The sequence below is a fragment of the Ranitomeya variabilis genome, chromosome 1 (assembly GCF_051348905.1).
Source record: "Ranitomeya variabilis isolate aRanVar5 chromosome 1, aRanVar5.hap1, whole genome shotgun sequence".
In the NCBI taxonomy this organism is placed as follows: Eukaryota; Metazoa; Chordata; class Amphibia; order Anura; family Dendrobatidae; genus Ranitomeya; species Ranitomeya variabilis.
In genome coordinates, this window is record NC_135232.1 from 101150414 (window position 1) to 101438771 (window position 288358).

Below are 288358 nucleotides of genomic sequence, written 5' to 3' on the forward strand. Positions count from 1 at the left end.
TTCTCCCATGATTCTTCCTCGGCGTCTGACATCTCAGAAAAATGGGCGCAAGGATATCACTACACTGTGCCCGCTTTGCTGAGATTCAGATCGCTCACTGCAGAGACTGGAGCAGTGGAGGAACGAGGAGGAGAGGTGCTATATGGACTATTGGCTGCCTTATGCTGTAGAGACTATGGGGTGCATTATACTATACAAACAACTATGGGTGCATTATACTTTATGGGCTATGGGGAGTGCAATATTCTGTATGGACTATGGGGTGCATTATGCTACACAGGGGACTATGGGGTGCATTATACTGTATGGACTATGGGGTGCATTATGCTGCATAGACTATGGGGTGCATTTTATAATACAGAGGACAATTGGGTGCATTATACTATACAAAGGACTATGGGGATTGCATTATACTGTATGGACTATGGGGTGAATTATACTTTATGGAGGATTAGTGAATACTGCATTGAGCAGGAGGTTGGACACGATGATCCCTGAGGTCCCTTTCAACTGTCACATTCTGTGCTTCTATGATTCTATGACTATGGGGTGCATTATACTGTATGCAAGCAATTATACACTGTGAAGGTTTGTGTGGGGTCCATTATTCTGTGTGGAGGGCTGTATGAGGGCTATTATATAGTGTGGAGAGATGTGGGGCCAATATACTGTATGTAGGACCATAATACTGCATGGAGGGCTGTGTGGGGGTCACAGTTGAGGGATCAAACTGTGTTTGGGTCAACATGCTTTTCCAGGGTAGTTTAGGGGTGGGGTACTGTAGGTTCATTGTACTGTGCATGTGGAGGGTACTCTGGAGGAATTCACTGTGGAGGTGTCAGGACTCTGAACATTTTTACCTTTTGTGCATTACTGCCCTTTTCCAAGATGGCGTCCTTGGTCTCATGTGCACTGTGTCTTCCTGCTATAAAACTCCACCCCAGCCTTCAGTCTGTGCTAGAGTATTCTGCCTTGCATCCAGCTCCTGACCTCTGATTACTCCCTGGCTATACACCTGCTCCTGTGAACCTGTGTGGTGATCCTGCTACTCTGCTCTGAGTTCCTGCTGCATACACAAGTTTCCAGTAATCCTCCTTCATCTGCTGCTCGTGTTTACTTCCACCTGCATTTGCTGGACATGTAAGCTGCTGCTGCTTTGCATTAACCTGAGACTATTAACCAGGCCTCCCTGGTTGAGCTAAGATATGATTTGAACTGCCTATAAGCATATCTATCGGTGTCTGGACTAAGACAAGGATTTATTCGGGTCAAGTATCCTCAAGAATATCTGTGCTTCACAGACTTTCTGCTTGATTGCATTTTGCTCTGAAGTTTCCTATAGACTTCTAAGCTACATTTATTATTTGCACCAAGTGTTGTGGACTTGTTTCTCTCTGCACCTGTTTGAATCACCGTGTGATAATATAGACTTTACCACTTATAAAACTGTGTCCTGTAGTTGTCTTGTTCCATGCAAAGAGTCTCCTGAGTTATCCCCTATAATTATTACAGGAGGTACCTTACAGTGTTTGTGGGCACTTTTGAAGACATCATACTTTATGAGTGCAATGAAAGGGGGATCCAGGGCTCCAGTAGGAGGAAAATTAGATGACACACAGTACCTCACAGTAGGTGCAATAATAGGGACACATATGGCAGCAGCGGCTCAGTATTGGGGTATCAGTAGGATACGGATTTTGTTCATGTTGTGGATCGATGGGGATGGTGTCTGAAATGTGAGAAGTCATATGTGTCTTTGTTGTAATACAGTGGGGAAAAAGTGTTTAGTCAGCCACCAATTGGGCAAGATCTCCCACTTAAAAAGATGAGAGAGGCCTGTAATTGACAACATACATAGACTTCAACTAAGAGTCAAAGTGAGAAAACAATTCCAGAAAATCACCTTGTCTGAATTGGCAAGATTTATTTTGAAAATTATGGTGGAAAATAAGTATTTGGTCATTAACAAAAGTTCATCTCAATATTTTGTTGTATATCATTTGTTGGCAATGACAGAGGTCAAACGTTTTCTGTAAAATAAATAAGGCAGCACACTGTAGCGCCAAAACCTGCAAACATGAAACATGAAAATTGAATTGCATTACTGCACTAGAAATATGAAAAAATGAGAAAGTTTAGCGCATAAATTGGCCAATTTATATGTACCTTGTAGCCACGTTAAGGCATTTCTCGTATGCAAGGTCCTAGCAATGCCTTTCCTCTCTGAGAATAAAGTCTTCATCTTAATGGGAACCTAAAGGCAGTCCTCTCTTTGACTCAAAATCTCTCTCTCTATGGAGGAGTAGTGGAACTACTGTGATTAAAAACACCTGTGACTAAAATGAGGAGTGCTCATTCAGAAGGCTAATGAATAGACTTTATTCTCAGAGAGGAAAGGCATTGCTAGGACCTTGTATACGAGAAATGCCTTAACGTGGCTACAAGGTACACATAAATTGGCCAATTTATGCGCTAAACTTTCTCATTTTTTCATATTTCTATTGCAGTAATGCAATTAAATTTTCATGCTTGCAGGTTTCGACGCAACAGTGTGCTGCCTTATTTATTTGACTGTATACAAGTTGGTGACACTAGGTTCAGCACCTGTTCACACTTAGTCTGTGTTTGGATGTGACGGTCAGTTTTTTCAAGTTTGTATTCATTAGCTTTCTGACTGAGCACTCCTCCATTTAGCCAGAGGTGTTTTTAATCACAGTAGGTCCACTACCCCTCCATAGAGAGAGAGATTTTGAGTCAAAGAGAGGACTGCCTTTAGGTTCCCATTCAGATGAAGACTTTATTCTCAGAGAGGAAAGGCATTGCTAGGACCTTGTATCAAAATCTCTCTCTCTATGGAGGGGTAGTGGACCTACTGTGATTAAAAACACCTGTGACTAAAATGAGGAGTGCTCATTCAGAAGGCTAATGAATAGACTTTATTCTCAGAGAGGAAAGGCATTGCTAGGACCTTGTATACGAGAAATGCCTTAACGTGGCTACAAGGTACATATAAATTGTCCAATTTATGCGCTAAACTTTCTCATTTTTTCATATTTATAGTGCAGTAATGCAATTCAATTTTCATGTTTCATGTTTGCAGGTTTTGGCGCTACAGTGTGCTGCCTTATTTATTTGACTGTATACGAGTTGGTGACTCTAGGTTCAGCACCTGTTCACACTTAGTCTATGTTTGGATGTGACGGTCAGTTTTTTTAAACGTTTTCTGTAAGTCTTCACAGGGTTGGCACACACTGTTGGTGGTATGTTGGCCTATTCCTCCATGCAGATCTCCTGTAGAGCAGTGATGTTTTGGGCCTGTCGTTGGGCAAGACGGACTTTCAACTCCCTCCAAAGTTTTTCTATGGTATTGAGATCTTGAGACTGGCTACACCACTCCAGGACCTTCATATTCTTCTTAAGAAGCCACTCCTTCGTTGCCCTGGCGGTGTGCTTGGGATCATAATCATGCTGAAAGACCTATCCATGTTTCACCTTCAATGCCCTTGCTGATGGAAGAAGGTTTGCACTCAAAATCTCACGATACGTGGCTCCATTCATTCTTTCATGTACACGGATCAGTCGCCCAGGTCCCTTTGCAGAGAAACAGCCCCAGAGCATGATGTTGCCACCCCCATGCTTCACAGTAGGTATGGTGTTCTTTGGATGCAACTCAGCATTCTGTCTCCTCCAAACATGACGAGTTTTGTTTCTACCAAACAGTTCTACTTTGGTTCCATCAGACCATATGACATTCTCCCAATACTCTTCTGGATAATCCAAATGCTCTCTAGCAAACTTCAGATGGGCCTGGACATGTACTGGCTTAAGCAGGGGGACACATCTGGCACTGCAGGATCTGAGTCCCTGGCAGCGTAGTGTGTTACTGATGATAGCCTTTGTTACGGTGGCCCCAGCTCTATGCAGGTCATTCACTAGGTCCCCCAGTGTGGTTCTGGGCTTATTGCTCACTGTTCTTGTGATCATTTTGACCCCACGGGGTGAGATCTTGAGTGGAGCCCCAGAATGAAGGATATTTTCATGGTCTTGTATGTCTTCCATTTTCTTATTATTGCTCCCACAGTTGATTTCATCACACCAAGCTGCTTGCCTATTGCAGATTCAGTCTTCCCAGCCTGGTGCAGGGCTACAGTTTTTTTTCTGTTGCCCTTCGACAGCTCTTTGATCTTCACCATAGTGGAGTTTGAAGTGTGACTGTGTAAGAGGGTGGTGCTGTTATGGACAGTAACACGCGGCCACTTTAAGAGGCAGCACCCCCTTGTTTGGTGTGATGGAATGTTCTGCTCCCCCCCCCGCTATAGACTGTGAAGATGAACTGCCGTAGAATAAGGGGAGGAGTTGAGCCTGAACTGTGTGTGTGAGCTGAAGCTGTGACAGAGAGAACTGTGTGCTGTTTGCTACAAGAAAGGTCCCACAGCCTGGGACGCAGTGTACTTGTGAAATTTGCAAGACTTTTCCGGGTACAGCAAAGGTGGCTGTTCTCTGCTAGTTTGTGAAGCCGCAAAGTTACTGAGAAAGGGACTTACAGTTTCCAGGAGCATCCCTAGGACCCAGAAGCAAGGAGAAGACCACGTTTCACAGAGCTGACAGAAAGTCGTGCGCACCGCCATATTAGGCCATGTTCACACTTTGCGGTTTTTACAGCGGATCCGCGGCGATTTTGATGCTGCGGGTCCGCAGCAGTTTCCATTGCGTTTACATTAACATGTAAACCCTATGGAAACCGCAAACCGCTGTGCACATGCTGCGGGAAAAACAGCGCAGAAACGCAGCGGTTTACAACCCGCAGCATGTCACTTCTTTGTGCAGAATCGCAGCGATTCTGAACCCATAGAAATGCATTGATCCGCTTACTTCCCGCATGGGGCTGTGCCCACGATGCGGGAAGTAAGCGAATAATGTGCGGTTGCTACCCGGGGTGGAGGAGAGGAGACTCTCCTCCAGGCCCTGGGAAGCATAAATAGTGTAAAAAAAACCAATTAAAATAAAAAATGATGCTATACTCACCTCTCAGCGCTGCACGCGGCCGTCCGGTCTCAGTTGCTGTGCGAGCAGGACCTGAGATGACGTCACGAAGGTCCTTCTCGGCACAGCATCTTTGGAACCGGAACGCCGCGTGCAGCGCCGAGGAGATCGGGACGTCAGAGGGTGAGTATTTAACCAATTTTTATTATTTTTAACATTACTATTGATGCTGCATATTCAGCATCAATAGTATCAGAGTAAACCCGCAGCGGAAATCGCAAAACAAACCGCGATAAATCTGCAGGGATAACCGCAGCGGTTTTGCCCTGCAAATTTATCAATTCCGCTGCGGGAGAACTCGCAGAGCACACCGCAAAGTGTGCACACCGCCTTAGACTGTTGGGGGCCCCCCTGGGACTGGACCTGAGTCCCCAACATCACCGTGAGTCTGTTCCTGTTTGGTGCACCTGTTAGGGCCTAGTGCAGGCTTCAGTAGTCAGTTCACGGCAGCCATGTGGCCTGCTTAGTAAAGGCCAGGGAGGTTATATGTAGAGTAGCATCGTTATTTGTTTATTGATTAAATTTGCTCGTGAGACATATTTTGAGGCTGTAATAGTTGTAGCACCGTGCTATTTTACGGACAAGATAAAGTTCATAACTCTTGTAAAGTGTCTCTTGCCATTGCATACCCCTGTTTGCATCTTCCTCACCCACTTCATTCCTTGCCTCCCAATAAATCTACCCTTTGTTGTTTGCACATCATCTTGTGTACAGTAGTCTTCCTGCACCGTGGTGGTTTCCCGGCCATCGCTTCAACTGTTTGAGATTGTGGACAGGTGTCTTTTATACTGAGAACAAGTTCAAACAGGTGCCATTACTGCAGGTAATGAGTGGAGGACAGAGGAGCCTCTTAAAGGGACTCTGTCACCTGAATTTGGAGAGAACAATTTTCAGCCATAGGGGCGGGGTTTTCGGGTGTTTGATTCACCCTTTCCTTACCCGCTGGCTGCAATATTGGATTGAAGTTCATTCTCTGTCCTCCATAGTACACGCCTGCGTAAGGCAAGATTGCTTTGTGCAGGCATGTACTACGGAGGACAGAGAATGAACTTCAATCCAATATTGCAGCCAGCATGCAGCCAGCGGGTAAGGAAAGGGTGAATCAAACACCTGAAAACCCCGCCCCTATGGCTGAAAATTGTTCCCTCCAAATTCAGGTGACAGAGTCCCTTTAAAGAATAAGTTACAGATCTGTGAGAGCCAGAAATCTTGCATGTTTTTAGGTGACCAAATACTTATTTTCCACCATAATTTGCAAAATAAATCTTGCCAAATCAGACAAGGTGATTTTCTGGATTTATTTCCTCATTTTGACTCTCATAGTTGTGGTCTACCTATGATGTCAATTACAGGCCTCTCTCATCTTTTTAAGTGGGAGAACTTTTTTCCCTGCTGTATCTGCAGCTGAGTCCTGGCTGGAGAAGTTGTTATGTTGGTCTGGGCCAGATGGAAAAGACTGGAAAAGTGAATGACTCCACCAGAAAGAACATGAGCTGTTAGTCACTATCAATAACTGTACTGTAATCTCTTATAAATCAGTCCTGCAGAAAATATATCACTATATATCACTATATGGTCCCCATATGGCAGTAATATCAGTGTTGGTCTTTGTGTAGAGTTTTTTTTAGTAACTACGCGGTCACCTGCTGAGGTTCTCTTACATACACTATTAGGGTACGCCACCATATTTGTAATAAGTGTTACATGGTTAGGGGTCCACTCAGAAGTCTCCCCCTCCTGAACCAAACCCCTTGCTACGCCTCTGGTCACATGTTTTGCAAAAAATTGCTAAGGTTGTTAAATAAACTGGTGTACATGGAGTCAGTCCAGGGGGAATGGTATACACTTGTGCCCAATTTGGTGACTTTTGGAAAAGTCACAAACAATGAATCAGGCGAAGAGATCTGGAAACCCTAAACCACGCCCACTGTACCGAACTTAAAAAACAAACACAGAAACACATATACATTAAAAAGGCACAAATGGAAAGGAGAATTTTTGGAACCAATAAAAGAGTTTAAAACAACTAAAACTTGACAAAAAATAGGCACAAATACAATAATGAATCGGGACCAAATATCTCAATTGAACCAAATTCTTGTGGTTTTTGCTACAGATTACTCAACAGCAAAATCAGTAAGGGCAGATAAAAAACACTGCTTTACAGGCAGCTCAAAAATAAAAGTCACTATACTGATCTCCTCCTTTACTGACTTGACAATGCTTCTCCTGTACCCTTGGTGTTTGAAAACCGGCCTCCAAAAATCATGTTATCACAGGTGACTGTTGTAGCCAATCATATGGTGCAGTGGTCACTTGTCATGTCATCTCTGGAGGCCAGTGATCGACTGTGCAACAGCTGCAGACTTATGCTGTTGGACCATTTTGACCAGGCGGCAGATATTGATGAGTTCATTGCTAGAGCTGGTTAATACTGTACTGTGACCTCTGCTTTATCTGTTCAAGCTCTTTCTTGTAATTCGTGTTGTGGTGATGAATTTCCCAAGTATAACAATTATCCCACAATGCCTGAGTGCTAAATAAATCTTCTGAAAATTTATACCTGCCACAGCCAGTTGTATATAAAAGGGCAAAGGACGTGAGAAATGCAGTCATGAAGGCATCCCCCTCTCCCCCCCTCTGATGGGTCAAATAGCAAGCTCTGATGACCACTACCATTAGAATTGTTACCTGTTTCCCTCAAAAATACCAGCAAAATTAAAAAAAAAAAATGGTCAGGCTCAACAAGGAGAGTGTTTTGATAGTTAGATATGGGAACATTCATTGCTTGCAGACCATTTACACGATAACAGGGAAAAATAGCAATACTCATCCCTGGCATCCTTTATTTTTAAATGTCAAACCCAAGGACAGTTGTTGAGGAGAGCCATAAGATCAAATACTTAATTAACCTCAACACATAAGGTAATTGAGAGAAGTAACCCATAACATGTATTGTTTAACCTTACATAAGTTTTCCTCAGACAAAGTAAGACACTTAAGATGGCTGCCATCTCCTGTACCAGAGCCATGTGCTCTGGTATCCAAGAAGAACAATGAAGACACTGAAGATGGCCGCCATTTCCTGTTTTAGCATGCCGCATGGTCTGGTATCCAAGATGACGCCCATCCTGATGACCTCATGGATCCACCCACAGCGACGCCCATCCTGATGACCTCACGGACCAACCCACCTTGATGACCTCATGGATCCGCCCATGGACTTGCTCATGCCCAACCCACTAACCAATGGAATACATCCGATCACTCCCATTTTAGAGCTAACCGAGCCCCCTTACAGGAGATATATAACATTGTGTTTGACTAATAAATCCCTTCTTGGAGCTGAGCCACACATTGATCAAGGAGAGTTACAGCTGACTGTCTGGTGTATTTCTTTAGTGCACATGATCAATATCCATTAGGCCAGGAGTAGGCAACTAGAGAATTGAACATTTATATTAATTGTTCAACCCTAATATTTGGCCGCCCAACCTGGGGCCAGCAGAGGAGAGCCCTGAACCCTGTAAAACCGGCGGGTGGAACGGCTGGATGCACTGAGTACCCCGAATCTGGAGACTGATCACCTCTTTAACAGAACACGGTAAGTCTGCTGATTTTTTATAATCTGTAGTCTTTACCTGTGTCTTTCGGGGTATCCTGTGCAGATTGCCTGACCGTGTCCGGTTTTCTTGGTATCTGTAAGACGGCAGAAAGGGTATCTCCGCTGCTGGTCATTTAATTGCAAGAACCGTCACATATTTTAGTTGCCTACTGCCTGTTACATGTTGTGAAGAGGGGAGATGACTACAAGTTAAAGAGAAGTATTGTGTAAGGACAGACAAAGGGGTTTCTAAGAAAAAAAAAAAAAAAAAAAAAAAAAAACAAGTGTTTACAGAGGGCTAGAGGCAAGTGAAACAGGAAAAACAGGTTTGTTTTTAGTTAAAGAGAAGCATTGTGTTTGGAACAGGACGGGTTTCTAGGAAAGCAAGCAAGTGTAGAAAAAATAAAATAATTTTTGTCTGTGGTATACGGTTGTCGCCTGTGATAAGATTTTCAGTTCTGTACAAGAGAGACTAGGACCTGGAGTGAATTGACTCGGCCTAGGAAGGCCCGGTAAAGCTTGGAGCGAATTGGCTCAGTTCGGGCATAATAAATTGTGTAGCGGCTCATTGAAACTTGGAGCGAGTTGGCTCAGTTTGGGCCAATTAAATTTATAGTTTTTCTTTTTTTGCCCCGTGACATCGAGTGAGTTGACTCTGCACAGGGACCGGTAAGTTAGGGAGCAATTTGACAAAGTAGGGAATAATTGGTTTGTAAAGTACGGAGCACGGAAGTCAGACAGGGACCACGTGACAAGAAGCAATAGGAACTGGGTACTGCAGACTCAGTTCCCTTTAGAATCTCAGGTTTGAGTCATCTCCCCCGTCTTATTGTTTGTTTGGTGTTTGTTATCTTGATAGATAGATATATATACTGTATATCTATAGAAAGATGGAGAAATTAATGCAGTTCTGCCGTATAGGCACTAAGACAAATTCAGATGGCAAGTTAGACTCATGCACATTAGTAGCGACTCGTGAAGGGAAGAGTCATATTAAGCAATGTAAAAAGCTTATGAAGTTGTGTGGAATGCCAGAAGGGGGAAGGTTGCAGCCCCTGGACTGGAAGCTTGTCTTGAAAGAAAGAAAAGGTATCCTAGAAGACAATGGATTGTTGTCTACTGCTAGGGCATGGGAAAGAGTCTCTGAAAGTCTGTATAGAGAAAATTGGATAGAGGAGGAAAGGAAAAAAAGAGGTAGAGTTTTGACCTATGTGTATTACAAAAATATATCCTGTGAGCGGCCACCACCGTATAATGGTGGCTCAGAGCCATGTGGTAAATGTAATGGTGGCCATTTTGTTAATGGCGAATGTGTTAAATGTGATAGCAGCCAAAATGGTGGCCCAGAGCCAGGTGCTAAATATAATTCTGACGGCGGCCATCTTGGTGGTGGTAAATATAATTCTGATGGCGGCCATCTTGGTGGTGGTAAATATAATTCTGACGGCGGCCATCTTGGTGGTGGTAAATATAATTCTGACGGCGGCCATCTTGGTGGTGGTAAATATAATTCTGATGGCGGCCATCTTGGTGGTGGTAAATATAATTCTGATGGCGGCCATCTTGGTGGTGGTAAATATAATTCTGACGGCGGCCATCTTGGTGGTGGTAAATATAATTCTGACGGCGGCCATCTTGGTGGTGGTAAATATAATTCTGACGGCGGCCATCTTGTGGATGGAAAAGGTGTTAATGCTGACAGCAGCCATTTCGTGGATGGCAAATGTAATTCTGAAGGCAGCCATGTTGTGGATGGCGAATGTGCTGCTCCTGGTGGTGAACACCTCAGATTAAGGCTACACGCCACATCACCAAATCCTTGTTACCCAGTAATGACCACTAACGGCCAATACTATATTCCTTCGGGAAGTGAACAGGCTTTACCCATGTTTCCTATCTCTGTTGTTTCCAATGGGGCACCAACCCTTTCCTCTATCACTCCTGTTGTGAATCCAGCAGTCCTCCCACCTGGATCGTCCCCAGCACCTACCCTTTCTACTGTCACTTCCACTGCCAATTTAGCCGCACACCCACATGAGATGCTCCAAACAGCGGCCTCTCCTCCCAATGCTTCCACGACAACACTCTCACGCAGCCTACATAACCCTATGCCCAGTACCTCACAGGCTGTCTCGCAGCCAAGCGCACACCTGTATGGGACGGTGGCGACTGTATCAAGGGGGGGCTCAATGTGGGAGGGGGATACCAATAGCACAGGAAGCACAAAGGGGAGGGAATGTTGGCAACCTATTTTTGAAAAAGAACTTCCTGAGGGACCCTTGTTAGTGGTGGGAAAGGGTGACATAACAACAATGGAGACAGACGCTATTGTTAATGCTGCCAATTCTCGGTTAGAGCACAATGGAGGTGTAGCTAGAGCTATAGTGGAAGCAGGAGGGGCGACTATTCAAGCTGACAGTCATATCATTGTTGAGTCACGTGGTCAGATAGCTGTTGGGGACATAGCGGTGACTAAAGCTGGCAATCTTCCATGTAGAATGATCATACATGCTGTGACCCCTACTTATGACCCTATTCATCCAGACGTTAGTGCTCAACAACTTCGTGCAGCAATAACTCGCATTTTAGAGTATGCAAATATTAGTGAGCACATTGAGACCTTGACAATTCCCGCCATTGGTGTTGGCATTTTCGGTTTCCCTGTTCATGCATGTACAAGGGAAATTGTTGAAATTATAATAAACAAGTGTAGCCCCCCAAGCATTTGCTGCCTTTCTGAAATCAGGTTAATTAGTAATGAGGACAGGACTGTTAAAGCTTTTAAGACTGCCTGCATCACCTGGACCCCACACCATGATACTGGAGCTGCCCAAATAGAGCCCCTCATTCCAGGACTGTTACCTCCTCCTGCTCCTCATAAACAAGGGATTACATCTGTACTCGCGGTGCCATCTCTACTCCCGCCTCAGGTGCCGCCACCAACAGTGCCGATGCTCATGTCTGAAGAGCCCACCCTCTATGTCAAGTTTACACCCCAGCAAGCTGCTACTCTGTTGAACCAGCTTCCAGATCCAGAAAAACAGCCGATGCCTTTCTACAGGAGCATGCTTCAAATACAAAGGAATTACTCAGCCACGTGGCAAGATCTCATTTCCCTGGCAAATCTTAAAGCGGGCGATGCATATTGGCCTGTTATGGAGGCCGCATTCAATGATGCCTCACTTGCCAGTGACACCACATGGGACTCTGGTATTTTGTTTTGCCAACAACTTAAGACATGGGCCTCGGATAAGTTGGCGGATCAGTCAACATCTTTCAAGGATGTCACGCAGGAACCAGGGGAATCAGTGGAGAGATATCATGCTCGTTTAGCCCAAATGTTTAATGACCTTGGCTTCAGTAACCAAATAAAAGTTCAACGGACACTGCTCGTCTCCTCTTTTGTTGAAGGTCTACGAGAAGCCCTGAGGAAGCAATTTCAAGCAATCAGACCTGAATATGCTACATTGGATCCTAAGGATGTTTTAACAATAGCTAAAGGATTCGAAAAAACACTCCCTGAGAAATTGATACCCTCAAACAAAAAGACCCATATTCTATGGACTGATGTACAATATCAAAACCAGCAACTTCTATCACCTCGTAGCAAAGACGTCTGCTTCAATTGTGGCAACCCAGGTCACCGAAAACGAGATTGTAGGGTCCCTTTCCCAAGACGCAGATTCAGGAATCACAACGATGATAATCGCAGATTCAACTATCCTCGTTACAATGACCAATACTACGAACGACCACTACAAGCTCAGATGCATCCCGATGTCAATCACACCGCAGCTCTGATGGATCTAAGTACCCGATAGGACAAGGGCAAGCCCGTGTCCACTACTTTGGCTTCCATGTCTGGTCCTATAGCCAAAGTAACTATCAACGTTCAAGGCAAACCCTTACAGTTTCTTGTGGATACAGGTGCAGCCAGAAGTGTTATCAGATTACAGGACCTGCCTTTTCCCGATCTGATATCCTCTGAAGCCGTGACATGCGTGGGAGTGGATGGCAAGCCTACTTCTAACAAGCTCACCCGTAAGATACAGGTTGGACCATACGAAGATATGTTTATGCGTCTAGTAGTGTCCCCCACTTGTCCTACCAACCTTCTGGGAGCAGACCTTCTCCAAAAGCTGAGAGCAACTATAGCTTATTCATCAGATGGTCTCACCATCACCATCACTGACCCGCTCGATCCGAGCGAAGAGTGTCAACTTCAAGCTGCACCTCTGCTGATGATGATGGATGAAGCTGCTAAAACAGTCTCGAGTGTTCCGCCAGAAGTGATGTCACAAGTTCCATCTACTCTATGGTCTACTGGCCCTGAAGATATTGGACGTCTTGCTGTGCCCCCGGTGCGGGTCATTCTTAAACCTGGAGCTCAGCTTCCAAGGGTGCCCCAATATCCACTCAAATCTGTCCAAGAAGAGTCTTTGGCCACTCAAATCAAGACTCTCTTGGAGAACGGGGCACTAGTAAAATGTAACTCTCCCTGTAACACACCTTTGTTTCCAGTAAAGAAGAGGACATTAAAAGGAGAAGCTCCAAAGTATCGTATGGTTCAAGATCTCCGGGCTGTTAACGCAGCAACTGTACTAGAAAGTCCAATTGTGCCCAATCCACATACATTGCTGTCGGAAATACCATCAGATGCAGAACGTTTCACTGTCATAGACCTGGCCAATGCTTTCTTCAGCATACCACTGCATTCAGAAGATTGGTACCTGTTTGCTTTCACTTACAGAGGATCACAATATACCTGGACGGTCTTACCACAAGGAGCACAGAACTCACCAAGTCATTTCTCTCAGGCCCTTGCCACTTGTCTACAGCCATGGAGAGAGATTAACCATCAAGTTGTCCTCCTTCAATATGTGGATGATCTCCTACTATGCTGTCCTAATCAGGCGACCGCTGAAGAGTCAAGTCTCAGTCTTCTTCTTCATCTTGCACAACAAAACTGTAAGGTGTCCCTCAACAAAGTCCAGTGGTGTCAGCCTAAAGGTTGTGTTTTTAGGTCACTGTCTCTCTCCGAAATTGAAACACCTAACGGATGAAAGGAAGCTTGCTATTAAGACCGTTCCTCTACCAAAAGGACCTAAGCAGTTACAAGCTTTTTTGGGACTTATCACATATTGTCGCCAATGGATTCCAGACGCCTCCAAGCTGATGCAACCGTTGTACGATGACCTTAAGACGTCAGCATTTCCACTATGTCCCAAATCTGTTGAAGCCTTCTATGCTCTTAAACAGGCCATACAGTCTGCACCAGCTCTTGGAATCCCAAATTATCAACTACCTTTTTACTTGTTTGTCAGTGAAGTAGCAGGACATGCTTCCGGAGTCCTAGCACAAAAACATGGGGGAAGAACAAGACCAATCGGCTACTACTCTGCCCGCCTGGACTCTGTGTCTCAAGCTTCCCCGACTTGCCTCAGAGCTGTTCATGCTGCACATATGCTTCTGGACAAAACTTCTGATATCATCTTAGGACATCCGGTTCTCTTAATGGCTCCACACGACATAAAAGCTATTCTAGGCCAGACTCAACCTAAACACCTGTCGCTACAGCGTCATATGAGACTCCAATGTTCCCTCTTGATTCCGGATAATGTCACTCTTGTCCGCTGCACCATCCTCAACCCGTCCACGCTGCTTCCTCTTTCCAGGGGGGATGTGGATGATGATGTGGATGATGATACTGATGCTCTCGGAGAAGACGCCTCTACACACTCAGAGGATCATGACTGTCTCGAACAAATGCAGGAAGAAGCAGCCTCCAAGAAAAACGTGTCTGAAGACCCACTCCCACATGCTGACCTGACGTTCTTCACTGATGGTTCCAGATTTGCAGATGAAACTGGAAGATTCCATACGGGGTATGCCGTGGTTACACATGACCAGGTCATCTCAGCTGGATCGCTACCACCGCACATGTCTGCACAAGAAGCGGAACTTAAAGCTTTGACGTTGGCTTGTCAGGAAGCGACGGAGAAGGTGGTCAACATCTATACGGATTCAAGATACGCTTTTGGAGTGGCTCATGACTTCGGCAGTATCTGGGCAGCCAGAGGATACCTAACGTCCAGTGGAACTCCTCTAAAACATGCTGCTACCATGCAAGAACTTGTGGTCACTCTGGATCTACCTTCAAAGGTTGCAGTGATCAAGATCAAAGCTCACGGGAGACTGGATTCTCCAGAAGCAAGGGGGAACTTCTTTGCTGACAAAACAGCAAAAACCTATGCTGTGGATCCATTTGGGAAAGAAAAAGCAGCGGTGTACGTGTCACAAGACACTGAAGAAGGGACTAAAGGCTCTCTTATGAGGATCATCCATCTACATCAAGACAAGACCTCAGATGATGAAAAGAAGTCATGGCAAGAAGGAGGAACTAAAAAAGGATGAAGATGGAGTCTGGAGGGTGAACACAAAGGTCTACCCCGTAATATGTACCCCTCAGTGACAGAATGGGCACACGGTATCACCCACAGAGGCAAGAATCGGATGAATGACCTGATTTGGAAGACCTACATGGCACCTGGGATTTCTACTGTCACCCAAAAATTATTTCAAGTCCTGCCTTGTGTGTGCAACATGCAATCCAGCACCACCTCAGAAAGTTACTCAGAAACATTTGGCTAAACCACTTTATCCCTTTCAGAAAATTCAGATTGACCACATTCAAATGCCAAAAGTAGGGAAGTACGAGTATGTACTGGAAGTGACTGACATGTTCTCAGGATGGCCCGAAGCCTATCCAGTAACCAACATGACTGTTAAGAGACTGATGACTGAAGTAGTCTGCAGATATGGGGTCCCAGAGGTAATTGAGAGTGACCAAGTACCCGCATTCATTGCAGCACTGTCTAAGGAACTATGAACATTGGTTATTTGGGTTTACATACTCCATATCACCCACAGAGCAGTGGGAAAGTAGAAACACTGAATGGCACCTTCAAAAATAAAATACTGAAAGCCAGTTAGGAGGTCAGACTTGGACAGACATTTTGCCCGTTGCCTTATACTCAGTCAGAAACACTCCAAGGGGTTCTACTAAACTCACACTATTCGAGATTCTTTTTGGGGGGCCTCCAAGATTGGGTCAATACTTTCCACAACAGCTAGCCTTAGGAAGTGATACTCTTGTAAATTCTGTAATTGTTGTTAATTGTTGTTACTAAAGAACTGTCAGTAACACATGTACGAGTTTTATCATCCATTCCAGGTCCAGATTCCAGTGACGGTACCCATGCTTTCTAACCTGGTGACTACATGCTGGTAAAGACGTTCATCAGAAAGATATTCCTGGAGTCGAGACTTGAGGGTCCCTACCAAGTGCTCCTGACTACTCCTACTTCAGTCAGGATTGCTGAGCGCCTCCTGGATCCATCTCTCACATTATAAACTTGTTAGACAGTTAGGGACAGAGTAGGATCTGACCTGCTTGTCAAAGTCCAGCTACAAAGGGAGGTTTTCCACAAGGGAAAACTTGTCTCAAACTGGTGAAAACTCCAATTTCCCCTCCCGGGCAAGACGGTCAGATCTAGGATGTGTACAACAGGGTTAGTCGCATGTGTATTTTACTCTAAGTAACCATGGAGATGGGAGATTGGAGAGTAATAGATCCAGCAGGTTGGGAAGTCCCGAGGACACTGGTAACACGCTCCGATATACCTCCGCAGTATACCCATAATTGGTCACACATTTTCTGGTGTCTATAGCATCCATATTGTCATGAAGCTTCTGATGTCATAATAACACTTAACATCGGTGGGTTAGGGAACCACGGTGGGATCAAGATAAAAGAAAAGGTTAATAAAGTATTTAGGGGGGACTGTTGAGGAGAGCCATAAGATCAAATACTTAATTAACCTCAACACATAAGGTAATTGAGAGAAGTAACCCATAACATGTATTGTTTAACCTTACATAAGTTTTCCTCAGACAAAGTAAGACACTTAAGATGGCTGCCATCTCCTGTACCAGAGCCATGTGCTCTGGTATCCAAGAAGAACAATGAAGACACTGAAGATGGCCGCCATTTCCTGTTTTAGCATGCCGCATGGTCTGGTATCCAAGATGACGCCCATCCTGATGACCTCATGGATCCACCCACAGCGAAGCCCATCCTGATGACCTCACGGACCAACCCACCTTGATGACCTCATGGATCCGCCCATGGACTTGCTCATGCCCAACCCACTAACCAATGGAATACATCCGATCACTCCCATTTTAGAGCTAACCGAGCCCCCTTACAGGAGATATATAACATTGTGTTTGACTAATAAATCCCTTCTTGGAGCTGAGCCACACATTGATCAAGGAGAGTTACAGCTGACTGTCTGGTGTATTTCTTTAGTGCACATGATCAATATCCATTAGGCCAGGAGTAGGCAACTAGAGAATTGAACATTTATATTAATTGTTCAACCCTAATACAGTCATGGAAGCTAATATTACTTAACTATAATGGGGGCCGTTTGGTCTCAATTAAGGTGTGCAGCATTTGGTGGATACCCCAATGGACGCTAAACAGACCCCATTACAAAGGGATATGTATGATAGCTTTTATATATACATCATGCAACAAATACAGTTTACAACAAAACTGTGTGTCCCGCACAGCCCCTATACAGTATGGTCACCACAGCCCCTCCAAAAATCCCCCAAAACATCCAATACAGTATGGTCACCGTCTTGTTATGTCCCCACAGCCCCTTTTGTAATATCCCCACAGCCAGCCCCTCTTGTAATGTCACCATAGCCAGCCCCTTATATCCCCATAGCCAGCCCCTCTCATGATGTCCCCATAGCTAGCTCCTTATATTCACATATCTAGACCACTGTTGCAATGTCCCCATAGTCAGTCCCTTATGTCCCCATGCCAGCCCCTTTTGTCAACAGAGCCAGCCCCTTATATCCCCATAGCCAGCTCCATTTATAATGTCCCCATAGCCATTCCCATGTCCCCATAGCCAGCCCCTCTCGTAATGTCCCCATAGCTAGCTACTTATGTCCCCATAGCCAGCCTCTCTTGTAATGTCCCCATAGCCATTTCCATGTCCCCATAGCCAGCCCCTCTTGTAATGTCCCCATAGCCATTCCCATGTCCCCATAGCCATCCTCTCTCGTAATGTCCCCATAGCTAGCTCCTTATGTCCACATAGTCAGACCCTCTTGTAATGTCCCCATAGTCAGTTTCTTATGTCCCCATAGCTAGCCCCTTATATCTGCATAGCCAGCCCCGCTTGTAATGTCCCTATTGCCAGCTAGGTATAATAGCCTCCATTCTATTAAATTAAAAATAATGGAGTAAAAATAAAAAAAAGCTTATACTCACCTAACACAGGTTCCCTGCCCAGCACAGCCCCGTCTCCTCTTCTATCTGGTGCAGCACTGCGCACAATAATGTCCCTACATCACATCGTCCGACGTCCTCTGGGTGCGCAAGAGTTCCTCTGCTCCTGTCCTTGGTGCCGACGACATCAATTGTATTTGCGTCTTACATCTTACGATACAAATAAAATTTAGTGCAGAGAAGGAGCAACGGCTGGGTGCAGGCAGAGAGAGGGGTGACAGACACTGCTCCCCTGTGTGCCTACGCCAGCACTGTGCCGAATTCCTGAGGCTGGTGTGGCACCCCAGGAGTTCGTGGAGCGCCGCCAGACGCAGGGCCGCGGGGTACTCGGTACCGGGCCTCTCTGTCTCGGTCCTGGGGTTCTCATGGTGGCTAGACCCAGTCTGTGACCCTGCTAAGGGGCGTCCAATTAAAGGTGGTGGTGCGTGGTGCAAGGCGCGATGAATAACGAGGACACAGGGTTGCAGTCTCTTTTACCTTTCTTTACTGAAGGCTTCAGGATCCGCAATCCAGAGCACTGCTAACAGGGCTGGCTGAGACCGGCCTGTCCGAAGGCACATCCAGAGTTCCCTTTGCAGGTGGAAATCAGTGCCTACCTACTAGCGCCTGTGTGTTGTAGTACTTCCCTGCTGAGCACCATGGGATAGTCCTCACAACTGTCATGTCTGTTTCTGATGTTCTTTCTCTCTCCGTCCCCCAGATGATATGGATAGGATGCACCCGTATGACGGGGTAGGCCTGGAGTTATTTTATAGGGACCCTAGAGACGCCCCTCTCCCACAATTGCCTCCTTTGTCTTCGTTAGGTGTAAAAGGTGAGACAGCCAACCTAAAGTTAACTGTCCTGCCGTAGTTCAAAGTAATGCGTAGAGTCTGTTACTTCCTCGGTGCTCTGGCCACCGGCTACGCACCTCAGAAGGATGTTGCCACGATCTTAGGGGCACGACTCCTTCTGGTTCTATCTCCCCTGTGCCGTGATCTCGCTTCTCACTTCTCCACAATACACTTCGCTTCGTGTCCTTTCTAAGGAGCCTGCCGCTATATCCTACAGGCACAGCTCCGTAACGATCTGTCCTTTTTGCTAGGACGCTGTCAGGATCCCACCCCTGACAGGTCCTCTCCCGAACTCTCCCGTGCTGCTTTCTTCCTAACTTCCTGTCCAACCCCCAGTTTTACCAGAGCGTGAGGAGTGGCCTAATAGATAGAACCACTCCCCCTGGTGGCCGGAGTGTGAAATGTAGTGTGTGTGTGTGATACCTGGTCAGGTGAACTCCTTTAGTGCAATCAGACATAACATCACTCCCCTTAGTGGCAGAGCGACATTACTGCAACGACCAGGACTCTGGGGCGCTGCATTCGGGTACCACAGTAGTGCTGCCTTCCTCTCAGGGAGGGTAGTGCTTTGCCTGGAAACAAGAGGGATCTGTTTGGCAGGTAAATCACACACACAACACCTTCTAAATCCAGGCCAGGAGGGGGAGCTCAAAACCCTGTTTTAGGGGAACTTCCCTGAATAAAGATCCTGGTCTGGAGGAGGAGCCAGATCAGTTGAGAGTGAAGAGAGACAGGAAAGGAGCAGAGGAGAGATTGAGGGCTCAGGGAGGCTGCGAGTGGGCCTCCAAGGAGCCAGAGCGCAGAGACCGGGAACCGGCAGTCCGAGGCTGTGGGGAGCTGCAAGCCCCATAGCAGAACCGGAGGGCACAGAACTACACGTATATTACCCAAATTAAGCCTGTGGTACAGCAGCATTCTGGAGCCTGGAGCCACCGTGCAGAGACCCCAGAAGGAATGGCTCAAGCTGCCTACCATACAGGTACCTGTCGGAGGACAGGGGAAAGAATCAGGACCTTGTTAGGACATTTCAGGCAGCAAGGGACTTATAGCGAGCGCAAGGTGGAAGGCTCCCAACATGACTTGCCAAGGGGATTTCACGGGCTGCCTGGACTCCTTATGTACCTGTTGCCAGTACCCTGGACTGAGGCCTTTGGCAACTTCAGCAAAACAGGTAAAGACAGAAAAGCTGTGCCCTTTACTCATTCATCGGCATACACCATCATCGCTATACACCTTAGGAGCCTGTGGGAAGCGTTACCATCATTGTTGCAATAACATCCCCCAAGAGGACCCCTTTAAAGCAGTGTCGGTCCCCCTATTGACCTAACACCACAGGTGGCGTCACAACAGACTTTATCGCAATTCCCTTTAACGACCGTTTCCCTTTTACAGTGAGTCCCAGGGCCACGGACCGGGTCGCAGCCACCATGACATTCCCTTTAATAGCGACCGGACCAGGTGCAGAGTACCCCGCTGCCCTGGTGGGCAACTCACTAGAGGAAGGTGATGGGCGGCCACATTTATTCAGCTATGTCAGGGCTATGTTAGTGCCCTAGGCAGGTGCCTACTCTGTCTATCCCTCATCCAAGCCCTGCATGGAAGTGTAATAGGACGTGATTCCCATGATTTAGTGCAGATTTGCAGGTGCGCATGTCCCTGAGCCATTCTCCATATCTTGAAGCAGCAATTGTGTCCATGCAGACAGTAATCTGGCATCAATTGCAAATATTTACATTACCAAATTGGCAAAAATATATCCTGTTAGATGAGGGAAAACATATCAATTTTTCCAGTGAAATCAGAAATGTTTAATAAATCTGTAGATATTGATGTTACATTATTGTTATGGTGCCCACTAGTGATTTTTTAAAAACATTTCTAAAAGAATACCCACCTTTATACATGCAATGAGAAGAGGACATGTCCTAGTGCACCAATTCTTAATAGCTGGCCTGTAATAGCTGCACTAACTCCACCCAAGCACAAATTCATATGGCAGGGCTGAGCTACTGAGCATGTGGGATCTGTGGAGCTACTGAGCATGTGGGATCTGTGGAGCTACTGAGCATGTGTGATCTGTGGAGCTACTGAGCATGTGTGATCTGTGGAGCTACTGAGCATGTGGGATCTGTGGAGCTACTGAGTATGTGTGATCTGTGGAGCTACTGAGTATGTGTGATCTGTGGAGCTACTGAGCATGTGTGATCTGTGGAGCTACTGAGCATGTGTGATCTGTGGAGCTACTGAGCATGTGGGATCTGTGGAGCTACTGAGTATGTGGGATCTGTGGAGCTACTGAGCATGTGTGATCTGTGGGACAGATTACCAGTATACAATGCTACAGAAAGAGGTTGCGCTTTGTCCTGGGTAACTGCATCCCAGTAGCGACTGGTCATTAATGCTATTATTTATTCCTCTATCTCTTATATTAGCTTATTTATATCCTGTAAATGAATGGTCACTGACACCTGTGTAAAAGCATGCATTGTATTTACTGATGGGCCAGCGTGCTTGGCACCACTTGGGGCTTGATCAAGCATCCTGGTGCTCGAGATGTTTGGCACTTGATTAAGTATCCGGGTACTCGAGCACCATGCTCAATTCCAGACCTCAAATATTTGGCACCTGATTTTCAGCCACGAAACATGTGGGGATTGCCTGCCAATCACAATAATGCTGTAGCCATTTTGGCCTGCCCACAAAGTGTCATTGGGTCTATAGGAGTCCCACTGACGTCATTTTGGGCTCACTGTACCCGGAAATACTGTAGAGAGAGTCTCTGCTGCAGAAGAGACAGGGTGTTATACAGTATATGGTTCCAGTACCTGCACTAAACCAACAGCCCTTTTTAGGGCTAATTCAAATTGATTCTATTCTATAATACCGCTCTTAGCTGCAATTAGGGTAGGGGTAGCTGCTGGGGTAGGAATAGTGTATTAGAGGCACTTAGGGCAGGGTTGATTGCATTGCAGTCTTGTGAATAACCGTGTTTGTTGTGCTCCCGCCTGCAAATTGTATGGTGTTATTTCTGAAAATAAAATATGTAACCCTGAAAATGAATTTAGCGTGAGGACCTTCTGATGACCCTCCAAAATGTATGAGTGAGGGCCGCCTGATGGTCCTCCAAAAATTTGGATCGAGGGCCGTATGATAACCCTACTGATATGGTATAGGAGGAGGGGGAGGACATAAAAAAAATAAATTATGAACCATATACCCCTTTTTAGGGTGGGAAGGGGTGCATGGGAATGAATACACCAGAAAAAAAACTGAATTGCCTTAACCCATTCCCGCCGCGGCCCTTTTTCGTTTTTGTGGTTTCGTTTTTCGCTCCCCTCCTTCCCAGAGCCATAACTTTTTTATTTTTCAGTCAATATGGCCATGTGAGGGCTTATTTTTTGCGGGATGAGTTATACTTTTGAACACCATTGATTTTACCATGTCTTGTACTAGAAAACGGGAAAAAATTCCAAGTGCGGTGAAATTGCAAAAAAAGTGCAATCCCACACTTGTTTTTTGATTGGCTTTTTTGCTAGCTTCACTAAATGCTAAAACTGACCTGCCATTATGATTCTCCAGGTCATTGCAAGTTCATAGACACCAAACATGTCTAGGTTATTTTTTATTTTTAAAGGGAACCTGTCACCCCGTTTTTTCGGTATGAGATAAAAATACTGTTAAATAGGGCCTGAGCTGAGCATTACAATAGTGTAGTTTGTGGACCCCGATTCCCCACCTATGCTGCCGAAATACGTTACCAAAGTAGTCGTTTTCGCCTGTCAATCAGGCTGGTCTGGTCAAAAGGGCGTGTTGTCTTCCCCCAGATTTTGCGTAGTTTTCCGTTGGTGGCGTAGTGGTATGCGCATGCCCAAGGTCCAGAATCCTCTGCCAGGGGATTTAAAAGAGCGCGCTGTTCGTTATTTCATTGGTGATCGGTGGGCGCAGCCATCTTCCTTTGGCCGCGCGTGCGCAGAAGCGGCGCTCTGCTGGCCGCGACGCTCTGCTGGCCGCGGCTTCAGGAAAATGGCCGCGGGATGCCGCGCGTGCGCAGATGGATATCGCGGCGGCCATTTTCCTGAAGCCGCGGCCAGCAGAGCGCCGCTTCTGCGCACGCGCGGCCAAAGGAAGATGGCCGCGCCCACCGATCACCAATGAAATAACGAACAGCGCGCTCTTTTAAATCCCCTGGCAGAGGATTCTGGACCTTGGGCATGCGCACACCACTACGCCACCAACGGAAAACTACGCAAAATCTGGGGGAAGACAACACGCCCTTTTGACCAGACCAGCCTGATTGACAGGCGAAAACGACTACTTTGGTAACGTATTTCGGCAGCATAGGTGGGGAATCGGGGTCCACAAACTACACTATTGTAATGCTCAGCTCAGGCCCTATTTAACAGTATTTTTATCTCATACCGAAAAAACGGGGTGACAGGTTCGCTTTAAGTGGTGAAAAAAAATTCAAAACTTTGCTAAAAAAAAAAAAAAAAAAATCCCCATTTTCCGATACCCGTAGCGTCTCCATTTTTCGTGATCTGGGGTCAGGTGGGGCTTATTTTTTGTGTGCCGAGCTGATGTTTTTAATGATACCACATTTGTGCAGAAACGTTCTTTTGATCGCCCGTTATTGCATTTTAATGCAATGTCGCGGCGACCAAAAAAAGGTAATTCTGGCGTTTCAAATTTTTTTCTCGCTACACCGTTTAGCGATCAGGTTAATGCTTTTTTTTTATTGATAGATTGGGCGATTCTGAACGCGGCGATACCAAATATGTGTACGTTTGATTTTTTTAATTATTTTATTTTGGATGGGGCGAAAGGGGGGTGATTTAAACTTTTATATATTTTTTATTTTTTTCATATTTTTTAAAACATTTTTTTTTTACTTTTGCCATACTTCAGAAGCTGGCATAACCTGATCGGCTCTGCTACATAGCAGCGATCATCTGATCGCTGCTATGTACCTGAAATGCAGGCTTGCTATGAGCGCCGACCACAGGGGGGCACTCACAGCAGGCCGGCATTAGTAACCATAGAGGTCTCAAGGACCTCTATGGTTACCATCCTGTTGCATCGCCGACCCCCGATCATGTGACGGGGGTCGGCGATGCGCTCATTTCCAGCCGCGCGGCCGGAAGCGCCGGTTAAATGCCGCTGTCAGCGTTTTACAACAGCATTTAACAGGTTAATAGCGGTGGGTGAATCGCGATTTCACCCGCCACTATTGCGCGCACATGTCAGCTGTACAAAACTGCAGACATGTCGCGACTTTGATGTGGGCTCACCGCCGGAGCCCACATCAAAGCAGGGGACCCGACATGCGCCATACTAGTACGGGGCATGTCGGGAAGGGGTTAATGTTCCACTGCTGTCATCTGATGGGGTTGAGAAATGTTTGCCAATCCAGGCCTTGTTTATTTAGAGAAGAGTCATCATGTCAGCATTTTCAGTTGACAGTTATAATGCCCCCAGCGACACTAAAAACCCATGAAATCAACTTAAGAAGTGAGGAAGCAGTGACTGCGGCTTGTAAGCCTCAGATTTGCCTCAACTCTGTGTTAAATAAAAATAAAGATAATAATTTTATTTATATAGCGCCAACATATTCCGCAGCGCTTTACAAATTAGAGAGGGGACTTGTACAGACAATAGACATTACAGCATAACAATAATCACAGTTCAAAACAGATACCAAGAGGAATGAGGGCCCTGCTCGCAAGCTTACAAACTATGAGGAAAAGGGGAGACACGAGAGGTGGATGGTAACAATTGCTTTCGTTGTTCGGACCAGCCATAGTGTAAGAATCGGGTGTTCATGTAAAGCTGCATGAACCAGTTAACAGCCTAAGTATGTAGCAGTACAGACACAGAGGCTATTGACTGCATAAAGTGTATGAGAACATGATGCGAGGAACCTGATTATGGTTTAAGTTTTTTTTCTTGTGAATGGGCCACACAGGGATAGTTAGTTTAATGCGTTGAGGCGTTAGGCCAGTCTGAATAAATGTGTTTTTAGGGCACACTTAAAACTGTGGGGATTAATCGTATTACCCTGGGTAGTGCATTCCAAAGAATCGGCGCAGCACGTGAAAAGTCTTGGAGACGGGAATGGGAGATTCTGATTATTGAGCATGTTAACCTCAGATCATTAGCAGAATGGAGGGCATGGGCAGGATGGTAGGCTGAGACCAGGGAGGAGATGTAGGGTGGTGATGAGCCATGGAGTGCTTTGTGGATGAGGGTAATAAGTTTGTATTGGATTCTGGAGTGGATGGGTAACCAGTGTAATGACTGGCACAAGGTAGAGGCATCGATATAACGATTGGTGAGGAATATGATCCTGGCTCCAGCATTCAGGGTAGATTGGAGAGGGGAGAGTTTGGTAAGAGGGAGGCCGATTAGTATAGAGTAGTGATTATTATTATTATTATTCTTTTTTATAGCGCCATTTATTCCATGGCGCTTTGCATGTGAAATACAGGGCAAATATAGACAAATACATTAAACATGAGCAAAAACAAGGCACACGGGTACATAAGGAGGGAGGACCCTGCCCTGATGAGTGATGAGTGAATATACTCGTTGCTCGGGTTTTCCCGAGCACGCTCGGGTGATCTCCGAGTATTTATGACTGCGTGGAGATTTAGTTTTCTTTGCCTCAGCTGGATGATTTACGGCTGTTAGCCAGCCTGAGTACATGTGGGGGTTGCCTGGTTGCTAGGGAATCCCCACATGTAATCAAGCTGTCTCGTAGCAGCAAATCATTCATCTGTGGCAAGGAAAACTAAATCTCCGAGCAGTCATAAATACTCGAAGACCACCCGAGCGTGCTCTGGAAAACCCGAGCAACGAGTATTCTCGTTGTATTATCACTAGTAGAGAGTTACAATAGACGAGACGAGAATGAATAAGAGAAACAGTAAGAGTTTTTGCAGAGACGAAAGTAAGAAATGGTCGAATTCTAGAAATGTTTTTGAGGTGCAGATAAGAAGAGCGAGCCAGTGATTGGCTGTGGGGGGTGAATGAAAGTGGAGCGCCCCCAGATGCAGGGCCGCGGGGTACTCGGTACCGGGCCTCTCTGTCTCAGTTCTGGAGTCGTCACGGTGGCTAGACCCGGTCCGTGACCCTGCTAAGGGGCGTCCAATGAAAGATGAGATACTGGTGCGTGGTGTAGGTCGCGGTGAATAACGAGGACACAGGGTTGCAGTCTCTTTACCTCTTTACTGAAGGCTTCAGGATCCTCAATCCAGAGTACTGTTAACAGGGCTGGTTGAGACCGGCCGGTCCGAAGTCACTTCCAGAGTTCCCTTTGCAGGTGGAAATCTGTGCCTACCTTCTAGCGCCTGTGTGTTGTAGTACTTCCCTGCTGAGCACCACGGGATAGTCCTCACAACTGTTGTGTCTGTTTCTGATGTTCTTTCTCACAACTTATATCTGTTCTGATGTTCTTCTCCGTCCCCCAGATGATATGGCTAGGACGCACCCGTATGACGGGTAGGCCTGGAGTTCTTCCGGGACCCTAGTGTCGCCCCTCTCCCACAGTTGCCCCCTATGTCTGCTTAGGTGATTTAGGTGAGACAGCCAACCTATAATTAACTGTCCTGCCGTTGGTTTGAAGTAATGCTTGGAGCCCAATACTTCCTCGGCGTTCCGGCCACCGGCTACGCGCCTCAGTAGGATGTTGCCTCGATCTTACGGCACGACTCCTACTGGTGTTATCTCCTTGTTGCTGTGATCTCGTTTCTCACTCTCCACAATAAACCTCGCTTCTTGTCCTTTCTTGAGATACCGCCGCAATGTAGTGCAGGTGCGGTTCCTTAACGCTCTGTCTTGTTCGCTAGGCCTCTGTCAGGATCCCACCCCTGACAGGGACCCCCCTGAATCTTTCCCCTGCAACACCCCCTGCCACAGGATGTTGCCTGGTTCCAACCCAGTCATCTTCTAACTAACTTCCTATCCAACCCCCAGTTTTACCAGATTGTGAGGAGTGGCCTAATACATAGTACCCTTTGCTCCCCCTGGAGGCCAGACTGTGAAGTGTATTGGTGTCTGTGATACCTGGTCAGGTGAACTCCTTAAGTGCCATCAGACGTACCTTCACTCCCCTTAGCGGCAGAGCGACAGTACTGCAACGACCAGGACTCTGTGGTGCTGCACTCCCCCCCAGTTAAATCCAGTAATCCAGTACTCCCGGACTGGGAAGAAAACAACAATACATGTCAGCAAAAGACATACAAATTTTGAAATGCAATAAACAAGTAACAAGTAATAATAACAGTGCTTCCCTTTATGGGAGGTGAGGACTCTTGAACGTTACAAACAAAACATGGTTAAATATTTTAAGTAACATACTATAAATAACTTCTATTACCCAGCCGGGTATTCTACTAAGTGCAAATTCTGAACAATAATTTAACTTTGCCTTTAAGGACGTATAAGCTGGATCCACTAAAGGCTTATTATAAAACTCTAAAATATAAATTAACTTTTTCTTTATTTTTCTCTTCTAAGTGCAACATCTTTTTCACTCTCTGATTTTTCATATGCAGGACCGCCTGTATATCTGCCCAGGCCTACTGCCTCTTCTCTTAGTACAGGATCACTGAGCCATCTCTCTATGGCTCCTAGGAGGACTCACCCACTAACCCCTACGGGTTTACTTCCTGTCCTCAATCTTTAACAACATTATCCAACATTTTCTATAACTGTCTAGCTAACTACATAATACTCCTATGTAAAACATTATTACTATTCACTTTCTTTTAAGGCAACATTATAGATTAAGTGCAACTGGTGAACCTTCCCTTTAAGAGGGAACCAAGTCTCTTTGAGGTAGCGCAACTTCTCAAGTCGCAAGTCCGTGTACGGCAGGAACTCCTGTACTGTTTCCAGGAACAGTTTCTTCGAAAAGAGTCCCTTTTTCTTGTAAAACCAGTAGGGGGCACCCTTAATAAGGTGCAAACTATTTACAATGCAGTTTGTGAACCATTCACCGTCCATGATTCGGTAGTCTTTGCAACATGGGTGAACAAAAAGCAAACAGGAAAACAAAAGCAAAAATAAAAACAATAGGGATCCCAGGTAAACTAAGGGATCCCTTTAAGAACAACCCTGGTCGGGTAGTAGCAGCAGAAGACACAGAAGACGAACAGTTAACGAACTATATACAATCCCAGCAGCTCAGGCTTATGAATCAGGAGGTGGTTTCCACCAGGGCTTTACCTCACAGGTAGCCCTCTGGGGCCTAGGGAGGCTTGGCCCCACATCCACCCCCCTCAGCCGAGGACGGGTGGAACTCACGGTCACACGTTGGGTTGAGACCGCCGGATGATCCATGGTGCAGGCGGTAATCGACCCCTCAACAAGGGGTCCTGTCTCCTGGGCCTCAGGGGTGGCCGGAAGAGTTGCGCACCGCTGGACATCATGAGCCCTCCAACCAGCCCCTCGCTGCCACCGGGTATAGACCACAGCATCTCCAGGCTGTAGGTTGCAGTCCGCATCTTCGCCCCGGGCGACATGTACCTTTAGTGGCTCCCCAATCTCCTGAATAACTCCTCACCCTTCCTGGGAGTTGAAGGTAATCACTACGCCCCACTTCGGCGGAGGATCCTGCACGTCGGCTCGCAAGTCGATCACGGCCACAGGTTGGGCTTCCCTCTCCTTCCTCTCCCGCCACGCGGCCATCAGGCGCCGCTGGTGCTCTATCCATGGCATCAACTTCAGGTCCCGCTCCTGCGGTTCACGGCCCGGTGACGGGGTCCGTGAGTCCTCCGCGGTCGGGTCGGGCGAAGAAGGGAACGCAGGGGACAGGCGAATCTCCGCAGAGTGGACCAGCCGGGAACTCACCCGGGCGTGGGCTTCTCGGCACCACTCCTCCTGCTGGGCCTCAGCCGCAGCCACCCATTCATCCGGCAAGCGGCTGCTGGGTCCTCCTCTCGCGAGCAGTTCTACAGCGGTCAGCACTCGCTGTAACGGTGGGTCCTGGCTTGCTCCCACCGATGCGGGCTGGCGCCGAGTCGGGTCGTCCCCACATGGCTGCTTGGAGGCCGCCATGTCTGTCCCTTCTTTCAGATCGTCTTCCCGCGTTCTCTTTCGTGGGCGGCCCCGTCTCCATGGTCTCCACCCTCCAAAGAGGATAAGAAGGCGGACCTCAGCTGCTGACGGACACGTCCTCAGGATACAGCAATACTTAGACTGGGCAGCCATTGTCTTTCGCGCTCTTCAGCCTGCGTACGCCCACTTCCACGCCCTTCTTCTTCTCCTGCGCTCCCCTTGGCGCTATAATGGCGGCGGTTTTGGCGGGAACTTCTGGTGGTAATAGCAATGCACAGTCTTTGCAATAAATCACAGTTCAAGCACAATTCAGACACAGTTCCAAGGCACACATGACCTGATTCTTCAGGCTTAAGTGGATCCTGTTCGTGACGCCAAGTTTGGAGCGCCCCCAGACGCAGGGCCGTGGGGTACTCGGTACCGGGCCTCTCTGTCTCAGTTCTGGGGTCGTCACGGTGGCTAGACCCGGTCCGTGACCCTGCTAAGGGGCGTCCAATGAAAGATAAGATACCGGTGCGTGGTGTAGGTCGCGGTGAATAACGAGGACACAGGGTTGCAGTCTCTTTACCTCTTTACTGAAGGCTTCAGGATCCTCAATCCAGAGTACTGTTAACAGGGCTGGTTGAAACCGGCCAGTCCGAAGGCACCTCCAGAGTTCCCTTTGCAGGTGGAAATCTGTGCCTACCTTCTAGCGCCTGTGTGTTGTAGTACTTCCCTGCTGAGCACCACGGAATAGTCCTCACAACTGTTGTGTCTGTTTCTGATGTTCTTTCTCACAACTTATATCTGTTCTGATGTTCTTCTCCGTCCCCCAGATGATATGGCTAGGACGCACCCGTATGACGGGTAGGCCTGGAGTTCTTCTGGGACCCTAGTGTCGCCCCTCTCCCACAGTTGCCCCCTATGTCTGCTTAGGTGATTTAGGTGAGACAGCCAACCTTTAATTAACTGTCCTGCCGTTGGTTTGAAGTAATGCTTGGAGCCCAATACTTCCTCGGCGTTCCGGCCACCGGCTACGCGCCTCAGTAGGATGTTGCCTCGATCTTACGGCACGACTCCTACTGGCTTTATCTCCATGTTGCTGTGATCTCGTTTCTCACTCTCCACAATAAACCTCGCTTCTTGTCCTTTCTTGAGATACCGCCGCAATGTAGTGCAGGCGCGGTTCCTTAACGCTCTGTCTTGTTCGTTAGGCCTCTGTCAGGATCCCACCCCTGACAGGGACCCCCCTGAATCTTTCCCCTGCAACACCCCCTGCCACAGGATGTTGCCTGGTTCCAACCCAGTCATCTTCTAACTAACTTCCTATCCAACCCCCAGTTTTACCAGATTGTGAGGAGTGGCCTAAAACATAGTACCCTTTGCTCCCCCTGGAGGCCAGACTGTGAAGTGTATTGGTGTCTGTGATACCTGGTCAAGTGAACTCCTTAAGTGTCATCAGATGTACCATCACTCCCCTTAGCGGCGGAGCGACAGTACTGCAACGACCAGGACTCTGGGGCGCTGCAAAAGCTCGGAATCAAGTATGACCCCAAGGCAGCGGGCATGTTGCTTGGGAGTACTGGTGGAACCACACATGGAGATGGCAATGTCAGGCATTTGTACATTAGTAGAGGGAGGAAACACAAAGAGTTCAGTTTTTGACAGGCTCAGTTTCAGATAGAGGGAGGACATGATGTTAGAGACAGCGGTAAGACACTTGCTGGTGTTTTCTTAAAAGGCAGGCGTGATATCAGGAAAAGAAGTGTATAATTGGGTTTCATCAGCATAGAGATGGTACTGGAACCCAAATCTACTCATTGTCCAATAGGGGCAGTATACAAAGAGAAGAGGAGGGGGGCCTAGGACTGATCCTTGAGGAACCCCAACAGTAAGGGGAAGATGAGCGGAGGAGGAGCCAGCAAAAGATACAGTGATAGAGCGGTCAGAGAGATAGGAGGAGAACCAGGAGAGAACGGTGTCCTTGAGGCCGATGGAGTGTAGCATAGTGAGGAAGAGCTGATGATCCACAGTATCAATGGCCAATGGTTGACTGCTGCTGTGCCATTTGCAAATTTCTACTGTGTGTCAATTGATGTTACTTTTCGGCTGGAGTCACACATGGCGTAAGACAATACGCCACGTATTATACGTCCGTACTACGGCCGTAATACGGAGAAATGTTCCCAAAATATTGATCCGTAGTCAGGGTGTGTCAGCGTATTTTGCGGGGCCCATAGGAGGAATTGATTCTAGGGTTCCACTCTACAGCTATATGCAAATACCTGTTAGCCTATATCTCCGTTATAGTGGAGCGTCCACTGGAAAACACAGGATGCTCCTGAACATCTACTGTGCACATACTATAACTGGGATGTACAATCAGGGCCACCATCAGGGCATTACTGCCCTGACTGGCGTATGGGGCCCGATGACCAGAGGGGTCCCACACCGGGCCACCTCTCTTCCGATCATCGGGCCCCAGCGGCAGGGCCGTGACGCTTCAGTAACTGAACCTGCGCCGAGACGCAGGTTCAGTTAAACTCTATAGACGCCCAGGCCCGCATGGCAATAGTTAAAAGCTGCCAGCCAATCGGAGGCTGGCAGCTAACCTCAGCGCGCACGTCGCCGGCGTATGATGTCATTGTCATTCGCTGGCGAGTGCACGCTGGAGCTGCGAGGACGGAGCTTCGCCGCAGGAGCACGGCAAGGTAAGGAGAAAGATTTTTTTTTTTTATTGAAAGCGGTACGGGGGGCAGGGTGGGAGACACAGGGAGAAGAATGAAGACGGGGAAGAACAGAAACACAGGGGGCAAGAATGGAGACACGGGTGAAGAATGGAGACACAGGGGGCAAGAATGGAGACACAGGACGTAAGAATGGAGACACAGGGGCAAGAATGGAGACACAGGGGCAAGAATGGAGACACAGGGGCAAGAATGGAGACAGGGGCAAGAATGGAGTCACAAGCAAGAATGGAGACACAGAAGGCAAGAATGGAGACACGGGGCAAGAATGGAGACACAGGGGGCAAGAATGGAGACAGGGGCAAGAATGGAGACATAGGGGGCAAGAATGGAGATACAGGTGCAAGAATGGAGACACAGGGGGAAAGAATGGAGACACAGGGGCAAGAATGGAGACACAAGCAAGAATTGAAACATGGGCAAGAATGGAGACACAGGGGATAAAAATGGAGACACAGAGGCAAGAATGGAGACACAGGGGGCAAGAATGGAGACACAGGGGGCAAGAATGGAGACACAGGGGGCAAGAATAGAGACATAGGGGGCAAGAATGGATAAAGGGGGAAAGAATGGAGACATAGGGGAAAGAATGGAGATACAGAGGGCAAGAACGGAGACAAAGGGGGCAAGAATGGAGACACGGGCAAGAATGGAGACAGATGGGGCAGGATGGAGACAGATGGGGCAGGATCATGGGGAAGGATGGAGACACATGGTGCAGGATCATGGGGCAGGATGGAGACAGATGGTACAGAATCAAGGGACAGGATGGATACGATGGGGCAGATGGGGCAGGATCATGGGTATTTGATCCTTGTATGTGATTATTATTAATCGTATGAACATATATTTAAACATCATATAAGAATACATAAATGATAAACAGTGATTGAAAAGAACAAAGGAGCAGAAATCAGAGTCGGATATTGAGATTTTCTATGTATGCAATAACATTGTCATTTCCAGTATAGAAATCATTCTTGTCACCAGTATAAGATCTGAGGGGACATTCCTCGACAATGTGCTGAATTGTTTGATGGTCAGCTCCACAGTCACAGGCAGGAGAGTCAGATTTTCCCCACTTATGCATAAGATCTGCACAGACACCAAAGTTGTATGTGATATTATTCGGTCACTGTGGTAGTAATATGTGATCTGGACATGGTGTGGCGGTATTTGTTCCTTGTTTGTGGTATTATAGGTCACTATGTGGTGGCAATATGGCGTCTGGTCATGGTGCGGTGGTATTTGTCCCTTGTATGTGATATTATTGGTCATTTTAAAAATTGAAAAATAAATATACCAAAATTGTATTGGATATTATAACAAATGATTAATAGGTTAGAGTAGAGCTGGGCCAAAAGAGTCTACCTTGTCGTGGTGGAGGCTTAAAAAATCTTCTGACCAAAACAAAAGCTGCTGGCTGTATGTGTGTGATCTGGTGATGGGAACTGTTAGGCTGGGGTCACACTTGCGAATTCAATGCGAGAAACTCGCATCAAGTCCCGGCACTGCCACCAGCTCTCTGGACCGGAGTTTGTGGCTGCATGTATTTCTATGCAGCCACACGCTCCAGTCTGGAGAGCCGGTGGCAGTGCCAGGACTTGATGCGCGAGACTCACGCAAGTTTCCTGCATTGATCTCGCAAGTGTGACTCCGTCCTTATTGTGTGATTGGTGAGAAGTGGAGTTTTTCCAAGAGAGAGCGGTGGGGCTGTGGACAGTTCGAGGGGTGGAGCCTGGGCAGAGTCTCAAGGGGGCCCAAAAAAATTTTTTGCCACTATGGGGCCCCAAAATTCCTAGTGGCAGCCTTGTGCTCAATTTCAATAGTTTACATTAAAGGTGTTCTTTGGTGAAAGCAAGTTATTACCGATTCACAGGTTAGGTGGGTGATAACTTATTGATCGTGGAATCCAACCATTGGAAACTGCACCGATCAGAAGAACTGTGAACTTGTATACTTGACAGGGCACTTTTATCACCATTTTGAAATGCAACAGAAGGTCAGATGTCTGACCGCAGCTCAATTCATCCTCTTTGGGGTGTCTAGAAAAAGCCAAGCCCGGCATGTGCAGCCACTGAGGGAATGAATGGATCAGTGGTCGAGTCATACATACCGCTTCATTCTAATAGCGATGAAAGTTCCACATTCTGCTGATCGGCCAGGACCCAGCAGTCGGACCCACACTAATGAATAACTTATCACTTAATCTTAGGACATGTTCCCATGAACAGTATTTTGCATAACTTATTTGTAAGCCAAAATCAGAAATAGAACAATCAGAGGAAAAGTATAATAAAAACACGTACATCACTTCTGCGTTTTTCACCCACTCCTGGTTTTGCTTACAAATACTTATGGTATGTAAAATACTGGGATAAGTGCTTACTTGTTTTCACAGGATAACCTCTGTAAGTTCATATTTGCTACTGTTTAAGGACAGTTTCACAAGTCCTGATATTTCTGCTACCGGCAAAACCAGTACTGGAGATATCAGTGTCCATGTGTGTAATACTTGCGGCACACATATGGCAACAGTGGTACAGTTAGCGCTGTTCCCCGGCGCTGGGTGCTGAAGATCACGCTCATCATTCTCCCCTGCTCGTGCTGCAAACAGCACGAGCAGGGGAGAATGTTGAGCGTTATATTCAACTGATAACAGCGAGAGCAGGTGGCGGTGGCTAATGGGACCACTACTCCCATCAGTCTACACCTGCTGCTGCTAATAACAGTAAGAGCAGGCGGCTTCTGATGGGAGGTATTCATCAGCCGCAACCTGCACTATAAATAAGTACATTTAAAAAATAATGTGGGTTCCCCCCGTATCTATAATATAACGCTGGGAGCGTCACTCTGTCCGAAGCCTCTATAGACTGCGCAAGCGCAAGCGCCGGCGCAGTCTGGACCGCACAGAGCGACGCTCCCAGGAGATCGCGGTATGCGTAAGCGCTGAACGCACACCGCGATCTCCACCGGACAAGCAGGGACGAGCCAGGAGGCGGAGGGTGAGTATACTTACCTGACCCGTTCCACCAACGTGCTTCCGGGCCGTGACTGTCCCCCTGCTCCCGGAATCGGCGCCTGCGCAGTCCGCGCTTTCCGGCGCCATTTTCTTGAAGACACATTGCAGTGTCTTCAAGAAAATGGCGCCGGAAAGCGCGGACTGCGCAGGCGCCGACTCCGGGAGCAGGACCAAGAAAATGGCCGCACCCAGCACAGCCGCCGCGCCCAGCACAGCCACGCACAGCCGCCCACAGCAACGCACAGCCGCCGCACCCAGCACAGCCGACCATAGCCGCCCACAGCCACGCACAGGCGCCCACAGCCACGCACAGCCGCCGCACCCAGCACAGCTGCCCACAGCCACGCACAGCCACCCATAGCCACGCACAGCCGCCGCACCCAGCACAGCCGACCACAGCCACGCACAGCCGCCGCACCCAGCACAGCCGCCCACAGCCACGCACAGCCGCCGCACCCAGCACAGCCGACCACAGCCGCCGCCCACAGCCACGCACAGCCGCCCACAGCCACGCACAGCCGCCCACAGCCACGCACAGCCGCACCCAGCACAGCCGACCACAGCCACGCACAGCCGCCGCACCCAGCACACCCGCCCACAGCCACGTACAGCCACCCATAGCCACGCACAGCCGCCGTACCCAGCACAGCCGACCACAGCCGCCGCACCCAGCACAGCCGCCCACAGCCACGCACAGCCCACAGCCACGCACAGCCGCCGCACCCAGCACAGCCACCCACAGCCGCCGCACCCAGCACATCCGCCGCACCCAGCACAGCCATGCACAGTCGCCACAGCCACGCACAGCCGCCTACAGCCACGCACAGCCTCCCACAGCCACGCACAGCCGCCCACAGCCACGGACAGCCGCCGCACCCAGCACAGCCGCCGCACCCAGCACAGCCGCCGCACCCAGCACAGCCGCCCACAGCCACGCACAGCCGCCCACAGCCACGCACAGCCGCCCACAGCCACGCACAGCCATGCACAGCCGCCCACAGCCGCCGCACCCAGCACAGCCGCCCACAGCCACGCACAACCGCTGCACCCAGCACAGCCACCCACAGCCGCCGCACCCAGCACAGCCGCCGCACCCAGCACATCCGCCGCACCCAGCACAGCCGCCGCACCCAGCACAGCCACGCACAGCCGCCACAGCCATGCACAGCCTCCGCACCCAGCACAGCCACGCACAGCCGCCTACAGCCACGGACAGCCGCCGCACCCAGCACAGCCACCGCACCCAGCACAGCCGCCGCACCCAGCACAGCCGCCCACAGCCACGCACAGCCGCCGCACCCAGTACAGCCTCCCACAGCCACCTACAGCCACGCACAGCCGCTGCACCCAGCACAGCCGCTGCACCCAGCACAGCCACCGCACCCAGCACAGCCGTTCACAGCTGCCGCACCCAGCACAGCCGCCCGCACCCAGCACAGCCACGTCACATACAGCCGCCCGCACTCAGCACAGCCACATACAGCCGCCCGCACTCAGCACAGCCGCCCGCACTCAGCACAGCCGCCCGCACTGATGGGGGCGCAGGATGGAGCAGCACGTGATAGGATGGGGGCGCAGGATGGGAGCACATGACAGGATGGGGATGAGGATGGAGCAGCACATGACACGGTGGAGCAGCACATGACAGGATGGGGGCGCAGGATGGAGCAGCACATGACACGGTGGAGCAGCACATGACAGGATGGGGATGCAGGATGGAGCAGCACATGACACGGTGGAGCAGCACATGACAGGATGGGGGCGCAGGATGGAGCAGCACATGACACGGTGGAGCAGCACATGACAGGATGGGGGCGCAGGATGGAGCAGCACATGACACGGTGGAGCAGCACATGACAGGATGGGGATGCAGGATGGAGCAGCACATGACACGGTGGAGCAGCACATGACAGGATGGGGGCGCAGGATGGAGCAGCACATGACACGGTGGAGCAGCACATGACAGGATGGGGGCGCAGGATGGAGCAGCATATGACAGGATAGGAGCAGCACATACCAGGATGGAGACCATATTCCAATATAAATGCTCGCCACCCGGGCGTAGAACGGGTTCAATAGCTAGTTTTTTATAACCAGCCAGGCAAAACTCATAGCTGCGGGCTGCAACCCCCAGCTGTCAGCTGCAGCAAGGCTCGTTATCAAGAACAGAGGGGTCCCCACGCTATTTTTTTCAATGATTTAAATAAATATTTTTTTTAAAATGGTGTGAGGTCCCCCCATTTTTGACAACCAGCCTTGCTAAAGCAGACAGCTGGGGGCTGGTATTCTAAGGCTGGTAAGGGGCCATGGATATTGACCCCCAACCTAAAAAATAGCAGCCGCCCAGAAAAGGCACATCTATTAGATGCGCCAATTCTGGTGCTTTGCCCGGCTCTTCCCACTTGCTCTGTAGCGGTGGCAAGTGGGCTAATGGGGTTGATGTCATCTTTGTATTGTCTAATAGATGTGCCATTTCTGGGCAGCTTCGGACTGCTACTTATGGGGTGGGAAGGTTAATATCCATGGCCCCTTACCAGCATGAGATTACCAGCCCCCAGATGTCTGCTTTAGCAAGGCTGGTTGCCAAAAATGGGGGAGACCCTATACCCTCACATTATTTAAGTAATTAAAAAAACAGCTTGGGGACCCCTCTATTCTTGATAACTAGCCTTGCTGAAGCTGACGGCTGAGGGTTGCAGCCCGCAGCTGTCAGTTTTGCCTAGCTAGTTATAAAAAATACAGGGAAACCCATGCCGTTTTTTTTAATTAATTTATTTATAGCATCTGCTCTTACTGTTGTTAGCGGCAGCAGGTGTAGGCTGATGGGAGTAATAGTCCCATCAGTCGCCACCTGCTCTCGCTGTTATCAGTTGAATATAACTCAACATTCTCCCTTGCTCTCGCTGATCACCAGCAGAGCAGAGGAGAATGATGAGAGCGGTCTTCAGCACTCGGCGCTGGGAAACAGTGCTAGCTGTGCCTCTTTTTCCCAGGCGCCGCTACTTGGCACACTGATGACACACGGATGTCATCCATGTGTATGTGTACGGGACATTTTGCGGCCTGTGCTGCTGTTAAAAAACTGACATGTCTGAGTATTTTGCCTGTAAACACTTTGTCCATGGCAACACACTGATGTGCACCGACCCATTCACTTGAATGGGTCTACATGTATAAGTGTGTACATGTGAAAGAGGCCTAATAGATACAGAACAGAGAGGAGTTAAACATCTAAGTAATTACCATATTTTTTGGACTATAAGACGCACTCTTCCCTCTCCAAATTCGGGGGGTAAATGGGGGTGTGTCTTATAGTCAGAATATACTTACCAATATTGTGGTGGCAGCAGTAGTCGGGCGATTCTGTAGTGGTCCGACACTGCAGGGCGATGATCTCACTTCCATCCCAGGCTGGTGCGGCAGTATTCAGTGAGGCTTGGTGGTGCATGGGGCTCCGCCAACATTTTGTGAAAGTACGGATCCCCGCACTTCCATTGCTGCGATGCTGTGACCTCTGGGAAATTCCATCCCAGGCTGTTCATTTTCATAGATTTTTTATTTATTATTATTTTTTATTATTATTTCTGTGACCATTGCGGGTTTTTCTGTCATTAAACGAGGGGTACCAACAATTTTGACCATGTGTGTATTCAGGAACGGACTGCAAAGCCCTAATCCCTGCCTAGAGACTGTATTCAGTCACTCTCCCTGCTCCTGAAGCTCTCTCTCCCTCCCTAGGTTAAATGCAGAATGTATCTGATAAAAACAGCAAAGCACAAAATTAGCCTTTACAAGGGCTCTTAGTACCATGTTTCAGCTTCAGCACCAGTATCAACACTAGAGAACTCTGATTTGTTAAACTGTGCACACAGGCCTATACAAGCACTCTCTCCCTCCAATAAGATCTGTCACTGAGCTGTGCAATGGTGTTAGTGTGCTGAGTATTGCGGCGCCTATCCTTTCATAACCCCCGATTATGACATAGGGCCAGCCAATCACAGTAATGCCACTACCAAGATGGCTATGGCATTACAGTGACTCGCAGGCAATCCCCACATGCTTATTGGTTGAGTAACAGGCGCCAAACGTGGGCTGAGGACTTCAGTTTGCAATAGATCACCAGCTAATGCTCGCCGAGTGCCCAGATACTCCAGTGATATCCTTGTATCACTGAGCACATTCATTCATCCATACTCTCTATATCATTAGTGGACATTGCACTTTGATAAAATTAAAAAATAACATTTGGAATATAAAAAGTGATACCAGGTGCTTTAACACAGTTACAATGCATAGCTTCTGCACTGCACGGTAACATATGGAGTGCACATATGCCAATGCAATCCCGTTAAGATCAGATTTGCTGTTTGGAATGTGGACTGTAAAATACAACCCTTCTGTAAACTTGCAAATCATTGAAATTTAACATTTTGGGATTTGCTGTTCTATCTTCAAAGGCAAAAAGTCTGTCAGCTGCGGTGATCAAATAACAGGGAAAACAGGAAATTAAAAAAGATTTTGAATTAACCAAAAGAGGACATTTAGAAATTATTTAGAATATTGAAATATTAAATATTTATGCTATCTTTATTCATACATTTAATAGAAAACAAATCATGCCACTAATTAATTACATTCTCTAATTAAAGGGAATCTGTCATAAGGTTTTTGCCACCTAATCTGAGAGCAGCATAATGTAAAGACAAAGGCATTGATTCCAGCAATGTGTCACTTATTGAGATCCTTAGTTTTGTTTTGATAAAAATCACTATTTTATTTTAGCAGGATATTATCACTAGAGGACTAGTAAACCTGCTGCCATGTAGTCCTCCATATTCAGGAATTCAGGAGCTCTGTATAACCCTGCCCCGATCAATGATTGGCTACTTTCTGTGTACACTGTGCATAGGCATAAACCTGACAATCAGTGTTGTGGGCAGGGTTATACAGAGTTCAGTATTCAGATAACTGCTGATGGGGTAGCAAAAACCTGGTGACAGATAGAGATGAGCCACCTCCCCAATGTTCGGGTTCGGTTCGTCGAACCCCATTGAAACCAAAGGCAGGCAAACACAAACACATACAAACACATGGAAAACACATAGAAAACACCTTAAAAGGTGTCCAAAAGCTGACAAACTGCTCAGAAGACACAACAAACACATGGAAAAGTCACAGCTACATATAGTCATGCGAAAAGAAAAGAGGTGGAGGAGTAAAAGGAGGAGGAGACACAGATATAGGCATGTCATGCCCTTCTAAAATCAAGAAAGGCTGGAGTAAAAATCTAAACTCACTCTACCAACACCCAGACGTCTTGACAAAAAAAATAAAAAAATAAATATCTTTAGGTAGAATGGCGGCGGGTCCATTCAGAACACTTTCCTTAGAAGACGTAGTGGTACCCCTGTTGGGAGTTGTGCCAAAAAATGAACCCAATACATTCAGACTAATCCACCATTTGTCATATCCAAGGGGCAGGTCAGTAAATGACAACATCGACGCGGAACCAAGTACAGTACTATGTACTGTACCTCCTTTGACGAGGCAATCAGGCAGGTCAAGAAGTTGGTAAGAGGCACCCTAATGGCCAAAACAGACATTGAGGGGGCGTTTCGGTTACTACCTGTGCCTCCGAATAGTGTCCTCCCATTGGGCTGCTTCTGTGAAGGAGCATACTACATAGATCGCTGTTTGCCCATGGGGTGCTCCATATCCTGCTCACTATTTGAGGCGTTTAGTTGCTTCCTCGAATGTGTCGTCATGGACGTTTGTAAGGCGGCACATATTATCCATAACCTCGATGACTTCTTATGCCTGGGCCCAAAAGATTCACCACAGTGTGAAAACACGCAGTAGTCCACCTGTGAGAGGGAGAGAGCTGGATGGAGAGTGGACACCCCAGAGCCGAGGGGTTAGATTGAGAAAGAAAGAAGGCGGTGTAGCTTGCTTCATGGGTGGGGTACTCTGCTGAGTAGCAGAAATTTCTAGTAGGCCCAAAAGGATTTCCTGGGCCAGATGCAGTTAAAAATAGTACTTAGGTAAACAGGCGGTGTAGCTTGCTTCATGGGTGGGGTACGCTGCTGAGTAGCACTAAATTCTACTAGGCCCAAAAGGAATTCCTGGGCTAGATGCCATTACAAAATAGTACTTAGGTAAACAGGCGGTGTAGCTTGCTTCATGGGTGAAGTACGCTGCTGAGTAGCACTAAATTCTACTAGGCCCAAAAGGATTTCCCAGGCTAGATGCCATTACAAAATAGTACTTAGGTAAACAGGCGGTGTAGCTTGCTTCATGGGTGGGGTACGCTGCTGAGTAGCACTAAATTCTACTAGGCCCAAAAGGATTTCCCAGGCTAGATGCCGTTACAAAATAGTACTTCGGTAAACAGGCGGAGTAGCTTGCTTCATGGGTGGGGTACGCTGCTGAGTAGCACTAAATTCTACTAGGCCCAAAAGGATTTCCCAGGCTAGATGCCATTACAAAATAATACTTAGGTAAACAGGCGGTGTAGCTTGCTTCATGGGCGAAGTACGCTGCTGAGTAGCACTAAATTCTACTAGGCCCAAAAGGATTTCCCAGGCTAGATGCCATTACAAAATAGTACTTAGGTAAACAGGCGGTGTAGCTTGCTTCATGGGTGGGGTACGCTGCTGAGTAGCACTAAATTCTACTAGGCCCAAAAGGATTTCCCAGGCTAGATGCCATTACAAAATAGTACTTAGGTAAACAGGCGGTGTAGCTTGCTTCATGGGTGGGGTACGCTGCTGAGTAGCACTAAATTCTACTAGGCCCAAAAGGATTTCCCAGGCTAGATGCCATTACAAAATAGTACTTAGGTAAACAGGCGGTGTAGCTTGCTTCATGGGTGAAGTACGCTGCTGAGTAGCTCCAAATTCTACTAGGCCCAAAAGGATTTCCTTGGCTAAATGCCATTACAAAATAGTACTTAGGTAAACAGGTGGTGTAGCTTGCTGCATGGGTGGGGTACACTGCTGAGTAGCACCAAATTCTACTAGGCCCAAAAGGATTTCCTGGGCCAGATGCCATTAAAAAAAGTAGTTAGGTAAACAGGCGGTGTAGCTTGCTTCATGGGTGGGGTATGCTGCTGAGTAGCACCAAATTTTACTAGGCCCAAAAGGATTTCCAGGGCTAGATGCCGTTACAAAATAGTAGTTAGGTAAACAGGCGGTGTAGCTTGCTTCATGGGTGGGGTACGCTGCTGAGTAGCACTAAATTCTACTAGGCCCAAATGGATTTCCCAGGCCAGATGCCGTTAAAAATAGTACTTAGGTAAACAGGCGGTGGGTGGCTGGGCTACTCTGCTGACTAACAGACACTGAAGCTTTGGAGCAGACCTCTGAATCCCAGGCCATAGTATGAGTAAACAACTCTGCAGACGACCCCACCCACCTGGAATTGACGATGGCAACCTCATGTAAAACTCAGCAAGGGGACTAAATAAAAGAGTCACCATTTTTATCAAAAAATTCAGCCACAGACACCACTTAAGTGGCATCAATTTCGCCAGAGTTTTTTAAAACGGTTGGTGAGGTGATTTTCAAAAATCATCAAGCTTTTAGTCTCCCCAAGATGACACAGGGGTTGAAAAGTCCTTGCGGATCCAGGATTTGTTCATCTTGATGAACGTTAGTCTGTCTACATTGTCACTGGACAGCCGCATGCGCTTATTTGTCAGCACACCACCAGCAGCGCTGAACACACGTTCAGAGAGAACGCTGGCTGCGGGGCACGACAAGATCTCCAAGGCGTGAGTGGCGAGCTCAGGCCAATTTTCAAGATTGGAAGCCCAAAATGAGCAAGGGTCCAGTTCCACAGTCATGGCATCGATGTTAACTCTGAGATACTCTTGTACCATCCTCTCTAGGCGTTGGCTGTGCGTCAGACTTCTTGTCTCCTGTGGCCTTGCAAAGGATGGTCTAAAAAAATCTTGAAACTAATGGAAAAAATTGCTGTTACCACCAGATACGATGTTACTGTTGCGGTTAGAGTGATGACTCGATAGTCCCACGGTTGGCAAGTTAGAACTCAGAGATTGACTATGTGCACCACTGGTGTTTTGTGGAAAAGCAGATGTTAGATTCTGTAACAGTCTCTGCTGATACTCGTGCATGCGTGAATCCCTTTCTATGGCAGGAATTATTTCGCCAAATTTGCTTTTGTACCGGGGATCTAAGAGTGTGGCAACCCAGCAGTCGGCATTACTTCGGATTCTGACAATCCAAGGGTCATGTTGCAGGTAGTGCAGCAAGAAGGCACTCATGTGTCTTGCGCATCCAGGAGGACCAAGTCCTTGCTGTCTTGGTGGTGGCAAGGTGAGAAACATGCTTCCTTCGTCTGCCCTCTCCCCCCAACCTCGCACAACAGAAATTTGATCAAGGTCTCCCTCATCTGATGAGTCTTCCATGCCCAGCGCCAGTTCGTCCTCCACTTCTTCCTCGCCTCCTGCACCTTCCTCAACAGTTTGGCTGTCACCATGCGCCCTCGGTAACCCCTCTCCCCCAGCCTCCAATGCCAGCCGCCTTGGTGCTGCCAACCTTCTTGACCTTGGAGATATGATCCCTTCCGCATACGACTCCTCCTGTTCCTCCTCCTCCTCTTGTTCCACCACCTGACTCCGAACACTGTGTAAGGTGTGCTCCAGCATGTAAATCACTGGAATGGTCATGCTGATAATGGCATCGTCAGCACTAAACATCTTCGTTGCTATTTCAAAACTGTGCAGAAGGGTGCATAGGTCCCTGATCTGAGATCACTCCTGCAGCGTGATTTGCCCCACCTCTTGAGCTCGTTGGCCCAGGCTATACGTCATAACGTATTGCGCCAGGGCTCATCAGACAGTGCAGACACTGCTTCTAGGCCCAAAACTATTAACTGCATTAGATGCAGTAAAAATTGAGATACACAGGCGGTATAGTTTGTTTCACGGGCGGGCTACTCTGCTGACGTGCAGACACTGCTCCTAGGCCCTAAACTATTAACTGGATTAGATGCAGTGAAAATAGAGATACACAGGCGGTATAGTTAGTTTCACAGGCGGGCTACTCTGCTGACATGCAGACACTGCTACTAAGCTCAAAACCCCAAAACGATTTACTGGGTTAGATGCAGTAAAAATTGAGATACACAGGCAGTGTAGCTAGCTTCACAGGCGGGCTACTCAGATGACTATCAGACAATGCTACTAGCCCAAAAGGATTGGCTGAGCTAGATTACACCAAATGCTGTGACTAACACTTGCACAGCACTGGCTTAGACCTGTATGGCAAACAGAGCTATGAACTGCTGTAACCTGCCCTGAAAAGGGCTGATATTACAACTAGTCCCGACTCCCTAAACCTATCTCTCTGACAATTCGCTCCAAAAAAACACTCAGTCTGTATAGCGCCCACAGCCGTCTAACACTAAGCTGCAGCAGTGATGAAATGGTGGCGATGGGGCAAATGGCTGGTTCTTATAGGGCAAGGATATGTGACATATACAGCCAATGACACATGCCTTTGCTTGTGTGCATCACATGCACATTGCTGTGTGTGTGCGCACTGCTGATAGGCTGAGAGACTGCACCGCCCCTCTGTAAATGCGGGAAAGAAAAAAAAGAAGGAGATCGGCGTTATTTCAGCACAGATCTATCCGCCGCCGTGCAAATCAAGCTAGGCTTTTGGTGAACGAACAGTTATCGAACAGAAACTTGAACAGCCGAATTTTAAGCAAATTGTTCGGGTTCGTCGAACGACTCGAACACCGCCCAAAACAGCTTGAATTTGAAATTGGCGAACAGTTCGACTCGAACACCGCTCATCTCTAGTGACAGATTCCTTATTAAAACATCTACTTCGCATTCTATTATATTAAAGCATAATTACAATGTATGCAAAATGACAATGCTTTACCATTCTCTATACCCGTTTTGCACTCTGAGATGGAAATGAATGGAAACCTAGAATAAAAAAACAAAAAACTTCCTGCAGGGGCAGCGGAAGTATAACTCAAGTCTAAATTCTAACCCAGATATATAGACTGGTTTACCAAGCATCTCAGAGTATGATAAAATCGGTAATGTATCAGTCAGCCTAGGTTCAAACTAATACAGTGCTCTCCGCTGATCACTTCGTTTCTGTCCAGGGGAACAAAGCCAGACAGCGTCTACATTGACCCATTCAGCTTCGGTGAAGGGAATGGCTCTAGAAGGGCTGTGTCAGGGTTCTTGTCATAGTCCTTATTTTAGGGGATTCCGACAGAAACCCTTATAATGTGCTCAGTGTAGAGCAGTATACTAGTGTGAATCCAGCATAAAATTGACAGGTCTACGTGCTGCTGTATACTGGTGAATCCGTGACCAAGTTCTGTGTAATCCTACATGTTGGAACATTTGCTGGATGTGCTACAAAAATATTTTTATGGTCATTACTGGTTAGACTATAAAGGTATCAAGAAAGAACACTGACACTGCTACTGCTGCACCCCAGAGTCCTGGTCGTTGCAGTAACGTCGCTCTGCAGCTAAGGGGGGCGATGTTGCGTCTGATTGCACTAAAGGAGTTCACCTGACCAGGTAACACTCACACTACACTTCACACTCCGGCCACCAGGGGGAGTGGTTCTATCTAGTAGGCCACTCCTCACACTCTGGTAAAACTGGGGGTTGGACAGGAAGACAGTGAGAAGTAACTAGGAAGAGCTAGAGAGAGGACCTGTCAGGGATGGGATCCTGACAGATTCCTAAGAAAAGACAAAAAGAGAGAGAAAAACGGGAATACAGCAAAGAGGCGATAGGACCAGAAGGAGTCGTGCTGTAAGATCGAGGCAACATCCTTCTGAGGCGCAAACAGTCGGTGGCCGGAACGCCGAGAAAGTAAGAGACTTTAAGCATTACTTCAAACCACGGCCGGACAGTCAATTATAGGTTGGCTGTCTCACTAAAACACCTAAGCAGACAACGGAGGCAGCTGTGGGAGAGGGGCGACTCTAGAGTCCCGGAAGAACTCCAGGCCTACCCCGTCATACGGGTGCGTCCTAACCATATCATCTGGGGGACAGAGAGAACGAACATCAGAGACAGACAGAATCAGTTGTGAGGACTATCCTGGGGAGCTCAGCAAGGAAGGACTACAACACACAGGCGCTAAAAGGTAGACACTGATTCCCACCTGCAAAGGGAACTCCGGATGTGCCGTCGGACCAGCAGGTCTCAGCCAGCCCTGTTAACAGTGCTCTGGATTGGGTACCTCCAAACCTTCAGTAAAAAAGTAAAGAGACTGCAACCTGGTGTCCTTGTTATTTACTGCGGCCAGCACCACACCACAACACCATACCCTCCACCTTCATTGTACGCCCCTCAGCAGGGTCACGGACCGGGTCTAGCCACTGTGACAACCCCAGAGCAGAGACTCAGAGGCCCGGTACCGGATACCCCTTGGCCCTGCGGCAGTGGGGGCGCTACAACTTGGCGTCACGAACAGGATCTACTTAAGCCTGAAGAATCAGGTCATGTGTGCCTTGGAACTGTGATTTATTGTGCTTGGACTGTGACTTATTGCAAAGACTGTGCATTGTTATTGCCGCCAAGAGTTCCCGCCACAATTCGCCATCGCTGCGCACGGAGGGAGGAGCCTTAGCTTCGTGGGCGGAACCGGTTAAAAAGAAGCGCGGAACGAGAAAGCGCGGTAAGGTGCTAACCCCGGAAGAGGAACCTCCAGCAGGTTAGTGGGAGGAAGGGACAGCTATGTCTGAGTCAGGGGAAGCGGAGGCGGCGGTCGCAGCCGTGAACGCAGAGGCAGCTCCGGTCCCCGTAGCGGACGTAGCCGCGGCCCTAATACCACCACTGGTGGCCACGGAGCCCGCTGCCCCCATCAGCCAGTCGGACACTGCCGCTACCACAAAGGCCATAATGCCCTTCTCTATGCCGTACCTGCCCGGAGCGGCCTGGCTCCCACGATACTCCGGGGAGTCGCACACATTAAATGATTTTAAAGAGGGAATCTGCAGCCTGCTCGAGTTCTATCCCCTGACGGAGCCTGAGAAGGTTCATATGATAATCGGCCAACTCTTCGGGGCGGCTCTGAGAGAAGTGAAGTCCTGGCCCGCTGCAGATAAAGGAACTGCACAGCAGGTTTTTGCAAAGCTTAAAGCCACCTTCGATACCCGCACTGCTACAGAAATTAAACTGACTTTCTATGGATGCAAACAAAGACCGCAGGATAGCTTACGGGACTATGCCCTTAATCTCCAGGAGGCGCTGCGGGCTATTAAGCAGAGTGACCCCGGCAGCATGCAAGATGAGGATAAACTCCTGAAAGAGCGGTTCATTGAGGGGCTCCTGTGCAGTCACCAAAGGGGCCAATTACACTTCCTGGCCATGCAGAATCCAGACTTGACTTTTGCGCAATTCAAGGATAAAGCTATCCAGGTGCTGCAGGAGCGACAACCCAGCCGCACAATACCACCCAGGCGTCCCGCTCTCACATACCACCAGGAGGTGGCGTCGGATGCCCCAGTTGCCGCCGAGGCCGACGCCCAGAGCCTAGAGGATGACTCCCCTGCAGGACTCCGCCTCCAGATGCAGGAGCTGACCAAGAGCGTTGCTGCCCTGGCCCGGGCGGTGCAGTCCCTACAGGAGGCCCCCAAGGAGAAGATACAGCTGGCCTCCAGACCAGAAGACGTCCCCTGGATGCGACAGAGGAGGACTCCGCCGACCAGAGGCCGGGACAGCGATCGCTTCCATCCGGACGGACGACCCATCTGCCGCCGCTGTCACCAGGTGGGCCACCTTGCAAGGTACTGTCCTTTAAACGAGCAACCCCTGGGGCAAAGGGCCAACCCCCAGGAGTAGGACGATCAGGCCCGCAGCATTGGAGAGCCAAATACGTTGGAGGGCGACCAGTTCTTCCTGTTGTGGTCGACGGTATCCCCATGAACGCTCTGCTGGACACCGGTTCTCAGGTGACGACTATGCCTTATGTTCTTTATAAACGGTATTGGGAGGACACCGATATTGCTCGTGGCCCCGATGACGATTTCACCATCATAGCCAGTAATGGTCAGCCGTTGCCACAAGTGGGATATAAAGAGGTCACCATCAAGGTGGGGCGGGTGGAACTGAAGGCCCAAGGGATTGTAATTGTTGATATTGACCGCCGTGAATGTAATCCCATGATGACCATCGGTACTAATGTTATAGAAAATTGTCTTGCAGAAGTTATTGTTTTGTTGCAACAGGTAGCAGAAACCGCTGGCCATAGTGAACAACGCGCCCTGCAAAAAGAAATCAGAGCTCTGATGCAGAGACAGCAGGTAGAGCTGACTGGTGGTGAGATTGGTCGTGTCACTGTGAGTGATTCAAACCCCATTGCGATACCCCCCAGGAGTGAGATGTTAATATGGTGTCGGGCAGCCATAGGCCTCAGGGGTAAGGACTACCAGGCCTTGGTAGAACCCGTATACTCAGACAATAGGCCTACTATCCTGACAGCCCGGGGGGTGGTCGACGTCCGCCAAGGGAGGGTGCCCGTACGCGTCCTCAATTGTGGGGAGGAAGAGGTTCACCTCACCAAGTATGCCACGCTCGCCAAACTGTTCGTTGTCAATAATAGTGTGATACAGACACCTGAACCCTTGGTCCCGTCAAACGTGGCGGAGGACAACGGTTCTGCAGGGCACTCGAAAGATTGGTGTCAGGAATTGCATGTGGGCACTGACTCTACCCCAACCCATCAGAAACAGGGGGCCTGCAGGGTGGTTCACGAGTACGAGCAGGTATTCAGCAAACACCCCTTAGATTTTGGACAGGTGAAAGGGATCCAACATCACATCCCCACGGGAGATCACCGACTCATAAAAGAGAGATACCGCCCTGTACCCCCAGCTCATTACCAGTGTGCCAAGGACATGTTGCGAGAAATGAAGGAGGCTGGGGTGGTGAGAGACAGTTGTAGCCCCTGGGCAGCTCCATTAGTCCTTGTTAAAAAGAAGGATGGTACAATGAGGATGTGTGTTGATTACAGGCAGTTGAATCGCATTACACATAAGGACGCATAGCCACTGCCCAGGATAGAGGAGTCTCTGGCTGCCTTAAAATCTGCTAACTACTTCTCTACCTTAGATCTCACCAGTGGGTACTGGCAGGTTCCCGTGGCGGAGGCGGACAAAGAGAAGACGGCCTTCACGACACCGATGGGTCTCTGCGAATTCAACTACATGCCCTTCGGATTGTGCAATGCCCCGGGGACGTTCCAGAGGATGATGGAGTGCTGCCTGGGGCACAAGAACTTTGGAACCGTACTGCTGTATTTGGATGATGTCATTGTCTTCTCTAAGACCTACGAAGACCATCTGAAACACCTGGCTGAGGTGTTTGAAGCCCTGTCCAACTTTGACTTAAAGGTGAAACCGTCCAAATGTCATCTGCTGAAACCCAAGGTGCAGTACCTGGGCCATGTGGTGAGCGCTGAAGGAGTGGCCCCAGACCCCGACAAGGTCACGGTGATCCAAGACTGGCCGAAGCCCAGCAACCTCCACGAAGTCCGGCAGTTCCTCGGGCTGGTAGGCTATTACCGGAGGTTCATTAAGGACTTCACCAAGAAGGCCGCGCCCTTGCAAGACCTGTTGGTGGGCCAATCAAAGAAGCCCAAGGGGAAAAACACCCCATTTGATTGGAACGAGGGGCTGGAAGGATCCTTCACTTGCTTGAAGTCGGCACTGACGGGAGAAGAGGTATTGGCCTACCCTGAGTACGACCAACCGTTTGTGCTGTATACGGATGCCAGCAATGTAGGATTGGGGGCCGTGCTGTCCCAGGTCCAGAAAGGCCAGGAGAGGGTAATCGCTTACGCCAGCAGGAAGCTTCGTCCCACGGAAAGGAACCCTGACAACTACAGTTCCTTTAAGCTGGAATTCCTTGCCATCGTCTGGGCAGTGACAGAGAGGTTCAAACACTACCTGGCCTCAGCGAAATTCACCGTCTTCACGGATAACAATCCGCTAATGCATCTGGATACCGCCAAACTCGGGGCCTTGGAACAGACGTGGATGGCCCGGCTGTCCAACTACGACTTCACCATCAAGTACCGGGCAGGACGCAAGAATGCAAATGCCGATGCCCTGTCCCGAATGCCCAATTTGCCAGAAACGGGAGAAGACCCGGAGGCACTTGAAGAGGTGGAGCTGCCTGCATTCCATCGCCCCAAAGCCACTCAGAACTCCCATCATGTGAAGAACAGGCACAAGAACCAACCGGATGCCATGCCGAATCCCCTGCCCCACCACGGATGGGCGGAGACCCAGGATGGTGACCCCGCGGTCCGTCGGGTGAAAGAGCTCTTGACGCAGGCAGGGTTGCATCCCGGCCCAGATGATCCACAGGAGACCCAGCAGCTGTGGAAGGGGAGAAGCAAACTATTTATCCATGATGGCAAGCTGTGCCGGAGAAGCATCGACCCACGTACTCACAAATTGGTATGGCAGATAGTAGTGCCAAAGCGAGATGCGCCCATGGTTCTGGGAGCCTACCACGATGGAGCCAGACACTTCGGATGGAAGAAGCTGGAGAGGCTACTCCGAGGGAGGTTCTATTGGATTGGCATGAAGAGAACCATTGAGAAGTGGTGTCGGGAGTGTGGTCCATGTAGCCTACGCAGGAGGGACCGTGGCAGCCAACGGGCTCCCTTGCAGCCTATCATCACCAAGCGGCCGCTCGAACTGGTCGCGCTGGATCATGTGAAGCTGACACCTAGCCGGTCAGGCTATGTCTACGCTCTTACCATCGTGGATCACTACTCCAGATTTTTGGTGGTTGTGCCTGTCAAGGATCTAACGGCCAGGACGGCCGCCAAGGCTTTCCAGCAGTACTTTTGTAGGCCCCATGGCTACCCGGAGAAGGTACTGACTGATCAGGGACCAGCATTCGAAGCGGAAGTGTTCCAAGAGTTCTGCCAATTGTACAGGTGTAAGAAGATCAGAACCACACCGTACCATCCCCAAACCAATAGGATGTGCGAAAAGATGAACCAGGTGGTGATCGACTTACTAAAGACCTTGCCCGTAGAGGAACGGAGCCTGTGGCCAACGAAGTTGCCTGACTTGGTGGATATATATAATCACATCCCAGTAAATTCCACCAACTGCACTCCAGCGTACCTGATGCGAGGAAGGTCTAGCAAGTTGCCTGTTGATCTGGATATGGGGGTCCTAACCCCAGAAGATACCTCGCCGGATGCCGATTGGGATACCGAGAGGCGGCAAAGGTACCGCAAGGTACAGGAGTGCGTGGAAAGAAGCCTTGCTCAGACCAGGCAAAAAACAGGAAAGGGACTACAATCAGCATGCCCCTACAATTCCCTTGCCACCTGGTGAGCACGTACTCAAACGAAAGAGGAGGCTACACAAACTCGACGACCAATGGGAAGCGGAACCGTATACTGTCCTGCCATCCGATTTCGACAACACGAAGGTTTGCCTCATCAGCAAGGATGGAGGGGAGACCTCGACGGTGATATCCAGGGACCACCTTAAAGCCTGCCCTGAGAAACTGAGAGCAAGGGAAATGGATCCAGGAACCTCCCCACCTGTAGAAAAGGAGAAGATGATCCACACTGTCCTTGGTGACTTTCCCCAGTCCTGGACTCAGATAAATCAGGCCATCGTGGTACCTGTTCTAACGTTCCAACAGCCGAACCCACCGGAACCAATGGTGGTACCAGATCATCCGGTCCCGCAACCTCAACAAGCCCTACCTGAAGATGCCGTGCCGACCGTTGAACTGGCAAACCCTCCCTCTGCTATCGGCGAGCCTGCCGTACCCACTGTTGCTAGCAGCAGCCCTGAGAGCCCCAGCCTGCCAGTGCTACCCAGACTCACTAGAAGTGTAGCTAGAAGGCAGTGCACTACACCAGCAGTAGCAAGCATAGTGGGCCCTGTTAGGCCAGTAGCAACCCCTGCGCTGCGAAGGTCTACGCGCAGCACTCAGAATCAAACTCCCCTCCGCTACAAAACTTGGAGGTATTAGTGAGGGCTGCTATTTAGTCAACAATTGTTTGTGTGCATATCTTTTGTTACAGGTTTTAAAATGGACAACGGAGTAATGGACAGTGAATTACTCCCAAAAACTTCTAAAAGGGGACCCCTTTGTTTACCCGGGGTCCCCGCTGTTACAACCACTGAACTGAGAGTCAAACTGTGCATGACCTAACTTTCGCAACGTTCAAGAGTCCTCACCTCCCATAAAGGGAAGCACTGTTATGTTTAATTGTTTATGGTATTTCAAAATTTTGTGTGTTTTCTGTTAACATGTATTGTTGTTCTTCTTTTCCCAGTCCGGGAGTACTGGATTTAACCGGGCGGGAGTGCAGCGCCCCAGAGTCCTGGTCGTTGCAGTAACGTCGCTCTGCCGCTAAGGGGGGCGATGTTGCGTCTGATTGCACTAAAGGAGTTCACCTGACCAGGTAACACTCACACTACACTTCACACTCCGGCCACCAGGGGGAGTGGTTCTATCTAGTAGGCCACTCCTCACACTCTGGTAAAACTGGGGGTTGGACAGGAAGACAGTGAGAAGTAACTAGGAAGAGCTAGAGAGAGGACCTGTCAGGGATGGGATCCTGACAGATTCCTAAGAAAGGACAAAAAGAGAGAGAAAAACGGGAATACAGCAAAGAGGCGATAGGACCAGAAGGAGTCGTGCTGTAAGATCGAGGCAACATCCTTCTGAGGCGCAAACAGTCGGTGGCCGGAACGCCGAGAAAGTAAGAGACTTTAAGCATTACTTCAAACCACGGCCGGACAGTCAATTATAGGTTGGCTGTCTCACTAAAACACCTAAGCAGACAACGGAGGCAGCTGTGGGAGAGGGGCGACTCTAGAGTCCCGGAAGAACTCCAGGCCTACCCCGTCATACGGGTGCGTCCTAACCATATCATCTGGGGGACGGAGAGAACGAACATCAGAGACAGACAGAATCAGTTGTGAGGACTATCCTGGGGAGCTCAGCAAGGAAGGACTACAACACACAGGCGCTAAAAGGTAGACACTGATTCCCACCTGCAAAGGGAACTCCGGATGTGCCGTCAGACCGGCCGGTCTCAGCCAGCCCTGTTAACAGTGCTCTGGATTGGGTACCTCCAAACCTTCAGTAAAAAGGTAAAGAGACTGCAACCTGGTGTCCTTATTATTTACTGCGGCCAGCACCACACCACAACACCATACCCTCCACCTTCATTGTACGCCCCACAGCAGGGTCACGGACCGGGTCTAGCCACCGTGACAACCCCAGAGCAGAGACTCAGAGGCCCGGTACCGGGTACCCCTCGGCCCTGCGGCAGTGGGGGCGCTACACTACCACACCCAGATTAAAGAAGTTGTCCATTACTTAGACAATCCCTTCTCATATTCCATGCTTGGTCCAATCAAATAAAAAAGCTTATACTCACCTCCCGCGTCGGTGCAGTTACAGGTGGTGTTAGCGTGGTCACGAGGCTCTCATGTGGTTGTTATGACATGCGAGCCCAGCGCTCAATCAGCACTGGTGTCATTTCATTTGCCTCACCTTCTTGCAAATCGAACGTCAAGAGGAAGTCAGGGCTACAGCTGCTCTCTCACTTTCTCTTGCTGTTCAATTCATATGAATTATGTAACACATGTTGGCTGGGGACACTTTAGAACAGTACGCACTGTTTCTTTAAGAGCAGTGCCTGGGGATCTGCCAGGAGCAGGAGGAAGCATGGGCCAATGGATGGGCAGTGAGTTGCATCCCCGTCGAGGGGTATGGAAATCACGCAGTACATATTATATAGTACTGTGTACTTACCATTGCTCATTTTTTCAGAGAGAAGAATTAGCTGGGTAGAAAGGCAAAATGAGCAATTGTAAGTACACAGTGCTATATAATATGGCGATTGCGATATATTAAGAGAATAAAAACTTTGATGGGAGGAGAAGTGCTTCTTTAATTCATAACCAACAAACTGTAGAAGACAAGGAAAGCTGCACTAACCACTGCTGTGGCAGTAAAAGGCAATTTTATTCAATGATAGGATGGTAAACAGAAACATCAATAGAATGATTTGCGTGAGTACATGCTTCTCCAAGATGCAAAATTTGGATCTGGGCCCGAACCAGCATGTTGGTCAGGTGTATGGGTTCCTGTACGAAAATGCAAAGCTGCACTCTGGATTGTTTAGAACGGTAAATCTAGAAAACTGGAACTGCATTACTGCCATAGAATGTAGGTTAAGTGCTATATTATGTACATATGGAATTTGGGAAAATTGAAAATGCAATATTGCTATAGGAAAATTTACAGTAAAAAGAAGGTACTTAGTACATAAATGGGCCAATGTATGTGAGCCCAACTGCAACATCAATACGTATGGGTTCCTGTAGATCCTTTAAAGACATATGTGTTTGCTCCCCTACCCATACATAAAAAAGACTACAGATAAAACACTGACCGTCTCAGGCCGGTGCTGTTCCAGCAGTGTCAGCACTCAAGGTCCCAGGGCTCTCTTGCGGTGGAATGACACATGGTGCCCGACACGCACTCAGCATTAACGTCACTGTCCTCGCTTTCATACCAAATTGAACATGAAGAGGAAGACAGCGATCAGTTGCAGTTCGGACTTCCTTTTCATGTTCAAAACGTTCAAAAGCGGTGACAGTAACGGCAACACTGATTGGACACCGGAGTCACTTGTCATTCCACCACACCAGAGCCCCGGGTGTTGTGAATTGAACTTTTTGGCTCCCTCTTGTGGTCACTAGCGACATGACACTTTGATTTTCTTTCCTCTGCTTGGTACCCACCTGGTTCGTTAGTCCAGGGGTGTTGCTATTTAAACTCCCTGGATTCTCAGTCTGGTGCCTGGCATCGTTGTAATCAGTTCCTTTCTGTTTGCTCCTGTCTGCTGGTCCTGGTTCTTTGCAAAATAAGCTAAGTCCTGCTTCCTTATTTTTTGGTTATTTGCATTGCTCTTATTTTTGTCCAGCTTGTACTAAATGTGATTCCTGATATTGCTGGAAGCTCTAGGGGGCTGATATTCTCCCCCCGTGCCGTTAGACGGTTCGGGGGTTCTTGAATATTCAGCGTGGAAATTTTGATAGGGTTTTTGCTGACCGTATAAGTCATCTTCCTATATTCTGCTATTAGTCAGTGGGCCTCTCTTTGCTAAAACCTAGTTCATTCTTGCGTTTGTCTTTTCTTCTTACCTCACCGTTATTATTTGTTGGGGGCTTGTATCCAACTTTTGGGGTCTTTTCTCTGGAGGCAAGAAAGGTCTATTGTTTCCCTTCTAGGGTTAGTTAGTTCTCCGGCTGGCGCGAGACGTCTAGAACCAACGTAGGTACGTTCCCCGGCTACTGCTATTTGTTGTGCTAGGATCAGTTATACGCTCAGCCTAGTTACCACTGCCCTATGAGCTGGTTTTTTGTGTGTGCAGACTTGGTAATAACCTCTGAGACCCTCTGCCATTGGGGTCATAACAGTATGCCAGGCCAAAAGTAATACTTAATGCATTGCAGAAGTGGGATTATAAGAAAGGAAATTCTGAGTTTTTTTTTTTTTTTTTTCCTTTCTTCCTCCCCTTTATCTGAGTGGCTTGAGCTTGCTGCAGACATGAATGTCCAGACTTTGATTACTAGTGTGGATCAGCTTGCTGCTCGTGTGCAGGGCATTCAAGATTTTGTTACTTGTAGTTCTATGTCAGAACCTAAAATACCTATTCCTGAACTGTTCTCTGGAGACCGATTTAAGTTTAGGAATTTCAGGAATAATTGTAAATTGTTTCTATCTCTGAGACCTCGTTCGTCTGGAGACTCAGCTCAGCAAGTAAAAATTGTTATCTCTTTCTTGCGGGGCGACCCTCAGGATTGGGCCTTCTCGTTAGCGCCAGGAGATCCGGCATTGGCAAATATTGATGCGTTTTTTCTGGCGCTCGGGTTGCTTTACGAGGAGCCCAATCTTGAAATTCAGGCAGAAAAAGCTTTGCTGGCTATCTCTCAGGGCCAGGATGAAGCTGAAGTGTATTGCCAAAAATTTCGGAAATGGTCCGTGCTTACTCAGTGGAATGAGTGTGCTCTGGCCGCAAATTTCAGAAATGGCCTTTCTGAAGCCATTAAGAATGTGATGGTGGGTTTCTCCATTCCTACAAGTCTGAATGATTCCATGGCGCTGGCTATTCAAATTGACCGGCGTTTGCGGGAGCGCAAAGCCGCTAATCCTCTGGTGGTGTTGTCTGAACAAACACCTGATTTAATGCAATGTGGTAGAATTCAGACTAGAAATGAACGGAAAAATCATAGACGTCAGAATGGGTTGTGTTTTTACTGTGGTGATCCTACACATGTTATATCAGCATGCTCTAAACGCTTAACAAAGGTGGTTAGTCCTGTCGCCATTGGTAATTTGCAACCTAAATTTATTTTGTCTGTGACCTTAATTTGCTCATTGTCTTCCTACCCTGTTATGGCGTTTGTGGATTCAGGTGCTGCCCTGAGTCTTATGGATTTTTCATTAGCCAAACGCTGTGGTTTTGTTCTTGAGCCGTTGGTAAATCCTATCCCTATTAGAGGTATTGATGCTACGCCATTGGCGGAAAATAAGCCGCAGTTTTGGACACAGGTAACCATGTGCATGACTCCTGAACATCGGGAGGTGATTCGTTTTCTGGTTCTGCATAAGATGCATGATTTGGTCGTTTTGGGTCTACCATGGTTACAGACCCATAATCCAGTTTTGGATTGGAAGGCAATGTCTGTGTCAAGTTGGGGCTGTCAGGGAATTCATGGCGATTCCCCGCCGGTGTCTATTGCTTCCTCTACTCCTTCGGAAGTTCCTGAGTATTTGTCTGATTATCAGGATGTATTCAGCGAGTCCAGGTCCAGTGCTCTTCCTCCTCATAGGGACTGTGACTGCGCTATAGATTTGATTCCGGGTAGTAAATTTCCTAAGGGAAGATTATTTAATCTGTCTGTACCTGAGCATACCGCAATGCGTTCGTATATCAAGGAGTCTCTGGAGAAGGGGCATATTCGTCCATCCTCTTCCCCTCTTGGTGCGGGATTGTTTTTTGTGGCCAAGAAGGACGGATCTTTGAGACCTTGTATAGACTATTGGCTTCTGAATAAAATCACTGTTAAATTTCAGTATCCTTTGCCTCTGTTGTCGGACTTGTTTGCCCGGATTAAGGGTGCCAAGTGGTTCACCAAGATAGATCTTCGTGGTGCGTACAACCTTGTGCGCATTAAGCAGGGAGATGAATGGAAAACTGCATTTAATACGCCCGAAGGTCATTTTGAGTACTTGGTGATGCCTTTTGGGCTCTCTAATGCCCCTTCAGTGTTTCAGTCCTTTATGCATGATATTTTCCGGAAGTACCTGGATAAATTTATGATCGTTTATCTGGATGATATTCTGGTTTTTTCTGATGATTGGGACTCCCATGTAAAGCAGGTCAGGATGGTGTTTCAGGTTTTGCGTGAGAATGCTTTGTTTGTCAAGGGCTCAAAGTGTCTCTTTGGAGTGCAGAAGGTTCCCTTTTTGGGTTTTATTTTCTCCCCTTCTGCGGTGGAGATGGACCCAGTCAAGGTCCGAGCTATTCATGATTGGACTCAACCCACGTCAGTTAAGAGTCTTCAGAAGTTCTTGGGTTTTGCTAACTTCTACCGTCGTTTTATCGCTAACTTTTCTAGCGTTGTTAAACCTTTGACGGATATGACCAAGAAAGGTTCTGATGTTGCTAACTGGGCTCCTGCAGCCGTGGAAGCTTTCCAAGAGCTGAAGCGCCGGTTTACTTCGGCGCCTGTTTTGTGTCAGCCTGATGTCTCACTTCCCTTTCAGGTTGAAGTGGATGCTTCTGAGATCGGTGCAGGGGCCGTTTTGTTGCAGAGAGACCCTGGTTGCTCTATAATGAGACCATGTGCTTTTTTTTCTAGGAAGTTTTCGCCTGCTGAGCGGAACTATGATGTTGGCAATCGGGAGTTGTTGGCCATGAAGTGGGCATTTGAGGAGTGGCGTCATTGGCTCGAGGGTGCTAAGCATTGTGTGGTGGTCTTGACTGATCACAAAAATCTGATGTATCTCGAGTCTGCTAAACGCCTGAATCCTAGACAGGCCCGTTGGTCATTGTTTTTCTCCCGTTTTGACTTTGTGGTCTCGTACCTACCGGGTTCAAAGAATGTGAAGGCTGATGCTCTTTCTAGGAGCTTTGTGCCTGACTCTCCTGGAGTCTCAGAGCCAGCTGGTATTCTTAAAGAGGGAGTTATCTTGTCGGCCATTTCTCCGGATTTGCGACGTGTGTTGCAGAGATTTCAGGCTGGTAGACCTGACTCTTGTCCACCTGACAGACTGTTTGTTCCTGATAAATGGACCAGCAGAGTAATTTCCGAGGTTCATTCCTCGGTGTTGGCAGGGCATCCAGGGATTTTTGGCACCAGAGATTTGGTGGCTAGGTCCTTTTGGTGGCCTTCCTTGTCACGGGATGTGCGGTCGTTTGTGCAGTCCTGTGGGACTTGTGCTCGAGCTAAGCCTTGCTGTTCTCGTGCCAGCGGGTTGCTCTTGCCCTTGCCTGTCCCGAAGAGGCCTTGGACACACATTTCCATGGATTTCATTTCAGATCTTCCGGTGTCTCAGGGCATGTCTGTCATCTGGGTGGTATGTGATCGTTTTTCCAAGATGGTCCATTTGGTGTCCTTGCCTAAGCTGCCTTCCTCTTCCGATCTGGTTCCTTTATTCTTTCAGAATGTGGTTCGTTTGCACGGCATTCCTGAGAATATTGTGTCTGACAGAGGATCCCAGTTTGTTTCCAGGTTCTGGCGATCCTTTTGTGCTAAGATGGGCATTGATTTGTCGTTTTCATCTGCCTTTCATCCTCAGACTAATGGCCAAACTGAGCGAACAAATCAGACTCTAGAGGCTTATTTGAGGTGTTTTGTTTCTGCAGATCAGGATGATTGGGTGACCTTCTTGCCATTGGCTGAGTTTGCCCTTAATAATCGGGCTAGTTCCGCTACTTTGGTTTTGCCATTTTTCTGCAACTCTGGTTTTCATCCTCGTTTTTCCTCGGGACATGTTGAGCCCTCTGACTGTCCTGGGGTAGATTCTGTGGTGGATAGGTTGCAGCGGATTTGGAATCATGTGGTGGACAACTTAAAGTTGTCACAGGAGAAGGCTCAGCGTTTTGCCAACCGCCGCCGCGGTGTGGGTCCCTGACTTCGCGTTGGGGATTTGGTGTGGCTGTCTTCTCGGTTTGTTCCTATGAAGGTCTCCTCTCCTAAATTGAAGCCTCGCTTCATCGGTCCTTATAAGATTTTGGAAATCCTTAATCCAGTGTCCTTTCGCTTGGATCTTCCGGTGTCGTTTGCCATTCACAACGTGTTCCATAGGTCTTTGTTGCGGCGGTACGTTGTGCCGGTGGTTCCTTCTGTTGAGCCTCCTGCTCCGGTGTTGGTTGAGGGCGAGTTGGAGTACGTGGTGGAGAAGATCTTGGATTCTCGTCTCTCCAGACGGAGGCTTCAGTATCTGGTCAAGTGGAAGGGCTATGGTCAGGAGGATAATTCCTGGGTGGTCGCCTCTGATGTTCATGCGGCCGATTTGGTTCGTGCCTTTCACGCTGCTCATCCTGATCACCCTGGTGGTCTTGGTGAGGGTTCGGTGACCCCTCCTTAAGGGGGGGTACTGTTGTGAATTGAACTTTTTGGCTCCCTCTTGTGGTCACTAGCGACATGACACTTTGATTTTCTTTCCTCTGCTTGGTACCCACCTGGTTCGTTAGTCCAGGGGTGTTGCTATTTAAACTCCCTGGATTCTCAGTCTGGTGCCTGGCATCGTTGTAATCAGTTCCTTTCTGTTTGCTCCTGTCTGCTGGTCCTGGTTCTTTGCAAAATAAGCTAAGTCCTGCTTCCTTATTTTTTGGTTATTTGCATTGCTCTTATTTTTGTCCAGCTTGTACTAAATGTGATTCCTGATACTGCTGGAAGCTCTAGGGGGCTGATATTCTCCCCCCGTGCCGTTAGACGGTTCGGGGGTTCTTGAATATTCAGCGTGGAAATTTTGATAGGGTTTTTGCTGACCGTATAAGTCATCTTCCTATATTCTGCTATTAGTCAGTGGGCCTCTCTTTGCTAAAACCTAGTTCATTCTTGCGTTTGTCTTTTCTTCTTACCTCACCGTTATTATTTGTTGGGGGCTTGTATCCAACTTTTGGGGTCTTTTCTCTGGAGGCAAGAAAGGTCTATTGTTTCCCTTCTAGGGTTAGTTAGTTCTCCGGCTGGCGCGAGACGTCTAGAACCAACGTAGGTACGTTCCCCGGCTACTGCTATTTGTTGTGCTAGGATCAGTTATACGCTCAGCCTAGTTACCACTGCCCTATGAGCTGGTTTTTTGTGTGTGCAGACTTGGTAATAACCTCTGAGACCCTCTGCCATTGGGGTCATAACACCCGGGACCGTGAGTGCCAATACTTCTGGAAAAGCACCAGCACGGGAGGTGAGTATATACTTTATTTTATCCCGATCAAACCTTTAGTTTAAGTAGGGATTGTCCTAGTAGTGGACAATCTCTTTAAAAAAAGGAAGGGGGCAGCAATGCACAACTTCATTGTTTCTTTATTGTTTGGCACTTTGTGATTTTTGAAAGGTTGCTTGAAGCTAGGGAAATATTGAAAATGTGCGTCAGAATAGCAAAAGATGTGAAGGTGAGGCTTAACCTTACATTTTAAATCAGGATAGCTACAGCACAAAATCATCAGAGATGAATGTCAAACCCTTGATATCTGGGAAGGTCACCAAGGCCTGTGCATTGCACTTTGGGGTCAGTAGCTCTAGATTCTGGCTCTTGAATTACGTCAGCTCGTGCACCATTTTCAGTTTTACAGGATTTCTTTTTAGATAGAAAACAACTGTTTTTAATAGAATAATTGTATTCTGCCTCATGGCGAGTCTGAGCTGCGAACCCTTTACTGTTTTCCATTGACACTGATTGGAGCGGAAGCTCTGCACACATCTGGGGAGCACATCCATCTGGATATAGAAGTATTGTAAATGACTGACATTGCCTCTCTCTGGGACCATGACCATTGTTGAAACCAGAATAGCTTGTAGATAAGTCTCAGCTAATGTGTCTACAAGTCAGAGAACCATTTTATACTATGATGGTAATGTTTAGCGGTGGAATCGGTGGATTGTATTTCTCATACAGATGCTGCGGTGTATCTGTGGAATACTCCATGGTTATTTCACATCAATTGCTCACATAAAATGCTGTAAAACAGTCTGAACACTGCTTAGAAGGTCAGTCTCTTCTTTCATTGCCAGCTTAGAAGTGTTATGGTGCGAAGGTCCCATAAACATTTGGTTGTCTTTCATCTGAATGCCAATGCATGTCATTCAATAGGGGCAAGACATAAACAGCTGATGAAAGAAGGAGCAGACTGGCACCAAGATTTACAGATGTTTTCATGATGAGTAACAGAACTTTTACAAAATTTTAACATGTCTAAGAAGTTTTGATCGGTGGAGCTCCAGGTGCTGACGCAACCACTGACTGCTAAAATGAAGGAGCAAAAGTTCTCAGCCAAGCGCCATTCTTCTAGGCATACTGAAGAGAGACTCATAAACCTTCTATTGAGCCTATCTGCAGTGTCGGAGGGAAAGCAATGCTTGGCTGAGCACTTTTGCTCCTTTGTTTTAGCAATCAATGGGGTCTCAGCACCTTTACTCCATGGATCAAAACTTCAGTCTGCGTGACATGTCAAAAGTTTGGTAAAAATGCAGTGAACCCTTAAACAAGAAATAATGTCTATAATATATGGTATGTTTAGAGTAAAAAGGACCTGTCACCAGGTCAAAAGTGACCGGTTTTGCTTTTATTTTTATCTTGATATTCCCCTAGGTATTCTCCTTTTATTTTATTTTTTTAATTGCTTTATGGTTACAGAAATATAGGTCTTTTTATTTAGCGTTCATTTTTTTTTCTAAAGGGGCGGTTGTTCACAGAATTCCTCTGGGGTGTGTCTGAATGCGGCTCCTCATTATTACCCTGTAAGTTACACCCCTTGGTAATGACCATATAAATGATCACACAATAAAAAGGCCCATAACTCTGGAGTATGTGGCAGATTTAAAAAAATAAATTAATAAAAATGAAATTCTCAAGGGAATAAAATAAGAGCAAAAACTGGCGACTTTCAGGCTATGTGCACATGTTGCGGATTCGCAGCAGTTTTCCATCAGGTTTACAGTACCATGTAAACCTATGGAAAACAAAATCCGCAGTGCACATGGTGAGGAAAACACAGCGCAGAAATGCTGCGTTGTTTATTCTGCAGCATGTCAATTCTTTGTGCGGATTCTGCAGCGTTTTACACCTGCCCCATAATAGGAATCCGCAGGTGTAAAACCGCAGGTGAAATCCGCACAAAAACCGCAGGAAATCCGCAGGAAATTTTGCTTGCTACCTTGATGTTCAGCCTCTTCCAGCAACATCCAATTTTCATTTTTGCACTTTTGTTTTTGCCAACTGCTTACTTTCCCTCAACCCCCCTCCTAACCCTGTGTAAGGCAATCATTGTGGTCTTTAGCAGACCCCCAGCTGGCAGAAACCGATCGATGACCCACGATCATGTCATGGAGCACTTAGAATGATGCTCCCCCCCACTACTGGACCTTTGTTAACAAATTGACAATGGTAGGTAGCTCTCCTCCCCACCGGCGATTGTTAGTCAGGTCCTGGCTGTAACACACAGCCTTTACCTGCCGAGTATGTGGCGAGCTCACCCGCTTACGACTTGCGCCGTACATGTACGACGCATCTAGTGAATGGGTTCAACTATCTGCTACTAACTAATGACGCCTGTCATAGGACACCTTCAGAGGTCCTGTGGAGTACAAATGTAGATGGATGAGAACAGTGTAGTCAGCACAAGGAAGATTTACACAATATTAGCCACATTATACACTGATATGCAATGACATCACAATAATTAGAGATACTAGAGATACTCTACAGGACTGATGGGGCAAATTATTTGAGGTTAGATTAAAGCAGGACAGTCCAATATTAAATTGTATTTTTATAAATTCAGCAAAAATTGCAATAATTTCTGCACAAATACTGCTGTACATTAAAAAGTATTTCCCATATGCAAAATCCCCATTTCTTTTCCATGGAGTTTTTGAAGCAGTTTGACTGTGTTTTATACTAATACTTCTTACTTATATTCCTTAATTAGTCCTCTCTCACTTAGATAATATTCACACTTTCATTAAGGGTACGTGTCCACGATCAGGATGGCCGGCGGTTTCGTCGCAGCGGCAAACCCGCTCGGCGCTAAGCCCCGCCCCCTTCTGGGACGCGATGATGCCGGATGTGTTCATTGCACACATCTGGGATCATCGCACCCCACGCATAGGGCCCTGTGTTATTCCTTGCGGCGGCGCAGCGGCGCCGCAAGGAACACGGACATGCTGCGATCTTAAAAGGCGGGCAGCATGTCCGGAGTCACAGGGCCGACGGATGCGGACACGGGATTTCCTAAAATCCCCTCCACTATGCTGGGACATCTGGACGCTGCGGGTTTGACGCTGCGGCCCCACGCAGTGTCTCCTGAACGTGGACACGTACCCTTAGACTCTCCATTTGTCTGTTACGTTATTAGGAAGAAACAGAATTAATGTGCAGAACCGATCTGTTCCATAACTGACAAAGAGGGACTCCATTTTGAGTTCTTAGAATGGACGTTTGCATCACTTATGTAATAGATCTGGCTTTGGACATTAGTTTTGTTCCTAAAAAAGAAATGTCAAAACGGGAATGTCAAAGGTGTGAAACTTGCCTAAATCAATGTTGGCTCTGTGTGTCAGGTTCCTTTAGATTTAAAAAGACGCTTTTAAATAATACACTCCGGCTATTTTACCTTTTCTTTAAGTGCAAAACGACATGATTTTTGGAGAAAGTTTCCAAAAATGCCAAGAGGTGGGTTGACTGAAATCTTCTCAACAAGAATCCTGTTAAGCGATGCCCCAGACTAGTTTGGTATCTGCTCATCACTAATGCCTGTTCCACAATAACACTTGTCCATGTGATCTCTATTACATATGGCTGGGTGCTCTGGAGTTCAACATATTTTGTTACAAGCAATATAAGTCGATTTCTAGATATAAATAAATGATGTCAAAGTAGTAGAAAATAGTAAAAATAAAAATTAACCTGTTTCGAGGTATTGGGTCATGGGCTATAGAACTGTATAGCAGACTCCTTTATAGCATGGCTGTTTTGTATATGATGGCTGGTAAGGTAAGTCAGGGATTTTCAAAGGGGTTAGGGGGTCCTCCCAAGTTTCTTGTGACCACAGTGATCTGCCTTCACAGGAACATGGAGTTAAATGCTAAAATTTTGTTTTCCTGCAGTTACCAATAAAGAAACGCACTGCATAGCGTACATTTTTACCCAGCCCCCAATAAACCTAATGACCATTCCTTGCAGGGGCAGACATATTATTAGTGCAACCTGTGCAGCCATGCATGGACCACAGAGGTACGAGGTCCACTACCACCTCTAAAGAAGGTTTAATTGGACTGAAATAATGTTCTTGCACAGGGGCCCCCTTCTGTCTGTGTCCGCTATTCATGTTAAAAGGAAAGAATATTAACATTTAGGCTCCATTCACATTAACATTCATGGTTTATAAGACAGTCTGTCACAAGTTTGAACCCCTGGCCTGAAAGATGAGCTGAGTATTCATAGAGTTTAATAATGTTATACTGACATCTAGTGGTAAAAGTAGAAAACATGCAGAAATCTAATGCAGAATTACCGGAGACGGGGCACATTAATCAGCAGTGTTACAGGGTTTAGTTTTTAGGCTGTTAGTTTTTAAGGTCTCCACCTAAATAGCTTTTTTACTAAACAAAAATAGCAATGGTATGGAACAAAAAATAGCCAAGCTGTAGAGATGAGCACATCACTTCAAAGCAAGTCAAATTCACCAAGAAAATTCAGATTTCCTGGAATTTCAATTTTTTACTTTTTGATTCATACAAATCCAGCAAAATGGCAGCTAATCCCTTGTAATTTTACTGGATTCAAAAGGGCCAGGAAGGGGTAGAGGCGTAGTTAGGGTTTTGGTTCGGGGGCAAAGCTTCTGAGTGGGCCCCTAACTCCCCATAGGCCTGTATAGTATAATGCACTCCCCATAGGCCTGTATAGTATAATACATTCCCCATAGGCCTGTATAGTACAATGAACTCCCTATAGGCCTATATAGTATAATGCACTCTCCCTGGGCCTGTATAGTGCAATGAACTCCCCATAGGCCTGTATAGTATAATGCACTCCCCATAGGCCTGTATAGTATAATGCACTCCCATAGGCCTGTATGGTATCATGCACCCATAGGCCTTTATAGTATAATGCACTCCCCATAGGCCTGTATTAGTATAATGCACTCCCCATAGGCCTGTATGGTATCATGCACCCATAGGCCTGTATAGTATAATGCACTCCCCATAGGCCTGTATAGTATGAAACCACTGGAAGGGAAGTATCAGACAGGGGGCAGGGGACTAACATTTAAATCACCACTCCAGCAGTGAAATAACAAAAAAATTTTGGTGTGGTGTTTTAAAGTTGCAGAAGGCCTTGAGAGCTGAATAGAACTAGTTTGAAGTGATTTAGCAGAATTCAGTAGAATCCATGTTTTATGGTCTTTTTGTCTCCAAGTTTACATATACAGTTGAAACTAGAAGTGCACGTACACTATATAAAAAGACACATATGTATGTTTTTCTCAATATCTGACATGAAATCAGAATAAACCTTTCCCGTTTTAGGTCAGTTAGGATAACCACTAGAGATGAGCGAATATTTCAATGTTCGTTTCAGATTACTATCGCCGAATTTGCAATATTCACCGAACCACATTATAGTCAATGGGAGGCAAAAACAAATGCATGCACAACACCTTATAACGGCCCCAAATGCTGCCAAAACACATCAAATGAGGGACAGACAACAGGAAAGTGGCCTCAGTTCACCCACAGTACAAATTATAGCATCGCACTGCAGCAGTCAGCCAGGCATGAGGTATCGGGGTCTGGGACAGCCTTTACAGCTTTCAATTGAACGTCACAGTAAGACGAGGTGGGTGAGGGATCGGTGTAGGCCTCCTTTGTTGAGAGCCCTGATATCACATGCAACACCTCTACCTGCTTTCATGTTGAGCCACACTCAGGTGGCACAAATATCAATTTTGTAGACTACCATTGTCAGAAAAATTTAAGTATAGTAACACAGGTAGTGCGGTGCCCCAGGGTCCTGGTCGTCGCAGTGGTATTGCTTTCCTCTTGTGGAGAGTGATGCTACATTCAGAGGCAAGGAAGGATAACTGCATCCAGGTATCACAAACATGCAACACATTTCACACTCCAGGCCACCAGGGGGAGCTCTTGCTCCTATTTATTAGGTCACTCCCCACATAGGTAAAACTGGTCGCCTGTTGGGAAAGTTAGGCAGTTTCTGGCTGAGCTCAGTTAGTTGGTCCCTGACAGGGGTGGGATCCTGTCAGTGAACAAAGGAGAAAGGACATGGAGCTGTGCATGCCCTCAGAGCTGCAGCTCCCAGAAAGAGACATCGAAGGCAGAACCGTATTGCAGTGAGCATGCAAGGAAGTCGTAGAAAATGAGAGGATACCAGGATGGGACCAGCCCTACACAGGCTGCCTTCTTCTGAGGTGCAGAAGCCTGGTAGCCGGAACACCGAGGGAGTAAGGGCCTTTATGCTTTGCTCCAGAGACCGGCAGGACAGCTAATTGCAAGTTACCTGTCCGCCCTACACCCAGGAGGCACGGTGGCACCTCTCAGAGGCTGGGGCGTGCTAGAGTCCCTATAAACAGCCTCAAGCCACCAGTCATACGGGGTTTGTCCTATCCTATATGGGGGACAGAGAGAAAGACATTACATCTGTGAGGACCTTATGTGAAGCCTTAAGCAATAAGGAACAACAATACAGCAGCGCAAGGGAAGGCTACTGATTTTCACCTGGACAAGGGGACTCTGGACTTGCCTCCAAACCGGCCTGACTCTGCCTGCCCTATGATCTGGTGCCCTGGACTGTGGATGCTGAAGTCTTCAGTAAAGATAAGGAGACTGAAACCTTGTGTCCTCGTTCTTCTTTGCGCCTCTCACCATCCACCATCTACACACCGGGAAGCCCTGGGGATACACTTCACCTGTGGGAAGGTATACCATCTAGCTGCCATAACATCTCCCCAGCGGACCCCTTAAAGCAGCGTCGGTCACCCTGACCGAATACCACAGGTGGCGTCACGAATACAATCTATCCCTTTAAAGACCTTTCCCTTTTACACGGACGTCCCAGGGCCACAGACCGGGTCAGCCACCATGACATCCCCCTGTGAACCGAAGGACCCGGTACCGAGTACCCCACGGCACCATGGGGGCGATCCAAGTAGTTGAGTCCAAGGAAGTGGAGGCCTGACGGTCTCGGAGTCCTACTGCTACAAGCAACACGCATGAAGGAGACCCAACCAGGAGTGTTCACATTTCCAAAAATTATTGGCAGACACCACCAAAGTGGCATCAATTTCACCACAGTATAGATAGTATAAAAGGGACTGACAGGTCTTCTACTTCGCCCCAATCCAGCAGATGCACACCCAACCTAGAGTTTTCACATTTTAAAAAATGAGGGCTTGACGCTACCGAAGTGGAATAACTGTCAGAAGAATAGAAATAGTATAATTGGGACCGACACGTCTTCCACTACAGCTAACCCAGCAGATGTAGACCAACCATGACTGTTCACATTTTCACAAATATGTGTTAACATCAGCAGCAGCCACAGCAGGCACAGAAGCCACACAAAAGATATCACAGAGTGCAATTACGTGACATTAATGCATCACACTAAAAAATGCATTATCACCTAGTCTGTACAGTCAGTGAATGGGGTACAAAAGTCCTTGGAGATACATGACTTGTTCAACTTGGTGAAAGTTAGGCGGTCTACACTCTCAGGAGACAGCTGGCTTATCCGTAAGGACACCAGCTGACATGTTATGAGAGAATGCTGGCTGCTGGGCATGATAAAACCTCCAAGGCGTGTGAGGCGAGCTCAGGCCACTCATCTATTTTAGAAGATCAAAATGTGAGAGGGTCCAAACCCTCCCTGATGGTATTGATATTCAGTTCTAGACACTCCTGCACCATCCTCTCCATTCATTCACCACGTGAAAGACTTGGACTCTGTTGTGCTGGTGCACAAACTGGTCTAAAAAAAAGTGTCAAAGGACTCACAGAAATTGCTTCTTCCACTTACACCACTGCTGCTGCTGCTAATGCCTTGGCGTTGTCGAATTAACGTGGAAGTCTACAGCTGTGATGCGAACTGTGTGCTTCACTGCTGTCTTGGGGAAAAGCACTCTTAAGATTGTGTTTCGATACTCCAGCATTCGTGGGTCCCTTTCCAGAGCGGAAAATATCTGGCAAAATTTGGTTTTGTAACGTGGATCAAACAGAGTGACAACCCACTAGTCAGCAGTATTCCTAATCATAACTATACAAGGATCATGTTGCAGATAGTGCAGCAAGAAGGCACTCATATGTCGGGCTCTACCATGAAGTCCAAGCCCCTGCTGTGTTGGTGGCTGGGTAACAATGAGGCTCGTTTCCTCAGTCCCCTCCCACCTACCATGAACAGAGAGGGGAGGATTATCTTCTTGACCTGACAGTTGCTCGCCCATCATCTCCTCCATTTGTTCCTTGGATCTTGCACCTTCGATAAAGGTCCCGTCTCACATAGCGAGATCGCTAGCGAGATCGCTGCTGAGTCACAAGTTTTGTGACGCAACAGCGACCTCCATAGCGATCTCGCTATGTGTGACACGTACCAGCGATCAGGCCCCTGCTGTGAGATCGCTGGTCGTGTCGGAATGGCCTGGACCTTTTTTTGGTCGTTGAGGCCCCGCTGACATCGCTGAATCGGTGTCTGTGACACCGATCCAGCGATGTCTTCACTGGTAACCAGGGTAAACATCGGGTTACTAAGCGCAGGGCCGCGCTTAGTAACCCGATGTTTACCCTGGTTACCAGCGTAAATGTAAAAAAAAAAAAACAGTACATACTCGCCTTCTGATGTCTGTCACGTCCCTTGCCGTCTGCTTCCTGCTCTCACTGACTGCCGGCCGGAAAGTGAGAAGTGAGAGCACAGCAGTGACGTCACCGCTGCGCTCTGCTCTCACTGTACGGCCGGATCTCAGTCAGAGCAGGAAGCAGACGGCAAGGGACCTGGACACCGAAAGGCGAGTATGTACTGTTTGTTTTTTTTGGTAACCAGGGTAAACATCGGGTTACTAAGCGCGGCCCTGCGCTTAGTAACCCGATGTTTACCCTGGTTACCCGGGTGCTGCAGGGGGACTTCGGCATCGTTGAAGACAGTTTCAACGATGCCGAAGTCGTTCCCCTGATCGTTGGTCGCTGGAGAGAGCTGTCTGTGTGACAGCTCCCCAGCGACCACACAGCGACTTACCAACGATCACGGCCAGGTCGTATCGCTGGTCGTGATCGTTGGTAAATCGCTTAGTGAGACGGGGCCTTAATAGTTTGTCTGTTATCACCAGTACCCCTAGATCGCAGTAATCTATCCTGCCTTGGCACCCACCAGTGTGACAACAGTTTGGAACTTAGAGAACAAAAGGGTAGGGAGCACCACTAAAGGGCATATCTAAATAGAAACAAATATAAACGGGGCTGCTGCCCAATGCACGGAAGAGCTATATATGTGACAAAAAGAAGAAAAAGATCCGTGCATATAAGGCGGACACCCAAAATAATAGAAAGATTCTATGTAAATATATGAATCCATGTGCAAAATTTATTGATAGACAAAAAACCCACAGTAAAAACATTTAAAAGACAAGGCACATCACTCAAAGTCCCATTTAACTATAATGTATAATAGTACAATACCATAATAAAACACAGCATATATATGTACATACAGTACAGAACAGCATGGCTACCACAGCATCTTGCAGCGGCATGCTATTCCATCCGGTTTGCGTTTAGTTGGACCATCATTTATTTTTCAACAGGACAATGACCCCAAACACACCTTCAGGCTGTGTAAGCGCCATTTGACCAAGAAGGAGAGTGATGGGGTGCTACGCCAGATGACCTGGCCTCCACAGTCACCAGACCTGAACCCAATCGAGATGGTTTGGGGTGAGCTGGACCGCAGAGTGAAGGCAAAAGGGCCAACAAGTGCTAAGCATCTCTGGGAACCAGATTGTTGGAAGAACATTCCCGGTGACTACCTCTTGAAGCTCATCAAGAGAATTCCAAGAGTGTGTAAAGCAGTCATCAAAGCAAAAGGTGGCTACTTTGAAGAACCTAGAATATGAGACATAATTTCAGTTGTTTCACACTTTTTTTGTTAAGTATATAATTCAACATTTGTTAATTCATAGTTTTGATGCCTTCAGTGTGAATGTACAATTTTCATAGTCATGAAAATACAGAAAAATCTTTAAATGAGAAGGTGTGTCCAAACTTTTGGTCTGTACTGTACATCTAGAAAATTGACCCTAAAAAAGTTATAAATACCAATTGCAGAAAATAACTGAATATTAAATCAAATGAAACCTCACACTGGGAGTCCCCAGGGAGATGAGTGAAGAAGGACCTTAAATACGACCACAATAGACCCTGATGTAAGCATATAACCCCTCTTAGCAAATGAACAGCGCTGGCTGATGTGTAGCGCCCCACTGCCGCAGGGCCGAGGGGTACCCGGTACCGGGCCTCTGAGTCTCTGCTCTGGGATTGTCACGGTGGCTAGGCCCGGTCCGTGACCCTGCTGAGGGGCGTACAATAAAGGTGGAGGTATGATGACGATGTTATGGTGCGGTGAAGTGCCGGTCGCAGTAAATAACGAGGACACCAGGTTGCAGTCTCTTTACCTCTTTACTGAAGGCTTCTGGATCCTCAGTCCGGAATACGGTTAACCGGGCTGCGCAAGTCCGGACGGTCCGATGGCACCTCCAGAGTTCCCTTTGCAGGTGGAAATCTGTGCCTACCTTCTAGCCTACCCTGCTGCGCTTACGGGATAGTCCCCACAACTGTTGTGTCTGTTTCTCGTGTTCCCTCACAACTCGATTCTGATGTTCTTCTTCTTCCTCGTCCCCCAGATGATATGGTTAGGACGCACCCGTATGACGGGTAGGCTCGGAGCTCTTCCGGAACCCTAGAGTCGCCCCTCTCCAAATGTTGCCCCCTATGTCTTCGTAGGTGATTTGGGTGAGACAGCAGCCTATAACTCACTGCCCTGCCGTAGGTTTGAAGTAATGCCTAGAGCTCTATACTTCCTCGGCGTTCCGGCCACCGGTTATTTGCGCCTCAATAGGATGTTGCCTCAGTCTTACAGCACGACTCCTGGTATTTCTCCTTGTTGCGTTGATCTCGTTTCTCACTCAGCACAATAAACCTCGCTTCTTGTCCTTTCTTGGGGTACCGCCGCTATATCGTGCAGGCGCGGTCCCGTAACGTTCTCTCTGTTTGCTAGGCCTCTGTCAGGATCCCACCCCTGACAGGGACCCTTCTGAATCTTCCCCCACAACACCCTCTGCCACAAGGTGCTGCCTGGTTCCAACCCAGTCAGCTTTCTCATCTAACTTCCTGCCTAACCCCCAGTTTTACCAGACTGTGAGGAGTGGCCTAATGTATAGTGCCCTTAGCTCCCCCTGGAGGCCAGACTGTGAAATGTATTGGTGTATGTGATACCTGGTCAGATGAACTCCTTCAGTGCCATCAGACGTACCATAGCCCCCCTTAGTGGCGGAGCAACAGTACTGCAACGACCAGGACTCTGGGGCGCTGCACTCCCCCCCGGTTAAATCCAGTACTCCTGGACTGGGAAGAAAACAACAATACATGTCAGCAAAAAGACATACAATTTTGAAAATGCAAGTACAAGTCAACTTTTTAACAGAGCTTCCCTTTATGGGAGGTGAGGACACTTGAACGTTACAAACATGGTTAAATACTTTTAAATAACTTACTATGAATAACTTTTTCTTACCCAACCGGGTATTCTACTAGTGCAACATTTTTGAACAATAATTTAACTTTGCCTTTAAGGACGTACTTGCTGAATCCACTAAAGACCTTCTTATAAAACATTATAAGGCTACTCAACGTTTTTGCATTCTCCTTCTTTACGTCTGCAGGACCGCCTGTCCTAACTGCTCCAGGCCTGCTACCTCTCCTTTCTGTTACAGGACCGCCCCTTTCCGCCCGGGCCTACTGCCTTTCTGCTACTATACATAGTATAGAACATATCATCCATCTTTCAGTTCAAGATTATTGAGCCATCTCTGTATGGCTCCTAGGAGGACTCACTGACTAACCCCGTACGGGTTCACTTTCTGTCCTCATTCTTCTATCAACATCATTAAACATTTCTTACAATTAACTAGTTAGTTACATTTAACTTCTTCTTTCAAGACATTATTGCCATTCTACCATCTTAAGGCAACACTGTTCATAAGTGCAATATGTGAACATTCCCTTTAAGAGGGGACCAAGTCTCTATGAGGTAGTGCAACTTCTCAAGCTGCAAGTCTGTTCGCAGTAAGGACTCCGCTGCTGTTTCTAGGAACAGTTTCTTCGCAAAGAGTCCTTTCTTTATGTAAAACCAGTAGAGAGCACCTTTAAGAAGGTGCAAACTATTTACAATATCAGTTTGTGAATCATTCACCGTCCATGATTCAGCAGTCTCTTGATAACTGGGGCAAAAGTAGAAAACAAACAAAAAGCAATAGGGACCCCGGGTCAACAAAGGGATCCCTTTAAGAATAACCCTAGACGTGTTTTAGCAGCAAAACAGCAGAAACAGTTAACTATTTACAATCGATAAAGCATTCTTGCTTACTCATTTTCTGGTAGCTTTGGTCCTGGATCCCCGGCTGATGCAATGTCAGTACCGGTGGTTGGTCTCTCAGGTGCAGTCAGATCACTCGGTGTCTGGATTTGAAGGCTAACCCTGCTTGCAAGTTCGGTAGCTGCTACGAGGCATACGGTGGTGATAGTAACAAGATCTGTCAAGTCCGGATCAATCATAGTCGGGGCAACAGGTGACGCTCCCTCAGGCTTACATCATTGGACGTTCCGAGCGCACCATCCTTGTGCACTCCGATGGCGGGTGTAGGTCACCTAATCCCCCCTTTGCAATGGGTCACCATATTGGTTGCAGCAGGGAGTTTTCACGTTGTAACTAGTAACAAAGACGTCAGTCGGTAGCCCCGGTTCCTGTATGGAGCCCCAACCCCTCTTCGGGTGGAAGGCCAGCACAGTTCCCCGCTTTACCACGTCTTTCCTGCCGGGCGCAGACTTTCTGCTTTGCATTTTTGGCGTATCAGGCTGTTCTGTCTCGTTTCGGTTTTTCCAATGTAGAATCAGACATTGTTTATACTGTTCCCAAGTGAGCACAGCAAGGGTGAGGCCGTCCCCCTGAGCTCCATCCGGCTCGATCCAGGGGGTGTCCCACCGGAGGATCACCCCGTCTGGGCCCATGTCTATGGGTTCTCCCATCTTGGTCGATAGTGGAGGTACCAGCTTCCCCATCGCGTCAGGGGTGAGGATCACCCGCTCCACCGAGAAGAAACGGTTATTGCTGGGGTGAGGATCGATCGCGGGAGCGGGATCGGTCGGGGGAGCAGGATCGGTCAGGGGAGCAGGGGCGTCTTCCATACCTGTGCCTGATGTGATTCCACCGATGTCGATCCGTTCCGTTGACGAGGACGCTGGAATCGGCTGCAGCCCGGACCGTGACTCCTCCGAGGCGGCCTCCCAATGTGGCTCCGCCCTCCATGGCTCCGTGGTCGGGATAGGTAGGCTCGGCTCCTCCGCCGGCGGCTCCAAGGAGTTCAGATCCTTCCGCTGCGGTGGCCGCGGGTCCGCCTCTGGTGAGTGAGGGCAAGCCGGGATCTCTTCGTCGTCGCTCGGGTACTTGCTGATCATCATCGCTGTCCGGCGTTCGACGGCAACGCATGCACCTAGCTCCGCCATTTCTCCGAGGTCGAGCTCTCTCTTCACTTCGTTCCCGCTGTTGCCTATCAGGGGGCGGTTCTCCTCCACTGCTGGGCAGGTCATCATCTCGCAGCAGGAGTCGGAGGGGGCGGTCGCTACTTTTGGCACCGCTTTGGTAGTCTCCTCCCATGGCACGCCCTTCTTCTTCCCCTGCGCTCCCTGTGGCGTTGCAATGGCGGCGTTTTTTGGCGGAAACCTTTGGCGGCAAGTGGCAATACACAGTCTTTGCAATAAGTCACAGTCCAAGCACAGTAAATCACAGTTCCAAGGCACACATGACCTGATTCTTCAGGCTTAAGTAGATCCTGTTCGTGACGCCAAGTTTGTAGCGCCCCACTGCCGCAGGGCCGAGGGGTACCCGGTACCGGGCCTCTGAGTCTCTGCTCTGGGATTGTCACGGTGGCTAGGCCCGGTCCGTGACCCTGCTGAGGGGCGTACAATAAAGGTGGAGGTATGATGACGATGTTATGGTGCGGTGAAGTGCCGGTCGCAGTAAATAACGAGGACACCAGGTTGCAGTCTCTTTACCTCTTTACTGAAGGCTTCTGGATCCTCAGTCCGGAATACGGTTAATCGGGCTGCGCAAGTCCGGCCGGTCCGATGGCACCTCCAGAGTTCCCTTTGCAGGTGGAAATCTGTGCCTACCTTCTAGCGCTGTGTGTTGTGGTCCTCCCCTGCTGCGCTTACGGGATAGTCCCCACAACTGTTGTGTCTGTTTCTCGTGTTCCCTCACAACTCGATTCTGATGTTCTTCTTCCTCGTCCCTCAGATGATATGGTTAGGACGCACCCGTATGACGGGTAGGCTCGGAGCTCTTCCGGGACCCTAGAGTCGCCCCTCTCCAAATGTTGCCCCCTATGTCTTCGTAGGTGATTTGGGTGAGACAGCCAGGCTATAACTCACTGCCCTGCCGTAGGTTTGAAGTAATGCCTAGAGCTCTATACTTCCTCGGCGTTCCGGCCACCGGTTATTTGCGCCTCAATAGGATGTTGCCTCGGTCTTACAGCACGACTCCTACTGGTATTTCTCCTTGTTGCGTTGATCTCGTTTCTCACTCAGCACAATAAACCTCGCTTCTTGTCCTTTCTTGGGGTACCGCCGCTATATCGTGCAGGCGCGGTCCTGTAACGTTCTCTCTGTTTGCTAGGCCTCTGTCAGGATCCCACCCCTGACAGGGACCCTTCTGAATCTTCCCCCACAACACCCTCTGCCACAAGGTGCTGCCTGGTTCCAACCCAGTCAGCTTTCTCATCTAACTTCCTGCCTAACCCCCAGTTTTACCAGACTGTGAGGAGTGGCCTAATGTATAGTGCCCTTAGCTCCCCCTGGAGGCCAGACTGTGAAATGTATTGGTGTATGTGATACCTGGTCAGATGAACTCCTTCAGTGCCATCAGACGTACCATAGCCCCCCTTAGTGGCGGAGCAACAGTACTGCAACGACCAGGACTCTGGGGCGCTGCAGATGGGTCTGTGGAAATCTCCGGGGAGACAGCCTACGTAGCTGCTGTTACCCACAGTCAGAGTGCCAGGAACGCAGATAATGTTCTGCCTTCTGGACCCTCCGCAGTCACAGGCGTGACTGAACCAGAGATGGACCCAGTGCAGGTCCCAGTGGGGAAGGGACCTTGACGTCGCTTCTGGCTGCCCCTAGCCAGGAGTTCGAGGCCGCTCTGCACTCAGACGTGAGCCTGGAGAATTTGAGACACCTCGCCGAGATGCTCACCTCCGTGACGGATAAGGAGAGGGTGTTCTGGGAACGAGGGAGGTTGTACCGGGAGACAGTACCCGGAAAATCGCAAAAGGAGTGGTTGAGGGAAAGACAGCTGGTCGTCCCGCACTTATTCAGGGGTGAGTTGTTGTGGATTGCCCATGAGATCCCGCTCACTGGACACTTGGGGATCAGCAAAACTAAGGCCTGGCTGTCTCAACACTACTATTGGCCCAAGATGGGGACAGATGTGACAAACTACTATCGCTGCTGTATCACCTGTCAAAGAGTGGGGAAGGTGGGGCCTGCTCTTAAGGCTCCCCTGATCCCTTTGCCAGTGATAGAGGAGCCTTTCCAGAGGATCGCGGTAGATATTGTGTGCCCGCTGGCCATCCCTAGCATCTCTGGAAAGCAATATGTCCTCACTGTGGTAGACTATGCTACCCGGTACACAGAGGCAGTGGCTCTGTCTTCAACTAGGACAGATAAGGTGGCGGATGCACTGTTCAATCAATTGATCAAGGGACCCAATTCATTTCTCGCCTAATGGAGGCTCTCTGAAAGAAAATGCAGGCGAAGCGTCTGGTATCGAGTGAATATCACCCACAGACCAATGGCTTGGGTGAGTGCTTCAATGGTACCCTCAAACAGATGATACGCATGCTGGTTGAGACCCAAGGACGCGATTGGGAGCGGTACCTCCCACATCTGCTATTTGCTTACCAAGAGGTTCCACAGGCCTCAACAGGGTTCTCCCCCTTCGAGCTCCTGTACGGCAGGCAAGTCCGGGGACCCCTTGGGTTGGTAAGGGAATCCTGGGAAGAGGAGCTGAACCCTTCTGAAGTCTTTATAGTGGAGTATGTCATGCGCTTCCGTGACAAAATGCAGACCTTGACGCAGTTGGTGTATGATATGACGCAGACTCAGGCTGATCAAAAGCACTGGTATGACCAAAACGCCTGGGAGCGGACCTACCAGGTGGGTCAAAAGGTGTGGGTGCTGGTCCCCATACCAATGGATAAGCTTCAGGCAGCCTAGGAAGACCCGTACGTCGTGCACCAACAGCTCAACCCAGTCACCTACATGGTCACGCTTGACCACGCTCGGGGTAGGCAAAAGGCCTTTCACGTCAACATGATGAAGGCTCATCACGAATGTGATGCTTACGTCCTACCAGTCTGCAGCCTGCCACAAGATGGGGAGAAAGACCCCCTCCTGGACATGCTGGCCCAAGCCAAGGACGGTGGGTCCAATGAGGGCATGGAGGTAAGCGCCTTGTTAACCGAACCCCAGCGGTCGCAGTTGCGGACCACGCTGGAACCGTTCCGGGTTGTGTTCTCCAACCAACTTGGAAGGACTGGGTTAGCGGTCCACAAGGTGGACACTAGGAATCATGCCCCACTACAGCGAACACCCTATCGGATCTCCAACGAGGTGCAGCAGGTTATGCGCCAGGAGATCGATGAGATGTTACAGCTGGGGGTGATTCAAAGGTCAAAGAGCGCATGGGCCTCACCTGTAGTTCTTGTGCCAAAGAAGGATCGGACACCCCGATTCTGCGTGGACTACAGGGGGCTCAACGCCATCACAGCCTCTGACGTGCCCCAATGCCGCGCATCGAGGAGTTGCTGACCATAATGGATCTGAGTTGAGGATACTGGCAGATTCCCCTGAGCTCCGAGGCGCAGGAGAAGTCCACCTTTATCATACCCTTTGGACTGTACGAGTCCACGGTCATGCCCTTCGGCATGAAGAATGCCCCTGCCACTTTCCAGCAGATGGTCAACCACCTGCTTCAGGGACAGGAGAAGTACACGGTGGCGTACTTGGAAGACATTGCCACCTTCAGTTCCTCTTGGGACAAACACCTGCAGCATCTTGAGGAGGTGCTCAGGTGAATTCGTCGAGCCAGTTTCAACGTCAAGCTGGGAAAGTGCCAGATGGGCATGAGTGTGGTCCACTACCTGGGGCACGGGGGTAGGCGGGGGCTCCATAAAACCAGAGCCTGGGAATGTGGACGCGATCGCGTCCTGGCCCACCCCCAAGACCAAGAAACAGGTGATGTCCTTCCTGGGCACTGCAGGGTACTATAGGTGCTTCGTACAGCACTATAGTAGCCTAGCCTTGCAAAACCCTTGACGGACCTCACCAGGAAGAAGTTACCCCAAATAGTCGACAGGACCAATGGCTGTGAGGGGGCCTTCTAGGCATTGAAAACAGCCCTGTGCAATGCTGCTGTGTTTACAATAGTCGACCGTTCTGGGTGCAGACCAACGCCAGCAAGTTTGGCCTCGGTGCTGTGCTCAGCCAGGTCGACTCGGGAAACCACAAGCACCCCGTGTTGTACCTGAGCTGGAAGCTTCTGCCAAGGGAAGTGGCCTATTCCACCATCGAGAAGGAGTGCCTCGCCATAGTCTGGGCCCTGCAACGCTTGCAGCCCTACCTGTACGGTCGCCCCTTCACTGTGGCGACTTCCACAACCCTCTGCACTGGCTACAAGCCATGTGTGGAACCAATAGAAGGTTGCTACGCTGGAGCCTTGCCCTTTACTTTACAATCAAACACAAAACGGGCAGGGATCACGGCAATGCAGATGGGTTGTCCCGCTGGGGCGAACCTGCTGAGGGGAGCATGGAGGAGTACCACGAGGTCCTGTCTCCGTAGCGCAGTCCAAAAGGGAGAGGTGTCACAATAATGTGAATATGTCATGTTTCAGTATCTACCTAACTTTACAAGACACATACTGCGAGCTATTCCGACCCCCCCTCTTATCACTCTGCCTGCTTGTATATGTGTAATTCAATCCCTCACTAGAATCACTGGAGTTTTATGGCTTAGCTGCAAACTACTCATTCTCTACTCCCATCTAATACCAGCCAAAACTGGTGTGGAAGCCCTGAGTTTCTTTGTTCTATGAAAGTTATATATAGCGGCACCGATTTGGGCTAGAGAGATAAGAATTATATATTCTGGATGTCCATCGGTAGATCTATCACCCACTGAAAGCACTAGCAGCTAAACATAACGAGTGCAAAGTGCAGATTTCTCAGTAAGCGGTTCAGGCAATTACTTTGGGTTTACATTTAAAAGAATCCTCATGATGTGGGGCACATTCTGCTCATTGTGTATTTCGTATATGAGATTCCTACTGCGAGCTAGGCATAAAAAATAGTTTTCATATTGTAAGTAAAGGGGAGGTGTCAGCCTCTAAGTGATGTCACCACAGGGGGAGTGCCTGGGTTTTGGGCTAGAATAACTTAGTGAGATCAGCATTCTGGGAGTGTCTGTGTCCAGGGTCCTGCTGCTGATATAGATGTGTTTATCCTCCTAAGCCTACGGCCAGCCATGATGATATGAAATTCTCTTAACGCTATGTAAGTGTTTTTTCAATTTTAATCCTTCTTTTATTTGTAATTGTATTGTACACATATATTTGTCTTCTTTATAATATCTTTTTATACCTTGTAAACACTGCCTACCTTTTTTTGGAGTAAAATATATAATTTACTAGCTTGTCTCTCCCTGCTCCATAAACGAACTGTCGCTTCCTCTGAAGTGAATTACGCTGCTGATTTGGGTTGGCTGCAGACCCGTTGATCCTTAGAAAATCGGAGCTGGTGGCAGCATACTCTGTTTTGTGCGTTTGGGAGGCTTTGTAGTGATGGCGGCAATGATAATTATTGTTTCTGCCTGAGTGGGAGTAGTTATATCACCCTCGCTGCAGCGTGCCCAATAGCCAGTACGTAGCAGGCAGCCTTTCTGGCAACTAATTAACCTAGGTGCAGTACCTAGTCTGACCTGAGGGTAAGGGGGGCGCAAGAGAGCTGCAAGTTCCAAACCGGAAATTGGAAGTGGAATATAGATAAATCCCCTTCAGAAGGAACCAGGGGCAACCAAACAACCCCGGTTCGTGACAAATTGGTGTGAGTGTTGGGGATGATAAAGGTTTCTTCCCCGTGAACTGTAAACCTATGGTTGGGATTCATAACATATTATTGGCAGCACGGTGTGAACCGTGACATATTGGTGGCAGCACATGGGATCCGTCACAGGAGCCAACCCAAACCAGTAGTGTAATTCACTTCAGAGGACGCGACAGTTCATTTAGAGCATGGAGAGACAGGCTAGTAAACTTTTATATTTTACTCCAATAAAAGGTAGGCAGTGTTTACAAAGTATAAAAAGATATTATAAAGAAGACAAATCATGTGTATATTACAATTACAAATAAAAGAAGGATTAAGATTGAAGAAACACTTACACAGCGTTCAGATCATTTCATATCATCATGGCTGGCCTGTAGGCTTGGTAGGATGCACACATCTAGATGCATGTCACATCTATAGAGCAGCTGGACCCCAGACACAAAGACACTCCAAGAATCCTGCTTTACACAGATATTTCCTAGCCTCAAGCGAAGGGACTCCCCCTGCTGCAGCCCCCTGTGGTGACATCACTTAGGGGCTGAAACCTCCCCTTTACTTAGACTTTACATTTTTGGCTTCACCAAACAAAGACATTCCTTGAGAAAGGGAGGGGGGAACAAGTGGCTTTAATTCCACTGGGCTGCAGCAGAGAAAAAAAAGAGGGGTCGAATCTGCAGCGTGTGTCTGTGCCATGTTACCTTTCCAGAACTAATCTCATATTATGACATTTTTACATTATAGTGACATATATCATGTTCAATCCCCACCTATCAAGCACAGGGAATATAATATACACCTGTTTATATGAGATATGTGCTCATTCTCCTATGATCTACATATATTTCATGTTCATTCCCCACCTATAAAGCTCAGGGAATATAATATACACCTGTTTATATGGGATATGTGTTCATTCTCCTATTATCTACATATATTTCATGTTCATTCCCCACCTATAAAGGTCAGGGAATAGAATACACCTGTTTATATCGAATATGTGTTCATTCCTCTGTTATCAACATATATTTCATGTTCATTCCCCAACTATAAAGCTCGCTCAGGGAACATAATATACACCTGCTTATAAGGGTTATGTGTTCATTCTCCTATTATCTACATATATGTTCATTCCCCACCTATAAAGCTCAGGGAATATAATATATACATATTTATATCGAATGTGTGTTCATTCCTCTGTTATCTACATATATTTCATGTTCATTCCCCACCTATAAAGCTCAGGGAATATAATATTCACCAGTTTATATGGGATATGTGTTCATTCTCCTATTATCTACATATATTTCATGTTCATTCCCCGCCTATAAAGCTCAGGGAATATAATACACCTGTTTATATAGAATATGTGTTCATTCCTATGTTATCAACATATATTTCATGTTCATTCCCCAACTATAAAGCTCAGGGAATATAATATACACCGTTTATATGGGATATGTTTTCATTCCTCTATTGTCAACATATATTTCATGTTCATTCCCCACCTATCAAGCTCAGGTAATATAGTATGCACATGTGAATATGGGAAATGTGTTCATTCTCCTATTCTCTGCATATATTTAATGTTCATTCCCCAACTATAAAGCTCAGGGAATATAATATACACCATTTATATGGGATATGTGTTCCCTCCTCTATTGTCTACATATATTTAATGTTCATTCCCCACCTATCAGGCACAGGAAATATAATATACACCTGTTTAGATGGGATATGTGTTCATTTCTCTATTATCTACATGTATTTCATGTTCATTCCCCACCTATCAAGCTCAGGTAATATAGTATGCACCTGTGAATATGGGATATGTGTTCATTCTCCTATACTCTGCATATATTTCATGTTCATTCCCCATCTATCAGGCACAGGGAATATAATATATATCTGTTTATATTGGATGTGTGTTCATTCCCCTATTATCTACTATATTTCATGTTCATTCCCCACCTATCAGGCACAGGGAATATAATATACACCTGTTTATATGGGATATGTGTTCATTTCTCTATTATCTACATGTATTTCATGTTCATTCCCCACCTATCAAGCTCAGGGAATATAATATACACCTGTTTATATGGGATATGTGTTCATTCTCCTATTCTCTGCATATATTTCATGTTCATTCCCCATCTATAAGGCACAGGGAATATAATATATATCTGTTTATATGGGATATGTGTTCATTTCTCTATTATCTACATGTATTTCATGTTCATTCCCCACCTATTACGCTCTGGTAATATGGTATACACCTGTTTATATGGGATGTGTGTTCATTCTCATATTCTCTACATATATTTCATGTTCATTCCCCACCTATCAGGCACAAGGAATATAATATACACCTGTTTATATGGGAAATGTGTTCATTCCCCTATTATCTACATATATTTCATGTTCATTCCCCACGTATTACGCTCAGGTTATATAGTATACACCTGTTTATATGGGATATCTGTTCATTCGTTTATTATCTACATATATTTCATGTTCATTCCCCACTTATCATGCTCAGATAATATAGTATACACCTGTTTTTATGGGACATGTGTTCAATCTCCTATTCCCTACATATATTTCTTGTTCATTTCCCACCTATCAGGCTCAGGGAATATAATATACACCTTATATGGTATATATGTTCATTCCTCTATCTATGTATATATATAAGAGGCATCGTGATTACTCGCTAATCCCGCCCCCTGCACAGTAGCTCCACCCCACACACATCACCACACACAATCCTGCCCCCCTGTTGTGAAATTGGATTCTGGGCTCCCCCGGTGGCCACTGGTGGAATTGAACTTGTGTGCATCATCCTCTCTGTTCACCTGTTCCCATCAGGATGTGGGAGTCTCTATATAACCTTGCTCCTCTGTCAGTTTCATGCCGGTCAACAATGTAATCAGAAGCCTTTCTTTGCATGTTCCTGCTACTAGACAACTCCCAGCTAAGTTGGACCTTCGTCCTAGTTTGTTTTTGCATTTTGTTCCAGTTCACAGCTGCTGTTTCGTTACTGTGTCTGGAAAGCTCTTGTGATCTGAAATTGCCACTCTGGTGTTATGAGTTAATACTAGAGTCTTAAAGTAATTTCTGGATGGTGTTTTGATAGGGTTTTCAGCTGACCATGAAAGTGCCCTTTCTGTCTTCCTGCTATCTAGTAAGCGGACCTCGATTTTGCTAAACCTATTTTCATACTACGTTTGTCATTTCATCTAAAATCACCGCCAATATATGTGGTGTCATGATCTCCATGGCCAGAGAACTAGCATAAGCCTCTATAGGAACAAGCTCTTGGAAGATGTAACTGTACTGACCATGAACTAAACCTACCGCATCATCTAGAAGTAGCCAGGTAGCATGTCCTACTTTTTATCCCTATATGCCCAGCGCCGGCCGGAGAACTAAATAATGCTAGCAGAGGGAAATATAAGACCTGACTCACCTCTAGAGAAATGCCCAAAAGGAGACAGAAGCCCCCCACATATATTGGCGGTGATATGAGATGAAACAACAAACGCAGCAGGAAAATAGTTTTAGCAAATTTGAGGTCCGCTTTCTAGATAGCAGAAGACAGAAAGCATACTTTCATGGTCAGTAGAAAACCCTAACAAAACACATCCAGAAATTACTTTAGGACTCTGGCATTAACTCATAATACCAGAGTGGCAATTCCTGATCAACAAGAGCTTTCCAGACACAGTAACGAAACTGCAGCTGTGAACTGGAACCAAAATACAAAAACAAAACATGGACGAATGTCCAACTTATCTAGTAGATGTCTGGGAGCAGGAACAAGCACAGAGAGGCTTCTGATAACATTGTTGACCGGCAAGCATCTAACAGAGAAGCCAGGTTATATAGCGACACCCAGATCTAATCAGAACAGGTGAACAGGGAAGATGATGTCACAAGTTCAATTCCACCAGTAGCCACCGGGGGAGCCCAGAATCCAAATTCACAACAGTACCCCCCCCCTCAAGGAGGGGGCACCGAACCCTCACCAGAACCACCAGGGCGATCAGGATGGGCCCTATGAAAGGCACGAACCAGATCAGAGGCATGAACATCAGATGCATTCACCCAAGAATTATCCTCCTGGCCATATCCCTTCCACTTGACCAGATACTGGAGTCTCCGTCTGGAAACACGGGAGTCTAGGATTTTTTCCACAACGTACTCCAACTCACCCTCAACCAACACCGGAGCAGGAGGCTCAACGGAAGGCACAACCGGTGCCTCATACCTGCGCAATAACGACCGATGAAAAACGTTATGAATAGAAAAGGATGCAGGGAGGTCCAAACGGAAGGAAACAGGGTTAAGAATCTCCAATATTTTATACGGACCGATGAACCGAGGCTTAAACTTAGGAGATGAGACCCTCATAGGGACAAAACGAGAAGACAACCACACCAAATCTCCAACACAAAGCCGAGGACCAACACGACGGTGACGGTTGGCAAAAAGCTGAGTCTTCTCCTGGGACAACTTTAAATTGTCCATCACCTGCCCCCAGATATGATGCAATCTCTCCACCACCGCATCCACTCCAGGACAATCCGAGGATTCCATCTGACCGGAGGAAAATCGAGGATGGAACCCCGAATTACAGAAAAACGGGGAAACCAAGGTGGCAGAGCTGGCCCGATTATTGAGGGCGAACTCCGCCAATGGCAAAAAAGCAACCCAATCATCCTGGTCAGCAGACACAAAACACCTCAGATATGTCTCCAGGGTCTGATTAGTCCGCTCGGTCTGGCCATTAGTCTGAGGGTGAAAAGCAGACGAAAAAGACAAATCTATGCCCATCCTAGCACAAAATGCCCGCCAAAATCTAGACACAAATTGGGTTCCTCTGTCAGAAACGATATTCTCAGGAATACCATGCAAACGAACAACATTTTGAAAAAACAGGGGCACCAACTCGGAAGAAGAAGGCAATTTGGGCAGGGGAACCAAATGAACCATCTTAGAAAAACGGTCACACACCACCCAGATGACAGACATCTTCTGAGAAACAGGCAGATCTGAAATAAAATCCATCGAGATGTGTGTCCAAGGCCTCTTAGGAATAGGCAAGGGCAACAATAATCCACTAGCCCGAGAACAACAAGGCTTGGCCCGAGCACAAACGTCACAAGACTGCACAAAGCCTCGCACATCTCGTGACAGGGAAGGCCACCAGAAGGATCTTGCCACCAAATCCCTGGTACCAAAAATTCCAGGATGACCTGCCAACGCAGAAGAATGCACCTCAGAGATGACTTTACTGGTCCAATCATCAGGAACAAACAGCCTATCAGGCGGACAACGATCCGGTCTATCCGCCTGAAACTCCTGCAAGGCCCGCCGCAGGTCTGGAGAAACAGCTGACAAGATAACTCCCTCCTTAAGAATACCTGTGGGGTCAGAGTTGCCAGGTGAATCAGGCTCAAAACTCCTAGAAAGGGCATCCGCCTTAACATTCTTAGAACCTGGTAGGTACGATACCACAAAATTAAACCGAGAAAAAAATAATGACCAGCGCGCCTGTCTAGGATTCAGGCGCCTGGCGGTCTCAAGATAAATCAAATTTTTGTGGTCAGTCAATACCACCACCTGATGTCTGGCCCCCTCGAGCCAATGGCGCCACTCCTCAAACGCCCACTTCATGGCCAAAAGCTCCCGATTCCCAACATCATAATTCCGCTCAGCGGGCGAAAATTTACGGGAAAAGAAGGCACAAGGCCTCATCACGGCGCAGTCAGAACTTTTCTGCGACAACACTGCCCCAGCTCCGATCTCAGAAGCGTCGACCTCAACCTGAAAAGGAAGAGTCACATCAGGCTGACGCAACACAGGGGCAGAAGAAAAACGGCGCTTAAGCTCCTGAAAGGCCTCCACAGCATCAGGGGACCAATTAGCAACATCAGCACCCTGTCTAGTCAAATCGGTCAATGGCTTAACGACATCCGAAAAACCAGAAATAAATCGACGATAAAAGTTGGCAAAGCCCAAAAATTTCTGAAGACTTTTAAGAGAAGAGGGCTGCGTCCAATCACAAATAGCTTGAACCTTGACAGGATCCATCTCAATGGAAGAGGGAGAAAAAATATATCCCAAAAAGGAAATTCTCTGAACCCCAAAAACGCACTTAGAACCCTTGACACACAGAGAATTAGACCGCAAAACCTGAAAAACCCTCTTAACTTGCCGGACATGAGAGTCCCAGTCATCCGAAAAAATCAGAATATCATCCAGATACACTATCATAAATTTATCCAAAAAATCGCGGAAAATATCATGCATAAAGGACTGGAAGACTGAAGGGGCATTAGAAAGACCAAAAGGCATCACCAAATACTCAAAGTGGCCCTCGGGCGTATTAAATGCGGTTTTCCACTCATCCCCCTGCCTGATCCGCACCAAATTATACGCCCCACGGAGATCAATCTTAGAGAACCACTTGGCCCCCTTTATGCGAGCAAACAAATCAGTCAGCAACGGCAATGGGTATTGATATTTAACCGTGATTTTATTCAAAAGCCGATAATCAATACATGGTCTCAAAGAGCCGTCTTTTTTTGACACAAAGAAAAAACCGGCTCCTAAGGGAGATGACGATGGACGAATATGTCCCTTTTCCAAGGACTCCTTTATATATTCTCGCATAGCAGTATGTTCAGGCACAGACAGATTAAATAAACGACCCTTTGGGTATTTACTACCCGGAATTAAATCTATAGCACAATCGCACTCACGGTGCGGAGGTAGTGAACCCAGCTTGGGTTCTTCAAAGACGTCACGATAATCAGACAGGAACTCAGGGATTTCAGAGGGAATAGATGATGAAATGGACACCAAAGGTACGTCCCCATGAGTCCCCTTACATCCCCAGCTCAACACAGACATAGCTCTCCAGTCAAGGACTGGGTTGTGAGACTGCAGCCATGGCAATCCCAGCACCAAATCCTCATGTAGATTATACAGCACTAGAAAACGAATAGTCTCCTGGTGATCCGGATTAATACACATAGTCACTTGTGTCCAGTATTGTGGTTTATTATTAGCCAATGGGGTGGAGTCAATCCCCTTCAGAGGAATAAGAGTTTCCAAAGGCTCTAAATCATACCCACAACGATTGGCAAAGGACCAATCCATAAGACTCAAAGCGGCGCCAGAGTCGATATAGGCGTCAGTAGTAATAGATGACAAAGAGCAAATCAGGGTCACAGACAAAATAAATTTAGACTGTAAAGTGCCAATGGAAACGAATTTATCAAGCTTTTTAGTACGCTTAGAGCACGCTGATATAACATGAGTAGAATCCCCACAATAGAAACACAACCCATTTTTCCGTCTAAAATTCTGCCGCTCGCTTCTGGACAGAATTCTATCACACTGCATGCTTTCTGGCGTCTTCTCAGTGGACACCGCCAGATGGTGCACAGGTTTGCGCTCCCGCAGACGCCTATCGATCTGAATGGCCATTGTCATGGACTCATTCAGACCCGCAGGCACAGGGAACCCCACCATAACATCCTTAATGGCATCAGAGAGACCCTCTCTGAAAGTAGCCGCCAAGGCACACTCATTCCACTGAGTAAGCACAGACCATTTACGGAATCTTTGGCAGTAAATTTCAGCTTCATCTTGCCCCTGCGATAGGGACATCAAAGTTTTTTCTGCCTGAAGTTCCAAATGAGGTTCCTCATACAGCAAGCCCAAGGCCAAAAAAAACGCATCCACATTGCGCAACGCAGGATCCCCTGGTGCCAATGCAAAAGCCCAGTCTTGAGGGTCGCCGCGGAGCAAGGAAATCACAATCCCAACCTGCTGTGCAGAGTCTCCAGCAGAACGAGATTTCAGGGACAAAAATAGCTTACAATTATTTCTAAAATTCTGAAAGCTAGATCTATTCCCTGAGAAGAATTCCGGCAAAGGAATTCTCGGCTCAGATACCGGAGCATGAATAATAAAATCTTGCAAATTTTGTACTTTCGTGGTGAGATTATTCAAACCTGCAGTTACACTCTGAAGATCCATTATTAACAGGTGAACACAAAGCCATTCAAAGATTATAAGGAGAGAGAAAAAAAAAAAAAGACTGCAGCATAGACAGACTGGCAAGTGATCCAATTAAGAGCACAGAGGAAAAAAAAAAAAAAAAAAAAAAAACTCTCAGCAGACTTCTTATTTCTCTCCTTTCTCAGCCAAGGATTTTAACCCTTTAGTGGGCCGGTCAAACTGTCATGATCTCCATGGCCAGAGAACTAGCATAAGCCTCTATAGGAACAAGCTCTTGGAAGATGTAACTGTACTGACCATGAACTAAACCTACCGCATCATCTAGAAGTAGCCAGGTAGCATGTCCTACTTTTTATCCCTATATGCCCAGCGCCGGCCGGAGAACTAAATAATGCTAGCAGAGGGAAATATAAGACCTGACTCACCTCTAGAGAAATGCCCAAAAGGAGACAGAAGCCCCCCACATATATTGGCGGTGATATGAGATGAAACAACAAACGCAGCAGGAAAATAGTTTTAGCAAATTTGAGGTCCGCTTTCTAGATAGCAGAAGACAGAAAGCATACTTTCATGGTCAGTAGAAAACCCTAACAAAACACATCCAGAAATTACTTTAGGACTCTGGCATTAACTCATAATACCAGAGTGGCAATTCCTGATCAACAAGAGCTTTCCAGACACAGTAACGAAACTGCAGCTGTGAACTGGAACCAAAATACAAAAACAAAACATGGACGAATGTCCAACTTATCTAGTAGATGTCTGGGAGCAGGAACAAGCACAGAGAGGCTTCTGATAACATTGTTGACCGGCAAGCATCTAACAGAGAAGCCAGGTTATATAGCGACACCCAGATCTAATCAGAACAGGTGAACAGGGAAGATGATGTCACAAGTTCAATTCCACCAGTAGCCACCGGGGGAGCCCAGAATCCAAATTCACAACAATGTGGGGGCCTCTGTCTGCCTTTTGGGGAAATTTCTCTAGAGGTGAGCCAGGACTGTATTTTCCTCTGCTAGGATTAGTTAGTCCTCCGGCTGGCGCTGGGCGTCTAGGGATAAAACGTAGGCACGCTACCCGGCCACTGTTAATTGTGCGGCAGGTTTAGTTCATGGTCAGTTTAGATTCCATCTTCCAAGAGCTAGTTCTTATATATGCTGGGCTATGTTCTCTCGCCATTGAGAATCATGACAGTTTGACCGGCCAAAAAGGGTTAAATTATTGGCTGAGAAAGGAGAGAAAAAAGAAGTCTGCTGAAAAATTTTTTTTTTTTTTTTCTCTAGTTCTGAGTGTGCTCATAATTGAATCACTTGCTAGTCTGCCTATACTGCAGCCTTCCTCTCTTTCTCTCCTTCTAATCCTTGAATGGCTCTGTGTTCACCTGTTTGAAATGGATCTTCAGAGTGTAGCTACAGGTTTGAATAATCTCGCCACGAAGGTACAAAATTTGCAAGATTTTGTTGTTCATGCACCTATGTCTGAACCTAGAATTCCTTTGCCTGAATTTTTTTCAGGGAATAGATCTTGCTTTCAAAATTTTAAAAATAATTGCAAATTGTTTTTGTCCCTGAAGTCTCGCTCTGCCGGAGATCCTGCACAGCAGGTCAGGATTGTAATTTCCTTGCTCCGGGGCGACCCTCAAGATTGGGCTTTTGCATTGACACCAGGGGATCCTGCGTTGCTCAATGTGGATGCGTTTTTTCTGGCCTTGGGGTTGCTTTATGAGGAACCTCATTTAGAGCTTCAGGCGGAAAAAGCTTTGATGTCCCTATCTCAGGGGCAAGATGAAGCTGAAATATACTGCCAAAAATTCCGTAAATGGTCTGTGCTTACTCAGTGGAATGAGTGCGCCCTGGCGGCGATTTTCAGAGAAGGTCTCTCTGATGCCATTAAGGATGTTATGGTGGGGTTCCCTGTGCCTGCGGGTCTGAATGAGTCCATGACAATGGCTATTCAGATCGATAGGCGTCTGCGGGAGCGCAAACCTGTGCACCATTTGGCGGTGTCTACTGAGAAGACGCCAGAAAATATGCAATGTGATAGAATTCTGTCCAGAAGCGAGCGGCAGAATTTTAGACGAAAAAATGGGTTGTGCTTCTATTGTGGTGATTCAACTCATGTTATATCAGCATGCTCTAAGCGTACTAAGAAGCTTGACAAGTCTGTTTCAATTAGCACTTTACAGTCTAAGTTTATTCTATCTGTGACCCTGATTTGTTCTTTATCATCTATTACCGCGGACGCCTATGTCGACTCTGGCGCCGCTTTGAGTCTTATGGATTGGTCCTTTGCCAAACGCTGTGGGTATGATTTGGAGCCTTTGGAAGCTCCTATACCTCTGAAGGGGATTGACTCCACCCCATTGGCTAGTAATAAACCACAATACTGGACACAAGTAACTATGCGTATTAATCCGGATCACCAGGAGATTATTCGCTTTCTGGTGCTGTATAATCTACATGATGTTTTGGTGCTAGGATTGCCATGGCTGCAATCTCATAACCCAGTCCTCGACTGGAAAGCTATGTCTGTGTTAAGCTGGGGATGTAAAGGGACTCATGGGGACGTACCTTTGGTTTCCATTTCATCATCTATTCCCTCTGAGATTCCTGAATTCTTGTCTGACTATCGTGACGTTTTTGAAGAACCCAAGCTTGGTTCACTACCTCCGCACCGGGAGTGCGATTGTGCCATAGATTTGATCCCGGGTAGTAAATACCCTAAGGGTCGTTTATTTAATCTGTCTGTGCCTGAACACGCTGCTATGCGAGAATATATAAAGGAGTCCTTGGAAAAGGGACATATTCGTCCTTCGTCATCTCCCTTAGGAGCCGGTTTTTTCTTTGTGTCTAAGAAAGATGGCTCTTTGAGGCCGTGCATTGATTATCGGCTTTTGAATAAAATCACGGTTAAATATCAATATCCGTTACCACTGCTGACTGATTTGTTTGCTCGTATAAAGGGGGCCAAGTGGTTCTCTAAGATTGATCTCCGTGGGGCGTATAATTTGGTGCGAATCAAGCAGGGGGATGAGTGGAAAACCGCATTTAATACGCCCGAGGGCCACTTTGAGTATTTGGTGATGCCTTTTGGTCTTTCAAATGCCCCTTCAGTCTTCCAGTCCTTTATGCATGACATTTTCCGCGATTATTTGGATAAATTTATGATTGTGTATCTGGATGATATTCTGATTTTTTCGGATGACTGGGACTCTCATGTCCAGCAGGTCAGGAGGGTTTTTCAGGTTTTGCGGTCTAATTCCTTGTGTGTGAAGGGTTCTAAGTGCGTTTTTGGGGTTCAAAAGATTTCCTTCTTGGGATACATTTTTTCCCCCTCTTCCATCGAGATGGATCCTGTCAAGGTTCAGGCTATTTGTGATTGGACGCAACCCTCTTCTCTTAAGAGTCTTCAGAAATTTTTGGGCTTTGCTAACTTTTATCGTCGATTTATTGCTGGTTTTTCTGATGTTGTTAAACCATTGAGTGATTTGACTAAGAAGGGTGCTGATGTTGCTGATTGGTCCCCTGATGCTGTGGAGGCCTTTCGGGAGCTTAAGCGCCGCTTTTCTTCCGCCCCTGTGTTGCGTCAGCCTGATGTTGCTCTTCCTTTTCAGGTTGAGGTCGACGCTTCTGAAATCGGAGCTGGGGCGGTGTTGTCGCAGAGAAGTTCCGACTGCCCCGTGATGAGACCTTGTGCTTTTTTTTCCCGTAAATTTTCGCCCGCCGAGCGGAATTATGATATTGGGAATCGGGAGCTTTTGGCCATGAAGTGGGCTTTTGAGGAGTGGCGTCACTGGCTTGAGGGGGCCAGACATCAGGTGGTGGTATTGACTGACCACAAAAATTTAATTTACCTTGAGTCTGCCAGGCGCCTGAATCCTAGACAGGCGCACTGGTCGTTGTTTTTCTCTCGGTTTAATTTTGTGGTGTCATACCTACCGGGTTCTAAGAATGTTAAGGCGGATGCCCTTTCTAGGAGTTTTGAGCCTGACTCCCCTGGTAATTCTGAGCCCACAGGTATCCTTAAGGATGGAGTGATATTGTCTGCCGTTTCTCCAGACCTGCGGCGGGCCTTGCAGGAGTTTCAGGCGGATAGACCGGATCGTTGCCCACCTGGTAGACTGTGTTCCTGATGATTGGACCAGTAGAGTCATCTCTGAGGTTCATTCTTCTGCGTTGGCAGGTCATCCTGGAATCTTTGGTACCAGGGATTTGGTGGCAAGGTCCTTCTGGTGGCCTTCCCTGTCACGAGATGTGCGAGGCTTTGTGCAGTCTTGTGACGTTTGTGCTCGGGCCAAGCCTTGTTGTTCTCGGGCTAGTGGATTGTTGTTGCCCTTGCCTATTCCGAAGAGGCCTTGGACGCACATCTCGATGGATTTTATTTCGGATCTGCCTGTTTCTCAGAAGATGTCTGTCATCTGGGTGGTGTGTGACCGTTTCTCTAAGATGGTCCATTTGGTTCCCTTGCCTAAGTTGCCTTCTTCTTCCGAGTTGGTTCCTCTGTTTTTTCAAAATGTTGTTCGTTTGCATGGTATTCCGGAGAATATCGTTTCTGACAGAGGGACCCAATTCGTGTCTAGATTTTGGCGGGCATTCTGTGCTAGGATGGGCATAGATTTGTCTTTTTCGTCTGCTTTCCATCCTCAGACTAATGGCCAGACCGAGCGGACTAATCAGACCTTGGAGACATATTTGAGGTGTTTTGTGTCTGCGGATCAGGATGATTGGGTTGCTTTTTTGCCATTGGCGGAGTTCGCCCTCAATAATCGGGCCAGCTCTGCCACCTTGGTGTCCCCGTTTTTCTGTAATTCGGGGTTTCATCCTCGATTTTCCTCCGGTCAGGTGGAATCTTCGGATTGTCCTGGAGTGGATGCTGTGGTGGAGAGGTTGCATCAGATTTGGGGGCAGGTAGTGGACAATTTGAAGTTGTCCCAGGAGAAGACTCAGCTTTTTGCCAACCGCCGTCGTCGTGTTGGTCCTCGGCTTTGTGTTGGGGACTTGGTGTGGTTGTCTTCTCGTTTTGTCCCTATGAGGGTTTCTTCTCCTAAGTTTAAGCCTCGGTTCATCGGCCCGTACAAGATATTGGAGATTCTTAACCCTGTGTCCTTCCGTTTGGACCTCCCTGCATCTTTTTCTATTCATAATGTTTTTCATCGGTCATTATTGCGCAGGTATGAGGTACCGGTTGTGCCTTCCGTTGAGCCTCCTGCTCCGGTGTTGGTTGAGGGTGAGTTGGAGTACGTTGTGGAAAAGATCTTAGACTCCCGTGTTTCCAGACGGAAACTCCAGTATCTGGTCAAATGGAAGGGATACGGTCAGGAGGATAATTCTTGGGTGACTGCCTCTGATGTTCATGCCTCCGATCTTGTCCGTGCCTTTCATAGGGCTCATCCTGATCGCCCTGGTGGTTCTGGTGAGGGTTCGGTGCCCCCTCCTTGAGGGGGGGGTACTGTTGTGAAATTGGATTCTGGGCTCCCCCGGTGGCCACTGGTGGAATTGAACTTGTGTGCATCATCCTCTCTGTTCACCTGTTCCCATCAGGATGTGGGAGTCTCTATATAACCTTGCTCCTCTGTCAGTTTCATGCCGGTCAACAATGTAATCAGAAGCCTTTCTTTGCATGTTCCTGCTACTAGACAACTCCCAGCTAAGTTGGACCTTCGTCCTAGTTTGTTTTTGCATTTTGTTCCAGTTCACAGCTGCTGTTTCGTTACTGTGTCTGGAAAGCTCTTGTGATCTGAAATTGTCACTCTGGTGTTATGAGTTAATACTAGAGTCTTAAAGTAATTTCTGGATGGTGTTTTGATAGGGTTTTCAGCTGACCATGAAAGTGCCCTTTCTGTCTTCCTGCTATCTAGTAAGCGGACCTCGATTTTGCTAAACCTATTTTCATACTACGTTTGTCATTTCATCTAAAATCACCGCCAATATATGTGGGGGCCTCTGTCTGCCTTTTGGGGAAATTTCTCTAGAGGTGAGCCAGGACTGTATTTTCCTCTGCTAGGATTAGTTAGTCCTCCGGCTGGCGCTGGGCGTCTAGGGATAAAACGTAGGCACGCTACCCGGCCACTGTTAATTGTGCGGCAGGTTTAGTTCATGGTCAGTTTAGATTCCATCTTCCAAGAGCTAGTTCTTATATATGCTGGGCTATGTTCTCTCGCCATTGAGAATCATGACACCCCCCCCACCACATCACCACACATAATCCCGCCCCCCACCACATTACCACACACAATCCCGCCCCCCCACCACATTACCATGCATAATCCCGCCCCCCACCACATTATCACGCACAATCCCGCCCCCACCACATTACCACGCAATCCCGCACCCCCACCACATTACCACACACAATCCTGCCCCCCCACCACATTATCACACATAATCCTGCCCCCACCACATTACCACACACAATCCTGCCCCCCCACCACATTATCACACATAATCCTGCCCCCCACCACATTACCACACATAATCCCGCCCCACACCACATTACCACACATAAACCCGCCCCCCACCACATTTCCACACACAATCCCGCCCCCCACCACATTACCACACATAATCCCGCCCCACCAATTACCACACATAATCCCGCCCCCTGCCACATTACCACACATAATCCCGCCCCCCACGTTACCACACGAGGCTTCGTCCCCACACATTACCACACAAGGCTCCGTCCCCACACATTACCACACGAGGCTCCGTCCCCCCACATTACCACATGAGGCTCCGTCCTCACATATTACCACATGAGGCTCTGTCCCCACACATTACCATACGAGGCTCCGTCCCTCCACATTACCATACGAGGCTCCGTCCCCCACATTACCATACGAGGCTCTGTCCCCACATATTACCATGTGAGGCTCCGTCCTCACACATTACCACACGAGGCTCCATCCCCACACATTACCACACGAGGCTCTGTCCCCACACATTACCATAAAAGGGCTCCGTCCTCACACATTACCACACGAGGCTCCGTCCTCACACATTACCACACGAGGCTCCTTCCTCACATATTACCATACGAGGCTCCGTCCCTCCACATTACCACATGAGGCTCTGCCCTCACACATTACCACATGAGGCTCCGTCCTCACATATTACCATACGAGGCTCCGTCCCTCCACATTACCACATGAGGCTCCGTCCTCACACATTACCACACGAGGCTCTGTCCTCACATATTACCACACGAGGCTCTGTCCCCACACATAACCATACGAGGCTCTGTCCCCACACATTACCACACGAGGCTCCGTCCCCACGCATTACCACACGAGGCTCCGTCCCCGCACATTACCACATGAGGCTCCGTCCCCACACATTACCACACGAGGCTCCGTCCCCACACATTACCACACGAGGCTCCGTCCTCACACATTACCACATGAGGCTGCGTCCCCACACATTACCACACGAGGCTCTGTCCCCACACATTACCACATAAATCCAGTTTGCTTTTGATTTTACACTGTGAATAAAATGTATTAGTATTATTCTGACTTTTAATTATTATTATTGCTATTAACTTCATTTTAAGTTAATTTACCACCTGCGTAAGCGTTACTGAATGTTGTAATTATTTACTTTAGTTTAATCACTAGCAGCCTTAATTAGATAGCAATGAGCATGCTGAGCGTTAGCTGGCTGGAAACAGCTAGTTGTCTACATATATTTAATGTTCATTCCCTACCTATCAGGCACAGGGAATATAATATACACCTGTTTATATGGGATATGTGTTCATTCTTCTATTATCTCCACATATTTCATGCTCATTCCCCACCTATAAAGCTCAGGGAATAAAATATACACCTGTTTATATGGGATATGTGTTCATTCTCCTATCTCCATCTCTTTGGACCTATAAGTTATTATGTTCATTCTTTGTATTTACTTCTTTTTTTTCATTCTTTTTAGTACGTCCCGAAAAAACTGCATACATTGAATATGACAATTTGTTAATGGAAAACTTTTTAAAGTAAACATTAGAAAATATTAACGTAGAACATTTGTAAAAGTGCAAAATGGGTAGCATATAGCACAGCCACCTAGTATATAGCACAGCTACGTAGCATATGACACAGCCCACATAGTGTATAACACATCCACGTAGTATATAACACAGCCCACTTAGTGTATAGCACAGCCACGTAGCATATAGCACAGCCACATAGTATATAACACAGCCATATAGTATATAACACAGCCACATAGTATATAACACAGCCACATAGTATATAGCACAGGCACGTAGTATATAGCAGCCACGTAGCATATAGCACAGCCATGTAGCATATAACACAGCCCACGTAGTATATAACACAGCCACGTAGTATATAACACAGCCATGTAGTATATAACACAGACACGTAGTGTATAGCACAGCCATGTAGTATATAACACAGCCACGTAGTATATAACACAGCCCACATAGTATATAGCACAGCCATGTAGTATATAACACAGCCACGTAGTATATAACACAGCCCACATAGCATATAACACAGCCCATTTAGTATATAACACAGCCACGTAGCATATAGCACAGCCACGTAGCATATAGCACAGCCACATAGCATATAGCACAGCCACGTAGTATATAACACAGCCACATAGTATATAGCACAGCCAAGTAGTATATAGCACAGGCACGTAGTATATAGCAGCCACGTAGCATATAGCACAGCCATGTAGCATATAACACAGCCCACGTAGTATATAGCACAGCCACGTAGTATATAACATGTAGCATATAACATGTAGCATATAACACAGCCCATGTAGTATATAACACAGCCACATAGTATATAGCACAGCCACATAGCATATAGCACAGCCACATAGTATATAACACAGCCACATAGTGTATAGCACAGCCACGTAGTATATAACACAGCCCACGTAGCATATAACACAGCCCACGTAGTATATAACATAGCCACGTAGCATATAACCACAGCCCACGTAGTATATAGCACAGCCACATAGCATATAATACAGCCCATGTAGCATATAACAGCCCACGTAGCATATAACACAGCCCATGGAGCATATAGCACAGCCATGTATTATATAGCACAGTCCGCATCTCCCCCCCCCCCCCGAGAATGGCCCCACAATCCAGTACTCACTGTTATAGTAATAAAAAAACACACTCCTCACCTCTCCTCATGCCGCGCTGCTCCCTGCTCCTGTCTTAGCGGCTGCACTGCCTGGCACACAGCGAGTCCGTGATTTACATCATCGCACACCCGAGTGTCAGAGGCAGAGTGGGGAATGATGGGAGAGGGGGCGTCGGCTGACGTTCTCTCCTCCATCATTGCTTTGAACTGTACCGGCAGACACCGGTATAGTTCAATGCGGCAGCGGGGGAGTCGGCGCAGGCGGGCCCCCCTGCCTTTCAGGGGCCCCATAGCGGCTGCGTGATATGCCGCTAGCTGAGGGCCCCAGGGGGAGCAGGGACCCTAGGCAGCTGCCTACCCCTAACGCCGGCCCTGCCTGCAGGGGCTCCCCAGAGCCTCAGTGTACCGTACCGTGAATGGGCCCTCCGTCTCGCCAGGGCCCCAGCACTTGCCCGGGTGCTGACGCCGGCCCTGGGTTGAGGCCTCCTTACATAAAGAGGGAGAGTGCAGTCAGTTAACGTTGTTAACAGAATCGGTATTCTCAAGATACCCATACTATTAAGAGTTGTGATGGCGCACCAAATCGCTGACTCAGTGACTTACCCCAGCAGGCCATGGGTATCATTAGAAATATTGGTCTTGTACTAAATCTTCCTGTCCTCTTTCCAGGGTAATATTAGCAATATATCCCATCTGGTTCATGGGGACAACATGGGCCTGTGTGATTTCAAATGCCAGGGCTGAATTTCAGCCCCAGTCCGTACCTGGGTGCAGTCCTTTTTGAAACTTGGGAAAGATTCATCTCTTTGCATCCAGGATAACATTAAAACGTGTTTTCCACCAACAGTCTGGTATCAAGAGCAGCTACTGCTAGGAGAAACACCTACAGGCCGGAGTCACACTCGCTTAGCCAATGTTAATCTATGGGGCAGCTAATATCACCGTTATTTTTCTCGGCCGTATTATATGGTTCGAGTGAAATCGCAGCATGCTGCGATTTGCTGTGTATATCGGCTGAGACTCGCCAATGCAAGTCAATGGATGCAAGAAAAAAATCGCACAGTACTCGCACCATTCGAGTGCTCTCTGATTTTTATGCACCGGTGTCCTTTGAAAAGCCGGTAATAAATTTTTTTCCGTAAAATAATCTTTTATTAATTAAATACATGTTCAGTAATTTGCACACACACTGTACTATTGTATTTGTCACTGACATCTATATATATAACTATTCTATATGTATTTACTGTATGTAATCCACGTTTTTTATCCTGTCGGCTTCTGTAAAATCACTCCAGGACAGTGAATTACCGGCTAATCTTCTATCTATCACTCTATGAAATATAAAGACATATATGTGTCACTAACATGTGTGCATATACTATATATATATATATATATATATATATATATATATATATATATATATATATATATATATATATATATATATATATATTCCATGTGTATATGTCTAATCTATCTTTTCTATTAAAACCTATTCCATTCTATACTGTACGCGGCATATCATTTGCCGGCTTTTAATCTATAATATATATATATAGCAAATGTTTTGAAGAATATTTTGTTTTAAAACGATGTGTCAATGACAGAGAAGCGCTGTATGTAAAAGCTCATGTTAAAATCGCATTGCATACAGATTGAATACGGATGTCATATGGATACTAGGTGCGAGAAAATCGCATCATTGCATTGCAAACGGATTACACATGGATCACCATACGGAGAACATTGATGCGATTCTCGGTCGTCAAAATTGGACCGATTTTTTACACGTTGAGTGAGACTCCAGCTTTATATCTCTGGGAGAACCGCTACATAGAGACACTTCTGGGTGTTGGGGGTCTACTTCGGTGTTGTGGGGTCCTGAGTGTAAAGTCATGCACCCATGCTGGGTGTCCGGTTTATGTGAAAAATGTACCTGTTTCTGACATACTTTGTTCTCCCCTCCTTCCCACCCCTTTCCCAGCTTTTCTTTGTTTTTGGTTCACCCTCCTTTAAACCAATGCAATTTCTGGAATAGATGTTCTGACATATACACCTCAAGTAATGTTTGCATTGAAGTATATAAGGGAAAATTGTTCTATTCAATAAAAAGTTTTTTTTTTTTTTTTTTTAAATTGTGCCAACAGTTGTTGCCTTATCACCACGCTACTTGTCTATTGTTCTGTAGCCCATCCCAGGGTTGTGCAGGTCTACAATTTTGCCCCTGGTGTCCTTAGACACCTCTTTGGTCTTGGCCATGGTGGAAAGGTTGGAGTGTGATTGATTGTGTGGACAGTTGTCTTTTATTCAGGTAAAAAGTTCAGTCAGGTGCAATTAATGCAAGTAATGAGTGCAGAGTAGGAGGCTTCTTAAAGAAAAACTAACATGTCTGTGCGATCCAGAATTCTTGCTGTTTGTTAGGTGATCAAATAATTATTTCATGCAATAAAATGCAATTTAATTATTTAAAAATCATAAAATGTGATTTTCTGGTTTTTATTTTTAGGTTCTGTCTCTCACAGTTGAAGTGTATCTACAATAAATATTACAGACCTCTCCACTTTTTGAAGGTAAGAAAACTTACAAAATCGGCAATGTATTAAGTACTTATTTTCCCCACTGTAAAAATGTAAATGGCACAGATAAGCAGGATAGAAAATTTGGACATGAAATTCCACCTCACTGCATTCTTATGACTACTAAATAGGACAGTGCAAAAGTCAGGAATTCAGCTATGAGGCAATGTACAGTGACAGCTGAAATCACAGGACACAAATAGCATCCACAGATGTTTACACGGGAAGACGTGGCTGTAAGGCCCTAACACACGGCCAAGATATGTCATACTTATCGCACTCTACAGTATAGCTCCATAGCACTGCCAGGTTGGCTTTTTTATAACGTATCTTGTGGATTTACTGCCAGAACGAAGCATGTAGTAAATAGCGTTTTGAAATTCTCTGTATTTTTGTAGAAAAGAAAGAAGACTATCCTTTTATACTTATATATTGTGGCAGATACATCCAATTTGGAGATTCCAATTCCATGTCTAATATCAAAACAATTAACAACAGAACACGTCCCGTTCACTTAAAATGTCCTTTATTTATCCATACATTCAGATGCTACTCTGCTGTCATGACAGTGGATTCGTTACGCAGAGTTTTGCATTATGGACATGGTAATGCTGTGTTTTATCTGTAACACTGGCAACCAAAAGTTCTTGGGTAGAGGATATTGACTTAGTCTTCAGTTTCTCTCCAACTTTCTATAGTAAAAGTCAGAGGGAAATTAACGAAACATCATACAGGTGTGAACAAGCCCTAAGATGGAAGAATGTAGAACATCTAAAAGGGTCCTTATAATTTTAAGGTTACAATAGTCATAAAACTTTCCAATGTTTGTTGTAGGTGCCACATATTGTACATGACTATGGAATAGCTCCACTTTGGACAATTATGGGGGTATTTCTGTATTGAAATGCATCCATTTTTGTTCACATTTTTGAAATTGGGTTTATTGGTTTGTTTTCTACAGTCGCTATGAACCACAATACATAATGCTGTTCACTTGCCCAATTGTCAGACTAGTTGTCTGCTGACTCGGTCTCCAGCTCCTCTCTCTTCTACTGAATGTTCTTCTAACCTGATTTATGATCAAGTTGAACTTTTTTTTGAACTTTTTATGCAAGGCTGATTCTCCTTTATTTATTTAAAATAGCTAAAATTACCTTTAGTTTATATGATATACTTTACCCAATAAAGTTGTTTTCAAAGTATTTTAGAAATATATATTTCCTCTTTTATGTGATTTATCTGTTAAATTGTTTCTGTTCTCTGCAAAGAAATGTTGGTTTTCTAACGCAAAACATATAAGGTACCGTACATTAAATATTTTCATACCTTGTACTGAATGATTCCGATGGCTCATGTTCACAACCTCCCTGAACAAGATAGGATCCATTTATAAAATATATATTTATATGTCAACCTCAGCTAACAAATTTCCTTGCTTGAACGCCATTTTGTTCTTAATCTAAATACCGTAGTTCAAAAACTCTTCGCGGGTTAATTTCTTAATATTTCTTTATAGAGACTGGAGCTCTGTTTTGCTGATACACAGCTCCAAATCTTCTGCAAAGATGTGCAGAGAAATGCCGTCACCACTACTGCATAATGTTTATACATTAAAAACACTGAATGGTATAAAAGAATTAACAAAACATTAACTCAAAGGCCGAGCTGTGGACAGCCCAGTATAGAGAAGCTGAGCAGAGTGATACATAGGTTTGATATAAAAGATTCAGTATAACTTGTATTTTATTCATTGAAGACCCTGGTGTTTGAATTTATATGAGTCCTGTGGGTGGTCCTATTTAGTGACTAGACCGCCCACAGGACTCACGCATACAAATACCAAGGATTCTAATGAATAAACTGCATGTTTTACTGAAAATTTTCCCATAAAAATGTGCATCAATCTGATCAGCTCCTTCTGCTCTATAACATCCTGCCTGCAAATCACAAACCATTTTCAACATGACAGGTTCCCTTCAAGGGATCCACTTCAGCTCTATTTCTGACCTTTCCCCGGTCTCCTCTGTACTTCATGCTTCATTTGGATAGACATGTGACTGTAGCAGCCAATCACTGGCCATAGTATTGACCACTGCAGCCAATGATTGTCTGCATCCACTGACTGTCTGCTGGGGTCAAATTTCTTTTCATATGAAGCAGGAGCTAAGAGTACCTGGGAAGTGGTGGAAAGATAGTTGTGGGGGATTAGTAAAGTAAGTACTGCTTATTTTATTTTTTCAGACTACTGTATAATGAACATTTTTTAAGTGGCTTGATAACCCACCTTAAGGTATTCCCACCTTACACATTTATGCTATTTATTAATGGATATGCAATAAATGTCTGATAGATGCAGGTCCCTCTTGAAAGAAATTACGGAAGCATGAGCCACTGTTTTTATGACTCTTAACAAAGTTAATACAGAGAGCGGTGTGGCTATCGCTCCATTTATTTTTTACCTGGATATCTTGACAAATTTTCCAAACATGATATGTGCCATGGAGCATGTATTGTGGAGATAGATGTGGGTCCCAGAGGTGTCAAATCCTATGCGAATAACCCACAGCATATTTAAGGTGGGAATACCTATTTGAACCCAATAATTAATATGTATACAGTTTGCTTTGAAACTCATTGCAGGAATTTGGGAGTTCTTTATAGGAAAACAAAACTCAAGACCACATGGTTTATGAGCTGAATTTTTCCATTCAAATGGTGTTCCATCTAAAGCAAGTTATATCCTATCCACTGCCAAAATGTAGCACTTTTGTCCCGCATTTCTCCTCTGGTTGGAAGACTATGACCAGTAAAAGTGGAGTGGAGTGGCAGGTTGCACTTGTGTCTTGCTGGTTCATTCAGGTCTTCAACACTGAAAATATGAGAAGAAAGCTGAGCTGGGCTTAATAAAGGATGGTAGGGCCATTTCATTTCTCAGTCGTGATCTTGCAGCCAGGGGAGAACCGGGGACACAAGTCCCTTATTCTGGCGACTGATAGGGCTTTCAGCGATGGGACCCACAAGGATCTAACAATTGTCACCTCTTCACTGGATAGGTGAAGACGTAAGATAGGCTAAAATACGCCTAAAAAGCTTTCCCTATTAATTAGAAAGCACTATTTTCTTTTAGTCAAGTTTGTTTATAAATGTAAGCTTAATCAGATTTTTCGTTCAGTTTAACCTTGCAAAGCGTTAATGATCTTCTCCGTAGGATAACAGGAGATATTGACATTAAGACATCTAATTACATGAATATACTCTCTTCAAAGAGTTTTGCTAAGGCTTTATTGATCTGAACAGCTCACATTTCTCTAGACAGGGATGAAACATCCTACCCACTCTTACCGATCCTACCACCATTATTGATATTGTCCAGCTTGTCCTACATAAACATGGAGAAATAAAAACCGAGAAAACCAATCCAAAATAAAAACAACCCCCTTGAGAAACCATGTTTGCAGAAAAATTACGGTAGGTTTGTGCTATGTCTAATATTAACAGTATTTGTAATACTCCCCAAGATCCCCACACACAGTGAATCTGCTATTAAGCAGGGGCTAGTAAACACGACTTATGGCTTTTCAGCATTTGGGTCACCTTTGGGAATTGGGCGCTAGCTCTGTTTGGTAAAATGAGGCAGTTCAATTCCAGTATGAAGGTGAATCTCTCCAGGGGCTTCCAGGGCAAACGTTGGGTGAGCCGCCTCTGTGAATTTGTGTCTAAAGGTGAACAGCAACTGTCCCTTCTGGACATTGTAGAACGATAGTCTCCCCTTCCGGTAGTCTAGGAGAATCCCCACCCGGACTGGAGGCTCCGTTAAATGAACTTCACTCCATATTTCATTGTGGAGGAATCTATAAGAAAAGCTGAAAAAGGAAAAGTATGTACGGTTATAGAAAGCAGTGGATAATATTCAGAGTATGAGTATATCCTAACCAGGTGACGTCACAAAATAATCTTCTGAGAACATCCTTCATGGACTTTCCAGTGGTGTATTATCTGTATGTAGAGCACATGATCCACCATGATTGATGGGATCATATAAATACCGTATGTCACAAGACAAATATTACATGAATTCCTGGAAACCCTTATAAAATATGCAGCAAACAACTGAATTTGCCTGGAAAATTTTACAATAATAATCCATTGTGTGTACTGCAGATTTTCTAAAACTCTGTGTACGCTTCTTTTTCCTATAGATGATGTAGACTCTTGTCAACCTAGTCATCTCTGCTCCTCTCTGAAGCGGGTAGACATGGTGCTGCATCGCACACATATTCATTTTCTCTTCTTTTACTGTTTGCTAGACATATTTTTTACAAATTTAACAAAAGGATTTAAAATGGTTAAAAAGAAAATCGTCCCCAAACTCTGGAAAGTTTTACAACTTTTCCAGTATATAAAAAATAATAAAAATCATGACACCCAACCTGCAACTTTTGAAATAAGAGATGACTCCTATCACAATAGTTTAACCCCTTAAATGCCACAACAATAGTGACTGCAGCATCTAAACTATTGTACAGAATGGAAGGTCCTTAAACACTCCACTGCCCTCCTTCTAAGTGCCAGTACGTGGTGGAAATGTCTAAAAATGAGCTGCAATTGTTCCTTTTGGACATTGTAGAAATGAGTCTGTCGCCTATGAGAATTCCTACCAGCAGGGAAGACTCACTTAACTTCACTGTGCTAAATGACCTTCACGTCAGCTTGAGGGCTAATAACGTTCTCAATGTCTGCCATGTTGTATTCCCAAGTCATGGCCTAAGAGGAGAACAGTGACAATAGGAGACATAGGATACAGTTGGAAAATGCAGTCTATAGGGAACTGTTGTAGTGTCTTGTGCCAGGGGTCTGACGATCACAGGGTTAAAGCCTCTAGTGACACAAAATAAAAGTTAAAAACGAATAAAAAAATGTAAAACGTTTTTATGATGCTAATATTATGTTATTTATACTGCATGGTAACTACAGTAAAAAATAATAATAAATAAATGAAAAATTGCTGTTTTTTGGACACCTCACCTCCCCGGAATTATAGAGAAAACCATGATACAAAATAAGGATTCTAGCTAATACATGTCTCCACACCAGAATACATTTTGTAAACTTGTAAAATGACGATAATTACACTCACAATAACCTGAGCAAGATTTTCTTGCTTTATAAAAATAAATGAAAAAGTCATGTGCAATCTACAATATCTCCATATCTTGTGCCACGAAGCAGAAGATGATTACCTTGTGCTGGAACTGGAGCATTGCATACACCAGGATGTACTGTCCTCTGTTGTGGCAGGTTCTTCTGGAGAAGGATGAAATGTTGCCCCAACGCTATACGAGTTGCATTCTGTAACCATCATCTCCCAGTAATGCTGTCCTTTCGCCGGCAATAGCTCTCCCAGGACTAAAGGAATTCTACAGATATATAAAAGAACAAAAGAACAAAAACATAGCATTAGTTGTGGTAACCAGTCTAAATATTGGGTCACATCTAGCAGAGCCTGAAGTGATTTTAATATTTAAAGATCCCTCTTACACAGAAGATGGCACCAGTTACATCGCACATGGTGATTGGGGGGTCTCTGTTACAGATTTTTCTCTGGAATCCAGGAACTTCAAGTATTAATATTTATAATGGCTAATCACCATTTCATGATGAAGAATGTAGTGCTGCATAGTATTTAACAGGCTTACGTCCTTGGGGTAATGTTTCCCCTTGTGATGAGTGACATGCAAGTGTAAAGAGACATATAGGCCATGCTATGTTCCTCAGGGAGATTAATTATGCAAATTGCCTCTTCAGAGAAGAAGAGGACTTAAACTCGTGTGCAGCCTAATGGAAGTATTAATTCTAAAAGTCACTATTAACTCATTGACGAGCCTCGTCATATAATTTAGCATAAAAGACAAACCAGAATCTCAACTTGCAGACACGTGTTCAAGGATGTTGCCCTTCCTCAGTGAAAAGCATGAGATCTGATTTGGCTCTGTGAGAGTCCTCTGACTGTGATGTAAGGGATATTCTTTGTCCTTGTGGAGAGTGACATGCCTTATACGCAAGTGTAAGGAGACTTATAGGTTCGTCTGTAAAATTTCTAACAACATACCTAATATTCAAATTGTCAATGCAACTACTATGGTGCCTATATAATGGGGAAAGAATGGCTAATCGATATAGAATTTGGGGGAATGATGCCAGGTGCTGAGCACAACTTTCCAAAAACTGTGTTACATTACATACACATTAACTTTGGTTCTGTAAATAATTAAACATATTTGAATTAATAATAACTTTATGCCTTTAGCAATATAAAATGTGTCAGTGGATACACACCCCACAATCTCGCTCTGCTCAGCTATACTGATTACAGTCCCATCTGGGGACAGCTCCACGGCCGGGTGAGCTGTATCTCTTAGGAAGTGAAATCTGGTACCTGTAAAAATGAATGACACAAAAGGTTTATTCTTTTCTTTTTTTAAGCTGCTTTTAAATCAGAAAATAAGCTTATCTACTGAGGTCAGTGACATACTTCGTTCAATATTATATAACCAGATTTTGGAGGGCTATTTATGAAATAAAATACATAGTTTTTCAGAAAATGAGCCAATTTTCTTCATAGGCTGCTACTAGAATTGCAGCTCAACTCAACTCATCTGAGCTGCAAAGTCCAATGGAGAAGAGCGGCGCTGTTTTTTTTATAACAGAAAATAGATTTTTTTTGTCTAATCTAATATATTTCTTTTGACAAAAAAAAAAAAAAAAAATAGAAGACAGAACCAAGACTTGTGAGAAACAATAAAATATGTTGTGCTCTTAATAATTGGTCTGATTTTTCTTATAACCATCATTTAGTAATAGTCTATATTCCCACGATCAGCTTTTTGGTGAGTTTTTGATGTTGCAAATCTTATGCACATCATATGTAAATTAGGCTACTTGAGTTTTTTCTTCATGTTTTTGTGTGCATTTTTTACATGCATTATATCGCGTTTTTGATGCTGTGGTTTTTGTCTCTTGTTGGTAGGTCATTTTTTAAATAAAGCTGCTCCCTCGTATTTGTCTTTCACTAAAGTTTATTGAGCATATGCGTTTACAACCTGCAGATTTTCCACATCTAGAGGGGGCAGGATCTGAATGGAGTTAGGAGGAGGCCCCACATAACAGGGATTGGCTGGGAGGATTCAAATTTAAAGGATAACATGGTGATGATGGAGGGAATTCATTTATAGGCGGATAATGGGGTGAAGGATTAGGGGTATATAGCTAAAAGTGCGGGAAAGTGGCGATTTTGGGCTTACAATCCTATGGAAGAGTATCCCTCCCCTACACAAGCCAGTACCAGATGAGTGACATTGATTCCCTCCTGGGGCAGCGGCGAGATTAAGGGGCAAGGGTTGGCTGCAGGATCAGATGGCCCCCTTTCTAAGAAGGTTCACAAATAAGGTGAAGGCTGAGGTTATTTTTAAGAGGTTTTCTGAGGGTTTTCAGATTTTGTCTCCGAGTCATAAGATCCCATTTTCATTGAAGAATCTGTGGTGGGCTTTGGATTATCCCTTGGTGGTTATTGAGAAGCTAAGGAAGGAAGTGGAGTTGGAGCGCATAGCTGGCCCATTATGTTGTTTACCAGTTAATGATTTAATTGTTTCCTCATTGGATGTGGTGCCTAAAAAAGAACCAAAATAAGTTTAGGCTGATTCATCATCTGACTTACTCAAAGGGGCCATCCAATGGGTGCAGTGTTGTGGGCCAGGGTCTTTGTTAGCTATTGAGTCAGTGTTTAGGTTGGTTCCGGTGCACCCGGAGAGTAAACAGTTGTTAGGTTGCTATTGGGATGGGGAGTAATATTTGGAAAGATGCTTACCCATGGGTTGTGTGATTTCTTGTTCATTGTTTGAAATGTTTAGTACCTTTTTGGATTGGGGTGGTAAAAGATGTTTCCGCTTTACAGCCTGTCATTCACTCTGTCAGACTTTGAGCCGTGTCAGTGCAGCATAGGTGCGAAGGAGATGGAGAAAGTAATTTCTCCATCTCCTCCATTGCTGGTGTCTGCAGAAATCGGACTGCACTCAGATGACATGGTCTGTACACTGCAGCGTCAGGAGTCGCAATCCTGCAGGCTGCTATAGGCTCTCTCTCCCCCTAGGCACAAGCTTATTCTTGAAACAAAAAGAGGCGGATACACATTTGTTATATGTTTTGAATCTCTGTGAATCTATTGCAACCATTTAGTGTATAACTGATGAAGGTCTAAGGGCCGAAACATTTTTGTACACTTTCCTCATGTTGTAAATAAATTCAACCAATTGAGTGCTGGATTCTTGGACTTTCTGTCCCATAGTAGAACACTAAAGCCCCCGTCACACTAAGCGAGGTCGCTAGCGAGATCGCTGCTGAGTCACAAGTTTTGTGACGCAACAGCGACCTCAGTAGCGATCTCGCTATGTTTGACACGTAGCAGCGACCAGGCCCCTGCTGTGAGATCGCTGGTCGTGTCGGAATGGCCTGGACCTTTTTTTGATTGTTGAGGTCCCACTGGGTAGCACACATCGCTGTGTTTGACACCTTACCAACGACCTCGTTGACGACAACGTCTCACAGGACGTCCCTCATCGAGGTCTGAATCGTCATAATAGCTGCCATGTGACAGGGTCACAACGACCAACGACATCGTTGTACAGGTCGCTACAGGTCACCGCATCGCTGCTGCGTCGTTGGGAAGATCTCACTGTTTGACATCTCACCAGCGACCACATAGCGACGCAGCAACGATCCCTGACAGGTCGTATCGTTGTCGGGAACGCTTTAGCGTCGCTAAGTGTGACGGGGCCTTAAGCCGAGTGTTATCCAATAAAACATCATACATCGTGTGAGCGAGCCCTAAAAGGTAAACTCTGCAGCAAAACCGCAGCATTTCCTTTACTAAATTGCCAATAAATAATACATGATTTAGGGTCACTTTGAAAGGTTAACAGTGGATCAGTTTCTGTCTACTTAACAAAAGTTAACGCATTAGGTGCCAAATACTTTGCTAATATTTCCACAGCGCAGAGGCGAAATTAAAAACAAATAAAAACATTTTACTTTTACTCTGCAGCCACTATTACATCGTGTGTCCAGTTCAACATGAAAAATTTGGTGGAATGTCCTCTTTAAAGGGCTCAGAATTTCAATGTGTCTCCACTGACTAGTCCTAAAAGGTCCCCAGCTGGCCTCTCCATTATACTCCTAATTATTCTCAGTTACATATTCATGTTTTGAGCCTACATCTCTTTTTATGCCTGGTGTCAACCATAGCAATGACAATCAATCAGGTTTGCTTTAATTTTTCCAGATTCTGAAATATAATATACGGGGGTGAAATCTCACCAGAATTGCTCCACTTTAATTTTCCACCAGATATGATAAATCTCCGGTAATATTTTCACAGGTGCAAATCAGCTCAAAGGTTGAGATTGAGATTGCCCACAAAGATCTGCTGGCACATTACATTAGATTCTCCCCATTTACAGTCTGCCAGCGGCTCTTGAGGTCACCATATAGAAAGCATGATATAGCAAACTGCAACAATGTTTCAATGCATGCTGTATTATTGCCACCATATAGGGCGTGTGCCACCATACAGGGTGTGTGTTCCACCATACAGGATGTGTGTTCTACCATACAGGTGTGTGTTCCACCATAAAGAATGTGTGTGCCTCCATACAGGGTGTGTGTTCCACCATAAAGACTGTGTGCCACCATACAGGGTGTGTGTGTCATCCTACAGAGTGTGTGTGCCACCATATAGGGCGTGTGCCACCATACAGTGTGTGTTTTCCACCATACAGGGTGCGGTTTCCACCATAGCAGGTGTGTGTTCCACCATACAGGTTGTGTTTTCCACCATAAAGACTGTGTGTGCCATCATATAAGGTGTGTGTTCCACCATAAAGAATGTGTATGCCGCCATACAGTGTGTGTTTTCCACCATACAGGGTGTGTGTTCCACCATAAAGAATGTGTGTTCCACCATAATGGGAGTGTGCCACCATGCAGGGTGTGTGTTCTACCATACAGGGTGCGAGTTACACCATAAGAAATGTGTGGTCCACCATACAGGGTGCGGGTTCCACCATATAAGGTGTGTGTTTCACCATAGAGGGTGTGGCTTCCACCATACAGGGTGCAGGTTCCACCATACAAAGTGCGGGTTCCACCATACAGGGTGCGGGTTCCACCATATAAGGTGCGGGTTTCACCATACAGGATGCGGGTTCCACCATATAAGGTGCGGGTTTCACCATACAGGGTGCGGGTTCCACCATATAAGGTGCGGGTTTCACCATACAGGGTGCGGGTTCCACCATATAAGGTGTGTGTTTCACCATAGAGGGTGTGGCTTCCACCATACAGGGTGCAGGTTCCACCATACAAAGTGCGGGTTCCACCATACAGGGTGCGGGTTTCACCATACAGGATGCGGGTTCCACCATATAAGGTGCGGGTTTCACCATACAGGGTGCGGGTTCCACCATATAAGGTGTGTTTCACCATAGAGGGTGTGGCTTCCACCATACAGGGTGCAGGTTCCACCATACAAAGTGCGGGTTCCACCATACAGGGTGCGGGTTTCACCATACAGGATGCGGGTTCCACCATATAAGGTGCGGGTTTCACCATACAGGGTGCGGGTTCCACCATATAAGGTGTGTGTTTCACCATAGAGGGTGTGGCTTCCACCATACAGGGTGCAGGTTCCACCATACAAAGTGCGGGTTCCACCATATAAGGTGCGGGTTTCACCATACAGGATGCGGGTTCCACCATATAAGGTGCGGGTTCCACCATACAGGGTGCAAGTTCCACCACACAGGGTGTGTGTTGCACCATAGAGGGTGTGGCTTCCACCATACAGGGTGTGTGCTTTCTGGTTTGCCATAAGTATAGGAACTCTTGCAGTGTTGCCAGGGCTGTGTATGGCACCAGCAGATTTTTAGATGAGAGAAAGTTTTTTGCCTTAAACATCTACACAATGGTGGTTTTCAATCATGTGAGAATATAAAAAAAATTGTGCAAAACATTGTGATATCAAACTGCTTTACAAATTAGTAAAAGTCATTGAAATGACTCCCAGTGGAGGAGTTCTTACCTTTGGTAGATATGAGAGCAGCTTCACTTTGCTCACTTGACCCAAAGGTATTGGCGGCTTTTACATAGAAGAAATAGTTCTCTCCCGGTTGCAGTGAAACCCTCAGCTGCTGATCTTTGATTCCAGCAGCAGATCTGGGAGGGACGATATCATTAGTAGAACATATTCATGTGAGCTTATCAAATTTGCTGCAGAAATTTCTGTGACTGATACATTCTCATCTAAATTAACGCTTGCAGATATTCAGTCTAGACTGGGTTCTGCTACTCCCATGTATGAGATGAATCTTCAGTCACAAAAAAATTCCGCAATGTATAAAGGTACGTCCACATGGGACTGACGCTGTGAATTTGCATTTGGAAAACCGATTGCACTTTATAACACCAGCATAGTGGCTGAGATGGTAAGAAATTTGATCCACACGCTGCAGAATAAATCTGTTACAGAGATGGACCTGCTCTTCAGACAAAAAGCCCACAGTATGGGTAAGTGCACATGTTACGTATTTGCTGAAGATATTTCTGCAGGAAAAATGCTATATAAAGGCCGGGTCACACTTGCGAGTAACTCGAACGAGTCTCGCGTCTCAATATCCGGCACTGCCGCCAGCACTCAGACCGGAGCGTGCGACTCCAATGTCTATGCAGCCGCACGCTCCGGTCCGAGTGCCGGGTATTGAGATGCGAGACTCGTGCGAGTTTCTTGCAAGTATGACCCCGGCAAAAGAAAATGTGCGTTTTTTCTGTGTTTTTCCCAGTCATTATAGAATTGTTGAAAAATACTGCAAAACGCTGAAAGAATTGGCAAACTTCAGATATGAAACTGCTTCAAAACTGCAAATAAAAAATAAGCAACATGTGCATGAGATTTCACAAGTCTTTCATGGTACAGTAAAATGTTGCATTTTTCAAGGCACAATCGCAACGCAAAATTGCGGAAAAAAAGCAGCAAAAACACAGCATGTGAACATACCCTTAGGCTACGTTCCCATGACGAGTATTGGTGAGTTTTTTCTGATGCTAATTTTCTGCAGCATTTCTGCACCTATTAGGTAAATTAGGTTACTCTTGTTGTTTTTACATGTGTTTTAATCACATTTTTTATGCTCCTTTTTCTGTCTTTTGTTTGTGTCATGTTTTACATAAAGCAGCTTTGTGTTTGATTCTTCCTGGTATTTGGCATTGACAAAACTTTATTGATACAGTCATGTGTAGATTTCACGTGATTTTCATGCGTTTCCACCATGGAAATACAAAATGCAAATACGAATTTTAGTGTATCTGCAGATTTTCTGCATCTAATGCAAGTCTAAGGCCACGATCATATGTTAAAGGGAACCTGTCACCCCCAAAATCGAAGGTGAGCTAAGCCCACCAGCATCAGGGGCTTATCTACAACATTCTGGAATGCTGTAGATAAGCCCCTGATGTATCCTAAAAGATGAGAAAAAGAGGTTAGATTTTACTCACCCAGGGGCGGTCCCGGTCCGGTTCGATGGGCGTCGCGGTCCAGGTTCGGCAACTCCTATCTTCATCAGATGACGTCCTCTTCTTGTCTTCACGCTGCTGCTCCGGCGCAGGCGTACTTTGTTTGACCTGTTGAGGGCAGAACAAAGTACTGCAGTGCGCAGGCGCCGCAAAAGGTCAGAGAGGCCCAGCACCTGCGCACTGCAGTACTTTGCTCTGCCCTCAACAGGGCAAACAAAGTACGCCTGCACTGGCGCTGCAGCATGAAGACAAGAAGAGGACGCTATCTGATGAAGATAGGAGGCCCCAGACCGGACCGCAACGCTCAGGTGAGTATAATCTAACCTCTTTTTGTCATCTTTTAGGATACATCGGGGCATTCCAGAAAGCTGTAGATAAACCCCTGATGCCGGTGGGCTTAGCTCACCTTCGATTTTGGGGGTGACAGGTTCCCTTTAAGTATTTGGTGACTTATTTTTTACCTCAATGTTTGTAAGTTAAATCCAGAAGTGGGTAAAAATGTAGAAGTGATGAACGTATTTTTCTTAGGCTACATTCTCACGATGAGCTTTGGTTGAATATTTGATGTTGCACCATTTCGCATCTATTATTTAAATTAAATTTTTTAATTGCGTTTCTGTGTTTTTATTGCGTTTTCTGCGTACCCAATGTTAAAGATAGGTATGCAGAACGCATGCAGAAGTAGGCGGACCTAAACTGAAGAAGTGCGGAAGTAGGCGGAGCTTCAGGGAGTAAGTACGCAGCCGTCTGCAAAGCCCCGGTACGCAAGTGTGAACGTAGCCTAAAAAATACTGAACGTGTGAATGTGGCCTAAGGGAAAAATCTGCACATAATACTCAAAGCCCAGTGGGCATGTGACTTCTATACATCCCTTCCACTTTGTTGGAACTATAAGATGAGCGTCAAAAACTCAGCAAACACTCATCGTGGGTACACAGCCTAAATTGCCAATAAAGAATACATGATTTAGTTCAGTTTTTGTAGACTTACCTATAGGCTGTGTGCTCACAATGTGTTTTCACTGTAGGATTTAAATCTTCCCACTGTGCTTTTTTTTTTAACTTAGCGTAAACTGACCTGCAGTGCGTGTTTCAAATCCGCAACATGTCAGTTTCTCTTGCAGGTATGTTGAGTGTAATGTGTGGATTTTGCCCATAGACATGCATAACATGCGGAAAACCCACAGGTAAAAAACGCACACGCAGTTTTAGTGCGTTTCTGCAGCATAAACGCATAAAAAGTGGATATAATTTGCACATGACAGTATCAATAAAGTTTTGTCAAAGTCAAAAAGCATGAAGTACCAAAAACAGAGCAGCTTTATTTAAAACATGCCATTCCAAAAAGAGACGAAAAAAGCACGGTAAAAAACAAGATAAAAACGCATGTAAGAAAACCCTGCAAAATCTTCAAAATCAAAAACTCAACAAAAGCTCATTGTGGCGTCAGGGTTAAAAGGTACAACTAACACAAGACCTAATAACCCCCTATAGTAGGTGTACTATGATAGCGTACCTGAGCCCCTCTCCCTCTGAGGAGTACTGTTTGCACCATTCCAGTGTGAACGACTCTGTGGATTCATGATGTGATGTGCTCCACCTGATCACTGCCGTGTCCCAGCAGACAGTACACTCCTCTGCTTTAATCACTGGGGTAGAAGGAGCTGGACAAGAAATACATAGGAAACAAATAATATCAACATGCCCATAATGAGAATGATATATTCACTATAGTAGCAGTCTATTATTATTTCCATTTTAAATTCATTTTCTATTGTAACAGTTATGGTTACAGGGAACCTGTCATTAGGTTCATGTTGCCCAGATAATGGGCCAGGTGCAATTCTTTTTTTTTTCCTGAAATGCTGCATCATTTCAGAGAAAATATACTTTTAAGAGCCGGCTGGGGTGTATAGGCAGAAACCTGACCAGTCCGCTGCAGTATACCACAGAAAAAAAAAATATGGAAAAATATAGTAGATTATCCCTCACAGGCATCTATTTAATGGGCAGTTTAGTCATACGTATGCATTTTTGGGGGATAGTGTTGTTGGAAGCTTGGATCAGGGCAGGCAGCAAACAAAACAAGATAAGGAAAACAAGCCAAGTCGTAACTGTAAGAAGCAGAAGCAACACAGACTGGCAACTACTGTACAGTGGCTTGCGAAAGTATTCACTCTCGTGGCATTTTTCGTGTTTTGCTACCTCACAACCTGGAATTTCACAGGTTTTTTTGAGGGTTTGTATCAGTTCATGTAAAGATCATGTTTACAACTGTGAACATTTGGTTTTCTTTGTATTGTGAAGCAAACAACAAATAGGAAAAAAATAACTGAAAAATTCAGTGTGTATAACTATTCACCCCCCCTAAATTCAATACTTTGTAGAGCCTGCTATTACGGCAATTACAGCTGCAAGTCACTTTGGATAAGTCTCTGAGCTTTTCACATCTTGCCACTGGGATTTTTGCTCATTCCTCCAAGCAAAACTGCTCCAGTCTCTTCAAGATGGATGGTTTCCTCTGTTGAACAGCAATCTCCAAGTCTGACCACAGATTCTCACTTGGATTAAGGTCTGGGCTTGGACTAGGCCACTCCAAAACATTTATACACTTACTGATATATACGCCTTGAGTGTTTCTTTTGCAGTATGCTTTGGATCATTATCTTGTTGGAAGGTGAACCTCAGTTCCAGGCTCAAATCACTGACAGACTGAAACAGGTTTTGCTCAAGAGTATCCCTGTAGTCGCACCATCCATCTAACCCTCGACTCGGACCATTTTCCTTGTCCCTTCTGCCAAAAAGTCATAGTTACTCACCGTTAACGGTGTTTCTCGGAGCCCATGACAGCACTACGGAGAGAGGGGATCCGCCCTTCAGGGACAGGACACCTACAGATAAAAGGGCGGTACCTCTCCCTCGCATCAGTTGGTTTACAGAGCATCAGAGGACCTCCAGGTTAGTTACAACAGAGAGAACATTATATTATAACATTTCTTAAAAGAGGAACCCCGTGCCTAAACCTATAGTATATACAACATATAAATTATATAAATTATATTAAAAAAGGTGCTCACCGCACTCGTGATGGGAGGGAATAAGCGGGTGCTGTCATGGGCTCCGAGAAACACCGTTAACGGTGAGTAACTATGACTTTCTCGGTCTCCCATGACAGCACTACGGAGAGAATTGCAGAGATTAAACTTAGGGAGGGACCACCGCCTCAAGGACCCTTCGTCCGAAGGTTAAGTCAGATACAGAGGCTAGATTTAGTCTATAGTGCCTAAAAAAGGTTGATGGTGATGACCAGGTGGCCGCCTTACAGATTTGCTCTATTGATACCTCTGACCTCTCAGCCCATGAGGTAGCTACTGCTCTTGTGGAATGCGCTTTTATACCATCCGGGATTGTATTCCCTGAAGATGAATATGCCAAGGCTATTGCCTCCTTAATCCATCTGGCTAAAGTACCCTTGGATGCCCGGAATCCTTTTCTGGGACCCTGAAAACAGACAAACAAAGAGCCTTCCTTCCTATACTCCCTGGTGGAATCTAAGTATTGGACTAGGCATCTTTTAACGTCTAAATTATGGAAGTTTAGCTCTTTCTCGTTTTTCTGGTTTGGACAGAAGGATGGCAGGGATACTTCTTGTGACCTATGAAATTTTGATGCCATTTTTGGCAAATAGGCTGGGTCGGGTCTAAGAGTGACTCTATCATCCAATATTTTAGTGAAAGGTGGATTAGAGGAGAGGGCTTGAATGTCACTTATTCTGCGCGCAGATGTTAATGCTACTAAGAGAATAGTTTTAAGTGATAATGTTTTTATGGGAATCGTTTGTATAGGTTCAAATGGAGGGCCCGTTAACGCTGAAAGGACTAAATTTAGGTCCCATGAGGGTATCTTTTGAATAACTAAGGGTTTTGATCTTGTAACCGCCTTGATAAATCTTATTATCCATGGGTTAGCTGCAATGTTTTGGTTATATAGAGCTCCTAAAGCTGCTATTTGCACCTTAAGAGTACTGACTGCCAACCCCTGCTCCAGACCTTTTTGTAGGAACTCAAGGATTTTAGGAATTGAAGGCCCGTCCTGGATCTTTACCTTGGAGACAGATAGGAATTTCCTCCATGTTTTCCCATATATTTTAGTAGTGATGGGTTTTCTACTTTTTAACAGCGTAGCCACTAAGTTATCCGAGAAACCCCTTTCTCTTAATAGTCCCCGTTCAAAAACCAGGCTGTCAAATGGAGGTTCGACTCCTGTGGGTGGAAGATTGGACCTTGATGTAGAAGGTCTGGCATATCCGGTAGAACCCACGGGTCTGATATCGATAGCATCCTTAGCCAGGAAAACCATGCCCTTTTTGGCCAGAATGGGGCAATCAGAATCATTTTTGTTTTGTCCTCTCTGACTTTCCGAATGACTGCCGGAATCAGAATGGTTGGCGGAAAAGCGTATGCCAGTTTGTGTGTCCATAGAATCAGAAAGGCATCCAGAGCCTGGGGATTCCCTTGTGGGCTTAGAGAACAAAATTTGCCTACTTTTTTGTTTTTGCAATTGGCGAACAGGTCTATTGTTGGTGTCCCCCACATTTTTGTGATCTGATTGTAGATGGATTGGTTTAGGGACCACTCGCCTTGTTTCAACTGAGTACGGCTCAGGTAATCTGCCCTTTCGTTGTTTGAACCCTGGATGTGTAGTGCCGAGAGGGATAGTAAGTTTTCTTCCGCCAGTTTGATAATTTTGGCTGAAGAACTCATCAGTGAACGAGACCTTGTTCCCCCCTGGTGGTTTATATAGGCTACAGTCACTTTGTTGTCTGAAAGAATTCGGACATGGTGTCCCTGAATGTCGGCTAGGAAATATAGAAGAGCATGATATACCGCCCAAAGTTCTTTTTGGTTTGAGGATGCTAACAGTTTTTGATCTGACCAATTTCCCTGAGCTACTTTGTCCCCCAGGTGGGCCCCCCACCCTCTGGGGCTCGCATCGGTAGTTATTATCCGAGAGATATTTGGTACCATAGGGACTCCCTTTGACAGGTTTTGGTCTTTTCCCCACCAAAGAAGGGAATGAATAACTGATGAATCTAGGGTGACCCGGCTTTCCAATTTGTTTTTTAGTGACAACTGCCATTGTAGTATGTGCCATTGAAGCTCTCTTGTGTGAAATTGTGCGAAGGGTATCGCTGGTAGACATGAGGACAGAGAGCCTAGAAGCGACATTGCTCTCCTTAGAGAGTCTAATGTAAGTCCTAGGAACTCCTGTACTTGACAAGATTCCAATTTTGATTTTTTTACATTTATAAGCCTTCCCAAGTCCGTCAGGATGGTCATCACTTGGTCTCTCTTTTCCCTGCAACTTTGCGCTGAGTTGCTTGCGATAAGAAAATCGTCCAGGTAAGGGATTATTAGTATATTTTGTTCCCTCACGTGGGCCATCATTTCCGCTATTATTTTCGTAAATATACGAGGAGCTATTGAAATCCCAAACGGAAGAGCCTTGTATTGAAAAAACCTTATTTGACCTTTTATGGAGACTGCCATCCTGAGGAATTTTTGGGATTGATCGTGGATGGGCACATGGTAGTATGCGTCGGTTAGGTCTATTACAACCATGTAGCAGTTCGGAAAAAGAATCTTTATAGTGGACCTTATTGTCTCCATTTTGAATTTGTAATTTACGACGTATCTGTTTAAGTTTTTTAGATTTATGATCGTCCGAAAGGACCCGTCGGGCTTTGGTACTAAAAATAGAGGGGAGAAAAAACCTTCCCCTATTTCCTGAGGAGATATTTCCTGAATCACCGATTTTTGCAGAAGGGAAATAATTTCTTCCTCTAATGCAGCTTGTTCTGCTGCTGAGGATCTTGTTTTTGTTAGTACATAATTCCAGGGAGGGTTAAAGAGACACAATTTATTTTTAGACCAAACTGTATGATATTTAGAATCCAGATGTTGTTGGAAATTTTCCTCCAGGCGGGAAGGAATGATGTCAGCCTTCCTCCCACCGAAGGGTAAGTGTCATTTGGAGAGCTTTTTATCACGGGAGGTGTTGCCAAAGACGTAACCCTTATCCCTTCTCCTTCCGTCTTCCCACTTATTCTGCTCCCTGGGGGGTCTACGGCGAAAAAATCTGCGGCTCCGAAAGGATTGTTTAAATGGAGCCGGACCCAGATTTGGAAACCCCTTTTTCTTGTCTCCCGCTTTCTGGAGGATGTCATCCAGGGTTTCTCCGAATAAAAAATTTCCCTCACATGGGATAGAACATAATTTCAACTTCGTTTGTAGATCTCCCGGCCAACTCTTGAGCCACAAGGTTCTTCTGGCTGCGTTGGAAAGAGCTGCGGCCTTAGATGTTAGGCGTACGGAGTCCGCCGAGGAGTCCGCTAGGAACGCTGCTGCTGCTCTCATTGCAGGGAATGAATCCAGCAATTTATTTCTGGGTAACCCGTCTTTAATCTGACTTTCCAGCTGGTCGATCCACACCATTAGGGATCTGGAGGTGCAAGTAGCTTCAACTGCAGGTCTCAGGCTACCCCCAGCCGATTCCCATGCTCCCTTGAGGAAGGTATCCACTTTTTTATCTAACGGGTCTTTGAGGGTACCCATGTCCTCGAACGGGAGCGCGAATTTTTTCGAGGCTTTGGCTACTGCCACGTCTAGTTTTGGTGCCTTATCCCAGAAAGAGGAAGCCTCATCCTCGAAGGGATATTTTCTTTTAAGGGAGGGTACCGAGGAATTTCTTCTATCCGGTTTCTCCCATTCTTTTTTAATTAATGTCTGGACATTAGGATTTAGGGGAAAAGTTCTTCTCTTTTTTTGTCCCAGACCTCCAAACATTACATCTTGGGCCGTTTTGTCGGGTTTGGGTTCCTCCACCCCCATAGTAGCCCTAACTGCTCTCACTAAAGAATCCACTTCTTCTAGTGGGAAGCAATGTCGGCCCGACTCTTCCTCGGAAGAGGAAAGGGGGGAATTTGAATCATCCGAGTCAGCATTTTCAGATGAGGATCGGACCGAGTGGGAATGTACCGACTCCTTTACTTTCTTCATCTCTTTTTTGGAGGATAAAAGGGCATTCTGAACCTCAGACCTGATTATATTTTTAAGTTCAGATGCAAAGTCGGGTGTGTCCTCACATAGTAAGTGTTGGATGCATGACTTGCAAAGCTTTTTGTGCCAGGTTACTGGTAAAGCTTTGTTACAGGTGGGGCAAACTCTATTTTTCCTTTTCTCCAGGCTCTTCTTACCCTAGTAAGGGAGAAGAGGGAGCCCCATTATAAAAAATGCACATTCACGGAGATCACTCACCATTCGGATGTGGATGCAGGTACCGGTTCTGGAGGGGGGCTCGGGCCTGGCAGGGAAGGTCCTTGGGAAGGAGTGTCAGTCTTCGCAGCAGATCTGCTGCGCCGTGTGGAATGGCTGCTAGACCCACTCCTGGTACTCTTTGTTTCAGATTTTCTGTGGCGCTGCTGTCCAGGCTGCAGCTCCTGTGGATCGCTGTCCTCCATGGTTACAGGGAGAAAAGTGCGACAACCATGTGTGCACCATCTCCCTTTTTGAATTCGGCGCCACCCCCGGCGTTCTTCCTCACTTCCGGTCCTGCGCACATCACCGGGAGAGGAGAAATTACCACGCATGCGCGCGGAGATGACCCGGGAGTTGATGCCGCATTTCTGGAGCGGCGGCCATCTTTCTTCACCCGGAGCGTGCAGCGGCCGGCACAGGAGCTCCGGGTGATCAGCGCCCCTTCTTCCCTCGGAGTCTGGCGGCGACCTCTCCCCCGCACACCCTGAAGAACCCCTCGGTTCCAGCGGTGGCGGCTTCGGGAGCCGGACAAGCCGCGGCAGGAGCCTCCTCGCTGCCGGAACTCGACCGCCCGGTCCCGGTCCATCGGTCTTCATACAGGTACCGTCCGAAGAGAGGTTCCCTTGTCAGGGACAGGAAACCAACTGATGCGAGGGAGAGGTACCGCCCTTTTATCTGTAGGTTTCCTGTCCCTGAAGGGCGGATCCCCTCTCTCCGTAGTGCTGTCATGGGAGACCGAGAAAACATCACCACTGCATGATGCTGCCACCACTGTGTTTCACTGTGGGGATGGTGTTCTTAGGGCGATGAGCTGTTTTGGTTTGACGCCAGACATAGCATTTATCATGGTGGCAAAAAAAGTTCAATTTTGATCTAATCTGACCACAGCACCTTCCTCCATACATTTGGGGAGTCTTCCACATGTATTTTGGTAAACTCAAAACGAGTCTTACAATTGTTATGTGTAAGTAAATGCTTTTTTGCTACCCACTCTTCCATAAAGGCCACCTCTATGGAGTGTACGGCTTATTGTGTTCGTATGGACAGATACTCCAGTCTCAGCTTGGGAACTCTGCAGGGTTACCTTAGGTCGCTCTGCTGCCTCTCTGATTAATAACCTCCTTGCCGGGCTGAGAGTTTTGGTGGGAGGCCCTCTCTTGGCAGGTTTGTTGTGGTACCATGCTCTTTCTATGTGATGATAATGGATTTGATAGTGCTCTGGGGAATCATCAGAGATTAGAATTTTTTTTATAACCCAACCCTGCCTTGTACTTCTCAACAACTTTGCCCCTGACTTGTTTGGAGATCTCCTTGGTCTTCATGATGGTGTTTGGTTAGTGGTGCATCTTGGTTAATGGTGTTGCAGCTTCTGTGGCCTTTCAGAAAAGGTGTTTAATACTGACCATGTGACACTTAGATTGCACACAGGTGGACGTCCTGTCACTAAGCATGTGACTTATGAAGGTAATTGTTTGCGCCAGAGATTTTTAGTAGCTTCATAGCAAAAGGGGTGAACACATATCCACATGCCAATTTTTAGTTATTTGATCCCATAAAATGTATTTATGCCTATGCCTTTTCTCACTTCATTTCACCAATTTAGACTATTTAGTGCTGATGCATCACACACAAATCGGATTCCAAAAATAGCTAAACACAGGTTGTAATGTAACAAAATAGGTAAAAAGCCAAGGGGAGCGAGGGTGTGTGAATACTTTTGCAACCCACTGTATATTTCTCAGGCCACAGTAGTATAAGCAAGCCACCCATAAAGCCTAGAGCATGCTGGCATTGACTGGAATCACGGGTTCTTGAAAGGCACTGATCCTTTAAAAGCTTTCATTAAAAAACTACTAAATGTACACCGCATTCCAAATTATTATGCAAATGCTATTTTTCACTGATTTTCCTAAATGATTGATGCAAATGAGTCAGTTTAATGCTGAAATAATCAACTGTTAGGATAATTTTCATAAGTGTTTGAGTTCTGTGATCTATAGAGCCCTGAGACACAATAACATCCATGAGTTTATTTGAAAAACAAAAAAAATAACATCTTTATGACACTTAAATCCATTGACATAATAATTTGGAATGTGGTGTACATTAGAAGGAAGGGCAGATGGAAGGAAATACGACTGCAGGAAAGACTACACAGAGTTGGTTAGTAGTCTGTAACCATAGAGCCACATACTTCTCCCTAGGGGCTGTATACACAAAGCCACAGGACATTATAAGTGAAAAATCTTTGCAAAGTTAATTCATTTAAATGCACTAGAGAAATAAATAAATAAAAATATGAAGGTGAAGGTGAGCATACCTTCTAAGATTTCAGAAAACATTGTGAGAACATGCAAAATTTAACCTGGTAGGCTACCTGGATTAACTACAACTTGGATATTTCATAAATATCATTTTAAGAAATGTTAATAAATTATTATTAAAATACTGCGTTACAAAAATCATCAAGGCGTCACAAAAAATAAGAAAAGAAGGCAAATACCAAGTCTGTGTCTTGTACTCTACTACATGTCAATGTAGATCACTCTGGGAATGTCCATCATTTGCCAAATGGATGTGCTAAGCTCTGACACTACAACTACAGTATCTGATAAACAACAGTATCAGATGTGTTGAGTGAGTAAACAACAAGGGGCATTTGCCTCATATGTGTGGCTATGTAACACCGAATAAAGTTATAAAGAATGACATTTTATGGAATCCTGTACAGAGCCGTTGTAGGGGAAGTTATGCAGACATTACTTTTATCATGGAATAGATGTTGGCAATGAGTTAATGGGGGTTTCCACACATGAGTTGTCCTCATGATAAAATTGTGTTAAAGTCAGAATATCACAGAGCGGGATTATGTCTCAGGGCAACATAACAAACAACTCTCAGGATGTAAAGTTATGTCTAGACAGGCAAAGGCGTCCCATACAAAAATTCAGTTGTGTGAAAAAGTGTTTGCCCTCTTCCTGATTTCCTATTTTTTTTTACATGTTTGTCACACTTAAATGTTTCAGATAACCAAACACATTTAAATATTAGATAAAGATAAAACAAGTAACCACAAAATGCAGTTTTTAAATGAAGGTCTTTTATTATTAAGGGATAAAGAAATACAAACCTACAGGGCCCTGTGTGAAAAAGTGATTGAAACCCCCCCAACCCCCTTCAAGCATAAATTAACTGTGGCTTATCACATATTTCGGAAGCTAAGTTCAAATTGTGGAAAATGAGTGGAACAGGCTGCCACGAGAGGTGGCGAGTTCTCCTTCAATGGAAGTTTTCAAACAGAGGCTGGACAGACATCTGTCTGGGATGATTTAGTGAATCCTGCTTTGAGCAGGGGGTTGGACCAGATGACCCAGGAGGTCCCTTCCAACTCTACCATTCTATGATTCTATGCCTAGCCACCCTCAAGCCTGAGTACTGCCACACCTGTTCTCAATCAAGAAATCACTTAAATAGGACCTGCCTGACAAGTGTTTGAGTTCAGTGATCTATAGAGCCCTGAGACACAATAATGTCCATGAGTGAAGTAGACCAAAAGTTAGACATCAACACAAAATTAAGACTTTGGAGTGGCCTAGTCAAAGTCCTGACCTGCATCTGATTGAGATGCCGTGATGTGACCTGAAAAAGGCGATTCATTCTTGAAAACCCTCCAATGTGGCTGAATTACAACAATTCTGCAAAGATGAGTCCTCCAGAGTGTTGTAAAAGACTCATTGCCAGTTATTACAAATGGTTGATTGCAGTTGCTGCTGCTAAGGGTGATCCAACCACTTATTAGGTTTAGGGAGCAATCACTTTTTTACACAGGGACTTGTAGGTTTGGAGTTCTTTTTCCTTTAATTTAAAAACAGCATTTTGTGTTTACTTGTGTTATCTTAGGCTAATATTTAAATTTATTTGGTAATCTGAAGCATTTAAGTGTGACAAACATGCAAAAGAATATGAAATCAGGAAGGGTGCAAACACTTTTTTACAGAACTTTATATTGATTTAACCATGCTAAACTTTAATCGAGTTGTCCAGGACTATTTTATTTGTTTTGCTATGTGTTGTGAACTCCGTTTTCAGGCTCCCTCTTGTGGTCACAGATGGTATTGTGTGACTTTGGTTTTTTGGCTCCCCCTGGTGGTTTGGTTTATTATCCTGCGGGTCTGGCTGGATCAGCTGCCTCGTTATTCACCAGGGAGGCTCCTATTTAGCTCTCCTTCACTTCCACTTGTTGCCGGCTGTCAATGTATTCAGTGCTATTCTGATTACTCCTGATTATCTCGTTTTCTGCCTCTTCAGGATAAGCTAAGTTCTGTTTGAATATTTTTTGCTCATCTGCCTGCAATATGATTTCTGTGTATGATGAGTCTAGTCCAGCTTGCTAATATGTGATTTCTTTTTGCTGGTAAGCTCTGGGGTACGGAGTTGCTTCCCCCGTTAGTTGGTGCGGGGGCTCGAGCAATCTCTGCGTGGATATTTTGAATAGGGTTTTTTTATTGACCGCACAGTTCCCTTCCTATTTTCTGCTATCTAGTATTAGCGGGCCTCATTTGCTAAATCTGATTTCATCTCTGCGTTTGTGCTTTCCCCTTAACTCACCGTTAATATTTGTGGGGGGCTATTCTATATCTTTGGGGTCATTCCACTGAGGCAAGAGAGGACTTTCTTTCCCTCCAGGAATAGTCATTTTCTCAGGCCGTGAAGAGACGTCTAGGATTTTTAGGTAACGTTCCACGGCTGCCTATAGTTGTTTGCGGATAGGATCAGGTTGCGGTCAATCTAGTTACCACTTTCCCAGAGCTAGTAGTCTGTTCAGTTACTTAGCTAGTCTGACCTGCGATCCTTGCCATTAGGATCATAACAGTACAGCCGGACGCCAGGTAAAGTGTTAATTGCATGGCAGAAGCAGGAGAAAAGAAGCTTGGAGATATTTTTTTTTTTTTTTTTTGCTGCCGTGTGTCTAGCTACTGTGTGTCTGGCTTCTCTCCTCCTCTTAATCTTGGTGTGGCTCTGAGTTCAGCTGCTGAAATGGATATCCAGAGTTTAGCCTCCAGTGTAGATCATCTTGCTGCAAGGGTACAAAGTATTCAGGATTTTGTTGTGCACAGTCCTATGTCAGAGCCTAGAATACCTATTCCGGAGTTGTTTTCTGGAGATAGATCTAGGTTCCTGAATTTTAAGAACAATTGCAAGTTGTTTCTTTCTTTGAAACCTCGTTCCTCTGGGGATTCTGTTCAGCAAGTTAAGATTATTATTTCTTTCTTGCGTGGCGATCCTCAAGATTGGGCTTTCGCATTGGCTCCAGGGGATCCTGCATTGCTCAGTGTGGATGCGTTTTTTCTGGCCCTTGGATTGCTCTATGAGTGTGCCCTGGCTGCAAATTTCAGAAAAGGTCTTTCTGAAGCCATTAAGAATGTCATGGTGGGGTTCCCTACGCCTGCAGGTCTGAATGAGTCAATGACTCTGGCCATTCAGATTGATCGGCGTTTGCGGGAGCGCAAACCTGCGCACCATTTGGCGGTGTCTTCTGAACAGACACCTGAGTCTATGCAATGTGATAGAATTCTGACCAGAAGTGAACGGCAAAATTATAGACGGCAAAATGGGTTGTGCTTTTACTGTGGTGACTCAGCTCATGTTATCTCAGCATGCTCTAAGCGCACAAAAAAGATTGATAAATCTGTCACCATCGGTACTTTACAGCCTAAGTTTATTTTGTCTGTTACCCTGATTTGTTCCCTGTCATCTTACCCGGTTATGGCTTTTGTGGATTCAGGTGCTGCCCTGAGTCTGATGGATTTGTCATTTGCCAGGCGCTGTGGTTTTGTTTTGGAGCCTTTAAAATTCCCTATTCCACTAAGGGGAATTGATGCTACACCATTGGCTACGAATAAACCTCAGTACTGGACACAAGTGACCATGTGCATGACTCCTGTTCATCAGGAGGTGATTCGCTTTCTTGTATTGCATAATTTGCATGATGTTGTCATGTTGGGCCTGCCATGGTTGCAGACTCATAATCCAGTCCTGGATTGGAAAGCAATGTCTGTGTCAAGTTGGGGTTGTCAGGGAATTCATGGCGACGCTCCTGTGGTGTCAATTGCTTCATCCACTCCTTCTGAGGTCCCTGCGTTTTTGTCAGATTACCAGGATGTATTTGATGAGCCCAAACTCAGTTCTCTACCTCCTCATAGGGATTGTGATTGTGCTATAAATTTGATTCCTGGTAGTAAGTTTCCTAAGGGACGACTTTTCAATTTGTCAGTGCCGGAGCATGCTGCTATGCGGAGTTATATAAAGGAGTCTTTGGAGAAAGGACTTATTCGCCCCTCCTCCTCCCCTCTTGGTGCGGGGTTCTTTTTTGTGGCTAAGAAGGATGGTTCCTTGAGACCTTGTATTGATTATCGCCTTCTAAACAAAATCACGGTCAAATTTCAGTATCCTTTGCCATTGTTATCTGATCTGTTTGCTCGCATTAAGGGGTCTAGTTGGTTCACCAAGATAGATCTTCGTGGTGCGTATAACCTTGTGCGTATTAAGCAGGGTGATGAATGGAAAACTGCATTTAATACGCCCGAAGGCCATTTTGAGTACTTGGTGATGCCTTTTGGACTTTCTAACGCTCCTTCTGTCTTTCAGTCCTTTATGCACGACATCTTCCGCGAATATCTGGATACATTTATGATTGTGTATCTGGATGATATTCTGTTTTTTTCGGATGATTGGGAGTCCCATGTTAAGCAGGTCAGGATGGTGTTTCAGGTCCTGCGTGCCAATGCTTTATTTGTGAAGGGCTCAAAATGTCTTTTTGGAGTCCAGAAGGTCTCTTTTTTGGGTTTCATTTTTTCTCCTTCTGCTATTGAGATGGACCCAGTCAAGGTTCAGGCTATTCATGACTGGACTCAGCCTACATCTGTTAAGAGTCTTCAGAAGTTCTTGGGTTTTGCTAATTTTTACCGTCGCTTCATCGCTAATTTTTCTGGTGTTGTTAAGCCATTGACGGATTTGACCAAGAAGGGTTCTGATGTTACTAATTGGTCTCCTGCGGCTGTGGAGGCCTTTCGGGAGCTGAAGCGCCGGTTTTCTTTGGCTCCGGTCTTATGTCAGCCAGACGTCTCCCTTCCTTTCCAGGTCGAGGTTGATGCTTCTGAGATTGGAGCGGGGGCTGTTTTGTCGCAGAGAAGCTCTGATGGCTCTGTGATGAAGCCATGTGCTTTCTTTTCAAGAAAGTTTTCACCTGCCGAGCGGAATTATGATGTTGGTAATCGGGAGTTGTTGGCTATGAAGTGGGCATTTGAGGAGTGGCGACATTGGCTCGAGGGAGCTAAGCATCATGTGGTGGTCTTGACTGATCACAAGAATTTGATTTATCTCGAGTCGGCCAAGCGGCTGAATCCTAGACAGGCTCGTTGGTCGTTGTTTTTCTCTCGTTTTGATTTCGTGGTCTCATACCTGCCTGGTTCGAAGAATGTGAAGGCTGATGCTCTTTCTAGGAGTTTTGTGCCTGACTCTCCTGGTGATTCAGAGCCAGCTGGTATCCTCAGAGAAGGGGTGATTTTGTCTGCCATCTCCCCAGATTTGCGACGAGTGCTGCAGGAGTTTCAGGCGGATAGACCTGACCGTTGTCCACCGGAGAGACTGTTTGTCCCGGATAGATGGACCAGCAGAGTTATTTCCGAGGTTCATTCATCGGTGTTTCGGCCCTACCAGGGCCTTAATCATACAATCGCTAAGGAAAAAACAGAGAAACAAGATATAAGTATATGGTATACATAATAAACAATATATAACAAACAAAGTAAAATCCCATCTGGATGTAAAAGAAGAAAAAAATATACATAAAGAACATATGGTACAGTAACTATGGAACCATGGTATGTACAATATCTGAGACACCGCGTACATCTGTGAAACAGAAGGCGTAAGCATTGTTGCAGTTATAGGGGAAGAGAAGGCTGAGGTAGCCAGGTCACATGACTATACAAGCATATGGGAAACAAAAGGATTTTTTACCTTATAAACGCAGAGAAGAGAGGATAAAAATCCTTGTAGGAAGAGGTACAAACTGCAGAGAGAATAGTGGAGGCATATGAGTAAAAGGAGCTATAAAGAGGACACACTGTTCATGGTTAAAATGGAGTGTAATCTACCTTAAGAGCCAGATTGTTGAGGGCATACAGTGGCATAAGATGCCTAACTGGAAGGGTCTGCGGACAAATGAGAGGAGATAGGACCATGATAAATGAAAAATAAGAGTCACAGAGCCTGCACACCACTTCAATACGAAGGTGATGACAAGGTCCAGGGAATCTAGTGAGCAAGTTACCTTATGTGTGGGGTTGCTAAGCGGCGCTCCCGCGCCCTGCTGTCGGTATGTAGCGTGGCCGGCGGTGCTGTGCTTTAAAATGCCCGTACCGGAAGTGGGATTTCCGAAACCGGAAGTGATGTCGGCGGTGTAAGGGAGCAACTGCGCATGCGCTGCCAGCGCTTCTATGTACACCCGGTTGCTAGGAAACCTAGGTGAAGCGCTTGGTCCGCGGTATGGGGTATATCAGCTGGGAGAATGGTAGGGCTGTATGTGTCCTGCAGCGGGGTGTCACAGGCGCTACAGTGTGCGGCTCAGTAGAAGGTGGAAGAGTCTATATGTAAGACAGTGGTGCCTATTGAAAATGGCAGGCGTAATGCAACATTATGATTAACCGGACATTATGTGTTGGCACATGTAATGTAGATGAAAACGGACCATATTAATGCATTTGGGTCAGCAGAACTGGCAATAGGTCGGACTTTTAAAAAATGCCAAGGGGGAGGAGCCTATGTGAAAAGGGGCCAGTACAAAAATTATAAAGGCAAAAAAATCTGATGACTGCTATTCAGGGGATGGTGGCAAAGTTCCAGACCCCACAAGGAGGAGCCTATATGTGGGGGGCCAACCCGGTTGTAAAATACGGAACTGTCTAAAGATTGATGTTTGGCGGGGAACCACGGAGTAGTAGTACAGACTAATGTTATGTCTAAACGGGACTCACCAGGGGGTTTAGCGGATCTGCAAGGGAAAGGAAAAAGAAATTAGTATTTAAATAATCATTATTAAAGTAGCCAATCGATTTCCCTGTTGAGGCCCCTAGGTGCAAGAGTGTCCAATGTATAGATCCAGAATGTTTCACGGGCCCTCAGCTGTTTGACATGGTTGCCACCCCGCCTGGGGCGAGGTACTTGTTCCAGTACCTGAAATTTTAGTTGCGCCACTGAGTGTCTAGCCTTAGAGAAGTGGTCAGGGAGGGGAAGCCAGGTTTTGTTACACCTGATTGTGGATTTATGGCTGGCGATCCTATCTCGTATATGCTGGGTGGTCTCACCTACGTAGAGAAGGCCGCAGGGGCATTTGATGACATAAACGACAAAATTTGTGTCGCATGTGTAGAATCCACGGATTGGGTAGGATTTCCCGGTCCTGGGGTGGGTTACATTGTCAGACTTGATTACGTTTGAACAGGCGGCACAGTTCAGGCAGGGAAAAGTACCATTACGGCGTGAACAAAGAAATTGTTGGGTCGGCACCCGGAGTGTGCTGCCTATGTCCGCCCTCACTATCTGGTCACGGATATTCGGGGGTCTCCTGGTGCTCATTAGTGCCGGGACCCTGAAGGATGCAATCTCAGGGTGAGCCCTACCAAGAAGAGGCCAGTGCCTCTTGATGACGGAATAGATCTTGGTCATAAAAGGATGGTGCGTGTGCACAAATGGAATCCTCTCCTGGGGTTGGCGCGGCGTAGGGCTTATAGGCGGACCCGAGAACCTATCCAGTTCCTGTGTCAAAAGGGTGGAGGGGTAGTCCCTGTCCCTGAATTTTTGTGCCATGGAGGTTAACCTGGTTTTACGTGTTTCGAGATCAGTGACAATGCGGGAGACCCGTTGAAATTGAGAGCGCGGTAAACTGTTCTTGGTGGTGACTGGATGGCAACTTGAATAGAGTAGTAGGCTGTTGCAGTCTGTGGGCTTTGTATACAGGTCGGTTTTGAGGAATCCATTGGTATCTTTAAGAACCAGAGTGTCCAAGAAAGCAATTTGTGTGTCGTGGGCGTGAATGGTGAACTTGAGTTCTGGAAAAATAGAGTTGAGCTCAGAGTAGAACAAATCCAAACTTGTGGGTGTCCCGGTCCAGACCAGGAAGATGTCATCTATATATCTGCAGTAGTTCAGGACATATCTGGAAAAAAGCTCGTTGTTGTATACATACTGTAGCTCAAAATGATTCATATACGCATTAGCGTAGGCCGGGGCTACATTCGAGCCCATTGCGGTCCCGCACGCTTGAACGTAATACGTATCCTCATATAGGAAATAGTTCTCAAAAAGGACTGTTCTCAGGAGATCAAGACAAAGGGAAATGGCGTTCCGAGACATGTCGGTCTGTTCTAGAAGATCCCTTGTGGCACGCATGCCCTTCTCATGTGTTATTGAGGTGTATAGGCTGTTTACGTCCATTGTGACCAATAAACTATGGGAGGGCACCTGATGTATTTGTTTCACTTTTTCAAGGAAATGGCTTGTGTCCAATATATATGATCTGGTGTTTTTGGTCAGGGGGGTCAAGATTTTTTCTAGAAATTTGGAGAGTGGTGAAAGGACCGAATCCGTGGAGGCCACAATTGGTCTGCCCGGTGGATTATGGAGGGATTTATGGATTTTGGGAAGAACATAGAAAACCGGGCTGATGGGATGGGGGTTCTGTAGAAAGGTGGCAGTCTTGCTATCTATGGTTTTGTTATCAAGGTATGTACCAATGAGATCCTTGATTTCGATAGAAATGGCTGTGGTGGGGTCCCTAGAGATGACCCTGTAGGTATTGGTGTCAGAGAGTTGTCTAAGGATCTCGCCCCGGTATTGCGACCGATCCATAACAACTATCGCACCCCCTTTGTCTGCGGGTTTAATCACGATATTGTTATTTGACCGTAATGCAGAGAGTGCTTGTTTTTCCTCAAGTGTCAAATTCGTGTGTGTGGGAAACAAGCCTAATCTCTGCTGGTGCGATAAGGATTTAATGTCGCGATCAACGAGAGAGATAAAGGTTTCGATGGCATGAAAGGAATGAGGGGGTGAAAAAGTGCTGACATTGCGGAGACCCAAAGAAGAAATTGACAATTCAGAATTAACATTAGTAGATGTGGACGATCCTGCCGTTGGGTTCAAAGTGGGCATGGTGCCAAAATGAGTCTTAAGTCTGATAGTCCTGTAAAATCGATGTAAGTCTTTTTCAAGTTGAAATGGATCCCAGTGGGGAGTTGGACAGAAGGATAGCCCTTTCTGTAGAACCGTCAATTCCGCTGGTGACAGGGAGTAACTGGAAATGTTGACAACCTGATTGGCGGGCTTACCTGACTTCGGGTCACCATCCTTTCGCCGCGATCTTCGGGTCGGTCTGTTGGGTGTCGTCCCCCTCCGCGGCCTGCAGCTAAAAAATGTTGCCGGGTGGAGCTGGTGGAGGAATCGCTGCCGGAACTGAACGACCCTGGTCTTCTGTAGTTGTTGCGTCGCCGCCAATTTGTGGTGTTGGTGTAGTCGCTCCATTTATACACCCTGTCGTTGGAGTAGTCTTCGCTATCCCTCTGGAACTTTAGTCTTTTCCGTTCCTGAAGATTCTTTTCAAAATCTGTGATGGCTTTCTCCGTCTTGCTCTTAAGGGCAGTCCAGTCGGTGGATGAGAGAGTAGTGGTTAACTGGGTCTCAATGGCCAAAATGTTTTTTTTAACGTCAGTAATTTCCTTCTGGAGGTATTCAATCGTGAGGACAATGATATCTAATGAGCATTTGTTTAAAATTTGTTTATATCTATCGCAGAACTCAGGATTATCTGCAAATAGTGTTGGACGCAAATTGCATCTCAATCCTCTAGGGATTTTACTCTGCCGGAAGTATTCAGCAAGAGTAGTACAATGCAAGTCCCCACTGGGATCCATTTCAACTTGAAAAAGACTTACATCGATTTTACAGGACTATCAGACTTAAGACTCATTTTGGCACCATGCCCACTTTGAACCCAACGGCAGGATCGTCCACATCTACTAATGTTAATTCTGAATTGTCAATTTCTTCTTTGGGTCTCCGCAATGTCAGCACTTTTTCACCCCCTCATTCCTTTCATGCCATCGAAACCTTTATCTCTCTCGTTGATCGCGACATTAAATCCTTATCGCACCAGCAGAGATTAGGCTTGTTTCCCACACACACGAATTTGACACTTGAGGAAAAACAAGCACTCTCTGCATTACGGTCAAATAACAATATCGTGATTAAACCCGCAGACAAAGGGGGTGCGATAGTTGTTATGGATCGGTCGCAATACCGGGGCGAGATCCTTAGACAACTCTCTGACACCAATACCTACAGGGTCATCTCTAGGGACCCCACCACAGCCATTTCTATCGAAATCAAGGATCTCATTGGTACATACCTTGATAACAAAACCATAGATAGCAAGACTGCCACCTTTCTACAGAACCCCCATCCCATCATCCCTGTTTTCTATGTTCTTCCCAAAATCCATAAATCCCTCCATAATCCACCGGGCAGACCAATTGTGGCCTCCACGGATTCGGTCCTTTCACCACTCTCCAAATTTCTAGAAAAAATCTTGACCCCCCTGACCAAAAACACCAGATCATATATATTGGACACAAGCCATTTCCTTGAAAAAGTGAAACAAATACATCAGGTGCCCTCCCATAGTTTATTGGTCACAATGGACGTAAACAGCCTATACACCTCAATAACACATGAGAAGGGCATGCGTGCCACAAGGGATCTTCTAGAACAGACCGACATGTCTCGGAACGCCATTTCCCTTTGTCTTGATCTCCTGAGAACAGTCCTTTTTGAGAACTATTTCCTATATGAGGATACGTATTACGTTCAAGCGTGCGGGACCGCAATGGGCTCGAATGTAGCCCCGGCCTACGCTAATGCGTATATGAATCATTTTGAGCTACAGTATGTATACAACAACGAGCTTTTTTCCAGATATGTCCTGAACTACTGCAGATATATAGATGACATCTTCCTGGTCTGGACCGGGACACCCACAAGTTTGGATTTGTTCTACTCTGAGCTCAACTCTATTTTTCCAGAACTCAAGTTCACCATTCACGCCCACGACACACAAATTGCTTTCTTGGACACTCTGGTTCTTAAAGATACCAATGGATTCCTCAAAACCGACCTGTATACAAAGCCCACAGACTGCAACAGCCTACTACTCTATTCAAGTTGCCATCCAGTCACCACCAAGAACAGTTTACCGCGCTCTCAATTTCAACGGGTCTCCCGCATTGTCACTGATCTCGAAACACGTAAAACCAGGTTAACCTCCATGGCACAAAAATTCAGGGACAGGGACTACCCCTCCACCCTTTTGACACAGGAACTGGATAGGTTCTCGGGTCCGCCTATAAGCCCTACGCCGCGCCAACCCCAGGAGAGGATTCCATTTGTGCACACGCACCATCCTTTTATGACCAAGATCTATTCCGTCATCAAGAGGCACTGGCCTCTTCTTGGTAGGGCTCACCCTGAGATTGCATCCTTCAGGGTCCCGGCACTAATGAGCACCAGGAGACCCCCGAATATCCGTGACCAGATAGTGAGGGCGGACATAGGCAGCACACTCCGGGTGCCGACCCAACAATTTCTTTGTTCACGCCGTAATGGTACTTTTCCCTGCCTGAACTGTGCCGCCTGTTGCAACGTAATCAAGTCTGACAATGTAACCCACCCCAGGACCGGGAAATCCTACCCAATCCGTGGATTCTACACATGCGACACAAATTTTGTCGTTTATGTCATCAAATGCCCCTGCGGCCTTCTCTACGTAGGTGAGACCACCCAGCATATACGAGATAGGATCGCCAGCCATAAATCCACAATCAGGTGTAACAAAACCTGGCTTCCCCTCCCTGACCACTTCTCTAAGGCTAGACACTCAGTGGCGCAACTAAAATTTCAGGTACTGGAACAAGTACCTCGCCCCAGGCGGGGTGGCAACCATGTCAAACAGCTGAGGGCCCGTGAAACATTCTGGATCTATACATTGGACACTCTTGCACCTAGGGGCCTCAACAGGGAAATCGATTGGCTACTTTAATAATGATTATTTAAATACTAATTTCTTTTTCCTTTCCCTTGCAGATCCGCTAAACCCCCTGGTGAGTCCCGTTTAGACATAACATTAGTCTGTACTACTACTCCGTGGTTCCCCGCCAAACATCAATCTTTAGACAGTTCCGTATTTTACAACCGGGTTGGCCCCCCACATATAGGCTCCTCCTTGTGGGGTCTGGAACTTTGCCACCATCCCCTGAATAGCAGTCATCAGATTTTTTTGCCTTTATAATTTTTGTACTGGCCCCTTTTCACATAGGCTCCTCCCCCTTGGCATTTTTTAAAAGTCCGACCTATTGCCAGTTCTGCTGACCCAAATGCATTAATATGGTCCGTTTTCATCTACATTACATGTGCCAACACATAATGTCCGGTTAATCATAATGTTGCATTACGCCTGCCATTTTCAATAGGCACCACTGTCTTACATATAGACTCTTCCACCTTCTACTGAGCCGCACACTGTAGCGCCTGTGACACCCCGCTGCAGGACACATACAGCCCTACCATTCTCCCAGCTGATATACCCCATACCGCGGACCAAGCGCTTCACCTAGGTTTCCTAGCAACCGGGTGTACATAGAAGCGCTGGCAGCGCATGCGCAGTTGCTCCCTTACACCGCCGACATCACTTCCGGTTTCGGAAATCCCACTTCCGGTACGGGCATTTTAAAGCACAGCACCGCCGGCCACGCTACATACCGACAGCAGGGCGCGGGAGCGCCGCTTAGCAACCCCACACATAAGGTAACTTGCTCACTAGATTCCCTGGACCTTGTCATCACCTTCGTATTGAAGTGGTGTGCAGGCTCTGTGACTCTTATTTTTCATTTATCATGGTCCTATCTCCTCTCATTTGTCCGCAGACCCTTCCAGTTAGGCATCTTATGCCACTGTATGCCCTCAACAATCTGGCTCTTAAGGTAGATTACACTCCATTTTAACCATGAACAGTGTGTCCTCTTTATAGCTCCTTTTACTCATATGCCTCCACTATTCTCTCTGCAGTTTGTACCTCTTCCTACAAGGATTTTTATCCTCTCTTCTCTGCGTTTATAAGGTAAAAAATCCTTTTGTTTCCCATATGCTTGTATAGTCATGTGACCTGGCTACCTCAGCCTTCTCTTCCCCTATAACTGCAACAATGCTTACGCCTTCTGTTTCACAGATGTACGCGGTGTCTCAGATATTGTACATACCATGGTTCCATAGTTACTGTACCATATGTTCTTTATGTATATTTTTTTCTTCTTTTACATCCAGATGGGATTTTACTTTGTTTGTTATATATTGTTTATTATGTATACCATATACTTATATCTTGTTTCTCTGTTTTTTCCTTAGCGATTGTATGATTAAGGCCCTGGTAGGGCCGAAACGTCATAATTACTTCTGGTCGCTTTCACATCGCATTGTTGTTTCTTTAAATAAATTTTCACGGTTGCAAAATACTTATAGAGTGTGCGGTGTACTATATATTCCATGTATACGGGGCTCCCTACAGCCCACTACACCTGCACCTCGCTCCCTTATCATCCTGAGTGCGCGCCAATTTTCTTCATTCATTCTTCGGTGTTGGCAGGCCATCCTGGGATTTTTGGTACCAGAGATTTGGTGGCTAGGTCCTTCTGGTGGCCTTCCTTGTCGCGGGATGTGCGTTCCTTTGTGCAGTCTTGTGGAATTTGTGCTCGGGCTAAGCCTTGCTGTTCTCGTGCCAGTGGCTTGTTGTTGCCTTTGCCTGTCCCGAAGAGGCCTTGGACACACATTTCCATGGATTTTATTTCAGATCTCCCTGTCTCTCAGAGAATGTCGGTCATTTGGGTGGTGTGTGATCGTTTTTCTAAAATGGTCCATTTGGTGCCCTTGCCTAAGTTGCCTTCCTCCTCCGAGTTGGTTCCTCTGTTTTTTCAAAATGTGGTTCGTTTGCACGGGATCCCTGAAAATATTGTTTTCGACAGAGGATCCCAGTTTGTGTCTAGATTTTGGCGGACCTTTTGTGCTAAGATGGGCATTAATTTGTCTTTTTCGTCGGCCTTCCATCCTCAGACGAATGGCCAAACCGAGCGCACTAATCAGACTTTGGAAACCTATTTAAGATGTTTTGTTTCTGCTGATCAGGACGACTGGGTGACTTTTTTGCCATTGGCCGAGTTTGCCCTTAATAATCGGGCTAGTTCTGCTACTTTGGTTTCGCCTTTTTTTTGTAATTCAGGGTTTCATCCTCGTTTTTCCTCGGGTCAGGTGGAGCCTTCTGACTGTCCTGGAGTGGATGTTGTGGTGGATAGGTTGCATCAGATTTGGAATCATGTGGTGGACAATTTGAAGCTGTCACAAGAGAAGGCTCAGCGCTTTGTGTGGGTCCCCGACTTCGCGTTGGGGATTTGGTGTGGTTGTCTTCTCGCTTTGTTCCTATGAAGGTCTCCTCTCCTAAGTTTAAGCCTCGGTTTATCGGTCCTTATAAGATTTTGGAAGTCCTTAACCCTGTGTCATTTCGTTTGGACCTCTCGGCATCGTTTGCTATTCATAATGTGTTCCATCGGTCGTTGTTGCGGAGGTATGTGGTGCCTGTGGTTCCTTCGGTTGAGCCTCCTGCCCCTGTGCTGGTTGAGGGAGAATTGGAATACGTGGTGGAGAAGATCTTGGATTCTCGTATTTCTAGACGGAGGCTTCAGTATTTGGTTAAGTGGAAAGGCTATGGTCAGGAGGATAATTCCTGGGTTGTCGCCTCTGATGTTCATGCGGCCGATTTGGTTCGTGCCTTCCATGTGGCTCACCCTGATCGCCCTGGGGGTTTTGATGAGGGTTCGGTGACCCCTCCTCAAGGGGGGGGTACTGTTGTGAACTCTGTTTTCAAGCTCCCTCTTGTGGTCACAGATGGTATTGTGTGACTTTGGTTTTTTGGCTCCCCCTGGTGGTTTGGTTTATTATCCTGCGGGTCTGGCTGGATCAGCTGCCTCGTTATTCACCAGGGAGGCTCCTATTTAGCTCTGCTTCACTTCCACTTGTTGCCGGCTGTCAATGTATTCAGTGCTATTCTGATTACTCCTGATTATCTCGTTTTCTGCCTCTTCAGGATAAGCTAAGTTCTGTTTGAATATTTTTTGCTCATCTGCCTGCAATATGATTTCTGTGTATGATGAGTCTAGTCCAGCTTTCTAATATGTGATTTCTTTTTGCTGGTAAGCTCTGGGGTACGGAGTTGCTTCCCCCGCACCGTTAGTTGGGGGCTCGAGCAATCTCTGCGTGGATATTTTGAATAGGGTTTTTTTATTGACCGCACAGTTCCCTTCCTATTTTCTGCTATCTAGTATTAGCGGGCCTCATTTGCTAAATCTGATTTCATCTCTGCGTTTGTGCTTTCCCCTTAACTCACCGTTAATATTTGTGGGGGGCTATTCTATATCTTTGGGGTAATTCCACTGAGGCAAGAGAGGACTTTCTTTCCCTCCAGGAATAGTCAGTTTCTCAGGCCGTGAAGAGACGTCTAGGATTTTTAGGTAACGTTCCACGGCTGCCTATAGTTGTTTGCGGATAGGATCAGGTTGCGGTCAATCTAGTTACCACTTCCCCAGAGCTAGTAGTCTGTTCAGTTACTTAGCTAGTCCGACCTGCGATCCTTGCCACTAGGATCATAACAGCTATGGACCTAAAAACTAACAGGCAGATATTTGTTAACAGAGGCAACTACCAGCCTATACTACTAGGCACCGGCTTAGAGCAGTCAGCAACCACTCCTGCCAGCAATTCAGCTACTCCACGTCAGTAGAGTATACCTTTTTATTCCAGGCTGCCCTATTGACCGGCCGTAACTGCTCGACAGTCAGGTAATTAGTAAAAATAACTTGTCCTAAGTAACCCCTTTAAAGCCTCCATATTGACAGGTTTGGCTAACAGTCTAATATGTAAGGGGCCCTAACTCTTCCTGACAGATAATGTTGGGGGAGATAAGGATCTGCATTGTCCAATTTCAAACTGCCAATTCTTTGGTTCTTTAGAAATAAGCCATCAGACCAAGCACTCCTGTGTATGGGAGAGAGGTGCTGTTACCTATCTGACGTGTATGGGGGTTTATGGGTTTAAAAATGCAAAATTGTCCTATACTGCCCTGGTGAAGTAGCTGTATATAAAGCTCATTAACTGTGTGATAAGGTTTGCTGCATTGTTGCTTTTGGAGGCACATTTGCAGATATGAACAGAATGCCAGTAAAAAAAAAAAATGGCAGACACTTATGAAAACCAAGTAGACCCTACTATTACAGTCAATAGGGTCCATCAGGTTCCACAGACGTATGTCTTGTGACAGATCTGACACTGACATAAAGTAGGGTAGCCCTCTGAAAAAATGAAGTTTAAAGTTGTTATTTTTGTAATTCTTGCTATTATACTTCAGTTAGTATCATTTTTGGTCTTTGGTCATGGTAGCAATCGAAAATCAACTATCAAGGCCAAATAGGGTTGTTTTTGCTAGACCAAAGCATGCTGTGTTATGCGGTGGAATGGTCCAACTGGTCCAACTATTATCCAGTGGCCTAAAACTCTTAATTTAGAGTTAAGCGAATATGTTTGGTTCCCTCTTATTCGGCAAGCTATAGCGCTTACCGAATAAGCTGCAGAGGGAACCCGGCATCCTGCATCGCGGCGGCTGATCAGCTGATCGGCACCGCAGCTGCATGTGTCGTGGCTGTGTCACAGACACAGCACATGCATGGAGAACCCAACAAACAGGCTGCCCATGCATGTGATGTGACTGTGACACAGCCGCGACACATGCAGCTGCGGAGCTGATCAGCCAATCAGGAAGCCGGGCCTCTGCAGCTTATTCAGCAAGCTCTATAGCTTGCTGAATAAGAGGGAACCAAACATATTCGCTCAATTCTATTCTTAATATGTGTATAACTGACATGTATAACTGACCCATGTGCACTATTTGTTACAGTGTATTAGGTCTCTGTCACGGGTTTACCAAAATAGAGAGAAGCCAGAAGACCGCAACGTCTGATTTCACCTACTCCTGCACTGATTAGAAGCACTTCACCTTCATATTAAATGGTGTAAATTTGTTTTAGCAGTGCAAGGGTTAATCTGCTCAGTTGAGCGCTCCTGGTGCATTAAGGCTCTCAGCTGTGCACTGTTAGCCACTCCCATCTCCTATATAAACTAGGCCCTGGCTAGCACTTATTGTCAAAGTTAGCTTATGTTGCATGGCTGGAGGTTGTTGTTGGTGGTGGTGGTTGTTAGAGTAGGCATTTGGTGGATTTATCTGTGACTGTTGCTATGTTTTGAGTGTGTGATGATTCCCTATCTTCGCCTACTTTGGTTTAACGCTATCCTCCACTCCCCAATATTTTCCTAGTTTATTTGAGTATATTTGTATGATTGGTATTTTCCTTTATCTGTGTTTGTATTACCTTGTTAGTCTGGTTAGTGTATTATGTTACAGTACTATTCCCCTCTTCCCTGGGTGGGGGAAGGGTACAGACTGAGGGCGGATTCAGGAGCTAAGGCAAGGTACATGGCCCCAGCATCTTCACCATCAGAAGTAATCCAGGGAACAGGGCGAACTAGGGCGCCCCTAACGTTAGGGACAAGGAACGAGCCACTTATCCTTTGACACCTGACAACAGAGTCATGACAGTCTCCCTCTTGTAATGAGATATGCAGTGATGAAAGGGAACAGGTGAGTAACTGCCCTCGTTCCAAAACCAAATACGTGTGCGTGTGTGTGTGTATGTGGAGCGCCCCCACCGCCGCAGGGCCGAGGGGTACCCGGTACCGGGCCTCTGAGTCTCTGCTCTGGGGTTGTCACGGTGGCTAGACCCGGTCCGTGACCCTGCTGAGGGGCGCACAATGATAGATGTGGATGGTGCGGTGTAGTGCCGGTCGCAGTAAATAACGAGGACACCAGGTTGCAGTCTCTTTACCTCTTTACTGAAGGTCTCTGGGTCCTCAGTCCGGAATACGGTTCACCAGGCTGCGCAAGTCCGGCCGGTCCAATGGCACCTCCAGAGTTCTCTTTGCAGGTGGAAATCTGTGCCTTCCTGCTAGCGCTATGTGTTGTGGTCCTCCCCTGCTGTGCTTACGGGATAGTCCCCACAACTGTTGTGTCTGTTTCTCGTGTTCCCTCACAACTCGATTAGATGATGTTCTGCTAATCCTCCGTCCCTCCCTGATGTTACGGTTGGGACGCACCCGTATGACGGGTAGGCTCGGAGCTCTTCCGGGACCCTAGAGTCGCCCCTCTCCACCGGTTGCCCCCTATGTCTGCGTAGGTGATTTAGGTGAGACAGCCCGCCTGTGACTGACTGTCCTGCCGTTGGTTTGAAGTATGGCTTAGAGCTCTGTACTTCCTCGGCGTTCCGGCCGCCGGCTGTGCGCCTCAGTAGGATGTTGCCTCGGTCTTACAGCACGACTCCTACTGGTATTCTCCTTTTTGCTTTGATCTCGTTTCTCACTCAGCACAATAAATCTCGCTTCTTGTCCTTTCTTGGGGCACCGCCGCTATACTGAGAAGGCACGGTCCCGTAACGTTCTTTCTCATTGCCAGGCCTCTGTCAGGGTCCCAAACCTGACAGGGACCCTACCGAATCTTCCCGACAACACCCTCTGCCAGGAGGTGTTGCCTGGTTCCAACCCAGTCAGCTTTCTCTCTCACTTCCTGCCTGACCCCCAGTTTTACCAGTATGTGAGGAGTGGCCTAATGAATAGTACCCTTAGCTCCCCCTGGAGGCCCGACTGTGAAATGTATTGGTGTATGTGATACCTGGTCAGATGAACTCCTTCAGTACCATCAGACGTACCATAGCCCCCCTTAGCGGCGGAGCCACAGTACTGCAACGACCAGGACTCTGGGGCGCTGCATGTGCACTGTGCAGCTGTTAAAAATGTTTATCAATATTCTATCAGGGTTGTTGCCTCATTAAGAAATTTGAAGCGATATGAGACTGCAAGTGCATTGGGGTGTGATGATAAGCTTCCATTGCCTCGGCCACACCGCTCTTTTCTCCACCTGTTGATTGGCAGATAATTAGCACTGCTGCGTCATGCATGACTCCATACAGCAGCGCTAATTGTCAAGCAGCTAATGGAGGGTGGCATATGCATTCGCTTTGGAGGGGAAGTCACTGATAGGTTCTCTTTAAGCCTTATGTAAATAAGACCTGAAAACCTTTAAAGGGAACCTGTCACCCCGTTTTTTCCGTATGAGATAAAAATACCGTTAAATAGGGCCTGAGCTGTGCATTACAATAGTGTATTTTGTGGACCCTGATTCCCCACCTATGCTGCCGAAATACGTTACCAAAGTCGCCGTTTTCGCCTGTCAATCAGGCTGGTCTGGTCAGATGGGCGTGGTGACATCGCTGTTTCTTCCCCCAGATCTTGCTTATTTTTCTGTTGGTGGCGTAGTGGTTTGCGCATGCCCAAGTGCCGAATCCACTGCAGAGTTGTGAGGAAAAAGAACGTGATCTGCGCTATTACCCTGGTGATCGGTGGGGGCGGCCATCTTCCTGTGGCCGCGCGTGCGCAGATGGAGCGCTCTGCTGCCCGGGGCTTCAGGAAAATGGCCGCGCGTGCGCAGATGGAGTTTGCGGCGGCCATTTTCCCGAAGTAGAGTTCGCATCTCGGCTTCAGGAAAATGGCCGCCGCACGGCCATTTTCCTGAAGCCCCGGGCAGCAGAGCGCTCCATCTGCGCACGCGCGGCCACAGGAAGATGGCCGCCCCCACCGATCACCAGGGTAATAGCGCAGATCGCACTCTTTTTCCTCACAACTCTGCAGTGGATTCGGCACTTGGGCATGCGCAAACCACTACGCCACCAATGGAAAACTAAGCAAGATCTGGGGGAAGAAACAGCGATGTCACCACGCCCATCCGACCAGACCAGCCTGATTGACAGGCGAAAACGGCTAATTTAGTAACGTATTTCGGCAGCATAGGTGGGGAATCAGGGTCCACAAAATACACTATTGTAACGCACAGCTCAGGCCCTATTTAACGTTATTTTTATCTCATAAGGAAAAAACGGGGTGACAGGTTCCCTTTAAATGAAACCCACCGCACTGGTGAATGCCCAGTACCACCTGGGATATCTGTTGGTATTACAAATGACATTTTTTACCACTGATTTTCCTCTTAAATTTACCAATATTAGCAGCTTTCTTTCTTGAAACATGAGAAATTTCTTTCCTAATCCTTGGAATCTGCATTAGTGCCCAGGGTATATATGAAAATCTTCACTTGCTGCCGATTATTGGCCAGCTAGGTTGTGTCCACAATATTTCTACTAAACACTTAGTTTTCATTTACAGAGCGACACAGGAAACTGGCATCGTTACATCCTTCATGTCTGACTGCGCTGTCTTAAAGGTGATTATCAAGTGTAACTGGAGAAATGCAGAACTATGCCACAAATGTAGGGTGATAAGATGTTGGACTAAAAGGACAGATGAAGGACAATCGAGAAGACATGTAAGAAAGCCAATCTGATAGCGACTGGATTAGGAAACCACGGATGCAAAAGCATCAGGATATCCACACTCAGGTACAATAACAATGAGGGGACTGGCACAGTGGGTGGCATTCACTTTCTTTGTCACTATACACTCACCGGCCAATTTATTAGGTACACCATGCTAGTAACGGGTTGGACCCCCTTTTGCCTTCAGAACTGCCTCAATTCTTCGTGGCATAGATTCAACAAGGTGCTGGAAGCATTCCTCAGAGATTTTGGTCCATATTGACATGATGGCATCACACAGTTGCCGCAGATTTGTCGGCTGCACATCCCAAAGATGCTCCATACAAGGCAGGATGGATCCATGCTTTCATGTTGTTTACGCCAAATTCTGACCCTACCATCCGAATGTCGCAGCAGAAATCGAGACTCATCAGACCAAGCAACGTTTTTCCAATCTTCTACTGTCCAATTTCGATGAGCTTGTACAAATTGTAGCCTCAGTTTCCTGTTCTTAGCTGAAAGGAGTGGTACCCGGTGTGGTCTTCTGCTGCTGTAGCCCATCTGCCTCAAAGTTCGACGCACTGTGCGTTCAGAGATGCTCTTAGGCCTACCTTGGTTGTAACGGGTGGCGATTTGAGTCACTGTTGCGTTTCTATCAGCTCGAACCAGTCTGCCCATTCTCCTCTGACCTCTGGCATCAACAAGGCATTTCCGCCCACAGAACTGCCGCTCACTGGATTTTTTTTCTTTTTCGGACCATTCTCTGTAAACCCTAGAGATGGTTGTGCGTGAAAATCCCAGTAGATCAGCAGTTTCTGAAATACTCAGACCAGCCCTTCTGGCACCAACAACCATGCCACGTTCAAAGGCACTCAAATCACCTTTCTTCCCCATACTGATGCTCGGTTTGAACTGCAGGAGATTGTCTTGACCATGTCTACATGCCTAAATGCACTGAGTTGCCGCCATGTGATTGGCTGATTAGAAATTAAGTGTTAACAAGAAGTTGGACAGGTGTACCTAATAAAGTGGCCGGTGAGTGTATGCAAGTAATATATTTCAGGGGACTAGTGTGGGGCACTTATCTTACAGGGGATATAATGGAGTAGTACCGTTTGTGGCACTTTTTTTAGTATGTGTTGGTATATTCACAGTGCACAGTATGTAGTGGTATTATATTCAGGAGAGAAAGTGTGTAACGGTATTATATTGATAGGGCACAGGTTTTATTTAACCCCTTCCCGACCTAACGATTTTTTATTTTCTATTTTTCGGTTCTTTCTTCCCTTCTCCAAGAGCCAACACTATTTTTTTTTTTTTTTTTCTGTTCACATGACAACATTCATTTTGCCATTCAATGTATTGGAAAATGGGGGGAAAAAATGTGGGGTGAAATGGCCTCCAAAAAATGCCATTCTGCAATTGTTTTGCTTTTACAGCATTCATTGTGCAGTGACAATGACCTGGCAATAAGACTCTATGGGTCAGTATGATTACGGCAACAGCAAACTTGTGTGATATTTTTTTTTTTAAGTGGTGAAAAAAATTTGTAAAAAAAAAAATAACATTTTGCTGGTGTTGACGTTTTTCGAGATACATAATATTCTAATTTTTTTGGTTGATAGAGCTATGTGAGCGCTTGTATTTTTTGTACACTGAGCAGACTTTTGTATTTTGGGGTAGATTCAACAATCTTTATTGCTTCTTCATGCATTTTTTGCAGTGTTTCGGAGACCACCCAAAAAATTGTAGTTCTGGTGCTTCAATGTTTTTCCGTTACGTTTACCAATCAGGTTAATTAATTTTACATTTTGATAGACAGGACTTTTTCGGATGTGGAGATACAAAATATGTTTATTTTTTTTTTAATTTACTTATTTCTTTATTTTAAATTGGTAACGGGGGTGTTTAGAATTTTTTATGTGTTTTTATATTTTTAGAAGCTATTTTTTACTTTATTTGTTAGTCCTCTAAGGGGACTTCAACGTGGGATCATCTGATCGCTTGTACTATATACTACAATATTACAGTATCGCAGTATATATTGAAAATCATGATCTCCTATGAAGGCCAAGGCAATCATTTGCACCCTGCATTCATATTGTGGGGGACCTATGGGTGCTTAGGACAGCATGCCACTCTAGCCGCTAGCTGTAAATGGCAGCATTTAAAGTGTTAATAGCAGCGGATGGAGTTCAGCTGCACTCACTGCTGTTACCATCATCTGACGGAAATGATGCAAGCTCTGTTTTTGAGTTGCTTCAAAGACGTGGACCCCGACATATGAAGTATCAATACGTTATATGTCGGGAAGGGGTTAAAGTGAGTATTACCGTCGAATACTGATGTATAATCTATGATTGTAGATTGTAAGCCAAAGTACTCTGTCTGCCACATATTCTCACTCAGCACCTCACTAGGAATAGCATGACGGTCACATAACACCCACACTTGATTGCTATTTGAGCCCCTCAGCCTTGAATTACTCACAGTGTGTTCACCTTAAAGAAGTTGTCCACTACTTGGAGAACGCCTTGTCATACCCCTTGCTTGGCCCCGATAATATAAAACAGCTTATACTCTTCTCCCGTGCCGGCGCCGTTCCTGAAGTGTCAGCGTTAGGTCTCCCCATGGCTCATGTGCGATTGTTGTGACACATGACCCCAGCGCCCAATCAGCGCTGGCGTCACTGTCCCCGCCTTCGGACAAATTGAACATGAAGAGGAAGTCAGAGATCAGCTGCAGCCCAGACTTCCTCTTCATGATCAACTTGTCCAAAAGCGGGGACAGTGATACCAGCGCTGATTGAGCACCGGGCATCATGTGTCATACAACCACATGGATGCCCCTGGGAGAGCGAGCACCAACATTGCGGGAATGGCCCCAGCATGGGAGGTGCGGATAGGCTTTTTTTTATATCGGGGCCAAGTGTGGGGTATGAGAAGGAGATGTACAAGTAGTGGACAACCCCTTTAAGCTGTTTGTATGTTCTAATTATATATAGCTGAACCCTTCAGTCAAGTTATGAAGATTTGATGGGACATGGAACACATATCACCACAAGGACACTGGTACGTTCCAGACAAATCTTTTTGGGCCATGAAATAACTAATAGTGAAGAACATCAACCAATGCACGATTACCTAAGAAACATTTAGATTAACTGTTCCCTGCAAAAACCAGAGGAACTAAAAAAAAACATATGAAGACATAAAGCAGAGTGCTATAAATTCCTGTTAGCATAGGGTTGTCATGGATCAGTTTTATTAGTCTATAACTAACAGTAAAGGCTCCAGGGGCGGATTATCAGAGGGTCAATATGGGCGGTAGCCCAGGGCCCAGTGGCTTGGGGGGGCCCTGGGCCACCGCAGATTGACCCTCTGATAATCCGCCTGAGTGTGACTGAATGCCCGGCCCGCCGGCATTTATGTGCCCCGCCCCCCGGACCCGGTGGGCAGAGAGAGGGGGTCCGCATCGGGCCCCTTCTCATCTGCTCACCGGGCCCCTTCCGGCGCTGCGGCGCTTTCCTATTGAGGTGCGTGCGCGCGCCCGCACCTCAATAGTTAACAACAGCCACCAGCCAGCCAATTGGAGGCTGGCAGCTGAAGTCGGCCGCAGCTCACACGTCGCCGGCGTCTGACGTCATTGTCAGTCGCCGGCGAGTGTGCGCTGCTGGAGGGAGCTCGCCGCGTGGAGCGCTGGTAAGGTGAGGAGACTGTTTGTTTTTTTTTGTTTTGTGTTTTAATAAGCTAACGGTGGACAGTGGACACACTGGGGGCAATGCTGGAGGACACACTGGGGCAATGCTGGAGACACTGGGGCAATGCTGGAGACACTGGGGCAGATTGCTGGACACACTGGGGCAGATTGCTGGAGACACTGGGGCAGATTGCTGGAGACACTGGGGCAGATTGCTGGAGACACTGGGGCAGATTGCTGTAGACACTGGGGCAGATTGCTGTAGACACTGGGGCAGATTGCTGGACACACTGGGGCAGATTGCTGGACACACTCGGGCAATGCTCGAGGACACACTGGGGCAGATTGCTGACACACTGGGGCAATGCTGGAGGACACACTGGGGCAGATTGCTGGAGACACTGGGGCAATGCTGGAGGACACACTGGGGCAGATTGCTGGAGATACTGGGGCAATGCTAGAGACACTGGGGCAGATTGCTGGACATACTGGGGCAGATTGCTGGACACACTGGGGGTAATATGCTGGAGACAATGGGGAAGATTGCTGGACACACTGGGGGCAATGCTGGACAATTGGACATACTGGGGCAGATTGCAGGACACACTGGTGGTAATATGCTGGACACACTGGGGCAATATGCTGGACATACTGGGGCAGATTGTTGAACACACTGTCTGGGGGCAATATGCTGGAGTCAGACGCTGGGGCAGATTGCTGGAGACACTGTCTGGGGGCAATGCTGGACACACTGGGGCAGATTGCTGGTTACTGGGGCAATATGCTGGACATACTGGGGCAGATTGCTGGACACACTGGGGGTAATATGCTGGACACACTGGGGGCAGGACTGGAGGCATGGGCAGAATGTAGACACGGGGCAGAATGAAAGACATGGGGCAGGATTGGATCATGGGGCAGGAGAATACGATGGAGACAGATGGGGCAGGATGGGGAGATCACATGGGGTAGAATAGATACTCATGAGTGCAGGATGGGAGAACATATGGCTGGAGCCAGGAATGAGACACACGGGGCCAGGGTGAGGAATATGATTACCATAGGGGCTAATTAAGGGATATTATTACTGCAGTGATGTATTTATTTTATTTTTTGAGTATACTGTTTTAAATGGGGGGACGGTCCTGTTACTGTGCAGAGTGACTCTATATCGCCTTTTTTTCTCCATGTGTAATGTAGAAGTTGTGAAAAATTAAGTAATGTGTTCTGCAAGCAGAGCTCGAGATAACTGTGTTATTTCCTGCAGAAACGAGTCCTGGCTGGAAGAAATGATGGCGGCCTGTGCTGGATGAAAGATGAAGGACTTCACCTAGAGACGTCATTGGTGAGTCAGTGTTACCTATACATTGACACTATACTATATACAGAGGTCCTGTGTATAATGTCACCAGTGATCACTGTATTACCTATACACTATATACAGAGCTCCTGTGTATAATGTCACCAGTGATCTCTGTATTACCTCTACACAGACACTGCATACTAAGTATAGATCTCCTGTGAATACTGGCACTTATGGTGATAGTATTGTGTTTTTTTTTTTTTATTATTACTGATCAGTATTGTAGTATTCAGTCACTATGTGGTGGTAATATGTGGTCTTGACCTGGTGCGGTGGTATTTGTTCCTTGTATGTGATATTATTCGATCACTGTGGTTGTAATTTGTGGTCTGGTCATGGCGCGGTGGTATTTGTTCCTTGTATGTGATATTATTGGTCAAAATATACCTAAATTATATTGCAGATTTTAACAAATATTTAATAGGTTACAGTAGAGTAAGGCCCGGCCATGTTTCTGGAATAATCTGGTTCGGGTATAATATGACCCCCCCCCCGTCACATGACCCCCCGTCACATGACCCCCCCCCCGTCACATGACCGGGGGGGCCCACAGTGTCTGAACAGCCCGGGGCCCTGGCTACCCTTAATCCACCCCTGAAAGGCTCCTTCACACCTCAGTGATTTTTCTCATACGCAAACATTGGTCCGAGTGTCATCAGTGTTTTTGATCACAGTGTCAGTTTTTAAAATCAGAGTTTGGTCAGAGTTTCATCAGTTTTTCTCAGATGAAAAAAAAAACAACAATTTTGAGTTTTCTGACGCTTCTCCTATGAAACAGTCCGTGAAAAATGTCCAACACACAGGTGGCGTTCTAGTGGTGTCATGTGCTGACATGTGAAAGAATCCTTCGGCATCACTTTGATCGCGCTCCTTTTGAGAGTACTACAAGGGCCCTTTCATTCTCATGGATTGAGATCAGAGTGTACAACTTTGCAATCTTCCCCCTACATGTATACATAACACAGGATATAGCACTAATCGGAGAACCATGAGTCAAAAAAGTTGCCAACCATATTTAAATCAAATAATACCAATTTTATTAGAAATACAATCAAATAACAAATAAAATATTACCACTTATGATAAAGTGACATAGTGACTAAATCCATGAATGCAGTGGTGAACAGGGAGAGTCAGTACGAGACAAGAAAACTCCTAGGATATATATATATGAAAATCGTATGTTAACACAGACATGTGTGCTCACAGCTGACTACCAGAAACCAGCAGCCCAGCAAAGAGGTAAATTAATTATATAAAGTGCAGAAGTGCTATAAAACTAGCCAGAGGCTGCAATGCACACAAAATAAGTAAAGGCCGTTATTTACCCATGTGGGATGGCGTAGAGGTCCCGTCCGGCACCCAGTCACATAACCCCAACGCGCGTTTCGCGTTTGAACGCCGCCGCTTCCCCTGAGGAAGCGGCGGCGTTCAAACGCGAAACGCGCGTTGGGGTTATGTGACTGGGTGCCGGACGGGACCTCTACGCCATCCCACATGGGTAAATAACGGCCTTTACTTATTTTGTGTGCATTGCAGCCTCTGGCTAGTTTTATAGCACTTCTGCACTTTATATAATTAATTTACCTCTTTGCTGGGCTGCTGGTTTCTGGTAGTCAGCTGTGAGCACACATGTCTGTGTTAACATACGATTTTCATATATATATATCCTAGGAGTTTTCTTGTCTCGTACTGACTCTCCCTGTTCACCACTGCATTCATGGATTTAGTCACTATGTCACTTTATCATAAGTGGTAATATTTTATTTGTTATTTGATTGTATTTCTAATAAAATTGGTATTATTTGATTTAAATATGGTTGGCAACTTTTTTGACTCATGGTTCTCCGATTAGTGCTATATTTATGGTTGAGTCGCTTATGTTTTGGTTAAGCAATATACGGCTGATGTTCTTGTATATAACACAGGATATGCCAAAAATGTCATAAATGAGATTTACATCTATCTTCACAATGGGGAGGGTTCTCTAACTGATACATTCAAGCTCAGAATGAACGGAGTGTACATGTGCATGTGTACAACTCTATGTTCACTGCTATGGAAATCACCAAAGCATGCTTACTCTGCTAACCTCCATAGAAGTTACTGGAGAGAGCTATGCACACACATGGCCGCCTTTCAATTTATTCTCCGCCTGGAAGTGACAGCCAGCAAATTCCTTAGGGCTCGCTCACACTTGCGATGGACGAGTGTAATCCAATAAAAAATGCATTCCTCCCAATGTTAAACTATGGGGCAATTCACGTCTGTGATGATTTTCTCATGCCAATTCAGCATGCGAAAACAATAGCAGCATGCTGTGATTGCATCCAAGAATCAGATTGCACGCACCCATGCATGTCTATGGGTGCGTATGAAACATCGCACTGTACTCGGATGGCTCCCAAGTGCAGTGTGATTCCCGTGGATGGTGGTAATGGAGGAGATGGAGAGATTAATTTCCTTATCTCCTCTGCACCTGTGCTCCAATTCTCGCATTCGAGTGGATCGGAGCACAGAGCACTGACACTCAGCTCACGCTCGCCAAAGGCTACATTCCCAGAATTAGTTTTTGGTGAGTTTTTAAACCCACGTATTTTTGAGAAAATGGAAGTAACAAATTTTACTAAATGGGGCGTAAAATCTCCAACATCAAAAACTCATCAAAAGCTCTTTGTGGAAACGTAACCTTACTAAGCAGGACAGGAGGTTCTCTGTGCTATAAGGGTACGTTCCTACGTTCAGGATTTGCTGCAATTTTGAGGCTGCGTATTTATACAGCATCAAAACTGCCACAGCCAGATGTTATAGCATAGTGGATGGGACTTCTAGAAATCCCATGTCCACCGTGCGTCTATGCGCACCTGTGGATCACCCGTGGAAACTGACATGTGACAAGTCTTTCAGGGCCGCAGTATATCAATTTCTCTTGCGGAGACTCTTAATTTCCGCAACAGAAATTTCCACAATAGAATATACTGAATGTGATAAATCCACACGGTTCAGTGAACACATGCGGATTTACCTGTGTTCAAGAGAACTCAGCATTTTGGACGCAGGAAAAATACACTGCGTCCAACGCGCTGCTACTTCCAGATTGTGAGCACATAGCATGAAAGACACATTGAAAAAGCTGCTTGAAATGTGCCTGCAAAACGCGTCAAATAAGCGAGAAAGTGTAAAAAAAACCTGTGAAAATGCAAAGAACATAAAATTATTATAGTGTATTATGGTGCAGAAAACATAGACAAAAGCAGAAAAAACCCTGCAGCATTTATGCTACATGTGAACATGGCCTAAAGCAATGTCCCTGTTACTTATTTAATGTCCCCGAACTGAGAGCATAGACTAATTACGGTATATGTAACACAACTGAAGTTCTCTGAGCGCTGGAAGAGTTTGTAACTCTTTTCTTTAGGCTGGAGTCACACACAACGTATAAAAATACGGTCCGTTTTTTACGGACCAAATACGCAGAAATGTTCCCTGAACAGTGATCCGTATCTCATCCGTTGGCAAGGTGTGGCTGCGTATTTTGCGCATGTAAACCTCCGTATGGCATCCGTACAGCGAGAAAAGCAAAATGGACATATAATGGATCCATGGGCTCAAATATTCGTGAAAACATATATATAGTCTATATATATATATATATATATATATATATATATATATATATATATATATATATATTTAATACAGAGCTGGATAGCATAAAAGCTGGTAATTCAATTGTCGGCTTTTGCTATCTCCTTGCCAAACCCGACAGGATATGAGACATGGTTTACACACAGTAATAAACCATTTCGCGTCCGTTATATTTTTACATATCCCTCACTAATAATGTTAGTAGTGTGTGTGTGTGCAAAATTTTGCAGCTCTAGGTGTTAAAATAAAGGGTTAAATCACAGAAATAACTAGCGTGGGCTCCCGCGCAATTTTCTCCGCCAGAGAGAGAAAGCCAGTGACTGAGGGCAGATATTAATAGCCTAGAGAGGGAATGAATGAAATGCAGGGGAGAAGCTTCGGAGACTTGCGGTGCCGTCACAGAAGCTGCGCCCCCTGGCGGCATAAACTCATATGAACTGTAGAGTGAGAAAATATTCTTAAAAATTCCCACGCTACAGTTCATATGATTTTATGCCACCGCAAGTCCCCGAAGCTACATTACCATCATTAAATTTATTCCCCAGTCCTTTACAGCCAGGAGCGGCTGCATTAGCAGGCTCCTGGTTGTAAATATATTTAACCCCTTCAGATGGATTTACAGAAAGGACATGACTGTACAGCGGACAGGTATGGGATATTGTTGCTTTTTTATTTTCCTTTTTTTTCAGAAGACGAGGGTCGTTAGTGCGATTGAGCGTACAATAAAGATATTAAAACCCCATGTGTTTATTTATTTCATTAAAATACTTTATTCATAATGTGTGTGTATTTTTAAAGGGAACCTGTCACCCCCTCAGGCGTTTGTAACTAAAAGAGCCACCTTGTGCAGCACAAATGCTGCATTCTGACAAGGTGGCTCTTTTAGTTATGATGCCTGCACACGCTGATATAAACATTTATAAAATGTGCCCCCTCATACCCTGAAATCGTCCCGGGGGCGGGTCTTTCCTTCCTAATCAGACGCAGCACAGCCGTCACTCCGGGCCTGTGCGCGCCGGGCGCCGCCGCCTCTTGCAGCATTATCGTCTCCGGCGCCTATCTATTCTATTCTAACCTGTCAGTGTGATTTTACTGTACACCGCACTGAATTACCGGCTTTTCTATAGAACACCGGTGCGTATTACTCGCAAGTCACACGCGTGGTCCATGTGCAATCCTTGTTTTTCTCGCCCCCATAGACTTTCATTGGTGGATTTTTTGCGCAATACACTGACAAACGCAGCATGCTGCAATTTTTTCAGTCCGTAAAATACGGCCGAGAAATATACAGCTGATGGGAGCTGCCCCATAGAGAAACATTGGTCCGTGTGCAATGCGTTGTTTTTGCGACTTTCCCTCATCCGTATTTCTCTCTAGTGTGACTCCGGCCTAATGGTTTCTTTGTCTCTGATTTATGACCACAGAGTTCAGCTTTCCTTTGTTGTTTTCTGAGGTCATGAATCTGCTGAGAAGAGCTCAGAAAAAGACAGATAAGAGAGTTGTAAACTGCTCTGTAGAACTAATTTACTGACAGATTATATAATCCGTCAGTATGGAATAATAACTCACTCTGCAGCCAGCAATAGATTGTGCCACACATAAGCTCCCCATGCCCTTCCCAGGTGTCCATATGCTTACATTGGTATTGCATCCCTGTGAGCAATGTCTCCCAGCTAATAGGATAAGTGTTGCACATACCAGTCCTGAATATTGACTTGTCGCTGGGCATGCTGCAGCCGGTGTAATTTACAGCCATAACCCAGACGCTGTAACATTTATCTGCTTCAAGGTCCTCCAAGATGCAGAAACTTTCCTTCACTGTGACCCTGTATTCCTCCAGCAGACCTAGAGCAATAAGATGATTGAACAGACAGCTATAAATCTCACTGCTATTAATACAGAATTACAGCACAAGTCAATGGTTTGTGTTTCACAGGATTCAGGCAAACACATACATACAGATGCTTCTCACTAAATTAGAGTATCATCAAAAAGTGAATTTATTTCAGTTCTTCAACGCTAAATGTGATACTCATATTATATAGAGTCATTACAAACAGAGTGATCTATTTCAAGCGTTTATTTCTGTTAACCCCTTAAGGACCAGGGGTATTTCCCTTTTTCGCTCCCCTTCTTCCCATCGCCATAACTTTTTTTTATTTTTCCTTCAATATGGCCATGCAAGGGCTTGTTTTTTGCAAGATGAGTTATACTTTTGAACGATACCATTGGTTTTGCCATATAGTGTACTGGAAAACCTGGAAAAAAATTCATAGTGTGGTGAAGTTGCAAAAAGGTGCAATTCCACAATAGTTTATTGCTTTCTTTTTTTACCATGTTCACTAAATGCTGCAATTGACCTGCCATTATGATTCTCCAGGTCATTATGAGTTTGTAGATAACAAACATTTCTAGGTTCTTTTTTTATTTATGTGGTAAAAATAAACCCAAAATGTAAACAAAAATTGTCATTTTCCAAGACATGTAGCGTCTCCACTTTTAGTGATCTGGGGTTGGGTGAGGGCTTAGGGCTTGCAAGCTAATCTGATGTTTTTAATGATACAATTTTGGTGTAGATACGACCTTTTTTGTTCACTCATTATTGCATTTTAATGCAATGTGGCGACCAAAAAAATCGTAATTCTGGAGTTATCTTTTTTCGCATACCGCCGTTTACCGATTAATTCTTTTTTTATATTGATATATTGATAGATGGGGCGATTCTGAAAGCAGCGATACCAAATATGTGTATTTTTTATTTTTATGTTATTGTTTCATTTTGAATGGGGCGAATAGGGGGTGATTTGATCTTTTATATTTTTTTAGTTTTAAAAAGATTTTTTTTTTCACTTTACACTAGCTTCAATAGTTTCCATGGGAGACTGGAAGCTGCGAGCATCTGATCGCCGGTGCTACACACACAGCAGGGCTATTGTAGAATTTACAATCGATATGACTCATGTAATATAAGAAGTAAGTGAAGTCTTTGGCATTGTACTATACCTATATTTCTCTGCCGTATTAGTGCATCACAACTTGTGGCATGTGTTAAAGGGGCCCACTGAGGCTCTTTCGCCCAGGGCCCACGAAAACCTGGAACCAGCCCTGCCTGTAGTAGGTGTAGCCAGGACCAGAAAAGGACTATCAACCTCTAATGAGCCCGAAAAACACTATTATTATTATTATTTATATAGCACCATTAGTTCCATGGTGCTGTACATGAGAAAGGGGTTACATACAGAGTTACAGATATAGTTTACAGTAAACACGTTTACAGTGACAGACTGGTACAGAGGGGAGAGGACCCTGTCCTTGCGGACTTACATTTTATGGGATAGTGGGGAAGAGACAGAAGGTAGGGGGCGAGGCGATGGCAATGCGGTGGCTCTGGCGATGGAGAGGCGGCGGCTCTGGCGATGGCGAGGCTGCAGAATGGTTATTGCAGGCTGTAGGCTTTCTTGAAGAGATGGGTTTTCAGGTTCCATCTGAAGGATCCGAGGGTGGTGGATAGTCGGACGTGTTGAGGCATGGAATTCCAGAGGATGGGGGATATTCAAGAGAAATCTTGGAGGCGGTTGTGTGAGGTACGAATAAGTGTGGAGGAGAGTAGGAGGTCTTGGGAGGATTGGAGATTACGTGAGGGAAGATATTGGGAGATTAGTTCAGAGATATAGGGAGGGGACAGGTTGTGGATGGCTTTGTAGATCAGTGTTAGTAGTTTGAACTGGATTCGTTGGGGAATTGGGAGCCAGTGGAGAAATTTGCAGAGGGGAGAAGCAGGGGAGTAGCGAGGAGAGAGGTGGATTAGCCGGGCAGCAGAGTTGAGGACAGACTGGAGTAGTGCAAGAGAGTTAGCGGGGAGGCCACAGAGGAGGGTGTTGCAGTAGTCGAGGTGGGAGATGATGAGGGCATGCACAAGAGTTTTGGTAGATTGTGGGCTGAGGAAGGAATGGATTCTGGCAATATTTTTGAGTTGGAGGCGACAGGAGGTGGCAAGAGTTTGGACGTGCGGTTTGAAGGACAGGGCAGAGTCGAGAGTTACCCCGAGGCAGCGGATTTCAGGTGCGGGAGAGAGCGTGATGCCGTTTACCATAATAGATAGGTCAGGTAGCGGGGATACGTGAGATGGGGGAAAGATGATGAGTTCGGTTTTGTCTACATTGAGTTTTAGGAAGCGAGAGGTGAAGAAGGAGGATATGGCTGACAGACACTTCGGGATTCTGGACAGCAGAGAGGTGACATCTGGGCCAGAGAGGTAGATCTGAGTGTCGTCCGCATACAGGTGGTACTGGAAGCCATGGGACTTTATGAGTTGTCCTAGGCCAAGGGTATAGATGGAAAAAAGTTGGGGCCCTAGGACAGAGCCTTGAGGGACTCCAACAGAGAGAGGGTGGGATGAGGAGGTGGTGTGGGAGTGGGAAACACTAAATGTGCGGTCGGAAAGGTATGAGGCAATCCAGGACAGGGCAAGGTCTTTGATGCCAAGGGAAGAAAGAATCTGTAGCAGTAGGCAGTGATCGACTGTGTCGAAAAGAGGACAGGTCAAGAAGGAGGAGGATGGAGAACTGTCTGTTAGCTTTGGCTGTGACTAAGTCATTAGTAATTTTGGTCAGAGCAGTTTCGGTGGAGTGGTGGGAGCGGAAGCCAGATTGGACGTTGTCAAGGAGAGAGTTAGATGAGAGGTGGGAGGAAATTTGAGCATGGACATGCTGCTCAAGGAGTTTTGAAGCAAACGGGAGCAGTGATATGGGGCGGTAGCTGGGCATAGCAGTTGGGTCAAGGTTAGTTTTTTTGAGGATGGGTGTGATGGTGGCATGTTTGAAGGCAGAGGGGAAGGTATCAGAAGATAGCGATAGGTTGAAGAGATGGGTTAGGGCTGGAATGAGCATGTTAGTGAGGTTGAAAAAGAAAAAATCTCCAGCATGGATCTTCTAAAAGTCAATTTATTAGAAACACTTTAAAATGCAAACATTTGCAAAAAGGAGAGATGGGGGTCCCAGGTGGTCAACGCCGACGCGTTTCGACCATCAGGTCTTAGTCATGGCATGAAAATGGAACCACATATTAACATTTTATACAACACAGAACACTAAAACAGCAAGTGCTTAGATTAAAACTCAGGTGGGCAATCAGAACATTCATGATATTAACCCCCTGTGAACCGCAAAAGAGAAAGACATATCCATGAAAAAAGAACCACATCGGTGTATCAAAAAATTACATTAGCCGGAATAATAGAACCATTTCACAGTGTGTACAATATTAAATATCACCTTCTTATGAAGGGGGGGGGGAAGAAAAAAAAAAAAAAAAAAAAACGCATGGAAAAAAAACAAAAAAAAACAAAACAAAACAAAAATATATATATATTTTTATATTAAAGACATGAGATTATTACATTAGTCTAACTGCAAAATGAGGTCAAGACGTTTGTTCAGCTCTAAGGGCACCCTTGACTGTAGAGAAAATATCCAAAACGATTCACGATTTAATATCTTACGTCTATGATCACCACCTCTAGGGGGTTTATGCACTTTTTCAATAGCAGTCACTTTAATCATGCTGGTGTTACCTGCATGGATTGTTTTGCAGTGGTGAGAGACTGCAGAAATGTTATGTGATGTATTATTAAGTGCAGATTCTGAGATATGCTTACAAAACCTTCTTTTTAAAGGGCCCACTGTGCAGCCCACATATTGCAGTTTACATAAATCGCATTCTATCAAATAAATGACACCTTCTGAGTTGCAATTCATGTGCGTTCTAATTGGATAAGTAATGCCTGTCACACTAGAGGTGAAACTAGTAGTTTTTCTTACGAAGTTACACGTTTTACACGGGTGGTGACCACATTTAAAAAAAACCTTATATGTTAACCAGGCACTATTTCCTACAGTCAATTTACTATTGAGATAGAGACTAGGAGATAGGATGTCACGTAAGGAAGGTGCTTTTTTGGCAAGATATCGTATGTGAGTACGATCTAAAATATGTGCTAGCTTCACATCATTGTATAAAATAGGAACATACTTTTTCACAATTTGAATTATTTCTGCATACTGCGGACTATAAACTGTGGAAAAATTTATCGTACTCAGAGAGTGAGAGGCAGACTCTGCGTGTTTAGTCTCATTAAACCTTTTTCTTTTAATTTTTTTAATTTTATTATTATTCTCGTTGGGGTTCATAGAAAGAGACCCTGGATCCTCATTATCACTCCATAATAAAGACTTCCTATCAATGTCTTTTGTCACTGATTTTGCTCTATGTAGCATCCAATTAGGATAACCGCGATCTTTAAGTCTGAAAACTGCAGACTCAGTTTCCTGTGTGAATTGTGCAGATGAACTACAATTTCTTTTGAGCCTGATCAATTCACCCACTGGTATATTCTTAATGACATGTTTTGGGTGACAAGAGTGTGCCTCCAAAATGGAGTTGCTGTCAGTAGATTTTCTATAAGGGGAAACAGCAACTAAGTTAGTATTTTCATTTACTGATAAGGAAATATCCAAATAGTTAATAGAAATCTTGGAGGTATTAGAAGTAAAGGAGAGATTAAAATCATTATTATTCATGTATTTTATGAAGTCCGTAATCAGCATATCATCCCCTTCCAAATTATAATCAAATCGTCGATATAGCGACCAAAAAATACAATATTATTAGAAAAAGGATTATTCTCATTGAAAATATATTTTTCTTCCCAAACCGCTACTGTAATATTGGCTAATGAAGGGGAACATTTCCCTCCCATACTAACGCCCTTTTTTTGGATAAAAAAAAACCTGTCAAATGAAAAATAATTATGGGTCAACAAAAAAGAAACTGAATCTACAATAAAAGATTGAATCTCCTGTTTGTACGTGCTGTACTTATTAAGAAAATCTGACAAGCTGGTTAGAATTATATTATGTGGTATGGAAGGATATAAACCAACCACATCACAGGTGACCCATGTATAATGTGAAGACCACAAAAAGCCATCTAATGCGGCAATGACTGCTCTGGTATCTTTGATATAACCCGGTAAATTGATCACTAAGGGTTGTAGAAAATGATCCACCCATTCTCCCAAATTTTCTGAAAGTGACCCTATACCAGAGATGATGGCTCTAAACGGAGGAGGAAAAACATTTTTATGAATCTTAGGAAACGCATGATAAATAGGAATAACTGGTTGTTTGATATTTAAATAATCATATATTTTTTGTGTAATAGCACCTGTGGATAGGCCATCTACTAATAATTTCTCTAAATGTATCTGAAATTCTTTTGTGGGATCATATGGAATTTGGGTGTAAGTAGAACAATCACTAAGAATGCGAAGATTTTCCACGTAATATAAACCAGCATTTAAAATAACCACCCCTCCACCTTTGTCAGCCTGTCTGATTAATAAATCTTCATTATGGCGTAAATTACTTATGGCCTGTCTTTCCAAGACAGTCAGATTATCATGCACAGAATCTATGTTACTATCCAATTTGATTAGATCCCTCTCTACCAGTTCTTGGAAGGTGTCCAAGACAGTAGGTCTGGATTGTACTGGATAGAATAGAGCATTAGATGTACCAAAATCCTTGTTCATATTACAGTCTTTTTCAAGTGAATGAGATTGCAAGTCTCGTAGAATAGAATAATCCAAAAGTTCCTGAAAGGAAAAGTTACCATATGGAAATACAGCACTGGTATACCCAGGAGGTTGCATAGTATCAAAAAAAGCAGAGTCTTGTTCAAAGTGACATTTCAAGGTTAAGTTTCTGGCGAATTTGTTCACATCCAATAAAGTCTTAAATACATCAAATTTTTTTATTGGACAAAAACCAAGTCCTTTTCCCAAAAGAGAAATTTCAGCTTCAGACAAAATATAGCTGGAAAGATTCCAGACTGGAAGTGTCAATACTTCCTCTGATTCCTGAGCGGGTAAGTTCTTACGCTTGTGCTTCCTCCCCGCCCTCCTCCGGCGTTTTTTGCTTTGCTGATAGCACCTGATCTCTCATTAAATGTCTCATTATGCCTGTTGGATCCAAACGATACATCCGAAAAATCTTCTGAAGTATTATGATTTGAGCTCGATGAGCCCATCGACTCATGAGAAGCAGTAAAGCTGACCCTCCGCCCTTTATAATTAGAATCAAAGAAATCATGCTGCAGGCGTCTATTTCTTCTATTCCAGGTACGGGAAATTTTCCAGGTGTAAACTTGGTTCAGTTCATAATCCTGTTTATCTCTCTGGAATTTGTCATGTTTAATGTCAGCAACATGTTCCTCTAGTTTCAGTAAGTTTTTTTCCATTCTCTGATTTAAAATGTTGAAGTCCTCAACATTGTTGTATTTATTCAGGGATGTCTGTATTTTTGTGATGTCATCTTTTATATGATTAATCTCAATTTCTTCATGTTTGGTGATTAATTCCATCAACTTATATGAACATTGTGAAAGTATTGATTCCCATTCCGCTTTAAACTCATCTGAATAAGAAAAGGTGGGTTTCTTATTGATTCTTAAACCCCTTGGTATAAGTTTTTTAGACAAATATGATTTAAGAGAGGTCATGTCCCACCATAATCTCGTCTCTTTACTTTTACGGTTCTCCAGTGCTTTAAAAAGGTCCTCAATAGACTCACCTGAGGAAACCCCATTATTCCGAGACACATCTTCATTAGTTTGATTAAAGATAGACGCAAACCTATTCATGCGTTTTCTATCACTATCCATAGATATTGCACTGTGATTATCCATAGCAGGCAAATCAGTTCATAACCAATGGTAAGTATAGAAAAAATTAAGTAGGGGAGGAAGCAAGACTTGAACCACAAAATACAAAAATAGGGAAAAAGGAAAAAATGGGAAGAAAATAAGTCAGCTCACCAATCCCTCAACAGTGCAATGATGTCCACGCACGGAGCCGCCTTGGTCAAGGGCGTAGTCCAGAGCCAGCAATGAAAAAGAAAAAATCTCCAGCATGGATCTTCTAAAAGTCAATTTTTTTCATTTGACAGGTTGTTTTTTATCCAAAAAAAGGGCGTTAGTATGGGAGGGAAATGTTCCCCTTCATTAGCCAATATTACAGTAGCGGTTTGGGAAGAAAAACATATTTTCAATGAGAATAATCCTTTTTCTAATAATATTGTATTTTTTGGTCGCTATATCGACGATTTGATTATAATTTGGAAGGGGGATGATATGCTGATTACGGACTTCATAAAATACATGAATAATAATGATTTTAATCTCTCCTTTACTTCTAATACCTCCAAGATTTCTATTAACTATTTGGATATTTCCTTTTCAGTAAATGAAAATACTAACTTAGTTGCTGTTTCCCCTTATAGAAAATCTACTGACAGCAACTCCATTTTGGAGGCACACTCTTGTCACCCAAAACATGTCATTAAGAATATACCAGTGGGTGAATTGATCAGGCTCAAAAGAAATTGTAGTTCAGCTGCACAATTCACACAGGAAACTGAGTCTGCAGTTTTCAGACTTAAAGATCGCGGTTATCCTAATTGGATGCTACACAGAGCAAAATCAGTGACAAAAGACATTGATAGGAAGTCTTTATTATGGAGTGATAATGAGGATCCAGGGTCTCTTTCTATGAACCCCAACGAGAATAATAATAAAATAAAAAAAATTAAAAGAAAAAGGTTTAATGAGACTAAACACGCAGAGTCTGCCTCTCACTCTCTGAGTACGATAAATTTTTCCACAGTTTATAGTCCGCAGTATGCAGAAATAATTCAAATTGTGAAAAAGTATGTTCCTATTTTATACAATGATGTGAAGCTAGCACATATTTTAGATCGTACTCACATACGATATCTTGCCAAAAAAGCACCTTCCTTACGTGACATCCTATCTCCTAGTCTCTATCTCAATAGTAAATTGACTGTAGGAAATAGTGCCTGGTTAACATATAAGGGTTTTTTTAAATGTGGTCACCACCCGTGTAAAACGTGTAATTTCGTAAGAAAAACTACTAGTTTCACCTCTAGTGTGACAGGCATTACTTATCCAATTAGAACGCACATGAATTGCAACTCAGAAGGTGTCATTTATTTGATAGAATGCGATTTATGTAAACTGCAATATGTGGGCTGCACAGTGGGCCCTTTAAAAAGAAGGTTTTGTAAGCATATCTCAGAATCTGCACTTAATAATACATCACATAACATTTCTGCAGTCTCTCACCACTGCAAAACAATCCATGCAGGTAACACCAGCATGATTAAAGTGACTGCTATTGAAAAAGTGCATAAACCCCCTAGAGGTGGTGATCATAGACGTTAGATATTAAATCGTGAATCCTTTTGGATATTTTCTCTACAGTCAAGGGTGCCCTTAGGGCTGAACAAACATCTTGACCTCATTTTGCAGTTAGACTAATGTAATAATCTCATGTCTTTAATATAAATATATATATATATATATATATATTTTTTTTTTTTTTTCTTCCCCCCCCTTCATAAGAAGGTGATATTTAATATTGTACACACTGTGAAATGGTTCTATTATTCCGGCTAATGTAATTTTTTGATACACCGATGTGGTTCTTTTTTCATGGATATGTCTTTCTCTTTTGCGGTTCACAGGGGGTTAATATCATGAATGTTCTGATTGCCCACCTGAGTTTTAATCTAAGCACTTGCTGTTTTAGTGTTCTGTGTTGTATAAAATGTTAATATGTGGTTCCATTTTCATGCCATGACTAAGACCTGATGGTCGAAACGCGTCGGCGTTGACCACCTGGGACCCCCATCTCTCCTTTTTGCAAATGTTTGCATTTTAAAGTGTTTCTAATAAATTGACTTTTAGAAGATCCATGCTGGAGATTTTTTCTTTTTCATTGCTGGCTCTGGACTACGCCCTTGACCAAGGCGGCTCCGTGCGTAGACATCATTGCACTGTTGAGGGATTGGTGAGCTGACTTATTTTCTTCCCATTTTTTCCTTTTTCCCTATTTTTGTGTTAGTGAGGTTGGGAAGCAGGTGGGGGGGATGGGGTCAAGTGCACAGGTGGTGAGGTGCGATTTGGAAAAGAGGCGAGTAAGCTCTCCTTCAGTGATGTTGGAGAGGGAGGTTATTAGGGAAGGGCAGAGGTCTGGTATATGGAGTGGTTGGGGTGGTGGAACAGTTAGGGTTTGCCTTGTTTGGTCGATCTTGTTTTTGAAGTAGGTGGCAAAGTCCTCGGAAGAGATGAGGGGAGTTGGAGGTGGCAGTGGTGGGTGGAGGAGGGAGGTAAATGTGCTGAATAGTTATTTTGGGTTGTAGGATAGTGAAGATACAAGGTTAGTGAAATAGGTCTGTTTAGCAGAGGTGAGGGCTAATTTGAAGTCAAATGTAGCTTGTTTGAAAGCAGTGAAGTCGTCTGGCAGGCGTGTTTTCTTCCAACGCCGCTCCGCAACCCTGGATGCTTGTCGAAGTTTTTTTGTGAGATTGTTATGCCAAGGTTGCCTATTGGTTCTTCGCACTGTGCCATGCATGAGAGGGGCAACTGAATCTATGGCTGATGTGAGGGTGGAGTTATAAAAAGCAGTGGCACTGTCCGTGTCGTGGAGTGAAGATATGGAGGACAGAGGTAGAAGAGAGTCTGAGAGTCTGTGAATGTCTAGATGTGCGAGGTTTCTGCGAGGATGTGGTAATGGCTGCCTACCTAACAGCAAAGGTTGACACCCTAAAGTAGCGATATGGCACCGCCACTCAACGTTGAGTATCCCTGGACTCCCTATTACACACCTACACTAGACATTATCAAGCACAAATAGTAGATACACTTAAAAATCCCAAGAATAGCATATCCAATACCCACTATATGGTGAAGTTATTAAGAAGGTTATGCGTTTAACTAAGTAGAAAATCTCAGGACAATCCCACAAATAATATATTAATGTATCATGGAGGAAAGAATTGACATATATATGTAAAATATTAAAATTTGAGAGTCCTCAATGGTTGATACCTTTTACTTGCTAACTGAGAAGATAACAACAAATTGCAAGCTTTCGAGACTACTCAGGTCTCTTCATCAGGCATAGAATAACACAAAATCTGAAGAGTCAAATTTTTGTACAAGAGGACACAGGAATGATGCAATAGATGAGAAAAGTAATGTGAAGCAGAACTATAGATGTTGGAATGGAGGAAAACAGTCGTGGCCATAAATATTGGAACAGTTCATGCATAAGGAGTGTGAAAGTTTTATTGTCCTGTGATTAACGTCCATGATTGTGATTGTTAAAAGGTATCAGCCACTGAGGACTCTCTCCAACACGGTACAATGATACATACAGTATATATGTATTCATTAATACGTAAACCACCTAAATAGAGAATCCCAGGAATATAGTTATAAACCACCATACTTATCAAATATTCAGTCTTCAAAACTTATACATAAACCCATGTCCCAACACATTTCCCCTCGTTTTTTGGAGTTCATCAGGGGACCCGTCTGAACAGAAGACCACTGTCACGATTCACTTCGTGACTGTCAAGATCCCTTAGCCGCTGCCCACAATATGTCACGGATTGGGGTGACTTTAGACCAGCAGACTGCTATCACATGTGCAGGGGGCTTATCCTAGTTATCCCTCCACTGCCACAATGTGATGAGAAGAACACACACAAGTTTATTTACCTCTTAGGTTACAGCAGGGGCTGCTCTCCAATATACCATGAACTGCAGGGATTTGTGTATCCCGCTTACAGTTCCCCTTAACACTTGCAGCTCTCTGGCGCCCCCCTTACTCTCAGGTCAGATTAGGTACTGCACCTAGGGTAATTAGTCGCCAGAATGGCTGCCTGCTATGTACTGGCTATTGGGCAGACTGCAGTGACGCGATAACTACTCCCGCTGAGGCAGGAACAATAATTATCAAGCCGCAGTCGCTACAATCACCCAAGAGTCTGCACACGGTATCGCCGCCACCAGCTCCGATTAAACGGTCCGGAGCAACCCAAAACAGTAGCGTAATTCCCTTCAGAGACAGGGTACGGTTTAGGGCAGGAAGAACGAACTAGTATTAAAGATTATACCCCATAAATGATTTTTAGGCAGTGTTTATAAAAATATTTTACAAAGATGTTACAAATGAGACAATTGCAAATATGTACAAGGTAATTATGAAAATAAAAGGATTAAATGAAGAAAAGATAACACTCACATTTCTCAGATCATTGCATGGCAGGCAACCATACGTCCCAGCTCATTGGGCGTGCTCAGGTCTGTCCAGGAAGAACTCAAAATCTCCTCTCTTGGATGCCTGCCAGCACTTAAAACCTACAGTCTGTGACCTCACAGAAAGGGCTTGGTTTTCCAACTCCTCCTACCTCTTCGGTTTCACTAACTGGGCATTAAATATATCTGATGCCCGTAACTTCGCTCCAGAACCTGTCATAGTCATATCAAACCCAGCATTCATCTCAGATTACCGTGAGCTTTCTAAGGAGATCAAATATGTCCTATTATTTACAGAGCAATCCCTACTTCTTCCCCCGATGGAGTTAGACGACTGTGTTTAGAGTGATGGGTAGATGCTTCGATGGAGATCAAGAATATGTATTTATCATTCTACTATCCTAAATAGTTTGTCTAATATCTCACAATAACAGAACAAAGGACCGCATGGTTCTAGAAGTTTCTCTAACAGTTCCTGCTAGTACAAATTTCCCTTGCAGCTATGCCAGTCGTAAATACCTTTCGTCAATAAAACTCCCCCACAAGGCAAGCTCTTCTACACAGTTAGAAACACAGGGAAGGAAAGAGAACCAGAGAGAGGGGGGTTTAGCCCCCGCATGCTAGCAAGAAAACTAACTTATGATATTTCATACCATATCGTGACACCTCCCCCTTTTAGCGTGCGCTACGGCGGCAGAACCTCTCGGTATGCCTCCATGCGCACCTCCGTGGGTTCACCCTGGCGGGAGAGTCCATCTGCATTCCCATGCTCTTTGCCCGCTTTGTGTTTAATGGTGAAGTCAAATTGCTGAAGGGCAAGGCTCCAGCGTAGCAACCTGCCATTGGTTCCACACATGGTGCTTAGCCAGCGCAGAGGGTCGTGGTCAGTCACCACAGTGAAGGTGCGCCCGTACAAGTAGGGCTGCAATCGCTGCAGGGCCCAGACTATGGCCAGGCACTCCTTCTTTATGGTGGAGTAGGCCACTTCCCTCGGCAAAAGTTTCCGGCTCAGGTACAACACGGGGTGCTCTTGGTCCTCCGAGTCAACCTGGCTGAGCACAGCACCAAGGCCAAACTCGCTGGCGTCGGTCTGTACCAAGAACGGTCGACTGCTGTCGACTGCTTTCAACACAGGGGCGTTGCACAGTGCTGTCTTCAACGCCTGGAAGGCCCCCTCACAGCCATCTGTCCAGTTGACGATGTGGGGTCGCTTCTTCCTGGTGAGGTCCGTCAAAGGTTTTGCCAGGCTACTATAGTGCTGCACGAAGCGCCTATAGTACCCTGCAGTGCCCAGGAAGGACATCACCTGTTTCTTGTTCCTGGGAGTGGGCCAGTTCACGATCACGCCCACTTTGTCAGGCTCTGGCTTTAGGGTGTTACCACCTACCCGGTGCCCCAGGTAGTGAACCTCCCTCATGCCCATCTGGCACTTTCCCGGCTTGATAGTCAGTCCTGCTCGGTGAATTCGCCCGAGCACCTCCTCGAGATGCTGCAGGTGTTCATCCCAGGAAGGACTGAAGATGGCAATGTCATCTAAGTACGCCACGGCGTACTTCTCCAGTCCCTGAAGCAGGAGATTGACCATCCGCTGGAAAGTGGCAGGGGCATTCTTCATGCCGAAGGGCATGACCGTGGACTCGTACAGTCCAAAGGGTGTGATAAAGGCGGACTTCTCCTGCGCCTCGGGGCTCAGGGGAATCTGCCAGTATCCGCGACTCAGATCCATGATTGTCAGGTATTTTGCGCCAGCTAACTTCTCAAGCAGCTCCTCGATGCGCGGCATTGGGTGCGCGTCAGAGGCGGTAATGGCGTTGAGCCCCCTGTAGTCCATGCAGAACTGGGTGGTCCGGTCCTTCTTTGGCACAAGAACTACAGGCGAGGCCCACGCGCTCTTTGACCGTCGAATCACCCCCAGCTGTAACATCTCATCGATCTCCTGGCGCATAATCTGCTGCACCTGGTCAGAGATTCGATAGGGTGTTCGCCGTAGTGGGGCGTGATTCCCGGTGTCCACCTCGTGGACGGCTAACTCAGTCCTTCCAGGCCGGTTGGAGAACACGACCCGGAAGGGTTCCAGCATGGTTTGCAACTGCAACCGCTGTGGTTCATCTAGCGAGGCGCTTACCTCCACGTCCTCAATGGACCCATGGGCCTTGGCTTGGGCCAGCATGTCCAGGAGGGTGTCTTCCTCCCCTTCTTCGGGTGCGCTGCAGACCGGTAGGACGAAAGGTTCACGTTCGTGATGAGCCTTCATCATGTTGACGTGAAAGGCCTTTCGCCTACCCCGAGTGTGGTCAAGCGTGACCACGTAGGTGACCGGGTTGAGCTGTTGGTGGACGACATACGGGCCCTCCCAGGCTGCCTGAAGCTTATCCGTTGGTACAGGAACCAGCACCCACACCTTTTGACCCACGTGGTAGGTCCGCTCCCGGGCGTTTTGGTCGTACCAGTGCTTCTGATCAGCCTGAGCCTGCGTCATGTTGTCATGCACCAACTGCGTCAAGGTCTGCATCTTGTCACGGAAGCGCATGACATACTCCACTATGGACACTTCAGAAGGGTTCGGCTCCTCTTCCCAGGATTCTCTTACCAACCCAAGGGGTCCCCGGACTCGCCTGCCGTACAGGAGCTCGAAGGGGGAGAACCCCGTCGAGGCCTGCGGAACCTCTCGGTAAGCAAATAGCAGGTGTGGGAGGTACCGCTCCCAGTCGCGCCCTTGTGTCTCAACCAGCATGCGTAGCATCTGTTTGAGGGTACCATTGAAGCGTTCACACAAGCCATTGGTCTGTGGGTGATACGCACTCGATACCAGGTGCTTCACCTGCATTTTCTTACAGAGAGCCTCCATTAGGTGAGACATAAATTGGGTCCCTCGATCAGTAAGCATTTCCCTGGGAAATCCTACCCGTGAAAAGATGGCCAACAGGGCATCCGCCACCTTATCTGCCCTAGTTGACGACAGAGCTACTGCCTCTGGGTACCGGGTAGCGTAGTCTACCACAGTAAGAATATATTGCTTTCCAGAGCTGCTGGGGACAGCCAGCGGGCCCACAATGTCCACCGCAATCCTCTGGAAAGGCTCCTCTATCACTGGCAAAGGGATCAGGGGAGCCTTAAGAGCAGGCCCCGCCTTCCCCACTCTTTGACAGGTGACACAGGAGCGGCAGTAGTTTGACACATCTGTCCCCATCTTAGGCCAACAGAAGTGTTGAGACAGCCGGGCCTTAGTTTTGCTGATACCCAAGTGTCCAGCTAGCGGGATCTCATGGGCAATCCGCAACAACTCACCCCGGAATTGCTGTGGGACGACCAGCTGTCTTTCCCTCAACCACTCCTTTTGTGATTCTCCGGGTACGGTCTCCCGGTACAACCTTCCTCCTTCCCAGAACACCTTCTCCTTATCAGTCTCGGAGAAGCGCGTCCCGGCGAGTTGTCTCAAACTCTCTAGGCTCGCATCTGTGTGCAGAGCGGCCTGAAACTCCTGGCTAGGGGAAGCCAAAAGCGATGTCAGGGTCCCTTCCCCACGGGAGCCCTCTGGGACCTGCACTGGGTCCACCTCTGGTTCAGTCACACTGATGACTGAGGAGGGTCCGGAAGGCAGACAGGTATCTGCGTTCCGGGCACTCTGACTGCGGGTGACAGCAGCTACGTAGGCTGTCTCCCCGGGGATTTCTACAGACCCAACAGCCGACGCTGCTATGGGCTCTACCTCCCCATCCACCCCCATTACCTCAGGAGCATTGCTACTTATGGGCCAGTTACCTTCCTCGGTGGCACTGGTCAATTGCATGGCATCACCTTGCTCACGGTTCCCATGTATCTCCCCATTTCTTGTAGCACCGACACTTGCCCCTGCTAGGGGTTCCTCAGCCGTCTCACTCCGCAGAGCGACGTGGCTGAGCACTCCTGTACCTATGGACACATCAACTTTCACAGAAACATCATTATCAGATATAGTTGGCACAGGTACAGCATTTTCACCATCAATCCTAGGGAAAAAATGGTTAGCAGATGCATCACTACAAGATAAAGCATGGTCAGGTAACACATGCGATTTCCCATCATCATCATCATCATCACCAGGGTTAACTTTACCCTCATTAGTAGATTGGGGAGGAGGGTCATCCACGAAGTATGCAACCAACCTCCCCAAATCAGTCCCCAACAAAACATCAGTGGGCAAATTATCAGACAGCCCCACTTCCTTCACCCCGCTCCCGGCACCCCAATCAATAAAAACCCGGGCCATCGGTAAGGGACAGCTGATGCCCCCAATCCCAGTGACAGTTAGGGTTTTCCCCGGAATGATTTCTTCAGGGGCCGCCAGTTCGGGTCGGATGAGGGTTCGTTCAGCCCCGGTGTCCTTGAGGCCTGTAGCAACACGACCTCCCACAGTGACGGGCTGTACGTTGTCACACACCCTCCCAACCACACCACCCACCAAAAGAACAGCTGCATTAGGCCCTGGGGCCTGGGATGAGGGGTTCTTCTGCTTGGCTGGACATTGGTGACTGAGGTGTCCAGTCTGCCTGCAGTGGTAACACTGGCGAAGTTCGGTGGTAGGTCTGGTGCTGTTGGCCACGGGGACAGGACCTCTGGTGTGTTGGCTGGCAGGGGTACTGGCGTTGGCTGCAGGCTTACCCCCTTTCCAGCTGGTGGTGACTGGCTTCCGCACTTCCGATCTACGGTTGGCCTCATAGGCATCGGCAATCTGCGCTGCTTTCGTCACGTCTTTGGGTTCTCTGTCCATCACGAACTGTCGCACCTCAGTTGGGCAAAGACGGAAGAACTGGTCTTTGATCATCAGGTCTCGCAGCTGTGCAAAGGTGGTCACTGACAGTCCTTGGGTCCACTGGTCAAAGTGGGTCCCCAGTCCATGCACCACATCACTGTAACTGTCGTGTGGGCCACGTTGGAGGGTCCGAAACTTTTTGCGGTACACCTCGGGTGTAAGCTGGTACTTAGCTATGAGAGCCTGCTTGATGGCCTCATAGTCACCATCTTGTTCTTGAGGGAGGGCAGCAAACGCCTCCAGAGCTTTTCCTCTCAGCCCTGGGGTCAGGTATCGTGCCCATTCTTGTGTAGGCAGCTGGTACTGTCTGCAGGCTTTCTCAAAGGCCCGCAGAAAAGTGTCCAAGTCCCCATCCTTTTCCATAACAGGAAAGTGGTCGGGCCGGGGCTTTGGTATCTGAGCACTGCTGGGCTCACGACTGGACTGAGACGACCCCTGCATTTGCAGTTGGGCCATCTGCAGCTGGTACTCCCGCTCCGCTTGCCGCTCGGCTCGCTCCTGGTATTGCTGGATCAGCTGCAGACGTCTCTCCAGGTCATCTGCGGAGCATTGTTGCAGAGCCAGCTGCAGGAGGAGGTCTGCGCCCCCTTGGTTGCCAGTAGGGCCCGTATTCAGCGGTTGGACCTCTGCTGCAGCACCATGTTCGCTTGTGCCGGCTTCTGCGGCCTCTGGGCTCTGTGGCCTGGCTTGGTCTGCTTCACATTGCACCAGTTCAGCGACCATTTGAGCCTTGGTTTTGTTTGTACAGTCAATCTGCTGTGACATGCACAAGGCCATAAGAGTGTCCTTGGACTGCTTCTTATAAAAGGTTTCTCCCAGCACAACCATGGTTGCCAAATAAAAGATAGGATAGAAAAACGAAGAAAAAGGGAGGGGGTAATTACCAGTACACAATTGTCTCACAACTAATAAACACTGAGTTCGTTCTCCAAACTTATTTGCGCAGAGTTCTCGCAAGAACTTTCTGCAAGTTTTTAGTGAGAGGAATGATTGCTCAAACCAAATCACTAATGCTCTAATATCCCACCGCCTTGCCACCAATATGTCACGATTCACTTCGTGACTGTCAAGATCCCTTAGCCGCTGCCCACAATATGTCAAGGATTGGGGTGACTTTAGACCAGCAGACTGCTATCACATGTGCAGGGGGCTTATCCTAGTTATCCCTCCACTGCCACAATGTGATGAGAAGAACACACACAAGTTTATTTACCTCTTAGGTTACAGCAGGGGCTTATTTTAGGTATCCCACTGCTCTTCAATATACCATGAACTGCAGGGATTTGTGTATCCCGCTTACAGTTCCCCTTAACACTTGCAGCTCTCTGGCGCCCCCCTTACTCTCAGGTCAGATTAGGTACTGCACCTAGGGTAATTAGTCGCCAGAATGGCTGCCTGCTATGTACTGGCTATTGGGCAGACTGCAGTGACGCGATAACTACTCCCGCTCAGGCAGGAACAATAATTATCAAGCCGCAGTCGCTACAATCACCCAAGAGTCTGCACACGGTATCGCCGCCACCAGCTCCGATTAAACGGTCCGGAGCAACCCAAAACAGTAGCGTAATTCCCTTCAGAGACAGGGTACGGTTTAGGGCAGGAAGAACGAACTAGTATTAAAGATTATACCCCATAAATGATTTTTAGGCAGTGTTTATAAAAATATTTTACAAAGATGTTACAAATGAGACAATTGCAAATATGTACAAGGTAATTATGAAAATAAAAGGATTAAATGAAGAAAAGATAACACTCACATTTCTCAGATCATTGCATGGCAGGCAACCATACGTCCCAGCTCATTGGGCGTGCTCAGGTCTGTCCAGGAAGAACTCAAAATCTCCTCTCTTGGATGCCTGCCAGAACTTAAAACCTACAGTCTGTGACCTCACAGAAAGGGCTTGGTTTTCCAACTCCTCCTACCTCTTCGGTTTCACTAACTGGGCATTAAATATATCTGATGCCCGTAACTTCGCTCCAGAACCTGTCATAGTCATATCAAACCCAGCATTCATCTCAGATTACCGTGAGCTTTCTAAGGAGATCAAATATGTCCTATTATTTACAGAGCAATCCCTACTTCTTCCCCCGATGGAGTTAGACGACTGTGTTTAGAGTGATGGGTAGATGCTTCGATGGAGATCAAGAATATGTATTTATCATTCTACTATCCTAAATAGTTTGTCTAATATCTCACAATAACAGAACAAAGGACCGCATGGTTCTAGAAGTTTCTCTAACAGTTCCTGCTAGTACAAATTTCCCTTGCAGCTATGCCAGTCGTAAATACCTTTCGTCAATAAAACTCCCCCACAAGGCAAGCTCTTCTACACAGTTAGAAACACAGGGAAGGAAAGAGAACCAGAGAGAGGGGGGTTTAGCCCCCGCATGCTAGCAAGAAAACTAACTTATGATATTTCATACCATATCGTGACAACCACAGTGATGAGGAGGAATGGTGGCAATACATTGTCTGACTCCTTATGGCAGCAGTAAAGGAGAATGGCTATCAGGGGATGGCTGCCATATCAACGATCTGGGCAGTGCCACCAGCTCAGGGGTATGAGAATGGGGAGCCCCTGTTCCCCCACCTATGCCATACCAACTTACTCCTAGGCTGGTGGGAGGACACTGTGGTTTTCAGGAATCAGTATGTCACTTGGTGCCCCATATTCAATGTTTGGGATGCTACATTGATGACATCCCCATCCTGTGGTCCAGGGATCGAATGTCATTTGAGTCATTTGTTCGTCATCTAAACTCGAACGATTTAGATCTTTCCTCCACACATGAGATTGTGGGAGACAAGATTCCTTTCCTTGATGTCACCATCTCCATGGAAGTGAAGGGCATCAATTTTTCAAAAGCCCACATCGACAAACTATTCATTGAGGTGGGTGGGTCACCACACTAATACCGTAAAGAAAGGGATCCCCAAGAACAGTCTCTAAGATTACTGAGAAACTGTTCCTCACTAACAGATTTTTGCACCCAGGCCACCGACCTAAAGAGAAGGTTTGAGAATAGGGGCTATCTAGGTGAGGTTGGCAGGTCCGCCTACAGGAACGCTTTGGGGAGTAATAGACCATCATTTTTGGCTGATGGGGACATATGATGATCAGACCACCAAGATAATGGACACCCTAAGAAGACACAGGAGGATTTTAAGAGCTGATCTTACTTCCCCGACACCTTCTGTTACATTTAGCAGAAGAAAATCCATTAAGGACCATATAGCACATAGTCATTTTACTCCACCAAAAAGAGGGGGGACCTGGCTGGATAACAGATCAGTGGGTACATTTAGATGTGGTCACTGTAGTTTCTGTCCACCCCTATAGCCCGCCACGTTAATTTGAAACATGGTGGTGACATCTATTCTATCTCGTTTCGTGTCATCGAGGTTATTCCTCCATCTGTCAGACAGGGAGATTGGGATAAGAGAATATCCAATGAGAGATTTTTTAGATGGAGTCCCTTAGCCTGAGAGGGCTTAGCGAATAACTCAGCTTCGTTAGTTTTATCTGACCTTTTGATATATTACACTCAGTATAGGACCATCCTGTTTCTGTGTAGGTCCTTCTGACCACTTTTTGGTACATATATCACCCATTTGACATGATGAAATTTTCATGATTTATAAAATAAACACTCTCGGTTATGTGACTGATATCTTTTGTTAAGAGTTTGGGAATGATATAGATATGAAAAAACAAGGACATTGTGCTCCTTGGAATTATACTGATGTGTATATTACGAGATTTTATAGGTACACTGTTCTTAGGATGCCCTTCTCTTGTTGTATACATTCTCAGCACAACAGTGATGCACACATATTTTTGATGCCATGTATGCCCAAGGGAGAATTTGGGTTATTTTCATCAAGATCCAATATATTGGGGTGTTTCTGGATTAAAGCGCATGCGCTTCTGTAATGCTTTTTGCTTGTGGAACGCATTTTGTGTTCCGCGCGCTGTTTACCTCACTTCCAGCAGAAGTTACAGTGGTGGAGAGCCATTTGTGTTTCAATGCACTGAACCTCCCATATGGAGCACACTGTGCATTCAAGGTGCTCGATAAACACCATTTCCAGAAACTGTGGAAGCGACCGCACGACCCCGAATCATTGACATGGCAGCCATCTACTGATAGCTATGCACGCATCATACTCCTTTACTGCAGCCATAAGGAGACAGAAGTGTATTGCCAGCATGCCTCCTCCTCACTGTGGTCTTCTATTCAAAAGGATCCCCTGATAAACCCCAAACAATAGGGGAAACAGGTCAGGACATGAGATTATGTATGTTTTGAAGACTCTCTATATTGAGCCAAGCATGGCACTTTATACCTAATATTCCTGAGATTCTCAATTTAGGTGATTTGTGTATTAACCCTTATCCGGCTGAATAGGTACAATTGTAACTATTCCGTTTTAAAATTGCAATAACTTTTTTTTGAAAAGACGTAGAGGGCTGAAATTTCGTGACATCTCTACATTTTTGGTCCAGAATATATTGGCCAAATTTCAATAAAATATCTCCACCCGCTTCCGAGATAAGGGGTCGAGATCTTTTTGCATCCATAACAAGCTGCATAGGTACAAATGTACCTCATATATTTTGAATGAAGATAATGCAAGGGAAAAAGCATAAATTTTTTTTTAATGATAATGCTATTTAACTATTATAAACAAGTAAAAAACTGTTCATTTACATTATAAAAGAAAATGTAAGAAACTTTTTTTTATTGATTTTCTTTGCAAGTAATGCATGTTGGCTTTGCTACAGAGTGTTCATCGCAAATGGGTTTCACACAAACCACACAAGACTTTCTAGTCTTGCGTTGTTTTCGCCTCAGGTCTCTGCAGACATAGCAACTACCAACAACAGGGGAGGGTCCACGACTACCATGAGGTATGTTGGGGCCAGCTGCTGGCTGCGATGCTACCACAATGCATCGTCCAAGCACCATTTCTACTGCACCTCGAAGAAAATGGTTTCTCATTATCATTTTGTTTGTACTACGATCTTCAATTGCAATCATACACAGCTGATTTGCGAGATCTTTCAGGAACTTTCTTCGTTGATCCTTTGCCCTGAAGCTTGGATTGTGTTCTCTGTAGATGATGTAGGATGCTAACCCACTGACATCAATCATATTGTAGAAAAATGCCAAAGTCCAACGTGATGTTCGTCGTTTCACAGTGTACTCTCCCAACATTTTATCCATAACAACAACGCCACCTTTTGTTATGTTGTAGTATTTTATTATCTCTGGCTTGGCTGCTAGTGTCTCTTCAACTTCTCCCGTCATGTGCATAGATGATAGAAGCACGACTGATTTGTTCTTCTTTGGTACATATGAACAGACTGTTGCATCATGATTGTAGGCAAAATTTGTCGAGTTTACAGGCCTTTCTTTGGCAGGCTGCATGTTGCTAGGTAGGAACCTTTTGTTTTTTCTTACTGTACCAACTAGTGTCATGTTCCAGGAGTTCAATACCTTAGCTAGTTCCATGGTTGTAAAGAAGTTATCGGTGGTGACATGTCTTCCAGAGCCTTTATACGAGCTCACTAGGTCCAATACTGTTCGTTCTCCAATGTTTACTTGTCGAGGACCATCAGTTGGTTTCCCAGTGTAGAGCTGACCTTGTAAAGGGTAGGCATTTGATGAGTCACAAGCCCAGAAAATCTTTATGCCATATTTAGCTGGTTTTGAAGGTATATACTGGGTAAATTTAGTATGACCTCTAAATGGAAATAATTGCTCGTCGACGGTGATACAATGATATGGCTTGTAGGCTCTCTCCAGATTACTGTTCAGCATTGTCCAGATGTCCCGTATTGGTGCAGCTTTATCTGTTTGCACACGTTCTGCACGTGTATTTTCGTTGTCAAACCTGATAAATCTGAGTATCATCTTGAAGCGGTCACGAGACATGGCTGCACGTATAAGAGGCAGAGCAGCAACATTCCACATTTCCTCCAGATTCTCTTTGTTGGCTCTGTGCACACCAGCAGCAATCAGTATGCCCAAAAATGCATGAAGTTCAGTTTCAGTAAATTGCTTGAATGTTTTTTGTGGTGGCCGTTTGGAAGAATCAGGAAAACGTTGTACCAGTTCGTTGTTGTAAGCATCACAAACTCTCTTGGCCTTTCGATTCGTTTCCCGTAATATGATGTCACACATCTCGGGAGTCATGATGGACTTGAATAGCTCTTTTGCTGTATATAGGTTGCTGATTGCTGCAGGGCCACCTCTTTGTCGTAGGACATTACGAGATTTTGTTTGTGCATTTGGCAGTGGATTACTGCACCATTGAGTTTCATCCTTAGCAGTCCAAATGTCGCCTGCACTTTGAGGCACAGAATCATCCTCAACACTTTCATCTGATTCGTATTCATTTTCATGCTCTATGACCATTTCTTGTTCAATGTCTGAATCTTCTTCAGTAACATCCACTTGTGGTACATAGTTTTCATCATCAGATGCAACATATGGTTCATCCTCATGCTCAGAATCAGATTCTTCTAGCATTCGCATTATTTCGTCAGACGTAAATCTGTAAATATGAAAAAATGTAAAATAAATAATTTTCCGAAATACTACATTATTGGCTTTTCACAAAATTATACTAACCTGCAAACACGTTTCTTGGATTATGGCGGAAACTAGATCCAGCATTACTATCACTCATGATGACTTGCTAGATGAATTTTGGCTTCGTATTTTGTGCTGAATATAAATAAAACATCGTAAAACAATATGTAGATACTAATTATTATCCATTTTTCGTATAAAAATTATACCTATAGTGATAAGTTTCATACAAAATATATGTAAGCCAAGTCCAGGCTGAAAGACAATTTGACTGTTCTGTCCCCACATAATGAGAATAAAGGTATAACTGGCTGTTAGATGCTGTGAGACTTTCCTACCTTCGTTTCCAAGAAATTGAAGACTTCACAAGCCTAGAAATGTGTGCTCACAGCAATGAGATGAACAGCAAAATGGCTAATGAGAGGAGGGAGGCAGGAAGACAAGTAGAAGCCACTCCCAGTTTGAATTAACTTAATTGACAGCAACATAAGTGACCAGTAACAACACTGAACAATAGATATCAGCATAACATTTGTAGCTGAATGAACTTTAGTTTCTGAAACCAAGTAAAGTCTTCCCACAGTGGAGGTATATGTGAAGGTACAATTGTACCTATGCAGCCTGTTAAGGTTGTAAAATTATGCAGCCTGACAAGGGTTAATGGATACATACACTCACCGGCCACTTTATTAGGTACACCACGCTAGTAACGGGTTGGACCCCTTTTGCCTTCAGAACTGCCTCAATTCTTCGTGGCATAGATTCAACAAGGTGCTGGAAGCATTCCTCAGAGATTTTGGTCCATATTGACATGATGGCATCACACAGTTGCCGCAGATTTGTCGGCTGCACATCCCTGATGCGAATCTCCCGTTCCACCACATCCCAAAGATTTCATGCTGTTTACGCCAAATTCTGACCCTACCATCCGAATGTCGCAGCAGAAATCGAGACTCATCAGACCAAGCAACGTTTTTCCAATCTTCTACTGTCCAATTTCGATGAGCTTGTGCAAATTGTAGCCTCAGTTTCCTGTTCTTAGCTGAAAGGAGTGGTACCCGGTGTGGTCTTCTGCTGCTGTAGCCCATCTGCCTCAAAGTTCGACGCACTGTGCGTTCAGAGATGCTCTTAGGCCTACCTTGGTTGTAACGGGTGGCGATTTGAGTCACTGTTGCCTTTCTATCAGCTCGAACCAGTCTGCCCATTCTCCTCTGACCTCTGGCATCAACAAGGCATTTCCGCCCACAGAACTGCCGCTCACTGGATTTTTTTTCTTTTTCGGACTATTCTCTGTAAACCCTAGAGATGGTTGTGCGTGAAAATCCCAGTAGATCAGCAGTTTCTGAAATACTCAGACCAGCCCTTCTGGCACCGACAACCATGCCACGTTCAAAGGCACTCAAATCACCTTTCTTCCCCATACTGATGCTCGGTTTGAACTGCAGGAGATTGTCTTGACCATGTCTACATGCCTAAATGCACTGACTTGCCGCCATGTGATTGGCTGATTAGAAATTAAGTGTTAACAAGAAGTTGGACAGGTGTACCTAATAAAGTGGCCAGTGAGTGTATATATTTATATTCTTTTCTCCATGATGCATTGATTGTGGGATTGTCCTGGGATTTGCTACTTAGTTAAAGGCATAGTCTTCTTAATGATTTCCCCATATAGTGGGTATTGGATATGCTATTCCTGGGATTTTTAAGTGTACTTACTATTTGTGCTTGATAATGTCTAGTTTAGGTGTGTATTAGGGTGCCAACCTCCGAGTTAGGTAGGTAAAGTTTTTAGGGCTCATTAGGGATTGACAGTCCTTTCCTGGTCCTGGTTACACCTACTATAGGACACACCTTTTACTTTTATGATATTCCTTTGAGAGTGCTTCTAATATTGAGATGTGTTTTAATATAAATTAATAAGTTATTTTTTTAGGGTTTTTTCTTTTTGGTTTCGATAGATTTGGACCCTGCACAGCTAATGTACTTTTTTCTGGTTTTCACCCCTATTTGATTTGTTATCAATATCGTATTGGAAAGGTTTCCACACTTGGCAATCCCATTGATCAGCTGTTATTTGCACTGCTGATCTCCGGAGTTAAACACTTTGAATGGAGTTGAAAAAAGCAGCTCGACTGAAAGTGTACCAGCTTCTGCCGAGTACTGCAGAACAGTGTCATTAAGATTATTCTTGACCATTTTTCCTGCATTCAACATACTAAGTTCAAGAACTGACTGTTCTCTAAATGACTTATTTATTCCACCCCTCAATGCATTCATGATGTTATGACTTATCCGTACAGATAGCTATACAGTACAGACCAAAAGTTTGGACACACCTTCTCATTTAAAGACCTTTCTGTATTTTCATGACACTGAAAATTGTAAATTCACACTGAAGGCATCAAAACTATGAATTAACACATGTGGAATTATATACTTAACAAAAAACTGTGAAACAGCTGAAATTATGTCTTATATTCTAGGTTCTCCAAAGTAGCCGCCTTTTTCTTTGATGACTGCTTTGCACACTCTTGGCATTCTCTTGATGAGCTTCAAGAGGTAGTCACCGGGAATGGTTTTCACTTCACAGGTGTGCCCTGTCACGTTTATTAAGTGGGATTTCTTGCCTTATAAATGGGGTTGGGACCATCAGTTGTGTTGTGCAGAAGTCAGGTGGATACACAGCTGATAGTCCTACTGAATAGACTGTTAGAATTTGTATTATGGCAAGAAAAAAGCAGCTAAGTAAAGAAAAACGAGTGGCCATCATTACTTTAAGAAATGAAGGTCAGTCAGTCTGAAAAATTGGGCAAACTTTGAAAGTGTTCCCAAGTGCAGTGGCAAAAACCATCAAGCGCTACAAAGAAACTGGCTCATGTAGCGCCCCCACTGCCGCAGGGCCGAGGGGTACCCGGTACCGGGCCTCTGAGTCTCTGCCCTGGGGTTGTCACAGTGGCTAGACCCGGTCCGTGACCCTGCTGAGGGGCGTACAGTGAATGGTGGATGTGGATGGTGGTGGTGGTGCGGTGCAGTAAATAACGAGGACACCAGGTTGCAGTCTCTTTACCTCTTTACTGAAGGTCTCTGGGTCCTCAGTCCGGAATACGGTTCACCAGGCTGCGCAAGTCCGGCCGGTCCGATGGCACCTCCAGAGTTCTCCTTGCAGGTGGAAATCTGTGCCTACCTGCTAGCGCTATGTGTTGTGGTCCTTCCCTGCTGTGCTTACGGAAAGTCCCCACAACTGTTGTGTCCGTTTCTTAAGTTCCCTCACAACTCGATTAGATGATGTTCTGCTAATCCTCCGTCCCTCCCTGATGTTACGGTTAGGACGGCACCCGTATGACGGGTAGGCTCGGAGCTCTTCCGGGACCCTAGAGTCGCCCCTCTCCACAAGTTGCCCCCCAAGACTGCATAGGTGATTTAGATGAGACAGCCCGCCTTTGACTGACTGTCCTGCCGTTGGTTTGAAGTATTGCCTGAACCTGAATATAGTAATACTTCCTCGGCGTTCCGGCCGCCGGTTGTGCGCCTCAGTAGGATGTTGCCTCGGTCTTACAGCACGACTCCTACTGGTATTCTCCTTCTTGCTTTGATCTCGTTTCTCACTCAGCACAATATATCTCGCTTCTGTTCCTTTCTTAGGGCACCGCCGCTATGCTGAGCAGGCACGGTCCCGTGACGTTCCTTCTTGTAGCCAGGCCTCTGTCAGGGTCCCAAACCTGACAGGGACCCTACCGAATCTTCCCCCACAACACCCTCTGCCACCAGGTGTTGTCTGGTCCAACCCAGTCAGCTTTCTCAACTAACTTCCTGCCTGACCCCCAGTTTACCCACAGTGGTGAGGAGTGGCATAATAAATAGCACCCTTATCTCCCCCTGGAGGCCTGACTGTGAAATGTATTGGTGTATGTGATACCTGGTCAGATGAACTCCTTCAGTGCCATCAGACGTACCATAGCCCCCCTTAGCGGCGGAGCCACAGTACTGCAACGACCAGGACTCTGGGGCGCTGCACTCACATGAGGAGCGCCCCAGGAAAGGAAGACCAAGAGTCACCTCTGCTTCTGAGGATAAGTTTATCCGAGTCACCAGCCTCAGAAATCGCAGGTTAACAGCAGCTCAGATTAGAGACCAGGTCAATGCCACACAGAGTTCTAGCAGCAGACACATCTCTTCAACAACTGTAAAGAGGAGACTTTGTGCAGCAGGCCTTCATGGTAAAATAGCTGCTAGGAAACCACTGCTAAGGACAAACAACAAGCAGAAGAGACTTGTTTGGGCTAAAGAACACAAGGAATGGACATTAGACCAGTGGAAATCTGTGCTTTGGTCTGATGAGTCCAAATTTGAGATCTTTGGTTCCAACCACCGTGTCTTTGTGTGACGCAGAAAAGGTGAATGGATCGACTCTACATGCCTGCTTCCCATCATGAAGCATGGAGGAGGAGGTGTGATGATATGGGGGTGCTTTGCTGGTGACACTGTTGGGGATTTATTCAAAATTGAAGGCATACTGAACCAGCATGGCTACCACAGCATCTTGCAGCGGCATGCTATTCCATCCAGTTTGCGTTTAGTTGGACCATCATTTATTTTTCAACAGGACAATGACCCCAAACACACCTCCAGGCTGTGTAAGGGCTATTTGACCTAGAAGGAGAGTGATGGGGTGCTACGCCAGATAACCTGGCCTCCACAGTCACCAGACCTAAACCCAATGGAGATGGTATGGGGTGAGTTGGACTGCAGAGTGAAGGCAAAAGGGCCAACCTCTTGAAGCTCATCAAGAGAATTCCAAGAAAGTGCAAAGCAGTCATCAAAGCAAAAGGTGGCTACTTTGAAGAACCTAGAATATAAGACATAATTTCAGTTGTTTCACACTTTTTTGTTAAGTATATAATTCCACATGTGTTAATTCATAGTTTTGATGCCTTCAGTGTGAATGTACAATTTTCATAGTCATGAAAATACAGAAAGATCTTTAAATGAGAAGGTGTGTCAAAACTTTTGGTCTGTACTGTATTTATAAACAGAATACAAGGTATAGACACACAAAGGGGCCAATTCATTAAGACTGATGCCGTTCATGCAAGTATGTGTGTGGAAGTCAGATGTGCTATGAATTAGGCGCATCTTACAAGTGACAGGCGTCTCCTCCAGAGATGTACTCCTATAGGGTTGGCTTAGCCACGCTCTTTCTTGCCTATGCCCTGCCCTTTTAGTTGAAGTTGGCTGGAACTGACATGAATATTCAAAAGCTGAAAAAAAAATTGTGACTTTTTAAAGTGTTTTATGCCATAATTCTGGCGTAAGCACCTTAAAGAATTGGGCCCTTATTCTTCTAATTAATTTCAGGACTCAGTACATTCACATGATACAAATGGTTAAAATGTAATATCGACAATCATCAGCCTCTAGTTGCATTCATGCTCCATAGCTTACCGTTGTCATCACCTTTGCCTTGAGGCTCCTCCATGCAATAGACCTGGAAACAGTCAATTACGTCTTCCTCACTTATTGTCCAGTACACGGTTATAGAGGTGCTGGTTGCGGAGTTGTGCTCTTGTGGTTTTAACTTTGGTGTCTGGGGAACTGCAGAATGAAGGACAAAAGGACAATGATATTAAAGAAAACTTTATTCTGACAGTGACAAGACATTTACATAAAGAAGGCATAAAGAAGGCCACCTTCACATGTCTGTTTTTTTCACACATGTTCTATACGTGTCCGTATTTTTAGTGGACCGAGAGTCTACAAAAAATAAAAATGGAGACGTGTCCAAATTTGATTCTAGTGATGGGTTAAAATCCATGAGTCAGAGGAAAAACTTGGCCAGCACACGGTTGGCATCCATGTGCTGTCTGTTTTTCACTGATTTGTCGATTGGAGAACCTTAAGAAACTTCTATCAGTTTTTTCTTTTTTTTTTTTTTTTTATGCAAACTAGAAAAACTGATGAAACTGATGGTTAAAAACCTGACACTCGGACCAAATACGTCTGAAAATCTTTTTGGAAACACTGTTCTGTTTTTCATGCATGTTAAAAAAACAAAACGTGAAACAGGCCTCATGATCAATCCTAAGGTTCGTGCAACTATTCCAGATATCTCTGCTTTGATGGGTCTGGACAGTGACAAATCAACATACCCAGTATATTAATGTATCAGAATTAACAAGATTAGGGGAGTGCAAAGAGATGAAGCTCAACAGGAAAGACTGAAATAGATCCTGAGGGCAAAATGAACTTGTAACATACTTATCTACCTGATTTTCTGCCAGTTGCTGCTTCTCTAGGTTTGTGGTGTCAGAGATGGTAAGTGGCTCATGTGGAGTGTGCTTAGCATAATCTATTTGAGTGACTCTTCCATCTAACTGGTCAATCAGGAAGCTCGATCAAAGGACCATCAAAGGGTAGGCTTGGTTGGCCCCTAAGTGGTCATGGAGCCCTGTTTAAGTTTGTTGTCTAAATTACCTTGTGCAAGTATTGTATTTTTGGATACTATGTTCTGGATTGACATTTTTCGTTCTGAGCCAGCTATTGTAAGACTTTTCTTCTAAATTAACTCTTTGACTCTAGCTCTGGTTTTGACCATAGGCTATATGTCCCTTCATTTACACAATTGTTCTGCTGTCTTCTCTTCTCATACAGTACTCTTGGACTCCTATTCTGTCTTTTTCTAGTTCTTCTGTGGTTAATGGTTATGACCTTATCTTTTTTAGTAACTTTTTTTCGGCTTGCTCTAGTAGTCAGTGACTACTCTGTAGTTGCAACCCTGGGATCTTGTGCAGTGAAATCCAGATTCCTATATATATTGGTTAAAAGGCAAAACCAAAGACTTCCTTAGATTTTGCCAACTACAGTAGTGTGTGCAAAGTCTGACCTCTTTGAGCTGATGACCCGATTATATTAATGCTCATTCATCTCTTTTCCATGATCCTTGGGTTATTTTCTTACACACTTATTTGGAGGACATTCGGTTAGGGAAGCTAAAGTTCTCACAACCCATCAAAATAAGGTCCCTTTCACATTGTATTTTTTGTATGTTCAATGGCCCCATTTGGGCTTACGTCCAAACCACCTCCCCAACAACAAAAAATGGGAATTGGGTGCATGAGTCTGCAGGACCATTGACTGTAATGATGGAGTCACTGTGTGCCCTGTCGTATATAACTTTCAGCTTTCCATGCTTATTGGTGGCAGACAAACGAAATAGAATGGGGGTTTGGATGCAAGCCTTGACGGGGCCCTAAAGGATGTAACCAACCTGGTCTTGGTCTGCTCTTCATTAACTATAATGATGGAGATGAAGTCACTGTGTGTTCTGTAATGCAGCATTTTCAGCCGCATACCCAAATTGGAGGCGGAAAGCAAGACGCGTGGGGGTTCCGACGTGAGCCCTGACAGGGCCCTAAGGGATGCAACTAACCTGGTCTTGGTCTGCCCTGCATAGGTGTCCCACTGCGAGAGTACAGTCAACCTTTTTCGTACCAGCAGTGGTAATATGGTGTATGTGAAATATATATGAAAGTTTGCATGAACTATGTTTAAACCTTCAGAAGTTGTGTATAAAGCCTCTATATTTATGACACATTACCTCACATTCAGATAAAAGCCAGGTTAGATACAGTATTTGTAATTCTAAAAATATAAGGTGCATTCTGCTTATCATAACACTTGAACTGGGCACAGGGGTACCCTTAGCCCAAAAATCCTAGTAATTAAGGAACGTGAAGCTTTATAGCTGTCTAGTAATGATGAAAGGACACAGGTAAATTGATTGTGCCAATGTTTCATTCCTTCGGAAGGAGCAGTAAAATGCATATATATAATTATTTAACAAATATCATACCACTGTGGGGATTTATAAAAGCGTTCTGGACAAGGATCTCTCAATAAGATAATAGTCTGGGGACCTGTGATACATGGAATGCAGCTGAAAAACTCCAGCTGTCAGCAATACCAAGTATATGGATGATATCTATTACACTTGTGGGTAACTGCTGAGTAAACAGGTAAAACGAACAGCAAAATATGAGACCTCTGTTAACGAGACTACACCGGCTATAACCTAGGTATACAAATTCAGCTTAATTATATGCCCTTATAAAAAAGTGATAAAAGTGAAAATATGAAGGATATCGGGCTCTCAAGAAGCTTCACATTATACCAAAGCAATAATTTTTTATCTCAGAATGACGTCATAGTATGTTAAGAAAACTGTAGAACCATAAAAAGAAGAAAAAAATAAAGGATTTCCCACAAATTTTAAAGGACATGTTAATTTGCCTTAAAGGTGTTGTCACAATAGGATTGGTGAGTAAACTGGGACCAGGGGCACCTTTCCTGGCCCTAGCACTAGGGGGCACCCTAGCTCGCCTTGTTCTCCGGGATACCTCAGATGGCGAGGATGCCGGGGCCTCTGCCCTTGTCCTGTCTCCTAGCTGCAGCCCTGCATCTGTCCTCCTCCCCCTCCAGGGGAAGAGAGGCGCTACTGTGTACCGTAGTACACCAACCCAACAGACGGGGGAACAAAGACAAGGGTAAAAGAAAATTCCACTCACACAAAATATACTCTCACAAATAACAGAGGTATTCACCAGGGTGTGAAGGACGGGGGGAAAAATAAGGCAGCTAAGGATATGGAATTTCCAAGCATACAAACCAAGCAACAGTCGCACAAAAAACTTCTCCAGCTATCCTTATCCATACCAGCTCCTCTCACTCCAGGTCTATGTAGCAAGTGCTAACTCAGACAAAGACCTGGCCAGAAGGCCTAGCTTTTATAGGAGAGGAGTGGCTAACCGAGCACAGATGAATGCAGGGATTTCCACATGGCCTATTAATCCCTGTCCTGCTGAAAGAAAACAAACACATTTAATACACCGGAGAAGTGCTTCTTCTCAGCGGTGAAGCAGGAGCCATCAGATGCTGGCACTGCTCTGTCACGGTAACTCTGTGACAGGTGTTGTCCACTTTATTTTTATTTTAACAAATGTGTGGGGGACATGAATTTGTGGCCATTACGAATATATAAGTAATATGAGTCCACCTCCAGCAGATGTTAGTGCTGTAACCTAATCAAAAAGAACACACCAAACCCATATAACACATGATGTGAGGTAAGCAGAAACACTTAAGATAATAAAGACCAAAGAAGTATATATATTTATTACAATCAATGTAACAATACAATAATAAAATCACAAAAGTGAAATATGCCTCACAAAAATGTGGGGGGAGGACTGACAATATAGCCCATACAGACCGACAGGAAAATGTTACATGCAAGACAGGTAAGTAATGACCCAGTATAATCCCTCAATAAGTATAGACCAGAAACTGAATATACAGTCTGCTCATAAAGTCATGGTGCTCTTTTGACCAGTCACTGGAAAGCAACAAAAAAAACATAGAAATGTGAAATCTGCTCCAAATAAAACAAAAACTCTCCCAGTTTCATACCTATTCAGTGCAGTTCGAAGTGGGCTCCATTTGTTGCCCTACACACATTCAAACGATAGTGAAGTTCTTGCCACACACTGGTAAGGACGTCTGGTGTAACAGAGTGAATAACATCTGTGATTCTGTGTTTTAAGTGATTAATGTAATTGATACGTTCAATGTTCACATAACCCCAAAAGTAAAAGTCTAAGGGCGTCAGATCCAGGGATCGTGGTGGCCATGGCTTCACAGAACCCCTGCCTATCCACCGCCGTGAGAATGTTCTATCCAGAAACTCACGATCAATGGTGGCGTAGTGTGCATTGTTCGTGAGTTTCTGGATAGAACATTCCCCGGGTGGTGGACAGGCAGGGGTTCTGTGAAGCCATGGCCACCACGATCCCTGGATCTGATGCCCTTAGACTTTTACTTTTGGGGTTATGTGAAGCAACATGTGTACATTGAACATATCAACGACATCACTTAAAACCGAGAATCACAGACGTTATTCACTCTGTTACACCAGACGTCCTTACCAGTGTGTGGCAAGAACTTCACTTTCGTTTGGATGTGTGTAGGGCAACAAATGGAGCCCACATCAAACTGCACTGAATAGGTATGAAACTGGGAGAGTGTTTGTATTATTTGGAGCAGATTTTACATTTCTATCGTTTTATTGTTGCTTTCCAGTGACTGGTCAAAAGTGCACCATGACTTTACGGGCACACTGTATATTTCAAAGATGCAGAAGTTGCAAACATGCACCTATTCAAAATGTAAACCCTGAACTGGAAAGAGAAAGTGGCTGCGGTATAAAGTTCTTGTGCAAAATAACAACCAACAGTCTAAGTTCTAATGCCGAGAGAGTACTGACAGTAAAAATAAAAGGGCCATGATGGTAGAGGTGCCGTAAGTTTTACCTGATGTAGGGCGGTGGTCACGGGCATGTCAGACATTCCCAACCCCGACGGGCGTTTCGAATACACTTTTTCGCGTTCCCTGAAATACGCTGCTGCCAAAACGCTACTATTCCTGATTGTGGACACGTACCCTAACTCTCTTGATCTTAGCCAGGCTGCTGGTGGAGGAGCATATGACCAGACCTGCCCATCACCTTCCTCCGATTGTAAAACAGCTTTCTCAAGCACAGTGTTTTTTCTATTGGAGGAAACTGATTGACGTGTCTGGTCACATGCTCCTAAGTTAAGAGATCATTGCCTTGTACAAACAGAGAAAAGGATGCACAGGTATAGTAAAGTAATGACCTAACTGTAATGTTCCTAGAGATACAGTTGGAAGCATAGCCTAAAAGTTCAAAGTTTAATGTACACTAGTTACACTACCTGGATATGTGAGAAATAAGAAGCTATCACCAAATTCCTGCCGTGGCAGGTGGTCAAAAATCCTAGTGACAGCAGGAGGCATGCAGCAAGAATTAGTGACAGCAGGCACTGAGGTTTCAGGTTGCATTGTAAGATGAATGCTAAATGCTGATGGTCTCTGTGAAGATCTGATGATGTTAGTTGTAATCACCTAGGCAGGTTAAGGATGCAATTAGTTTTATTTCTTCTGTCCACAATCCTACAGCAACTACAGGTAGATGGCCAAAATACAATGCCTTCAGTCCACAAGATCCCAACCCAGAATCGGTAGTTAGACAGTCCCCGTACCAGGTGATATCCACTGTCTCCCAACTTTTGGTTGTCCCACAGCTTTTGGTATCTCCCGCCGGTATAGTCTGCAGTCAAAGCCTATGTTCCTCCAGACGACGGATATCACGACCATAGCATGTGTATCCCACACCAGCCAGCAACTGTGGTGCTTAAAGGGAATCTGTCACCAATTTTTTGGGTTACCAGGTAAAAATATCATTCAATTTAGTGTCCCCTATGCATTACATAAGTACTTTTGACGCCCCTTGACTCCCCACGTATGATCCATAAATACCGTTTTTATTCCTCCCGCGCTGTATGTAAATATGCTTGGTCCGGTCTGATGGGCATGGCTTATTGTCCGTCTCAAAGTACTGCAGTGCGCAGGCTCCGGGAAAGGTCAGAAAGGCCAGGCGCCTGCGCACTGCAGTACTTTGCTCTGCCATTAACAGGGCAGATAAAGTATGCCTGTGCAGGAGCCACGACAGGAAGCAAAGAAGAGGATGTCATCGCATGAAGATGGGAGGCACTGGACCCAGACCCCGACACCCATCGGACTGGACCGCACCAGGATTGCCCCTGGGTGAGTATAATCTAACTTGTTTTTCTTATCTTTCAGGTTACATTGGGGGCTTATCTACAGCATTACAGAATGCTATAGATAAGCCCCTGATAGCGGTGGCCACAGCTTATAGGCCAAAAATGGGGTGACAGATTCCCTTTAAAATACTTTATTCTGGCTGTGTCTTTATTTAACCTGTAACAACTATAGGATTAGTAATGGATAGGTTATTATTGACACCTCTCCATTACTAAGCTGGGCTTGATGTCACCTTACAATACAAAGGTGACATTAACCCCCAAACTATTACCCCACTAGCCACCGCTACAGGGCAAGTGGGAAGAGTGAGGCTAAGTGCAGGAACTGGCAGCTGAGTGCTGATGTTTTTATCCAGGGAAGGGAGGGGGGGCAATATCCATGGTCTCTTCCTAGGCTATTAATATTAGACCGCAGCTGTCTGCATAGCCTTTGCTGGTTATTAATTATGGGGGACCCCACGTCATTTTTTGGGGGGTTCTCCCATTTTAATTGCCAGTAAAGGCTAAGTATACAGCTGTGAGATGATATTAATAGCTTAGGAAGCTCCATGGGTATTACCCCCTTCCCAGGCTATAAACATCTGGCCCCAGTCACTGGCTTTCCCTCTGCTGGTTTTGAAAATTGCGCGGGAGCCCACGCCATTTTGTTCTGTAAAATAATCTTTTATTAAGTAAATACATGTCCAGTAATTTGCACACACACTGTACTAATTGTATTTGTCACTGACATCTATATATCTACCTATTTTATTTGTATTTACTGTATATAATCCATCTCTTCTCTCCTGTCAGCTCCTGCAGTGTTTTTACGAAAGCCGGCAGATGAATTACCGGCTTTTCTTCTATCTTTCTGTGCAATATCAATACATACATATATGTGTGTGTTACTAACATGTATATATATATTTATTCTATGTGTATTTTTCTATTCTATCTATTCTATTCTAACCTGTCAGTGTGATTTTACTGTATACCGCACATGAATTACCGGCTTTTCAAAGGACACCGGTGCTTAAAAATCGGACAGCACTCGCATGGTGCGAGTGCTGTGCGATTTTTTTGTCTCGCATCCATTGATTTAAATTGGCGAGTCTTGACCGATATACGCAGCAAATTGCACCATGCTGCAATTTCACTCGCACGTATAATACAGCCGAGAAAAATAATGGCGATGGAAGCTACCCAATAGATTAACAGCGGTCCGAGTGCTATACGATTTTTTTCTTGCATAGCACTTGTCCGTATTCCTCGCTAGTGTGACTTCGGCCTAAAGCTATGATATACTGCTTCTATTTACAATTTATATAGGGATATATGCAATAACTAGACAGTGTAGTTGAATCATGTTCAAGTTCCCCTAGGGGCAAGTGTGAAAAAAATGCTGTAATACTAGGTGACCACGCTTTGCCTTCAAAATTGCATCAAAGCATCACCTCCACACTGTTATTGAACGAACTTGGCAGTGAGGTTGTTGCAAACATCTTGGAGATCTAACCACAGATTTTGTGTGGATGTAGGGTTGCACAAATACTTGAATCTCATCACACAATTCCATACAGACTTTATGATGTTGAGGTCAGCGTATTTTTTAAAGAGTTCTTACTATGCAGCAATTTTTCCACATGTGCCTAAAACTTTCACTGCACTGTAAAATTGTGAATCAACCCCCTTTTCTCAGTTAACAATTAAAGAAATAAAAGTGCCACTTTCATAAAAGTCCCACAATTAATAAACCCGTATGGTGAATGCCATAAAAAGAAAAATAATTATAAAGGCGTGAACCCCAAATGGTATGAATAAAAACGTCAGCTTGCTATGCATAGTCCTCATATAGCTCTAATGACAGAAAAATAAAAAAGTTAGAAACACTTATGGAATTATTAGGTTTGGCTTTAGCAATACCAGCACCGTTTCTGTCCATCTCTTGCTGTATTAACAAAAAAATTTCCCGCTGAACAAATTTTCATCGTGTAAAACACACTGAACAAAATGTGCTTGATAAATGTGTTTCAGCTGCAGCGGCCAATATCTTGTGACTCCGGACAGGTTATCTTACATATCGGTCTTCTAGAATTAGCATGTGCTGTCTTCTAAGAAGCTCAGGGATTCAAAGTGACAAGTCATCGTGGAGTCGTCTCACCACTGACAGATGTCCTCTCCTTTGCCTTTCAGAGCTGTCAGCGTAGACTTGTTCCAGACACCATGGGATATTTCATATCGAATCTGTAAAACTATTTACATTCAATAGCTCACGTATACCTGGTAAATGCTTGATTGTCTTCTGATCGTCCTTAGAAGGTTTTGCGGCAATATGATCAAAGAGAGAGAATGCCGTGGGCATCTTGTCTAGCGATACAGTGTTCTCCATCGCTTTACGTAACCTATAGGGTTAAACACAGATACCTTCATTAGAAATAGACTTACAATGGCTGGGAAACCCCATTTATGTATGGTAAGTCAGTATTGGTACAGTATTTGAGGACTTTTATGGTGGTTTCTAAATGGCACCGTGCTAATTATTTACCTCAGACAAGGCCAATACAATAAAACTCCTTTGATACACGTTGCTTTTTTGCTGCTTTTTCTGAAGTCAAAACCTGATTTCTTGGATGTAAAGGAGCTGCTTAAAAAGAAGGTTTTTGCAGCTTTTTTGCTGCATTTTTGGAGCAGATTAAATGTGTCATTTGTCTACACTACATGGCTTATAAAGTTAGTTTTGTTCACCAAAAATGCGGCAAAAACGCATGGTTGCATTTTTTGCAGTGTTTTGCACTTCTCCATTGCTTTCTGTGGTAAAAAACACTGAAAGAAGTGACATGCTGCAGATTTTTTTAAAAAGCAGCGGTTTTCCAAATCAGTCAGGGAAAAAAAAGCTGCGTGTGTGCAAGAGATTTGTCAACGCTTATAGACTTTTCTGGTACTGTAAAAATCAGCTTTTCATTTGCATAGAAAAAAGCCCAGCAGCATATAAAACGCTGCAAAATGGCAACGTGTGAATGTAGCCTAATTATTATAAACCTATAAACAAAAGGAAGCCTTATGCCAAGTATATATTAAAATATATGGAAATCTTTATTAAAATGTATACATACACATAATTAATAAAAAAAAACCAAAAACGTTTTTCTGGGGTGGATGCAAATACACAAAATTACTGCATCCATGGAGTGTACACTAAATTCATCAAGGGTTCAATACCTCCACATGTTTTCATGATTAGCCTATTAATATTGAGGAGTAATTTAAATAGTTTGTGTATGACCAATGTGAATAAATCTATAGGGAGATAAACCGCATGCACAAAGTCTGAAAAAAGGTTAGGGTAGATAGGCCAGGAAGCCTTAGGATATAGGGAGTCAATATCACTCCTATATTTCAGTTTTGTGCATGGGCAGAAACTCCTATGGTAGTAATTATAGCCTAAATGGAACACTAATATCAGAAAAATAGATATATATTAAATACAATAATAGTTTATCACATAAGAAACGTCCATCAGACAAAAGGCATCTCAAAGTGCTTTCAGTGCATAAAGTGCAAATGAATGTACTTGCTGCAATTAAGCTGGGTATAGGTAAAGTACCTTATAGTGGTGTATCATAGTGAAAATATGGTAATTAGCAGCGTATCACATGAACTAGCAATACAATACCACTGGAGATAGGCACGCAAAGTAGGGGTAATAGCATAGTATAGGCTAAGTAAATAAGGCAAGTGTTCACAACCTGAGGATGCAGCAATGGTCCCTAACGCGCTTTTCACTTTAGCTTCTTCCTTTACAGAAAACCCCCCAGGAAGAAGCTAAGGTGAAATGCGCGTTGGGGACCATTGCTGCATCCTCAGGTTGTGTACACTTGCCTTATTTACTTAGCCTATACTATGCAATTACCTCTACTTTTCCAAGTCTCAATTTCAGTTTCAATATGTGACCACAATGGCTAATTACTGGGCTTAGTGGTGACGCTCCAGATGGCACCAGGTTCCTAAGCATAGTGATTGGCTGCAGTGAACTTGTGTGCTGTAATCATCCGGCTTGTCAATAAAGACTGGGGGCAGCAGCGCAGAGGCAGTGCTGGAGTAGCCAGCAATTATACTGTAGCTGAATTTGTTATTTTTAACTTCCGCAAGCCTATAAAATAGAAAAACTATTTCTAAGAAATCCCTTTCAACTGTAATGAATGTGAGGGGGTGCTCACTATGGGACAGCCCCTTCTTAAAGGTGTTGTTCCCTTTCACTTAAGTATCTACCCTGGCTGCAGGCTACTATATAAAAAAACCACATTGTACTTACTTTCCCTGGGTCCACTGGCGAGTCTCGCCCGCTGCTCCAGTAAAGCAGCCAATCACTGAGTTCAGCAGCTTTCCCAGTGTAGATGAAACGCCCCCTTCAGAGCCACTGTGCTCAGTGATTGGCTGCTGTGCCGTCTACAGAACGTCAGCGCTGCAGCAAATGCCAGAACATCAGGAGCAGCGGTGGAGATTCACCGGTGGACCCAGGGAAAGTGACTATAGTGCAGTTTGTTTGGTTTTTTTCAAGGGTAGAAACTTAATATTAGGGGAAGAATCCATTTAATAATCCAGCTTGTAGATCAAAATAAAAAAAATGCGTATTTACCTCTGATGTGTCTCTCCGGGGTCATGTGACATTGTTATTCTTCTTTATTATTATTTCACTTGAACGGACGTTGAGCATCTGATTGGCTGCAGCGGTGATGCGATTAATTAATGCCATGTGAGCTCCAGGAGACACACAACTGGCATCAGAGGAGCCGTGCAAGTCCAAGATGCGAGTATGCATTTTTCTTATTTTGCATTTAATGTGGTCTTGCTTTTAGTACATTTAGGAGGCCATAATGGCACAGCGAATATAAAAAACGTAGAGTAGGACTGCCCCATTATGAGAATGCCTTGGCGTGGCGGCTCAAATAATTGATCAATTGTTTGCTAAATGTCTCATTTTGAAATACAGTTAGAAATCAATATGTGCACTTTATGTATTGCGTTCTGACCATAAGCAGCGCTGGCTTCTCCCCTTTTTTATTTTGATTTTTCTTATTTTGTACTGTTTACTGGTGCTATTACCAACGTGGACAACCCACATTCAGATCTATGGAAAGGCATATACATTTCTGCAATATATCTACATATATTAACATTTACTAAAAATGTAATCTCCAGCTCTAAACACAGACAATCTTAACAAAGCACACATAAGAGGCAAGAGGGACTGTACCTGCTATTGATATCATTATGAATCTAGAAAGAGAAAAAAATAGAGATTCATAAAGCTAATATACACGTACTGAATTTTTACACACCACCTAATTTGGGGAGGGGGGGTGTTCTTATATAATTGTTTATCACTGAGTCCAAAGATAGGTTATAGGTTGCAACATTCACATGAGTTGTAGGGGATATCATTGCTGTTGCAGCTGTGAAGACATGGCAGTTTAATTAATTGATCTATATCCAAACATCCGTATAATACAAATTCCGTAAATGGACCATAATGAAATCAGAAATGCATGTGAAGCCGTTCTAACACACCTGAATATAAGCTAGGAAGTGGACAATGATATGAATGGAGATTGCATATAGCAAAGTGACAGGCACAACCAACGTACAATCCCTAGGTGCTACATGCTCACATAGCAAAAAATGTGTATCCCAAAAACAGGACTAAGAGCTATAGGAATAATAGTGGCGCCCACTAGTAGGCATCATGAAAATTACTATTTTATTAGTGCTGCAAGGCAAAACATAAATTCTTTAAAAAAAAATATTGAAAAGGTACTATTGTGCTACACATAGAAATCAAAGTGGCTCATCATGATAAGTGGCTCGAATTACCCCACGACCTCCTGTAAACAAAGGACCTTGGCCAACAAAAGAAATAGGAACCCCGCAGCAGCATAAAGTGCAGCTATGTAGTGTAACAAAGTATATGCATATAGAAGAATGGTGGTCTATATGTCCACACGCGTATTGCCATGTCACACGTGGCGTCTACAGGGATCTCTGATATGATCGGGGGTTGGGTGGATCCAAACAGTATCTATATAAGTGCAATCAGCCATTGAGACTTAGCTCTGTAAATGTTGCCATACCTTTATATAATATATGGGGGTGGGATTTACACTATAGCGCCTGTATACTGTAATTTCAGGATTATGTATAGTTATATAACTGCACAACAGACATGTAAAGTATATAACCTGTATGTGGGTGACTTACACTCAAAAACATAACAGGATCCAGTTCATTGAGCTCCTTAGCGGCTTTCTCCAGAATTTCCTTTGCTGTATCGACACTCTGCTGGAAACCGACCATCTGATCATACAAGTAATCCATCTTCATCTTCTTCACTTCCTCAAAACTCTCTCTCTTTTTTTTGTGCTGGTCAATTATTGTTTGTACCGTTTTTTCATTTTCGTCTGTGAAATGTTTCTCGGCTTCTGTGCAGTTTTTCTATGAAGATCATATGGATTGTATCAATGACAGTAGTAGGAGTGGAGGGATCATTAATTATTAGGAAAAAATAAAAGGATGAGGTTTTTCAGACAAGTTGTGATCAACAGCTTTGACATTGCAGAATCAGGTTACTTTCCATGATATTTAGACCTATTCCCCACCCCTATCCAATACCAATAGCAATAAGACCAACGAGGGTTTAGTTGAGCAAAAAATAAGAATGACCTGATGGAACAAAGGATTAAGAACCAGTCACGTTGTACTTGTAGTTTGGGGGTGGATATGCCATGGATTTGATAGGTTAGGGGGAAGGAATGAGGTTGGGTTATATGGGACAATATATGGTGAGGGGTGAACAGGTACCTCCCCTTGCTTCTTAAATTGTCATACCACCCACCCGCCCCTAGTATATATATATATATATATATATATATATATATATATATATATATATATATATATATAAAAAAAAATGTGTGTTTAAAATGAAAGTGCCAAATAAAATTATTTAATAAAAAAATAAATGAAAATGTATATATGGGTATATTAACAGTTGATAAAGAGAATGTTTTCAGATATGTATTACTTTGCCACAAGCAGCGGGGGATAGGTCTGGGTCAAAGGCTCATTAAGTGTCGTGTCTGTTTGCATAAGGGGCGTTATTGGTTATGTAGCGCCCCCACTGCCGCAGGGCCGAGGGGTACCCGGTACCGGGCCTCTGAGTCTCTGCTCTGGGGTTGTCACGGTGGCTAGACCCGGTCCGTGACCCTGCTGAGGGGCGCCCAATGAAAGGTGTGGGTGGTGATGATGTTATGGTGGTGCGGTGCAGGTCGCGGTAAATGACGAGGACACCAGGTTGCAGTCTCTTTACTGAAGGCTTCAGGGTCCTCAATCCAGAGCACTGTTAACCGGACTGTCTGAGACCGGCCGGTCCAAAGGCACATCAGGAGTTCCCTTGACAGGTGAGAATCAGCGTCTACCTGCTAGCGCCTATGTGTTGTAGTCCTTCCCTGCTGAGCACCCCGGGATAGTCCTCACAACTGATTCTGTCTGCCTCTGATGTTCGTTCTCTCTCCGTCCCCCAGATGATATGGCAGGACGCACCCGTATGACGGGGTAGGCCTGGAGTTCTTCCGGGACTCTAGAGTCGCCCCTCTCCCACAGCTGCCTCCGTTGTCTGCTTAGGTGTTTTAGTGAGACAGCCAACCTATAATTGGCTGTCCTGCCGTGGTTTGAAGTAATGCTTAAAGTCTCTTACTTTCTCGGCGTTCCGGCCACCGACTGTTTGCGCCTCAGAAGGATGTTGCCTCGATCTTACAGCACGACTCCTTCTGGTCCTATTGCCTCTTTGCTGTATTCCCGTTGCTCACTTGTTGCGTTGTTCTCTTAGGAGTCTGCCAGGATCCCATCCCTGACAGGTCCTCTCTCTAGCTCTTCCCAGTTACTTCTCCCCGTCTTGTTGTCCAACCCCCAGTTTTACCAGAGTGTGAGGAGTGGCCTACTAGATATAACCACCCCCCCTGGTGGCCGGAGTGTGAAGTGTAGTGTGTGATACCTGGTCAGGTGAACTCCCTTAGTGCAATCAGACGCAACATCACTCCCCTTAGCGGCAGAGCGACGTTACTGCAACGACCAGGACTCTGGGGCGCTGCAGTTACATCTCAATATAACTGGAATGCGCAGGTCCTGCATGGTTAGGGGTGCTAACCATGTGGTGTTAATACCATACTCCCTGGGCTGGTGTGGTGCAGTCAAGGAAAGTTCTCTAGGACATGGGGATTGCCTCAGGCCTGGGCCTATTAGTCTTAAAGTTAAAAATGTTTATTGTGGGGACGCCAATGTTGTGGCTGCTTCTGGTTTCGTTATGTTATAATTTAATAAAAGGCTGTGGCCATTTTACCCAAGTCGCATGCAGTCATGTGTCTTATTTACATATGGGAAGGAGCTGCTATTGGCTAAGGAATAATGAAACGACTGGATCCCTCTTAGCTTGTCAAGAGCTGGAGAGACTGACCAGAATGATATTTGTAATAATAGAACAACACGGCACTCGTAGTAGTGTATAGAGTAGGTGCTCAAGTAGGGTATCCAGCCCAACAAATCCAAATCCGAAAAAACTTGGCACTCTAGATGAATAATCACATCAATAAAGAAGCAACTAAAATGGATTCTAGCCACACTCAAAAAAATGAGGGACTTTAGGGAAGGTACACTCATACTTGGTGGAGACTTCAACTTGGCCCTTGAACCCTCCATTGATACAACAAAAAAGAAAAGTGCAATCTCTCTTAGGGACTTAGTTAGACTGAAACAAGCTCTCCACTCATTAAACCAGGGGCGGACACAGACAGCTTAGGGCCCCTGTGCAAGAAATGTATCTGGGCCCCCCTCCTTTCATCGCGACCAAGCTACAGATATACATTTTTTTTTTACAGTCTCCTCTCATATATATTGCAACCCTTATTACACAGTGCTCTCTCTTTATGTATAACACCGTCCCGTATCATATAGTTCCCTCTTGTTATGTACAGCACCGTCCCTTACGTATCAGATTCTCATTATTTTTGTTATTTATACCTCCCTGTTCTTTATTACATATCATCCACTCCTGTTAGATATAAACTGAAATGATGGCTGATGGAGCATGGGAAAGCTTCTTTTGTGATGGATGCGGCTGATGGACTGGTCTTCTGGTCAGATGCTGCTCCCTCAGCAGTCATTTTACATTTTACAGGAGAGGACACCATGCAATAAAGAGAAGACGCTGTGAATACAAAAATAATGAGAGATGATACTGGGTAATAATGGACGGTGCTCCACATAACAGGACGCTGTTAGTGATGAGCGAATCTACTCGTTACTCGAGATTTCTCGAGCATGCTTGGGGGTCCTCCGAGTATTTTTTAGTGCTCGGAAATTTACTTTTTCTTGCCGCAGCTGAATGATTTACATCTGTTAGCCAGCATAAATACATGTGGGGATTCCCTAGCAACCAGGCAACCCCCACATGTACTTAGCCTGGCTAACAGATGTAAAACATTCAGCTGCGGCGAAGAAAACTAAATCTCCGAGCACTAAAAAATACTTGGAGGACACCCGAGCGTGCTCGAGAAATCTCGAGTAACGAGTATATTCGCTCATCACTAGACGCTATATAATAAAGGACGGCACCATACATAAATAGGATGTTACGTAATAAGGGACGGGAGGGTACCGATACCGCAGATGCGATTTCAGGATACGGTCACCGCCGAAGCAGTCACAGGAAGCGAGCACTAATAACAGTAAACAGGGTATGGGATATGGGATACTATATCAGACTAGGGATGGGGGACCTGGCAACATACAGTTGCATACACACCAACTACCTAACATACTGTAACTATAGGGATTGCTCAGGCACCTCCCTACTGAGGAGGGTGCTTTTTATACAAGATGTCTCCACGCTTTTGGCTGGGAGACACGTTGCAAGTGAACACACATTTAACTAAATGCCTACCAGCTGAGCATTTACCATGTGTACGTGCTGCCCCTTTTAGAACAGGGGAGTGTGCACAGATGCACCCTAGGCACCCCATCGGGACACAGTGCAGCATGCATAGTGGAGGTAGAAGGCAGGAGCATGCTGGAGACAGTGCCATGGGCCGGTGAGTAAGCTGGTGTCCCTGCATAGAGGGAGGAGGGGACACCATGTCAGGCATAGCGCTACATGCCCCTTTCTGAATTTGTCTTGTTCTTCTGCAACACATGGAAAAAAACTCGATTCTACTCACCTTTCTCCGCTCCCATGCCACACGGCGTCCTCTTCTGCAACCGGCGCAAGAGCCGCCAGCTGACTTGTCGTCACTGCCATATGACCCCCAGTCATGGACACACCGAGGTCAGATGCTGGATGCAAATTGGTCAGCGGCGTGTACTGCAGCGGAACTGGCGGATCACCGTGCTGCAATATATTTCAGCTGAATGTGCATCCAAGGATGCAGATCGCGCTGAAATATTCGCTGGTGTCAGTGGCCGCACTCCACTCCTGGGCCCAATGCAGCTGCGACTTGTCTGGCCCCGGGAATGCCCCGCTAAAGGGAACCTGTCACCAGGTTTGGCAGATATAAGATACGGCCACCACCTTTCAGGGCTCATCTACAGCATTCTATAATGCTGTATATAAGCCTCCGATCCGACCTGTAAGAGAAGAAAAATAAGTTTTATTATACTCACCCGGGGGCGGTCCGGTCTGATGAGTGTCACAGCTCCGGGTCCGGCGCCTCCCATCTTCTTATGATCGCCGCCGTACTGCTTGCATCATGGCTCCCCGGCATTGCGCTCCTGCGCAGTCGTACTTATCTGTGCATAGTACTGCAGTGCGCAGATGCCAGGAAAGGTCAGAGAGGCACAGCGCCTGTGCACTGCATGACTTTGCTCTGCCCTCAACAAGACAGATAAGTACGCCTGTGCAGGAGCGCGATTCCGGGGAGCCATGAAGCAACAGGAGGACGGCATCGCAAGAAGATGGGAGGCCCCGGACCCTGAGCTGCGACACCCATCGGACCGGACCGCCCCCCAGGGGAGTATAATAAAACTTATTTTTCTTATCTTTCAGGTTGGATAGGGGGCTTATCTACATACTTACAGAATTCTGTAGATAAGCCCTGAAAGGTGGTGGCCGTATCTTATAGCGGCCAAAACTGCTGACATGTTCCCTTTAAGTGATATTTACCCTTACACTTACTACCTACTGTGTCTCAGATACTTATATATATATATATATATATATATATATATATATATATATATTGTACATACATGCATAGATAACCAAAGTACACATCGATACATGAAAACACTTTTGGCCATGACTGTGTGTATGTGTGTGCATTATATGTAGCATATACAGTATACTGTATATATATATAATTATAGACACACAGATAACTGCTGTACACTCAGGTTCTAATACACACACATACATATATATATACATATATAGTGTACTGTGATTATCTTTGTGTCCCACAGATACATATGAGCGCTGTGCATAGGAACATATACATACACTAGATGATGGCCCGATTGTAACGCATCGGGTATTCTAGAATATGCATGTAGTGCGACGTAGTATATAACACAGGCCACGTAGTAGATTGCCCAGTCACGTAGTATATTACCCAGCCACGTAGTATATTGCCCAGTCACGTAGTATATTGCCCAGCCATGTAGTATACAGCACAGAGCCACGTAGTATATTGCCCAGCCATGTAGTATACAGCACAGAGCCACGTAGTATATTGCCCAGCCACGTAGTATATTGCCCAGTGACGTAGTATATTGCCCAGTGATGTAGTATATTGCACAGAGCCACGTAGTATATTGCACAGCGACGTAGTATATTGCCCAGTCACGTATGTCACAGGTTAAAAAATAAAAAATAAACATACTCACCTTCGGATCCGAGGGCCCCTTGTAGTTCTAACATACTCACCATTCTCGTCGCTGCTCCTCAGCGTCCCGTCTCTCTGCCTCCTGGGATCCAACGGCGCTGTGCCGATGGGCGCGAAATCTTCCGTTCCTAGCGGGACCGCTAGGTCTTCTGGGTAATTTCACAAAGCATCGCTGGGAAAGGAAGATGGCGGCAGGCGCGAGCGGACAATGGAGGGTGAGTATAGTAGTTTTTTTTTTATTTTTTAACATTACTTTTTTTTTTACTATTGATGCCGCATAGGCAGCATCAATAGTAAAAGGTTGGGGACACACAGGGTTAATAGCGGCGGTAACGGAGTGCGTTACCCGCGGCATAACGCGGTCCGTTACCGCCGGCATTAACCCTGTGTTAGTGGTGACCAGAGGGGAGCATGGAGCGAGCGCCGGGGACAGTGACTGCGAGAAGCATTGAGCGGAGCGCCGGGGACAGTGACTGCGGGGAGCATGGACCGGAGTGCCGGGGACACTGCGGGGAGTATGGAGCGGAGCGCCGGGGACACTGAGTGCGGGGAGCGGAGATAATGGAGCGGATCGCCGGGGACACTGCAGGGAGCATGGACCGGAGCGCCGGGGACACTGCGGGGAGCATGGACCGGAGCGCCGGGGACACTGCGGGGAGCATGGACTGGAGTGCCGGGGACACTGTGGGGAATATGGAGCAGAGCGCCGGGGACACTGCGGGGAATATGGAGCGGAGATAATGGAGCGGAGCGCCGGGGACACTGACTGCGGGGAGCGGAGATAATGGAGCGGATTGCCGGGGACACTGCGGGGAGTAAGGAGCGGCCATTTTCTTCCAGACTGTGCCTGTAGCTGATTGGTCGCGGCAGCCATGACAGGCAGCTGGCGAGACCAATCAGCGAATGAATAACCGTGACAGAAGGACAGACAGACGGAAGTGACCCTTAGACAATTATATATACATATATACACATACTTATATATAGACTTTTACAAACAGGTGCACAGAAGTATGGTAATACACATAGGTGAAGGTAAGTCTCTACACATTTTGTTACTTACACGTGCCGTCCCTCTGGCAGGTGCATTCTTCCATCTCCAGCAGCTCCGTCCTGGAGGTCTTCAGTCCTCCATCAGCACTTACTGGCCAGATCTCCAGCTCTCGCCAGTCCTCCTGCCTCTTCACTACCTCTGATAGCTGCAGAGTGTTCTCCCCGTAGTCAGTGGATCTGAGACTTCTTCCTCCTGAGAAGCTCTGTCAGGTGCCTGACCCATGTGAACATCGGATATCACATCAACCTCCCCTCCCCCGTAGCCACTTACCACCCCTGTACTGAGGGGTCTTTACTGGGCTGCACTGGCCACTCATCAGCATTCACACTGCAGCTCCTGCATCTGAATGGGCCAGTGCCGCAGTTTTCCAATAAAGCCCCCTCGGTACAGGAGGTGGAGGTAGCTACAGGGGGATTGATGTGATCTCTCATGTGAACATTGATCAGGCAGTTCAGTTGTCAGAACTCTCAGGAGGCAGCAGAGGTGACAGATGTACTGACTGCTCAAAGGCAGTGAGGAGGAGGCAGGAGACAGGACTGGCTGAGATCAGCCATACTTACAAGGCCTGTTCCTGCCTGCACCAGGAAGAGAAGCTGGGGGCGTGTCCAAGGATTCCAGGGGGCATGTCCAGGGATCCTGGGCTCCTTCATCATATCAAAGAGCCAGCGGCAGCATCAACTCAGAGGAGAGGAAGAGGCCCCTCTCTGACAGCAGAAGACTCGGTACGGCCCCTTCCTCTCCTCTTAGTGTAAATGCAGCCGCTGGCTCTATGAGACAGTAAGATATTTGAGCAGCTGATCGGGCCTCCTGGGCCCCTGTGCAGCTGCACAGGCTGAACATGCGGTGTGTCCGCCCATGCATTAAACCTAGTAGACATTTGGCGCTACATGCACCCAACTAAACGAGATTTCACTTTCTTCTCTCACCCTCATGGCTCCTACCACCGAATAGATTACGTATTTGCACCTAGATCTTTACTACCCAATATACAAGAGGCAGATATAAATCTCTCCTTATTTTCAGATCATTCGTATTTAATGATAGAGTTAATTTTATCTAAACAATTCTCCCCAAACAGATCCTGGCAATTGAATGATTCTCTCCTAGATAGTCCCTCTATTAACCCTCGCATCGTTAAAGCCATTAAAACTTATTTTGAATTAAAGAACAATGCTGAAACATCACCCTTAATAATCTAATAATCTGTGATTTGTGGAGAGCTTATATCTATAGCATCCTACCTGAATAAAATAAAAATAAATAATTAAATGTTCTATATGAGGAGATAAAGCGTTTAGAATCCCAACATAAGAGGACTTTGTTAGGCTACGTTCACATTTGCGTTGTGCGGCCTATGCATGCGTCCAATTTTGGCATGATTTTCGGCGCAAAAAAAAAATGCAACATGCAGCGTCCTGTGCGCCTTGACGCTTGCGCCAAAAATGACGCATGTGTCACAAAACGCAAGACAACGCATGTCCATGCGCCCCCATGTTAAATATAGGGGCGCATGACGCATGCGCAGCTATGCATCGCCGAACCTGCGCCCGACGCAATGCAAATGTGAACGTAGCCTTACCACAAACTCTTCTAGAGCTCTCAGCTAAAAGGCAAAGACTAAAGGATATCCTCAGAGAACAATCAGCAAAATTTTTCGCTTCCTGGAAAAACCGCATATTTGTTCATGGGGATAAAGCCTCTAAATTAACTATGTCACTTATTAAAAAGAAGCAGGCCCGCACATTTATCCATTCTATCAAAACTAAAGCAGGCCAAAAAACCCCAAACTACTCTCAGATTGAGGAAGAATTTTTAAACTATTACAAGTCCCTATACCAATTACGCCTTGAAGGAGAAAGAGAAAAAAGCCAGAGAAAGCAAGACATTCAAACCTTCTTAAATAGCCTAAACCTCCCAGCCCTGTCTATATCTCAGCAAGAACAATTAATCAAGCCATTTTCTCTGGTGGAACTCCAGTCTGCCCTGTCGAAGTGCACCCTTCAGATGGATTACCTCGTGGGACCTGACAGTTCATCAGAGGGTATGTATATTGTGGGTTTATTATTTTGCCAAGCGAGGGTCTTCCGGATGGATTGAGAGAGCAATAAAATATTAAAACAACCGGTGTGTTTATTTCATTAAAATACTTTTTAATCATGTGTGTGTGTTTTTTAACCCTTTCAAACAATTGGATTAATAGTGGATAGGTGTCATAATTGACGCATCTCCAATATTAATCTGGCTTAATGTCACCTTACAATAGCAAGGTGGCATTAACCCTTCATTACCCCATATCCCACCTCTACACGGGAGTGGGAAGAGAGTGGCCAAGTGCCAGAATAGGCGCATCTTCCAGATGTGCCTTTTCTGGGGTGGCTGGGGGCAGATGTTTGTAGCCAGGGGGGGCCAATAACCATGGACCCTCTCGTGGCTATTAATATCTGCCCTCAGTCACTGGCTTTACCACTCTGGCGGAGAAAATTGCGCGGGAGCCCACGCCATTTTTTTCCGCCATTTAACCCTTTATTTTAGCAGCTACAGCGCCCAAATTTTGCACATACACACTACTAACATTAGTAGTGTGGAATATGCAAAAAAAAGGGGGATATGACATGGTTTACTGTATGTAAACCATGTCTCATATCCTGTCGGGTTGAGGAAGGAGAAATGAAAAGCCGGCAATTGAATTACTGGCTTTTCACTAACACCGCTGCGTATTTCTCGCAAGTCACACTGCTGGTCCGTGTGGAATCCCTATTTTTCTCGCCCCCATAGACTTTCATTGGCGTATTATTTGCGCAATACGCTGACAAACGCAGCATGCTGCGATTTACTACGGCCGTAGAAAGCCGTATAATACGTCGCCGTAATATACGGCTGATAGGACCAGACCCATTGAGAATAATTGTACCGTTAGTTTGGCGAGTTTTACGGACGTATTTTCTGCGCTCATACGTCCGTAAGACTCGCTAGTGTGACTCCAGCCTTAGGCATACAGCTGTGCGTCTCGGATAAAGATCTCTTCACACTTAACTACATCCGACTGTTGGAAAGTACTACTACACTCCTCCGCTCTTGGAAGGACACATACCTATCTTGGATAGGCAGAAAAAATATTTTAAAAAGCATTATTCTCCCAAAGTTTATCTACATTCTCAACATACTCCCAATTCATTTGCCTGGTTCCTTCCTAGCTAAAGTGCATTCCTTATTTTTTAACTACATCTGGCAAAAGGGTAAATCACGCATTAACACCAAAACACTTTCTCTTCCGAAAGACTTGGGAGGGATTGGAGCTCCAGACATTTTAAAATACTACCAGGCAGCACATATTACAAGAACGATCCACATGATCAGGAAATCAGTAGATAAACAATGGTTAAGCATTGAAGAAGCAATGTCCCCTATATCTCTGCACTCTATGTTACTGGGTCACACCAAGGACTTGATTCCACCTAAACTAAAAAATATCCACACCTTAGCTACTTTTAAAATATGGAGGAAATTTGGCCCTATGCTGATGCCCCCTCTCTCACCACTGACCAAGATTACTGACCTTTTGGACTCATTTCCCAGTTGTGCTGCCCATATTCCACTTGAGCAATTAATCGTGGACTGGACACTTCTCCCCTTACAAGATTTGCTTCAAATCCCGGGACTCTCAGGCCTGACATTTTTGCAATATGATAAACTTTCTTGTCTCATTCGCCAACACAGCCAAACAATTGATTTCAGTAGACCACTAACCCCTTTTGAAACCCTATGTGCCAGATCAAAAATACCCACTAAGACTCTTTCGATAATATATCAATCTCTGCTCCAAACAGACACTTCAGTGAAAAGCGCATATCTAGCTCGATGGGAAAAGGACCTAGACACTTCCTTCTCAGATCCTCAAATCAAATATATATATAAAAATTCACATGGCCCTTCTACCTGCGTGCACATTCAGGAAAACTAATTTAAAATTATTTCCAGATGGTATTTAACTCCCAGTCAAATCAAGAAATGGTATCGCTCAACAAATTCCTATTGTTGGAGATGTGAAGCTGATGACGGCAACTTCTTACACATATGGTGGTCCTGCCCATCCCTTACCCCCCTATGGAAGGCAATAGCATCTATCATACAAGATTTACTAGGAAAAAACGCTGCTTTAATACCGGAAAATGTCTTCCTGAACCTACCACTGTGGCCGGGAGACGAGAATGCTTCCAAATTGTCACAATTTGTTATAGCGGCAGGAAAATCCTTGATCCCCTCAAATTGGAACACTAAAGATATACCCACAACTAAGCAAATTTACCTCAAAGTAGATCAATTGTACCGCATAGAAGAGCTAGCAGCAAAAACCAACCACTCCTTTTCCAAATTTCAAAATATCTGGAATCCTTGGACACGATTCAGAACTCAGTCTATTTTTTATTCTGGGATATAGTCATTAATTAAATGTACTCATTCCAATGAGTCTCCACTCTTCCCCTCCCCTGCCTTCCCTCTCACCTTTCCCTCTCCCTCATTCCCACTTACTTACTCTTTCTCTTTACCTCTCTTTTTGAATTGATATTCGTTCAATTTTACTTCTCTTTACAAGAAGATAACTGTTCGTTACTTTGTTTACTATTAATGTTACAATAGTTTTGAGAGACTGATAACAGAGCTCTCTTGATCTGGTCCTTTGTACCAATTGATGTTCTCGTAATTGTCTAATGATCATTATTACACTGTATCTTACTCTCTTTAACTGTCTGTTAACCTTAAAATTTTCAATAAAAAGAACATTGAAAGAATGAATAATCACATCAATAAACCTTTTGCATATGATAATTATTCATCTAGAGTGCCAAGTTTTTTCGGATTCAGAATGATATTTGTGTTTGTTGGAAAAGTTTCAGGATAACTTCTAATTTTATTCATTGAAATCCCTGGTGTTTATATACATATGAGTCCAGCGGGCGGTCCTACTCAGTGATTGACAGCTGTCTCTACATGCACAGTCATACAGGGAAGACTGTCAGTCACTAGCAGGACTGTCCACTGGACTCGTATACACAATCACCAAGGATTTCAAAGAACAAAATGCAAGTTTTTCTGAAACGTTTCCCACAAAAATGTATATTAATTTGATGAGCTACTCCTGCTCCATGATATCTATCATTCATGCAGATCAGATACCATTTTCAACATGACAGGTTCCCTGTAAGATCCTTTTACATGGGCCGATAATCATGTAGACAGATATTTGTTGCTGACTACCAGTCCATTTAAACATATCCTCTGGGCACCAGCTATTTTATCAATCGGTAAAGTGTGAAGTGGGAGGTTCTTAAAAGGCGTTGTCCACTACTCGGATAACCCCTTATGTTTACCTCTTATAAGATAACACCACTCATATTCAAACACTCATATTCACCTCTGTTGGCGGCGCCGTTCAAGAGGTGTTAGCACTGGTTCTCCTAGAGATCACGTGACATCGTATTTCACATGATTTCTGCAATCAGCGCTGGCTTCACAATCCTCTCCTTCAGACAAATCATGACATGTGGAGGAAGTGAGAGCTGCTGCTTTCTCACTTTCTCCAGATGTATGCGATTCGTCTGATGGAGAGGAGAGTGACGCTAGTACTGATTGGCTGCAGGGATCGCATAACATAACAATGTCACACAATCACTGGGAAAGCCAATACCAACACCGCAGGAAAGGAGGTAGCCGCGGAGATTTAGTGTAAGGCTAGAGTCACAATTCTCAGTGCCGACAGTCGCACTAGTGTCATGCAAGTGTCACGTGACTGTCATATGAGTACAATCCAATTTTTCACACCTGGCATCTGATTTACATCCGAATGCAGTGCAATTGCTATCCGATTGCAATGCAATTTTAACATGAGCTGTTACATAGAGCAATTCTCTATGTCATTTACATATCATTTTCAAAGGAAATATTCTTCAAAACATATCTACAGTAGATATATATATATATATATATATATATTAGATAAAATAAAAGCCGGCAATTCATCTGTCACGTGCTGTAAAATCACAGCGTGACAGGTTAGAATAGAATAGATAGAATAGATAAATAAACATAGAATACATAGATATATACTGTAGATGTCAGTGACACATATATAAATGTATATATATTACATAGATAGGTAGAAGAAAACCCAGCAATTCAGCAGCCACGTACTGTAAAATCTCAGCAGGAGCCGACAGGATAGAATAGATGGATTACATACACATAGAATAGATAGATATACAGATGTCAGTGACATATACCATTAGTGCAGTGTGTGTGCAGCTTACTCTACATGTAGCCCCATTCTAGGCTATTAATATCAGTCCGCAGCTGCCTGCATAGCCTTTGCTGGTTATTAATTATAGGGGGACCCTACGTCATTTTGTGAGGAACCCCCCAATTTTAATAGCCAGTAAATGCTAAGTATACAGCTGTGAGCTGATTTTAATAGCCTGGGAAGCTCCATGGGTATTATCCCCTTCCCCAGGCTGTAAACATTGGCCCCCAGCCATCGGCTTTCCCTCTGCTGGTTAAGAAAATTACGCAGGAGCCCACAACATTTTTTTTCAGAAAAATTATCTTTTATTAATTAAATACATGTACAGTAAGCTGCACACACACTGTACTAGTAATTGTAAATGTCACTGACATCTGTAAATCTATTATGTGTATATCCTGTACGTAATCCATCTATTCAACGCTGTAGGTTTATACTGTGATTTTACAGTACGTGGCTGCTGAATTGCCTCCTTTTCTGCTATGATATACTGTATATATATATATATATATATATATATATATATATATATATATACTGTATATATATATATATATATATATATATATATATAAATATCTGTGTGTGTCACTGACATTTATATCTATCTATTCTATGTGTAATGTGTATATATCTATTCTATCTATTCTATTCTATTCTAACCTGTCACGCTGTGATTTTACTGTATGCAGCACATGAATTGTCGGCTTTTCAAAAGACATTGGTGTGCAAAAATCAGACAGCACTCGCACCCATAGGCTTACATTGGTGAATCTCGGCCAAGTCTCGGTGCCAATTGCAGCCTGCTGCGATTTTACATGCTCATCGAACACGCATGAGAAAAAAACGCCGATGTGGCCTGCCCCATAGATTAACACTGGGCCAAGTGCTATTCGATGTTTTCTCGCATAGCACTTGATCGTATTCTATGGTAGTGTGACTCCGGCCTAAGAGTTATTATTTTACAAAGGACTGAGAAGGGGTTGTCAGAGTAGTGGACTACCCTGTTAAGTGCTGCCCATGTGGCCAAAATAAACCACATTTCCCAAAAACCCCTACTTCTTTTCCAGACTCCTTGTACTCCCCATTGCACAGATCACATTAGCTTGTCCTCAAATAGCCTCTGTGCTCTGCAAGTTGCCACTGGGCAAAGCTGCCATGAGGAGACATGGTTACATCAATAGTCATTAATTACTTATTTTATTAATTCATTATTGAATTTGTTTAATAGTCATAATATAAGTAACTTTTTTTTCTGTAAAGGATTATAATCCATCCTGTATGTATTTTACATATATTTACCCTATACATCCTCTCCTAGCTCTTTGTTGCCCATAGCAACGAATCACAGTGCAGCTTTCATTTTACCAGAGCTGTTTAAAAAATGAAAGATGAACTTTGATTTGTTGCTGTGGGCATTTTCACTTTCAGATAGTATAAATAAAGGCCTAGTTTTATTTAAATTGTATTTATACATAGGAGGCGTCCATGTTAACAAATATGGACATAAATATTCAAGCCTTTAATAAGAAAGAAATAGTGGTATAGCAGTTGACGTTTCTGTGCTTGCTCAGCTGCGTCTTTCGCACAGTGTCACAGTCTGTAGATAGCTTTCTTCCTTTCACATCATCACGTACACACAGAATGGTGCCACCATGCATGCGTCAGCTCATTGCACAGTAAGAGCAGGCCCGTAGAAGGATAGCAGATGTCTGCTGAGCCAGTGTGACCTGTCTAAAAAGAACTACAGAACGCATCCGTGGGCAACATGGTAAAGCCTATGACATGCAGATTTTAAGGGGGTGATATTAGCATTTTTGGAAACTGATTTCATCCCATAAGTTAATTTATCTAGGGCTTTTAAACCATTGTGCTATGATTGATATTGTGGGACTAAGCCTTCAAAGGGAACTTGACAGCTGATACATGCTGCCCGATCCAAAGGCAGCATGCATCAGAGACTGTCTGCATGATCTCAGCCATGTATGTTTAACTCTGAAAAGCTGTGGAATTTCAGAGAAAAACATAATTTACGGTAATAGTCTGTAGGGACCTAGCGGCATAGAATAGTCGGACAAGCAGGTCCCCAGGTGGTTTCTTTCTGCTCGCTGCCCTGCGTACGCATATAGAGAGAGACCTGTCACTCCAGGGCAGTGGACGTTGAGAAGCCGCAGGGGATCTAGCTGTCTGACTAGTCTCCTTCTCCGCTTGGTCCCTAGTCATTATTAAACTGTGTTTTTTCTGAAAGGCCGCAGAGTTTCAGACCTAAACATATATGGCTGAAATTGTGCAGCCAATGTCTGATACAGACTGCCTGTGGATCGGGCAACATGTATCAGCTATCAGGTTCTCTTTCAAAGGATAACCCCACAATGCCAATATTTGTCTTTACAAAGCACAATATATACATGTCTATTGTTAATATAAAGTACAAGGCCAACATAACATTTCTTTCTTGTACATTTATGGAGTGTTTTTCATCTCCTTCCCAGATCTGAATTTCATAGTTATATATTATCTGCTAAAACCGTATTTCCCAGCAGCACACTGCTTCTCCTCAGTGCTGCAGGCTCCTCTATCTGCTTTGAATGTAGTGACTATGACCCACTATTTGACCAATATTTATTTCGATTTCCAAATTTCACATTTCATTGGTGGTCCATGGGAATCGTCAGAGCAAGATCATGAACTACTGGCGGACGGATCCGTTGAAATTGGAGGTTAAAGAGAGCCCAAGGAGATCATAATTATGGGGGTGACAGCTGCAATTTAGAGCAGATTTAAAAATAGGTTGTATTTGCTCACATGTACAGAAAAGTGAGAACACACTATGATTTTGGTAATAACCATTTAAGAAAAGAGCTTTAGAAACTATCACAAGACGTATTAACCAATTATGGTGAACCACATGTCCCTCTTGGATTCACTCTTAGTGACTTAGTTGGCTATGCTATATCTGCTTTATCAACTGAGGGTAAAATGTGTTGTGCCCCCACTACTTCAGATGTCACAAATCATATTCAATATGCTCAAACCCTTCCTGATCACGTTTCCTTTTATCAATGTGTGGAATGTTGCTAGATATGTATTTACCATGCTGGCTATAGGAATAAAAAAACAGGAAAGATTACTAAATTGATTGATATTTCTGCAGTTGTGCTGTGCTGTATTTACGATGTGGATTGGGAAAGACTCTTCTAAATGCATCAGTCTGCATGATCTATCAAGACATTGTGATGAAGAAGTAGAGAGAGTTTTCAATTAACCCAAGATGCCTATTTTCTACACCTAAATGCCCATGCCCATGTTATTAGAATATGCCACAATATTAAGATGGGTGGTCCAGTCTCTGGGACTCCTGATAACAAACCCCTTTCTTAGCAGGATCTTTGACTATTTCAGAGTGCAGTAGCACTCCTGGTCAGCCGCTGTGCAGAGTACGGTGTCACTGCCCTGTGCAGTGGGAATGCTGGAAGATGGTATGTTATTTCTTGTAATCTTAGCATATCATCACAGTGCAGAATGAAGATCATTTATTTTAGTAACACCTTATGACAAGACAAAGGTGGACAATCCAAGACTGCACCCATTAATCAGTAAAGAATCTATGAACAGTTCACAGCTTAGTTACTTACTTCAACCTCATTAAACAATGCTTCTACTCTTGTAACAAAATCTTCTGTCTTCAGTGAACTTTCTTGCAGTTTCTCCAAGAGATTCTCCAAGTTACTCTACAAATAAAGCAATCATTTATAATAAATACATTGTTTATTGTCGTGCTTAACTATGCATTAAAGGGATACTGACAGCTGATACATGCTGTCCAATCCATTTGAGTGATAGGTCTCTCCTTGTGTATGTACATGGGGAGAAACCTGTCACTCCAAGGCAGCGGGCAGAGTGGAGCCGCTGGGGACCTACCTGTCTGATTAGTCTCCTGTGCGGCTTGGTCCCCGGCAGCTTTGAAAGTATGTGTTTCTCTGAAACGCCGCAATGTTTCAGAGTCAAACACACCAGGCTGAAATCATGCAGCTGTATGGGAATGGACAGGTTCTCCACGCCCCTTGAGAAGCCTACATGTAATGCTGTACAATGTAATGTGTAATGTGTACTGTGTGATATGTAATGTTAAGTATAATGGCCACAAGATGACAATAACATTGTTAATGTGACACCCCAGGTCCCTGGTTGTTACAGTGGCATTGTTTCCTCACGGGGAGAGTGATGTCACTCCTGGAAGCAAGGAAGATCTCTTTTATCAGGTAATCACAAGCATGCAACATGTTAACACTCCAGGCCAGAAGGGGGAACTCTGATCCAGTTTGTGGTTGGCTCCCCTATATACACTGTGTGCAGATAGTTGTATTTTGATGACATGATACTTTTTATACATGTTGTCCTACTTCAAGCTGTTCAGGCTTGAGAGCCAACTACCAATTAAGTAAATCAGGTGATGTGCATCTCTGTAATGAGGAGGGGTGTTGTCTAATGACATCAAAACCCTATATAAGGTGTGCTTCATTATTAGGCAACTTCCTTTCCTTTAGCAAAATGGGTCAGAAGAGAGATTTGACGGGCTCTGAAAAGTCAAAAATTGTGAGATGTCTTGCAGAGGGATGCAGCAGTCTTGAAATTGCCAAACTTTTGAAGCGTGATCACCGAACAATCAAGCGTTTCATGGCAAATAGCCAACAGGGTCGCAAGAAGCGTGTTGGGCAAAAAAGGCGCAAAATAACTGCCCATAAATTGAGGAAAATCAAGCGTGAAGCTGCCAAGATGCCATTTGCCACCAGTGTTGCCATATTTCAGAGCTGCAACGTTACTGGAGTAACAAAAAGCACAAGGTGTGCGATACTCAGGCACATGGCCAAGGTAAGGAAGGCTGAAAAACGACCACCTTTGGACAAGAAACCTAAAATAAAACGTCAAGGCTAGGCCAAGAAATATCTTAAGACTGACTTTTCAAAGGTTTTATAGACTGATGAAATGAGAGTGACTCTTGATGGGCCAGATGTATGGGCCAGAGGCTGGATCAGTAAAGGGCAGAGAGCTCCACTCAGACTCAGACGCCAGCAAGGTGGAGGTGGGGTACTGGTATGGGCTGGTATCATCAGAGATGAACTTGTGGGAAATTTTTGGGTTGAGGATGGAGTGAAGCTCAACTCCCAGACCTACTGCCAGTTTCTGGAAGACAACGCAAGCAGTGATACAGGAAGAAGTCGGTATCGTTCAAGAAAAACATGATTTTCATGCAGGACAATGCTCCATCACATGCCTCCAACTACTCCACAGCGTGGCTGGCCAGTAAAGGTCTCAAAGAAGAAAAAATAATGACATGGCCCCCTTGTTCACCTGATCTGAACCATATAGAGAACCTGTGGTTCCTCATAAAATGTGAGATCTACAGGGAGGGAAAACAGTCCACCTCTTGGAACAGTGTCTGGGAGGCTGTGGTGGCTGCTGCACGCAATGTTGATCGTAAGCAGATCAAGCAACTGACAGAATCTATGGATGGAAGGTTGTTGAGTGTCATCATAAAGAAAGGTGGCTATATTGGTCATTAATTTTGGGGGGTTTTGTTTTTGCATGTCAGAAATGTTTATTTCTAAATTTTGTGCAGTTATATTGGTTTACCTGGTGAAAATAAACAAGTGAGATGGGAATATATTTGGTTTTTATTAAGTTGCCTAATTATTCTGCACAGTAATAGTTACCAGTGCAGCGCCCCAGAGTCCTGGTCGTTGCAGTAATGTCATTCTTCCACCAGGGGGAGTGATATTACGTCTGAAGGTAACAAAGGAGATCTTCCTACCAGGTATCACAAACCATACACCACACTTCACACTCCAATCCACCAGGGGGAGCTACGCTCCTATCTAGTAGGGCACTCCTCACAGAAGGGTAAAACTGGTAGTTTGGATAGAAAGTCAGTCAGACGCTGCCTGGGTCTTGACCCAGAGAGTTCCTGTCAGGCAGACAGAGGGAAAGGAGGAACATCTGAGCTGCAGACAGAGGATCCCTGTCAGGGGTGGGATCCTGACGGAGGCCTAGCGAGATAGAAAGTTACGGAGCTGCGCCTGCCCCACGTGCGGCAGCATCCTAAGAAAGGACACGAAGAGAACTGTGTTGTAGAGAGTGAGAAATGAAGTCACAGCACAAGGAGAAAACACCGGGAGGAGTTCTGCCCTGAAATAGGCTGCCTCCTTCTGAGGCGCGTAGCCGGAACACCGAGGGAGTAATTGAATCTACGCATTACTTCAGAGACCGGCAGGACAGTCAATTCCAAGTTGGCTGCCCGACCTTAATACCTAAGAAGACACGGTGGCAAATTGTTGGGGTCGGGGCATCTTTATGGTCCCTATAAACAAGCCTCAGGTCATCAGTCATACGGGTTTGTCCTATCCACACCATCTGGAGGACAGAGAGAAAGACATCTAGAACATACGAAAGTTGTGAGGACCTTACCGAGTTGCTCAGCAGGGAGGTACTACAACACACAGGCGCTAGTAGGAAGGCTACTGATTTCCACCTGCATAAGGGGACTCTGGATTTGCCTTCAGACCGGCCGGACTCTACCTACCCTGTGGTCTGTACCCTGGACTGTGGATGCTTAAGTCTTCAGTAAAAGGTAAAGAGACTGCAACCTTGTGTCCTTGTTATTGGCTGCGCCTTACACCATCACCATCTCCACTCCTGGGAAGCCCTGGGGGAACACTTCACCTGTGGGGAGGTATACCATCTAGCTGCCATAACCTCACCCCAGCGGACCCCTAAGCAGCGTCAGTCACCCTGACCGAGTACCACAGGTGGAGTCACGAACATTAGACAAACTACACCTTTAATTGGACACCCCTCAAAGGGCCACGGATCGGGTCAGGCCACCGTGACATCCCCCCAAACCGAAGGACCCGGTACCGAGTACCCCATTGCCCTTACGTGGGGGTGATCCACCTGCACAAGCAGATATCCTCCTAAGATAGCCAAATCTAAAAAAAAAAACACTTAAACTTCCAAAAATATTAAGCTTTGATATTTATGAGTCTTTTGGGTTGATTGAGAACATAGTTGTTGATCAATAATAAAAATAATCCTCTAAAATACAACTTGCCTAATAATTCTGCACACAGTGTATATTCTGGTCTGGAGGGAAAGGTAGTTAGTCTGCCAGAGACCGGAACTGAAGACAGTCTGTCAGAGGGACAGAGGAGAGAGGACAAGAGGGATTGTGCAGCCACGAGTGTGCTGCAGCTCCTGAAAGGAAAGAGATAGAACAGAAAGCTGGACAAGCTGTAGAGAGCATGGAGGGGAAGTGAAGAGCAGGAGAGTGAAGAACTAGGGAGTTAGCTGTGACTGAGCTACCTCCCTACTGAGCGCAGATACTGGTAGCCAGAAGACCGAGGTTGTGACGGACTCCACGTCTCACAGCAGAAACAGTCAGGACAGCTGGACTACAAGTCACCTGTCTGCCATAGAAACCTGAGGACACAATAGAACATAGAGCCCGGATCATGGTAGAGATCCTGTAAAAAGGCTTGAGCTACCTGTTGTACGGATAGTGTCCTACCTGCAAGGAGGTCAGAGAGAACACGTGAGGACCTTGTGTGAGGCCTAAGGCAGCAAGGGACTACACCACAGCACTAGAGGGAAAGCTTCCAACCCCACCTGGTAAGGGGGACTCCCAACTCGCTTCCAAGCCGGCCGGACTACACCTGCATCCGTGATCTGGTACCCTGGACTGTGGGTGCCTGAATTCATCAGTAAACCAGGTAAAGAGACTGCAAACCTGTGTCCTCTGTATCTTGCTACACCACCCACCATCTCTATCTATACACCGGGAGCCCTGGGGACCCAGCTTCACCTGTGGGAAGCCATACCATCCCTGCTGCCACAACATCACCCCAAAGAACCCCTTTAAGCAGCGTGGATCACCTCTGACCGAATACCACAGGTGGCATCACAAACACACTTTATTCACAATACCCCTTTAAAGACTTTTCCCTTAACATGGGTGCCCAGGGCTGTGACACATCCCTTTAAGTACCGGACCCGGTACCGAGTATCCCAACGGCCCTGGCAGGCATTCCATTAACGTCTGCCCAGCAACAGACAGTGGGTAGAGTAAGATAGAGTTAAGTCCAGAATTTAGCCCAGAAAGGGAGGGGCTCTGCAGCAGGATCAGAAAGGATTTCTTGGTAGTGAGTCAGAAAGAGCCCAGAGTGTGCAGAGTAAAGACCTCAGATAGTAAAAGCCTGTTAGAGAAGAGAAGCGAGTAGCAGTCCTGAATCGGGACAGAGAGAGTGAGAGAAACAGTATCAGGGCCAGGGAAGCAAATGTAGCAGGATGGTACGGAGTCTACATTGGAGAGGTAACGGAAGGCAAAAGTAAAGGGAAGCAAAAGGAAGAGAACATGTATGTGATTGTAGCTACTAAGCGTTTATAGTAAAGAAACTCAAGTGTCGCCATATTGGGACATCCTCTCCCATGGAGAAATCACAGAACGCGTTGCTACAGATGGAGTTTATGACTCTTTTGGGCTGGAAACAGAGTAGCTGTTAGAGTACGTAGCGTTACTCCTCGACCCGTGTGGTCACCACAGAGAGAAATGGAAGCTCCCAAGATAGTGTGCTGGACTATGCAAAGAGTAGAGGAAGTAAGAGAAGATAAGAGTGTTTTCAGAGAAGAAAGAGATGAGTGTGCTCACTTGTTGTTAAACAAACATCCATGAAGATAAATGCCTACTATCTGCTGTGCATAGTTCATATCAAGTTATTCTTCAATAAAAAGAAGTTTAATTTAAAATGGTGGTCTCCTTTCATGAACTGGTTAACATCTGGTCTGGTGAACCTCCGTCGTTGGTTACATGTGGCCTGCATGGTGTACACAAGCCCACACACCCAGCCAGGACCTCCACTTTTATGTAACATGTCGAGACGCAGGAGATGAGTACCTCATCCACGGATACCATCCTACACCACCTGTAGCTTACACAGCCAGTGTCTGATACATGCTTCCCATAGATTTGTCACCATGTTTCAGCTGTTAAGTTCCCTTTAAGACAATATCAAGAATATCTGCGAAGTTTAGCTATGCTTATATCAAGTGAACTTCTCATCTATGCTTTACATCAAAAACTCAATTGCTCCCATTCCAGTGCCGATTTCTTCTTCCAGATGGCACAAGTTCCACACTACGAAGTTTACAGAAAGTTCCAATCAATGCATGGACTCAGCATTAATTGGGTGCTCCCCACACCCTATTTACATCTCTTTAATCCTTTGCCTTTTTGAAAAACAAATTTTAAAAAATTGCATCTTTTCCCCATACTGTCCTGGAGTCCTTCTGGATTTCTAATTCCGAGTTCTGACCTAGCCATCATCCCAACCATTTTCCTAATTAATCCCTGGATATTGATTGATGACCATGTTCTTGGATCCAATTCTGTCTTTGTCCCTGACTCTGTTTCTGACTGTTTGGCACCTCCACCAATCAGGAGCTCCTCTCCATACGCAAGCTGATGGCCCCTGTAGCAAAGGTCAAATCTCTTTTAAAGGGGTGAGAGGGTGAAAACCAGCGAGCCTAGACCCTGATAAGTGAATTGGCTAGCTTCAAGCATAACCACGGAGGCCCTTTGTGAACTGATGTAGTTATAATTTACAGCTTCTATCATGTACTGGGCAGCACAAAGAAGATATTATTAAAGAGAAGAAAATGTCCACGTTACAGGCTGAGACAATGGAAAGACTTGCACATTCTCTAGAATTAATGAACATTAGCTTATAGTTACTTTTCTCTTATGTCAGTCTGTCATTTCCAGTAAAGCTGTTACTACTTCCCACCAGAACATGGGTGACTATAACTCACATTATCACAGTTCCTCCGTCTAATCTATGAAACATTTATAAATAAAGGATGATATCAAAATGAAAACAATAGGATCATTTTACTCTGGGACCTATTGTAAGTAATATCATTGCTCAGTAGTTAGCATTATTGCCTTGCAGCACTGGGGTCCTGGATTTCAATGTGACTTTCAAAGGGTTGTCCATTACTGGACTACTCCCACCAATGACCCCAGGAGCAAAAAAAAATTATTACTTACCTCCTGGACTGATGACGCTACTTTAATCTCAGCTCTGTATTCCCTGCTGGTCTTATGACAAACAATTTCTTGTGACCACTGCAGCCAATCAGTGGGTGCTGGTTGGCTATAGTCTTCACAGTTTTGTCTAAGTGGAAGAACTGTGTTTCTTCCACTTGGGCAAAATGTAATGCTGCAGCCAATCAGTGGCCATTATCTGTCACAAAACTAGCAAGGGACACGGGTTGAGAAAAGAGCAGTGGCATTAGTCCAGGAGGTAAGTATTCATTTTTTTTTTTACTTGGAGGCATTGATAAGGGGTGTCTAGTAGTAGTGTCCCCTTTTTGTATATTTTCCCCTCTTATGCATGAGTTTGCATTTCTATTGAATTGGTTTTGGTTTGTGTGTATGGCTGGGACTATTGTGAATGGTGACAGTTTCTGTACAGAGCTTTAGTATATGTTAGTGTTCTATAAGCAACATAAAATAGAGCAAAATTACATTAAGAGTTATAATTGGAATACACTTTTTCCAATATATATTGTACATTCATTAGAGCCAATGAAATAATGACAACCTTTATTGGGAATTAATCTAACATGATAAAAAAGTTTAAAAAAAGGGTGGAGAGAAATGTGATATAGAGACCCCACCTATCCAGAACACAGATAAGTAGGACAAAGTAAAAAAAGACGTAGTCCTAATAGAACGTACATGACTCAAGACTACGAATCATACTGAGGCTATTGAATAACATAGACAAGGGCACCACAGAATTAATCAATAATATCCCATAGTGGGTAATGCACAATATATATCACCAATAAATATGCGCAGAGAGGAGTCACATGATCAATTAATTGTAAAAATTTGAACTACCTGGAAAAGGTGAAAAAGAGTACCCCAACGCGCGTTTCATATTAGTGTCTTCCAGGGGTGTAAATAGGGGACACACAGAGTTCTTTTGATATGAGGACTCACGAATCATAGATTATGGCAGTGGAAAAGGTGATTCCGACAGCAGAGTCATGTGAAGCAACAGGTTCAGCATCCAAAGACACAGGTCCCCAAACACCGCTGAAGTATCAGGAAGGAGGGATGGAAGTGTGACATCAAAGGAAGTGTGGCCATGGCAATCGTGCGCTGGCCAGCCAAAGAAAGCGCGCATCGCATGTTTGGAACACAATCAGTAAAAATACCATTAGAATAGAAAGTAAGGCGGATACCAACTGAATAAAAGGACCAAGCAATGTATAGTCTGATGTGAAACATAATAAGATGAATAATGAAAAAGAAGAAAGGAAAAGGAATAAGAGGGAAGTGGGAAAAAATAAAAATGGTGATATAATAATGTCAAAGGCATATCAACAAGTATATGTAAGAAAGAAGAAACATGAATTAAACAGACTGTGCTAGATAAATGTAAAATGCTCGAGCAAAAAACTGGAGCTGAAATGGCAGTGCTATATGAAAGCATCAAACCAATAAAAAATCTCAATATCACCCACTGTAAATATTTGTCCTAAATGTACATATCCATGTATCAAAATAATGTCAAAGGCATAAGAGAAAGTATGTGTATATGAAAAAAACCAGGAAGCATGAGAGAAAGTGACATTGCTAGATAAATGTGAAGTGCTAATGCAAAAAAACTGCTGCTGGAACGGCAATGCCACATAGAAACATCAAAGCAATAAAGAATCTCAATATCCCCTCCTGTATATATTTGCCCTAAATATACATATCCATGTAGAAACAAAGTTTTTAGAGTTGGGATATGAGAAAAAAAATAAATAAATAAATTGATTTAATGGAAACTAAAAAAAAAAAATCAAAATAAGAGAAATAAAGAACAAGCATATATTTTAAAATATCGTATACCAATATAAATGTGTAAAAAAAATAATACATATAAATCCAGTGCAAAGTGAGGTAGTGTGAGGCACAAAAAGAATAGGGAGAAATAAGGTGTCAAGCATGAGTGGTGAGCATGAAAAAGTGCTATATAGAAAAGTTTTAAAAATATATGAAAAGAGAGAAACAATATGTAAAAATATATACAAAGAGAGTAAAATACTGATAAAGGAGAAGAAGGAAAACATGGAGAGGAAAAAATATGAATACATAAAAAGAAAATGAAAATGATCACAATATAAATATAAACAATGAAAGGTAGCCAAGTGATAACCAGATGAAAAATTAAAAATATAAAAAAAAATAAAAGATAGAAGAATGTAATAAAAAAAATGTGCAGTTAGAATATATACAGTATATATACCATACACAGTGAAGTAAAAGTAAGTGAATAAAAATACATACAAAAAGAAAATCTAACAATAAAAGGTATAAACTAGATGTGTGTGTATCTGGTTTAACTTTTTTTATCATGTAGGATTAATTCCTAATAAAAGTTATCGTTATCTATTTGGCTGTATCTGCTTCCATTGCTTTTGGGATTTCCTATTTTTTTGGGAAGTGTCTGTTATTTACTGACTATCCCCCTCTTGGTATTATTCTATATTAATTAGCTAAAGATTGCAAGCTGCCTGTTTGCAGTCAATCAATGTGATGCTTATTCCCAATGGATAAAAAAATCTGTCCTTGTATGCTGTACACCAGATACATTTATAAAAGATGTTTTTTGTAATGATTTGTTCACACAAGCATTCAGACGTTAGGTTTGTTTGTTCCATTTTAGGATCAGAAAAATGGAATAATTAATCCGTTGCATCAGTTATGTAAACAGAATCTAAAGGGTCCAATTCATTATTATGGGGTACATCTGGGTTCTGATTCTAACTATGGATTAAAACGTTCTGCATCCATGGACACCAAATGGATCCTATAATAATTACCGGAAATATGGCCCCTCTCCTTCTCTTTTGATAACTGAGGCAACAGATCACTTACTCCGTTTTTATTTTCCTAAAAGGGAACAAGCAATCGGACTTTCATAAAGGACATGTGAACATTTGGCTGTGCTCCTGCTTGTTCTTTACATGACCAGAACAGTTTTTTCTATTAAAAGACAGCAAGCAAAGACCTTGAGAGCCATAATAAACTTCCCAAGGGAGGTGCAGAAATTATGTAAAGCACATAAATGTGGAGCTAGGCATGTAGGATAGTTCTTTAGTAAAAAGGAGTCCAAATATATTTAGCTAAGTAGATCTGCCCATTGTGCATACCAAACAAATAAATTTTTTCACAATTATGGTGTAAATAGATAAAACATTTACCGTCATTTCATCCACTGTGGTGTTTAATGCTGTGACATCATGGTCTTTGTGGTCACCGAAGACCTTATCAATGGCAATTATTGGAATTTTGCATGTATTGCAATAAGTATCAATCTGAGCCCTTTTTTCATCAGATAAGGGTGTTTCTAATATTTCTTCTGATTTCCTTTCGTGGTCCACCACTTCAAAACCAGATTCTTCATGTTCAGCTGTGGCTTGTACCGCATCCAGAAACAAATCACTACCATGGCCTAAAGATTCTTGATCTTCAAAGGCTATTTCCTTTAAGGAAATGTCATCATCTTCAAGATCATCTGTAGACACAATTACATAATCTAAGTCCTCAGCATTTTCCTCATCTTGTAGACTTTTCCCTTCTGCTGGCAATGATACAAGTTTTTTATCTGTTGTTGGTTCTTCATATGTATTATTTGCCAAATCAGATTGGTCATCCAACCGAACCTCGTCATTTTGCGCCGATTTAATTTCCTTAGTTTCATACTGATTTTCCTTCTTTATTTTTTGCTTATCATCAAGTGATTTTTTCAGAGCAGGTGAGGATGATTTATTGTCTTCAAGGATTATTTCATTCTGGCTCGTATCTTTATCACCAAGTGACCCTTGCGACAAAGCTTCATAACTCAAGTACTGTTCCTCCTCACTTCCGTCATCGCTGTAGAAATCATCTTCATCTGATTTTTCACCTCCCGCTGGGATCTCATCCTTGAGGTTAAATTTTTCAAAATATATTCCTGTACCATCGTCATCTGAAATTCTGCTGTGGAAAGTCTGTGCAGAACTAGTACTTTCTGCATCTGATCCGTCATGTTCCTCCTTGGCTTTACATCCTCTGGCTTGTTCATAAAGATCTGAGTAAAGAAAAGCTAAAGCAGGTGGTTCTTCTAGAAGCTCGTGGTTCACTGGGTAAGAAGTTGGGAAAAAGAATGACTTGGTCAAAACTCCTTCTTCGGAACTAAATAAGGATACTTCATTTGTTTTCACGTCCTTTACATTTTTTTTGGAGTCTTTATCTGGGATAGACTTTTCTGGATTAGTAGCCTCTTTTTGTAATAAGATGGCATCATCATCCAAAGATACGCCATAGAATGATTCATCCAAGCTTTGCAAAAGTTGATAGTCATCGTCAATGGAAGTTTCACTTTTAATGGAAGGACCATGTTGTCCTTCTTTGACTATTATTGCTTCAGGATCTTGACTTTTAAAGGAAGGTTCAACGGGGACCTTGCTATCAACTAAAGTAAATTTTTCAAAGTAATCTATATCATTACCAGCTTTATCCATTTGCCCATTTTGTATATTTTCAGGGACATTATTCTGATCTTCTACTGACCCACTACCATTTTGGGCAGGTTCCTCATAAGAATAAGGTGATGACACATCTTCTGTACAGGGCAGTTTGGGTATGAGTAAGGGGTTTTCCTCCAAGTACTCTAGTTTATCTTCCATCTCTTTGCTTGCCTCCTGGTCTACAGTAGATATTAGATCCGGGGCCAAGATATTTAATATTTCTGACCCATCTGAAACTATACTAAACACGTTTGATTCTGTGTTAGGAGATTCAATTGTGATCTCTTCTGCAGCAACTATTTCGGGATTACATAATTTATTTATGTGTTCTAAAACACTGCTTAATTCTACAAGGACAAATGGTGGGTAGATGTCAATATCATGCTTAATTGATATAATTTCAGTTTTACTTTCAGCTAAAGATTGTGGGACACGTAACTTTGGTTTCGTGGTATTTGTGTTTTTTTTCAGTGGAGGTTGCGTCACTGTCTTTGTCACCGATTGCTTTTCCGGTATATTCTTTGTTGGGCACAAGGTTGAATCTCCACAGGGATTGTCTAATTCAGACTGCTTAGACATTTTGGCAGGCTCTAGAAGACAAATTAGTAATGAACAATGTGTAAGTATAAATATAAATGGCACCATTATTGAGCAGATTTCTTACACGTCTGGATTCCATAAAAACACCAAGTTGCTTTTATGTTGTCTTTGTCTTATTAATATCTGCTAAATGGTATTCTTATGGGAGCCTTACTCCATTTTGTACCACCATGCATATCAATTCCACTTAAGTTCAAGTTAAGGACTTTTATCTGCATAGCAATTAATCAATTGAAATAGCTGGATACCCTAAGAACTTATAAGTGATATGGAGTAATTATCAAGTTCAGAAGACATAATGTAGATTTAATGTGTATTTCCCTTAGGCAGAAAATCGAGGACCCTATCTAGTAATGAGTCATGGAAATGGAGCTGCTCCATTGAAGAGTCAAACTGGCTGTTCCTTCTTCAGGCTTAACTGACATCCCACAGGTCAAGACATCATTACAAGTCAATTGCTGCAGCATCTGGTGCAGCACAGAATACTGGTCTTGTTTTCCTTTGCACGCCAGCGCGTTTATGCACATCTTGGATGCCACTGTTGGTGGCTTTTGGTGATGTACCCAGCCTATCGGACACCAATCAAGCATGGAGAGTGACTAACCGGAGTGGCTCCTTTGAGGAATGGCTCCACCCCAATTACTTCTTTCAGGACATTAGAATATATTGCCTGATATTTTCAAAGTACTTTTCTAGGTAACACTGCATCAGCCTAAATATAAAAGGATATCATTGTCAACCTGTTACCATCCTGGAAAACAGGCTGGTGGTGGTTTGAAAGCCAAAAACATTTCACAATTTCCCTTTTAATTTTTTTGAGAAACAAAACAGCTTCAGAACCCAAATATGAGATTACAGGAAAGCCAAAGTATGAGAACTTTACATAGTATAATCAGCATATTTGAACTTTGCAATACTGGAACAAGTTCCGACAAATTCTGATTAAAGCTCTTTTTCAAAAGCAGGATAAATGAATGACTATAATAATTGCATTATTTCTTGGTTTATCGCCATTTTGCTCTGATAACATAACAGGTTATTTATTTGGCTTAGCTTGGGAAGTCAGCCGCATATGGAAGGGACAGGCTATTAGTCCGACGTTGCAAGAAAATATGAAAAATGAAGCCTTACTTGGTCTGACACCCAATTTGCAGTTTTTGATGAGAAAGGCTGAACTGTTTACTTCACCACTTGATTAATGAGATAAGACAAGACAGTGGCCTACTGTTTTGACAGGTCATTTACCATGGTATTTAAAGGAGACATTATGTTCATCTGTTTCTCTAACAGATATTAATAGATGATATTGGAAAATCAAGTTTTGAAGACAGACAGTGTTGTCCTTTACTTACCTGGAGCTGCAGAAGATGGTTCTTCAGCCACTTTGTCTGGTAAGATACTGGAGGTTTCAGCTGCAAAAGGTTCTGCTTTTTCATCTGGTGCTTTATTTTCTGAATTTGAGTTCTTTCCTGGTTCAAGGTTTTCTCCTGCATAGTCTTCAGTATCCTTTGTAGAACTATCAGCATTGCCAGATTCTTCTGTATGCGTGGACAAATGACGTTTGGCTTTTTCAAGGGCTTGCTTAAAAGATTCCCCCATATTATCAGCAGATGCCTTGGGATTTTCAGTGCTTTTTTTATGATGTGATGACTGCCGAGCAAACTTTGCTGATGTTGATGGTCTAACTCTTTTTCTCCGTAGCTTTCCCTCATCCATGATGAAGATAACTTTGCCAGGTGGCGTTCCAGCAGAAGAACTTTCCATGCTGTAGACATCCGAGGTGGTGCTGGCTTCTGATGCCCATGGTGTGGAACATCGACTTGAGCTGGTCTCCCAGTGTATCCCACTGTCTTCACACTGAACTGTGACCATAGAGAAGGCTGGATTTGACATTAGACATTGGAGCTTGGGTTTCACTTCATCAGTGTTTACAGATTCCTTAAAACTGGAACAAAGTTATTAGGAAACTTTAGGACAGTGATGATCAAACCACCATTTCTGGGGGCGATCAACAAATTCGATAATGCAATAACATGGAGGAAGGGAGGAAGCAAAACACATTGAAGCTACAAGGGGAAATGCATAAATAGATATATTGATCTGAGGCAATGCATGTATATAAAGATAAGTCTTTAATGCACGACTCATTCAGATGTCAGAGATTTTCTCGTAGAAGAAAATCAGTCCAAGTTTCATCAGTATTTCTTTTTTTTATAAGAATTTCAGCAGAGTTTGGTCAGTGTCATTTTTGAACATTAGAGTTTAGTTAGAGTTTCATCAGCTTTTGTGGGATGAGAAACAAACCAAAAAAGTTTCTCGATCTTCTCCAATCTTGAAGTCAGTGAAAAATGGACAGCACTGGCAAGGTATCCGAGTGCTGTCTGATTTTTTTCACAGACCCATAGATTTGTACTGAATCTGACAATTTTTATTCAACACTCATATCAATATATCACATGTCCCTGCAATTTGGCATGGACCGCTTGATCCTCAAAAAGTTATGGGCATGGGAATGTTCCTATTTACTATTATAGGTAGCCATCACAAACATGGCTAGCACTCATATGCAAAATATGGACATCTGAATAAGTCATTACCAAATCTTGTATTAGTGCGTCAATTATGATGCAGTCAGATGGTCGTATAAACCAAGATCAGACAATGCAGGGACTGGCCGGCAGCTCTTCCAACCCTAGTATGACAGCTTCATATATTTCTATGCAGCTGTCACGAGCGGGCCGGGAGAGCCGCCGGCCAGTCCCAGCATTGTGGTCCAATCTCAGTCTGATTTATACGGCCATCTGACTGTGCCTTTGGGGCCATGGAGATGGATGAAAATAGACAGGATCTAAAGCTGCCAAAATCCACAAAACTGATAGCAACAGCCGTTCCCTGGACAAAGTTTAAGATTTTTCTTCTATGCACTCATGTTACTAAGAATTTACTAATTTAAAGGGGGTTTCCGTTTCCAGCAAGTAAATGCTATTCTTTGTAAAACTAAAAAGTTTACCGTTTTCCCATATATATATTTTTAAGTATTCATTAATCTTTCTTTGATATTTAAGATCTCAGCTGTTCAATATTTTCTTCTAGCGGATGAAAATTTGTTCCTGTTTCTGTGATGGACACACGGGCAGAAGGCACATTACAAAAAACTATCAGAGTGGTTTTTGTAATATATTCATTTTAGATTAATTTTATGGCATTGATCATTTGCTTCATTCTTTGTGCAGATGTCAATAAAACTAGAGTAAATGTTTAGAGGTCGTGTGATAGTAAGGGCTCGTGCAGACGATCGTATTTTCTGTCCGAGTGCGATCCGACAAAGCCTCAGATCGCACTGAGACCAATATTATTCTATGGGGCACGTCTGGAACGCCCGCCAGGGCCATGGGGTACTCGGTACCGGGTCCGGTACTTAAAGAGATCTGTCGCGGCGGCGGCGACCAGGTCCATGGCCCTGGGCGCCCATGTTAAGGAAAAAGTCTTTAAAGGGGTTTGTAAAATAATAAATGTTCGTGATGCCACCTGTGGTATTCAGTCAGGGATGACCGACGCTGCTTAAAGGGGTCCACTGGGGTGATGTTATGGCATCTGGGATGGTATGGCTTCCCACTGGTGAAGCTGGGTACCCAGGGCTCCCGATGTAGTAGGGACAGATGGTAGATGGTGTAGAAAGAAACAGAGGACACAAGTTGCAGTCTCTTTACCTCTTTACTGTAGAGTTCAGGCAACCGCAGTCCAGGGTACTGGATCACAGGTACTGGTATAGTCCGGCCGGCTTGGAAGCGAATCTGGAATCCCCCTAGCCAGGTGGGGTTGGAAGCCTTCTAGCATTGCGTTGTAGTCCCTTGCTGCCTTAAGCCTCACACAAGGTCCTCACGTTCTCTCTGTCCCCTTTAGGTAGGACACAACCCACACATGACAGGTAACTCGAGCCTTTTTACAGGGTCTCTCAGATGATGCCAGGCTCTATCTGCTACTGTGTCTTCGAGTGTTAATGGTGGAGAGGTGACTTGAAGTCCAGCTGTCCGCCTGTTTCTGCCGTGGGACATGAAGTTATCCCCACACCTCAGTCTTCCAGCTACCGTAATTCTGCGCTTCAGCGTGGAGGAAGCTGAGTCGTAGGTTCCCTCCAGCTCTTTACTCTCCTGCGCTCCACTTCCCCTCTCAGTCTCCTACAGACTGCTCTGTTATCGTTCTTTCCAGGAGCTGCAGCACCTCACGTGGCTGCACGGCCCCAGCATTCCTCTCAGACTCTCTCCATCTGCTTCCACTCTCTCTGTGAGACTCCTCTCTCTGGCTCTCCCTCCACAAGACTCACTAACTGCTCCCCAGGCCAGAATATATGCTATCTAAGGAAGCTCCCCTGAAATCAGGTTCAGAGCTTCCCCTTCTGGCCTGGAGTCAGAACAGTGTTGTATGTGCTGAATACCTGATAAAAGGGATCCATCCTCACTTCCAAGCGTAGCATCACTCTCCCTGTGAGGAAAGCAATGCCACTGTAACAATCGGTTACCTGGGGTGTTACATGTCCTATTTTTTCCTCCGACTGAGTCTGTCCAATGATAAAATTGCACCAAGCATGATTTGCATCCACTATTCGGATCGCATGTGGCCATGCAAGTCAATGAGATCATGGAAAAAAATCATACTGCACTATGATGACATCTGACAGAATGAAGAAGTTGGAATTTTTTTTTTCTATCTTCTCCTCATCCTAGAAAATTTGGATCACACTGTGATGACACTCTGATCAAACTCTGATCAGTGTGATAATCATATTCAGACGGATTTTAACAGATGAGACTCTGGCCTATGGTTTATCAGTCAATAAGCCCCATGATGAACATTCGAGCACCTTATAATGGCAGACAATATTATATGTAGTGGTAGGAATAAACTAGAACCTCTCATATCTAATTACATTCTTTAAAAATTATATTAACCTTGGAAAACTTCACAAACTGTTCATGAAACTCGTTTAAAAGCAGATCTGTCAGCAGATTTAGCAAAACCTGCATACACAATTAAATGGATCTCTTAGACCTGATGAGACTGATGGGTTTAGTTTGAAATCCATGTTAGAATAACTTTATAGTCCTGGAACCAAAATATGCATTTTATTTATTGATTTATTTTTTTGTGAATTGGACTAGGGAAACGTTGAGGATTATACAGACATTCTGATATGGATTTTCACAGCCCTTAAACCTCCCCCATCAGGTCTAAAATGTATTTAATAATGTATGCAGTTTTTTTTTTAATTTACAGAATATCAGTATATGATTAAATAGACAGCAATATATGAAAGAGATAGAAATATATTAATTAGATAGATCTGAGCAGAAGAAGCTGAAAGGTCAAATATATAAGTGTGACACAATGCCGGATATGTACATAGCGTAAATTATATCAACAAAATCTCATCAGTAGGCATTACACACAACTGGCACATCACACATGACAGCATAGGATCATTATGTGACCGTCTTCCAGAACGACAGGGGAGGGGCTCAAGCAAATATTCCCCAGCTGTCATTTCTGATGCATCTTTAAATAGAAAAAAAAAACCTTTGCACAGATGGGACAAGCTGTGGAGTAACACAGATCACTCTCAGGCAATCGTATGTTAAGGGATTATAGGAAGACCCCTGTGCGGCTCTAACAGCTGTAGTGCTCGCCACATCCAGGCTGATTTTTTGGGGGCTACGACAGCGTACCTTTGTGTGAGATCCTCGGCTTCTTCGCTGTTGAGAACAGTTTCTGGAGAGACATCCTCCTCCAGACAGAAGGAGACTTCAGAAGCCCCATCGACCTCAGAAAGGGACAAAGTTTCCATTCTTCTGTGGTCACTTCTTCAGTGGGGTGCTGATGGGTTCCCCAAGATCAATTCTCCCCTGATCTCCCTGGAGAGACTGGTGTCATTGCAGCAACGGGAGCAGCCAGTGGCTTCTATTCTCCTGACTAAGGGGAGTCTTAAAATAGACAGGGAGAAAACAGACTCAAACACACATGCTTTCAGCACCAAGTACTGCTTGACCGGCCCCTCGTGTCGTTGTTCTGGGTCCTAGGGCTCGAGGTGTTATAGTTTAAAAAAACCCATATTTTAAAAATATTAAATAAATATATACCAAAACATTTAAAGTTTTATGATTCCCCAGGTCAGTACGAGTACGCAGATACCAAGCATGTATGGCTTTTTTTTTTTTTTTTTAATTTAAGTAGTGAAAAAACATGAGGATCTTCAGCAGACCAATGGCTATCAAGACCAATCCAATGTATCAAGACAAGTTGTGTGGGATCAATGATATGCCACCTGTCTGCCATATTAAATGCTGCTGTCAATTATTGACAGCATAATTTAACTGGTTAACAGCTGCAGGTGGATCTCTGATCCATCCGCAGCTGTTAGAGGCTCTTGTGTGTGGGGAAAACATGTGGGCTCACAAAGGCTGAAACATGGCTGATGACATACATGAAGGTGTTAAAGGGGTTGTCTAGTATTCATATACACTATTATTCAGAGTTAATGGGGAGGGACATTCTACAGAATTCTCTTTTCTTGAGAAAGGGGTTAGAAAAAGCAGTTCTTGTACTAAGAACCTGTCTAGCATTAATACTGGTTTGACTGGTCGCTATGTAATGCTTATTTTCTCTTGTAGGGAAATGGAATACATCCTTGTTTGTCCACAAATCACTGATCACTGGAGGACCCAGATGTTGGACACACAGGGGTGTAACTACAATAGGTGCAGGGGTTGCAATCACAACTGGGCCCTGGTACCTAAGGGGCCGAAAAAGTCCCTTTGGCCTTTATAAAAAGCTTCAAGCTATGCCCCTGGGGACACTTTCTGATGTTTTTAAAAGAACCCTTCAAATAATTAGCCATTGTCCAAAGTAAACCCGTGATATACAAAGCTTTGATACAGATTTGGGGGCTGCCAGCCACCTGCAGATTTCCAACAAATAAATAGGGGGCTTTTACTCAGTGTTTTTAATAAAAAAAAAAAATGGTGCATCCTTGATATATTTGAAGCTAAAGAAGCTTGTGCAAGTGATAGTAATCATATCGCTACAGCTCACAGTAAATCTTGTTAATGTTCTTTAGTATCAATCAGATCCCCAACAATTTATAATTGTTATATTACGAAAATTAACAACATCGATAGAAGGAAGTCTGATGCATACTGAAGATGAGGCCAAAGAAACTACAATGGAGTTCGATGTTTCTGGAAATTGTCACAAAGTCTAGGCCGAAACCATGTGTAGTGATATAAAGTGCTGTCCCTTGTTTCATCTGTGCATGCGCCAAAGGCCTCATGCACACATTCAGTATTTGGTGAGTCTTTTTATCCCAGTATTTGTAAGCCAAAACTAGGGAGTGGGTGAAAAATACAGAAGTGGTGCAAATGTTTCTATTATGCTTTCCCTCTGACAGTTCCACTCCTTGTTTTGGCTTACAAATACTGGGGTAAAAAAAATCACCAAATACTCAATGTGTGCATGTGGCCTAAGGCTGGAGTCACACTAATTATTTTAAAATTGGTCCGATTTTGTTCCTGCAAAGTTGGACAAGTGTAATGCAAGTGTCATGCGTTTTTCATGTGAGTACAATCCGATTTTTCACACCTAGCATCCGATTTACATCCGATTGCAATGCAATTTTAGCAAGAGCTTACATAAAGAAATTCTCTGCCATTTAAACATCGTTTTCAAAGGAAATATTCTTCAAAACACACACACACACACATATATTAGATAGATGCTTGAAAAAGGCTCACACACACAGAGATGAAACGTTGCCCACAAATGGGCTATAAAAATAGCTTTTTTTGCACTAAAATGATGGTGTGCTGCTTCTTTGATTTTTCTAATAGAAGGACTGGTGTGTACCTGTGAAGCCCTACACCCTATTTTTTCTGATTTTGATAGATAGATAGATAGATAGATAGATAGATAGATAGATAGATAGATAGATAGATAGATAGATAGATAGTGTGGTAGAGCGGCTCACTCGGCCAGACACAGAGGCAAAACTGGAACATTGTCTCTTTAAGAAAAGGCTTGGTTTATTGTAGCAGCATAAACCAAGCTGGGAAAGTAAAGACAGCCCTCCGTGCAAAACAGCAAAACAAAGAAACAAAAAGAAAAAACAAACAGTCCTTTTCCTAGCTGGATTAGCCCGCACACAGACAGCGGTTCACAGTTCAGATTAGCACACACTTTCATGGAGTCCTATCCCTCCAAGAACCACTGAACACTGAAGGCTTTGGTGGTCAGCCATTTAACCCCTTTCTGACATTAGAAGTACTATCCCGTCGAGGTGGTATGGGCCCGTATGAGTATTACAGCTGACATCCGGCATTATGTGCCAGGAACGGTCACGGACTGCTCCTGGCACATTAACCCCCGGAACACTGCAATCAAACATGATCGCAGAATTTCGGCGGCATAGGGAAGCATCGCGCAGGGAAGGGGCTCCCTGCGTGCTTCCCTGAGACCCTCGGAACAACGCAATGTGCATTGCAAAGTGTCAGTTCAGCGATCTGACACTTTACCATGATGTCCCACACTGGGACAAAGTAAAAAAAAAAAAAAATCCTAAATAAATAAAAATATATATTGTTCCAATAAATACATTTCTCTATGTAAATAAAAAAAAAACAAACAATAAAAGTACACATATTTAGTATCACCGCGTCTGTAACGACCCGACCTATAAAACTGCCCCACTAGTTATCCCCTTCAGTGAACACCGTAAAAAAAAAAAAAAAATAGGCAAAACGAATGCTTTATCATCATACAGCCAAACAAAAAGTGGAATAACACGCGATCAAAAAGACGGATATAAACATTGTACCGCCGAAAACATCATCTTGTCCAGCAAAAAATGAGCCGCCATACAGCGTCATCAGCGAAAGAATAAAAAAAGTTGTAGCCCTCAGAATAAAGCGATGCAAAAATAATTATTTTTTCTATAAAATAGTTTTTATTGTATAAAAGCGCCAAAACAAAAAAATTATATTAATGAGGTATTGCTGTAATCATACTGACCCAAAGAATAAAACGGTTTTATCAATTTTACCAAACACGGAACGGTATAAACGCCCCTCCAAAAGAAATTCACGAATTGCTGTTTTTTGTTCATTCTGCCTAACAAAAATCGGAATAAAAAGCGATCAAAAAATGTCATATGCCCGAAAATGATACCAATAAAAACATCAACTCGTCCCGCAAAAAACAAGACCTCACATGACTCTGTGGACCAAAATATGGAAAAATTATAGCTCTCAGAATGTGGTAACGCAAAAAATATTTTTTGCAATAAAAAGCGTCTTTTAGTGTGTGACAGCTGCCAAACATAAAAACCAACATAAAAACCCACTATAAATAGTAAGTCAAGACCCCCTTATCACCGTCTTAGTTAGGGAAAAATAATAAAATAAAAAAATGGATTTATTTCCATTTTCCCATTAGGGTTAGGGTCGGGGCTAAAGTTAGGGTTGGGGTTTGGATTACGTTTACGGTTGGGTTAGGGGTGTGTCAGGGTTAGGGGTGTGGTTAGGGTTGGGTTTAGGGTTAGGGGTGTGTTGGGGTTAGAGTTGGAGTTAGAATTTGGAGGTTTCCACTGTTTAGGCACACCAGGGACTCTGCAAACGCAACATGATGTCCGATCTCAATCCATACAATTCTGCATTGAAAAAGTAAAACGGTGCTCCTTCCCTTCCGAGCTCTGCCATGCGCCCAAACAGTGGTTTACTCCCACATATGGGGTATCAACGTACTCAGGACAAATTGGACAATAACTTTTGGGGTCCAATTTCTCCTATTACCCTTGGGAAAATACAAAACTAGAGGCTAAAATATAATTTTTGTGAAAAAAAAAAAATGATTTTTATTTTCACGGCTTTGCGTTATAAACTTTTGTGAAACACTTGGGGGCTCAAAGTGCTCACCACATATCTAGATAAGTTCCTTGGGGGGGTCTAGTTTCCAAAATCGGGTCATTTGTGGGGCGTTTCTACTGTTTAGGTACATCAGGGGCTCTGCAAACGCAATGTGACGCCCACAGACCATTCCATCAAAGTCTGCATTCCAAAACACCACTTCTTCCCTTTCCGAGCTCTGCCATGCGCCCAAACAGTAGTTTTCTCCCACATATGGGGTATCCGTGTACTCAGGACAAATTAGACAACTTTTGAGGTCCAATTTCTCTAGATACCCTTGGGAAAATACAAAATTGGGAGCTAAAAGATCATTTTTGAGGAAAAAAAACATTTGTTTAACTTTCACGGCTCTACATTATAAACTTCTGTGAAGCACTTGGGGGTTAAAAGTGCTCACCACACATCTAGATAAGTTCCTTAGGGGGTCTACTTTCCAAAATGGTGTCACTTTTGGGGAGTTTCCACTGTTTAGGCACATTAGGGGCTCTCCAAACGAGACATGGCGTCCCATCTCAATTTCAGCCAATTTTGCATTTAAAAGTCAAATGGTGCTCCTTCCCTTTTGAGCTCTGCCATGTGCCCAAACAGTGGTTTACTCCCACATATGGGGTATCAACATACTCAGAAAAAATTATACAACAACTTTTGGGGTCCAATTTCTCCTGCTACCCTTGGGAAAATAAAAAATTGGGGGAGAAAAATCATTTTTGTGGAAAAAATAAGTTTTTTTATTTTTATGGCTCTACATTATAAACTTCTGTGAAGTACTAGGGGGTTCAAAGTGCTCACCACACATCTAGATAAGTTCCTTAGGGGGCTACTTTCCAAAATGGTGTCACTTTTGGGGGGATTTCCACTGTTTAGGCACATCAAGGGCTCTCCAAACGCAACATGGCGTCCTCTCTCAATTCCAGCTAATTTTGCATTGAAAAGTCAAATGGTGCTCCTTGCCTTCCGAGCTCTGCCATGCGCGCAAACAGTAGTTTACCCCCACATATGGGGTATCAGCGTACTCAGGACAAATTGTACAACAACTTTTGGGGTCCAATTTCTCCTGTTACCCTTGGTAAAATAAAACAAATTGGATCAGAAGTAAATTTTTTGTGAAAAAAAGTTAAATGTATTTTTTTTTTTTTTTTTTAAACATTCCAAAAATTCCTGTGAAACACCTGAAGGGTTAAATAAACTTCTTGAATGTGGTTTTGAGCACCTTGAGGGGTGCAGTTTTTAGAATGGTGTCACACTTGGGTATTTTCTATCATATAGACCCCTCAAAGTGACTTCAAATGTGATGTGGTACCTAAAAAAAAAATGGTGTTGTAAAAATGAGAAATTGCTGGTCAACTTTTAACCCTTATAACTCCCTAATGCCAGGTTCACATTGCATTAACAGCAGCCCGTTCAACAGATGCTTTAACGAGATGCTGTTAACGCAAGTTGCGATGTGTCACATCGCTAGCGCAGATAGAGCTAGCAGATGCTCTATCTGCGCTAGCAGTGACGGACTCAATGATGGCACATCGCTAGCGCACGCCCATTGTGGGCGTGTGCTAGCGATGCGTCCGACATTGGACTCAATGGCGGCATTAACAGACTACGTTACACCGCGTTATGTCGAAGTGTAACGTAGTCCGTCTAACAGACGCCAGTAACGTAATGTGAACCCAGCCTAATTAAAAAAAAAATTTGATTCCAAAATTGTGCTGATGTAAAGTAGACATGTGGGAAATGTTACTTATTAAGTATTTTGTGTGACATATATCTGTTATTTAAGGGCATGAAAATTCAAATTTGGAAAACTGCAAAATGTTCAAAATTTTCGCCAAATTTCCATTTTTTTCATAAATAAACTCAAGTAATGTCAAGGAAATTTTACCACTAACATGAAGTACAATATGTCACGAGAAAACAATGTCAGAATCACTGGGATCCGTTGAAGCATTCCAGAGTTATAACCACATAAAGGGACAGTGGTCAGAATTGTAAAAATTGGCAATAACATGCAAACCACCCTTAGGGGTAAAGGGGTTAAGCCCAGACCTTGTGATCCCTCCATCATGCGACTGATCACATGATCCTGACCTCATACAGGTCCTGTAAGAACTGCAGGGGAGATACGTGGACCTCCTCCCACCCGCTCTATGGAGGTCCACTAAAACCAGCCCATCATATAACTATATATAAACCGTTCCAACACGCAGTGTGCTGGAGGAAACTATTCTGGTTTCATATCAATGACGCCATCATACGCAGTGACATGTATGTCCCCTCCATCACTTCACTAGTGACTCTGTCACGATAGATAGGTAGATAGATAGATAGATAGATAGATAGATAGATAGATAGATAGATAGATAGATAGATAGATAGATAGATAGATAGATAGATAGATAGATAGGATAATCAGAAAATGTATCAGTAAAGCCATGGTTTTTCATTTTGATTTTTGGAGTGCTGCCTGTTTTTTTCTGATTTTCTACTTTGGATTTTTGGACATAACCTTAACAGGTTTTATTGCACCCGTTTTATTGCACCTGTTTTTTTTGTTTTGTTTTTTTTGGTAGTGCTGCCAAATTTTCTTTATTTTAGATAGATAGATAAAAAACTGGCAATTCATGTGCCGCTTACCGTAAAATCACAGTGACAGGTTAGAAGAGAATAGATAGAATATATACATACATACACATAGGATAGGTAGATATATAGATGTAACACACACACATTATATATATATGTATATATATATATATATATATATATATATATATATATATATATTTATTTATTACATAGGTAGATTGAAGGCAAGCCGGCAATTCAGCAGCCGCATAGTGTAAAATCACAGCAGGAGCGGGCGGCATAGAATAGATGGATTGCACACGGTAAATACACCTAGAATAGATAAATATATAGATGTCAGTGGCATATACAATTAGGGTACCGTCACACTCAGCGACTTTGCAGCGAGAACGACGACGATCCGTGACGTTGCAGCGTCCTGGATAGCGATCTCGTTGTTTGACACACAGCAGCGATCTGGATCCCGCTGTGATATCGTTGGTCGGAGCTAGAAGTCCAGAACTTTATTTCGTCGCTGATCACCCACTGTCATCGCTGGATCGGTGTGTGTGACACCGATCCAGCGATGTGTTCACTTGTAACCAGGGTAAATATCGGGCCGCGCTTAGTAACCCGATATTTACCCTGGTTACCATTGTAAAAGTTAAAAAAAAACACTACATACTCACCTTCTGATGTCTGTCACGTCCCCCGCCGGCGGCTTCCCTGCACTGAATGTGTCAGCGCCGGCCGGCCGTGAAGCAGAGCACAGCGGTGACGTCACCGCTGCTGCCGGCACTGACACACTCAGTCAGTGCAGGAAGCTCTTGGCAGCAGCGCGTAAACCCTGTGGATGCCGGGGGACGTGACAGACATCAGAAGGTGAGTATGTAGTGTTTTGGTTTTTTTTTTTAACTTTTACAATGGTAACCAGGGTAAATATCGGGTTACTAAGAGCGGCCCTGCACTTAGCAACCCGATGTTTACCCTGGTTACCCGGGCGTTGCAGGGGGACTTCGGCATCGTTGAAGACAGTTTCAACGATGCCGAAGTCGTTCCCCTGATCGTTGGTCGCTGTAGAGAGCTGTCTGTGTGACAGCTCCCCAGTGACCACACAATGACTTACCAACGATCGCATCGCTGGTCGTGATCGTTGGTAAGTCGTTTAGTGTAACGGTACCTTTAGTGCAGTATGTGTCCAGGTTATTGTACGTGTATTTAATTATTAAAAGATTATTTTTCTGAAAAAATGGCGTGGGCTCCAACGTAATTTTCTTAACCAGCAGAGGGAAAGCTGATGGCTGGGGGCATATGTTTATAGCTTTGGAAGGGGGTAATACTCATGGAGCTTCCCAGGCTATTAATATCAGCTCACAGCTGTATAATTAGCCTTTACTGGATATTAAAATGGGGGGATCCCAAAAAAATTACATAGGTTCCCCCTGTAATTAATAACCAGCAAAGGCTATGCAGACAGCTGCGGGCTGATATTAATAGCCTAGGAAGGGGCCATGGATACTGTCCCCAGGCTAAAAACATCAGCTCTCAGCCACCTAAGAAAAGGCTCATCTCTATGATGTGCCAATTCTGGCACTTAGCCTCGCTCTTCCCACTTGCCCTGTAGCAGAGGTAAGTGAGTTGATAGTTGGGGGGGTTGATGTCACCTTTGTATTGTCATGCAACATCAAAACCCGAGGTTAGCAATGGAGAGGAGTCAATAAGACGCCCCCATTACTAACCCCATAGTCATATTGTATAAAAACAGACACCCAAAATAAAGTCCTTTAATTGAAAGAATGACACAGACTCCTTTAATATTCTTAATTAAACCATACTTATGACCTTGCCCATTCCCTCAACGCCACTGTCATCTGCAAAAGTTAAAAAAACAACAATATTCCTCACCTTTCCACAGAGATGATAATCCATTTGTCCCACGACAGGTCTAGCTTTGCTACATCAAGATGGCAGGCTGCATGGTTGCATGATGCGGCCATACAGCCTGTCATCCAGCAGAGAGACTGAGCAGCGTGTGCTCAGTGTCTCCCTGTTAACTCCTATTACCTATCTGACGGCACCACGAGCGTAAGAAAGTTTTCCTGCTCATGGTACCGTCAGACAGGTCCTGGGAGTTCACAGGCAATGAACTCACTTCACCTGTGTGACGTCACCGGGAGGCTAAGTGACAGAAATGGCACATCTTTTTTTGTCCCACAACAGGTCTAGCTTAGCTACATCAAGATGGCAGGCTGCATGATGCGGCCATACAGCCTGTCATCCAGCAGAGAGACTGAGCAGCGTGTGCTCAGTGTCTCCCTGTTAACTCCTATTACCTATCTGACGGCACCACGAGCGTAAGAAAGTTTTCCTGCTCATCGTACCGTCAGACAGGTCCTGGGAGTTCACAGGCAATGAACTCACTTCACCTGTATGACGTCACCGGGAGGCTCAGTGACAGAATTGGCACACCTTAGAGATATGCCTTTTCTGGGATGGCTGAGAGCTGATGTTTTTAGCCTGGGGGCCAGTATCCATGGCCCTTCCTAGGCTATTAATATCAGCCTGCAGCTGTCTGCATAGTCTTTGCTGGTTATAGAGGAACCTACGTTATATTGAAATTTCAAAAAGGAAAAAAAAGGGGCCGTGAAGGGGCAGTGGGCTTCATACAGTCTGATCAGAATGTTAAACTGAAAACCTCATGTTCAGTATTTAAATTTTTGCCTAGCGGCTTTAGATCAACGTATGATTTTGGGATGTGCGGTTCATGCTCTTTTTTTTTTTTTTCTTTTTGCACAAAGCATGTACTTGTCTTTTTTTTGGACCAGCACTCCTCCCATTTGGCTCAGGTGATTTTAATTAGCAGGAGACTGCAAAGTAAGGGGTCTAGCCCATTTTTGGCTCTCACTGAAGAGCTGGAGGAAGGTGAGTTTAAATGCTCCTTTTCATTTTGGTGTTGGTGCTGTGTGGCGGCCATTGTTGCTGTGGCCTTGTGCTGGTGGGGCGGCGCGGTCTGGAGTCATGGGGGCTCAGTCTCGCAGCATGGGTGCTGTGGGGCGACAGGCCGTCCGCCCTGCTGGTGCATGGCCGCTGCGGCGGTGGTCGCCGCACGGCTCCGCTCCGTTAGGGCGTTAGGACCCACTACGAGGTTTGCCGTGAAGGGGCAGTGAGCTTCATACAGTCTGATCAGAATGTTAAACTGAAAACCTCATGTTCAGTATTTAAATTTTTGCCTAGCGGCTTTAGATCAACGTATGATTTTGGGATGTGCGGTTCATGCTCTTTTTTTTTTTTTTCTTTTTGCACAAAGCATGTACTTGTCTTTTTTTTGGACCAGCACTCCTCCCATTTGGCTCAGGTGATTTTAATTAGCAGGAGACTGCAAAGTAAGGGGTCTAGCCCATTTTTGGCTCTCACTGAAGAGCTGGAGGAAGGTGAGTTTAAATGCTCCTTTTCATTTTGGTGTTGGCTGTGTGGCGGCCATTGTTGCTGTGGCCTTGTGCTGGTGGGGCGGCGCGGTCTGGAGTCATGGGGGCTCAGTCTCGCAGCATGGGTGCTGTGGGGCGACAGGCCGTCCGCCCTGCTGGTGCATGGCCGCTGCGGCAGTGGTCGCCGCACGGCTCCGCTCCGTTAGGGCGTTAGGACCCACTACGAGGTTTGCCGTGAAGGGGCAGTGGGCTTCATACAGTCTGATCAGAATGTTAAACTGAAAACCTCATGTTCAGTATTTAAATTTTTGCCTAGCGGCTTTAGATCAACGTATGATTTTGGGATGTGCGGTTCATGCTCTTTTTTTTTTTTCTTTTTTCTTTTTGCATATTGATATTTCAGTTGATATTAATAGCCTGGGAAGCTCCATGGGTATTACCCTCTTCCCAGGCTATAAACATCTGCGCCCCAGCAGTCGGCTTTCCCTCTGCTGGTTAAGCCCACAACATGTTTTTCAGAAAATTAATCTTCTAATCATTTAATACATGTGCAAAAAGCTGAACAAACACACACTGCACTAATTGTATATGTCTCTGACATCTATTTATTTATCTATTCTATGTGTATTTACTGTATGTAATCCATCTATTCTATCCTGTCGGCTCCTGCTGTGATTTTAAACTACATGGTTGCTGAACTGCCGACTTTTCTTCTATCTATGTAAATATATATATATATATATATATATATATATATATATATATATATATATATATATATACAGTGCCTACAAGTAGTATTCAACCCCCTGCAGATTTAGCAGGTTTACACATTTGGAATTAACTTGGCATTGTGACATTTGGACTGTAGATCAGCCTGGAAGTGTTAAATGCACTGCAGCAAAAAAGAATGTTATTTCTTTGTTTATTTTTTTTTTAAATTGGGAAAAGTCTTTTCAGAGGGTCATTTAGTATTCAATCCCTCAACCCACCAGAATTCTGTTTGGTTCCCCTAAAGTATTAAGAAGTAGTTCAGGCACAAAGAACAATGAGCTTCACATGTTTGGATTAATTATCTCTTTTTCCAGCCTTTTCTGACTATTTAAGACCCTCCCCAAACTTGTGAACAGCACTCATACATGGTCAACATGGGAAAGACAAAGGAGCATTCCAAGGCCATCAGAGACAAGATCGTGGAGGGTCACAAGGCTGGCAAGGGGTACAAAACCCTTTCCAAGGAGTTGGGCCTACCTGTCTCCACTGTTGGGAGCATCATCCGGAAGTGGAAGGCTTATGGAACTACTGTTAGCCTTCCACGGCCTGGACAGCCTTTGAAAGTTTCCTCCCGTGCCGAGGCCAGGCTTGTCCGAAGAGTCAAGGCTAACCCAAGGACAACAAGGAAGGAGCTCCGGGAAGATCTCATGGCAGTGGGGACATTGGTTTCAGTCAATACCATAAGTAACGTACTCCACCGCAATGGTCTCCGTTCCAGACGAGCCCGTAAGGTACCTTTACTTTCAAAGCGTCATGTCAAGGCTCGTCTACAGTTTGCTCATGATCACTTGGAGGACTCTGAGACTGATTGGTTCAAGGTTCTCTGGTCTGATGAGACCAAGATCGAGATCTTTGGTGCCAACCACACACGTGACGTTTGGAGACTGGATGGCACTGCATACGACCCCAAGAATACCATCCCTACAGTCAAGCATGGTGGTGGCAGCATCATGCTGTGGGGCTGTTTCTCAGCCAAGGAGCCTGGCCATCTGGTCCGCATCCATGGGAAGATGGATAGCACGGCCTACCTGGAGATTTTGGCCAAGAACCTCCGCTCCTCCATCAAGGATCTTAAGATGGGTTGTCATTTCATCTTCCAACAAGACAACGACCCAAAGCACACAGCCAAGAAAACCAAGGCCTGGTTCAAGAGGCAAAAAATCAAGGTGTTGCAGTGGCCTAGTCAGTCTCCTGACCTTAACCCAATTGAAAACTTGTGGAAGGAGCTCAAGATTAAAGTCCACATGAGACACCCAAAGAACCTAGATAACTTGGAGAAGATCTGCATGGAGGAGTGGGCCAAGATAACTCCAGAGACCTGTGCCGGCCTGATCAGGTCTTAGAAAAGACGATTATTAGCTGTAATTGCAAACAAAGGTTATTCCACAAAATATTAAACCTAGGGGTTGAATAATAATTGACCCACACTTTTATGTTTAAAATTTATAAAAATTTAACTGAGCAACAAAACTTTTTGGTTTGTAAGATTTATGCATCTGTTAATAAATCCTGCTCTTGTTTGAAGTTTGAAGGCTCTAACTTATTTGCATCTTATTAAACCTGCTAAATCTGCAGGGGGTTGAATACTACTTGTAGGCACTGTATATATACATACATACATACATACATACATACATACATACATATATATATATATATATATATATATATATATATATATATATATATATATATATATATACACATACACACATACATGCATACATACAGGTGCTTCTCACAAAATTAGGATATCAGTTAATTTATTGCAATTCTTCAATACAAAGTGAAACTCTTATATTATATAGAGTCACTACTAACAGAGTATCTATTTCAAGTGTTTCTGGTAATGTTGATGATTATGGCTTACAGACAATGAAAAGCCAAAAGTCATTATCTCAGTAAAATAGAATCATTTAAAAAAAAACAATGGCTTCCTAAGCATTTAAAAAGGTCCCTTAGTCTGTTTCAGTAGGTTCCACAATCATGGGGAAGACTGCTGACTTGACAGAGGTCCAGAAGGCAGCCATTGATACACTCCACAAGGAAGGTAAGCCACAAATGGTCATTGCTAAAGAAGCTGACTGTTCACAGAGTGCTGTATCCAAGCATATTAATGGAAAGTTGGGTGGAAGGAAAAAGCCGGATTACTCACCGGTAATGCTCTTTTAGTGAGTCCACGACAGCACCCCACTGGAGAGAGGGATCCGCCCCGCAGGAACAGGAAACCTATTGAGAAATAAAAGGGGGCGGTCCGCCTCTCCTCCTCAGTTTTGATTTCAGAGTACTCGGAGGACCGCCAGTATTAGGCAAATATCATTTATTTCATTCTTTAAACTTATTTGCTTATGATTAAAAGGATTTTACTCAAATAATATGTATTATATTAATCTAGGGAGGGATGTAAGAGGGTGCTGTCGTGGACTCACTAAAAGAGCATTACCGGTGAGTAATCCGGCTTTTTACTCTTCGCCACGACAGCACCCCACTGGAGATCTTTCAGAGACCATCACCTAGGGAGGGGACCACCGTGCTGAGGACAGTCCTGCCAAAGTCTAGGTCAGAAGTTGACGATAGGTCTAGCCTATAGTGGTTATAGAATGTAGAAGGATTTGACCAAGTTGCCGCCTTACATATAGTTTCAATTGGGACGTCTCCCCTCTCTGCCCAGGAGGATGCCATCGCTCTGGTAGAGTGTGCTGTTATGCCTTCCGGAGGGTTTTCTTTCCTCGCGGAATAAGCCAGTCTGATAGACTCTCTGATCCACCGGGATAAGGTGCTTTTTGTTACTCCATGACCCTTCTTGTGACCCTGGAAGGAAATAAACAGAGCCCTACTCTGTCGCCAGCTGCTGGTCCTTTCAATGTATTCTAACACTACTCTTTTAACGTCTAGAGTGTGATATTTCTGTTCTTCAGGAGTGGAGGGATTACTGAAGAAAGTGGGCAAGATTATTTCTTGTGATCTATGGAATTTTTTTGCTACTTTGGGAAGGTAGGAAGGGTCTGGTTTAAGAATTAACTTATCCTGAAAAGTCAACAAAAAAGGTGGATCTACAGAGAGTGCTTGGATGTCACTGATTCTCCTAGCTGAAGTCAGTGCTACCAAGAGGGCCGTTTTTAGTGATAGACATTTAATGGGTATTGAGTCTATTGGCTCGAAAGGAGAGGCAGTTAGAGCTTGTAAAACTAAATTTAAATCCCAGGGTGGAATCCTAGGTATGTTAACTGGATTTATTCTCTCGCATGCTGTAATAAATCTGGATACCCATCTATCCCCCGCAATGTTATGGCCATAGAGGGCTCCTAATGCTGAAACATGAACTTTTAAGGTGTTTACAGTTAACCCTAGTTCTCTCCCTTTTTGAAGAAATTCCAGGATAGAATGTATTGGAATTTCTGATATGTTGGTAGATGTATGGAATTGTAAAAATTTCTTCCATACTCTCGTATAAATTTTCGTGGTGGAAGGTTTCCTACTTTGGAGAAGTGTATCAATCAAACCCCCCGAGAATCCTCTCGATCTTAGCATCTGCCTCTCAAATTCCAGGCCGTCAGGTGGAGATTGTCCACCTGAGGGTGGAAAAACGGACCCTGGAAGAGAAGGTTGGGTGTTGAGGGGAGGACCCAAGGATCTGAGACCGACATGGTCTGTAGCCATGAGAGCCATGGTCTCTTGGGCCAGAATGGAGCTATCAGAATAATTCTCGCTCCTTCTTCTCTGATTTTGCGTATGACTTGAGGTAGCAATATGATCGGAGGAAACGCATACGCCAGACTGAACTGCCAAGGGGCTTGGAGCGCGTCCAGAATGTCCGGATGATCCGCTGGAGATAAGGAGGCGAATCTCCGGACTTTTCTGTTTCTTCTTGTGGCGAAGAGATCTATCTGAGGACGGCCCCAAAGAGATATTACGTCCAGAAAAATTTGCTGGTTTAGGCACCACTCCCCTTGTCTCAAGGTGTGTCGACTTAAAAAGTCCGCCTGCTGATTGTTTGCTCCTCTTATGTGCAGTGCAGTAAGGGATGTTAGGTGACTTTCTGCTAGATCCAAGATTTCTGTAGCAGAAGACATCAGAGTCTCTGATCGCGTGCCTCCTGGCTTGTTTAGATACGCCACCGTGGTGGTGTTGTCGGACAGGACTCTGACGTCTTTCCCTCGAAGCTGTGGGGGGGAATGATATAAGGCGTATTTTACAGCATTTAGTTCTTTAACATTAGAGGAGCTGCAGCTTTCCTCCATGTTCCATGACCCTTGACAATAATCGTTCCCCATATGAGCGCCCCATCCATGAGGACTGGCGTCAGTGGTTATGGTATGAGATGGCGTTATTACCCATGGAACCCCACTCATCAAATGGTTTGGGTCTAGCCACCACTCTAAGGAAGATAAAACCTCCTGAGATAAGGTTATTTTTGCATTTAGGTGACCACATAACCGTCTATCCTCTTGTAAAATTTGATGTTGTAGCATTCGAGTATGGTGTTGAGCCCATCTCACTGCAGGTATACAAGAGATAAGAGACCCTAATAATGACATAGCTTGTCTTAGGGATATCCGTGGATTATTTATTGCGGCTAGGACTTTGTGTCTGATCAGTAGAATCTTTACCTGTGGCAGGAGACACTTTTGAGATATGGAGTCTAAATGGAACCCCAAGAATGCCTGACGGGAAAGTGGAGTGAGTCTGGATTTGTCGGTATTGATTATCCAGCCCAGGTCCTGTAGAGAGGAAATTGCATGAGCTAAACGATCAGTGCATTGAGTAACTGAATTTCCTATTACCAAAAAGTCATCCAGATAGGGCACAATCAAGGTTTCCTTCTGGCGAAGGTAGGCCATCACCTCTAGCATAATCTTGGTGAAGATCCTCGGCGCTGTTGAGAGGCCGAAGGGCAAGGCCACATATTGGAAATGACGAACCTCGTTGTTGATTTTTACTGCCACCCTGAGGAATTTTTGGTACCTGTCATGAATAGGGAGATGATAGTAAGCATCCTTTAGATCAATGCCCCCATCATACAGTTTGGGAAGAGGAGCTTTATGGTGGACCTAATGGATTCCATTTTAAATGTATAGTTTTCAATTAATGAATTGAGTTTTTTAAGGTTTATGATTGTCCTGAAAGAACCGTCGGGCTTAGAAATTAGGAATGGGGGAGAGTAGAATCCTCTACCCTCCTGCCCCACCGGAACTTGGACTAAGACCCGTTTTGATAATAGGGTTTGAATTTCAAGCTCTAGCGCCTGTTGCTGTATAGGCGAGCTGAGGGATGTTATAATACAAGACTCGTGGGGAACACGAGAGAATTTTAGTCTAATTCCATCTCGGATGATATTTAAAACCCACGAGCTAGATGTTATTTTTTCCCATTGAGTGGCGAAAAACTTCAGTCTGCCCCCAACTGGTATATTCTCAGTATTTGTTGTCTTTTGGGGGGTTGGGTCTTCTAAACATGGTACCTCTCTGCTTGTCGTCCTTAGCGGTCCATGTTGTAGACCTATCCGTTTGCCTTCTTTTGCCAAACGGTCTCCTTTTAAAGGCTCTCCTATAAAAGGGAATAGAAGAGTCAGGAAAAGCTTTTTTCCTGTCTTTTGCTTTTTTTAGTATGTCGTCTAGAGTCTTGCCAAAGAGGAACTCACCCTCACATGGCATGGCGCATATCTTAGATTTTGATTGCGCATCGCCTTTCCAGCTTTTCATCCACAATGCACGCCTTGCGTTGTTTACCAGACCTGCAGATCTTGCCGCTAACCGAAGGGAGTCCGCGGATGCGTCTGCCATAAAGGCTGCTGCGCCTCGTATCAAGGGGATAGCTGCCCGTAATTTTTCTCTTGAGATCTTATTCTCAATTTGCTGGTCCAATTGATCGATCCATATGAGCATCGATCTGGCTGTGCAAGTGCTTGCTACTGCCGGCTTAAATATTCCTGTAGTCGCCTCCCAGGATCTTTTTAGGGAGGACTCGGCTTTGCGATCCAGAGGGTCAGAGAGCAGTCCCGCATCTTCTACAGGTAAGGTTGACTGCTTCGAGGTAGAGGCTACGGCAGCGTCAACCTTAGGGACTTTAGTCCATGTAAGAAGCTCCTCGTCACTAAACGGATATTTTCGTTTTGACGCTGAGGGTAGGAAGCTTCTCTGATCCTGCTTTTCCCACTCCCTTTTTATTAATGCTTTTACTGCTGGTATGACCGGAAAACATCTCCTTTTTCTCTCTGCCAAACCCGCAAACATTATGTCTTGCGTGGTTTGTGCACCTTTTGTTTCCTCACACCCCATAGTGTCTCGTATAGATTTCACTAAGTTGTCCACACTTTCCACCGGGAAACAAGAACGTCCCTCAATTTCAGACGATGAGGACGATGATGATGATGGTGGGGAATCGTCTGAAAATACAGCTTGGTCACTATCTGAATCCGACGAGGGTGTTGGTCTTGTGGGTTTAGTTTTATGAGGTTTATCCTGGGACATAGCCCTCAACTCCTCCCTGATAATGGTGCGCAAGTCCGTAACGGACATTGCCGCTCCCTGTGTGGTTTCAGTTATGCAGTCCTTGCAGAGTTTTTTGGGGTATGAGTCAGGTAGGGGCTGGTTACATAAGGCGCATTCCCTATGTTTTGTTTTTTGTCGCTTTTTAACCTGACCCGTGGTGCGCTGACGAGAGAAGGAGGAAGAGAGAGAGAGAGGGGAGATAGCATTAGCTTAATAGGTAGAGTTTAGTCACACTCACCCAGTGAAGCTGATAATACCGGATCAGAAGCCCGTGATCCTGTCCTGGATCTATCCACCGAGCCGCTCTTGTGACCGGTGTCTGAAGATCCTTTGCTGGGACGATCCTTGGCGGGGGGTACTTGGTCTCCTGTTACAGGGTCCATGGCACCTGGGGATGACATCTTGCATCGCCAAATAATGGTGCTCGTTTGATTTATATAGGGCGTTTTGAGCGTCCTCTTTTTTTTTTTTTTCTTTTGCGGCATTGCGCATGCGCGAAGGCCGCGCCTCCCCCCCGCCGCTGGCCGCAGCTTGGATGCTCCGGAAGTCCAAGGCTATACTTCCGGGCAAATCATTGGTGGTGGTGGTCGGCGCATGCGCAGTCCAGGATTTTCCTCGGACTTACTTCTGGAACGCTGCCTCACCTGACCAGCGAGGATTCCGGCGCTTGCCTCCGCCACCCATTTTTGGAAATGATGCCCGGCGGCCTCACCCGGACCAGGTCATCATCCGGGCTTCTTGTCAGACCGAGGAGGGAGCCGTCAAACGGATCTCCCCCGACGCTGCCTCTGGACTGCAGCCCCTGCCGTTCTTAAAGATACCGCACAGGCGGCGTGCATGCCCAGGTATTTCTCTTAATAGTAATCCTGTCGTTCCCGCAGGAACAGGAAACCTAAACTGAGGAGGAGAGGCGGACCGCCCCCTTTTATTTCTCAATAGGTTTCCTGTTCCTGCGGGGCGGATCCCTCTCTCCAGTGGGGTGCTGTCGTGGCGAAGAGTAAAAAGTGTGGTAGAAAAAGGTGCACAAGCAACCGGGATAACCGCAGCCTTGAAAGGATTGTTAAGAAAAGGCATTCAAAAATTTGGAGGAGATTCACAAGCAGTGGACTGCTGCTAGAGTAATTGCTTCAAGAGCCACTACACACAGACGTATTTAGGATATGGGCTACAAGTGTCACATTCCTTGTTTCAAGCTACTCATGACCAATAGTCAATGCCAGAAGCATCTTACCTGGGCTAAGGAGAAAAAGAACCGGACTGTTGCTCGGTGGTAGAAGGTGTTGTTTTCAGATGAAAGTAAATTTTGCATTTCATTTGGAAATCAAGGTCCCAGAGTCTGGAGGAAGAGTGGAGAGGCCACAATCCAAGCTGCTTGAGGTCTAGTGTGACGTTTCCACAATCAGTGATGGTTTGGGGAGCCATGCCATCTGCTAGTATAGGTCAACTGTGTTTTATGAAGACCACAGTCAGCGCAGCCGTCTACCAGGAAATTTTAGAGCACTTCATGCTTCCCTCTGCCGACAAGTTTTTTGGAGATGGAGATTTCATTCTCCAGCAGGACTTGGCACATGTCCACAATGCCAAAAGTGGATGGGGTAGATTGGCCAGCAAACTCGCCTGACCTTAAACCCATAGATAATCTATGGTTTATTGTCAAGAGGAAGATGAAAGACACCAGACCCAACAATGCGGAAGAGAAGAAGGCTGCTATCAAAGCTTCCATAACATCTCAGCATTGCCACAGGCTGATCAACTACATGCCACACCGCATTGATGCAGAAATTGATGGAAAAGGAGCCCCAGCCAAGTATTGAGTGCATTTACTGAACATACATTTCAGTAGGCCAACATTTCGGATTTAAAAATCATTTTTCAAGATAGTTATAAAGTATTCTAATTTACTGAGATAATGACTTTTGTGTGATTGGCTGTAAGCCATAATCATCAACATTAACAAAAATAAACACTTGAAATAGGTGACTTTGTAATGACTCTATATAATATGTTTTGCACTTTTTGTATTGAAAAGCTGAAATAAATTCACTTTTTGATGATATTCTAATTTTGTGAGAAGCACCGGTATATATGTGTGTGTGTGTCACTGATATCTATATATTCTACAGTTGTGCTCAAAAGTTTACATACCCCAGCAGATTTTTTGCTTTCTTGGCCTTTTTTTCAGAGAATTTGAATGATAACACCAAAAATGTTTCTCCACTCAAGGTTAGTGGTTAGGTGAAGCCATGTATTGTCAAACTACTGTGTTTTCTATTTTTAAATCATAATGACAACCCAAAACATCCAAAATGACCCTGATCAAAAGTTCACATACCCTGGTGATTTTAGCCTGATAACATGCACAGAAGTTGACACAAAAGGGTTTGAATGGCTACGAAAGGTAACATCCTCATCTGTGACCTGTTTGCTTGTTTTCAAAGGGTGGGCACAAAAGCTTAGTGAGTTTCTGGGATCCAGACAGACTCTTGCATCTTTCATCCAGCCAGTGACGTTTCTGGATTGTGAGTCATGGGGAAAGCAAAAGAATTGTCAACGGATCTACAGAAAAAATGCAGTTGAACTGTATAAAACAGGAAAGGGATACAAAAAGATATCCAAGGAATTGATAATGCCAGTCACCAGCGTTCAAACTGTGATTAACAAATGAAAAATCAAGGGCTCTGTGAAAACAAAACCACGGTCAGGTAGATCAACAAACATTTTGTTTACAACTGCCAGGAAAATTGTTTGGGATGCAAAGAAAAACCCACAAATAACATCAGCTGAAATACTGGACTCTCTGAAAACTACCGGTGTGGCTGTTTCAAGATGCACAATAAGGGGGCACTTGAAGAAAAATGGGCTGCAAAGTCGAGTCATCAGAAGAAAGCCATTACTGCCCAAATGCTACAAAGTATCTTGCCTACAATACACAAAACAGCACGGAGACAAGCCTCAAAACTTCTGGAACAAGGTAATTTGAAGTGATGAGACCTAAATTTAACTTTTTGTTCACAACCATAAACCTTACATTTGGACAGAGGTCAACAAGGCCTATGATGAAAGGAATACCATTCCTACTGTAAAGCATGGAGGTGGATAGCGGAACTTTTGTGGATGTGTAAGCTACAAAGACACAGGAAATGGTCAAAGTTGAAGGAAAGATGAATGCAGTACGTTAACAGCAAATACTGGAGGCAAATATGCAATCATCTGCCCAGACGCTGTGCATGGGACGTTCTTGGACATTCCAACATGACAACGATCCAAAAGACAATGCCAAATCGACCTGTCATTGGCTACAGCAGAACAAAGTGAAGGTTCTGGAGTGGCCATCTCAGTCTCCTGACCTCAATATCATTGAGCCACTCTGGGGAGATCTCAAGCGCCCAGTTCATGCTAGACAGCCCAGGAATTTACAGGAACTGGATGCTTTTTGCCAAGAACAGTGGGCAGCTTTACCACCTGAGAAAATAAAGAAACTCATCCACAACTACCACAAAAGAATTCAAGCTGTCTTTGATGTTAGAGGGAGCAATACACGGTATTAAGAAATGAGTGAAGGTGATTTGATGTATGGACAGTATGCAGATAAAGTTGAGGCAAGAAGACCTTGTTTCACTATTTCATGGAATGGAAAATGGTAGAGGCGTAATGTGAGTTTCCAACACCCAAGCTGAAGAAAGTATTGCACCCCTTGACTCTGTTATAATGCTCCCAGAGTGCTTCTTTCAAACAAATGATGCCTCCAGAGTGACTCCTTTAGAAAGTATTAATAACCCCTTTAAAAGTAATCATGCCCTCTCCGAAAGTAGTAATGCCAACATTATGCCATTCCCCAACAAAACAAAGTTTATTCTCACCTATTGTGGGCAATCAAATTCTCTTCTCTCATGTACACAGAGCGGGCTGACACAGGATGAGCAATGTAATGACATCAGACAGAGATCATGGGGTCCACGTCATATGTATCGACGACATATTCAAAGTGGGACTCTGATCTTCTGTGTAAAATTTTATAAGAAAAACAGAAAAAAGCATATTATATATATATAGGATTTAGTCAGCCACCAATTGTGCAAGTTCTCCCACTTAAAGAGATGGGAGAGGCCTGTATTTCACATCATAGGTAGACCACAACTATGAGTGTCGAAATGAGAAAACAAATCCAGAAAATCACCTTGTCTGACTTGGCAAGACTTATTTTTCAAATTATGGCGGAAAATAAGTATTTGGTCACCTAAAAACATGTAAGATTTCTGTCTCTCACAGACATGTAATTTCTTTTTTTTAATTACCTGTAGTAATGGCACCTGTTAGAACTTGTTATCATTATAAATGACACCTGTCCACAACCTCAAACAGTCACACTCCAAACTCCACTATGGTGAAGACCAAAGAGCTGTCGAAGGATACCAGAAACAAAATTGTAGCCCTGCACCAGAATGGGGAGACTGAATCTGCAATAGGCAAGCAGCTTGGTGTGATGAACTAAACTATGGGAGCAATAATAAGAAAATGGAAGACATACAAGATCACTGATAATCTCCCTCGATCTGAGGCTCCACACAAGAACTCACCCTGTGGGGTCAAAATGATCACAAAAACAGTGAGCAAAAATCCCAGATCCACACGGGGGGACCTAGTAAATGACCTGCATAGAGCCGTTGACCACCGTAACAAAGGCGACCATCAGTAACACACTACGCACCCGGGCCTCAGATCCTGCAGTGCCAGACATGTCCCCCTGCTTAAGCCAGTACATGGCTGGGGCCATCTGAACTTTGTTAGAGAGCATTTGGATTATCCAGAAGAGTATTGGGAGAATGCCATATGGTCAGATGAAACCAAAATAGAACCGTTTGGTAGAAACAAAACTCGTCGTGTTTGGAGGAGACAGAATGCGGAGTTGCATCCAAAGAACACCATACCTACTGTGAGGCATGGGGGTGGCAACATCATGCTTTGTGGCTGCTTCTCTGCAAAGGGACCAGGACGACTGATCTGTGTACATGAAAGAATGAATGGGGCCATGAATTGTGAGATTTTGAGTGCAAACCTCCTTCCATCAGCAAGGGCATTGAAGATGAAACGTGGATGGGTATTTCAGCATGATAATGATCCCAAGCACACCACCGGGGCAATGAAGTAGCGGCTTCGTAAGAAGCATATGAAGGTCCTAGAGTGTTCTAGCCAGTCTCCAGATCTCAACCCCATAGAAAACATTTTGAGGGAGTTGAAAGTCCGTGTTGCCCAGCGACAGGCCCAAAACATCACTGCTCTAGAGATCTGCATGGAGGAATGGGCCAACATACTACCAACAGTGTGTGCCATCCTTGTGAACATTAGAAAACGTTTGACCTCTGTCATTGCCAACAAAATATTGAGATGAACTTTTCTTAATGACCAAATATTTATTTTCCACCATAATTTGCAAAATAAATCTTTGCAAATCAGACAAGGTGATTTTCTGGATTTGTTTTCTCATTTTGACTCGCATAGTTGTGGTCTACCTATGATGTCAATTACATGCCTCTCTCATCTTTTTAAGTGGAAGAACTTGCACAATTGGTTTTTATTTAGCTTCCAGGGCAGCCCCCCACCCTAGTCCCCCCATGCTATGTCAGTGTTAGCAGCAGATAATTTACATATAGCAGGCAGATTTTTTCGACTTTTTTTTTTTTTAAACAGTGCAATATCATATGGTTTATATAACAGCATAATGATATAGCTATTAAAAAGCTGACCTCCGCGGTTGTGGTTTAGAGGGCACAATTTGACAGGTTCCTTTTAAATGAGGTTGTTCAGATGGAAGAGAAGTGGATCTTCAGCAGATGGGGATTCTTAGAAATCATAATGATCGCTGTGCCTCTTAGAATACACTTCTTACTACTGGTGAAGAAGCACTCGGTGAAATCACAGGTCTATCCCATACATAGCACGGTTATGGGATAGGAGAACGTCCTTGTACCGCACAGTGATCATCTGCCATATGAAAAATAACACTGAGCTTTGCGCTGGCGGGCGGGCTCGCTCCCTGCCATTGCCCTGTTCCATTCTTCTATTTGCCCCCATTAACACTGTCTAGCAAACTCTAATTGAGATGAATTTCCCGTTTGATGAAATGTGGCGGCTCAATGACAGCAGCTTGTGCTTATTGCTGGATGATCCAGCACAATGTTATTATTGGAAGGTGAAAGCATTGCTGACCTTATATTAGGAAACATTACAGCGGTCTGACAATGCTGCTCTATGAACCAGCCAAAAATGGTCAGATAATAAAAAGGCCTTCCACAACTAGAAAATATTTCAGCATCTTTCACTCCTAACATGCATTGTCCTCACAGTTGGACCCATGAACAATCAGAAGAATGGAAAGTCAACAGATGGGCACCACCAAATGGGGAACATGCAGTGCCATATTGGAAACTCACACAGTGTATGGTTCGTTACAAAACAGACCTGCGATACTCTGTATTGTGCCTGCGAGTCTCTCACATCAGGACCACAAAATAAAGAGCAGAGATCATGAAGTCCGTTTACAAAAGAAAAAAAGGTCAGAATTGCATTAAACAAACCTCCTTTCCTTACAGAATACAACACTCACATATGCTGGGCCAGGATCCACACAAATGGGGTCCGAAATTAAATGTATTTAATTTCTAAATCTATTTAATGTAATAATCTAATCTCTTTTCTAATATACTTTAATTAAAAAGTCCCTATCGTTCCCGCACTACTTGATCTAGCTGCTTGTTTACTACTTCCTCTTTGATTACGCTTTGAGAATCCCAGTGCACGATGGGATAGTCATACGAGTCATTATCAGGGGGCAAAGGCTGCAATCACTCATGGCCTCTGCCTCTACCTTGAAACGAAACGTAATCAGTGACTTCCGTTTCTAGGAGTGGGCTAGTCCCATGTTCTACTCAGCATGCATCGGATGTCAATTCTGACTTAAGCACAGTAGATTCTTGTCACCGTGCAATATGCACAGTGACAGTGCACTCGCTTGCCGGCTCTGATCAGAAGTCATAAGCCGGCAAGAGAGTGCACTGTCAGTGAATGTTTTAAGGAGAAAACTCAGCAAGCAGAGACCAGCCCCACCACTGAAAGTGCCATCACATGCAGGGGTGGCGCTGGTCTCTGCTTTTCATGCACGCTGGGCATCCTGACAATGCGCTCTCTTGATGGCTCGTCACTTGGAATTGACATCTGATGTATGCTTAGTAGAGCAGTGACTAGCCTAGGCCCTGAAACAGACATGACTGATAACACTGTTTCATGGAGGGGGCAGAGGCTGCAGCAGTGACTGTAGTCTTTGTCCCGGAATGATGACTTGTTTGACTAACCCAGCATGCACTAGGATTCACAAACTAAGCATCATCAAAGAGGAAGTAGAAAAAAAAAAGAAAGTACCTATACGTCTAAGGTCTGAAAGGGGTTAAAATTATTTTGCAGGTACAGTAAAACAAAGTATTTTTGCTGTAGAAAAAAAAAAAAAAAAAGCTGCAAAAGCACCATGTGGGAACATACTCTATTCTATTATCAATTTCAAATTCTCTGCTGCAGCAATAGCCACACAGTAGAAGCAATTTAATAGACCTTACAGAAGAGACCTATAGATATTGATGGAGGCTCGAAACAAAAGTAGGAAACCTGCCCATTTATGTATATGTGGTTCGGTATTACTGTCAACAACTTTTCTAGCAAAAGGCTAATTTCCTATTCAAATAAATAATTGTGACATACCATCCACTTTGGGGTTCACAATCAAAATTCCCTATCAGTATCTCTTTGAGATGAGGGAGAAAGTGGAGAACTCGCAGGAAACCCACAAGTCATTGCTTCAAGAGCCATCACACACAAACGTATCTAGGATATGGGCTACAAGTGTCGCATTCCTTGTGTCAAGCCACTCATGACCAATAGACAACACCAGAAGCGTCTTACCTGGGCCAAGGAGAAAAAGAACTGGACTGTTCCTCAGTGGTAGAAGGTGTTGTTTTCAGATAAAAGTACATTTTGCATTTCATTTGGAAATCAAGGTCCCAGAGTCTGGAGGAAGAGTGGAGAGGCCACAATCCAAGCTGCTTGAGGTTTAGTGTGAAGTTTCCACAATCAGTGATGGTTTGGGGAGCCATGTCATCTGCTGGTGTAGGTCCACAGCCTGTAATTCAGCTGCATAGGAGCGATCTGATGATCACTGCTATGTAGCTGAGCCGATCGAGTTGTGCCAGCTTCTAGTCTCCCATGAAGGCTATTGAAGCATGGCGAAAGTAAAAAAAAAATGTTTAAAAAAATATGAAAAAAATAAAAACAAAAATATAAAAGTTTAAATCACCCCCCTTTCACCCCATTCAAAAAAAAAAAAAAATCAAACACATATTTGGTATTGCTGCGTACAGAATCTCCCAATCTATCAATTTTTTATTGAAAAAAGGATTAACCTGATCACTAAACGGCATAACGAGAAAAAAAATTAAAACTGCCAGAATTATTTTTTTTGGTCGCCGCGACATTGCATTAATGGGTGATCAAAAGAACGTATCTGCACAAAAGTGGTATCATTAAAAACGTCAGCTCGGCCGGCAAAAAAAATAAGCCCCTACCCGACCCAAGATCCCGAAAAATGGAGATGCTACGGGTATCGGAATTCACCACTTAGATAAAAAAATAACCTAGACATGTTTGGCGTCTATGAATTCGTAATGAAGTGGAGAATCATAATGGCAGGTCAGTTTTAGCATTTAGTAAACCTAGCAAAAAAGCCAAACAAAAAACAAGTGTGGGATTGCACTTTTTTTTGCAATTTCACCACACTTGGAATTTTTTTCCCGTTTTCTAGTACAAGACATGGTAAAACCAATTATGTCATTTAAAAGTACAACTCGTCCCACAAAAAATAAGCCCTCACATGGCCATATTGACAGAAAAAAAAATAAAAAGGTTATGGCTCTGGGAAGGAGGGGAGCGAAAAACGAATCAGCAAAAATGAAAAAGGGCTGCGTCTTGAAGGGGTTAAGTAAACTTTTTGATATTCTATTTTTGTGAGAAGCTCCTGTAGCATCGGCTCTAGGTGTAGAAATAGTCTTGGTCAGAATAGACACCAGGTCTATCTTAAGTGACAGACTAGACTTGAAAAGGCCAGAGACACAGATCCTTCCCAGTCTGGCTTTGTGAGAACAGACTTAAAGGTAAGGTACTGCGTTTGTAGATTATTAATAAATCACTGTAATGTAGCATAACATGCTGCTATAACCAAGTTTTAAATGCATGTGAAACAGATTTCGTGTGTTATATGTGTTTAAAGAAGGAACTGGGGGCTGACATCTTGGTTTTGCAGCAGTAGCAGGGCACTAACAGTGTCATTTTACAGCACCCCATGGACATAGGAAACAATAGACCGGCGCTGACCCTATCTATAACATTAGAGAGGCGTTAGCAGTGAGATGGGCACACCTCTGTGGGCTGCACAACTCACTGCTGTAGGTGTGACTAGCAGCCATTTTATTATAGCCCAGTGCTCTCTGCCCAGCTCCACTTACTCTCTATCACAGGAGCTCCATTCACTCCATTAAGCTGCATTCCCAGCCTGCAGAGAGGAGCTGACACCTGACACCTCTCTCTGCCATACAATGTATCTCTCCCCTCCCTCCACAATGCCTGGCCATTCACTGCAGACCTGGAGCCCCTTCTTACTGAGGGATGAGTCACAGACAGCTCTGCACAGACAATGCTGCTCCATACACACCACATACACTAACTGTGCTTCTGATGCACTAACTGCTGGTGATAGCAGATCACAGGGCAGTCACACACAAAATGGCTCTGCCCTGTGATGCTGCTCTTCATTCTGCCCCAGGGATATTAGACCACCCAAAAGGGGAGGGAAATGGTGATGTCAGCAGTTACTGCCCAGATTTTCCAGCTAACAGTAAAGCTGGTAAGTCTCACTATAGCTGCTTGAGGTCTAAAACGGAAAATGCTCCCCCTAGTGGTCAATATATATATATTTGTAAGAAAATATATAATATTTCTCATATAGAAATGTTTGCAAACAGTGCAAACATTGCATTAATACATTTTATTTACTATTTTAAGCTTAATTTCACAAAAAAACAAACTACAAGAAAACTGGTGGCACCTTCCCTTTAAGGGAAGGGGCATGCTTGAATCCAGGTGTGCAAGGCAGATGGTATTTGTAACAGATCCCTTGTCACTAATTCGTCACGTGCCCGCTCTCAGCACGTGACTTGGGGTTGTGCCTGCAAGGGTTAATCTATCTCCCCACTCTCAGTCCAGTATTCAACCTCTGTCCTATGCTGTAATGGGAGCATAAATCACACACCCAGGCCACACACCCGCTGCCACCACTCATCGAACACACGGGCGATGGGTCCCGGAAATATTAATACTAATAATGTCTACCACTCATATAGCTCACACACCTGGCTATGGATTCTTTAAGAACATTCAAGGTTCAACTTGTTAAAGTTTCATACTTTAATACAAAAAGGTTCAGTGCTTACAGTAAGAAGATGATAATACAGTAAAAATATGATAATAAAAAGACATACAACTTGTGCAAAACCATATAAAAATAAACAGGAGAAAACTTACAGAAATCATCTAACTGGTAGTTTGCTTTCTGCTCCCTGAGGGGGGGGGGGGGAATGGAGTTGGTGGAACACATCAGCGCCTCAGGCTGCCCTCGCATGTGAACACGTTTCTCTGTATACAGCCCTAATTTATAGCTTTGGTCTGGAGGTCAGGTTTCTGGACCAGCCCCTCAAGTTAATATCATAATTGCTTGTTTTTTGATTGGACCAGGCCGCACCCCCCAATGAATATATTATTTTCTCTTGAGATCCTTTGTGTAAAAGTTCTCACAGAGATAATATCAGGCCGTAATTAACATCTCTCTTGCAAGAGCTAGGTGGTGTCAAATGTTACCTTTCTTCTTGGCTTCCAGCAGAACCCCCTGGTGAGATTGGAGACAGAAGTCTACTTGTCTCAGGAAAATACATATTAACACCTGGGTGCGACCTGCAGCTTTTCAAGACAGATGTTACCTTATTGCCAGTGACACCATAAATCTATACATAGTCCACTGCGTATATATATATATATATATATATATATATATATATATATATATATATATATATATATATATATATATATATACATATACACACACATATATACACACACATACATACACACACTGCATATACACATATTTCACCACTGTATTAAACTGACCAAACTGAATTTAGAGTGCATAATGGCACAAAAAAATAGGTATTTTTGTGTACTCACCGTAAAATCCTTTTCTCCGAGACATTCATTGGGGGACACAGACCGTGGGTGTATGCTGCTGCCAATAGGAGGCTGACACTAAGTGATACAAAAAAGTTAGGTCCTCTACAGTATACACCTTCCTGCTGGCTCTCAGCCAACATGTTCAGTGCCAAAGCAGTAGGAGATCAATAACAACATAAAGTATAGCATGTCAAATTATATATGAGAGTATAGCATGTCAAACTATAAAACAAGCACAAGCTAATAACAGGGTGGGAGCTGTGTCCCCCAATGAATGGCTCAGAGAAAAGGATTTTACGGTAAGTACACAAAAATCCCTATTTCTCCTTCGCCTCATTGGGGGACACAGACCGTGGGACGTCCCAAAGCAGTCCCTGGGTGGGTACAACATCAGATCAGGCCCTATATAACCGCTACTTACAAGAGCGCTACCGTGGCCTGCAGAGTCCCCCTGCCCAGACTTAAATCTGCGGAAGTCTGGGAATTATAGTGCTTCAAGACTACATGTGGACTGGACGAACCTGCAAGCTTGCTTTATCTACGCCTGGTACCTAGAGCCCAAGAAAACCTTCGAACTTACAGCGCTGCCCTTCGAACTTACAGCGCAGGCGCCAGGGACGATCATGAAGGAAATGGAGGCGACGCACGGAGGCCCTGAGTGATGGCAGGGAGGCGTTTGTGTCAGGGGGAAAAGACATGTCCAGGTATGGAGGGACAAATTATAAAAACGATTATTTCAGCATTGGCAGGGACATCAACTAAAAGAGCCACCTTGACAAAGTGCAGCATTAGTGCAGCACAGGTGGCTCCTACAGTTAAAAACGCCTGGGGGGATGATAGGTTCCCTTTAAGGTCCAAAAGTTCTAATGGTATGTGAAAGGGAAGGACTACTGTTGTGAATTTGCTTTTTGCTCCCTCTAGTGGTTACTAGTTTTTTGACTCTGGTTTTTCTGTCATTCCTTTTATCCGCACCTGGGTCGTTAGTTAGGGGTGTTGCTATATAAGCTCCCTGGACCTTCAGTTCAATGCCTGGCAACGTAGTAATCAGAGCTAGTCTGCTGAGCTCTTGTCTACTGATCCTGGTTCCAGTTATATCAGCTAAGTCTGCCTTTTGCTTTTTGCTATTTGTTTTGGTTTTGTATTTTTGTCCAGCTTGTTCCAAAACTATATCCTGACCTTTGCTGGAAGCTCTAGGGGGCTGGTGTTCTCCCCCCGGACCGTTAGACGGTTCGGGGGTTCTTGAATTTCCAGTGTGGATTTTGATAGGGTTTTTGTTGACCATATAAGTTACCTTTCTTTATTCTGCTATCAGTAAGCGGGCCTCTCTGTGCTAAACCTGGTTCATTTCTGTGTTTGTCATTTCCTCTTACCTCACCGTCATTATTTGTGGGGGGCTTCTATCCAGCTTTGGGGTCCCCTTCTCTGGAGGCAAGAAAGGTCTTTGTTTTCCTCTACTAGGGGTAGCTAGATTCTCCGGCTGGCGCGTGTCATCTAGAATCAACGTAGGAATGATCCCCGGCTACTTCTAGTGTTGGCGTTAGGAGTAGATATATGGTCAACCCAGTTACCACTGCCCTATGAGCTGGATTTTTGTATTCTGCAGACTTCCACGTTCCTCTGAGACCCTCGCCATTGGGGTCATAACAGTTTGCCAGGCCAGTATTAAATGTTTAATGCATTGCAGAAGAGGGATTATAAGAAAGAAGATTCTGAGTTTTTTTTTTCTCCTTCCCCTTTACCTCAGAGTGGCTATGCTTGCTGCAGACATGAATGTCCAGACCTTGATTACAAGTGTGGACCAGCTGGCTACTCGTGTGCAGGGCATACAAGACTATGTTATCAGAAATCCTAGGTCAGAACCTAAAATACCGATTCCTGAACTGTTTTCCGGAGACAGGTTTAAGTTTAGGAATTTCGTGAATAATTGTAAATTGTTTTTGTCCCTGAGACCCTGTTCATCAGGAGATTCTGCTCAGCAAGTAAAAATTGTTATTTCGTTCTTACGGGGCGACCCTCAGGATTGGGCTTTTTCGCTGGCGCCAGGAGATCCGGCATTGGCTGATCTTGATGCGTTTTTTCTGGCGCTCGGTTTACTTTATGAGGAACCCAATCTTGAGATTCAGGCAGAAAAGGCCTTACTGTCTATGTCTCAGGGGCAGGACGAGGCTGAAGTGTATTGCCAAAAATTTCGGAAATGGTCCGTGCTGACACATTGGAACGAGTGTGCACTGGCCGCTAATTTTAGAAATGGCCTTTCTGAAGCCATTAAGAATGTTATGGTGGGTTTTCCCATTCCCACAGGTCTGAATGATACTATGGCACTGGCTATTCAAATTGACCGGCGGTTGCGGGAGCGCAAAACCGCAAATTCCCTCATGGTGTTGTCTGAACAGACACCTGATTTAATGCAATGTGATAGAATCCTGACTAGAAATGAGCGGAAAATTCATAGACGCCGGAATGGCTTGTGCTACTACTGTGGTGATTCTACACATGTTATCTCAGCATGCTCTAAACGTATAGCTAAGGTTGTTAGTCCTGTCACCGTTGGTAATTTGCAACCTAAATTTATTCTGTCTGTAACTTTGATTTGCTCACTGTCATCTTATCCTGTCATGGCGTTTGTAGATTCAGGTGCTGCCCTGAGTCTCATGGATCTCTCATTTGCTAAGCGCTGTGGTTTTACTCTTGAACCATTAGAAAATCCTATTCCTCTTAGGGGTATTGATGCTACACCATTGGCAGCAAATAAACCGCAGTATTGGACACAGGTTACCATGTGCATGACTCCTGAACACCGCGAGGTGATACGTTTCCTGGTTTTACATAAAATGCATGATTTGGTTGTTTTAGGGCTGCCATGGTTACAGACCCATAATCCAGTCCTGGACTGGAAGGCTATGTCAGTCTCAAGTTGGGGCTGTCGTGGTATTCATGGGGATTCCCTGCCTGTGTCTATTGCTTCTTCTACGCCTTCGGAAGTTCCGGAGTATTTGTCTGATTATCAGGATGTCTTCAGTGAGTCTGAGTCCAGTGCACTGCCTCCTCATAGGGACTGTGACTGTGCTATAGATTTGATCCCAGGCAGTAAATTTCCTAAGGGAAGACTGTTTAATCTGTCGGTACCTGAACATACCGCTATGCGTTCATATATCAAGGAGTCTCTGGAAAAAGGACATATTCGTCCGTCTTCTTCCCCTCTTGGTGCGGGATTCTTTTTTGTGGCAAAAAAGGACGGATCTTTGAGACCTTGTATTGATTATCGGCTTTTAAATAAGATCACTGTCAAATTTCAGTATCCTTTACCGCTGTTGTCTGACTTGTTTGCCCGGATTAAGGGTGCCAAGTGGTTCACCAAGATAGACCTTCGTGGTGCGTACAACCTTGTGCGCATTAAGCAAGGTGATGAATGGAAAACCGCATTCAATACGCCCGAAGGTCATTTTGAGTACTTGGTGATGCCTTTTGGGCTCTCCAATGCGCCTTCAGTTTTTCAGTCCTTTATGCATGACATTTTCCGGAAGTATCTGGATAAATTTTTGATTGTTTATCTGGATGATATTTTGGTTTTTTCTGATAATTGGGATTCGCATGTGGAGCAGGTCAGGTTGGTCTTTAAAATTTTGCGTGAAAATTCTTTGTTTGTCAAGGGCTCAAAGTGTCTCTTTGGTGTACAGAAGGTTCCCTTTTTGGGGTTCATTTTTTCCCCTTCTGCTGTGGAGATGGACCCAGTCAAGGTCCGAGCTATTCTTGATTGGACTCAGCCCTCGTCAGTTAAGAGTCTTCAGAAGTTCTTGGGCTTCGCTAACTTCTACCGTCGTTTTATCGCTAATTTTTCTAGCATTGTGAAACCTTTGACGGATATGACCAAGAAGGGCTCCGATGTAGCTAACTGGGCTCCTGCTGCCGTGGAGGCTTTCCAGGAGTTGAAACGCCGGTTTACTTCGGCGCCTGTTTTGTGCCAGCCTGACGTCTCACTTCCCTTTCAGGTTGAGGTGGATGCTTCGGAGATTGGGGCAGGGGCCGTTTTGTCGCAGAGAGGCCCTGGTTGCTCTGTTATGAAGCCTTGTGCCTTTTTCTCTAGGAAGTTTTCGCCTGCCGAGCGAAATTATGATGTGGGCAATCGGGAGTTGTTGGCCATGAAATGGGCATTTGAGGAGTGGCGTCATTGGCTCGAGGGTGCTAAGCATCGTGTGGTGGTCTTGACTGATCACAAAAATCTGATGTATCTCGAGTCTGCTAAACGCCTTAATCCGAGACAGGCCCGCTGGTCATTGTTTTTCTCCCGCTTTGATTTTGTTGTCTCGTATTTACCAGGTTCAAAGAATGTGAAGGCCGATGCTCTTTCTAGGAGCTTTGTGCCTGATGCTCCTGGAGTCGCTGATCCTGTTGGTATTCTTAAAGATGGAGTTATCTTGGCAGCTATTTCTCCGGATCTGCGACGTGTGTTGCAGAGATTTCAGGCTGATAGGCCTGAGTCTTGTCCACCTGACAGACTGTTTGTCCCGGATAAGTGGACCAGCAGAGTAATTTCCGAGGTTCATTCCTCGGTGTTGGCAGGTCACCCGGGAATTTTTGGCACCAGAGATCTGGTGGCCAGGTCCTTTTGGTGGCCTTCCTTGTCAAGGGATGTGCGGTCATTTGTGCAGTCCTGTGGGACTTGTGCTCGAGCTAAGCCTTGCTGTTCTCGTGCCAGCGGTTTGCTCTTGCCCTTGCCTGTCCCGAAGAGACCTTGGACACATATCTCCATGGATTTCATTTCTGATCTTCCGCTATCTCAGGGCATGTCCGTTATCTGGGTGATATGTGATCGCTTCTCCAAGATGGTCCATTTGGTTCCTTTGCCTAAGCTGCCTTCCTCTTCCGATCTGGTTCCTGTGTTTTTCCAGAACGTGGTTCGTTTGCACGGCATCCCTGAGAATATTGTGTCAGACAGAGGATCCCAGTTCGTTTCCAGGTTCTGGCGATCCTTTTGTAGTAGGATGGGCATTGATTTGTCGTTTTCGTCTGCTTTCCATCCTCAGACTAATGGACAGACGGAGCGAACCAATCAGACTTTGGAGGCTTATTTGAGGTGTTTTGTCTCTGCTGATCAGGACGATTGGGTGACATTCTTGCCGTTGGCTGAGTTTGCCCTTAATAATCGGGCTAGTTCCGCCACCTTGGTTTCGCCTTTTTTCTGCAACTCTGGTTTCCATCCTCGCTTTTCTTCGGGTCATGTGGAGCCTTCTGACTGTCCTGGGGTGGATTCTGTGGTGGATAGGTTGCAGCAGATCTGGAATCATGTGGTGGACAACTTAAAGTTGTCACAGGAGAAGGCTCAGCGCTTTGCCAACCGCCGCCGCGGTGTGGGTCCCCGACTACGCGTTGGGGATTTGGTGTGGCTTTCTTCCCGCTTTGTTCCTATGAAGGTCTCCTCTCCCAAATTTAAACCTCGTTTTATTGGGCCTTACAAGATATTGGAAATCCTTAATCCTGTATCTTTTCGTCTGGATCTTCCTGTGTCGTTTGCTATTCACAATGTATTTCATAGGTCCTTGTTGCGGCGGTACATTGTGCCTGTAGTTCCTTCTGCTGAGCCTCCTGCTCCGGTGTTGGTTGAGGGCGAGTTGGAGTACGTGGTGGAGAAGATCTTGGATTCTCGCCTCTCCAGGCGGAGGCTTCAGTACCTGGTCAAGTGGAAGGGCTATGGTCAGGAGGATAATTCCTGGGTGGTCGCCTCTGATGTTCATGCGGCCGATTTAGTTCGTGCCTTTCATGCCGCTCATCCTGATCGCCCTGGTGGTCGTGGTGAGGATTCGGTGACCCCTCACTAAGGGGGGGGTACTGTTGTGAATTTGCTTTTTGCTCCCTCTAGTGGTTACTAGTTTTTTGACTCTGGTTTTTCTGTCATTCCTTTTATCCGCACCTGGGTCGTTAGTTAGGGGTGTTGCTATATAAGCTCCCTGGACCTTCAGTTCAATGCCTGGCAACGTAGTTATCAGAGCTAGTCTGCTGTGCTCTTGTCTACTGATCCTGGTTCCAGTTATATCAGCTAAGTCTGCCTTTTGCTTTTTGCTATTTGTTTTGGTTTTGTATTTTTGTCCAGCTTGTTGCAAATCTATATCCTGACCTTTGCTGGAAGCTCTAGGGGGGCTGGTGTTCTCCCCCCGGACCGTTAGACGGTTCGGGGGTTCTTGAATTTCCAGTGTGGATTTTGATAGGGTTTTTGTTGACCATATAAGTTACCTTTCTTTATTCTGCTATCAGTAAGCGGGCCTCTCTGTGCTAAACCTGGTTCATTTCTGTGTTTGTCATTTCCTCTTACCTCACCGTCATTATTTGTGGGGGGCTTCTATCCAGCTTTGGGGTCCCCTTCTCTGGAGGCAAGAAAGGTCTTTGTTTTCCTCTACTAGGGGTAGCTAGATTCTCCGGCTGGCGCGTGTCATCTAGAATCAACGTAGGAATGATCCCCGGCTACTTCTAGTGTTGGCGTTAGGAGTAGATATATGGTCAACCCAGTTACCACTGCCCTATGAGCTGGATTTTTGTATTCTGCAGACTTCCACGTTCCTCTGAGACCCTCGCCATTGGGGTCATAACAGACTACATGTGAAAACTCCCTGCGAGAAAGTCCCTACTTGCAGTTTTGTTGCAATAAGACGGAAAAGTACTAGCTCCGCAAACAAAAAACCAAACGTGGTCCGTGCGGATCTCCCAGGACCACTGGGGCCCTTCCTGCTTCCGAACGACTCTCGGAAGTAGGGGAAGGGGGGTTATGGAAACTGGTACCATGGAAGAACCAGAGTATTCACTGCAATGGCTTTTGGATCTTGAGGCCGAACCATGAACACGAGTACATTGGCGTTCAGTCTGGACGCCATCCGATCTACATCTGGAGTGCCCCAGTGAAGGCAGATCTGATGGAAGACTTCCGGGTGAAGTTCCCACACACTTGAGGCGGGACCCTGATGGCTGAAGAAGTCTACCGCCCAGAGATCTACTCCTGGGATGTGTACTGCCGAGATCACCGAATGATAGATCTTGACCCATCAGAGAATGAGAGGTACCTCGTCCATGATGTCTAACCATGGGTACCTGCTAGATGATTGACGTATGGCACAGCCGTGGCATTATCCAATTGAATTCGGATGGGGTGACCTGCCAGAAGGCAAAGGACCTGCTGTAGGACTAGCCGTATCGTTCGGATGCAAATCGAATGGAATGAGTGATCAAGTAAGCGAGTTCTGAGTTGAAGGGCCACGGCCTTGTCTCAAGGGAGAAATACCAACCCTCTGGAAGTGTCCAGGTTCATCCTTAAAAAGGATATCTGCTGGGCTGGAAAAGAGGAAAAAACCTGTCTAGATGAATCTGCCAGCCCAGGAGAGAGAGGGTATAGCAATTGATATAGACGACTCAGCGTAGTCCTGGAAGAGCGGCTAGAAAGTCGTCCGTATAGGGCAGGACGACCACGCCTCTAGGGTGCAAGAGGAACATGACGGCCGCCATGACCCTTGCGAACACTCAGGGTGCGGTAGCAAGACCAAAGGACAAGGTCGTGACTTGAAAATGCTGTTTGCGAATGGAAAAGAGAAGGAATTTTTGAAGAGGGGAAAATAGGAATGTGAAGGTAAGCATCCCGAATGTCGGTGGATGCCAGAAACTCCACCCTTTTTCCGTTCAAGTACTGGCTGAGCGGAGGAACTCCATCCGAACAAGGAGGACCTTGTCCAGCTTGGTAAAAGTTTGAGGTCCAGGATCGGTCTTACTTTTCGGTCCCCGCTTTTGGAACCAAGATCCCTTAGATCTAGACCGTCCTGGACAATTCTTCCACTGCTGGTTGGGTCTATAGGAAACATGCGATCCTAGGGAGTGATGTCAGAGGCTTTTTGAATGCAGAGTACGCTTCCATACTCTGAGCTATAATGCCCTTCTGGGTGTAATGGCATTTGCTGTTGACAGAGCCGCTCAACTAGCTGCATCCAAGAGGCATGAACCAGCTAGTCTCCCGCTCAAGAATTTGATTGACCAGCTATACTGTCTCCAGGAAAAGGTTACTGATGTGAATCAAAGTAGTTAAGGTCTCCCACCAGGAGACCATTGCTCTAGCAACCCATGCGGTGGCTAAGGAAGTGTAGAGCACTCAACCCGAGGCTGCAAGACGGAACTAACCAGATTTGCTATCTGACAGTCTGTTGTAATTTTAATTGATGATCCATCGGGCAGGGATACTGGTAGACAAACCACAGGAGATTCTACCCGGATAATCTGCCAAGTGGCAGAATGCGCAGCTGCATCCAGGTCAGGAAAAGCCGTCTGTTGCTACCTCCGCTCTCTTGACAGTGCGGAGTTAAAATGATGAACCCTTGATCCACCACCCTCTTAACAGGGAAGTGGAGAGGGATCGTCCGCCTTCTTGCATCATCCGCTAAATAGTGGAGATGCAGAGAAGGGTGCTCGGATGCCAAAAAAGGATGCCACTGAACATCCACAGAGTTCAGGTCACCGGGTGGACAGGGTTGGTTTCGGTGTTAGGCCTGGCTGCAGAAGAGTACACATGGAGGCAACACTCCATGTGCTCGTCCATTGATGGTGTGGGGAGATCGGTGCCCTTTAAAAGGACCTGTCACCCCTAAGAAACAGACCAGGCATGGCATCCCACGTCGTAGGGTGGTATACGTGGCACGTTTGCATATTGCTTATCCGGATGCTCCCTGTCCGGGTGAATGACAAATGCTCTGCGAGGGAGTTTAGTCTCCTTATGAGGGGGACACTATGTGATCTAGAGTGGAACCGTAGCCCTCATCAATCTACAGAGATTGGTTGATGATATAAATAGGTGAATCCATCCTCTTCTGAAGCTATGGCGAGTCCAGATCCAAGGCAATATCCAATCCATATTCAGAGTCTTGTTCTCAGCAAATCATTGGTGAGGGAGATCAGGAAATGAATCTTTTCATTTTCTAGACGCCTGTACGTTTCTAGAATACTTGCGGCCCCTGCTAGCCGACAGCTCCCATGTAGGAGGAACCATATATATCAGTCCTGCGAGCACTCCGAGCCAGAGGGTTCACGGAGGGCTTCAATCTCTTGATCAGAGAAGCCATGGGATGTGGCAGTGATGAAGCCCACTCAGGGGAACTAGGTACTCTGTGATAAGCTGGGATCGGCGGTGGAGGGTTCCCGAGTTCATTTAGGGTGACCGGCTTCGGACTGGTCATGTGCCTTTAAGACAAGGGAATACTGGTCATGTGCCTTTAAGACCAGGGAATGCTAGTCAAAAGCCATTAAGACCAGGAAATGCTGGTCATGTGCTTTTTAGACCAGGGAATCTTGATCATGTGCCTTTAAAACCAGGGAATACTGGTCATGTGCATCTTAGACCAGGGAATACTGGTCATGTGCCTCTAAGACCAGGGAATGCTGGTCATGTGCCTCTAAGACCGGGGACTAATATGGGTCATTCATGTAAGTACAGGAGGGAAGAGGGCAGTACTTCCTTACCCGGCTGCAGAGTCGTTGAGCCCCTTTAATGCAAAAACCATCGCCTCTGCCAGGCGGGTGGACCAAGATGGCCACCTGGAGTTGCAGAAGTGATAAAGTCTCGCAGAAAGCGAGAGGAGCCATTTTGGGGCGGAGCCACAGACGCAATGTGGGCGGAGCCTCGTTACTTCCATGAAAAGGCCCAAGCCGGGGCCTAAATTTCTGCAGCCGGCGGGAGCAATACCAGGGGTAGAATAGAGGGACATTGGGTAGGGAAAAGCGAACGCTCCCATGCCAGACAGAAAACGCCAGAAAGGATGGGCGGAGCCGGCTTAGCGCGCCATAGTGCGGGCGCGACTTCCGGGATTCGGCCTACACATCGGCCGAAGCCGGGGGCTAAATTTTTGCAGCCGGCTGGAGCATTACCTTATGGAGGTGGGCCACAGGGAAGCCATGTTAATATCCCACTGCAGGGGCCCATCGCCGACTGGATCCACTCACCATTGGTGTGCGTCCCGGCATGGAGCCGACCGCGGATGACTGGGTTTCAGCACCGAGGAAAGCGCGCACTGTGCTGTTCTGCTGCAGGTTAGGTATTGCAGCATGGACGGTGCAGGGATAAAGCGATAACCCTCAATCCACCATCCCCTTGTTAGAGAGGTGGAGGGGAACTGTCCGCCTCCTTGTGCCATTCGCTTTAACAGTGGTGTTACAGTGGGGGCTGCTCGGACGCCAAAAAAGAAGCCTCTGTAAATCCACAGAGTTCAAGTCCCCGGGTGGACAGGGCCAGTTGTCCGGCATTAGGCCTGGCTCCAGGAGAGGATACATAGTGGTGACGCTCCATGTGCTTGTCCGTTGCTGGTGTGGGGAGATCGGGACCCGAAGGAACCGTCGCCCCTAAAGTGAGCTCAGGCATGGCTTCCCACGTCGCAGGAGAGGGTACGGGGAGGCGACACTCCGCGTTCTCGCTTGTTGATGGTTCCGGGGAGATCGGAACCTTGAAAGGATCCGTCGCCCCCTTCACTCCGTTAATTAAAAAATAAAAATTTACAGAAAAGTAAAAAAAATAAAAACGATGGGGTCTGAACCAGATCCAAGTGCCTGCTACAGACATTAAGCAAGAACTGGTTAGCTGAGAGCCAGCAGGAAGGTGTATACTGCAGAGGAGGAGCTAACTTTTTTTGTATCACTTACTGTCAGCCTCCCATTGGCAGCAGCATACACCCACGGTCTGTGTCCCCCAATGAGGCAAAGGAGAAAAAAAAACAAAGCTTGTGCTACTAGGAAAGTACTTACCTGCGGCACCCAACCATCGCAGATATTATTGTCATTATGCTGCTTCTCCCACATAGTGTGAAGTATAGAAGGAAGGGTGTGTGATCAAATAAAGTGAATGCAATCTCCTATTAAGTGGAAATCCGTGAAATCTACACCTGTCACACATGTACAGTATGTGCAAGGCAACAATTTTAGAGGGCTCCGCTTCCTCCATAAGGGTAAGAAGAGAAAGAACTGGTCACTGCTGTGGAAGGTTGCAGCCTATTAGCTCATCTCCGAACCATATAGTGGGACATTCCAAGATTTTGGAAACTGGGAGGTCAGCGGCATACCTGGAATTCAACTGTATGTGTTCTCAGTTACTCCTGAGCCAGTCCTCCCCAGAGATCTTTGATGACATGGCTGAATTGGTGATGTCCTCTGTACAACATGCAGCCAGTAACGGTCCTCAGAGGTCGATTGCATGCAGCAAGCATGTGTTGTAGACCAAATGTCACCGCCGCAGCCTGTCACAGGCACCATGGGGAAAAACTGAAAAGGCAGGGCGAGTCTAATGGCACAGTTGGCGACGACTGTTGAGGATCAGTTTTACCAGAAGTGTTTCTTCCAGTCAATCTGAAGTACAGCTGCAACAAATTTTGCTTATCCATAAACTTTATTCCGAGTCACAATGTACAAAAGAAAACAAAGACGAAATTTACATAACTCAGTAACAACAAAATTAAAAGTTATTGACAAAAGCACCATCCGTGCTACAATGGGTTTGAAGCAAACACTGCTCGGGACCAGACAGCCTCCGTCAATGTGTCTCCTGGGCAGTGGAGGCCGATGCCTGGGGACACTCACCCTCAATAATGACAGTCCTTATAGAAAATTAATCTATGTCCTCAGGAATAGCAGTAACAAATCTATGAGTCTTCCGTAACTTAAATGAATACATACAAATATTTACAACATAATAAAGGGGTAGGAACAAACTATTATAGCCACAAAAACAAACTACTATTTGTTTGGGGAAACTGGTGCTTTATTGAAGAACTGAAATGCCCACTAATACCAGTTTCACAAGTCCAGCATTCAGAATCAGAGTACGGACTGCAATGTCCAGTCATTGGTCCAAAACTCAACAGCTTGACATAAGCCTATGAGGCTAAAGAATTATAGATCACGAGACCAGCAGCCATTCCAGACATGGTGGCCCGTACTCAGGCCAAAAATGGAACAAGTGAATTATTACTCCTAGTAAATATCAAATAATGGATAAAGCTTTCATGCAAGAATAACTTCTTGGGAAACACAAGTTCTTCTTTTTTAAAAGACCGTTAATCTCTCCTGACACATCTGTTTTAGGAAATCCATGCTTCACGCTATGAAATAACAATGTTGCAGCACCTTTTCGTACAACTCTGCATTCTACTATCCTTGTGTTATTATTCCGGGAAATGTATGAATATATCGAAAATTAGGCGGTACCATTCCACTAGTCAATAACGTGTGTTTCTACACCAGTGGTCAGCAACATGCGCCACTCCAGGGGTTATGAAAAGGACAATGCCCAGCATAGCCTGAAAGTCATGAGCTGTTACATGGTGCCGGCTGCTCTCCTGAACAAACTGTTAATGATTGGACAGGTCCAGTAGACATACAATGCTTAGTTATAACGAAGAAGGTTCCTGAATTGTTACTTTATTGGGAAAGCTTTAACTGAGACATGTCAGGGGAGAGAACAAGTCATCCTTTAGGGCGAGACAGCAGTATAAATCAGAACAAGATAAGAATGGACTGGCTGGCGACTCACGACCAGAGCGTGACAGATGCATAGACATATATGAAGCGATCACGCTCTGGTCGGGAGAGCCGTGGCCAGGCCGAGCATTGCAGCCAATCTGGGTCTGATTTAGATGGCCGTCTGTCTGCCTTTGGCAGGTCACACAGATTCATCTGCCCCTGCGGTGGTCATGTAAAAGACAAAGTGTCATAAATTCGGCCAAAACGTTGGCACAGCACGTGTCCTTAGTTTTCATATTACTGCGCAGTTTATCCTTTAGCTCTCTGGTATATTTTATATATCCTATAGAAAAACTGGTACCTCCATGCAGATATAAACTTTGCTCAAACTATTTGATACTTCTATCTCTTTTTCAGAAAAAAAAAATTGGGCTTTTGGACAAAAAAAAAAAAACAGAGGAAAGATCAAGTACAAAATAAAAATCCCCTGGAACAGTTATTTAATAGTCAGCAACTAATGAGGTAAACAGATTCAAGCTTATGTTTTGTGTAGTACACTGCCAAAGGAAAGCCACAGATTTACACAGGCGAGGAGAAGAACATTTGATCAGTGTGTAGTGCAATCCTAGAATTTCTCACAAAGTAAAAGATAGCAGTGTCCTCACTCTCACACACATATTAAATCAAGGTTCAGCAAATACCCCCATATACAATAAAAAAAAAGGATCGTATTGTGCACATACACAAAAAAAAAAGATATATCTTTTTCTAAAAGTATTTTTCCTTTTATACAATATTTATATTGAGTTAAAAAGGATCCTTAAAGTCTTGAGGTGTAAGCATATTGCAGATGAAAAGGATTTTATTTCGTTTCATTTCCATCCATAAGACACATGATCATTTCTGCTTTCCCACAAGTCTTTGAAGAGGCAGCACACTATTGAGATCTTGGTTGTCTCTCAATCTCACCCATGCCTAAAGGGGAAACAAAGATCACATTTCAGAACAGATTTTAGGTTCAATTATATTATTCAGCATTGAGAAGTGCAGATCAGCAATGATTATTGCCAGAATTTAGGATTATAATGAAGTTTTGTGATTCCAACACATAAAAGTTGTATGGAGCTGTCATACGGCACCCACTAAGTACACTATAATATGCTTTGGATTTCAGATCAAGGCTTTTTCTGACTGCATATCAATAACAAAAAAATAAAAAATGTTGCAAGCTCCTAAGGATGCCGCATAACCAAGGTATACCCAGAAGCATTTCTCCTATGAGAGAAGCACACAACAGTATAAAAGTACAGAGCGACGAGGACTGTCATTGTACAGCTGTTAATGAAAAGTAAAGAAATCTTGTGGATATTAACCACGCTGCTGAACAAGACATCAATCCAGAGGTATATATGTGGCAATTTCCTGAGAAAGTAGTAACTATATACCGTATATACTCGAGTATAAGCCGACCCCCCTAATTTTGCCACAAAACTGGGAAAACTTATTGACTCGAGTATAAGCCTAGGGTGGAAAATGCAGCAGCTACCGGTGAATTTCAAAAATAAAAATAGATGCTCCATACCGTTCATTATGGCCCCATAGATGTGCCATATAGTGCTCTGCACCATTCATTATTGCCCCATAGCTGTACCATAGAAAGCTGTGCCATATAGTGCTCTGCACCGTTCATTATTGCCCCATAGCTGTGCCATATAGTGCTCTGCACCGTTCATTATTGCCCCATAGCTGTGCCATATAGTGCTCTGCACCGTTCATTATTGCCCCATAGCTGTGCCATATAGTGCTCTGCACCGTTCATTATTGCCCCATAGCTGTACCTTAGAAAGCTGTGCCATATAGTGCTCTGCACCGTTCATTATTGCCCCATAGCTGTGCCATATAGTGCTCTGCACCGTTCATTATTGCCCCATAGATGTGCCATAGTGCTCTGCACCGTTCATTATTGCCCCATAGCTGTACCATAGAAAGCTGTGCCATATAGTGCTCTGCACCGTTCATTATTGCCCCATAGCTGTGCCATATAGTGCTCTGCACCGTTCATTATTGCCCCATAGCTGTGCCATATAGTGCTCTGCACCGTTCATTATTGCCCCATAGCTGTGCCATATAGTGCTCTGCACCGTTCATTATTGCCCCATAGCTGTGCCATATAGTGCTCTGCACCGTTCATTATTGCCCCATAGCTGTGCCATATAGTGCTCTACACCGTTCATTATTGCCCCATAGCTGTGCCATATAGTGCTCTGCACCGTTCATTATTGCCCCATAGCTGTGCCATATAGTGCTCTGCACCGTTCATTATTGCCCCATAGCTGTGCCATATAGTGCTCTGCACCGTTCATTATTGCCCCATAGCTGTGCCATATAGTGCTCTGCACCGTTCATTATTGCCCCATAGCTGTGCCATATAGTGCTCTGCACCGTTCATTATTGCCTCATAGCTGTGCCATATAGTGCTCTGCACCGTTCATTATTGCCCCATAGATGTGCCATAGAAAGCTGTGCCGCTGCAATAAAAAAAAAAAAAACACATACTCACCTCTCTTGCTTGCAGCTCCTCAGCGTCCCGTCCCGGCGTCTCTCTGCACTGACTGATCAGGCAGAGGGCGGCGCGCACACTATATGCGTCATCGCGCCCTCTGACCTGCACAGTCAGTGCGGAGAGACGCCGGGAAGATGGAGCGGCGCCCGGCGGGTGGAACGCGGTCAGGTGAATATGTAATACTTACCTGCTCCCGGCGTCCCGCTCCTTCCCCCGGACAGCTGGTCTTCGGTGCCGGAGCCTCTTCCTCTATCAGCGGTCACCGTTACCGCTCATTAGAGAAATGAATACGCGGCTCCACCCCTATGGGAGTGGAGTCCATATTCATTTCTCTAATGAGCGGTCCCATGTGACCGCTGAACAGGGGAAGAGCTGCGGCACCCAGAGACCGTGGGACTGCACGGGGAGCGCCAGGAGCCCCGGAAGCAGGTAAGTATGCCTCAGCGCCCTCTCCCCCTCACCCGCCGACCGTGACTCGAGTATAAGACGAGAGGGGCACTTTCAGCCCAAAAATTTGGGCTGAAAATCTCGGCTTATACTCGAGTATATACGGTACTTCGAAAAGCGTGGAATAAACCACCATCCTTCATTCTTTACGTATGGGTTGAGGTCTACACTTCCCAGTAAATTCATCTTGGAGGTGCAGTGATCAAATGTGCCTCACAGAATTTTATATCATTGTGCGGTGAAGAAAGAATAAATTACATTTTTACCACTAAAATGTTGTTTAACCCCAAGTTTTTAATTTTTTTTAAAGGATAATAGCAATTTTTTATTTTACAAAAAAACGGAGGTACATTTTTTCCCGAGTGCGCCAATACCCTACATGTAATTGGAAAATATTTAATATTTTTCAGGCACAGTGCAAAGCTCAGAAGGCAAGGAGTGTCAGATTTTACTGTCATGGTTTGCAGGTGCCATGACCCAGGAGAACCCCCCATAAGTGACCCCATTTTACGAACTACACCTCTCAATGAACTCATCTAGGGGTGCAGTGATCATATTGCTACCATGAGTGTGTCACAGAATTTGATACCATTGGCAGTGAAGACAAAATAACATTTTTTACCACTAAAATTTTGTTTTGGCCAAAGATTTTACATTTTCACAAGAAATGGGTTAAAATGGCACCACAATTTGTCCCACAATTTCTACTGAATGTGGCAATACCCCATATGCAGCTGTACCGTACTACTTAACCATACAGAGAGACTCGGGAGGAACGGAGCGCTATTTGTCTCCTGGAGCGCAGAGTTTCCTAGAACAATTTGCAGACTCCAGATACAGATCCCCCTCAAGTGACCCCATTAGGGAAACTATACCCCTTGGGGAATTTATCTACAGGTGCAGTGACTATTTTGACTCCATGGGTGTTTTCCAGAAACAAGCAGCAATGAATATTGCCGAGTGAAAATTGCAAACTGCCGTTGTAGTGACTAGTACGCTGTAGTGGCCAGTACACAGTAGCCACCAGTACGTTATGCCCAGCCCGTGCTTCTGGAGACATGCACCCGCAAGTTAGGTGGGCTCTCATCGCTTCAGAAATGCGAAAATGTGGACACCATATGTGGTTTAGGTACACTGTATGGCTCAGAAAGGAGGGGGCATTTAGATTTGGGAGTGCAGAATTTGCTGAATTTCTTTTGGCGGGTGAGGAGCCAATTCGCTTTCCAGAACCTTTGTGCTTCTAGTAACGTGGAAGCCCCCTATACTTCCGTTAACAAAATGATGATCCTGAGAAGAGGCTTGCTATTTACTGGATTGAGTTGAAGCTTTTATTGGGAACATTTTACATACAGTGCCTACAAGTAGTATTCAACCCCCTGCAGATTTAGTAGGTTTAATAAGATGCAAATAAGTTAGAGCCTTCAAACTTCAAACAAGAGCAGGATTTATTAACAGATGCATAAATCTTACAAACCAAAAAGTTTTGTTGCTCAGTTAAATTTTTATAAATTTTAAACATAAAAGTGTGGGTCAATTATTATTCAACCCCTAGGTTTAATATTTTGTGGAATAACCTTTGTTTGCAATTACAGCTAATAATCGTCTTTTCTAAGACCTGATCAGGCCGGCACAGGTCTCTGGAGTTATCTTGGCCCACTCCTCCATGCAGATCTTCTCCAAGTTATCTAGGTTCTTTGGGTGTCTCATGTGGACTTTAATCTTGAGCTCCTTCCACAAGTTTTCAATTGGGTTAAGGTCAGGAGACTGACTAGGCCACTGCAACACCTTGATTTTTTGCCTCTTGAACCAGGCCTTGGTTTTCTTGGCTGTGTGCTTTGGGTCGTTGTCTTGTTGGAAGATGAAATGACGACCCATCTTAAGATTCCTTGATGGAGGAGCGGAGGTTCTTGGCCAAAATCTCCAGGTAGGCCGTCCTATCCATCTTCCCATGGATGCGGACCAGATGGCCAGGCCCCTTGGCTGAGAAACAGCCCCACAGCATGATGCTGCCACCACCATGCTTGACCGTAGGGATGGTATTCTTGGGGTCGTATGCAGTGCCATCCAGTCTCCAAACGTCACGTGTGTGGTTGGCACCAAAGATCTCGATCTTGGTCTCATCAGACCAGAGAACCTTGAACCAGTCAGTCTCAGAGTCCTCCAAGTGATCATGAGCAAACTGTAGACGAGCCTTGACATGACGCTTTGAAAGTAAAGGTACCTTACGGGCTCGTCTGGAACGGAGACCATTGCGGTGGAGTACGCTACTTATGGTATTGACTGAAACCAATGTCCCCACTGCCATGAGATCTTCCCGGAGCTCCTTCCTTGTTGTCCTTGGGTTAGCCTTGACTCTTCGGACAAGCCTGGCCTCGGCACGGGAGGAAACTTTCAAAGGCTGTCCAGGCCGTGGAAGGCTAACAGTAGTTCCATAAGCCTTCCACTTCCGGATGATGCTCCCAACAGTGGAGACAGGTAGGCCCAACTCCTTGGAAAGGGTTTTGTACCCCTTGCCAGCCTTGTGACCCTCCACGATCTTGTCTCTGATGGCCTTGGAATGCTCCTTTGTCTTTCCCATGTTGACCATGTATGAGTGCTGTTCACAAGTTTGGGGAGGGTCTTAAATTGTCAGAAAAGGCTGGAAAAAGAGATAATTAATCCAAACATGTGAAGCTCATTGTTCTTTGTGCCTGAACTACTTCTTAATACTTTAGGGGAACCAAACAGAATTCTGGTGGGTTGAGGGGTTGAATAATAAATGACCCTCTGAAAAGACTTTTCACAATTTAAAAAAAACAAACAAAGAAAGAAATAACATTCTTTTTGCTGCAGTGCATTTCACACTTCCAGGCTGATCTACAGTCCAAATGTCACAATGCCAAGTTAATTCCAAATGTGTAAACCTGCTAAATCTGCAGGGGGTTGAATACCACTTGTAGGCACTGTAACATTTGGGATCACAGTTATCCGGCGAGCTACGCTGAGCTCTTACTTTGGGGTTTAATGCTATAATGAGGCAACGGAGTTACTCTGGACTCCCGTCTGGCCTGTTTTTATCGGTGTCCTTTTCAGAAGTGCACAAAACTGTGGTCGACGGCACTTTTATGCAGTTCAGCCAAGCTGGGAACACAGCCTCAGTGACCGGAGTAACCTCTGACGTCACCACCGGTCACTGATGCTGCGCACACAGCAGATCATTTACTAGTGGTTCTCACCTGGGACGGTCTCATCTTGGCACCGTCCAGGTTGAAAACCAATTATCCCCCAGACAGATTACAGCGTGGGACAGAACGACTGACAAGTGAGTGTTATGGTTGTTTTTTGTTTTATTACAGGAGAAAGAAGGCTTTGGTGGAACTAAGCGTTAGGTGAATATAACTTATTTTTAAATAAAAATAGCAAATTGTGTTTTGTTTTATTTCTAAAAGACTTTATACTGGCTGTGTCTTTATTTACCCTATAACTATAGGATTAGTAAAGGATAGATGTCTTCTAGACGCTTCTTCATCACTAAGCCATGGGCTTGATGTCACCTGATAACACAAAGGTGACATCAACCCCACAAATATGAACCCCACTTGCCACAGGACAAGTAGGAAGAGCCGGACAAAGCACCAAAATTGGCGCATATAATAGATGTGCCTTTTCTGGGCAGCTGCGGGCTGCTATTTTTATGCTGGGGGGTCAATATCCATGGCCCCTTACTAGCCCCCAGCTGTGAACTTTAGCAAGGCTGGTTGCCAAAAATGGGGGGGGGGGAGAAACCCACGCAGTTTTTTACATTATCCAAATAATTTAGAAACAAAAAACAGCGTGGGGACCCCTCTATTCTTGATAAGCAACCTTGCCTGGCTGGTTATAGAAAATACAGAGAAACCCACGCCATTTGTTTTAATTCGTTTATAGCTTCAGGCAGCTGATGAATACCCCATTAGCTCCTCCTGATCTCACTTATTAGCGGCGGCAGCAGGGGCAGATTGATGGGAGTAATGGCCCCATCAGTCGCCACCTGCTGTCTCTTATCACTTAAATATAACTCATCATTCTCCCCTGCTCGCACCGATCGTCGGCAGAGCAGGGGAGAATGAGGAGAGCCATGTTCAGCACACGGTGCTAGGGAACAGCGCTTATTGTAATGCTTCTTCCCTGGCGCCCGTCCGTGTGGTAAAGATGCGGTACACGGATGCCACACATGTAAGGCAAGTATTACACACACACACACACACACACACACACACACACACAAACACAAACACTGACATCTCCGCTACCGAGAATGTCAGGACGTGTAAAAAAAAGACCTTATATCAGTTTTTATGTTTCCTGTTGTCACACACTAAGGCCGGGTTCACATTAGCGTTTGTGTGCAGCGTATGATCCGCATGCATCATGCGTGCATATCTAACATGCTGTACGCAGGGACATGCTTTTGCATGCGTTCGCATGCTGATGGGCCTTTTCGCGGTGTGAAGCGGTGTCCGGTGAACGCAACATGTTGCATTTTTTGAGGCGTTAAATATTGCGCAATCGTCCGCATGCGGATGATTACGGATGATTGCGTCCAAAAAACACATTACTGTCTATGGAAACGCATTGGTACGTAAGGACATGCATACGCATGTGTACTTTAGACCACGCATGTCCAGAAAATGATGTCACTGTCTCCACCATGCGCATAAAAAACGCAAACGCATGCCAAAACGCATTTAAACTCATGCACACGAAGCGTTTTTGTTTGCGTCATGCGCAAGATGATGCTTTTGCATGCGTTTTGGCATGTGTGTGCATGTAGATGATACTCTGCACACAGAAACGCCAATGTGAACCTAGCCTAAAAGACGCTTTTTTTGGGGAAAAAACTAGTATTTGCATCACCACATTTTGAGAGCTATAATTTTTCCATATTTTGGCCAATGTATCTATGAAGCATCTTATGGGGGCCATGGTCAGCATTTGTGGAGCATTATACGGGGCAAATGTGTCTATGGAGCATCTTATGGGGCCATAATCAGCATTTGTGGAGCATTATGCAGGGCAAATATGTCTTTGGAGCATCTTAGGGGTCATAATCAACATTTGTGCAGTATTATATGGGGCGTATTTTGTATGGAGCATCTTATGGGGCCCATCATGAACTGTATGGAGCATTATATGGGGCTTCTGATTCAATATGGATATTCAAAAACACTTAACCTACTCATGTCTCAATTAATTTTACTTTTATTGGTATCTATTTCTATTTTTGACATTTTCCGGTAGCTGCTGCATTTTCCACCCTAGGCTTATATTCGAGTTATATTCGAGTCATTAAGTTTTCAGTTTTTTGTGGCAAAATTAGGGGTCTCGGCTTATACTCGAGTATATACGTTAAACTTTTTAATTTTTCTACTGATAAGCCGCCCATACAGCTGTTTTTTTTTGCGGGACAAGTGGTACCATTTTTATTCACATTCGTCTTTTTGATCACGTATTATTGCACGTTTTCTTCTTGCCTTGTTTTTATTTCTTTTTTACGGTGTTTATTGAAGGGGTTAACTAGAGGGATAGTTTTATAGAGCTGGTCCTTAAGTTTACTTTTATTATTTATTTATATAAATTTATTTATTGGAAAAATATGTTTTTCTTTATTTGGCGATTTTGTAAAAAATATTTTAACACTTTATTTTTTATTTATTTTTTACATTGTCCCATCCTGGGACATCACTGAATAACATCAGATCGCTGATCTGATGTTCTTCAATGCATCTGCACTGCAGAACAACAGAGCAGCGACTGACAGGCAGGGAAAGAGGCATCTCAGGTCCTGCTCTTTGCAGGCACTGGTTAGCCACCTTACCTGCAGGACCCCGCGGCCATCTCGGTGCAAGGAAATGACGCTCCTTTATGCCCGTCACTACTGCCAGCAGCAGAAGGGTTTAATGCCCGCAATCAGTGCTAGCATCGATCGTGGGCGTTGCTGCAAGGTGTCAGCTCTCACACACAGCTGACACCAGCATACGATTGCTGTGGTGCTCAGTGTGAGGCCGCGCGATCGTGTTGCCGTACATTACTGCTCTTTGTGGGAACGCATCTCACACACAGCAGTACATGTACGGCGCATGTCGAGAAGGGGTTAAAGTCCCGGATAACCCTCTTTAACTACAGTTGGCAGTGTGAATGGAACTGACAAAATCCATACACCCATTCTCCCAATAATCGTACCTTCATGAATTCCTCCTGAATTATGTCAAATTTCTGTTTTTCATGTACCGCTCTAGCAGTGTTCGTCCTATCGAATGGCTCTACAGAAGGAAACATACACTTTAAAATCATTTTTAAATAAACTGACATGTAAAGCCAAGTATACACAAGTCCAGCCAACACAACTCCGAGAATAAAGCCAGGGGGCATGTTCCAATAGAGCTGGCCAATTGCTCAGTAAGCCATAGAGCAGCACTCCAAAACAAGAAGTTTTGCCACAAAACAGACTGATTGCATTGGATCCAGATCCATAAAGACACGCTGCATTTATGAACATATTTTCTTGTGAACAGAACATTTCAGGTTATAAACTCCTCGTCAGACAGGACGAAGTGGTTCGGTACATCAGAAGATCACAGGAGGAAGTGGCGTAGTACATCAGAAGATCATGGTCCCTTCACTGAATCGGCATAGTGGACGAGCTTACTTCCAAGACTCAGACCATGTAGGCTTATAGCCAGGAACAGGAACGGGGCAGCTCTTGGCTGTGCCCACATAATAAAAAGGCAATAAATCTGTTTTATGGCAAAACTGAATAACAATGGAGTCTGATGAGTGACCCACCTTCATAACCATTTTATCATCCCCAATTATGAAAAATAACGATGCTTTGAACTTAGATTTTCACAACTATTTCCTACACGATGCTTTGAACTTGGATTTTCACAACCATTTCCTACTATTTTGGCATCCTCAGCTCCGTGCCGCTGTGATAACAGACTACAACCATTGTCTGGTCCCGCAGCTTGACTGCAGGATTAGATTACATAGGATTATTTGTAGCCTGTAGGGAGGAACAAAAAGATCTGAACTCCCCTGGCCTGGTGTCCAGTTTGGTCCTTCATTGCAGCTGGACACAGGTAGTGTTCACGTCACAATAGTGTGCCATCCTGGGTGCCTCTTGGTCTCACGTGTGAAACTGCAGGGGCCTAGTAAGCAGCAGCCCCTTTATTTTGTGTTACAGTAATTAGGAGACATCTCTTCCTTACCTTCTACACAGATGTATTTGTTCCTCCATTCAAGGCCTTCTGTCCGTTGCATGGCTTTGCCTTCGCGAACTGAAATCATCTTGCTTTTCCAGCTAAGAGAGACATGCAGCATTACTATGGGATGGCACAGACTGGATCCGTCTCCAGAATTAACCTTAGTCCTAATTGGAACAAGTAAACAATCCTGGCAGGAAGGAGTACAATACAAAATAGGCAATAAAGACCTACATAGTTTTAATGGCTTTTTAAAAATCTTCAGGGGCGTGATAACATTTAAGAGGGCTGACTAGTCTGGGGAAACTAACGCTCCATTGACTAGTTAACGCCCTCACTTACATACTTCAGCAATACTTATTCTAAAGATCTTTTTATGTGTGTAATGTAATATCGGAACTGTCAGGCAGGGAATCTAGTTATGTAGACATCTGCTGGGGGCACGGGGGACCCGTCCATATCGCATTAAAAATAAGTCAGTCAACCCTCATAAAGAAGCCGTTGTCGCCGATCAGTGGAAAGCACAACCATAACAGAACAATTACCAGTGCTCCTTTTGGTTTTAATACTCGGCAGCACATTCTGAAATATCGCACTTTCCAACACAAGACGTAACTGACATTCTATAGCGTAGGTTTACTCTAGTGTAGAAGAGAATAGTTACTTCACTTACTCAAATTCTATGGCAAAGTATTTCAAGAACCCCACAAGAAGGTCGCCGAGGCTTGATGCATTTTTGGACACACATTGAGGGATATTGCGAGGAGCATGGTGGACAAGGTGCAACTGCATAGCAGGGTTAAAACATTCCTGTCAAGGAGAAAAAAAAACAAACAAAACTATAGTGTATATGTAATGTGAAATGCTACACACAGTACAGGGCATCTGGGAAGCAAGTCCAATTATATAGGAGTATGGAAAACCGATGTTCACCTAAAGTTGTAGCAGTGCATGACCGAGCAACTCTTCGCTGCATCACTCCATCAAACGTGACACTGGGCAGAAGGCTCAGTTTTGCCTGTAGTGTTTGACTATGCTCAACATATCCACTACTCTTACCAATGGCAAGCATGACCTCCTTAAAGGGGTATTCCCATCTAGTAGTAGGTGTAATACTAATAGCGAATACCTAGAAATTAGAAATGTAGTCTAGTTTTTCTGAATCGGTGTCTCTTTCCTCACGTGCAGGCATTGAAGGATCTTGGGTGTCCGTGGTTACAATCACTGATATAGTGATGCATAGTTGCTAGTGGTCATAACCATGGATACCTAAGGTCCTGCAATGCCTGCACATGTGGTAAGTGAAATAGCTTATCAGAAAAACTATACTCCATTTCTAATTGGAGATATTTGCTAATATTATTCCTACTACACATTGGGATAGGATCCTGGAAGATGGGAACACCCTTTTACTTCCATCTGATTCATTGCTACAATGAATGAATCAATTACAGTGACTGCTGTATATATGCTTGTCCATCCATGATATTCTAGCCTGATATTACAGGCACATGGCATCTCACCAATTACAAGAACACAATGATTTCTGGGACTGACCACATTGCATCCTTACCTTCATGTAATCAATGTTTTGGGGAAATAGGGATTTTTGTGCACTCACCGTAAAATCTTTTTCTCCGAGCCACTCATTGGGGGACACAGAACCATGGGTGTTATGCTGCTGTCGCTAGGAGGCTGACACTAAGTTGAGACAAAAAAGTTAGCTCCTCCCCTGCAGTATACACCCTTGTGCTGGCTTCCAGAGACCCAGTTCATTGTAAAAGCAGTAGGAGATCAGTAACAACATCTTACATAATATTAGAGTACAACATAGAGTAAGTCAAGAACCAAAAAAGAAACGAGCCATAAGGCTAACAGGGTGGGTGCTGTGTCCCCCAATGAGTGGCTCGGAGAAAAGGATTTTACGGTGACTACGCAAAAATCCCTATTTCTCCTTCGCTACATTGGTGGGACACAGAACCATGGGACATCCCAAAGCAGTTCCTGGGTGGGAAACAATACAACCAAATAACTCCGTGTACCAACTGACTAAAAATGCGCAACAGCCGCCTGCGGAATACGTCTGCCAAGGGCCGCTTCCGCAGAAGATTGAGTGTGAACGTTGTAGTGCTTCGTGAAAGTATGCAGGCTGGACCATGTTGTGGCCTTGCAAACCTGCTCTGCTGAGGCATGGTGCCGAATGGCCCAGGAAGCTCCCCCTGACCGAGTTGAGTGTGCCCTAATCCCCGCCGGGATAGGTCTGCCCCTGACCCGATAAGATTCTTGAATAGCTGATCGGATCCATCTGGCTTTAGAAGCAGCTAAACCCTTTTTGTGACCCTCCGGGAGCACAAAAAGGGAGTCCGATTTGCAGAAGGGGGCAGTCCTAGAAATGTACCTCCTGAAGGCCCTCACCACGTCCAAGGTGTGAAGGGCCTTTTCAACCCGATATCTTCGCTGCGGGCAGAAGGAGGGAAGAACGATATCTTCATTAAAGGTGGAAGGATGAAACCACCTTGGGAAGAAAGGACGGAGGTGGACGTAGGACTACCTTGTCCTGGTGGAAAGAAAGGAAGGGCGCCCAGCAGAACAGTGCGGCCAACTCAGACTCGCCTGATAGAGGTTATTGCCACAAGGAAGGCGACCTTCCAGGAGAGAACAATCAGCGAGACATCCTGCAGAGGTTCAAAAGGGGGCTCCTGAAGGACACCCAGGACCAAATTGAGATCCAAAGTCTCTAAGGGCATTCTATAGGGGTGTACGACGTGGGAAACCCCCTGAACAAAAGTCCTGACTTGCAAGTCAGTAGCAATCTTGCGTTGGAGCAACACGGATAATGCAGAGATCTGACCCTTGAGAGAACTTAGCGCCAGACCGGAATCCACGCCGGACTGGAGAAATTCCAGAATGGAGGGAATTGAAAAAACGAGAGGAGGACGTCCACGGAGCCTGCACCAAGAGAAGAAGGCTTTCCAGGTGCGGTGATAGATGCGAGCAGAAGACGTCTTGCGAGCGCTTATCATGGTGGCAATGACTTGCTGGGAGAAACCAGCTTGAGTTAGGATCCAGGTTTCAACAGCCAAGCCGTTAAACGTAGGGACCCTGAGCTCTGGTGGTAGATCGGCCCTTGGCGAAGCAGATCTGGGCGGTCTGGTAACCGCCAGGGAACGTCGGCTACAAGTTGAACGAGCTCCGCGTACCACGCGCGACAAGGCCAATCCGGGGCGACTAGAATCAAAGGAACCCCTTCCATCTTGATTTTTCGGATTACCTTCGGTAGTAAGGGAAGCGGAGGAAACACGTACGAGAAGTGGAACCGGTGCCATGGGAATATCAGCGCGTCCACTCCAATGGCCTGGGGATCCCGAGAACGTGCTATGAAGTTGGGAACTTTTGCGTTCAGTCTGGATGCCATCAGATCCACGTCTGGAGTCACCCAGCGAAGGCAAATCTGCTGAAGACCTCCGGATGGAGTCCCACTCTCCCAAGGAGAGACCCTGACGGATGAGAAAGTCCACCACCCAGTTTTCGACGCCTGGAATGTGCACTGCGGAAATGATGGAGCGGTTGTTCTCGGCCCAACGGAGAATGTGGGAGACCTCCCGCATCGCCGCTCTGCTGTGGGTCCCCCCTGATGGTTTATGTACGCCACAGCTGTGACGCCGTCTGATTGAATCCAAATTGGGTGACCTGCGAGGAGGAAGTGGAAACGTCTCAGGGCAAATCTGATCGCTCAAATCTCCAAGATGTTTATCGGAAGTCTCAACTCCCGAATGGTCCAACGCCCCTGGGCAGTGTGGTGACAAAATACCGCTCCCCAACCGAGGAGGCTGGCGTCGGTAGTCACCACCAGCCAGTGTGTTGGGAGAAAGGACCTCCCCTGGCTGAAGGATGATTCCAAAGTCCACCATTAGAGCGCTTGCCTGGTCCGCAGGGGCATAGGAGATGGCCGATCGAGGGATAAGGGACTCCTGTCCCAGTTGTCCAGCAGAGCCTGTTGTAAGGGACGGAGATGCAGTTGAGCGAAGGGAACCGCTTCCATTGCGGCCACCATTTTTCCCAGGATCCTCATGGCAAATCGAATGGACTGAGGAAAGACGACAAAGCGTCCGGGTTCCCTGCTGAAGCGCTTGGGCCTTGGACCGAGGATGCAGGACCAGCCCCTTGGACGTTTCCACGATCATGCCTAGGAAGGAGATCCGTCGGGCTGGAACGGGGGAGGACTTGTCCAAGTTGATCAGCCAGCCCAGGCGTGAAAGGATATCCAAGGTAATGCGGACACTTGCTTTGCAGGCGTGATAGACGACCTCCTGATCAAAGGTCCGTCCTAAGTATGGCAACACGACCACTCCTCGGGAGTGAAGAATGGCCATGACCGCCGCCATGACCTTTGTGAATACCCTGGGCGCGGTGGCAAGGCCGAAGGGTAAGGCCGTGAATTGAAAATGGTCCTCCTGGATGGCAAAACGCAGGAACCTTTGATGTGGCGGGAAGACTGGGATATAGAGATAAGCATCTTTGATGTCTATTGATGCTAGAAACTCTCCTCTCTCCAGTGAAGAGATGACCGACCGAAGGGATTCCATCCTGAAGTGCCTGACCGTTACATACTTGTTTAGGAGCTTTAAATCCAAAATAAGACGGGACGGTGCGCCCTTTTTTGGAACGACAAAGAGGTTTGAGTAAAAACCTCTGAATCTCTCGTGTTCTGGAACCGGAATAATTACTCCGTTTCGGCGGAGAGATTCGATGGTGCGGTGAAGTGCACGAGACTGAGCTCCTGAACTTGGAAGACGAGAGGGAAAAAACCGTGCCGGAGGGGAGGCGGAGAAATCTATTTCGTAACCAGAAGACACCAGGTCTCTGACCCATTCGTCGTGGATGACGGAAAGCCAGACATGTTGAAAGAGAAGCAGGCGTCCGCCTACTCTGGTGGTGTCGACCGGAAAACTCCCCGAGTCATTGTGAAGGCAATCTGGAGGGCCTGGATCCCCTGGTTCTGGGTTGCCTAGGCTTACCTCGGCAGGACTGATTCGGCCTGTATGAGGGCCGAGGGTCTCTCTCTGTACGTGGAGATCGTTCTGATCTGGACGAAGCCGTGGAGGAGGACCAGAATGGGCTATTGCGAAAGGGCCGAAAGCGAAACTGTTGCTGAAAAGCAGTTTTAGGCCTGTGCTGTGGGAGGAATTTGCTTTTCTCTCCTGTAGCATCGGAAATAAGCTGGTCTAATTTTTCTCCAAACAGATGTCCACTCTGAAAAGGCAGAGAAATCAGAGACTTTTTAAAGGACGAATCCACGCGCCACTCTCTAAGCCATAGTGCTCTCCTAATGGTGACGGCGTTTGAGGCAGCAACTGCCGCACAGTCTGCTCGCATACATCACAGTCTCCAGCCATAGCGATTTGTTTGGTGAGATCCGCCGTCTCAGACGGAAGAGCCTGGTCCTGAATAGATTTCGCAAGGGCATCTGCCCAGAAAACCATTGCTTTTGCGACCCATCCCGCCACAAAGGAAGGGGATAAAGAGGAACCTGAGGCTTCATATACTGAGCGAGCCTTGGAATCTATCTGGCGTTCTGTGGGATTTTTAATTGAAGCCCCATCAGGTACAGATTAAAGCGTTTTGGTAGCCACACGCGATACCGGAGGATCTACTGTTGGAGGTTCCGTCCAATCTTTGACAAGTTCTGCGGAAAAGGGATACTTCAATCCCAGGGCCTTTTTACCCGTAAAGCGCTTATCCGGTCGCTCCCTGTGTCGCCGAACTATAAATCTGGATGAGAAGCGAACACCCTATGGGATCGCTTGGTTCTTGTAAAAGATACTGCATGATCCGGAGCCGAATTAGGGTCATCATCAACCTTTAGCACATGATTGACAGCTTCAATGAGAGAATCCACAGTCGATTGAAACTCCGGAGAATCCGGGTCCAAGGACGCCTCAGACTCATACTCAGAGTCATGATCGCTGCGAACCCCTGGAGAGGGTGAGCGAGAAGTGGAGCTACCAGAGGCTGAATGGCGTGGTGAATGCTCAGGAGAGGTAGTGCGGATCCGTTTTTTGGATGACCGTACCTCCTTCAGGTGAGAGCGGCCCCTGCTGGCCGATGATTCCCCTGTAAGGGAGGGGTCTCTTAACCCAGGTAAACGAGTGCCCCCCTCCCCAGAGGGGTCATGAAGGGATTCAATCGCTTTGGCCAGCCAAGCCATGGATTGTGACAGTGACGCGGCCCACTCAGGGGGGCTAGATACACTGGGGTCAGTAGTGGCGGAGGGCTCCTGGGCACATTGGGCATCACAGGCTGGGCAGACAAGGGAGCTTTGAGGCCGTGGGAGAGGAGCCTGGCAGGTGGTACATGCAGTGAAAAAGGTGGTATGAACCTTTGTAGCCTTTTTAGCCCTTGACTGCGACATGATGTACCCCAATATAAGTAAAAACGCTGCTAGTGGAAGCTATGAGGGGTAAAGCTGCAGGGAAGCACCTAGTACAGTCTCCTTACCCAGGTCCTGTGTCCCGCAATCAGATGAGGCGGCGCGCTGAGTAAGTGAGAAGACCGGCTTCGAGGGCTTGACACGTGCAGACTAAGGGCGGCCAGAACAGTGGTGCCGCAGGGAAGATGGCAGCCGAGATTTTGGGGGGTAGTCTCTCAGAGCGAGAAGCACCAGGTCTGTGGGCGGAGCCGCTGGAATGATGCGATCGGTGGGTGGGGCCTATCGGGATGCGGCCTACATAAAGGCCGAAGCCGGGGACTAAATTTCTGGCTGCGGCCAGCGCGCACCCACGGACCGCCTAGAAAGAGCCGCGGAGCCCTGAGGTTAAATCCAAAGGGTAAGGCTATGTGCACACGATGCGGATTTGCTGTGGATCCGCAGCAGATTTTTCAGCACAGAAACGCTGCAGATCCGCACTGTGATTTACAGTACAATCTAAATGAATGGGATAAAAAAATAGCTGTGCAGATGGTGCGGAAAAATCAGTGCGGAATTGCTGCAGATTTCAAAGAAGTGTATGTCACTTCTTTTGTGTGGATCTGCAGCGTTTCTGCACCCCTCCATGTTAAAAATCTGCACAAAATCAACATCAATTCCGCATAAAAACCGCGGTTGCGGATTCTGCCAGGAGATGCGGATTTTGTGCAGAAATTCTTTTCCTACGTGTGCACATAGCCTAAAAGTTTTGGTCTGAATAGCAGACCCAGTGTGCCTCCTAAAGACACCAAGCTTGAACTGGGTCTCTGGAATCCAGCACGAGGGTGTATACTGCAAGGGAGGAGCTAAGTTTTTGTCTCAACTTAGTGTCAGCCTCCTAGCGACAGCAGCATAACACCCATGGTTTTGTGACCCCCAATGTGGCGAAGGAGAAATGGATTTTTATGTCTTAGTAAGAAAATGTGACTGAACAATTAAAGGGAATCTGTCACCAGGTTTTTGCTTCCCCATCTGAGTGCAGCATGATGTAGGGGCAGAGACCCTGATTCCGCAATGTGTCATTGACAGGCCTGCTTAGTGTTATTTTGATAAAATGACTTTTTTCTGCTACAGATCTAGCAGTTCTCTGAATGCTGAGCACTGTATAAATCCGCCCACCACACACTCAATCTGTGGTGGGAGCAGGGTTATGCAGAGATCATAAATATGCTTGACAATCTGGAAGCAGGGTTACTAGTCCTCTAATGATAATCACCGGCTGATAAAACAATGATTCTATGAAAACTACAGCAAGCAGCCCATTAAGTGACATCGCTGAAATCTCTGTCTCCATGTTATGCTGCTGTCAGATAGGTGGCAAAACCTGGTAACAGATTACCTTTAAAGGGAATCTGTCAGCAGATTTTTGCTACTTAACCTGAGAGCGGCACACTGTAGAGACAGAGTTCCTGATTTCAGCAATGTGTCACTTAAGGGGCATTTACACTGCAAGATAATTGTGAATTTATGTTAAAAAAGGGGCTGTGTTTTTCAATAAAATCTGCCCGAAACACCGTGTCTGCGAATTGAGATACTGATTTGGCTTTTATCCTAAGTCATATTGCACGACTCGTTAAAGGGTTGATTGTGACTTGTAGGATCGCTACTTCCAACAGGTGGCGCTATAGAGTTTAAGTCCTCTTTTTCTCAGAAGAGGCAATTTGAATATTCAATAAAATCAGTGTTTTATCAGCAGGACAGCATCACTCATATTGTGCCACGTAATCCTCGTGCTCTGTAATCCCGCCCCCTCCTGCCTATGCACAGTGTCCACAGAAAGCTGCCAATCAGTGGTGTGGGCGGGGTTATGCAGGGCTCAGCATTCACAGAACTTCAGCAGATAAAACAGTGATTTTATCAAAACTGCAGCAAGAAGCCCAGTAAGTGACACACTGCTGGAATCAGGGTTTGTCCATACTTCATGCTGCTCTTCGATAACATAACAAAAACCTAGTGAAGAATTCAATTTCACGATCCAAAAACATCTTGTTCACAAGAATGAATTCACTGATCTACACAACGATCTTGCCTTACCCTAATTAATAACATACACGAGAAAATTGGGGTTTTGACTACTTTTTCTACCAAGTCTCAGCTAATATCTATTATGAGCCTTCAGCCAGTGTTATTCAATCATGGGGATCTTCTAAAATTGAGCATCCAAATAAAGTCTGCCAAGTATTTCACTGTAATACTTATGTAATCTAAATTAATTACTTATATAATATAAATGTAACAAACACAGTAGGACAAAAACTACAGATACAGTCAGCATATGCGCTGGGAGCTTTCCTGATGCAGACACTGAACTTCGCCCTAAGGGTAAATTCACACTGGGCGTTTTTGTTGCTTTTTTTTTCTGCAGCAAAACCTGATCTTCTTGGCAGGAAAGAAGCTGCGCCAAAAACGCATGTTTATGTGCGTTTTTGTTGCGCATTGGGTGCGTTTTTTTCTTTGTCCATGCTAATGTCCTTGGATTTTCAGCAGCAAAAACGCAGCAAATGATACCTGCGTTTTTGCTGTGTTTTTTTCAACACCCATTCAAGTCAGTGGGTGAAAAAACGCAGCAAAAACGCTGAAAGAAGTGACATGCTCTATGTCCAAAAAACGCAGCAAAGCACAGAGTACTGATCAAACAAAAAACCAACGTGTGTGCATGAGATTTCTGAAATCTCATAGGCTTTGCTGGTACTGTAAAAAGCAGCTGAAAATTTGCATAAAAAAAGCAGCAAAAAAAACGCAGCAAAAACGCCCTGTGTGAACTTATCATAATACAAGCCATTAACATGCCCATCTCGCCCATCGACTGTATCAAATTCACAAAACGTCAGGCACAACCCATGAGCTGGGTATAGTTTCTAGAAATTGGCACTTTTTTTTTCCTTTTTCACAAAACACCCTTTGAAAAAAAGGTTGCAATGGTAAGTGCACTGCAATCTCCGCCCGACCCAAGAAATACTGCAGGCTGAAAGGACGAGCATCTTACTAGCATCATCTCCATAGGCTTGTTCAACAAGCATGTAGATGTAGGTCTATATACATAAAAGAAAAGCCGACATGGTACTTACTGGGTATTTTTTTTGTAGAGATGGAAGAATTGGTTCAGGTAGCGCTACAAAAACAAATATAATATACTTTTAATCTGAACGTAATAAAGGTGTACAAAGCGACTATACATTGCTTACACCTGGATGCAGAGGATCAGCCGATCTTTGGGGGTGCCAGGTGTCAGACCTCTGTTGATTTAACATTGATAACTTATCTGTAGAATAGGTTGTCAGTCTCGGATGACCCCCTTAAAGGTGTTTTTTTTTTTTTTATGTAGACAGTTTGTTGTTTTTACACTGGCCAAGCCTAACCTTTACTCATTCATCACTGACAACATAATGTAAATAATGTAAAGGTTAAGGTGGCACATTTTATTCTACCTCCATGGCAGATGCCCCGGAGTACCCATTTATCTGGCTTCATTGTGGCATCTTATAGAGCCCCTCATGGGCAGC

General features: G+C 45.1%; 2 protein-coding genes across 3 annotated transcripts in view; both read right to left on the minus strand.

Annotated features, from left to right (window-relative positions):
• Positions 1 to 99658: 99658 nt before the first annotated feature.
• Positions 99659 to 227450, minus strand: CMYA5 (cardiomyopathy associated 5). Its single transcript, XM_077286798.1, has 14 exons — positions 226888 to 227450; positions 222517 to 223109; positions 219257 to 221154; positions 209578 to 209673; positions 192922 to 193155; positions 191921 to 191943; positions 188947 to 189068; positions 180437 to 180586; positions 152116 to 152262; positions 113283 to 113430; positions 110281 to 110414; positions 105486 to 105585; positions 104390 to 104566; positions 99659 to 103012 (listed from the first exon to the last, which is right to left on the minus strand). Exons 1-14 carry the CDS (start codon positions 227004 to 227006, stop codon positions 102760 to 102762), a joined length of 4194 nt encoding a protein of 1397 aa, XP_077142913.1. The 5' UTR covers positions 227007 to 227450; the 3' UTR covers positions 99659 to 102759.
• A 41115-nt stretch (positions 227451 to 268565) lies between these two features.
• The window catches only part of TENT2 (terminal nucleotidyltransferase 2), a 49541-nt gene continuing 29748 nt past the window's right edge, over positions 268566 to 288358 (minus strand). For both annotated transcript variants that reach the window (XM_077286823.1, XM_077286812.1), the window contains exons 10-14: positions 287924 to 287967; positions 279063 to 279199; positions 278396 to 278487; positions 277368 to 277447; positions 268566 to 269131 (exon numbers count right to left, since the gene is read on the minus strand). In XM_077286823.1, the coding sequence (XP_077142938.1) occupies positions 269054 to 269131; positions 277368 to 277447; positions 278396 to 278487; positions 279063 to 279199; positions 287924 to 287967 (431 nt within the window). In that variant the 3' untranslated portion in view covers positions 268566 to 269053. The remainder of the gene's footprint in view (positions 269132 to 277367; positions 277448 to 278395; positions 278488 to 279062; positions 279200 to 287923; positions 287968 to 288358) is intronic.

Excerpts from the sequence above, each read along its gene's own strand:
- CMYA5 (XM_077286798.1), bottom strand. The coding sequence starts at position 227,006 with ATGGAAACTTTGTCCCTTTCTGAGGTCGATGGGGCTTCTGAAGTCTCC. Across the intron at positions 193,156-209,577 it reads CATTGTTTAATGAGGTTGAA|AAAAACTGCACAGAAGCCGA; the intron begins GTAAGTAACTAA and ends TGATCTTCATAG. Across the intron at positions 110,415-113,282 it reads TCAGAGGGAGAGGGGCTCAG|ATCTGCTGCTGGAATCAAAG; the intron begins GTACGCTATCAT and ends CGTCCCTCCCAG.